A 218899-nucleotide genomic window follows, 5' to 3' on the forward strand; every position below is an offset into this window, starting at 1 on the left:
GCGTGTGCGAGTAAGGAAGCCTACAAACCTGACTCAGTTACACCATCTCTCATTATTTTCAATTATGTTCTGATTTAATCTCTGCATTTTCTGTTAGAAAGGAAAGGGTTAAAGGGGGGATAAATCTAGCTAGCTAAGTCAGCCATTGGCTAGACCATCAGACACCTGATAGAAGGCATCTGCCATTCAACTGTATTATGGCAAAACACTCGGAGTGACAGTGGAATCAACCAATCACATTGACTTGTAGGGTGGAACTTCTGCCTTCTCTAAGGCCATCAGGCCACTGTGCAATAGTGAACTGTAGTTACACTGCAAAACTACTGCAGTAAAATAAAAACGGTGTTTGCAGAATAATCACTTATACTGCACTATAACTGCAGTTATACTGCACTCTGATTGCAATATTGTTTTGTAAGGGAACAGTGCATGATGACTGAATAGCACATTGCAAATAGCCTATATAAATAGCCTATATAAATATAATATATTTCACGTGCTTTGCGATTGTGTAGGCTACATTGATTTCTCTATTGTACTACATAAGTAATACGTCGTATACCTCCACTATACTTTGATACGCAATAGTAGGGATTAAGGAGAGTATAGGCAATGCCCACTGAAAAGAAAACTGGGTATGGGTACAGTATACCAGGCAGAGTCCCACAAAAACATATAAATACCTGGGCTTGCCTGTTTTGCAAGTTATTTTGCCATTAATACTTGTCACATATCAGTTTGCAAACAATGTAAAAGAAATAATATATCATTGAGTTAATAAAGTTGCATACAATCATGGTCTCTTTTTTGATTTCTTGAGTAAGGCGGCTCCAAAATGCAGGTGTTTCAGCCTAGCTCAGTGTTTTATGTGGTGGTGGGGCAGGCCAGCAAAAAATACAGAGCATCTACTGGCAAGTCCTTTTTAATCCTTGTCATATGAAGAGAAATTATAGATAAAACGTATCGGTGCTCATCGGCCATTGGGACATAAACATTACACAACAAGTTGGAAATCACAAATTCTCAACGAGTGGTTTGGAAGGAATCAGTGACAGTGGCTGTGTGGTCCCAAATCTGGGATTAAGGGGCTCTTTTCCAAATTTAAAATTATAAACAGTCAACATCGGCCATGCTGTCAATGGAACATGATTTGTGCTGTGCTCAAAACAACTGTTAACTACTGTTAACCTTCCTGTTCAAGTGAGCCGAGCACAACAATGTGAGTCCAAAAATGTTCTGTTTTCTGCTTCATAAATGATGTAATATGCCAGGGAGATATGTATACTGTAGTTAAGAAAGTAATACTACGTGTTTGCTGTGTAGTAAGCTGTTAGTAGCCCATGTGCCTCACACTAATAATTTGGTCTATTTACCCCTCTTAATTTCACCTACTGTTCTGACTGTTTTACTGTAGCCTATAACCTGTTTTAGAGAAATGTAATCATTGAATATTGTGAGAGCTTTCATTGTCTGCATATATGCCCCCTTTATATTTAACCTACGGTTCTAACTTGGTGTACAGGGAGAGCACTGTAAGAATGGCCCATGTTCTGAATTCTGTCGCTGTACATTTCAAAAGTGCTAAACAAATAGTTATATTGACTAACGTTACGTCCGTCCTAGCTCGCTCATTGTCTTAAATTACGGATTGCCTATTATCCGCTTGTCGTCCACTTATGCCATAGTTTGTACATCACAATTGTCATTAGAAACCACATTTGCTTAGGCAAGTCAGCCATATGGGGCGGCAGCGTAGCCTAGTGGTTAGAGCATTGGACTAGTAACCGAAAGATTGCAAGATCAAATCCCTGAGCTGACAAGGTACAAATTTGTCATTCTGCCCCTGATCACGGCAGTTAACCCACTGGACCAGGACATTTACTGCTTTCTCAGTTAGGCAGGAGACTGCTTCCTGCTCTAGATGAGAAACCCAGAACTGTGTGTGTTTGCCTTAAAAAGTATCTGGCTTCAATCAGTTTATTCCAGTTCAGAATAAAAATGATGACTTGTACTTTAACAGCAACTGTTCCAACCTAGACTTGTTTGCAACAATAATTTCTACAGTAAGATGTACAATAGGCCTGATCATTTTTCATCTGTACTGTTACTTAGGGTTGCACTATCAGTAGCTAGCTAGCTTGTTTTGGCTACCTTTAGCTGTTAGCTGTGTACAATGCCAGGGGGTTGTTTGAAAGAGAAACTCACATATACTACTATGAGATAGTACTCCCTTATTTCTGCTTATCATCACCTGTTATAAAATGACAACAATGCCTTGCTAGCTGACTTACTTTTCCACTGTCGAATCACTGCTTCCTGAAGCATTCTACCCTGCTCTGAAAGAATACTCTGGGTATACCGTCATGCTGTGGATGTTTGGTCAGGATGTGTCCGTTATAGGGATGTGTTCGTTTTGATTGACTCATAACTAAGTACTTCCCCACACAAAACACATTGAGGGAGCTCCTCGTTATTTCTCAAAGTTTGTATGAAAGAGAGCTAAACTCATCTGTGTATAGGCTTTTCATGACTATTGAGCTCAGTCAGAACTGGTTTCTAACATGAGTCCATTTAAAGACGTCAGTGGCAGACAGCGCATCATCTGCTGCTGAACGACAGTGCTGCAGCGTGTGTTCAAGAAATCTACAGAAAAAAGATCCGATAAACCACGAAGCACACCGGCATCTCCCTCTCACACTCGCGCAGCTGCCAAACTTGAGACTCTGCTAAGCAGAGAGCCCACTGAACAGAGACCGCTACTAAGCAGAGAGAGCACTGAACAGAGACCGCTGCTAAGCAGAGAGCCCACTGAAAAGAGACCGCTGCTAAGCAGAGAGCCCACTGAACAGAGACCGCTGCTAAGCAGAGAGCCCACTGAACAGAGACCGCTGCTAAGCAGAGAGCCCACTGAACAGAGACCACTGCTAAGCAGAGAGCCCACTGAACAGAGACCGCTGCTAAGCAGAGAGCCCACTGAACAGAGACCGTTGCTAAGCAGAGAGCGCACTGAACAGAGACCGCTGCTAAGCAAAGCGCACTGAACAGAGACCGCTGCTAAACAGAGATCACTGAACAGAGACCGCTGCTAAGCAGAGAGCGCATTGAACAGAGACTGCTGCTAAGCAGAGAGCACTGAACCGAGACCGCTACTAAGCAGGGAAAGCACTGAACAGAGACCGCTGCTAAGCAGAGAGAGCACTGAAGCGAGACCACTGCTAAGCAGAGAGCGCACTGAACAGACCTCTAAGCAGAGAGAGCACTGAACAGAGACCGCTGCTAAGCAGAGAGCGCACTGAACAGACCTCTAAGCAGAGAGAGCACTGAACAGAGACGCTACTAAGCAGAGAGAGCACTGAACAGAGACCGCTGCTAAGCAGAGAGCGCATTGAACAGAGACTGCTGCTCAGCAGAGAGCACTGAACAGAGACCGCTGCTAAGCAGAGAGCACTGAACAGACCGCTGCTAAGCAGAGAGCGCACTGAACAGACCGCTGCTAAGCAGAGAGCGCACTGACAGACCGCTGCTAAGCAGAGAGCGCACTGAACAGACCGCAGTTGCACTTGGCCAAATCAATTCTAGTAATTCATTAAATAATTATACATTTACTCTGACACGTCGCGACCCACCATGAACAGGTACGCGATCCATACTTTAAGAAAGGCTGTTCTACAACATTCTATAGTAAGTACCACCACACATGATCGAGGGATGCTATTGTGTACTATAGTTTTGTAGAGGCACGTCCAATATTAATAGAGTACAGTAGAAAACTTACAATTCACAAACATTGTCTTTTAATCATTTGATTTACTTAGAGACCCTTGTCAAACATTACCCTCTGAAAACAAGATGTATGTAACAGATTTTAGTGTTGTTAACACCATGCTCTCGTACTCTGAGCTAATCAGAACACACTGTTTAGACATTGCCCCAGGCTGTCAGAATTGGAAGAAGTGGTGAGAGGCCTTCGGAAGCAGCGTTGGCATGGAACCCATCTGCCATCTGGTGCCCGTGCCGAGCAAGTCCAACCTGGCACCAAACCTCTGTCGCCTGGTTCCCGGCTTATCCACGTAACACATGGAGCCCCTTTCCACCAACCACTCTGGCATGATGAACGGACCCAGAGGCAAATACAATTGCCCACCACCCAGCGTACCCATGTGGCTTCCCATGCCCAAGCCAGAGCCCAACTCCACCCTGGGCTTCTGTCTAGCCTGCTGTGGCTGATCATGGACCAGCAGCTCCATCGGTTGGATAGGTTGGTTCTTTTGACTCTGCTGAAGAACCAAGCAGCAGCAGGACCAGCAGCAACAGCAGATGAAGCAGTAGTATCAGCAGCACCTGTGTGCTGCTAACAGCTCTGCTTCCTCCACTGTCCAACTGCCCCATACTGGGCTCATCAATACCTGCCTAACTAGCAAAAAGATGATCTAGTCTGATCTAACCTGGACCAGTGGGGCATTAATGCAAATGGTTAACCCCATGCTTCAGCCATCTATATATAGCCACTATGCTTCATCAGTTTTATACACTGTAGGTGATCAGTCGTATTACTTAAATAACACCTATCTGATAATATGGGTCACGTAGGCCTACTTTTTAATAAATGTTATTGGGCTAATTTCAGGGGGTGGGAGAGGCATAGCATTTTAGAATGCCAATAACTGGCCATGCATTAAGTATTATGCTTATTTTTCTTTAAAAATGCTGGAAAATCCAATTATGGATATGACAAATCCACTCCGCAAATGGCCTGTGGGCCACTTCACCTGCTCTTGGCAAAAGCATAAATCTATTCTGCTGGCAGTCGAGTTGGATGGCAGGGACAGCCAGTGTTAGTGACTCAGACGAGTCCTCAGCTCTTGGTCACTGGACGACTCCTATACTAGCTTTGTGTCACCTTATATTGGGCCTAAAGGCATTCAAACTGTGGTTATGGATTTTATATTGCATACACTAAGGGGTCAAATAGACAGGGGACCAGGGTGTGGTGGGATGGTAGGCCTAACTATTTTACAATTCATTTGTGTTAGATCAGATGTTGATCCACCATTGACAAAAAGCGCTCTTCAAAACCCTTTGAAGAATTCCCGCCAGAGTACTGTAGGGAAAGAAATGAGATCCCATCATTCAATCACTTTTGTATATTCATTGGCAACCAAACGATAACTGTTTTATTGGTTTATAACAATCAGTGTTTCTGGGATCTACAAGCAATTTGGAAATCAACTCAGGCCCAAACCTGGCTTTATATTAACATTAAATACTGCATTTCATTGGTGCAAGGTTGGCCGTCACGTCTGTGCTTTTCTGGGAAGGACGGGAGGAGTAGCAGCATGCTCAATCTCATTTGTGTCAGAATTCTGCACAAGTTTCATGAGGAGACGGACAAACAAATAACAGGATGTGTGCTCAGAGGCGTTAAGATTCCTTCACCTCCACACCCAACCTTCACGGGGGGTAAGGGTGGGGAGCTAAAGCATGCTGGGGAATCTGTCTTCTCCAGACAGTAGAGCCCCTTGCTGAAACTACAGAGGGACATCTGACTGGTATTGGGCTGGCCCAGTCAGAGATATTGAAGCAGAAAATTAGGATATTTGATAGGTGGAGAAAACTTCTTTAGGGTGGGCTAATGTGGCAGGAAGTGGGGTGCATGTTGGAGGAAGTGGTACCGCTGAAACATGAAAATTCTGCCACATGTGGATGAGGTGAAACCACAAGGCTGTGCAGAGGAGACCGACACCGATGGGGGGGGACCACGAGCAGCAGTGCAGGGAGCGTTGGGTGTTAAAGAGACACACCCCTGGTATCTACCATTCAGTCCTGCTGTCTGTCACCCCCCTCTCACTGGAAGGATGCATTCACAGCGAGTCAACTGCAAGAATTCCATTTCAAAAAAATTTCACAATCATAATCAATATTTGAACTTACGTCTAAAAAGTCTATTCGGTTATACACCCCCCCCCCCCCCCCCCACTGTGTTGTAACATATTCTTGTAGGAGGGAGGCTGCACAGGGTGCATCTGTGCGGGGACCGCAGCGACCGCTCAGACCGAGTGTCGACAGTAGAGGGACCGTAACGTGACTGCCGTAAAGAGTTCTAGTTTTCCTTCTTGCCCTCCATTTTGCCGTAAGTAGAGCCGGTTTTGTTCACCTCAGACACGCTGATCAGGCGGCGCACTGCTATGGAGGCTGTGGAGAGAGGAGACAGAGATATTTGTCAATAATTAGTAGAAAGAAAGCAGAAGACAAAAAAAGAGGTATAATACAAATGAACAAAGTGCAGATACAGGAGTAGGCCATCACATGTACATACTATACAAGGCTCAACACGGGCGACCAAAACACTCACATTTCCGTCATCATGCGCTGTTGGAATTAACATTTCAAAAGTCTTTCCCAAAAAACTTCCCCCGATTTAAATGTTGACTGCAAAGATAGAATCAGGAAAATGGAATTTCCGAAAAGATAAAACAGACTTTATAGGGCACTCCAACTGTAGAGTGACTGTTCAGAATCGCTAACAATAGTATCGGGTCAATTTCACACCATATGTATTGAATTCAAAAAATGAACAGTTGCACAACGTTTCGGAGCAGGTGTATGGCGAACCAGTTACCAACACCTGCGCCGAACGTTGTGCGACAGGTAATTCATATGCTTACCTAAGTAGTTAGATGGTTTTTCATTAAATGTATTAGATAGACATGCTTCTAATATCCGTACATTAATGACGTGAAGTACGTTAGCTAAAACCCTAAAACCAGGTGACGTCAGACATCTACTTAAGTAAGCAATAGGGGGGGGGGAAAGCCTGTCTATCGTGTTCATTGATTGGGTTAAGACGAACCGTCACTCCAAAACTAGCGGACCAATGGAGACTTATTGTCTACGCCTCCCTCTAAACCGCGCCCTTCATGGAAAAAAATGACAAAACTCGCAATCGAAAAACCTGGCAGTAAAAGCAAAGAAAGACATCGAAAGCAAAGATACGAGGAGCGTAACCAAAAGGTAGTACATGCAGGCAAGAGCATAGGCAAAATCTATCCAATAGGATTGGTTTCTGGGAAAGTTTAACCGAAAAACGATTGCCTTCTTTTTCAAATATTTGTTCAAATCATTTGTCATAGAGTTTTGCTCTCGCTTTAAAATTATTTGCTTACGAGTTTTGATGTTTTGCTTTTGATGTCTTATTTTTGTTTACAATTCTATCCATTTTGTATTCAATTGTTGGGTTTTTTGATTTCAGCATCCATTATTTCACCCGTCCTTAAAAATATAATGTTTACATTCTCAAGTTTATTTTTCATGTTTTTCATTTTTAATTCAACACATGTGGCGTGAATTTGACCCCATACAATAGCACCTTTTTTTTCCCGATTGTTGGGAGAGAGAAAAAAATCTAACCAAACAATCAATGTGAATATGATCGTCAAGTTAAAACCCCCTTAGGTCAAAGGGCCCAGGGCTGGGTTAGCTATTGGATTTAGAATTTTAGGACCTCTGTTAAATATAAAAATATAAATACATCTTTTTTGGATTAAACATTTAATTTAGTCTTACTGCTATTAGCCCTTATTAACATATTGAATAACATTCATACAAGGCACAACAGATAGTCCAAAAGGAGGTATGTTTTGAAGTGTCTGTCCGATATCTAATTGATAGAAGTTATACATTATTTTTTACCTGTATTTAACCGCTTTGTTTTTGGCACTAAAGTACTTCCATATATATTTCCATTCGTTTTTAAAATCTCGTATCGGTCTGTCTACCTTCAGACGAGTCTTGTGAGAATCCTGTATGTGTTAGTTTGTACCTCAAACCATTCCGACAATACAACAGATCTTAAACAGACAGACTGATGGGGATTTTGTTACGCTCATTCGATTTCCGCAGGGTGCGCTTACATAATTGAAAAGATAGCTAGTCATCATCAGCCTGGTTCTGTATGGAATGCAAAACCACTGGTCAAGTCATTCATTAGTGCTCAGTGGTGAAAATAATTGGTGTGACCAAATCTTGTGCTGGTGCCATCAACTGAAAAAGTTGTTAGCACTAGTCCCACCAAAAGAAAATGGTAGTCTAGAGCCATTCTTTATTTACACTATACATTTAGAGCAGATAAAATGTGTATTTATTTAACGAGGCAAGTCAGTTAAGAACAAATTCTTATTTACAATGACAGCCTACCCCGGGCCAAACTCGGACAATGCTGTGCCAATTGAGCGCCGCCCTAATGGGACTCCCAATCATGGCCGGATATGATAACAGCCTGAATTTGAACCAGGGACTGTAGTGGCGCCTCTTGCCTTAGACCACTGCGCCACTCGGGAGCCCAAGTCCTGGACTACAACGCATGCTTAATGGAGAATCTCTATTGAAATAGCTTTTTAGTCTAGAACTAGGCTTATTCTGTGTTTGGGAAACCAGCCAATAATGAGTCAAAATGAGATTATATAGTACAGGAAGGACCTAACAACATAAGAACTTGGAAAAGGCAGTAGGCTTAGCGCAGGTTAAATGGGTGGCATCCGCACCGATGATGCAGAAGATCAGGAAGCCGACGATGAGGAGGGGAGAGCCGCTGACAAACACCCCACAGGCAAAGTTGAGGAGGGGGGTGAGAAGCAGGGTGGCCCAGAAGAGGAAGTTGAGCAGCGTCCACAGCCGACGGGGGGGCTTGATGGTGGGACCGGGGAAACTGCCCTCCTTCTCGTAGTGCTCCTGCAGTGCATCCTACAGAAAGAGAGAATGTTGTCGATATTATATTAGTGGAGAGAGTCATTGACTTATGGCTAGAAAGGGTAAATAAATGGGAGGGAAAGCAGAGTTCCCAGCACCTTCTGCTGGTAGAGCTTGTGAAGCCAGGTTGCACACTCCTTCTCATCCTCTGGGATTTCCTCCACTGGGTACCGCCTATACAGGAAGGAGAGGAACTGTCAGTTCAGTACAACACTTCTAAAGGGCAGCAAGTCACTGTACTGGTGATACAGTAAGTCAGCAGGTCAAAGGACCCATAGCTCACATTTATGACCAGTGCCCTGCCTTTGTTTGTGGGAGAGGGACAGGCGCCACCTACTTGATATTCATATCGGCCATGTACTTCTTTCCACTGACGATGCCGAGCAACGTTGGGACCTCCTTGTCTCTGAAATTTAGTGTCACGTCGTACACAGCAGATACTGTGAAAGGAAAGAGTGCGACCATGAGTGTGATGCTGTAAATGTGTGTGTGCACGTGCCTGTGCGTGTGCGTGTGTGTCCCACCTGTGCCTTTGAGACAGCTCAGTGTTGTGGTGAAGCCTTTGGTTCTGGGCAGTAGATGGTATTTGAGTTTCGGCAGACCTTTGCTCTCTGCTACCTCCATACTGATCTCATGCTTCTTCGGTGTGAAACGGGTACCTTCACAGTACAAGAGGAACTGAAGAAAGAGAGAGAGAAGTCAACACACACACGCACACTGTTGCAGTCTTTGGAGGGTAAACACTTAACACACTAAAGCTCATGACCTTGTAATCCCCGTTTGTCCCACTGGAAACTACAGAAGGTAGGAACGCCAACAGAGGTGAACTACCTCAGACACACCCTGCCTTTCTTGCTGCACTGTCCACAGTAACACGAACACATGCACAAACACATACACAGACAGACAGAATCTCAGTTGTATTTCTTTGATTCCTCCCCTCAGACCCTCTCTCTCTCTTGCACCCCCCCCCCCCTCCAGAGTTTGTCAGATTACTGGCTTAGATTGTGTGCACGTACCCACCAACAATTCTGGGGAGTGTTTATTTGGACACTCAGCGGAAAACATTATGCAACAGTAAACAGAAATATGCGTTTTTCATCTGTTTGATGCTTAATGAACATGCCCCAGGGTACAACTCCATACAGAGACGCGCGGACGGTCAGAGGGAGAGGGGCAAACGTCATTGTGTTGTCGGTTTGTCGTCCTACTCACCCACATGAACTCAGGGTAATCCTTTAGCTGGGCCAGGCCTTTGAACACAGTGTCTCTGTCCTCCTCCCACTTCCTCTTACAGAAGACAATCTCCAGGAAGTACCAGGTCCAGCCAATCAGAGGCACCTTCAGCAGTTCGTACTTGGCCAAGACCTTTGAAGCCTGAGAAGACAAGACTTTATTCAGCCAACCTACCAAACATTTTATTTTCATAAACAGTAGATATAGGCGGCTAAACCCAATCCCCCTCTCTCTCTCACACACACACACACACACACACACACACACACACACACACACACACACACACACACACACACACACACACACACACACACACACACACACACACACACACACACACACACACACACACACACACACACACACACACACACACACACACTCACTCCGAGCACGCCGTAGCGTTCACACATGGTCCAGCCACAGAGGAAGTCGATCTCGTAGTTGTGGTTGAGGATGATGATGACGTGCTCCTTGCCAAATTTGTCCACCGTGGCCTGGTCTGCGAATATGGTGCATTCTGTACCCGACCACCACTCCAGCAGCATCACCAGCTCTACAGGACAGAGAGGGCCAGTACAGAGTTAAGACAACGTACCAGTGTAAACTCCGTCACAATGAACCACACAGTCACATCAAACTGCTGTCAATTCCCCCCCACACACAAGACGCGATCAGGACACGCAGGTTTAAATTTCAAAACCAACTATATTAATTTGGGGACAGGTCAATAAACAAATACAGTGGGGCAAAAAAGTATTTAGTCAGCCATCAATTGTGCAAGTTCTCCCACTTAAAAATATGAGAGGCCTGTAATTTTCATCATAGGTACACTTCAACTATGACAGACAAAATGAGAAGACAAAAAATCCAGAAAATCACATTGTAGGATTTTTAATGAATTTATTTGCAAATTATGGTGGAAAATAAGTATTTGGTCACCTACAAACAAGCAAGATTTCTGGCTCTCACAGACCTGTAACTTCTTCTTTAAGAGTCTCCTCTGTCCTCCACTCATTACATTTACCTGTATTAATGGCACCTGTTTGAACTTGTTATCAGTATAAAAGTCCACAACCTCAAACAGTCACACTCCAAACTCCACTATGGCCAAGATCAAAGAACTGTCAAAGGACACCAGAAACAAAATTGTAGACCTGCACCAGGCTGGGAAGACTGACTCTGCAATAGGTAAGCAGTTTGGTTTGAAGAAATCAACTGTGGGAGCAATTATTAGGAAATGGAAGACACACAAGACCACTGATAATCTCCCTCGATCTGGTGCTCCACGCAAGATCTCACCCCGTGGGGTCAAAATGATCACAAGAACGGTGAGCAAAAATCCCAGAACCACACGGGGGGACCTAGTGAATGACCTGCAGAGAGCTGGGACCAAAGTAACAAAGCCTACCATCAGTAACACACTACGTCGCCAGGGACTCAAATCCTGCAGTGCCAGTATATGTCCAGGCCTGTCTGAAGTTTGCTAGAGAGCAATTGGATGATGCAGAAGAAGATTGGGAGAATGTCATATGGTCAGATGAAACCAAAATATAACTTTTTGGTAAAAATTCAACTCATCGTGTTTGGAGGACGAAGAATGCTGAGTTGCTTCCAAAGAACACCATACCTGCTGTGAAGCATGGGGGTGGAAACATCATGCTTTGGGGCTGTTTTTCTGCAAAGGGACCAGGACGACTGATCCGTGTAAAGGAAAGAATGAATGGATGTATCGTGAGATTTGGAGTGAAAACCTCCTTCCATCAGCAAAGGCATTGAAGATGAAACGTGGCTGGGTCTTTCAGCATGACAATGATTTGGAGGGAGTTGAAAGTCTGTGTTGCCCAGCAACAGCCCCAAAACATCTCTGCTCTAGAGATCTGCATGGAGGAATGGGCGAAAATACCAGCAACAGTGTGTGAAAACCTTGTGAAGACTTACAGAAAACGTTTCACCTCTGTCATTGCCAACAAAGAGTATATATACCAAGTATTGAGATAAATGTTTGTTATTGACCAAATACTTATTTTCCACCATAATTTGCAAATAAATTCATTAAAAATCCTACAATGTGATTTTCTGGATTTTTTTTCTTATTTTGTCTGTCATAGTTGAAGTGTACCTATGATGAAAATGTACAGGCCTCTCTTATCTTTTAAAGTGGGAGAACTTGCACAATTGGTGGCTGACTAAATACTTTTTTGCCCCACTGTATTTATGACAACTTAGCCAACTAGCTTGCTGTTAGCTAATATTCTAGCAGCCCAACCGAAAGGTTGCAAGATCGAATCCCCGAGCTGACAAGTTGAAAAAAATCTGTCATTCTGCCCCTGAACAAGGCAGTTAACCCACTGTACTATCTGCGCATCAACCAGTCAATCCTTAGTCTGTTCATAATCATTAAACACACCATCAACGATTAACCAAATTATTTTTATGTTTGATTATTAAACAACAAATTGACTGAAGTTGGTTCAATTACTTGAATCCCATTTAGATATGTTTTTTTTGTGTGAGCACAATGCCCGTTTCTCTAGAGAGAAATCCTATCAAGCACAAGAGACATCAAATTAAGAACCAACTGTGGGATGTTGTAGGAAGTTGTAGTTTTCAACAGACAAAATATTCAACCTAGTTCAGTGCAGAAAATGTAGTAATGAACTACAATGACCAAAATAAATTGCGCCCATTGTTCACCGGCAGCCCCACACACAGACCGCATGAGAGTGGAATGCACACAGCACAGCAACGATGGGCTAGAGGGGAATGCCAAAACCAGTACAGTATGTGGGTGGAGTTTGCATTGCATTTAAGACTGGTTTGTTTTGGGACAACAGACAGAATGTGCTGCTCTGAACCGAACCCCCCCCTCCCACACACAAACGAACAAACACACACGACCCTGTTTGCTGTTTGGGGTTTTAGGCTGGGTTTCTGTACAGCACTTTGAGATATCAGCTGATGTACGAAGGGCTATATAAATACATTTGATTTGATTTGACCCAAGACTATGAGTGTGACTCACGGCTCCAGAGGGAGTAGGAGAGGCGGGTGTTGATCTTTCTGTAGAGCTGCCTGTCGATGGGCCATAGGACGCATGTGCAGAGCTGAATGAAGTTGATGATGAGGCCACTGACCACAAACACAAATCCAACGAGCAGCTGCACGATGAACAGGCTCTTGATGTACGCTATCAGCCCCATGACCAGGGCTGTCTGGTGGTTAGCAGGGCTGCCAACGCACTACGGCCGACCTGGGGGAGAAAACCATGAAAGAAACTATGCATTTCCATTTAATTCGGTGGAAAATACCACCAGGTAGCACCGGTTCTCCATATGACGTTATAGTGCATTGTGGGTAATTCCGAAGATATCCAAAAGAAGTTAATAAATATGTACAAAAAATAACATAACTATGATCATGACTACAATTCAGTTACTAAGTATGTGATCACACTTCGGTGAGTAAAAACTCATGCTTCCTACCCTTCAAAAGAGGATGTTTATGAATATGAGTCGGGAAAAGAGTTTCCCCTGACCAACTGATCTGACCAGGAATAGGTCTTAGCCTTATTGGCTATGACCCAGAGTTCTCTTAGACTGGTCCCATGGTCAGGGAAAACTCCTGACCCCTTCGATGAGGCTGGGTTAATAGTGGAAGGGTGATAATGTTCAGAAATTCCAGTGCAACTAACCACGGTGGGTTCCCTTCACAAGCCCCGTTTGCACGGCCCGTCAGCCAATACTACAGACCTGTGGGACAGAGAAGAACATCATTACAAACTAGTCACAATCCGTTTATAATAATAAAAAAAATAATATATGCCATTTAGCAGACGCTTTTATCCAAAGCGACATACAGTCATGTGTGCATACATTCTACGTATGGGTGGTCCCGGGGATCGAACCCACTACCCTGGCGTTACAAGCGCCATGCTCTACCAACTGAGCTACAGAAGCCAGTTAGCCATGCTCAAGGTCCTAAACGGTATCCTAACAGCCATCGATAAGAGACATTACTGTGCAGCCGTATTAATCGACCTGGCCAAGGCTTTCGACTCTGTCAATCACCACATTCTTATCGGCAGACACAACAGCTTTGGTTTCTCAAATGATTGCCTCGCCTGGTTCACCAACTACTTCTCTGATAGAGTTCAGTGTGTCAAATCGGAGGGCCCGTTGTCCGGACCTCTGGCAGTTTCTATGGGGGTGCCACAGGGTTCAATTCTCGGGCCGACTTTTCTCTGTAACTATCAATGATATCGCTCTTGCAGCGGGTGATTCTTTGATCCACCACTATGCAGACGACACCATTCTGTATACATCTGACCTTTCTTTGGACACTTTGTTAACAAACCTCCAAATGAGCTTCAATGCCATACAACACTCCTTCCGTGGCCTCCAACTGCTCTTAAATGCAAGTAAAACAAAATGCATACTATTCAACCGATCGCTGCCCGCACCTGCGCGCCTGTCCCGCATCACTACTCTGGACGGTTCTGACTTAGAATATGTGGACAACTACAAATACCTAGGTGTCTGGTTAGACTGTAAACTCTCCTTCCAGACTCACATTTTAAGAATATCCAATACAAAATTAAATCTAGAATCTGCTTCCTATTTCACAACAAAGCATCCTTCACTCATGCTGCCAAACATACCCTCGTAAAACTGACCATCCTACCGATCCTCGACTTCGGCGATGTCATTTACAAAATAGCCTCTAACACTCTACTCAACAAATTGGATGCAGTCTATCACAGTGCCATCCGTTTTGTCACCAAAGCCCCATATATTACACAACACTGCGACCTGTACGCTGTTTGTTGGCTGGCCCTCGCTACATATTCGTCGCCAAACCCACTGGCTCCAGGTCATCTACAAGTCTCTGCTAGGTAAAGCTCCGCCTTATCTCAGGTCACTGGTCACCATAGCAGCACCCACCCGCAGCACACGCTCCAGCAGGTATATCTCACTGGTCACCCCTAAAGCCAATTCTTCCTTTGGCTGCCTTTCCTTCCAGTTCTCTGCTGCCAATGACTGGAACGAACTGCAAAAATCACTGAAGCTGGAGATCTCCCTCACTAGCTTTAAGCACCAGCTGTCAGATCAGCTCACAGATCACTGCACATAGCCCATCCAACTACCTCACCCCCATACTGTATTTATTTATCTTGCTCCTTTACACCCCAGTATCTCTACTTGCACATTCATCTTCTACACATCTACAATTCCAGTGTTTTAATTGCTATATTGTAATTACTTCACCACCATGGCCTATTTATTGCCTTACCTCCCTTATCCTACCTCATTTGCACACACTGTATATAGACTGTTTGTTTATTCCATGTGTAACTCTGCGTTGTTGTATGTGTCGAACTGCTTTGCTTTATCTTGGCCAAGTCACCATTGCAAATGAGAACTTGTTCTCAACTAGCCTACCTAATTAAATAAAGGTGGATTTTTTTTTTTAAAGACCGGAAGATCTGAACAATCTTAACTCTTTCCCAAAACAGAATCTAACTTGCACCAAATGGCCACAAAACAACTGTTTTTAAAGACTAAAAACATACTGAGAACTGTGACAAAAAAAAAAAGAATAGAGCAGGTTAATTCTGAGGAGATCAGCAGACAACCAGTCAGTTTCTGTGACTTATTTCCATTTCCCCAATATTAAATAGGAAACTATCAGGTTAAAAACACAGCTTGCCCACAAAAATAAACTCCCTTCCACCCAAATGGCGTTGCCATAACCTCCCTCCCACTGATATGTACATGTCTGCATACCCACACACACATATACGCTCACACACCCTTTCACCTAGTTGGAAAAAGGCCAGCAACTCCTTACTCACTCCCTTTCTCACACACACACACAATTCAGTGTTTTGCCAACTGTATTTTCAAAGTCACAGCACAGACTTGCCTTGCTGCAACACAGCTGCGGTCCCCAAAGTAGCGTTTTCGCCCCCTCTCATGCCGCACACCCTCTCCCCTTGCTTCTATGCCTGTCAATCAAATACATTTTATATAGCCCTTTTTACATCAGCAGTTGTCACAAAGTGTTAACTGTTCGTGTGATGTTGCTGTGACTTCTGTTGCAGATAGATAATCCCAGAATTGAGTGGGAAAAGTCACCAAATGCTATTAAAACCCCTCGGTGGCAAAACTCTCCAAGGCAGCCTGATAAGTAGCTGCATTTGTTGCTAGGCTCTTAACAATAACAGTCTCTGGAGCGGTTTCAAAACCCGCTAAATAAATATAGAGACATAGTCTCTAAATTGGCAACACTTGCCCCATTCAACCTCTCTGGGATTCTGGTGTCCTCTTTTCTAAATCTAGACCCCACACACACCCTCAAACAGCAGCCCTGCATCACTCCACTCCCTTCCACATATTACTATCATTAGTAATACTACAGAATTAGTCATACTTTATCCACTACAGAAATTTCACCTACTGTGCCCCAATTCCCATGTCCAATCTCAATAATAAAATAGGCTACTTTCCAAAGCTATACCGAACCCATCCTAAAACGGTGATAACTACAGTGGCCTAATAACGGAATGAGCATTAAGTCAAAGTTAAACTGTTTTTGTCAAATCACATCCTAGAAACAAAATCAATGGCTGTGTGTGTGTGTACTACAGGCCAGCTGTACCAACTCCACAGGAGGTCTTACCTGCAGAGCGTGGACTTGAGTAACCTCAGTACCCACTGAACCAATTTGAATCAATGTTGGCACCAATGCTTATTGTTGGAACCCACTGAATTGTTTAATCACTATGACCTTGACCTTTTGTCAATATTCCAGCAGCCCAAAAGGCATTTTCTGAGAAAAAAAACCAACATGTATCTGACCAGCATCTAGTCAAATCACTTGAACATATAGGGCTGAGGGAACATAGGGCTGTGGGAACTGAGGTAACGTAGGGCTGTGGGAACTTTAGAGGCTTTTATCCAAAGCGACTTACAGTCATGGCTGTGGGAACTGAGGTAACGCCATGCTCTACCAACTGAGCTACAGAAGGACTGTGGGAACTGAGGTAAAGTAGGGCTGAGGGAACATAGGGCTGAGGGAAGTGAGGTAACGTAGGGCTGTGGGAACTGAGGTAACGTAGGGCTGTGGGAACTGAGGTAACGTAGGGCTGTTGGAACTGAGGGAACATAGGGCTGAGGGAACATAGGGCTGTGGGAACTGAGGTAACATAGGGCTGTGGGAACTGAGGTAACGTAGGACTGTGGGAACTGAGGTAACGTAGGACTGTGGGAACTGAGGTAACGTAGGACTGTGGGAACTGAGGTAATGTAGGGCTGTGGGAACTGAGTGAACATAAGGCTGTGAGTGCTGAGGGAACTGAGGGAACATGAGGGCTGAGGGCTGTGGGAACTGAGGGAACATAGGGCTGAGAGAACAGACTTGGTCCCTCTGAACACACTAACTCTCACCCTCCTGTGTGTGTATGTGTGTGTGTGTAACGGAGTTGGATTCATAACCTCACTACTTCGCGTGGGTGGAGACATTTCAAGCTATCAAACTGCTAGCTTTTCTATAGTTGGCTAAGACACTGTCGAGCGGGCAGTAGTAGTGCCATGACCCGGATCTACAGCTGCACTCTGCTCAACGACTGGGGTCACTGGAGTGAGTTTAGGAGGTGCGAGTGTAACCGAGTTGGATTCATAACCTCATTCCACAGCTTGAAACGTCTCCACCTGTGCTTTCGAACTGCTATCTTTTCAAGATCAAGGGTCAGTAAGGACTTGTGAGGAAGGAAGCTATACTGTTAAGCAAGCAGTGACACGTGTGCATATTTCTCCGTGAGCTCACTAGGATTTCCCAATCCACTTTCTCAATACTTCAAGGTTCTGTTCTAACTTCACTGCCCTGAAGAGTTGTGATAGATGCCATAAAGCCATGGCATAACAGGGTGTGTAGTGTAGGTCTGTAGGAACCATGTTTTAAATGGCCCATTAAACGAAGGCCATTTCCTGCACTGAAGGCCAGAAAACGTCCTTATCCGACACTCAAGAATCAAACAACCACGGCAGTCAAACGTAAAAACGGTAGCCGGCAATATCAACTCTGCAAACAAGTCTAATTATAATACAAACAGTTGCTACGGTGCATCTGGCATCTGCAAGGAGATAATAGCATGCATGCTTAAAATTTTAACTTCCGGTATAGCCTATCTATTTCTCTACAATAGGAGCTTCAGTTCACAGTCAAACAGGTGATTGAACACAGGTGATTGAGGTTTAACAGACATTTTTTCTTTGACTAGTAATTCCATTGTCCAACGATGTCAGTATTCTTAAAATAACATCCCATTCACACCAATAACCCCTGGGAAAATGAGCATAAATACCACTAACCTTGTTCTGGAAGAGAGAGTAAGTTGTTTTGTCAAAGTGTGAAGCCCTAGCTTTGCCTACAGACAGGAACAGAGTGAGAATTACTAATAGTGGGAAAGAGAGCTTGAGAAACACCAGCGTTCCTCGGTAAACATGAGTGAACTTTGGAGTCTTGCCTAAGAGACTAATGACATCTCACAAGCCCGTCCATTAGCAGAGTCGGAAACTTGTCCCCACACAGAACAAAAAGGAGAGGGATACGCTCCCTCAGCCTGCCTGCCAAAGCGCTGCCTGGTGAGGGGGATGGGGAGAGGGTGGAGAGGGGATGGGGAGGAGGGGATGTCTGCCATCACCTGATCCCCTCAGACGAATGGCTGGCCGTTAATACTGGGCCAACGAACTGAGTGACACACACACACACACAAAGAGGTTAAAAAAGTTCAGCCATTTTTCACCAGGTATAAGGGGGGTGGGGGAGACCGCGTCCTGCTTTCGTTCCCCCCCCGGACACAAACTCTATTCTAATCACTGAATGAAATTGAGTGGAAGAAATAGAACATGTTCAAACTTTTATTTTTTAAAGTCTATACACAGGCCAAGACATTTTGGGGATGGTCAGTTGTCTCTCAACTCATCTCTTGCTTTCTATAGGCATGTTGCTTGTATAGGCTGCTTGTCTATTAGTTTGAGACCAAATGGTGTCATCGTGTTATTTCATGATCATTTGATGATTTACCCAAATATTTCCTAAGAAGTCCACTGTTTGCCAACTAGGGGGCCTCAGGCAGATTTCAGTAGATAAAACTACAAACATCTCACATTTAGTATGTATGTAGGCATTAACACATTGTGAAATGTCATTTTGTCTTAATGTGATTTCTGATGTAGGGGGTCCCCATATATTTGTTTAAGCGTTTCAGTGAGTCTTGAAACAGAAACGATTTTACAACCCCTGGCCTAGCCTACATGGCAGGCAAAGAATATAAATTGCCATTGATTATGTACCAGGTTAATTCCTTTTAGCAGGCTACCAAGTATGCAAGGGTACACACACACACACACACACACACACACACACACACACACACACACACACACACACACACACACACACACACACACACACACACACACACACACACACACACACACACACACACACACACACAAGGCCTGATTGGATGTGGGTTGTGGCAGAGATTAGCAATAGCCACTCAGGGCTAAACTGATTAACAGGGAGAAACAGCCTAGCCTTCATTTGGCCTTCCGAAGGCCAAAACAGGCCAAGATGTTCAGCAGCAGAAGGTCCCGAGCCACGTCTGAACAAATAAGACAAATCCACAGAAGTCAACAACCAACCAAGCCCAGTCTACACTCTCCCGAAACCAGTGTCAGGCAGTAGAATAGATTTTAATGTATAGTTTGTGGTTGCCCACAGCCTCCAGCAGTTGGAGTCAACAAACAGTCATGTCTATAAAGTTCTTATAAATTCTGGCGCGATCCTTGACTGCTCCCTCAACAGGACTTACCAGTAGGTATAGTATGCGATCGCCAGCACCACCAGTGCCCCACACAGCCCTGTAAAGAGCATCACGGCCCCCTGGTTCAGCATCTTCACCCCCCTCCTTGATTACCTCACCCCCCTCCCTCCCAAAGGAAAGAAAAAAGGATCACGGAAAAGAAAGAGACATTAAAATCTCCAAAGCGTTTTAAGAGGAGGACGAGGGGGAGTCAGTGTCCACGGTGCCCGAGACTCATGCTAATACACATAGGAGACCAACTATGATGACAGCATGAACACTAAATCCCAAGGAAAAGAGGAGGATGAGGAGGGAGCGTCCATCTGCTCAACAAGAAAGCAACTCAGGTGAGAAACGAAAGAGCTAGTCGGCGACGGCTTCGCACCAGATCCCCACAAGGCGAGAACAATAATCAAGACACACTGGTTTAAAAGTGTTAAAAACAGACGGAACACAGAAGGAGCCTCTCCTCTGTACAGAGAGGAAAATGAGAGATGTTGGATGACAAAGCTCTAATCTGGCCCAGAACAGATTAGCACTGCTTAGTGCTCTTGCAGAAGCACCCTGGATAAATCACCATCCATTTGTACGTGGGGGGGGTTGGGTGGAGAAGCTCAGCTGCTGTGATGGGTCTAGCAATGAGGAAGGGCCTGGGTCGTGTTCAATAGTCACCAAAATGGAAGAAAACACATGGAAACTGGGAGTGCCTGGATTGGTCTGATAAAATGCAAATGTTTACTTTCCGTGGCTCAATGTTTTAAAACGCTTTGTTACAGTCCTTTCATGGAGGTGATCAGGCCCCACACCACTGTCCTATCTAAACGACCACCCCTCATCACTGTCAAACGCTCCCTAAAACCCTTCAGCGAACAGGCCTTTCTAATCGACCTGGCCGGGCTATCCTGGAATGACATTGACCTCATCCCATCAGTAGAGGATGCCTGGTTATTCTTTAAAAGTGCCTTCCTCACCATCTTAAATAAGCATGCCCCGTTCAAAAAATGTTTAACTAGGAATAGATATAGCCCTTGGTACACTCCAAACCTGTCTGCCCTCAACCAGCACAAAACTTCCTGTGGTGGACTGCAATAGCATCGAATAGTCCCCGCGATATGCAACTGTTCAGGGAAGTTAGGAACTAATATACACAGGCAGTTAGGAGAGCTAAGGCTAGCTCTTTCAAACAGAAATTTGCATCCTGTAGCTCTAACTCCAAAAGGTTTTGGGACACTGTAAAGTCCATTGAGAACAAGAGCACCTCCTCCCAGCTGCCCACTGCACTGAGGCTAGGTAACACGGTCACCACCGATAAATCCACGATAATCGAAAATTTCAATAAGCATTTCTCTACGGCTGGCAATGCTTTCCTCCTGGCTACCCCAACCCAAGCCAACAGCTCCAAGCCTCCCCAGCTTCTCCGTCACACAAATCCAGATAGCAGATGTTTTGAAAGAGCTGCAAAACCTGGACCCATGCAAATCAGCTGGGCTAGACAATCTGGACCCTCGCTTTCTAAAATTATCTGCCGAAATTATTGCAACCCCTATTACCAGTCTGTTCAACCTCTCTTTGATATCGTCTGAGATCCCTAAATATTGCAAAGCTGCCGCGGACATCCCCCTCTTCAAAGGGGGTGACACTCTAGACCCAAACTGTTATACACCTATATCCATCCTGCCCTGCCTTTGTAAAGTCTTCGAAAGCCAAGTTAATAAACAGATCACTGACCATTTTGAATCCCACCGTACCTTCTGCGCTGTGCAATCTGTTTTCCGAGCTGGTCACGGGTGCACCTCAGCCACGCTTAAGGTACTAAATGATATCATAACCGCCATCGATAAAATATTGTAATGTGAAGCTGTCTTCATCGACCTGGCCAAGGCTTTCGACTCTTTCAATCACCGTATTATTATCAGCAGACTCAACAGCCTTGGTTTCTCAAATGGCTGCCTCGCCTGGTTCACCAACTACTTCTCAGACAGAGTTCAGTGTGTCAAATCAGAGGGCCTGTTGTCCGGACCTCTGGCTGTCTCTATGGGGGTACCACAGGGTTCAATTCTCGGGCTGACTCTTTTCTCTGTATATATCAAAGATGTTGCTCTTGCTGCGGGTGATTCCCTGATCCACCTCTACGCAGACAACACCATTCTGTATACATCTGGCCCTTTGGACACTGTGTTAACAAACCTCCAAACGAGCTTCAATGCCATACAACACTCCTTCCATGGCCTCCAACTGCTCTTAAAACGCTAGAAAAACTAGCTTAACCGATCGCTGCCCGCACCCGCCCACCCGACTAACATCACTACTCTGGACGGTTCTGACATAGAATATGTGGACACTACAAATACCTAGGTGTCTGGCTAGACTGTAAACTCTCCTTCCAGACTCATATTAAACATCTCCAATCCAAAATTAAATCTAGAATCGGCATTCTATTCCGCAACAAAGCCTCCTTCACTCACGCCGCCAAACATACCCTGGTAAAACTGACCATCCTACCGATCCTCGACTTCGGTGATGTCATTTATAAAAGCCTCCAATACTCTACTCAGCAAACTGGATGCAGTCTATCACAGTGCCATCCATTTTGTCACCAAAGCCCCATATACCACCCACCACTGCGACCTGTATGCTCTAAATCGGCTGGCCCTCGCTACATATTCGTCACCAGACTCACTGGCTCCAGGTCATCCATAAGTCTTTGCTAGGTAAAGCTCTGCCTTAACTCAGGTTCACTGGTCACAATAACACCCACCCCGTAGCACGCGCTCCAGCAGGTATATCTCACTGGTCATTCCCAAAGCCAACACCTCCTTTGGCAGTCTTTCCTTCCAGTTCTCTGCTGCCAATGACTGGAACAAATTGCAAAAATCGCTGAAGCTCGAGACTTATATTCCCCTCAACTTTAAACATCAGCTATCCGAGCATCTAATCAATCGCTGCAGCTGTACATAGCCCATCTGAAATAACCCATCCAATCTACCTACCTCATCCCCATATTGTTTTGATTTACTTTTCTGCTCTTTTGCAAACCAGTATTTCTACTTGCACATCATCATCTGTACATCTATCACTCCAGTGCTAAATTGTAATTACTTGCTACTATGGTCTATTTATTGCCTTACCTCCTCACGCCATTTGCACACACTGTATATAGACTTTATTTTGTTTTAAATATATTGTGTTATTGACTGTACACTTGTTTATTCCATGTGTAACTCTGTTGTTGTTTGTGTCGCACTGCTTTGCTTTATCTTGGCCAGGTCGCAGTTGTAAATGAGAATTTATTCTCAATTACCTGGTTAAATAAAGGTGAAATAAATAAATAACACCATCCAACCCCACCCACTGGTGGACAAGCTGGTGAATTTGGGTGTCAACTCTCTACTGATCAAGTGAATTAATAGTTTCCTTGTGAACCGTACTCAACAAGTGAAGTTTAAATCTGTCATCTCTACACCTAGAATGGTAAATACAGCAGCCCGTCAAGTTTGCGTACTTTCACCGATACTGTACACAAACGATTGTCAAACCTCTGACGCAGCCCACACATTTTTTTAATATGCAGATGACATCGCTGTTGTGAGTTTCCTCCACTCAGACCAAGCCTCTCTTCAAGGTTTTGACAGAGAAACAGCTCAATTCATCCAGTGGTGTGCAGATAACTTTCTTGAAATTAACGTTAAGAAAACAAAGAGATGGAAATTGATTTCCGAAGGAACAAAACTCCACTACCTCCTACGAAGATCAATGGGAAATCAGTCGATAAGAGTGACCACATAAGTACCGAGGAATCGAAATAGACAAGCTGAAATCCAATGACTGTGCCTTTGCAAAGATAGTTTTTTATTTTAATTTTATGCAAACTGAACCATTTTAAATGTTGACCACCATATCTTACAAATGTTCTATAAATCTGTCCTGCAGAGTGTGCTGTCCTTTGGTCTGATATGTGTGTTTGGAAACATGTAATTTGTATAGATCAAGAATCAACCACCAACCTGTACACAAAACTCATCCTCATAAAACAGCATTTTACAGGACAGTACTAATCCCATTCACTCAAAATTCAGTCACAGCAGCAGCCGGACAAGGAGAAAGAGACTTCTTCAAAAGAAAATCAAAACAGAAAGATATGGGGAATCTTCTATTCCAACAGCCAATAGTCTGTTGATCCCTTGAGTACACAACATATTGCAATTTTATTGAAATGTGTAGCTAGTGCACTTTGAATGAATTATATTGTTTTATGTACGTCTTTTTAGGCACCTGACCAAATTAATTTCCCCCTGGTGAGATAATAAAGTTGATCTGAATGAGTAAATGCCACAGGCAGTGACTAAGTCCAATTCATATTCTAGACAACATAATTTCAGTTTCACATTACATTTCTTCCTCTATAAGTGACGTTTCACCCTTCTCTCCCCATCCAAGAGCAAACATGGCTTCTAAAAATCTCTGGCATTCCAAGCAGTGGGGAAGAGGGTGGGTTTCAAACGTGTTGAATGCTGTGGAGTGTGGGAAAACAATATCACTATGTATCCATACAAACACATGTGTTTGTCAACTCCTCTTTAAAGGAAAAAAGCCTATATAATTATATGACCCACTGGCAGTAATTACAAGGTTAACCAAATTTACAAAGTTATCTGAATTTATTATGGCAACATGCAAATCTGCAAACTCCTGAAAACATCTATGCAACCAGACAATGTGAAATATTAGGTATAAAGGCTTCAAATTGGAAGTACACAGAGACATTTTATGAGATTAGCATGGAATGACGTTTCGATCTTTGCATGTCATAAAAGATACGTCAAATAACACAATTTGACACACCAAATAAACTTGTTGACCAATCAGGACCTGAATATGACTGCACGTCACATAATAATTTAACACGTTCATAATTGTTTTATGTCGTTATTACAACATCACTTGTATTTTATATGTCACAGCGATTCACCGACACGTGCTATGGTGCTGGTAAAGTTGTCTCTTGCACCTGCCGCACGAGACAGACACACTTCCCTCAAACTCTGGGACAGTACTGGTCAGAAAAAAAGCTAACTAGCTGATGGATGCAAACAATGTTCTCCCCCAAAACATTGCAATTCTACATCAGTTTAAGTAGCTATAGTTAGCCAGCTAACTTAAAATACCCCTAATTTATAAGACAGTTATTGGATTTTGTTGATGATCGTTGGACCCAGTCAAGCCACACTAGCGAGATTAAGCTAGCTCGCTGCTTATAACTAGTTTGGTGCAACAGTGCTAGGTAGCTGACTAGCTTGTTTAGTTTGTTAGCTAGCTAGTTATTTTCATGAACTGAAGTTCGATTTCAATAGAACAACAAGTGGCTGGCTAACTAATACATAGTCACATATATTCCTTAATCATTGCTAAGAATGTTGAAAATGATTGCAGTTTCTGATCATTTTTCCTGGCTGGTCGTATTGGTTCTAGATAAGTACCCATGCTAAAGCTACTTAGCTATCTACCCCAGAAGTTGCTAATAACATCTGTATCAAAGACATTTGTGATTGACTTTGTCATACTGCAAACCGAAGTCAACGCAGTAGGGAGACAGCCTACCTCCAGTTTCCAAACTGTTATCAACGGTGACAATATGCTTGATTATTATTCTGTATTTCGACTAGCTAGGATTAATCAGGTGAAACTGCTTGAGATGTGGTTGGCAGGCAGACAGAACCAGCAAGATCACCATCCTTTCTCCCCTGCCTCTGGGATAGTTGCATGTCGGGGGGAATTTTGGACAACCTAGCGAACATTTGTGATTTTGCTTGTTATTTTAAATGCTCACACATATGTTTTTCCATTCGGTCTAACACATAATGGCTTATTACCAACGCAGTATTGTAAACACATTGTGGCCGGTGTGTGTGTGTGCTTCTTTGTAGCCCAATTGTTTTTACAGTGCTCCTGACCTTAGTGGTGGCACTTGGCTTAGTTGCGCATGCAAATTCAGCACGCACAACATTGTTGTAATAGAAGTTGGCTATTTGGCACATCAAATTAAAAGCTTATTTGATGTTTCGTCTTTTTTGACACGCAAAGACCCAAACGGCGTCCATAAATACATGTTGAAGGTTGAGGAGTTTGGGGCAGTGTTGCCAACTCCTCAGTAAGGAAAGTAGCTATAGGCTGTCCTAAAAGTCGCTAAATGACATCACCTAATTTGCATTAATTGCCCATGTGCATGTAATTGTGATGGACGCCGTAGGAGGGAGGAATAACGTTGTGGGAGAGACAAAAAGTGAGTAAAAAAAACACCCTAAATATGTTTAGAACTACAAATGAACTTTCTTCTGTCGATTCTTGTTTTTTTATGTCACAATTCCAACCCTCCTTTATCCGGGCTTGGGACCGGAAAAAGTGACCAAAAAGAGACACTCCGGCGGAGTTACTTCGTTTTTTGAATGTAAGCCAGGGCGGGATCAGCCAGCGGTGGCTTCCCGCATGCGCAAACCATTTGGACCGGTCTGGACCCGGAGGGGTGAACATCTCCTGCTCTGATTACAGCTGGGAGGGGCTGCCTGTGAGTGCTTTGGGACGGGGGTGGGGCCCACGGCAGCACTTGCTGCCCGCACATCAGAGTCTCCAATAACACCAGAGAAAGTCGCTAGATTTGTCACTAGTCACTTGTTTGAAATGTGTTTTTTATTTTATTTCACCTTTATTTAACCAGGTAGGCAAGTTGAGAACAAGTTCTCATTTACAATTGCGACCCCTCGCTAGAGGGGTATGAATACTCGCTAAATTTAGCGACAAAAGTCGCTAAGTTGGCAACACTGGTTGGGGGCAGGCAATGCTCCATATGGTCAGTTTTGAAACTGAAATGATCGACAGCCAGGGCACTGACAACCCCCATCTGGTTTTCAATGTAATTGTTATTTGGGGGATGTGAGAAGATCTATCTTCTTTTCTCCAATGGTCATTTTGAGTTATGAATATACATTTAATACAAAAATTATTTAGGCTAGTACTTTGAAGGTATTTCTCTAAACTCTTCAGATACTACTGTAACTAGTTAGCTAAACAGTGTAGTTTGAGTCATGAATGCTGATTGGCTGAAACAGCATTCCAGCGGTGTGTATATCAGACAATATACCATGGGTATGACACAAACCTACCTGTTTACAGTTACATTTTGTTGATAACTGGCTTATAATAGCAATAGAGCACTGTAGAGGACTGCTAATTCTTATGTAGGTGACATTACTGCTATTGCATTGTTATAACTGAGACAACACATAGCAACGTATTTTCACAGTAAAACATGTTGGGTCCCCTACAGATAGCTCCCACACACACACACACATACACACACTAACTGCCGAGGACACACAGATAAGACATACACCCACACATTGGGAGGAAGAGACACAGCCTTGACTTGCAGACACAAGCACACACACACAATCTCCTTCCTAGCCGAACATTGTGTGACTGAGAACAGCCCGACGAGACCCGGAGGAACGACGGACGGCTCAACAGGACCAATCCAAGAAGACAACACCTCAACTGTGGCCAACCAAAAGACCGTGACTTCCAGACTCAACCTACTTTCTGTACTGTACATAACATGCTTGCAATCTGTTATCGGGGCTTCTTTCTGCTGGTTCCTTGTGAGCCAAATGAATGAGCCCGTATACGTTGTACCAGATATCTTTACTCTGAATAAACTGTCGCTTGTCACATAATTGACCACCTTGTTCGAATCGATCCTTGACCGACTCGCCCTATCTACATATCCCATTATCAACAGCACCTCGGGGGTTTGTGGTGTATGGCCAATATACCACTGCTAAGGGCTGTATCAAGTCACTCTTCTGTGCAGTGCATAAGAACAGCCCTTACTTATATTTAAGCAATAAGGCCCAAGGAGGTGTGGTATATGGCCAATATACCACACCTAAGGGCTGTTCTTAGCCACGAGGTGCCTTATTGCTATTATACTGAACAAAATTATAAAAGCAACCATTTCAAAGATTTGACTGAGTTATAGATCAGTAAGGAAATCAGTCAATTGAAATAAATGCATTAGGCGCAGATGCATATACAAATATGCATCTGTTGGTCACAGATAACTTAAAAAAAATAATAATAAGGGGCGTGGATCAGAAAGCCAGTCAGTATCTGGTGTGACACATGTCCTTTGTATTGACAGTCAGTATCAGTATCTGGCACGACACATGTTCTTTGTATTGAGTTGATCAGGCTATTGAGTGTGGCCTGTGGAATGTTGTGCCACTCCTCTTCAATGGCTGTGCAAAGTTGCTGGGTATTGGCGGGAACTGGAACATGCTGCCATACACATCGATCCAAACATGCTCAATTGGTGACAGGTCTTGTGAGTATGTAGGCCATGGAAGAAGTGGCACAACATGTGCACAACATTTTAAAGAAATAAGCTTTTTGTTCGTATAGAACATTTATGGGATCTTTTATTTCAGCTCATGAAACATGGGACCAACACTTAACATGTTTACGTTTCTATTTTTGTTCAGTGTATAAACTGTTTGCCAAAACAATTAGAACAGTAAACAAGTAATGTTTCATCATACCTGTTGTATATTGTCTGATATACCACAGCTTTCAGCCAATCAGCATCTGGGACCCAAACTACCTGGGGTGTATTCATTACTGCCCTTTTTGTCATCGTGCTAGCTGGCAGTAGCCACAGCAGGCATTATAGATTGGCACATTGTGGCTGTGGTAACTAGTAAAAATGGCCTATCTCGTAAAATTCAGGAAAACAAAACCTTAATTTAAGGTTATGGTTAGGCATAATGTTAGCAGTGTGGTTAGGGTTAGTTTTAAAATCTGATTTTAAGAAATTGTCGAAATAGGCGGGGTTTATGACTTTGTGGTTCAATAACACAAAGGAGCTGATTGGCTGACACTGCCATTCCAAAATTTTTGCGGTGGCTACTACAAGCTAGCATGAGGCCGAAAAAGTCTGTTTTCCTGGAAAACTAGCAGTATTTTAATATTTTCGATGGAGCAGTGTTGATAAAAGTAAAACCTGGAGTACAGAGGCATATCCCATCCCTGCATTACGGTATGTTTTACGACCCATATCTCGTGCCGGCTCCACTGTGTCTTAATGTAACCAGGATCGCATTCTGAACCCCAGTGCAGCTCAGTGTAAAACAAGGCATTCTGCCTTCTTCCTAATTTTGGAGTTACATTGTGTTGTTTAAGTGTTCCCTTCATTTTTGTGAGCAGTGTACATGGCCCTTATCTTTCATCAGTGGATTTATATATATATATATATATACGACCCCAGGAAACAAAGACATTCCATCGCATGAACACATACACCCAGCCATAGTAAACTGCCCCTCTACCTCACAAACCCCTGACACAAACATCTCCTTGTATAAACACACTTTTCCCCTTCTACTGGTCGGGTGCCCAGAACAGAAGACTGCTGTGCACCAATGTGGGCTCCTGCTTTTGGGACCAGTCAGAAGACCAACACGACAAGACTCTACCTACTTTATTCTATGTATAAAAATTAATGTAACCTTTGTATAAGCTCTCTTTTTCACCTGACTCCTTATCGAGTTATATGAACTAGATCCGTGCACATAAAACTGCGGGACAAGATATCTTTTGACTCATTAAAACTACCTTTTGTTACAACTGAAATCCACTCTGTCCAGCGCCCGTGATTTGGTCTCGACTCTCCAGTATTTAAACACTAACATCAGCGAGAAAGAATACTTCGAATAAAAGATACACTTACTGTAGCTGTTTTGCACAGATCCATACCAGCTTAGAGTGCCTCCATCCGAGGAAACTACACTTCCGCTACACTTCCTGAGTTATGCTTACACACAGTTGTTCAGAGCATGCTAGATAGCTTAACACAGGCGGTCGCCTCATCTTCCATATGTTTTCCGTAAACAAGCGCATTTTTTAATACAACAACATTTTGTTGTATTAAATAATTAGTCTATAAATGTGAAATACTTACAATTAAATTACATTTAAAATGCCTTACTAGGCTCAGTCTAGAGTCTGTTGCTTCAGGCTCGTGAGATGGTGCAGGCCAGCAGCGGAGAACACCCTCTCGGCGCAGTGTGGTGGCAGGACAACAACCTCTCCCTCAATGTGAGCAAGACAACGGAGCTGATTGTGGACAACAGGAAAAGGTCGGCCGAACAAGCCCCCATTAACATCGACGGGGCTGTAATGTAGCGGGTCGTGAGTTTCAAGTTCCTTGGTGTCCACATCACCAACGAACTATCATGGTCCAAACACATCAAGACAGTCGTAAAGAGGGCACGACAACACCTTTTCCCCCTCAGGAGACTTATAAGATTTGGGGAACAACTACTTCAAGGTCTCAGAGTGAGTGACGTCACTGATTTAAACGCTATTAGCGCGCACCACCGCTAACTAGCTAGCCATTTCACATCAGTTACACGTGGCAGGCTGACCACCTGTTACACAAGTGCAGCAAGGAGCCAAGTTAAGTTGCTAGCTAGCATTAAACTTATCTTATAAAAACAATCAATCTTCACATAATCACTAGTTAACTACACATGGTTGATGATATTACTAGTTTAACTAGCTTGTCCTCCGTTGCATATAATCGACGCGGTGCCTGTTAATTTATCATCGAATCACAGCCTACTTCAACTTCACCAAATGGGTGATGATTTAACAAAAGTGCATTTGCGAAAAAAGCACTGTTGTTGCACCAATGTACCTAACCGTAAACATCAATGCCTTTCTTAAAATCAATACACAAGTATATTTTTTTAACCCTGCAAGAACAGGGCTCTGTTCTTGGCCCTCTCCTATTCTCGCTATACACCAAGTCACTTGGCTCTGTCATAACCTCACAGGTCTCTCTTATCATTGCTATGCAGACGACACACAATTAATCTTCTCCTTTCCCCCTTCTGATGACCAGGTGGCGAATCGCATCTCTGCATGTCTGGCAGACATATCAGTGTGGATGACGGATCACCACCTCAAGCTGAACCTCGGCAAGACGGAGCTGCTCTTCCTCCCGGGGAAGGACTGCCCGTTCCATGATCTCGCCATCACGGTTGACAACTCCATTGTGTCCTCCTCCCAGAGCGCCAAGAACCTTGGCGTGATCCTGGACAACACCCTGTCGTTCTCAACTAACATCAAGGCGGTGGCCCGTTCCTGTAGGTTCATGCTCTACAACATCCGCAGAGTACGACCCTGCCTCACTCAGGAAGCGGCACAGGTCCTAATCCAGGCACTTGTCATCTCCCGTCTGGATTACTGCAACTCGCTGTTGGCTGGGCTCCCTGCCTGTGCCATTAAACCCCTTCAACTCATCCAGAACGCCGCAGCCCGTCTGGTGTTCAACCTTCCCAAGTTCTCTCACGTCACCCCGCTCCTCCGTTCTCTCCACTGGCTTCCAGTTGAAGCTCGCATCCGCTACAAGACCATGGTGCTTGCCTACGGAGCTGTGAGGGGAACGGCACCTCAGTACCTCCAGGCTCTGATCAGGCCCTACACCCAAACAAGGGCACTGCGTTCATCCACCTCTGGCCTGCTCGCCTCCCTACCACTGAGGAAGTACAGCTCCCGCTCAGCCCAGTCAAAACTGTTCGCTGCCCTGGCCCCCCAATGGTGGAACAAACTCCCTCACGACGCCAGGACAGCGGAGTCAATCACCACCTTCCGGAGACACCTGAAACCCCACCTCTTTAAGGAATACCTAGGATAGGTTAAGTAATCCCTCTCACCCCACCCCCCCTAAGTTTTAGATGCTCTATTGTTAAGTGACTGTCCCACTGGATGTCATAAGGTGAATGCACCAATTTGTAAGTCGCTCTGGATAAGAGCGTCTGCTAAATTACTTAAATGTAAATGTAAATATTAACTAGGGAAATTGTGTCACTTCTCTTGCGTTCAGTGCAAGCAGAGTCAGGGTGTATGCAGCAGTTTGGGCCGCCTTGCTCGTTGCGAACTGTGTGAAGACCATTTCTTCCTAACAAAGATCGTAATTAATTTGCCTGATTTTTACATAATTATGACATAATATTGGGGGTTGTACAATGTAACAGCAATATTTAGACTTAGGGTTGCCACCCGTTTGATAAAATACGCAACGGTTCCAGATTTCACTGAAAGAATAAACGTTTTGTTTTCAAAATGATCGTTTCCGGATTTTACCATATTAATGACCTACGGCTTGTATTTCTGTGTGTTTATTATATTAATTAAGTCTATGATTTGATATTCGATAGAGCAGTCTGACTGAGCGGTGGTAGGCAGCAGCAGGCTCGTAAGCATTCATTCAAACAGCACTTTCCTGCGTTTGCCAGCAGCTCTTCACAATGCTTGAAGCACCGCGCTGTTTATTACTTCAAGCCTATCAACTCCTGAGATTAGGCTGGCAATACTAAAGTGCCTATAAGAACATCCAATAGTCAAAGGTATATGAAATACAAATGGTATAGAGAGAAATAGTCCTATAATTCCTATAATAACTACAACATAAAACTTCTTAACTGGGAATAATGAAGACTTAAAAGGAACCACCAGCTTTCATATGTTGTCATGTTCTGAGCAAGGAACTTAAACGTTAGCTTTTTTACATGGCACATATTGCACTTTTACTTTATCCAACACTTGTGTTTTTGCATTATTTAAACCAAATTGAACATTTTTCCTTATGTGTTTGAGACTAAATTTACTTTATTTATGTATTATATTAAGTTAAAATAAAAGTGTTCATTCAGTATTGTTGTAATTGTCATTATTACAATTCAACAAAAAAAGAAACGGCCCTTTTCAGGATCCTGTCTTTCAAAGATAATTCGTAAAAATCCAAATAACTTAACAGATCTTCATAGTAAAGGGTTTAAACACTGTTTCCCATGCTTGTTCAATGAACCATAAAAAAATGTATGAACATGCACCTGTGGAACGGTCGTTAAGACACTAACAGCTTACCGATGGTAGGCAATTAAGGTCACAGTTATGAAAACTTAGGACACTAAAGAGGCCTTTCTATGGACTCTGAAAAACACCAAAAGAAAGATGCCCAGGGTCCCTGCTTATCTGCGTGAACATGCCTCAGGCATGCTGCAAGGAGGCATGAGGACTGCAGATGTGGACAGGGCAATAAATTGCAATGTATGTACTATAACACCTTGGTGGAAGAGTGGGGTAACATCTCACAGCAAGAACTGACAAATCTGGTGCAGTCCATGAGGAGATGCACTGCAGTATTTAATGCAGCTGGTGGCCATACCAGATACTGACTGTTACTTTTTTGACCCCCCCCCCTTTGTTCAGGGACACATTATTCAATTTATGTTAGTCAAATGTCTGTGGATCTTGTTCAGTTTATGTCTCAGTTGTTAAATCTTGTTATGTTCATACAAATATTTGCACAAAACCTCTTGGAACTACCCATCCCGGCTCTGGGAGAATTGTCATCAACTACACTAATTAGCATAGGTCCAAAAATATTACTAGAAAATATTAATATTATTGAAATCACAAGTGAAATATAGTGAAACAAAGCTTAGCCTTTTGTTAATCACCCTGTCACCTCAGATTTTGAAATTATGCTTTACAGCCAAAGCAAGACAAGCGTCTCTGTGTAAGTTTATCGATAGCCTAGCCTAGTATAGCATTATGTCCAGCTAGCAGCAGGAAGCTTGGTCACGAAAATCAGAAAAGCAATCAAATTAATTGTTTACCTTTGATGATCTTCAGATGTTTTCACTCACGAGACTACCAGTTAGACAGCAAATTTTCCTTTTGTTCCATAAAGATTATTTTTATACCCAAAATACCTCCGTTTGTTGGTCACGTTATGTTGAGAAATCCACCGGAAATAGAGGTCATGACAATGCTGAAAAAAATATCTTCTATTATAACCATAATATCGACAGAAACATGGCAAACGTTTTTTATAATCAATCCTCAAGGTGTTTTTCAAATATCTATTCGATAATATATCAACCGGGACAATTGGCTTTTCAGTATAGCGAGAGGAAAAATGACTACCTCTTGTCTTTTACTCAAGTATCCCTTTGAGAGCCCTCAGCTGGCCACTTACGCAATGTAGTCGTTTACGCTCATTCTTCAACATTAAGGCGTGAAACTATGTCAAAATTCTGTAGACACCTTAGGGAATACGTAGAAAAAGGAATCTGGTTGATATCCCTTTCAATGGTCAATAGGTATACATAGGAACACAACGGTTTCAAAATAAGAGGCACATCCTGATTGGATTTTCCTCAGGGTTTCACCTGCAATATCAGTTCTGTTAAATTTACAGACAATATTTTTACAGTTTTGGAAACTTTAGAGTGTTTTCTATCCTAGGCTGTCAATTATATGCATATTCTAGCACCTGGTCCTGAGAAATAGGCGGTTTACTTAGGGAACGATATTTTTCCAAAAATAAAAATAGTGGCCCCTAGTTTCAAGAGGTTAAGTTTGCTGAAAATAAATGCAGTTGACAGTGAGAGAACATTTCTTTTTTTGCTGAGTTATATATTTATATATATATAAATAACTCCAGAACCTATCCAGATTAATCAGGATCTGCTTTTTTTTGTTCCTCCAATAAATTTGTATCGGGCGTTAAAAAATCTGAATCGGTCGACCTCTACAAGACATGTCTGATTTGCGCCTGTCTGAGTGGACTAATCCATTGTGGATGCCGTGGGGGTGGTGCAGTCCATCACTAAGATGTGCTACTGAAATTGTATATGATTAGGGAATGGGAGATACCTAATCAGTTGTACAACTGAATCAGAGAGGTGCGGGGGGCTGCCATAATCGACATCCATGTCTTTGGGTTAACTGCTTTGCTAAGGGGGCAGAACGACAGATCAGGGATTCAATCCAGCAACCTTTCAGTTACTGGCCCAATGCTCTAACCACTAGGCTACCTTATATTATGTAAGAACAATGGTGCAACACTAATAAAAATAATATTATTTTATAACAAATGCACATTCTCCTGTGTTGGATAACAATCGCTGTCTGTGGTTCTGAAACGTCAGTGTGTTGTTGAATAGGTGCCTTTTCCTAGACAATGTTGCTATGTGCCTAATAGCAAAGTTAACCAGCATATTGGTGTTGAGCACAATGTGACTGAAATAGCAGTTAGGAGACGAGAACTGTTTTGTGCAAAACGCAAGGTAAGCCTACACAAAGCACAGCCTTTCTTTTAAGTGCTACTAAAATCCCTTATGGGAAAAATGAATGGTGGAAAAACAATTGGAAGCATTTCTTGTTTGACCTGGTACTCTATAGCAGCACACAAGTAGTTTACAAAAAAATGTAATAACAAAAACATGTTTTAAAAAAATAATACAAAAAACAAATACTAAAAATAAAAAATGTCAAAAAAGTAGCCTACAAATGCATGATGGGCAGGCACACCGACAGTGTTATTGCACAAAATGGTATGCACTATCATCTGAATGTGTAAAACAAAGGTTCAACATTCAGTTTCTACTATCATTTCTGTCAAGCCGTCTACGGGTACAGTTTGATGCATATGTTCAATAAATCCAATGTATGCGCCACACAGAACGTACTACAACAACTGCCTCTGCAACGCAATGCTGTAAGGCAAACGCAGCTTGCCATTGGAAATTAATGTACTTCTGGTACCAAAATGCAAAAACACCCAGTGTGATAGAGGCGTGAGCTCACGAAGTGAGCGCTACTGGAGAAGGCCGAAGCTCCAGACTTGGAAAACTCGTTCTGCGCTCCAGTCAAATTGGGCACGCTCCGCTCACATACTGTGGTCATACCTACCAAACCTGAGTCCAGACTGATATGCAGTGATATGTTAAATTAGGTGGCATGTTAGCTAGCTACTGCAGTGGTTTTACCTATCTAGTTAACCAGGGGTGTATTCATTACGGAAACCGTTTACCGTTTAACAACCAAACGGAAATGAGGCGGGATCTACCTGCATTTGTCCAATAGAAACTCTGGTTTAGGTTTTCCGTCTGAGTAAACGTTTTGCAACAGAAATATTATTTACACCTCTGCTAACTTGGATAGCATTTTAGCTAGCTAACGTTACCTGATTTCTGGATCCCGACGACGAGTAATGTTACCAAACAGGTCCAACGCGTTGGTTTTCAACTCAACACATAAATAACATTGGTGTCTTTGCACCACAGAGTCATAGACGCATTTATTTTTCAATATAAAGGTTTATCTTTTAGCTAGCTAGCTACATCCTTCTGTGAAACATGCAACTTCCTGTCTATCCAACCACAAACGCTGTCCCCCTGGAAACAATGCATAACAATAAAGAGTATCTATTATATTTCCAAGATAATCGAGTGACCGCTCTAACAATGGTAATACGTGTCCTCAAAGATGGAAGGCAGGCGGGAGGTGCCGAGATCAGGTGGGACCATTCTAGCCAATGAGAGGCCAGATACGCGTGTGCACAACAGTCACAACACCATAGACATAAATCGGATATAAAGTTGATGTTTTTTTCTACCGAAATGCTACGTGCATCCAATTATATCAGTGCACCCGTAACAACCTAACAATTGCCGAACTTATATTGGATGAAATAAGCCTCACGTAGCAAATTCATTGTTTTTTGTTGACCAAATTTGACTCTCTCATCGACCTCTTTGGCAGAGAGTAAACACTCTCGCTTTTCCTCTTCCTCTCTGATAACAAGCCAGCGTTTCCATTATGTCCCCTTTCTCTCCCAACACCTGTGACGGAATTGTAATGCAGGTAGATATCCCTGTGACTCTTTTCATTCTGAATATGTTAGGCCACAGAGTTGTGTCATCTTGGTTTCCATGGCAAAATTCTCTGATTTTAAATGTTCTCCACAAGCTGTTTATGTGTGTTGTGTCTTATAATAACTGAGGTATACACACATGAAACATTTATGATCATTAATTGACAACCCCGTGCAGTGAGAGGGAATGCAGTTTTCAACAGACAGTACTGAAGACCCTCCAGAAAGTAGTTGTAAAGGCAGTACTTGACTTGGGCAGGACCTCACACTGCCAAAGGAGCTAAGAACCGGCACCTCAAATGTTCTACTGCTTGAGCTCTTGTTCCTCTTATATAATATTATCTCAAAAGTATTGTGGAGCTCTTGCACCTAAATATAAACAGTACCGGCACCCAAAATGAGTACCGGCACCTATTTAAGTCCAAGTCAAGCACTGCCTATAGGTATCATCTTAGGTATTCTAACTCTGTGCAAACTGGTATACCTGTGTTCAGTTGAGTATAGGTAGACAGCATATGTGAGTATGATCTTTCATTGACCATGCAATACAGATATACAGAATACCGTTTTTGACATGCACCCTACCAGTGTCATGTTCATGAATTCAATGAAACAGTCAACCTTTGTTTGTCTGTCATATTGGAGGAAACTAATATTCATATTAGTTGCTTATAGTAAAGTGTCCCCTGATAGGCATGCATTGGCTTACGTACATGACAAGCATCGTATGGGATATGTTACCAGGAAAGTTAGTTACCTGACATTGCAGGTAGATATTGAATGTACAAAATGCAATCACCTGTCTATTTCAAATATACATTTTCTTTTGCATCTGTTACATTTAAAAAAAAGGTTTTTTTAAATACTTTCCGTTTCAGCCAACTATGGACTTCCTTGACCGGCCCCTTCCTTTGGCAGTGTGTTGATACTCATTACTTACAGAAAAAAGCAGATGGATATAATATAACCATTACTTTATTTTTATTGCATCATAACATACATATCATATATTATAAATGTGGATTTGTACACTACAATCTTCATTGTAACATGTTATAAAATATTCAGGCTCAAAAAACGAAGCACTAAAAACTTTACCAAACAGTTAACACATTTCATTGTTTGCCCATTGAGAAAAGAAAATGTAAAAAGAACATCTTTAACATAAGAACAAAACAAAAGAAGAGCCAAGCATAGACTGGTCACTGTTAAAACCACTAAGGGACAGATACAGTTACAAAGGCAGGGGGTAGTAGGGGGCACTCAGTTGCGCTTAATGCTGCATTCGTAACCTAGTGAGAAGTGGGAATTTACCACATACAACTGGGAAAAATCCACTTGAACGGCCCTCCAACTGGTAATTACTTGTGGGAAACTTGTCCACCACCCTGAGCTCCCCATTCTCCTACATGCTGACATCATCTACTAAGGATATAACCTCGATAATAGCATTTCCGGCAGTTAAATGCAACAAAACATTATTTATAAAAAATCTATTAATATGGTTTTTGAACACTATAATTTGTTTACAAGCGTGACAGCTGTATTTTTAGTTTATGGTTTTTGCAGCTTGTTGGCCATTAGTCAATCAGCGTTTTCGACGAGTTCAAAGCAGGAAATTCCAACCAACTCGTTTTTTACGACTTCACAACTTGTAAATTCCCACCTCCCACTTGGTCACGAATGCTGCATTAGTCAAAGATCTCCCTTTCTGTACTGACATCATGGTTAATATTCTAGTGTTGTCTACTGTTTCTTGTATACACATGGCAAGAGTATATGTTATGATACTTTGCCAAAGGGACTATTTTAGGAGAGAGCCAACACTACAGCAAACACAGTGGTCCAAACAAAGAAACATCTTTTATTTATTTTTATATATATTTATTACTTTTATATATTTAACCTTTATTTAACTAGGCACTACCTTGAATCAGATGGGACATTCCAAAATCTCTTCTTCCCTAATATTCAGCCAATAGCACGTGGCTCGATTGCAGTAGTGGTGAAACCCCAAAAATGGGTTAAGGATGATTGTTGACATGTAATGCTCTACATGGGCATTTTTTCTCATTTTTTTTCTAGACCAAGACACAAAATGTTGCACACCGTTACATGTCAACAATCATCCTTAACCCATTTTGTTTTTGTTTCACCACTACTGCACGTGCTATTGGCTGAATATTAAGGAAGAAGATACTTCGGAATGTCCTATCTGATTCAAGGCAGCGCCCTCAAATATATGTTTCAGAAATTGGCAATATCTTTAGTACAGATTCATGATCCACAGTACATGACATATTTATACATATACTTTATATATGTATAAATAACATACATTTTGTAATCCACCGTGAACGATCCCTCTACGTTTCCCCCAGGGAATGTGATAAAACATTGCTGCAACAACAGTCAATATGTTGTTTCCATGGTTTCCCACAGAATACTGGGGGAGCTGAAGATTTAGTTATGTGACCAGACTCCATTTTGCAAGGCAACCCACTTCAGACCAACATATATATATCGTCCGAAGACACAGCCAGCCTTGACCATCCAACTCCCCCAAGCTCCTACTCAAAGTACACACTCGGACCACTCAATGGCAGTTTTAGGTGCTTCCGTTTTGGAGTTCAATGCCCACATACAGTATTTGGGTTCAAAAGCTGGCACAGCCAACAAACCTCACCACCACCGACTTAGTCAGCAGTTGGGCTATTCCTACAAGAGCACCGGAAAGGCTGGTTTCTGGATGATAAGTCTTTGCTTCTCTTCTTTTTAATTTATTATTTTAAACTAGTTTCCCCCCCACCCCAACCCCTCCCCTAAAACCCCCAAACCCCATTACAGAGGAAATATACACTTACATACATGTACATACTCTCACACACACACACACGCAAGCACACAAATGTACAGTAACGCACAATTGGAACATAGATTAAACAGTTCACTGGTTTCATGAAAAGCTGAGGAGTAAGTACATGTCAGTCAGAGCAGAACTAACCCCTGATTGGTCCTGCACACGGACACTCCCCCCGCCTGAGGAGAAATGGTTGTAACATAGCATCACCAGAAAGATCAAATCAGCTTTCTCCTCATTGTTCATTCTTCAGAACAGAGCGTAAGATATGGAGAATTCCCCACAAAGCAGGGGAAGACAGAAAACTTACAGCAAGTTGGCTAAATAACAGGAATCATATTAACTTTATTGCAATTTCATGTCTGTTTCAGGAAACAGCCAGTTTGGCACTCTCTAACATAATTTGATTTCACAAGTTTGGTACAGACAGAGAAACCATATCAATATTATATCTACCCAAGATATGTAAATATACAAACACATAAAAAAGTATAAGAATGTTTTGATTAATTTGTATGTATAAAATGAAGTGTAGATTATCCTTGCTAGTCCTTGCAACCAATTAAGAACAAAATAAAAGACATACGCATGGTAATTCCAATAACATTGAAATTTGAACACACACGGATCATACATCAACAAATGTTGAAATGATAGATCTCCAGCATTTCACACATTGTAAATAACAAATAACAAACAACACAAAAACATACAACCACAAAGTTAGTGACGTGCTTACAATGATCATACGCTGATCATGATCTAAGCACCGAACATGGACAATTGATTTAAGAATCAACATACCCAAAACCATTGTCCTGTTGTGACATATGAGGTAAAACGTTTATAAACCACCACTCCTCCACTCAAATAAGTGCCTCAGAGTCTATTCTATCCCTGATCAGTATTCTGCCCTCAGCTGTGCATATATTTCACAAGGCTTGATTGATTGACAGATTGTTGATTGGTTGATTTTTGCAGGCCAGATATAACCTCGGCCTAGGCTTTAGCTAGCCTGAGCCACCACATTGCCACCGTAGTTAGCTAGTGCTGCAACTCTAATAGGCCTAAAACCTGTGATGCCTGGCCTTGGAATAGTCTAGGCCTGGGCTGGCCTGGGCTGTGAAGCTGTGTGTGCAGGACAAACCAAGAGGTTAAGCAAGCTCAAAGAGTGAGTGGGAGAGATAAAGAGAGACCGAGAGAGACCAGGTTGTCGAAAAGAGGTGTCTAAGTGCAGTAGCCCCCACCCCGGCCCACTCAGGTCTTCCCTTCCTCTGCTCACCCCCCCCCCCCTCTGTCCATCTATACCCTGCTAAGTCTCCTCATATGGAAATGTTGTGCTCTGTAAGAGATTTCTAAGGCAATGTCACATTACAGATCAAAATGTACAACACCTATACATTGTGCGGTTGTGGCGCGGGGGGGATTGGGGGTGGGGGCTCTATAGGTTTAGGACAGTAGCCTCCATCACGATGGCGGGGTCCTCAATGTCTGCTTTACTCTGAACCATCCTCAGCTCCAGTTGAGGCGGGCTGGGTTTTCGGCCAGGCCCTGCTAAATCTGACAGAGAGATCGAGATGGGGAGGAATCACCCAGCGAAAGAGAAAAACAAAGACAGAAGGAGCAAATGAACGCTCAGGCATCTTAAACAAGAAGCACATGTACAGTGGGGCAAAAAAGTATTTAGTGAGCAACCAATTGTGCAAGTTCTCCCACTTTAAGATGAGAGAGGCCTGTAATTTTCATCATTAGGTACACTTCAACTATGACAGACAAAATTAGAAAAACAATCCAGAAAATCACATTGTAGGATTTTTTTATGAATTTATTTGCAAATTATGGTGGAAAATAAGTATTTGGTCAATAACAAAAGTTTATCTCAATACTTTGTTATATACCCTTTGTTGGCAATGACAGAGGTCAAACATTTTCTGTAAGTCTTCACAAGGTTTTCACACACTGTTGCTGGTATTTTGGCCCATTCCTCCATGCAGATCTCTAGAGCAGTGATGTTTTGGGGCTGTTGATGGGCAACACTGACTTTCAACTCCCTCCAAAGATTTTCTATGGGGTTGAGATCTGGAGACTGGCTAGGCCACTCCAGGACCTTGAAATGCTTCTTACGAAGCCACTCCTTCGTTGCCCGGGCGGTGTGTTTGGGATCATTGTCATGCTGAAAGAACCAGCCAGGCTTCATCTTCAATGCCCTTGCTGATGGAACGATACATGGCCCCATTCATTCTTTCCTTTACACGGATCAGTCGTCCTGGTCCCTTTGCAGAAAAACAGCCCCAAAGCATGATGTTTCCACCCCCATGCTTCACAGTAGGTATGGTGTTCTTTGGATGCAAGTCAGCATTCTTTGTCCTCCAAACACGACGAGTTGAGTTTTTACCAAAAAGTTATATTTTGGTTTCATCTGACCATATGACATTCTCCCAATCTTCTTCTGGATCATCCAAATGCTCTCTAGCAAACTTCAGACGGGCCTGGACATGTACTGGCTTAAGCAGGAGGACACGTCTGGCACTGCAGGATTTGAGTCCCTGGCGGCGTAGTGTGTTACTGATGGTAGGCTTTGTTACTTTGGTCCCAGCTTTCTGCAGGTCATTCACTAGGTCCCCCTGTGTGGTTCTGGGATTTTTGCTCACCGTTCTTGTGATCATTTTGACCCCACGGGGTGAGATCTTGCGTGGAGCCCCAGATCGAGGGAGATTATCAGTGGTCTTGTATGTCTTCCATTTCCTAATAATTGCTCCCACAGTTGATTTCTTCAAACCAAGCTGCTTACCTATTGCAGAGTCAGTCTTTCCAGCCTGGTGCAGGTCTACAATTTTGTTTCTGGTGTCCTTTGACAGCTCTTTGGTCTTGGCCATAGTGGAGTTTGGAGTGTGACTGTTTGAGGTTGTGGACAGGTGTCTTTTATACTGATAACAAGTTCAAACAGGTGCCATTAATACAGGTAACGAGTGGAGGACAGAGGAGACTCTTAAAGAAGAAGTTACAGGTCTGTGAGAGCCAGAAATCTTGCTTGTTTGTAGGTGACCAAAAACGTATTTTCCACCATAATTTGCAAATAAATTCATTAAAAATCCTACAATGTGATTTTCTGAATTTTCTTTCTCATTTTGTCTGTCATAGTTGAAGTGTACCTATGATGAAAATTACAGGCCACTCTCATCTTTTTAAGTGGGAGAACTTGCACAATTGGTGGCTGACTAAATACTTTTTTTGCCCCACTGTACACACAAACACTTTTTACAGTGAGTAAAATGATGCTTGCTTTTGTCTTACCGTGAGCATAGGAGATGGTCCTCTTGATAACGTGATGCATGACTGAGAAAGTCTTCTCACATGCAGTCTAACAGAGAGAGAGAGAGAGAGGGACAGAGAGAGACTTGTTTGTCAAAGCAATGTTGAAACTTTCAAAGGAAATTAAGCTGCCACCCGTCTTTCTTTTACAATTGCGGTTTTAAAATCCTACGTCTGAGCACCCCTTCAGTGGTTCAGACAATTTAAAAAAAAATATTGGTAATAGCTCCAGCATTCCACACCTATCAAGTTTGACCTTACCTTGAGAATGGGGAAAGTTTGAATGGTGGGAATGTAGCTGACTGATTGAGATCACTATTATTCTAAGTATGATGCTGACAGTATCAGTGGTGAGCTTCAGCTATACAAGAGAGTGCTATAAAACCTAGAGGGTACACCTTCAATTTATTCTATTGATTGCTTCTATGACAGCATGGGCAGCGCCATGGAAGGCCATTACTATCACACTCCGGGGTGAAGTTTCCCCTAGATCTAGGATGATCTTCCCCTTCCCCAATCTTAACCATAAGTAGAGGAAATGCTAAACTGACTCAAGATCAGCATGTAGGGTAGTGGTCACCAACCGGTCGATCGCGATTGGTCCATCTCCAAGCCATTCCTAGTCGATCACCAAACATTTCTGTAAAAAACCCAATGATAAAGCCTTGCGTTCCTCTTTAAAAAAAAATGATTTATGCTGTTGGCGGTAGGTGCACTTGATTCAGCAGCCCTAGCGCCGGTAAGGCAAAGTGTTACCATTTTGAACAATTTCACGTGTCTGAAGGTAGAACTCCGCCTACCCGGCAGGCCCAGAGAGCAGATCAAGTGCACCCATATGTCTACCGCTAGCCAATCACATAGCTCAAATCTCTGTGTCTACAGTTTCCTAGCGCCATAGACTATAAAAAGAAGCCTCGAACGCACAGCAAAGTTGCTAATGTGAGATTTCAAAACGTTTAAAACCACAACTAGAGAGAGACTCAATGAATACAGCAAAGTGCTGATGTTTTTATAAGTAAGTAAGTTCCTGTTTAAGTTGTTATTCAGCACTGTCAACACTTTGTTCAACAGTTTTAAAAGTCATTAAATGTGTGTTCTCCCTACTTCCACTCACACTACAACCAGCACTGCAGCTGCAATAAATGACTATCGCAAAGTGTTTCGAAAAGCTTGCGTTGTTATTATTAGTGGCTTAGCGGTCTTCTTAATATCAAGGAATATTTCATTTTCTGTGGTCATAGGAGTAACATGAATTGGTGCATGAGGCAGAAATAATGCAGTGCGACTTGAGTTTCACCATCAGCTGCAAGACAGTGTCCCCTTTTCCGAGCGGAGGGAGGGAGAGAGGAGAGACGGTGAGTCGGGAAAGAGGCAGCCTCAACGCTGCTCCCTCCCTCCCCTCAGATTGACCATCAGATGCAGGCCATCAGTCTAGTAAACAAACAAAAAAAAGACCAAATTATTATGCTCACTCAGCTGTGCCTCACAAGGAATACAACAAATGATCTCTTCCCAGTGTGATCATATACCTACATTTAAAAATGTAGATCATTTAAAAATGGCCTTAGAAGAACAACATTGGCAGGGCAATTGAAGTGTAGCCAATATGCAGTGATAATGTATTGGGCCTATAGCCTACTGCACAAACCTCATTACTACAGAATTGTTTTTAATTGGTTAATATTGCATAGGCGTACGTTTTTTAAGTCATGTTTTTAAAATAATCTGAGTGGTAGATCTCGGCTTGCATTTTGGTTGGTGACCAAAAGTCTAGGGGCAACTTCACCTTACACCTTACAATCACAGTCTTTTGTGCCAAATGAGCCCTCTAGGTTTTATAACTGGCTTTAGTACACACTGCAGACCTTGAGGTCGTTGGGGTAGTGGTGAGTCCAGGCCAGCAGCATCGCAGCAAACAGGTCCCCTGTCCCCACAAACACAGCGTCCACCTTGGGGATTTCCATACGAACCCTCTGGGTGGACTTGGTACCATCAGGCATCACTGGAGATGCAAGAAGAGGAAATGTTACACCAATGACCAATGATTCACAGATGGGACATATAACCATGACAGTTACATCAATTACTCATTGTCATTGTTAGTTTGCCCACCCTTGACCACACACACTTACACGTCCTCTGGCTGCCCAGGGACACAAGGAAGCGGTCACCCAGACGCGAGGGTAGGTCAGAGCTGGTGATGACCACCGTGTCAGGACCCATCTTATGGAGCAGGTCCATCACCTGGGGAAGGAGGCAGCAGCCAGGGGAAAAAGGTCAATTTCCTGCTACATTTAATGGAGCCACCTCCCTATTCAAAATCACATACTTAAAAAAAATGCACCCTTCTGTGCAGAGCCATGGTTGAGTTGTTAACACCCAGCACATATTCATGCCTCCCCAGCAGAGACAGGGCTTCAATCCCCGTCTCCACTCTTCTTGGGAACACAGATTTGGTCACAGATACCTTAAAATAAAAGGTAGGGGTGTGGATCAGAAGACCGGTCAGTATCTGGTGACCACCATGTCCCTTATGCAGTGCGACACATCTACTTCGCATTGAGTTGTTCAGGGCTGTTTATTGTGGCCTGTGGAATTTTGTCCCACTAATCATCAATGGCTGTGTGAAGATGCTAGATATTGGCGGGAACTGGAACACTCTGTCGTACATATCGATCCAGAGCATACCAAAAATGCTCAATGGGTGACATGTCTGGTATGAGTATGCAGGCCATGGAAGAACTGCAAAATGTTCAGCTTCCAGGAATTGTGTACAGATACTTGCGACATGGCGTCGTGCATTATCATGCTGAAACTTGAGATGATGGCGACGGAGGAATGGCACGACAATGTACCTTAGGATCTCATCATTGTATCTCTGCGCATTGAAATTGCCATCGATAAAATGCAATTGTGTTCTGTGTCCGTAGCTTATGCCTGCCCATACCATAACCCCACCATGGGGCACTCTGTTCACAATGTTGACATCAGCAAACTGCTCACCCACACAACGCCATGTACACTGTCTGCCATCTGCCCGGTACAGATGTGCAACCGGGATTCATCCATGAAGAGCACACTTCTCCAACTTGCCAGTGACTATCGAAGGTGAGCATTTGCCCACTGAAGTCGGTTACAACACCGAACTGCAGTCAGGTCAAGACGCTGGTGAGGATGACGAGCACACAGATGAGCTTCCCTGAGACGGTTTCTGACAGTTTCTATTCGGTTGTGCAAACACAGTTTGATCAGCTGTCCAGGGGGCTGGTCTCAGATGATCCCGCAGGTGAAGAAGCCGGATGTGGAGGTCCTGGACTGCCGTGATTACACGTAGTCTGCGGTTGTGAGGCCCGTTGGATGAACTGCCAAATTCTCTAAAACGACGTTGGAGGCGGCTTATAGTAGAGAAATTAACATTCAATTATCTAGCAACATCTCTGGTCGACATTCCTGCAGTCAGCATGCTAATAGCACACTCCCTCAAAATTTGTGTCATTGTGTTGTGTGACAAAACTTCACATTTTAGAGTGGCATTTTATTGTCCACAGCACAAGGTGTAACTGTGTAATGATTATGCTATTTAATCAGCTTCTTGATATGCCACTCCTGTTAGGTGGATGGATTATCTTGGCAAAGGAGCATTAATCAGCTCCTTGATATGCCACTCCTGTTAGGTGGATGGATTATCTTGGCAATGGAGAAATGCTCACTAACAGTGATGTAAACACATTTGTGCGTATGGAACATTTCTGGGATATTTTATTTCAGCTCATGAAGATGGGACCAACGTTGTGTTTATTTTAGCTCAGTGTAATAAAGCATAAAACATATGGTAAAAGTTCCACTCTCCTTAAAATATATATATATTTTTTAAATACACCCTTCATTTATTTTTTCTTTGAGGAAATCACAGCTTTGTCACGGAAGGCTTGGTGAAAACAATGGGGTGGATGCCATCTGCTTACTTACATATCAGTGAATACCTCAAGGAATGAAGAATCCATTTGATTGGTATTCAAACATGGCCCATGGATTATGGACAAAGTTCGACATGACTTGAGGACAACTTTGCAACATAATATATATGTTGCATGGTCTATGGTAAGACTCACCTCCACTGCATCTTTCTCTGTGCTAATGTTCTTCCCTGTCAGGAGCCTGGAGGACAAACACGGGCACATTAATAAGGTCACACACAAACATGCCCATGCTAATTTAACCTTGAAACCAGAGGAGGCTGGTGGGAGGAGGAGTTATAGGAGGATGGGCTCATTGTAATGGCTGGAATGGAATAAATGGAACGGTATCAAACACATCCGTTCCATTCAATCCATTCCAGCCATTACAATGAGCCTGTCCTCCTATAGCTTCCCCCCACCAGCCTCCTCTGCTTGACACTAACACCACATTCATTGTAAACAGCAACCGACAAACCGTCTAAGGTAGAGTCTGTTTAGTGTTCTACTATAGTGTTCTAGTGGCCATAGTGAGACAGTGAGCAACATTTACGCCATCATCTCCAAGCTAAACGACTGAGACTATCATTAGGCTGTGGAAACACCTCAAGACACAATGTACAGTATATTATTATTCATCTGTCATTCCCTGGGTATCCACCAGAGGGACCCTGTGCACCGGTAGACCTGGGATTGCAGTGATGAGCAGAGGAGGTGGTTTAGATGTAGGGTTGAAAGGAGCGAGGGGAGAAGCAGTGGCGCACACACAAACCAACACAGCACACACAAACCAGCACACACAAACCAACACAGCACACACAAACCAACACAGCCCACAAACCAACACAGCACACACAAACCAGCACAGCACACACAAACCAGCACAGCACACACAAACCAACACGGAGCCCACACAAACCAGCACAGCACACACAAACCAACACAGCACACACAAACCAGCACAGCACACACAAACCAACACGGAGCCCACACAAACCAGCACAGCACACAAAAACCAACACAGCACACACAAACCAACACAGCACACACAAACCAACACAGAGCCCACACAAACCAGCACAGATCCCACACAAACCAGCACAGCACACACAAACCAACACAGAGCACACACAAACCAGCACAGCACACACAAACCAACACAGAGCCCACACAAACCAGCACAGCACACACAAACCAACACAGCACACACAAACCAGCACAGCACACACAAACCAACACAGCACACACAAACCAACACAGCACACACAAACCAACACAGAGCCCACACAAACCAGCACAGATCCCACACAAACCAGCACAGCACACACAAACCAACACAGAGCCCACACAAACGAGCACAGCACACACAAACCAACACAGAGCCCACACAAACCAACACAGCACACACAAACCAACACAGCACACACAAACCAACACAGGAAAAATGATGGAGGAATGCAGACAAAAAGACAAGCAGACAAACACAGAGGAGTGACTGGGTATCACTCAGCTTAGCAGCCATTTTACTGACGTGCTACACGCCATACATAGGCCTTTGGTGTATCTGCATATCAGTTGATAGGATATTGAGTAAAATGACATCAATGTAGCTGATTAGGATGTGGACGAGGCTTAGTACGATACAGTCCCTGTGGTGATTTAACTCTCCGTCTCGCTCTCTCTCACACACACACACAGCAGCTGTATAGGTTCACTACTACTCACTCTGCTTCAAACTGATTGGGAGTGATGATGTCGGCCACTGGCACCACCTTGTTCTTGTAGACTGGGTGCAGGTTCTCTGGAACGTACTGGAGACAGAAAGAAACACATCAGTACCGGTGAGCAGCCACGCACACACACACGCACACGCACACGCACACGCACACGCACACACACACACACACAGGGTGCATCTCAATCACCTGAAGTGACTGCCTCTCCTCATCAGCCCTTATTTATCTACACCGAGCTGAAATTTCTGCCTAGCTCAGATCAGAGCAGATTAAAAAAAGGGGACGAGGAAAGGAAGCAACTTTAGACTACTGAGATGCATAACAAGGAAAGGATGGATGTATTGAGTAAATCAGAATGATGAGCACAACAAGTATACACACCATTTTCTCAATGTCACTATATGCATCAACAAACATTATGCATGTATGCCCTTCTGCTCTCTCTGCCTATCAAACACACACACACACACAAATACTGGTGTACGCACACACACACACACACACACGCACACTGTAACGCGTACGCACGCACGCACACTGTAACGCGTACGCACGCACGCACGCACAGTGAGTCACAATCGAGCAAATTATTCCGCATAATTCTCTCTGTACAGACAGCGAGGGCAGCTCCGCTCATGCTAATTTCATCTGTCACTGTGAAATGAGATGCGGTCTATCCTTCCCCAATCCACAACACACCCATACGCACGTCACACACACACACACCCACACCATGATGCAACAATGACATCATGTCGACTAATCCCTGATGCTCAGCCCATAAAGGTAAGGAAGAGATTCCAGTAAGAGATGGGGGAGCGAGATAGAGGGAGGGAGAGAGACGGGGACAGGAAGTGACACAGGGAGAGACAGACAGAGAAAGGACAAGGGATAACAGAAAGTGAAAGTGGGGTTCTAAGTCCGCAGTCACATTGCGGATTTTGAGTCTGAAAAATTTGCCAGTGGTTTTCTAACGGACAACGGAGATCGTTATCCATCAAAAAGTGCTCAATATACCTTTTTACATCCGAAAATAGTTGCCTTGAATTGAACTCTTGCCTGACAGACAAAAACAGGCAATCGATGAATGCATATAGGATTTCCGTTTATGTGTTCTCAGTGTGGCTGCGGGGTCTTAGGTTTGACTCATTAGTTCAGGTAAAGCTGAAGGTCAGCGTTTCCCCATTGAATGAGACTGAGCAGGAGTAGTGACATCACTTACTAGTACCATCTGATCACCCATTAAAGGCACAGTACTCTCTGGTGGCCTGGATTGTGTAGGATACATACCTACCAATGTCAGTGTGGGTTGAAATCCGACCCACTGTCTATGATGAACTCTTCCAATCTTACCCACTATTATATTTTCATAGTCTTTTCTGCTCTGTTCAATAAAATATACGAAATACAGGCAGCGTAGCACAAAAACACAAAGTACTCACCATGGAGCCATGGTCCCCCAGCACCGGGTCACACACTGAAAAGGCAAACGAGAACACGCTCAACCTCTTAACACAGATCTCTCAGGTTTCACACAGACATTACAGATGTTTTGCATCGAAGTGAAGCTGACCCAAGATGTCTTCCCGATTATGTCCATCGTCAGCTAATTACGTCAAAACACCTGGGTCGTATTCACTAGACGCCAAAACGGAGGATAACGGGACGAAATGGGGATGGACGACATGGACAAAGAAATTCTTGTTTTCATTTTCCTTTGCAAAACGTGTTGCTATGTTGTGCACTAATGCATACGACACGGCCCTCGGGAACAGACTGTAAACACGCGCTACAGCAGTTTCATTCATCCCGCTCCTACATGATGTTCAACTAATTTCCATGGAAATGCATGGGCGTTGTTAAATGATGTCAACTTTAATCTTAATTAGCAGCTTAATGAAGAATGATTTACTTTGGACTCGCTGAAACCGACACAACTGTCCTGTCAGCGCTTTTTCTAAACGCAGCAAGGGCTTAAGGTGTCCGCATACTTAATGTTCAGTTTGCTTCTTGGAGAACTCAGTTAGGAGAAACAAACGTCTGAGCTCGCATACTGCCTGAAGACCTTTACTTGAAAAAAGGGGGGAAAAGCAGTAATATCACTGTTGTTTGTCCCTAATGAGCAACCATAGCAACAACATACCCAGTAACCCTTCCTCAAAATAGGCCAAATTAATACAAAAAACGGTGCATTCAGAAAGTACATTACAACTTTATTCCAAAATGGATTAAATAAACATTTTCCTCATCAATCTACACACAATACCCCATAATGATAAATTATCAACAAAAAAAATGCTTTATTTCATAAATACCTTATTTACAGTATTCAGACCCTTTGCTATGAGACTCGAAATTGAGCTCAGGTGCATCCTGTTTCATCTTTGAGATGTTTCTACAACTTGATTGGAGTTCAACTGTGATAAATTCAATTGATTGGACATGCTTTGGAAAGGCACACACCTGTCTATATAAGGTCCCACAGTTGACAGTGCATGTCAGAGAAAAAAAAACCAAGCCATGAGGTCGAAGGAATTGTCTGTAGAGCTTCGAGACAGAATTGTGTCGAGGCACAAATCTGGGGAAGGGTACCAAAAAATGTATGCAGCATTGAAGGTCCACAAGAACAGAGTGGTCTCCATCATTCTTAAATGGAAGAAGTTTGGAACCACCAAGACTCTTCCTAGAGTTGGCCGCCCGGCCAAACTGAGCAATCGGGGGAGAAGGGCCTTGGTCAGGGAGGTGAGCAATAACCCAATGGTTCCTCTTTGGAGATAGGAGAACCTTCCAGAAGGACAACCATCTCTGCAGCACTCCACCAATCAGGCCAGACGGAAGCCACTCCTCAGTAAAAGGCACATGACAGCCCGCTTGGAGTTTACCAATAGACACGTAATGACTCTCAGACCATGAGAAACAAGATTCTCTGGTCTGATGAAACCAAGATTAAACTCTTTTTGGCCTGAATGTCAAGCGTTACGTTTGGAGGAAACCTGGTACCATCCCTACGGTGAAGCATGGTGGTGGCAGAATCATCCTCTGGGGATGTTTTTCAGCGGCAGGGAATGGGAGACTAGTCAGGAACAATGGAATGGCGCAAAGTATAGAGAGATCCTTGATGAGGATCTGCAGAGAATAATGGGAGACACTCCCCAAGTGCCAGGTTTATAGCATCATACCCAAGAAAACTCAAGGCTGTAATTGCTGCAAAAGGTGCTTCAACAAAGTATTGAGTAAAGGGCCTGAATACTTATGTAAATGTCATAATTCAGTTTTTATTTTTAATACATTTGCAAACATTTCTAAAATAAAATGGGTTTTGCTTTGCGATGATGGATTATTGTGTGTAGATTGATGAGGGGAAAAACAATTTAATCCATTTGAGAATAAGGCTATAACGTAACAAAATGTGGAAAAAGTCAAAGGATCTGAATACATTCCAAATGCACCGTGAATCAAGGTAAGTCATTCATTTGGCAATTTTTTGCAGAGGAAGTCTTAGTCACACAATGTTACATCTGACTAAGATGTTTGGTGCAGTATTTCTCATGTGAACAGATTTTCGTGAAAACTAGTCGTCCCTTGTTGAATGACAACACTTCCTGTTCCCACTCCTTCTAGGAGTAGTACTGTTGACCAATCACAGACAAAGGGGGCTAGACCTCAGCTACCGAACTTCGGCTTGCCTCAGGAAAAAATGTTGTGTGCACAAACAGCCCAAAAAGAACCTGCTGAAGACCAAAACAAACAAAATATTGTCATAATATATGCATGAACTGTTTCGACTGGGAAACATATGGTAAGCTTTATTCCACATCAAGCTTGTCATTTCCCTGAAACCCGGATGAAGGCAGCTTAGCTGTCGAATAACAGGTTATATTAAATGTATTGCTTCGGAGCCATGAGTGAGAGGCTTTTCTTTTCTTTGTTACGTGTCCTTACGCTTCTACCAACTCAAACCTGAAGACGATGATACAACAGCTAGGGCCAGGAGTTTTCCAGACCAGTTCTCCCTGGTCAGGTCAGGTGGCCAGGAAAAACTCTTGGCCCTAACAATAATCCATACTGGCATCTTGAACTTGTGATCAGCAGTGGTCGAACCCCACCCTGTTGATTTGAACAGGTGTGTGAGACACACACACACATAGGGTTGACATAGCGAGGGATACACACCATACACAAGGTTAGGATTGGCCCTCTTCAGCTCTTGTACGATGTCCACAACCATCTCCAGAAAGGAAGTGTCTCGAGTGTACCCTGAGGGGCGAAGAGGATTCTGGGTCAAAGCAAAATCCTCAATGTCTCAAAGTTTTATACAGTTCACAGCAGACAAAACCAACCCCTCACCCAGGGCTCTAATAAGAGGATCGGGATCATGGTGTGACAGTGTGTGTGTGTGTGTCAAATCAAATCACATTTTATTTGTCACATACACATGGTTAGCAGATGTTAATGCGAGTGTAGCGAAATGCTTGTGCTTCTAGTTCCGACAATGCAGTAATAACCAACGCGTAATCTAACCTAACAATTCCACAACTACTACCTTGTAAGTGTAAAGGGATAAATAATATGTACATAAAGATATATGAATGAGTGATTGTACAGAACGGCATAGGCAAGATGCAGTAGATGGTATAGAGTACAGTATATACATGTGAGATGAGTAATGTAGGGTATGTAAACATAAAAGTGGCATTGTTTAAAGTGGCTAGTGATACATGTATTACATAAAGATGGCAACATGCAGTAGATGGTATAGAGTACAGTATATACATATGAGATGAGTAATGTAGGGTATGTAAACATTATATTAAGTGGCATTGTTTAAAGTGGCTAGTGATACATTTTTTACATCAATTTCCATTTATTAAAGTTTGCTGGAGTTGAGTCGGTATGTTGGCAGCAGCCACTCAATGTTAGTAGTGGCTGTTTAACAGTCTGATGGCATTGTTTTTCAGTCTCTCGGTCCCTGCTTTGATGCACCTGTACTGACCTCGCCTTCTGGATGATAGCGGGTGAACAGGCAGTGGCTTGGGTGGTTGTTGTGCTTGATGATCTTTATGGCCTTCCTGTGACATCAGGTGGTGTAGGTGTCCTGGAGGGCAGGTAGTTTGCCCCCGGTGATGCATTGTGCAGACCTCACTACCCTCTGGAGAGCCTTAACAGTTGTGGGCGGAGCAGTTGCCGTACCAGGCAGTGATGCAGCCCGACAGGATGCTCTCGATTGTGTATCTGTAAAAGTTTGTGAGTGCTTTTGGTGACGAGCCAAATTTCTTCAGCCTCCTGAGGTTGAAGAGGCGCTGCTGCGACTTCATCACGACGCAGTCTGTGTGGGTGGACCAATTCAGTTTGTCCGTGATGTGTACGCCGAGAAACTTAACTTATACCCTCTCCACTACCGTCGATGTGGATAGGGGGGTGCTCCCTCTGCTGTTTCCTGAAGTCCAAGATCATCTCCTTTGTTTTGTTGACGTTGAGTGTGAAGTTATTTTCCTGACACCACACTCCGAGGGCCCTCACCTCCTCCCTGTAGGCCGTCTCGTCGTTGTTGGTAATCAAGCCTACCTCTGTAGTGTCGTCCGCAAACTTGATGATTGAGTTGGAGGCGTGCATGGCCACGCAGTAGTGGGTGAACAGGGAGTACAGGAGAGGGGTCAGAACGCACCCTTGTGAGGCCCCAGTGTTGAGGATCAGCTGGGTGGAGATGTTGTTCCCTACCCTCACCAACTGGGGGCGGCCCGTCAGGAAGTCCAGTACCCAGTTGCACAGGGCGGGGTCGAGACCCAGGGTTCTTTTGTAGTCCATGATTGACTGTAGACCCTGCCACATACCTCTTGTGTCTGAGCCGTTGAATTGCAACTCTACTTTGTCTCTATACTGACGCTTAGCTTGTTTGATTGCCTGGCGGAGGGAATAGCTACACTGTTTGTATTCGGTCATGTTTCCGGTCTCCTTGCCCTGGTTAACAGCAGTGGATCACGTGTGTGTGTGTGTGTGTGTGTGTGTGTGTGTGTGTGTGTGTGTGTGTGTGTGTGTGTGTGTGTGTGTGTGTGTGTGTGTGTGTGTGTGTGTGTGTGTGTGTGTGTGTGTGTGTGTGTGTGTGTGTGTGTGTGTGTGTGTGTGTGTGTGTGTGTGTGTGTGTGTGTGTGTGTGTGTGTGCGTGAGCAGGACCTGCTGACGCTGCAGTGCTGGCTGTACATACAGTACGTGGGAGATAAGGCCCAGAAGAGAGGAAGATGATTCAATGGGAATGCTGATGTATGGCTTGTTTGCGTGTGTGCCTCACTTTTGTGCTCGGCCACAAGGCTCTCAGTGAGGGAAAGCCCATGTCCTCATGGCTGATTTAAACACACAGGGACTAACTGTCTCAACACCTATTCCCTTTCTAGCCCGTAACCCAAGTTTTCGCCAATCTGAAGGGTATGGATAGGTATGAGTATAAATAACGACTCACTGCTTGCTTAGCGACTACCGCTTCCTCCTAATTTTGGCTCATACCGAAGGCTCGAACCCAGGACTTCTGCCTTGCAAACATACCTCCCTCCTGAAGCTAGCTATTAGGCAGCGCAAGTGGGGACACTTCAGGCTAAGGAGTGAGTTTCACACATCTCCATGCACAATACGAGCAGTCTATTAGTTGAGCTTCCACCATATTTCTAACTTTTGACCGATCTGTAAATGACGAAGATTTAGGGCCATGGGAAAAGGGAGCAAATTGACACGGCTAGATTCTAACTCAAACTCCACTTATTCAGGTTATCCACCTATTGGATGATAAACACAGAGTACTTCATGCCATGTATCTGACCGCAGAGACATCTGTAAGTCCCATTTGTAAGCTATGTTTCTTACAGACAAACCTAAGAGTCTACTAAAGGTGAACCTTTTCATTGTTGGTGTTGTACAGTATGTAACCTAACTGATGTGATTTTTAGCCGCACTTAAGTCTCAACTACTGTATCCATGATATCTACTCTAGTGTGTACGTAACGATTACTTTCAAATGTCTAGCAGTCTGTCTTAAATAAAAGAGCTGACCAACCAATAGTCTGCTTACTAGAATGTAGCTGTTCCAACACATTCCTGTTTGGCAACATTTCACACCTCGACAGATTCACAAGGACTCGGAGAGAATAAAACCATGACCTTCACTCTCTCCTCTCCTCTCCTCTCCTCTCCTCTCCTCTCCTCTCCTCTCCTCTCCTCTCCTCTCCTCTCCTCTCCTCTCCTCTCCTCTCCTCTCCTCTCCTCTCCTCTCCTCTCCTCTCCTCTCCTCTCCTCTCCTCTCTCCCTTATTGTCTGCTCCCTCTTTCTCTCTCTCTCTCCCTCTCTCTTATTTTCTCCTCTCCCTCTCAAGGTGATAGGAGAGGAGACGTAATCCATCAGGGAGTGCGAGCGTTTCTGTTCCGTCTCTCTCTCTCTCTGGGCCAGGGCTAGCAGAGCACGACGGCTACCACAGAACAGTGGCTGGGAGCGAACATCTGACAGCCTGACTGACATTAGGTTCTGTAAACCCTGCAGCCTGACACCATCTCTGTCTGAGTGACCTCATGAGGCTCATGTCCATCAACTGCTTCCTGTGTTCTCCCTGGAATAGTTTAGCAGAGGCGACTTACAGTCATGTGTGCATACATTCTACGTAGGGTGGTCCCGGGATTGAACCCACTTCCCTGACAAGAACAACTGATACAGGACCACTAGTGCAGAGGGAGCCGAGGACTGACGAGAACAACATCTGTCTGAAGAGAATTTAGGCCTTGACCAGAAGCAGGCACTCTCTGAAGCTATTGACTTAGCTAGCTGCTCTCTATGAAACATTTCTTCAGCTAGCTAACTGTTATCTCCTTTTTTGTCTGTATACTGCAATTCAGCTTTTAGCAGCGAATGTGTCCCAAGACGGTCTAAACAACATAAATAAAAACTTGATATAAACTAACAACCATCCCCAGACTGCTAGCGCTAGCCTTCACTTCTTTCTGTGTGTGAGTCTCACCTGTGAGAACATAGTCGTAGTGGTGGACGTTGTTGAGCTTGATCCCCTCGTAGAGGACGTGCAGCTCGTCCGCGGTCAGCACCTGGCCTTTCCAGTGAGAGTAGCCTTGGGACAGAGGTCAGGGGTTAGAGGTCAGGGAGACAACTCCACAACAGAGTGACAACACTTCCCCTGTAATGGATTTAACAATGGTGAAAACTCCCTCCACCAATACTTTTAAATCTATGACGGGGGTTGAACCAGTGCAACTTTGAGGAAAGTGTGGAGAATCGGGATGCAATCAGAACAACTGACAGTTCACAACATAGAAATTAATGAAGATACTAGCCTATGTTTTAAACGATGAAAACAACAGTTTAGAGAGCCTAGAGAAGCCCCCACCCACAGTGAGACAGCTTCTCAGGAAGGGGGATGGGACAGGGGGCATGTTTGTTGCGTCAGCTCCCTCAAATGCAAAAACAAATGTGTGGGGCTGTGGGGGCAACCAGCATTTTGTAAGAGACCATTGTCGCTGCCGCAGGAATTGTGATGTCACACTTCAGGGGAGTCACCCAGCAGATCACATGGTGTGGTGCTGGTTGCCTAGTAACAGGCCAGAAGAAAGCCTGAGGGACTGAGAGCAATAAAGAGTTGCCGCTGCTCTTCTGTGTGTGTGTGTGTGTGTGTGTGTGTGTGTGTGTGTGTGTGTGTGTGTGTGTGTGTGTGTGTGTGTGTGTGTGTGTGTGTGTGTGTGTGTGTGTGTGTGTGTGTGTGTGTGTGTGTGTGTGTGTGTGTGTGTGTGTGTGTGTGTGTGTGTGTGTGTGATAGAGGGGGAGGGAGCCAAGGAAGGAGAGAAATCTTTGTGATAAAGATAAAGTGATAAAGGCTGGCTCTGTCGTCATAATTTTCTGCTGTCGCAATTGCATGATTCGCTGCTGGGGAGAGCATTTTCAGCTCGTCACAATCCAAGACACACACACATACACAAACACACATACACACGTTTTCTTCAGCACGTGCAGAGTGAAGAAGAGATAAACGCTGCGTATCCTTCCCCACTGGGAAGATAACCGCCACTGTGTTTTGAGCTGAATCTACCCATCAGGCCCTGCTTCTCTTTGCCCCCCTAAAGCTAACACAGAGAGACACTTACACACAGCAAAAACATTGTTCTTTAAAACCTTGAAAAAATACTATTGGGCATGGGAAAAGACAAATGTTACATCCCAAATGGTACTCATTCCCAATATAGTGCACTACTTTTGATCAGAGCCCTATTGCCACTATACGGAATAGGGTGCCATTTGGTACACAACCAGAGATGAAACTGCAGTAGCTAACCTAAGTCAATTGACATAATTAAAGTCTGAATCTTCCTCATTGCTGTAATGTTTGATGTGTGATGAGCGGAGTGACCCTTACGACAGGAGCAAGGGTTTTTGGCCTCCATTGCTGTGATGTTCCAGAATCTAGATTATGTCTGATGTTCCACACTAGAGATCGACCGATTAATCGGAATGGCCGATTTAATTAGGGCCGATTTTCAAGTTTTCATAACAATCGGAAATCGGTATTTTTGGACACCGATTTTTACACCTTTATTTAATCTTTATTTAACATGGCAAGTCAGTTAAGAAATGCATTCTTATTTTCAATGACGGTCAAGGAACGGTGGGTTAACTGCCTTGTTCAGGGGCAGAATGACAGATTTTCACCTTGTCAGCTCGGGGGATCCAATCTTGCAACCTTACAGTTAACTAGTCCAACGCAATAACGGCCTGCCTCTCTCTCGTTGCACTCCGCAATGAGCCTGTTACGCGAATGCAGTAAGCCAAGGTAAGTTGCTAGCTAGTTAAACTTATCTTATAAAAAACAATCATAATCACTAGTTAACTACACATGGTTGATGCTATTACTAGATATTATCTAGCGTGTCCTGCGTTGCATATAATCTGACTGAGCATACAAGCATAAAAGTATCTAAGTATCTGACTGAGCGGTGGTAGGCAGAAGCAGGAGCATAAACATTCATTCAAACAGCACTTTCGGGCGTTTTGCCAGCAGCTCTTCGTTGTGCGTCAAGCATTGCGCTGTTTATGACTTCAAGCCTATCAACTCCCGAGATGAGGCTGGTGTAACCGAAGTGAAATGGCTAGCTAGTTAGCGCGCTAATAGCGTTACAAACATCACTCGCTCTGAGACTTGGAGTGGTTGTTCCCCTTGCTCTGCATGGGTAACGCTGCTGCCAGGGTGGCTGTTGTCGAGCCCAGGTAGGAGCGAGGAGAGGTACGGAAGCTATACTGTTACACTGGCAATACTAAAGTGCCTATAAGAACATCCAATAGTGAAAGGTATATGAAATACAAATGGTATAGAGGGAAATAGTCCTATAATTCCTATAATAACTACAACCTAAAACTTCTTACCTGGGAATATTGAAGACTCATGTTAAAAGGAACCACCAGCTTTCATATGTTCTCATGTTCTGAGCAAGGAACTTAAACGTTAGCTAACTTACATGGCACATATTGCACTTTTACTTTCTTCTCCAACACTTTCTTTTTGCATTATTTAAACCAAATTGAACACGTTTCATTATTTATTTGAGGCTAAATTGATTTTATTGATGTATTATATTAAGTTAAAGTAAGTGTTCATTAAGTATTGTTGTAATTGTCATTATTACAAATAAATATAGATTTTTTTTTTTGTCCGATTATCGGCTTTTTTGGTCCTCCAATAATCGGTATCGGCGTTCAAAAATCATAGTCGGTCGACCTTTAATCCACACATCTTCAGAAACTCAATGAACTGTGTCTGATTGTGTGCTCATGAGAAAACTACCACTGAGTTAGTAGATACAGTAATGTTCCTGTCTCGATAGAAACGACAGTAAAAACCCTTAAGAAGTAGTCAAGATGTGGCACTCTCTCATCCTTAGCCAAACTGGAACTACTTACAAAGGATAAGTCTGAGCCAAGCCTTTTCAAAAAGAAAAGTTTCCATTAACCCAGTGCAGGGACATACAGAATGGCAGCTAACAACAAAACAACCGGAGGAATGAGTCTGATTTAGGTGGCAACAAATGTTAAGGCATTCAAAGATGGATCATTCATGAGCGATGTGCATGGGGTCTTATAATCGCTATGCACGTTTTGGGCATCATGATGTCCCAATAAGTCTGTATTTGATCGTTTCTTTATTTGTATCTTTATTTTGGCAGAGTCATGCTGTGACCAAGGTATCTTCTACAGATGAGCCTTGTATCAAACACACATCTATGCACATCGATATAAACCAATACACAAAAAGCAAAAGCAATCATTGAAAACAAACGCATTCTTCAGTAAAAAAAAAAATTGCCCTAGAGGCACCAACTCTTGTTGTTATTGGTGCATTCAAAATAACTTAAACCTGAACTTAATAACAAACTGAAGCTTAAATAACTCAGAGCAAGTGCCAAACCCATTCCACAGAGGGCCCGAGTGTCTGCGGGTTTTCGCTATTCTCTTGTACTTGATTGATGAATTAAGGTCACTGATTAGTAAGGAAATCACCTGGTTGTCTAAGTCTTCCCCTGACTCAGAGGAATCACGTAAACTTCCGGACTTAAAGCGGATTCAAACACGGTCGATTTGTACTGCTGGACTGTATGCATTCGGGTTAGGTGTGAACACTGTATCAAAGCAAAATGGGGGACGTTTAACCAATTACCCAGACGCTGTTGGAGCGTGGGGAGGCTGAGAGGACACAGGGAGTTGTATGACAAGTGGACAGAGAGGGCTACGGGACTAGCATATAGCATGGTGAGGACTGGCACATTCAAGTGGATGAGGTCAGCACAGCCAAGCTGGCTCTTTGACACGGTGCCGCTCTCCAGGACATCTGCCCATGAATGAACACTTAGCAAGAACACCAGCGGGCACACGAGGCTGGCTGATTCATACGTTGACAGACGCGGCGCAATCGATAGGGTCATTCCTCAAACCTACGTCAGAGACACACAGTGTACTTATCCCTCTGCTCTCTTTTAATCTCCCTCACAATCACTCACTTCCTCGCCGTCGTCTTGCCCACGCTGCTCATCGGGCCCAGGCAGGCATCCGTGGTTTTCCCAGACGGAGCGACAGATGAAGTGAGAGACGGAAACCGAGAGGATCCCGACAGTGGTGCGATCTCAATTAGCACACATTCACGTTTCTTTCACAGACACACACGGACGTGCGCACACACACACACACTGGTGTCTACCATGTCATTCACCTTCAGCTCGAAGACCAACAGCCCCCTCCCTTAGGTGACCCTGTACAACTACTGTATTAGGCTATAACAGTGTCCACAACCCAAAACATTTGGTACAAATGTTACATTATTGCCCCAGCGGCATCCAGTGCATTCTGCTGTCACTATTGACATCACAATAGAGCTGGAGTCACTCTGAAGATTTCCTCTGTGGTGGATGTGACGGGCTCATGGGGTGCCGGCAGGTGACTCGTGCGGCAGTGAGGCGTGAACAGGCAGCGGTAATTGGGCTGTGATTGGCGTTGCCTGGAGCCTGCATCCAAAATGACGCCCTATTCCCTACATAGTACACTACTTTTGACCAGAGCTCTATAAGCCCTAGTCAAAAGTAGCACACAACTGTATATAGGAAATAGTGGTCCATGGTTTGGGACATAGAATCCTTGGATATCTGAGAGAGATTACTGTGAGACTGACTGCTAATCTCTGCCCCATAGCTATGGGACTCAAATGGGGCTCCTGTAACAAGGGTGGTTCAGAGAACCTTGCTCGCATGTTGAGTAACCTTCCCTAAGACTAAAACAAATAAAAATGTATTTGTCACACGCGCCTGAATACAACAGGTGTAGTAGACCTTACAGTGAAATGCTTCCTTTACAAGCCCTTAACCAACAATGTTTTAAAAATAAAAATAAATAAAAAAGTGTTAAGAGTAAAAAATAAATAAAATAAAAGTATCCCATCTAGAGATCTGGCATCCCATCTAGAGATCTGGAAATGCAAATGCGCTACGCTAAATGCTAATAGTATTAGTTAAAACTCAAACGTTCATTAAAATACACATGCAGGGTATTGAATTAAAGCTACACTCGTTGTGAATCCAGGCAACAAGTCAGATTTTTTAAATGCTTTTCGGCGAAAGCATGAGAAGCTACTATCTGATAGCATGTAACACCCCAAAAGACCCGCAGGGGACGTAAACAAAATAATTAGCATAGTCGGCGCTACACAAACCGCACAATAAAATATAAAACATTCATTACCTTTGACCCATCTTCTTTGTTGGCACTGCTAGATGTCCCATAATCACTATTGGGTATTTTTTTCGATTAAATCGGTCCATATATAGCCTAGATATCGATCTATGAAGACTGTGTGATAAACGAAAAAAATAGCGTTTCATAACGTAACGTCATTTTTTAAAATTAAAAAAGTCGACGATAAACTTTCACAAAACACTTCGAAATACTTCTGTAATGCAACTTTAGGAATTAGTACACGTTAATAAGCGATAAAATTCATCAGGAGGCGATGTAAATTCTATAGGTGTCCGTCTGGAAAAAATGTCAGGAGAAATCTCAACCAAAACATCCGGTCGGAGACCGGAGGGAATCGGTTCCCTTGTGTCGGTTTGACCAAGAATCAAAGCCGAAGCAAATGACAAGACTCTAGACATCGTGTGGAAGCTGTAGGTACTGCAACCTCTGCCTCATGTAATCCGGTTCACCTTTAACAATTCCTGGAAGTGGCGCATGGATATTTATTTCCATTTTCAGTGATCAGATTTTCCTGCACTTTTTGATGAAACGCACATTCTGTTATAGTCACAGCCGTGATTTAACCAGTTTTATAAACGTCTGAGTGTTTTCTATACACACATACTAATCATATGCATATACTATATTTCTGGCATGAGTAGCAGGGCGCTGAAATGTTGCGTGATTTTTAACAGAATGTTCGAAAAAATAGGTTAAGGAGAGGTATATCTATAATTCCATGTGTATAACTTGTATTTTCATCTACATTTATGATGAGTATTTCTGTTGAATTAATGTGGCTATGCAAAATCACTGGATGTTTTTGGAAATAGTGAACGTAACAATGTAAACTCAGATTTTTTTATATAAATATTAACTTTATCAAACAAAACATACATGTATTGTGTAACATGAAGTCCTATGAATGTCATCTGATGAAGATCATCAAAGGTTAGTGATAAATTGTATCTCTATTTGTGCTTTTTGTGACTCCTCTCTTTGGCTGGAAAAATGGCTAGATTTTTCTGTGAGTTGGTGGTTACCTAACATAATCGTTTGTGGTGCTTTCGCTGTAAAGCCTCTTTGAAATCGTACACTGTGGTGGGATTAACAACAAGATTACCTTTAAAAGGGTATAAGATACATGTATGTTTGAGGAATTTGAATTATGAGATTTCTGTTGTTTTGAATTTGGCGCCCTGCACTTTCACTGGCTGTTGTCATATCATCCCGTTAACGGGATTGCAGCCCTAAGTTTTTAAGGCTATATGAAAATTATTAGCTTACCCAAAATATGTCAAGATCTTTCAGCAATGATAGTAACGGTACCAAAGATGCTGTTCTTCTCTCAAAAATGTGAAATAATTTCCTTTCAGGAAAGGTTAAAAATATACAAGACAGCAACACATGGCACTTTTATACTTTTACTTTTATAAATTCCAGGCAATTCATAAAGTTCACCAAATTCCAATTCCACATTGGAATTGAAATTTCAGTGCCTGAATTGACTAAAATGTCAATAGAAATGACGACAACCCTGCTCTACATTATATGTACCTGTATGATTGGAGAACTGTACCGAGTTGATTGAATCCACCTCAAACCCCAGCACCTGTGGAAGAGACAGACAGAGCATTAATCAAAGTATTGGGCAAAAGACGAACAATGTGGGTAGCACAGGAGGTTGGTGGCACCTTAATTGGGGAGGACCGGCTCGTGGTACTGGCTGGAGCGGAATAGGTGGAATGGTATCGGATGCCATTCCATTTTCTCCATTCCAGACATTATTATGAGCCGTCCTCCACTCAACACCCTCCACTGGTGGGTAGGTTAATCACCTCGGCCCCTCAAACTCAACTCTGGACCTCGAAGGCAGTTCCACTGCTTTTTTTCCATTGTTCTCATCTAATCAGGGACTGATTTAGAACAGAAAACCAGCAGGCGCCGTAGCTCGTATGGTAAGAGTTTAATATCCCTGATTTAGAGATGTGGTGGTCCGTTTAAAAATGCCATTGAACCAGCCCCCAAAAGGGCCACCCCCCCCATACATTTGTATTATTCCACATCTAAAAACAAATTTTTCATAATGTTTAATGCATGCAATTCTGAAATGTATTGGACCTATAAAGCTGTTGAGTCAGTGACTAACAGTGAGGGTCTCCTGGGCTATTGGGCCCCACCTGATATGATGGGAATAGTCCATAAAGCAAGAACAGCCCTACAAGTTTCAAATTACCAGCCATTTTACTTATATTTCGACTAGCAGTTTCAGATACCTACACAATAGGGTTCCTGGCAGTCTTCAACTAAAATGACAGAATGTACCTGGTGAAAAGCCTCATGTTGACACTGACTACTGCACTGTATTGAGCAGGCTACCCCAAGGGGATTTTTTTTAACATGACTTGACCTTTCTATAAATAGAAGGCAATGGTTTTGACTTAGGGTACCCACACTAATAGATTTCACTTACATGACTTCACATGCAACAGATTGATATAACCATGGGCGTCCCGTCATTTTGAGTTTCAGAGAAATGTCATCATCAAATATTTTAAGAGCTTTCATTGTCTGCTTATATGCCCCCTTTATTTATCCAATGGTTCTGACTTGGTGTCAGAAAGCAAAAAATAGACTATGTTTGTATGTGGCTTTATTAACTCAATAATATTTTTTTACATTGTTTGCAAACTGATATGTGACACGTATTAATGCCAAAATAACATGCAACATGCCTGTTTGACATTAATACGTGTCACATATCATTTTGCAAACAATGTAATAAATAAATATGTTGTTAATAAAGCCACATACAAACATGGTCTCTTTTTTGCTTTCTTGAGTAAGGTAGCTCCAAAATGCCTAGCTCAGTGCTTTCTGTGGTGGTGGGGCAGCCAGCGGAATATACGGAGCGTAGGGGTTGGTAATGTTCTCTAGTTGCACCATGATTGGCTCAGTGTCCAGTCACTAATGGGGACCCTACATCACCACAAAATCTAAAGGGAGAGCTTGAAATTTCACGCCCATTGGGTGCTGCTATAGATTTACAATAGAAGTGCCCATCCAAGAAGGCTCAACGTCATTGGCCACAGATAAAATGATGTCAAATCACGTTATACAGTACCAGTCAAAAGTCTGGACACACCTACTCATTCAAGGGGTTTTATTCTACATTGTAGAATAATAGTGAAGATATCAAAACTATGAAATAACACATATGGAATCATGTAGCAATCCAGTGTTGCAAAGCCATCAATAGCCTACTATTCAGTGGAGAGGGTGTGTGGTCCAAGTTTGGGTTTTAGGGTCTCTTTTCCTAGCTTAAAAGGATAAACACTCACATGCAACACAATGGGCCAGGTTGAATACATTGGCCATGCTGTCAGCCCAGCATGCCACGTTCAAAACAACTGGAAACTCGGAACAGGAAAATCTTAGACTTCAGTGAGTTCAAGATAACTGGGAACTTGGTAAAAAACAAGCTTCAACTGGGAAAATATGTTTTGAACAGTCATCCAACTCAGAATTCCAAGTTGGGAACTCTGGCCTCTTTCTTTTCGACCAGAAGATCACTGACGTCATGAATTGTTTTTTTGAGTTCCCAGTTGTCTTGAAAGCACCGTAAATCCAGAGAATGGAAGAATTTGATGACAAAGTTTGATGACAAAATTTGCCCACAAGAAGGTCCGCTGCACCACACCTTCCTTTCAAATGATTGCAGCACAACAACGTGAGTCCAAAAATGTATTGTATGCTGCTGAATAAATCATGTCATATGCCAGGGACATATGTATACTGTAGCTAAGCAAGTAATAATAAGTGTATGTTGTGTAGTAAGCTGTTAGTAGCCATTGTGCCTCACCCTAATAATTTTGTCCCTTTCCCCTCATAACTTAGCCTACTGTTCTGATTTGCTGATGCACATGTAGCCTTAAGCCTGTTTAAGAGAAATGTCATCATTGAATATTGTAAGAGCTTTCATTGTCTGCTTAAATGTCCCCTTTATTTATCCTACGGTTCTGACTTGGTGTACAGGGATAATACTGTAAGAATGGCCCATATTCTGAATTATGTCACTGTGCATTTCAAAAGTGCTGAACAAATAGTTATATTGAATATGTCCATCGAGGCTCGCTCATTAATGTCTTAATCAAAATGACGGATTGCCTCTTTGCCACTTGTCGCTCCCTTATGACATAGTTTGTACATCTCAATTGTCAGTAAAATCCACATTCATTTAAGCAAGTCAGCCATATCAGCTATGTTTTACAAAGGCAGTAAATGAGGCTAAATTAACTGTTTTGCTGCCAGACAAGGCTCTACTGATAGTCAGGTGTAGCAGTGGAAAAGAAAGCTCTGCTGTTGGGACAGCTTTGTGTAGGGTAGGCCCCATTTGTCACCGTCATAGTGCAATTAATGTATTGTTTAGTGTTGTGTAGTGTAGTGGCTTTGCTGGCATGCATCCCAAAAAATGTGGGGAGTTTGCCCCACCAAGATGTACATGTTAAAATCGCCAGTGAATATAAACAGTTAGTGAATTGCTTTTGGCCTCAGGGTTTAATCAAGACAATTATATTACAAGCTCCTGTCTCCTCCTTAGTGACGTCAGTCAGAGGAATATATGCAAAATACGTCAGTTATCCATGCAGAATCTCTCTGCTGTCTTTCTTAACTGATATAACAGCAGAAACAGAGGATTTCCCAGCTAATTGAGGACAGCAGAAACTGAGGATTCCCAGCTAATTGAAATGCCTTCACGGTCATCGTCTATGACAGACCTGTACATTTGGATGACAATCAACTGTCCATGGAAATAATGACCACCATGGTACCCAAATCACAGCAGTGTCTAATGTGATGAGGAGGATGAGAAAAAAGGGGATGTCATGATGGTATTGATTATGAGGAGGACGAGGGAGAACGGATGACACGCGGACCCTATTGATGAGATTGCATTGCTGCAAGAGTCAAATCCGAATGTTCTTCACGAATGTCACATACGTCCATTCTTCAGTGCTGTGCCTAATCTGACAGGCATGATCATGGAACGAATATTCTCGCCATAACAATATGTCTGATGATTGTTACATGTAAAATATACTATCATCTCTATTTCCTTTGAGTGTTCAGGGATTGTCAGCGCCAAAAGGGTATTTGCCATGTGACCTTTTGCTACCTGCAAGCGTGCACAATTGTCTCTACTCAATAAATAGAATGAAATACCGTTACATTAGCTCATCAACACATTGAATCAGAATAGAATAGATTCCTACCTGTAACGGAAATGATGCCGATTTATTGCCAACATATCCCCTGACAACATGACTCTGAATTGACAATACTCTGCATTCCATTTCGTGCATAAAGTTAGAATAAAACACGCTACACAATCCGCGCAAAACAAACGCAGGTTTTGTGTTTAGGGCTGCACGTAAAGCAGCGATCCCGAGTCCACAATCCAAGGTGTTTTCAGTGAGGGTAAAATCAGAATCCAGCCACTAAACTGAAGGACATGGAACCCACACAGAAACGCTCATTGAAGAGACACATCGTTATTCTTCAGGCATTCGTGACGGGCACCTAAATCCACTGACATCACAAGCGCAATAATGGAACGGACGTGACAGCAATATTGTGAAATAGAAAAAAGCGTGTTGCTTCTATGCAAACCACCCGTAGTCCTTTACGATGTTATCTGTGGATTTCAAGGGCAGGTGTTGTGCGCACCCAGGAAGCAGTGGGCTAATTCGAATGAAATCAATACAAATGTTATAGGTAGAGCCCAACACTCATTTGTAGCCAGGGATTTTTATTAATGGGAGCAAAGAACCCTGTCTTAACAGGACTGTAATGGGAGCAAGCAGAGCGAGGATACTTGGCATTTCTTTGGAGCAAGAGGCAGTGTGTGAATCGGGTTGGGGGGTCCTTCATTATGTTACACATTATGGTCAGTGCTATCTGGGATGCTTGGGACGTTCCTACACCATAGCCGCGAGAAGAAGTTGCGCTGAGGGTGCTGCAGCACCCCCCGAAACATCGGAATTCAAAAGAATCATACGAATAAAAATATTTTATAAAGTAGTGCACTGGGCCTTTACTAGTCCTGTAAAGTTATATGCAAAGACCCAAAACATGCCCACATCAAATTCAATATTTTCCTTGATCAAATAAGATGGAAAACAACCACTTTTTGTGCAGTATTAATTTACCATACTTACAAACCACTTAATGTAAATCTACATTACTGTATTGTACATAGGCTGGTCATCTAGATTTGTACCTGTTGACTTTCCATCGCCATAAAGAAATCAATGCACAATACAGTAACTGAGTACATTGAAATATCAAGTGGTTCATGACCTGGCTCATTTGGTAGAGCATGGTGCTTTTGCAAGAAACTGGTGCATGGTGCTTTTGCAAGCAAGTATTATTAGATTAACTATTTTGTACAGATAATTATAAACCTCAAGTTACAAATTCTGGTAAACACTCAGATACAAATACATTTAGTAAAATAAAAATCACAAAAGTAGTGCACGGGGTCTTTACTAGTCCTGTGTTAGCTGACAGATATAGACTTCTGTAGTGCGGGCCAATTGTTTTTGCAGCACGCCCACCTCCAAACTACTTACCGCAGCTATGCCCTACCCTAAACCCTAATCCTAACCTTAACCAGAACCAGAACCCTTACCATAACCATTGTACATTTAAACTTCAATGAGGGAGGGACGTCCCAAGAATTCTGTATAGTACAGATCTATACTTGATTGGCCAATTACATGGAAAGGCTTTTTGTGACGTCAGCCTACAAATACACAACACAATATATTACACGCAGCATGGAAAACTGGAAAGTTAGTACACAAGTCACACATTTATGTAACAGTATAACTTTACGTCCGTCCCCTCGCCCATACCCGGGCGCGAACCAGGGACCCTCTGCACACATCAACAACAGTCACCCACGAAGCATCATTACCCATCGCTCCACAAAAGCCGCGGCCCTTGCAGAGCAAGGGGAACTACTACTTCAAGGTCTCAGAGCAAGTGACGTAACCGATTGAAACGCTATTTAGCGCGCACCGCTAACTAAGCTAGCCGTTTCACATCCGTTACACTCACCCCCCTTTTGACCTTCCTCCTTTTTCCGCAGCAACCAGTAATCCGGGTCAACAGCATCAATGTAACAGTATAATTTTAAACCGTCCCCTCGCCCATACCCGGGCGCGAACCAGGGACCTTCTGCACACATCAACAACAGTCACCCACGAAGCATCGTTACCCATCGCTCCACAAAAGCCGCGGCCCTTGCAGAGCAAGGGGAACTACTACTTCAAGGTCTCAGAGCAAGTGACGTAACCGATTGAAACGCTATTTAGCGCGCACCGCTAACTAAGCTAGCCGTTTCACATCCGTTACATTTAGGCTACATTTTCACATGTTCAAAGTCTCTGCGGCCTACTGTCTGACCTTGTACTGGGCCTGCATCATCCTATGTCCCACTGTTCAGCAGCCCGATGGCTGATGATATGAAACTTGCCTTGCTCCTCTTCTTGCTGAACAGTTGGGGCCCTCATGGAGGGCAGCAGCTCAAAACATTGGGATTGTGTGTGGGGTCCTCTATGATGTGTGCTTGGCCTTGTCCCTTGTCAGTTTATCATAGAGGCCCTGACACCCCCTCCACTGCAGCCAGCAGAGCTTGGACCCCAGGTTATCTTTGTCGCGTTGTGAACATCCTCTATCAGAAATAGTAGGGGAGATGGGGAATGGTGCTAATGAATGGGCTCTCTGAATGGTCACGCCTACATAATGATGTGAACATAGACTAGAGTGATTCAATGGAAGATGTATGGATATGAATGTACAGTAGGATGTTGAGAATGTGATACTGACTGGGAACAGGACAGTATAACCCCATCACTGGGAGGTAATGGGACCTGTAGCAGCCTTTAGATAATTACACATACATACACACACGTAATAGAGGCCACTGAATCAAGCCAAGCCAGACTCGACTGATGCACTCTTTTCACAGTGTGATAGGATTTCATGTAGGCTAGTCTAGACACTGTCTGGCTGGAAAGTGATGATACTAAAAAAGATCAAATATTTCACAGTATTTACTTCTCAACTAGACTAGAAATAGTGGATCATTATCGAGCAGCAAATTATTCAGAGCACTAACCCAATGTACAGACAGGAAGGTCAATAAATTGACCAAGTCAAGGCGAGGGTTCTTTCTAAATGTGTCACTCGCCATTCCTCGGAACTAACTCCTCGCCGCCTCCTCGACCATATTGGAGGACAAGGTCCAAGGTCTCGCGAACATTTTCCAATTTGTTTTGAGAAGGAGGCAAGGTGAGAAGATGTGAACAGGTGTCACGCTGCTTGCTTAGCCGTACCTCTTATTAAATTTCAAGCTAAGGAGCAAGCTTCACAAATCTCCATCTGCTACACACTCACCCCCCAAACGGACTCCACAGTGACCCCAACTATTGCGCTAACCAATCACCATTATAACAGAGTCATTATAATGGATGCATCTAAGCCGGATGGATGTGGTTATTTGAGGTATTCATTCTGACTGTGCGTGCAGTTCGGTTCTGATTGCTGAGTCATACAGTCTTTATCTGCACAGTCGTGACTGAGAGCTGAGAGCTGAGAGCTGAGAGGAGGAGGAAGAGGAGGGGATTAAAAGGGGAGCCTAACTTTGGCTTCGTGATATTACTGTACCCAAAGCTGTGAAATTGAATCAACGCTACCAAACTACCCACCACTTCAGCTACGATTTAGCATTTACCTAGCCTTTAGTTAGCTGTCTTCATGGGCGATTGTGTTACTCTGTATGAGCATGGTTCCCATAGTTTAACTGTAGCCTGGCTGTGTCACAGGCTATGTGGACAATTCTACGTCCAGGTCTCTTTCTCAATCCATATTTCCTCGATTCCTTGCAGCCTCTCTCCTCGTCTCCTTCTTCAAAATTCATTGGAGGGAGGGATCGTGGACCTTCTCCATCAATGCAGTTGAGAAGGAAGCTTGGAGATAGGATGCGAATAATCACATTGGAAAGACACATTTAGATACTGTATATCCCATCGAGAACCCCTTTAGCTGTAGGGTTGAACAAAGAACAAGGTTCTGACATCTGCTGGTAAGATATTTCCAAAACATCCTAGTCCTCATTTATGAATGCCCTCTCCTTATTCCTACACATGTATGGTGAGTCGTTGAAAGAGGAAGAACGTTCACATACACATGGCCAGTGGCGACGCGTCATTCAGGGCAGATGGGGCAGAATAGGTTATTTTGGCATTAAAACGTGTCACATATCAGTTTGAAAACAACATTTTAAAACATGTATTGAGTTGATAAAGCCGTACAACAAACATGGTCTCTTTTTTTGCTTGTTTGAGTTAAAATGGAGAGGTAGCCAGCGGAAAATACAGAGCGTAGGGGTTGGTAATGTTCTCTAGTTGCGCTGTGATTGGCTCAGTGTTCTGTCACTCATGGGGACACTATGTCACCGCAAAATCTACAGGGAGAGCAAGAAAGTTCAAGCCCCCTTGGGTGCTGCCATAGATTTACATTTGAAGTGCCCATCCAAGAAGGCTTAAGGTCATTGTCCACAGATAAAAAATGATTTCAAATCACGTTATATCTACCGTAGCTTTGATTGGACTGACCATGTCAACATCATACTTTCAAAATCTTAGCTAGACATGCAGTCATCGTCAGGAATCACATCGACAATCTACTGGCAAATCATTTTCAATCCTTGTCATATGAAGAGAAATTATACTGTAGATAAAATGTATCTGTGCTCATTAGCCAATGGACATAAACGTTACACAACAAGTTGTAAAACGCAAATTCAACAATGAGTGGTTTGGAAGGAATCAGTGACTGACTAACTGTGAGCGTTGCAAAGCAATCACTATTTTGCTTCCCCTGCTATTCAGTGGAGAGGGTATGTGGTCCAAGTCTGGGTTTAAGGGCTTAAAACATCTGTCTGAAAGGGTCTGTTTTCCAAGCTGAAAAGGATAAACATTCATGTAACACCATGGGCCAGAGAAGGTTGAATACATTGGCCATGCTGTCAATCCAGCATGACTTCTGCCTCATTCAAAACCATTAGAAACTGGGAAATCTCAGACTTCAGTGAGTTCAAGACATCTGGGAACTCTGAAAAAAAACAAGCTCTGACTGAGAAAATAGGTTTTGAACGGTCATCCAACTCGGGAACTCGGGCCTCTTTCTAGAGCTCTGACCTGAAGATCTCTGATGTCATGATTCGACCAGTCGTCTTGAAAGCACCATACATCCAGAGAATGACAGACTTTGATGACAAAGTTTCATGGCAAAATTTGCACACAAGAAGGACTGCCGTGCCTTCCTGTTTAAGTGAGCACAGCACAATGGTGAGTCCAAAAATGTATTGTATACTGCTTCATAAATTATGTAATATGCCAGAATACTTATTTTCCACCATAATTTGCAAATTAATTAATTAAAAATCCTACAATGTGATTTTCTGGATTTGTTTCTCATTTTGTCTGTCATAGTTGAAGTGTACCTATGATGAAAATTACAGGCCTCTCTCATCTTTTTAAGTGGGAGAACTTGCACAATTGATGGCTGACTAAATACTTTTTTGCCCCACTGTGTATATATTTTTAATCAATTTTAGAATAAGGCTGTAATGTAACAAAATGTGAAAAAGTAAAGGGGTCTGAATACTTTCTGAATGCACTGTATGCATACTGTAGCTAAGAAAGTAATAATACGTGTATGTTGTTTAGCATGCTGTTAGTAGCCCATGGTCCTCACCCTAATAATTTGGTCCCGTTCCCCCTCATAACTTAACCTACTGCTCTGACTTGGTGGTGCAAATGCAGCCATATAGCCTGTTTTATAGAAATGTCATCATCAAATATTGTAAGAGCTTTCATTGTCTGCTTAAATTCCCCCTTTATTTATCATACAATTCTGACTTGGTGTACAGGGAGAATACTGTAAGAACGGTCCATGTTCTGAATTCTGTCACTGTACAATTCAAAAGTGCTGAACAAATAGTTATTTTGACCTCATCCGTCTTAGCTCACTCATTAATGTCTTATTCGAAATTACGGATTGCCTCTTATCTGCTCATCATTCCCTTATGCCATAGTTTGTACATCTCAATTGTCAGTAAAATCCACTATTTGTTTAAGCAAGTCAGCCATACCAGCTTTGTTTTTACAAAGGCAGTAAATGAGGCTGAATGAACTGGTTCGCTGCCAGACAAGGCTCCACTGATAGCCAAGGTGTAGCAGTGGTTAGAATTCACTCCATGGTGCTGTTGGGACAGCTTTTTGTAGGCCCTAACAGTTTGGCGGCACCGTTTATCACCAATATAGTGCAATTAATGTATTGTTTAGTGTTGTGTAGTGGCTTTGCTGGCATGTTGTTTTTTTTGTTGCGCCAGCAAGATTTATTTTCTAAAATCGCCACCGCATATGGCCATACACCCTCACATGTAAAGACACCGAAGCACCACCCAAGGAAACAAGACACAGGAAGCAGAGGAAAAGGGTCAAACACTAAAGGGTTCTCCAATAATGGAACTCATCGTCCCTCCACTGCTTGGTGACACATTACTGCTATTGGTGGCGTTAGATCACTAGAGGTTCTGCTCACTATACAATTACTAACGTATAGTATTTTATTTTAGTCATGCACTTAGACTCAGATAAGTACGCATCGGAGATCTTGCCTGTTGACAATAGAGAAACCTTCCTCCTATACAGTATGCACCAATGATCAGTCACGCACTGCACAATTCAAATGACTGAGCATTCCCCAGATGCATGGCCTCCTTACATCCATCTCTATTAGCCTGTACACCTGACTGACCACATCATATGGAACAGCCAGTAAGTAGGCTTATGACCTTTCACCTTACAACCACAGACCCACCACTCCCTCCCTAATTCCCCCAACACCTGTAGCAGCAATGTGACCTGAGTGTCTTCCCAGAATACTCCACTGTAACCTTACCCACGAGGTCGAGGAGCTTTCAGACGTTACTTGATCCCCCCTTTATGTGGCACGGCACACTGGTGTTGCACCTGCTCAGGTGTCCCATTCTCTCCATCAGGGTGTGGCCAGAGGAGGGAGAGAGAGAGGGAGAGAGAGAGAGAGAGAGAGAGAGAGAGAGAGAGAGAGAGAGAGAGAGAGAGAGAGAGAGAGAGAGAGAGAGAGAGAGAGAGAGAGAGAGAGAGAGAGAGAGAGTCTGGTCTGTCTCCCATCGCTCCAACCAGCCTCCAGTGGTGGTCATCTTACTACCATGGGGCCAAGATGATTAGCTGGGTGAGGAGATATGGCCATGCCTGATAGTGACAAGACTGCTGCTGATGGTTTAGCCGAAGAGAGGGAGGTGTGTAGCCAGACTGACCTCCCGAGGTCTGCGTGTTTTAACGTCAATGCTTTTCAGATGAACAAACAACTGACCATGAAGACTCATCCTCATCTCTTTTTCAATCTCGTTCTATTTTCCCTTTTTCTCACCCTCTCCCTCTCTCACGCCATCCATCTTCTCTCTCGCACGCCTTCCCTCTATTTCTCTCTGTCTCTCTATTTGTCTCTCTCTCTCTTTCTTTCTTTCTCGTACACACTCCATACAGGTGTCTGGGGCAGAGGGAACAGACCCGTTCCGTATTGAGGTTGAGTCTGTGAGTCACGAGGACCTGCCAACCGTGGAGATCCCCACCACCTTCAATGTCAGCCCCCTCAGTGGCCAGACCAGCGGCTCCTTCTCTCAGGACCTCCAGGACCCCCATGTACCCACCGCTCCGTTCCAGGAGCCCCCTGCCCCCACCCCAAAGAGCCAGGGCCAGCTCACCCCAACCAGCTACCTCCCTTCCATGCGCTTCATCAAGGTCCGGCCCTTCATGCACGGTATGGAAGCCTCAGAGGACACAATGACTCTCCATCTATGCGTCAAGAGTTTTTTGTGGTCTGGACACAGAATCAGGAAAACCCCCTTGCTCTGTCTATGAGTGCCTCGCATGTTGTATTGGGGCTAACCATGGCTCTTAATGGTTTGTGGCCTTACTAGTGCCAGTTTTGCCCTGTCCCCCGTTGTTTAGATTTTCTCTCATGGTTCATTTCTGCTGGTTCAGATGACGGCTTGGTGGAGACTAAGACCCTATGCAGCCAGCTCCTGGCACACTGGCTGCTGCTGGTGATTGTTGCGTGTGGTCTACTGGCCCTGAGTCTAGCCCTAGGCATTGGGCTTGGAGGTAAGGGAACACAGTTTGTGGCCTCGTTATTACAAAGTCATTATCAAGCATATTATTACAGATAATCAGAAAGTCTGTCTATAGCAGTAATGTTGAACCACGTGTCGTTGGATTGAAATCAAGGACACATTTGCACTTGACACTATATGGCTGCATTATAAAGTGTCTGTTACAACAGGCAATGTTGTGTGTTAGGATAGAGTGTCAAGTACTAGGATTAGGGTATACAGCGTCTGAGTGGCTCATAGTGTTATTGTAATAGTATCGTTGTTCTGTACTGTTTTATTGTGATTGTAAGAGGAATCGTGTGTCATATGTGTAACAGGAGACAGGGTGCAGTAAGTTACTCTTGAGGCCTGAATGACTCGACAAGTTATGTGTGTAATCAGGGGGGGGGGGGTCAACATGTCATTACTTATCATTGTGACGTGCTTTTTACATAGAATCATAGGATTTTACTACGACTTCTTTCCAATTCCACCACCGTGTGTAACAGTGTGGGTGTGTGTGTAAAAATGTGTGTGTGTGTCTGTGTGTACATGCGTGTGTCCTCCTTGTTTCCAAAGTAGGAGTCAGCTGCATGGGGAAGTTCCACTGTAGCACATCCACTTTGTGTTTTGCCAGATCTGCACAGTGTGATGGAGTCAGCGACTGCGCAGATGGGGAGGACGAACTGCAATGTGGTGAGATGCACACTTCTCTCCCACACGCATGCACGACTAAAAACGCACCCCCACCCCCACCCCTGTAACCCTGATAAAGGGCTTGAAATTCCCTCGCACCATTCATCCACATTATTCACTGTGTAACCTCGTCCCCAGGCTAGGTCAGATAGGCCAGACTTTTCACAGAGTAACCTGTACACACACTAATGTCTGTCTGTCTGTCTGTCTGTCTGTCTGTCTGTCTGTCTGTCTGTCTGTCTGTCTGTCTGTCTGTCTGTCTGTCTGTCTGTCTGTCTGTCTGTCTGTCTGTCTGTCTGTCTGTCTGTCTGTCTGTCTGTCTGTCTGTCTGTCTGTCTGTCTGTCTGTCTGTCTGTCTGTCTGTCTCTTAGTGCGTCTGAGTGGGAGGAGCTCTGTGCTGCAGATCAACAGTAGGGGTGTATGGGGGACTGTATGCTCCACCAACTGGGATCACACACTGGGTTATTCTGCCTGCAAACAGCTGGGATACTCCAGGTACCTGGTTGGGAATTGAATGGAATTGAATTAGTTCTCTGTGACAGGGGTAAAAAGATAAGTGAAGGGTCAGAGGTTCACTGGGGCTGGCATGGTGGATGACTAAGGTGAGGGTGAGTGGAGCAATGTCAAGAGACACACAGAGAATACAGATCATTCCACCATAGAAACCATTCTCCCACAAGGCCTGAGGAGATAGAGACTATTACATCGACATGACTCTGCAGTTTGTGATAAAACGCTCTCCCTCCTCGTTGTAATACACCCACATTTACCCAGCTTTCAGAGGGAGGACTTTCTAATGGATTTCTGTACCCAAAGGTCCCATTAACTGCATTGCTAATCCCATTAAAATCAGCCTGGCATTAAATGAAGTGAAAAATCACCAGCCCAAACAACCAGCGCTCTAAGTAGGTCAAGATTGTCAGTTATACCATTGGCAGTGTTACAACGGATCTGGCCACGTTCCTATTTTGGGGATCATTTTGGTAATGAAGCCCTTTATCTACTTCCCAGACTCAGATGAACATGTGGATACAATGTTTAAGTCTCTGCGTGCAGTTTGAAGGAAGTTGCTAATTAGCACTAGCGCAATTGCTAACTATCATTAGCATAATGACTGAATGTCTATGGGTATCTGCTAGCATAGTAGATACCCATAGACTTCCAGTCATTGTGCTAACGCCACAGGCTCACAAAACCACCTCTAACTTCCTTTAAACTGGACACAGACATAAAAACGGTATCCACAAGTTCATCTGATTCACAGGAAGTAGATAAAGACTAAAGATGTAGTGCCAAAATCCCAAAGTATCCCTTTAAGACCTTCCTAGTTAATGTTAGGAGTATGTTTGGACTAATAATTAACTGCTTTTATAAAATACAAATACAGTTGACTCAGCCTGTCACGTTCGTTATAGCGATGAGACCAAGGCGCAGCATGATTTGCATACATCTTCTTTAATGAAGAAAGAACACTGAACGAACTATACAAAAACAACGTGAAGCTATATAAGATAAGTGTAGACACAGGCAACTAACACATAGACAATAATCCAAGAAATACCCAATGAATATGGCTGCCTAAATATGGTTCCCAATCAGAGACAACGATAAACAGCTGCCTCTAATTGAGAACCAATCTAGGCAACCATAGACATACAAAACCCCTAGACAGGCACAAAAACACATATATCACCCATGTCACACCCTGACCTAACCAAAATAATAAAGAAAACAAAGAATACTAAAGTCAGGGTGTGACACAGGCACATGAAATCAAAGACACACATACAAAATAACTGTGGATGAAACACAATAAAGTCAACAGACTTATTTCCGTTGTGGTCCAAGTATATTAGGATCCTGTGACCACTTTTATAAATGTATTGTAAATTAATGGATAGTGCTGTCAATGGATCTAGTCACAGAACGTCAGCATAATAGCATCCCAAACCCACCCACTGCCTTATAAGCAGCAAATGAAGATTCACACTATTTGCCCCGATAAACTGTAAATGTCTGTGTGGTTCCTTCTTGTTTGCTCAGCTACATCAGTTCCAGATCCCTGCCTCTCTCCTCTGTCGAGTCGGCCTTCCTGGCTAACCTGGTATCAGTCAACCTGAGTCATCCAGATCGCCAGCAGACTGTCAAGATCCATAACACCACCTTCCTCAGGTGAACCATTTGGCCATCCATTTCTGACAGAAAATACAACTGTGCTCGCTACCAGTCTGCCAGTCTTTCTGTTAAAGTTCTAGTGTACAGCTGCCGCCGCAAGTTCTTCCTCTTCTGGCGTATGCCCTTACAACCAAAGATCTTTTCACAAGCACAATTGCGTTAAGTACACAAATTCTTGATTGTGCCATCAAGCTACGGTATGCCACCGCAAGGACTACATACTATGCTGATGTGAGGCTGTCAACAGGGCTGTGATGGTTGAATGTCTCCCCGTTCCTGTTATCGGAACTGAAGCCTTTTGAGCTCCAGTGGCTTGCGAAAGTATTCACTCCTCTTGGCATGTTTCCTATTTTGTTGCCTTACACACTGGAATTAAAATATATTTTTTGGGGGGGGTTGTATCATTTGATTTACACATGTCTACCACTTTGCAGATGCAAATATATTTTCTTGTGAAACAAACAAGAAATAAGACAAAAAAACTGAAAACTTGAGCGTGCATAACTATTCACCACCCCCAAAAGTCAATACCTTGTAGAACCACCTTTTGCAGCAATTACAGTATGCCTCTATAAGCTTGGCACATCTAGCCTCTGGGATTTCTGCTCATCCTTCAAGGCAAAACTGCTCCAGCTCCTTCAAGTTGGATGGGTTCCGCTGGTGTACATCAATCTTTAAGTCATACCATAGATTCTCAATTGGATCGAGGTCTGGGCTTTGACAAGGCCATTCCAAGACATTTACATGTTTACCCTTAAATCACTCGAGGGTTGCTTTAGCAGTATGCTTAGGGTCATTGTCCTGCTGGAAGGTGAACCCCCGTCCCAGTCTCAAATCTCTGGAAGACTGAAACAGGTTTCCCTCAAGAATTTCTGTGTATTTGGAAAAACGGCAAGGGAGGTGAACACTTTTGCAAGGCACTGTAACTGTCTGGAGGTACCCCCAAAGTGGCGCATGATACAGTATTTGTCAATGCATTTCCCTCAGAAACGCATGTTGCTCAGCGGCAGTAACTTAAGCATGTTTCGTAAGCGTGTGTTGATTGTTTATGTTGCTCTGCTCTGCTTCATAAGTCTAGTTGTGATCTCATGTTTCACTTCAGTCCATGTCATGTTTCTCAATTACATCAGGGCTTGACTGGGTTTGTACATGGTACACATCAAACTTTCGCATTGGTGTTATACAGATAAGAACCTCATTTGAACCAGTTTACTGTATAATTTCATTTTTTGAAGTTATTTCCAGCATGTTATATACAATTGGTTCTCTGCTCAGGTCCACAGACTGTCTGTGTGTATGTTGGCAGTAAGTATAAGCCTTCATTCTCTGTTTTTCCAGTAAGACCCAGTGCAGCTCTGAGAGTGTGATCGTGCTCAAGTGCCTAGGTGAGTGAAAGAGTGACAGTGGAGTTAGGAAGTGTGTGTGTGCGTTGTGAGTGCATACTAGCAACATTATCATATCAATGGTTTTCCCTTGGCTGCCCCCTGCAGATTGTGGCTCCAGGCCCATGTTCAGGTCTCGTATTGTGGGAGGGAACGTCTCCAAACCAGGCCAGTTTCCCTGGCAGGCCAGCCTGCACTATCAGAACCGACACCTCTGTGGGGGCTCCATCATCACACCACGCTGGATAGTGACAGCAGCACACTGTGTCTACGGGTGAGTCTCTCTCACAAACACAGGTGCACATGTGCGCACACACACGCACGCATGCAAGTACGTACACACAAACATTTATACTGTACTGACCTTACATGAACACAGCATTATTTTTTAAAGTGATATGATGTCTCATTGGTTGACTGTCCATCCCTTCTCAAGGTTTGCAACAAAAACCATGCTGTGGGTGGTGCAAGTGGGATTGACAGATCAGCCGATCAATGGGGTGCTGTCTCGCTCTTTGGAGAAGATTGTCTACCATGCCCGCTACCAACCAAAGGGCTTAAACTATGACATCGCTCTATTGAAGCTAACAGAGCCTCTTACCTTTAATGGTACCACGGTCTACAATGAGCCCCAAAAGTATTGGGACAGCGACATTTTGTTGTTGTTTTGGCTCTGTACTCCAGCACTTTGGATTTTAAATGACACAATAATTATGAGGTTAAAGTGCAGGCTGTCGGGTTTAATTTGAGGGCATTTTCATCCATGTCGGGTGAACCGTTAAAAAATGACAGCACTGTACATAATCTCCCCATTTTAAGGGACCAAAATTATTGGGACAAATTAACTCATATGTGTATTAAAGTAGTAAAAAGTTAAGTGTTTGGTTCCATATTCATAGCACGCAATGACTACATCTCACATGTGACTCTACACATGTGTTGGATTCATTTACTGTTTGTATTTCAGATGATTTTGTGCCCAATAGAAATGAATGGTAAATAATGTATTGTGTCATTTTGCAGTGACTTTTATTGTAAATAAGAATATAATATGTCGGGGTGGCAGGGTAGCCTAGTGGTTAGAGCGTTGGACTAGTAGCCGGAAGGTTGCAAGTTCAAACCCCCGAGCTGACAAGGTACAAATCTGTCGTTCTGCCCCTGAACAGGCAGTTAACCCACTGTTCCTAGCCCGTCATTGAAAATAAGAATTTGTTCTTAACTGACTTGCCTGGTTAAATAAAGGTAAAAATAAACACTTATATGTTATCCATGATTGTGGATAAACCTTGAATAATGATGAGTGAAAAAGTCACAAATATCATTTTTTTCTAAACGGTTCAGCCGATATGGACGAAAGTACCCTCATATTTAAACTGTCAGTCTGCGCTTTAACCTCATAGTCATTGTATCATGGAGTACCAAGGCAAAACAACAAAAAAATGTGTCCCAATTCTTCCTGTCTGTCTTGTCCTACTGAGTGATAGTGATATAGGGCTCTATTCAATCTTCAATCTGTATCGCGGAAGCATTAGAGATTGCGTGATAGAAATGTAAAGCTCATTTCTGATTATGCTGACATATAGTATGCAAGGTTTACTGTGAACACAGTCCCCCGCCAACGCAGGAACATTGCCTTTACATTTGAATTGGGCTTTAGTGCTGAACTTCCGCGATACGGATTGAATAGAGCCCTTCGAGTAACTGCTCTTATTCACCTCAAATCTGAAAGAGCACATCAGGTTCATTGGCTAAGTCTTTTTCTTCAGGTCTGGTTGAGCCTATCTGCCTGCCGAACTATGGGGAGAGATTTGAGGAGGGGAAGATGTGCTGGATCTCTGGGTGGGGTGCCACAGTGGATGGAGGTGATGGGCTCAAATTCAACACCTGACTAGATGCGCAAGCATGCACCACATGCCCGCACATACTGTGATACACCTTTCCTGCCCTTCCTCTCTCTGTGTGTGTGTCTTTCCAGGGGAGACCAGTGTGTCCATGCATTCTGCCCAGGTCCCTGTGCTCTCCAGCAGGGACTGCAGTGGACCGGGAGTGTACCAGGGTGCCATCTCCCCTTGGATGGTCTGTGCAGGCTACCTAGAGGGGGGCAAAGACTCTTGCCAGGTATCTTTCAGAAATGGACCTCAGAGTTCCATGCCCCATTTGTCTAAAGGACAAAGTGCAGACAAAAAGCACACAGCGGAGACAAACGGTTAAAAGCAATGGGGTGGCCACTGTGTGTTTGCCATCACGAAATGGTGGTGATTCAGCAAGTAGAATCGCCAGGAAATGAACAGAAAATGTCAACCAATTTCCTGTTCAACGGCGCAAGAACGGTCACCCGCTGCTTTTAACCGTTCCGTAGCACAGTGTGGTTTGTGTTATAACGTTCACCTATTTGGAGTCAAATGCACTGCTGCTAATCCTGGTGTGTTTGGCTCCTCAGGGGGATAGCGGAGGCCCTCTGGCCTGTGAGGAGTCATCAGTGTGGAAGCTGGCGGGGGCCACTAGCTGGGGCTATGGCTGTGCTGGGAGGAACAATCCTGCCATGTACACTCGCATCTCACACGCTCTGACCTGGATCCACCAGCAGATGGAGGTGAATTCTACTGTTGGTACTGTATACTGGTGCACTGATGAACTCTGCTGGTGGCAGACAGTACTGCAATACTGTTAAGGCTGCTATGCAAAGGAGAGAGATACATGGTTTAAATGGACAGTAAACCCCAAAATCAAAGTCTGTCGGATGTTTTCAGACATGAACATTCATTTAGGCCTGGATTTACTAAGAGTTTCACCAGTTGCAGAATGAACCGTTCATTTAAGAGTGAAGCAGTCTTGAAGTCTGAGCCAGCCAGTGAAATCAATGGAAAACCTGTTGGTAGTTTATTCTTTAGGATTAGTCAGTTAAATCTGTTAGTCTATTTAACATCAAAATGACACACACTCATTCTGTGATATCTTTCCCCAGAAAGAAGAGGCACTGAGTCCTTGATCCCCAAAAGGATACAGTGGCTCACATATTTAGAGGACTTTACTCAAGAGACACTCATGATTTGTTCTTAAGCACCACAATGAATGGACACCATCTGAGGCTGAGCTCTATTTCAAAGTCAGAGAAACAAGATGGAGGGGAATGGTGGACAATAAATGGAGGACTGGGGAGATGAACTAGGGCCAGGATTCAATACGAACTGTGGAGGATCCGCGTTGTAGCAAAGTTGACAGGTAAAAGGTCAATTCCGATTGAGCCGGCATCTGCAGCGTTTACTTTGAATGCGATCTCCACGATCGCGGTAACGTCGCCTGTAAGTGGGGCATAGCCAAAAAGGGTGATCAGATTGAATCCTGGTCTAAGCTTGGTCTCATATTAGAAGGTGAGCCCCTTCCATCCCTACACACAAACCGTGTATGTAGACAATAGTTGTAACATAGTTGAATAGTTGTAACATGTACTGTGTATAGTACACTGTTATATACCGTTAAATAGCAGATGTGTTTGTAGAGAAATATGGTACAGAGAACACAAGTAAAACCCTGTATAATTTTTAAATGCCATAAAGATGTGTATTTATTTTTACAAATTTTTTTTTTTTTCTCCAATGATTCATTTTTGATGTTGCACTCATAAGGGTGTGAATGTCTTATCAATACATCCTAGTTCACCCTGTCGATATCCTCCCCGGAAATACTGCGTCTACACTCCGAAATAAAAAAACAAAGTTGAGGAGAATCTTTCTTGAACATTTTATTATTAGAGAAATCCAACAGACCTTGAAAAGCAGGTCAGCCATATTGGACATTCAATGTTCATACATAAATATTCTTTAAAAAACAAACTAAAGAAAATAAAAACACTAAGCAAAAAAGCCAAATGAAAAAAATTAAACAGCCTTCATTCCAAACATTTTACATATAAAAATAGCTTTTTTTCTGTTTCTAGAAGGGCCTTAAAGGCCTAGTGTGGGTTGTCTTGGACACTGTGATGAGTGTTGAGTAATATAGTCAAACATAGGCATGCATGAGGGTGTGACATCACATCCCGCAGTAGTGGTATGTCACTCCAATCCGGCCATGTCACCCCCCTCCTCCTCCTCTTCCTCTTCTTCCTCCTCGCTCTCGCCCTCCTCCTCCTCGCTGTGTCCTCCCATCATCACCTGCTGCATGGCCAGTGTTGCACCGTCTGAGGTCAGTGTCTGCAGCTCGTCTACACTCATGCCCATCGTCACCATGGTCACTGAGGAAAAAGATCAAGCTTCAGCCACATGTTCCTACTGTGATTTCTCACTTGCGGTTTAATAAATCACAACAGGAGCATATCAGAGTTGCAGACTTTTCATATTATTCATTTTTCTGGGCATTTACCGTCATCGTCCATGGCCACCTCTTGCCCTACACCGGCCGAGGCAATGTTGTTGGCCATGGGCCAGAAACGCTGGGTGGGCCGGCTCTGGGGAGTCCTCTTCCTGCTCTTGGGCGTGTCTGAGGCACTGCTGTCCATCATGGGCTGTAGGATACGCCTCCTAGCATTAATGAACCTGGAGAGGGAGAGACGGACAGGGGCTAAGCCAATCATCTGAGGCCACATTTCTACACTTGGGTATAAGGTGTGTGTGTGAAAGATTGCCTCACCAGTTGTTGACCTGCAGCAGGGTCAGGTTGGTCTGTATGGCGAGCTGTTTCTTCTCGTCCTCTGTGGGATAGGGATGCTGAGAGAGAAAGAAAGAGAGAGAAGGGTAAAGAACACAAACAATCATTGACAGCAAATGAGTTGTATTAGCTCCCTATTAAGCCGAGTAGGTGGATGACTGTGAGACTGTTGATGGATGACGTAAGACTAAAAGTCCATTTGTATTGGAACGGCACAGGATGTTGATTAAATAAAGTCGCTTCGATGTGAATTAAGAGTTCGGAGCAGCCTGGCCACTAGTCGGATACCTTTTTACCCAATTTCTCTGTTACTTGATCTGCCATCATGCAACGTTTGTGGGCACCACATCGACCATTAATAACACCGGTATAAATTGCTAGTGGGCCATGTGGGGAAATATGATGAGGTACTGGGAGGTTGGGCTTTCGCCCCAACCAGGATGTATTTAGATTCAACTTTAGGATGTACAAAGGCCTGAGGGCCAGGATTGGATGCTCGGGAGCAAGCAGAGAGGAACAAGCTGTAGTGAAGACGCGTCATCTCAAAGTGTCTTTGTGAGGGCTAGGTTGTTCTAACATCTGGCTGCTAGTTAACTGTCTCTTACACACACGCGCAGGCACACAACAAACACACACCTACACCCACACATGCACGAACACACACAGGGAACAAAGGGTCTCTGTTAGCTACCAGTCTGGTTAGGTCCACCATTGGGCCTGTGGGCTGTCTACTGATTAACCTCTGATTAGCATTTAGCCAGCAGACCATGGGCCAGTCATATGAGGACCTAACACATCCGTCTCTGTCAACGCAACCGCTCCGAGCCATCATGGGACGAGCCATCGTGACGGGGGCCAAATGCATGCACGTGCACACAAGCATGCTCAGACACCCTTGGAATAACCTAGCAGAGCTTTACTCTGGGTTACATTACATTCAGTTATAGTTGAAATTATTCTAATCTTAGGAACGGTTGAGACGAGGTGTTTTTCACTCACCCCTATGTGTTGGAAGAGCCAGGTGCGCATGATGTTGGTGGCTGATTTGGGCAGGACCCCCCTCTTGTTGCTCTTGGATGAGCTGTCCTCCTGGGTGAAGAAACTGCTTAGGTCCTGATTGAGTTGCAACTGGAGCTGTACACACACACACACACACACACACAGTCAATTAAATAATAATATAATAATATATGCCATTTAGCAGACGCTTTTATCCAAAGCGACTTACAGTCATGTGTGCATACATTCTACGTATGGGTGGTCCCGGGGATCGAACCCACTACCCTGGCGTTACAAGCGCCATGCTCTACCAACTGAGCTACAGAAGGACCATGAAGGACCACAATTCACAGAACCGGCTGTAGTTTGTGTGACCGTGTGTCTGTCTGTGTGTGTGGTGTATTCCTCACCTGTGTGTTGTTGATGCGTATTGTCTGGGGTGAGATAGCTTGTCCCACCACCTGTCCCTGAGGAGTGACTACTGTGATGGGCTGGTACACTGTACCACCTGCTCATACACACAAATAAAAGTTAGGGCATTTTTGGTAACACCTTGATCCAAGGACCCTCAGCACCTCACCATAATCAACTTTGAAATCAACTCTGAAAAAAAAGAGGCAACATTCACAGATTCAAGAAAACTGACTAAAACAGGGAGGGACTACCTGAACCTGCTAAGAAAATATTGTTTTCGTTATCCGCTGAAAAAAGTTTTGCCACGGTGTGCCATAATTAATATGACCCAGTATTTCTAGAAGTTGTCTTAACAGGGACACAGTAAGGCCGGAGAGGAGAGGGTACCTGTAGAGGTGGTATGCCACGGAGACATACCTGCTAACACTTGGCCAGCAGAATTGACTGTTGTCAGGGTAACGTTGCCCTGCTGCAGGGCCGAGGCTGACATCACAATTCCTTGAGGGCTGAGGGTTCCTGTGAGTGGGCTGGAGGTCTGGGGGAGGGGGGAAACACACAGAATTAGCCTTACTGCATTCACATTCATGTGTTCATCTTGTATAATTGTACTATTATGCGCTTCTCATTTAATCCCAATACAATAGCCAAAGTTCCCTCTGGGAAAGATACAAATAATCTATGAAGGAGAAATGTGTGTGTATAACCTGTGTGTGAGTGTGTGTACCTGTATCTGGACAGGGGAACAGGGGCTGTCAGTTTCTCCTCCACTCAGCAGGGTCTCACTGTTCATCTTGGTGCGCAGGCAGGCGATGTAGCGGCTACAGAAGTCCTTACACAAGTCGCTCACTTTCTCCAGCTCCAGGAGGTGTATACGCAGCACCTGGATGGCCTTCACCATCTGGGGTCAGAGGTCAAAGGTCAGGTGAGGTCATTAGCAGTCCATGGGTAGGTATGCTGCCAACCCATAACTCTAACCCTGACCGTAGCCAAGGGTTAAGCTTAACCCTTACCAATTAGGTCATTCAACATAAGTTTGCTGGTCAGTCATGTCTCTTCAGTTCTTTCCAATAAAGACATGGGTCACAACATGTATTTCTTTTTGATAAAACATTTACCATCACACATACACTCTTTCAATTGATCGATGTAAAGAGGCAATTCAAGAGTGGTTTGTTGAGGGGCACAACAGCCGTGGAACTTCGTTATATTATCTTATAACGTCAAAGACAGACGTGTAATAGCTAGGTCATGTTCATTAGGTACCAAAAGGAAGAAAACATACAAACAGGAAAGGACCAACTGGGCATATCCAATAAGAAACAACTATTTTTTTCTCCAGTTGCACAACATTTTCAAATGTTTTCAGTTGCATGCCCAAATGAACAAGACCCTGGTAGTGCAGAGTTCCTCACCAGGTTGTCAACGTCCGGGTCGTCACAGAAGAAGCCCTTGCCCTCTTTCTTCTGGCTACGGACAAAGCTCTCAATGTCCACGTTGAAGCTGGCAGAGCTGACGCAGTCCGAGCTCTGAGTCGACTGCTCACACTTCTCAAAGAGCAGTGCCAGCAGAGGGAACAGGGGGTGCCTGCAAAGGATTAACGCCACAGTCGGCGCAGTTAATGAAAGTACACAAACACACAGTCATGCACCGACGCTCGCAACATCCACACAAGCTCACAGTCATAAACAGGACAAGGGAAGGAAAATGAAGGAGGAGGGGGGGGGGGGGGGGGGGGGGGGACAGAGGGAAACAGCTCTGATGAAGAGGATGGAGTGGAGGAGTACCATGACTCGCCTACCTGTAGATGGCCTGCTTGTCTGTGTCCATGGGCATCTGGGGCTGCATGGCAGAGGGGCTGCCTGCTCCCCCCTCGCTTCCCTCGGTCAGACTCTGCTCCGGATCCCCCTCCGCTCCCACGCGCATCTGCACCAAGACCTTTACCCAGGGAAGAGACAAGTATGGTAAAGAGAAGAGTGGTAAACAAGGCAGATAAAATAGAAGGAGTGTGGAGGAGAACAGATGGGATAGGAGTGAAATCCAGTAAAGTTAGTCAGTGGTTGGTAGAGGACTCCCCCTCAGGGTGGTAATGGGGTGAGTACACATATCACAGGGAGAGGAGAGAGATATTGGTCTGACTCTTTCCACTCATAACACTGTCTCAATTCAGCGGCTTTCAGACACCGCCTTAGCCATTTATCTACTCACATTGAACCCTGATGAATACACTGTCTGTAACTTCTACACACAGTTATAAATTACTCATGATCCATTCTAGTCCTTCCCTGTTTCAACAGTTTTTTCCATTTGGTTTCTAGTGAACACACGACCCTGTCCTACACTGCCTCAGGTCAGGCTCATTCCAACTGTGCCTAATTCTTCACTGGATCTGAGATTCGTTGGTCTTTAAAGTGGTCCTCTGTAGCACAGTTGGTAGAGCACAGTGCGTGCAATGCCAGGATTGTGGGTTTGATTAATGAGACCACCCACACGGGAAAAATGTATGCACTCATGACTGCAAGTAATTTTATACTGAACAAAATATAAAAACGTGCAACAATTTCAAAGATTTTACTGAGTTACAGTTCATATAAGGAAATTAGTCAATTGAAATAAATTCCTTAGGCCCTAATCTATGGATTTCGCATGGATGGGACTACAGATATGCATCTGTTGGTCACAGATACCTAAAGTAGGGGAGTGGATCAGAAAACCAGTCTATCTTTCATCAGCTGTCCGGTTGTCTGGTCTCAGACGATCCAGCAGGTGAATAAGCCAGATGTGGAGGTCCTGGGCTGGCGTGCTAACCCGTGGTCTGCGGTTGTGAGGCCGGTTGGACGAACTGCCAAAACAACGTTGGTAGAGAAATGAACATTCGATTCTCTGGCAACAACTCTGGTGGACATTCCTGCAGTCAACATGCCAATTGCACACTCCCTCAAAACTTGAGGCATCCGTGGCAACGTGTTGTGTAACAAAACAGCACATTTTAGTGGCCTTTTACTGTCCCCAGCACAAGGTGCACCTGTGCAATGATCATGCTGTTTAATGCCACACTTGTCAGGTGGAAGGATTATCTTGGCAAAAGAGAAATGCTCACTAACAGGGATGTAAACAAATGAGTACACTCAATGAGAGAAATAAGCTTTTTGTGCGTATGGAAAATATCTGAGATCTTTTATTTCATGAAACCAACACTTTACATGTGGCGTTTATATTTTTGTTCCGTATAGATAAAAGCATATGCTAAATGGCATAGATTATATTAAAATGACATGTAGGATGAGGAATATTGCCTCTCTCCTACTTGCACACCGTAGATGTGTGGCTGTTACAGTATTTGAAAAACATTCCCCCACTCACGGTCTCTGGATATTGATGGTCCTTGCCCTTGTGATTGCCATGTGATGGCGCAACAATGACTTTGATTGAAAGGCAAATGTGTTAAAATACACATTTATGTGAGAGCTAGAAGATGTGTGGTTAGACTCAGCCCCCGCTATCTCTGCCATGTTTGCTGGGAGGCCATGGAGTCCACAGAGGATTGATAGACTTTTAACGCGTGTAATATTAACTTTCACAGCAGCTCATTGAAATTGGGAATTCAGGACAGGAACACTTCTTCAGACAGTTATTCATTTACTAGTGAATTTGTGGTTAAGTTTGGGGTATATAACATCACACAGCTAATTCATTGGAATATGGCCACCCACTTTGTAAAATGTTCAAACTTCACTCCTCCTCGTCTTCAATCTCTTACCTGATCTACCTCAGGGTACTCATCTAGAGATGCCGACTGGGCTTCCATCATGGTTGCTGCCAATGATGCCAATACACGGGCATTCCAGTCCAAGACCTAAGACCTGTGTGGCTACCAGTCCTACAGACAAATGCATCAGACATGGGGTTTAGATAAGGTTTTCGTTGTTGTCATAGATTAGATATAACCATTGCATGATACATACATAGCCAATGAAGAACGTAGAGTCGGGGTACTATGCCAACACAGGGCCTTTCTTTCTGGGGTAGGAGGATTCATCTTTTTTGGAGTGTGGTAAATGCTTGCTCACTGTATGCGTGTATCAGAATGGTATTTAGACAGTGCAGTTATCAATTCACGCGCGTGCAGGGTGGGAGGTATGTTGTACAGTCAGTAGCCCTAACTTCCGGGCACACATTTTGATTATATAAAGCTTTTTTTCGCAATGTTCACCAAGCATCATCCTAAACTGGGACACTAGGCCCACGAATCTCTTTTTAGCAAGCCGTATCCATTGGCAAAAATAAATAAGGGGGGAAAAAATCAAATGTGTTTCCATAACAAACAAAAAAGTGCAAACAATTTCGTGTCAATTTGATTACTAGTGTATCCTACCCTCGCTGTCTAAAGATCGTATAGCGGCTCAGGCTATACATGTAGCAGATAATATTGGTGCTTTCAAATGTTGAACAAATAAAACTGTCAACAGCACACATCCCATCTACATTGCGGTCATCACTAGGTATCTCTCATAATAACATTCGAATATCCAATAGTCTGTAGATGAGTCAACACACGCTTGGCCTTCTCATTCACCATTTCCAATGCGCCTTTTCCAAACAAGCGGACATCTTTTTTTTCTCTCGCCACAACAGCTTGCCTTTATGTGTGATCAGTCTTTTTGGCTCACTGTCCATTCTGCAAAGTGCACATTGGCTCATTCCATGGCGAGCCACTGCATTCAAGCATGTTGCGTCGATTGTTAGATTGATGGGCGACGAAAAAAAAGAGGAATTTGAGTGACAGCTTACCTTAGTGCCAATCTTCGTCACAGTGACAAGGGGCTGCTGCAATCCGGGCCCGCAGTTTTCGTGTGTCGTCACTACGTATAGGCTCGCAGACTATTTTCTCTCATTAATATTCAACATGTGGGAGGAGAAGCAATTCCGAACATGCCTTGTCCCGCCCCTAGAGGCCGATATCCTTCCCCTTATGCTTAAATTATGATTACAAATTATTATTAGGAATTAAAAATACATTTATATTATATAAAATGTATACACACTTAAAAGTGTATGTAATGGACTAGGCCTACAAATGACTAAAACATGAATCATTGAAAAATTATCCCTAACAATTGACGACATGAGTTTTATATTTCTGATGCAATGACAACTTTTTAAACAAAGAAGTGAAGGAGACTACCCATACTAAGACATAAAAAAAAAATTAAGATGGCTATTGGTCAGATTTAATTCAAAGACAAAAAAAGACAGAGTGAAGATAATTTTGCAGAACAATCACCTAACTTGGGCCCTGAAAAGAGAAAGAAAAGCGACACTGTACACTGTGAAATCTATGCTCCTAAATTAAGATGTAGATTATTGATATAAAGTGCATCACAGATGATCAAAGGATAGTAGAACGTATGCCTAGACTGACCTGACTTTTTAAATGTCATTTAAACTACAACCAAATCTTACCAAAATGAACAAAGGACGGATACTTATGAACACACAATTGACTCACCAGGGAACTAAAAATCAGGGAACTCAGTGAGGTCACCACCACACAACCGCTGTCGTTTGGCCATCTCCTCAGACAGTGCTTTCTCGTACTTATCCACCAAGCCCCCAGAGGCTCTGATATCAAATAAAATGTTATTTGTCACATGCGCCAAATACAACAGGTATTACAGTAAAATGCTTACTTACAAGCCCTTAACCAACAATGCAGTTTTAAGAAAAAAAAAGAGGTAAGAATAACAAATAATTAAAGAGCAGCAGTAAATAACAATAGTTGGGCTATATACAGGGGGTACCGATACAGGGTCAATGTGCGGGGACACCGGTTAGTCGAGGTAATATAGGTAATATATACATGAAGGTAGAGTTATTGAAGTGACTATGCAAATATAATAACAGGAAGTAGCATCAATGTTCCGGGGGGGGGGGGGGGGGGGGGGGCTAGTTTGGGTAGCCATTTGATTAGTTGTTCAGGAGTCTTATTGTTTGGCGGGTAGAAGCTATTTAGGAGCCTCTTGGACCTAGACTTGGCGCTCCGGTACCGCTTGCCGTGCGATAGCAGAGAGGACATCTATGACTAGGGTGGCTGGAGTCTTGGCAATCTGACACCGCCTGGTATGGAGGTGCTGGATGGCAGGTAGCTTGACCCCAGTGATGTACTGGGCCGTACGTACTATCTTGTGTAGTGCCTTGTGCTCAGAGGCCATGCAGTTGCCATAACAGGCAGTGATGCAACCCGTCAGGATGCTCTCGATGGTGCAGCTGTAAAACCTGTTGAGGATCTGAGGACCCATGCCAAATAATTTCAGTCTCCTGAGGGGGAATAGGTTTTGTCATGCCCTCTTCGGGACTGTCTTGGTGTGCTTGGACCAGGTTAGTTTGTTGGTGATGTGGACGCCAAGGAACTTGAAGCTCTCAACCTCCTCCACCACAGCCCAGTCGATGAGAATAAGCACTTGCTCGGTCCTCCTTTTCCTGTAGTCCACAATCATCTCATATGTCTTGATCACGTTGAGGGAGAGGTTGTTGTCCTGGCACCACATGGTCAGGTCTTAGACCTCTTCCCTATAGGCTGTCTCATCGTTTTCGTTGATCAGGCCTACCTACCACTGTTGTGTCATCAGCAAACCTAATGAGGGTGTTGGAGTCGTGCCTGGCCGTGGAGTCATGAGTGAACATGAAGTACAGGAGGGGGCTGAGCACGCACCCCTGAAGGGGCCCCGTGTTGAGGATCAGCGTGGTGGATGTGTTGATACCTACCCTTACCACCTGGGGGCGGCACGTCAGGAAGTCCAGGATCCAGTTACAGAGGGAGGTGATTAGTCCCAGGGTCCTTAGCTCAGTGATGAGCTTTGAGGGCACTCTGGTGTTGAACGCTGAGCTGTAGTCAATGAATAGCATTCTCACGTAGGTGTTCCTTTTGTCCAGCTGGGAGTGCAATAGAGATGGCATCAACTATGGATCTGTTTGGGCGGAATGCAAATTGTAGTGGGTCTAGGGTTTCTGGGATAATGATGTTGATGTGAGCCATGACCAGCCTTTCATAGCATTTCATGGCTACAGACGTGAGTGCTACGGGTCGGTAGTCATTTAGGCAGGTTACCTTAGTGTTCTTAGGCACAGGGACTATGGTGGTCTACTTGAAACATGTTGGTATTACAGACTCAGACAGGGAGATGTTGAAAATGTCAGTGAAGACACTTTCTTTCCTGGATCAGCTTTAATTGTTGCTTCCATCAATGTAATTGTCTGCATCATTTCCAATCCCCCATATATTTTTGGTAAATATATATAGTGAATACACTTGCCAGTTGGTCACCATATGCTCTCAGTACTCATCCTGGTAACCTGTTTGAAGGTCTTACTCACATCGGCTGCAGAGAGCGTGATCACACAGTCGTCCGGAACAGCTGATGCTCACATGCATGTTTCAGTGTTACTTGCCTCGAAGTGAGCATAGAAGTTATTTAGCTCATCTGGTAGGCTCGTGTCACTGTGCAGCTCTCGGCTGTGCTTCCCTTTGTAGTCTGTAATAGTTTGCAAACCCTGCCACATCCGACGAGCGTCGGAGCCGGAGTAGTAACATTTGATCTTAGTCCTATACTGATGCTTTGCCTGTTTGATGGTTCGTCAGAGGGCATAGCGGGATTTCTTATAAGCTTCCGGGTTAGAGTCCCGCTCCTTGAAGCGGCAGCTCTACCCTTTAGCTCAGTGCAAATGTTTCCATATTCCAGTCTGTGCCAGGAAAGCAGTCCTGTAGTTTAGCATCTGCTTCGTCTGACCACTTTTTTATAGACCGAGTCACGGGTGCTTTCTGCTTTCATTTGTGCTTGTAAGCAGAAATCAGGAGGATAGAATTATTGTCAGATTTGTCAAATGGAGGGTGAGGGAGAGCTTTGTACACGTCTCTATGTGTTGAGTAAAGGTGGTCTATACATTTTTTTCCCTCTGGTTGCTCATTTAACATGCTGATAGAAATGAGGTAAAACTGATTTAAGTTTCCCTGCATTAAAGTCTCCGGCCACTAGGAGCGCCGTCTCTGGATGAGCGTTTTCCTGTTTGCTTATGGCCATATACAGCTCATTGAGGGCGGTTTTAGTGCCAGCTGTGGTGGTATGTAGACAGCTACGAAAAATACAGTTGAAAACTCTCTCGGTAGATAGTGTGGTCTACAGCTTATCATGAGATACTCTCGCCTGATCCTCGAAAGGCACTCTGATCTTTTCCCACTAAATCTCAGTTTCCTTCTCCAGCGAATCATGGGGATCTGGGCCTGGTCGGGTGTCTGTAGTAGTATATCCCTCCCGTCCAACTCATTGAAGAAGAACTCTTCTTCCAGTTTGAGGTGAGCAATCGCAGTTCTGATGTCCAGAAGCTGTTTTTGGTCATAAGAGACGGTAGCATCAACATTATGTACTAAACAAGTTACGAACAACACACACACAAAAAAAATAGCATGGTTGGTTAAGAGCCGATAAGACGGCAGCCCTACGCTCTGGCGCCATCGTTCCAAGGCTGGGTAAATCAGGGAGTGTTGGGGTTGGAAGATGGAAAGAAGTGATGAAAACATGGTGAGACATGAGGAATCAAAGAGACGGTGTAGAAAATGTACACCCTCTTTTAAAATTGTCACCTTCTGTTGCCTTATAGCCTGGAATTAAAATGGCTGGGAATAGTTTATTATTCCATTGATCTATACATCCTACCCCACAACTTCCAAGTGAAACAAATATTCAGATGTGTATTTATTTATATCAACAAGAACAAAAAAGGAAATAGCTTGGTTGGATAAGTGTCCACCCCCTTGTACTAGCAATCCTAAATTAGCTCAGGTTGTAACCAATCACCTTCAAAATCACACACCAAGTTAATTGGCCTCCATCTGTTTTATTGTAGTGATTAACATGATTTCAGGACTCATTCGGCAGTTCATGTGGGTTCCCTCTGCTGGGCAGTGAATTGCAAAGCAAACACTCAACCATGAGCATGAAGGAGCTTTCACAAGAACTCTGGGACAAAGCAGTGGAAAGGCGCAGATCAAGGGATGGGTGTTAACATATTTCAAAGGCCTTTAATATTCCCTGGCGCACGGTCAAGACGATTATTAAGAGGTGGAAGTTGTATGGCAACACTAAGACCCTGCTTAGATCAGTTTCTATTAAGGTATTTTTACTTTTACTCAAGTATGACAATTGGGTACTTTTCCCTCCAATGGCCGTCCCGCCAAACTGGATGACGGAGGAAGTAGGAGACTGATCAGAGAGGCTACCAAGAGTCCATTAGCAACTTGAAAAGAGCTACACACTTTTATAGCCAAGCTTGGTCAAAGTGTGCATGTGACAACTACAGTGCATTTGGAAAGTATTCAGACCCCTTGACTTTTTCCCCATTATGTTATGTTACAGCCTTATTCTCAAATTGATTAAATACATGTAAATACATCCTCATCAATCTACACACAATACCCTATAATGACAAAACAAAAACAGTTTTTTAGAAATGTTTGCAAATGTTTTAAATATAACAAAATAAATACCTTACCTTATTTATATAAGTATTCAGACCCTTTGCTAAAATTGAGCTCAAGTGCATCCTGTTTCCATTATCATCATTGAGATGTTTATACAAATTGTTTGGAGTCCACATGTGGTAAATGCAATTGATTGGACATTATATAAGGTCCCACAGTTGATACAGGTCACACAGGGCACGTCAGAGCAAGAATCAAGCCATGGGGTTGAAGGAATTGTCCATAGAGCTCCGAGACAGGATTGTGTCGAGGCACACATCTGGGGATACCAAAAATATCTGCAGCATTGAAGGTCCACAAGAACAGAATGGCCTTCATCATTCTTGAATAGAAGAAGTTTGTAACCACCAAGACTCTTCCTAGAGCTGGCCGCCCGGCCAAACTGAGCAATCGGGAGAGAAAGGCCTTGGTCAGGGAGATGACCAAGAACCCGATGGTCACTCTGACAGAGCTCTAGAGTTTTTCTGTGGAGATGGAAGAACCTTCCAGAAGGACAACCATCTCTGCAGCACTTCACCAATCAGGCCTTTATAGTAGAGTGTCCAGATGGAAGCCACTCCTCAGTAAAAGGTATATGACAGCACTCTTGGAGTTTGCCAAAAGACACCTAAAGACTCTCAGACCATGAGAAACAAAATTCTCTGGTCTAAGGAAACCAAAACTGAACTCTTTGGCCTGAATGCCAAGCGTCACGTCTGGAGGAAACCTGGCACCATCCCTATGGTGGTGTCAGCATCATGCTGTGGAGAGGTTTTTCAGCGGAAGGGACTGGGAGACTAGTCAGGATCGAGGGAAAAATGAATGGAGGACCTGCTCCAGAGTGCTCAGGAACTCAAACTGGGGTGAAGGTTCACCTTCCAACGGGACAGTGACCCTAAGCCCACATTCAAGACAACACAGGAGTGGCTTCGGGACAGGTCTCCGAATGTCCTTGAGTGGCCCAGCCAGAGCACGGACTTGAACCCGATTGGAGATCTTTGGAGAGACCTGAAAATAGCTGTGCAGCGACGCTCCCCATCCAACCTGACAGAGCTTTAAATGATCTGCAGAGAAGAATGGGAGAAACTCCCCAAATACAGGCGTGCCACGCTTGCAGCATCATTCATACCCAAAACGATTCTAGGCTGTAATCGCTACCAAAAGATGGTTCAACAAATTACTGAGTAAAGGGTCTGAATACTTATGCAAATGTGATATTATTATTATACACTTGAAAAATAAATGTGCACATCTGTCAAAAATCTTGCTTTTGCTTTGTCATTATGGGGTATTGTGTATAGATTGATGAGGGAGGAAAACGATTTAATCAATTTTAGAATAAGGCTGTAACGTAACAAAATGTGGAAAAAGTCAAGGGGTCTGAATACTTTCCAAATGCACTGTATATCCCACAATCTCCACAAATCTGGCATATACGGTAAAGTGACAAGAAGGAAGGCCATCTTGAGTCCCATTTGAAGTATGAAAAAAAAAACACTCGGGAGACTATGTAGCAAAATGTTTTGTGGTCTGATGAAACAAAAATGAAACTTTTGGGGCGGCAGCGTAGCCTAGGGGTTAGAGCGTTGGACTAGTAACCGGAAGGTTGCGAGTTCAAACCCCCGAGCTGACAAGGTACAAATCTGTCGTTCTGCCCCTGAACAGGCAGTTAACCCACTGTTCCCAGGCTGTCATTAAAAATAAGAATATGTTCTTAACTGAGTAAAATTAAAATAAAAAATAAAAATAAAAAGTGTTACGTTTGGCACAAACCCAACATAGCACATCACCCAAAGAACACCATCCCTACTGTGAAGCATGGTGGTAGCAGCATCATGTTATGGGGATTTTTCTCATTGTCAGGGACTAATGTGGTTGGAGGCTCCATATAGACTGGGTGTGATGCAATCGTGGAGCATCCAGAGGCATGCGAAGGCCAAATAGAGCTCCGTACCGCATCGCCATACGATTTCCAAATTTTGTAACAATGTGGAGGGCTCTGTATAGATCCGCTTTCACATGATTGGTTGACGGTAGTTGGGGGCGGTACATCCTGTATAAATACAAACTCACTTCATAACAGCTCTGTACTGATCTGCAAGTCAGGCTTCTGCTGAGGCCATATCGCCGCATGGATTGACCATGCGCCCAGATGTACTTCTCTCTCCAGAATCTGCAAAAGCCAACACGGGTGGGATGAGAATAGTTGGGTCAGGTTAAGGTTTTTGTCTTGTGGTTATCTAGATCTGGCACCGTCTTAAGGCATTTGTCTTATTTCATCAAACTGTAAACTTAAAGCATTAGACAAGCTCAATGCATATACAGTTGAAGCCGGAAGTTTACATACACCTTAACCAAATACATGTAATTTTTCACAATTCCTGTTTTTCACAATTCCTGTTTTTCACATTTAATCCTAGTAAAAATGTCCTGTCTTAGGTCAGTTAGGATCACCACTTTATTTTAAGAACGTGAAATGTCAGAATAATAGTTGAGAGAATGATTTATTTCAGCTTTTACTTCTTTCATCACATTCCCAGTGGGTCAGAAGTGTACATACACTCAATTATTAAATTGTTTATCTTGGGTCAAACATTTTGGGTAGCCTTCCACAAGCTTCCCACAATAAGTTGGGTGAATTTTGGCCCATTCCTCCTGACAGAGCTGGTGTAAGTGAGTCAGGTTTGTAGGTCTCCTTACTCGCACACGCTATTTCAGTTCTGCCCACAAATATTCAATAGGATTGATGTCAGGGCTTTGTGATGGGCACTCCAATACCTTGCCTTTGCTGTCCTGAAGCCATTTTGCCACAACTTTGGAAGTATGCTTAGGGTCAATGTCCATTTGGAGATCCATTTGCGACCAAGCTTTAACTTCAACTGATGTCTTGGGATGTTGCTTCAATATATCCACATAATTTTCCCCCCCCACCTATGTTGTGAAGTTCACCAGTCCCTCCTGCAGCAAAGCACCCCCACAACATGATGCTGCCACCCCTGTGCTTCTTCGGCTTGCAAGTCTCCCCCTTTTTCCTCCAAACATAACGATGGTCATTATTGTCAAACAGTTCTATTTTTGTTTCATCAGACCAAAAGTACAATCTTTGTCCCCATGTGCAGTTGCAAATCATAGCCTGGCTTTTTTATGGTGTTTTTTTCCTTGCGGAGCGGGCTTTCAGGTTGTCGGTATAAGACTCGATTTACTGTGGATATAGAAACGTTTGTACCCGTTTCCTCCAGCATCTTCACAAGGTCCTTTGCTCTTGTTCTGGGATTGATTTGCACTTTTCGCACCAAAGTACGTTCATCTCTAGGAGACAGAACGTATGACAGCTGCGTGGTCCCATGGTGTTTATACGTGCGTACTATTGTTTGTACAGATGAACGTGGTACCTTCATGCATTTGGAAATTGCTCCCAAGGATGAACCAGACTTGTGGAGGTCTACAATTTGTTTTCTGAGGTCTTGGCTGATTTCTTTTGATATTCCCATGATGTCAAGCAAAGAGCCACTGAGTTTGAAGGTAGGCCTTGAAATACATCCACAATTACACCCCCAATTGATTCAAATGATGTCAATTAGCCTATCAGAAGCTTCTAAATCCATGACATCATTTTCTGGAATTTTCCAAGCTGTTTAAAGGCCCAGTCAGCTTAATGTATGTAAACTTCTGATCGACTGGAATTGTGATACAGTGAAATAATCAGTTTGTAAACAATTGTTGGAAAAACGACTTGTGTCATGCACAATGTAGATATCCTAACCGACTTGCCAAAACTATAGTTTGTTAACAACAAATTTGTGGAGTGGTTGAAAAACACGTTTTAATGACCCCAACCTAAGTGTATGTAAACTTCCGACTTCAAACATAGTTCATTTTATTAAAACACACAGGGTGTGTCTATATATGTAAAAATACTCATTTAAAAATATCCATCAATTGATTGGTAGAAAGAACAGATGACTTATGGTCGACCAATATTTATTTGGGTCGGGGACAGGCCTACAACAGACTCACAGCTGTAATTGCTGCCAAAAGTGCTTCCACCGGGTATTAACTCAGGGGGCTGGAGACTTATCCCATTCTGATATTTCAGTTAAGGGGATTTTTTTGTGTGTGGAAAAAATATATACAATACCAGTCATAAGTTTGGACACACCTACTCATTCAAGTTTTTTAAATATATATTTTAAAACTATTTTCTACATTGCAGAATAATAGTGAAGACATCAAAACTATGAAATAACACATGGAATCATGTAGTAACCAAAATAGTGTTAAACAAATCAACATATATTTTATATTTGAGATTCTTCAAAGTAGCCACCCTTTGTCTTGATGACAGCTTTGCACACTCTTGGCATTCTCTCAACCAGCTTCATGAAGTAGTCACCTGGAATGCATTTCAAAGAACAGGTGTGCCTTGTTAAAAGTTCATTTCTGTAATTTCTTTCCTTCTTAATACATTTGAGCCAATCGGTTGTGTTATGACAAATAAAATTAGAGTAAATAATAAATATTTTATGTCAATTAAAGTTGAAAAAAAATCAAGGTACATGTTGCTTTTATATATTTTGTTCAGTGTAGATAGCCATTATCAACAGCAGTTGCTGCTGCATGATTCTGAATGAAGTAATAATGCCCAAGAAGACAGTATTTGGAGGATATATTGGCATGGGCGTTTGAGACCAGAGACAAAGTTTCAATATTGAAACAATGTTGCAAATGTCAGAGACAGACAGTAAGGTTCATAAAAGTATCCTCTATTGAAAACCCAATTGCTAGTCTAAAATAAATGGGAGATAATGTCTAGATGGTTTTCACAGTGGATATCAAAGTTCATAAATTGTCTGGCTGGGCTGATGAGACTGGATTGGAGGTGAGATGGAACATAGTAAATAGGAATTTCAACATCATAGCTTCAGCCGGTGGTAACTTGTGGAACTTTAACCAATCAGCATCCAAAATTAGACCCACTCAACGAGACTACTAGGCTAACGACTGTAGCAAGTTAGATATCAAGCCAAACTGACTCGCGCTGAAATATGGTGAAGTACTTGGTAATAAACGGAGAACATTTCAAACAATACCAAAACCTGCGGACTCTCCTTCACTGCAGCCGATGTGAGTAAAACATTTGAACGTGTTAACCCTCGCAAGGCTGCAGGCCCAGAAGGCATCCCCAGCCGCGTCCTCAGAGCAAGCACAGACCAGCTGGCTGGTGTGTTTACGGACGTATTCAATCAATCCCTATCCCAGTCTTCTGTCCCCACATGCTTCAAGAGGGCCACCATTGTTCCTGTTCCCAAGAGAGCGAAGGTAACTGAACCCCGTAGCACTCACTTCCGTCATCATGAAGTGCTTTGAGAGACTAGTCAAGGACCATATCACCTCCACCCTACCTGACACACGACCCACTCCAATTTGCTTACCGCTCCAATTGGTCCACAGACGATGCAATCGCAACCACACTGCACACTGCCCTAACCCATCTGGACAAGAGGAATACCTATGTAAGAATGCTGTTCATCAACTACAGCTCAGCATTTAACACCACAGTACCCTCCAAACTCGTCATCAAGCTCGAGACCCTGGGTCTCGACCCCGCCCTGTGCAACTGGGTACTGGACTTCCTGACGGGCCGCCCCCAGGTGGTGAGGGTAGGGAACAACATCTCCAACCCGCTGATCCTCAACACTGGGGCCTCACAAGGGTGCGTTCTGAGCCCTCTCCTTGTACTCCCTGTTCACCCACAACTGCGTGGCCATGCACGCCTCCAACTCAATCATCAAGTTTGCAGACGACACTACAGTGGTAGGCTTGATTACCAACAACAACGAGACGGCCTACAGGGAGGAGATGGGGGCCCTCGGAGTGTGGTGTCAGGAAAATAACCTCACACTCAACGTCAACAAAACAGGAGATGATCGTGGACTTCAGGAAACAGCAGAGGGAGCACCCTCCTATCCACATCGACAGGACAATAGTGGAGGGTAGTAAGTTTTAGGTTCCTTGGCGTACACATCGCAGACAAACTGAATTGGTCCACCCACACAGACAGCATTGTGAAGAAGGCGCAGCAGCGCCTCTTCAACCTCAGGAGGCTGAAGAAATTTGGCTTGTCACCAAAAGCACTCACAAACTTTTACAGATGCACAATCGAGAGCATCCTGTCGGGCTGTATCACCTAAATGTAAATGTGGTACGGCAACTGCTCCGCCCACAACTGTAAGGCTCTCCAGAGGGTAGTGAGGTCTGCACAACGCATCACCGGGGGCAAACTACCTGCCCTCCAGGACACCTACACCACCCGATATCATAGGAAGGCGATAAAGATCATCAAGGACAACAATCACCCGAGCCACTGCCTGTTCACCCCGCTATCATCCAGAAGGCGAGGTCAGTACAGGTGCATCAAAGCTGGGACCAAGAGACTGAAAAACAGCTTCTATCTCAAGGACATCAGACTGTTAAACAACCACCACTAACATTGAGTGGCTGCTGCCAACATACTGACTCAACTCCAACTACTTTAATAATGGAAAAATTTATGTAAAAAATGTATCACTAGCCACTTTAAACAATGCCACTTAAAATGTTTTCATTCCCTACATTACTCATCTCATACATATATACTGTACTCAATACCATCTACTGCATCTTGCCTATGCCGCTCTGTACCATCACTCCTTCATATATCTTTATGTACATATTCTTCATTCCTTTTACACTTGTGTGTATAAGGTAGTTGTTGTGAAATTGTTAGGTTAAATTAATCGTTGGTTATTACTGCATTGTCGGAACTAGAAGCACAAGCATTTCGCTACACTCGCATTAACATCTGCTAACCATGTGTCGGTGACAAATAACATTGAATTTGATTTGATATCTGTTTTCATTACTACCTTGAATGAGCAATCACAGAATGCCATCTAAACGGAAACAAATGTGAAAACAAATTTAGTTCCACCCTCTTACCTCAAAGAACGAAATGACCAAAATGTCACACATCAAGACATTCTCAGTTTCAATGTGACGCATATGCAAGTTCGACACAAAAACAACACATATGGCTATTTCAACGTCAAACTCCGCCAAATCCAGTGAAGTTCTGTTGCCCCAAACGTTCCTCGCATAACAAAATTGCGGCCATGCTGAAACACCAGCCCCTTCAAATCATCAAGGTTACTGCTTTAACATGAATGATACGTTCAATGTACAAACCTTTCAGGCACTGACCGAAGTAAACGCTATCCATGAGACCCATTTCATGGAAAAGTCATATACGGCGGTAAACTCCAAAACATTTAAGTATATTTTGTATGAAATAAGTACTTACAAAGTTTGTAAATTAAGGCTAACAACCAAACATACATCAAACTCATTGATCCAATCGAATTTTATTTTCAACATTTAAAGACAATACACTTCTCATACCTTGATAACAATACATTGTCATCAACATTATTCTACGCTAGTTGTTGTAATATATTACTTATACTCCTTTCAAATATTTCAACATATTCACACTGTACTTTTTATCAGTTAAGACTTTGCTCATTAAAAAGAAGAGCGACCATCACTGGTTTTAGAGTGAACATTAAAAGGGCACTACTGTGGGGTAACCGGGAAGGTGTGGAGGTACAGGTCACACGCTATAGGGAAATGACTAGTCATAATCTAAGTCCTCCAACTTGAATAGAGACCCGGCACAAACCCAAAAGCACTCGAGAATAGTAAGTTAATGTTACTCACTCCCTCCTAGACATACACATAAGGAACACAGGCTCTGCAAACGCTGTTCTCCTTGACCACTCTCACTAACACGGCAGTGGAATTTCACTAGTATTTGTACATTATCTACACGGACACATAGCTGGTAACAACAGCAACATACATTAAACTAACATGAGACAAACTATGCTAACATTGTCAGACTGAACAGACTGAAGTCAGTCGTCTCTGCTGCCTTCGGATGTCCTTGTACATCTCCTTTCGAACGCGGAACCCAAGATGATGGGAGGGTCGCCATAAAGAACAAAAGAACAGATAAGACCCTATGAAAGATTCAAATGGTCTCATACCTCGGAGTAGATTGCATATTGCAGCAACCTGGAGGCTGATATTTCCCTTTTGTCCGAATGGTCTTTCTTAACGTCAATAAATATGTAATACAGTGTTGTTCAACTGAACACAGTGCCACACAAAAAAAATAATTCCTGTTCTCTTGCAAAGGAAATATATTCATTTGAGACCCAAATTGAATGAACCTGAAATGCCTCCTCTTCACAAACAGTTACAGCATTGGCGGAATATGTCCATCATAACAAAGCCTGACCGCAGTCTCCAAAACACCTACAAAATGGCTTTCCAACACATAAATATAGCACTCTATATTAAATGGTGCTTTTTTTGCCGTACGAAAAAATGTAATTAAAAACAACTAAAATATACATACAAAACGTGAAGATATCAATGCGTTGAAAGTAACAGAATTTTTCGGAACAAGTACAAAAACATCCCTGACATCACCGTATGATTCTTCTAACCATCAAAAAACGAATGATTTGTAGTACATTGGTACTCCATCATCTTGGCCTACGCTGCAAATGTAACTAGAAATCGGCACTCATTTACACATCATTTAGAAAACAGGAAATCTGCTCTTCAATTTCCCTCAAACCGTACAACAATATATTTTGGGCTAAGCCAATTTGATAGCGTGTACTTTCGTACAGTACTTCTGTAATGTTTCAAATACACCCAAACATTTCGTCTGGCCTTTCATTTGAATTTCCAATCTAAAACACAACGCTCAATATGTGGACCACATAAAGGTACAGTGTAAAGATTACAGATAGCTTCATTTTCAGTCTCAGCATACTGTAGTATACGAACACAACACAGCTCTTTAATTCCCTAACACATTTTTCCAAAGTGTCTCACCAAACCTTTGAAGGTATATCACAAAGTATAGCTCTCCTCCTCACATTCACTTATGTACTGTACCTGCTTTTGTACCCAGGTCTCAAACAGACTACACAGAAACGAACAAATAACTCGAAACCTGGGTCACGTTTGAATGAAAGAAATACAAGGAAAGATGTTCCAGCTAAAACAACCAGGGGAATTATTAGATGGGCTTCAGACAAGCTTTTGAAATTGTCTGACCTGCAATGACATAATAGCCGTATGTTTATAAACATGAACACAGTGTCAAAGGTTATATGGGAGGTTGCCGTATGTTGTCACAGGGATGGCACAACAAGTGTGGTCACCTGGGTGGCGTTCATTTGGCCACACAACGGAAGGCGTTTTAAAACGTTTTGCAACGTGAAAAGAAAATTAACGTTTATTATTGGACAAGGGAGTCTCGCCCGGTTTGTCCGTTTTCTTCCGCTTGTTGACTAATGAACACGCCCCAGGTGTTAATGCCACAGGGTGGAATCGTTAAGACATACAGTGCACAAGCAATGATCATATGTGTTGTTCAAACATTTCTCCACAGTATATCATGTCTCAAAGGTTCATTGCGTTATAAGACGGCCTTTGAGATTTTAGATTAGCTGTGGAATGCTTCATAATTTTGTTCAATCAAATAATAGTGGAATCATGATATCATATATACACCATAATGATACAAATCATAAAGAGGAGAAAAAAACCCACACCATAATTAAAACCCTTCTGGAGACATTCATTCACAGTCACACACACACACACACACACACAGGGGTGTGGGGCTGGGCCGTTGGGGATTGTCACTAGAACTTGGTGAGTCTTCGGGCAGGGATAACGGGGTTTGGGGGGGTGTACAGTATATGGGCGTTAGACTGGGTTAGGCTGAGCTGAGCAGGGCTGGGATAAACTGGGATGGGCTAGGGCTCCTCGAAGAGCTGCAGGTCCAGTCGTACGACAATCTCTCCTGTGGGCACCTCGTGGAGCAGCAGCCTCTTGGTGATGGGCCCTTTGGAGCCCTGGTCCTTCTTAATGTCCGCCAGACGGATCTCTGTCCTGCCTAGGAAATCTACAGACAGACAAGTAATAAGGGTTCAATACAAGGTTGTCACACCAAATATTGTGATAGAATATATCGCATGACAGCACACTGAATCAAAAAGGCCGGGTCAATAAAAAGCTGTGTGTGTGTGTGTGTGTGCCCGCAGCCTCACCGTCAGGAGAGAATTGGTCTCTCTCAAACACGGTGACACACAGCACGTCCTGTTCCAGGTCCTTGATGAAGAACTGACAGTTGGAGTTCCACTTGGGGTTGAGCGTGTCCTGCAGGGTCTTGGTGATGTGGCACTGGGAACCCATCGTCACCTCGCAGTACGGGTTGCTCTTACCTGAGAAGAGATCACACCTTAGGGTTGGGAAATTCCACTCACTTTCCCCAGATCCACTGGTTTGAAAGAAATCCCGGTTGAAGAATTCCAAGTTGGAGGATTCCCTCCATGCTTACTCCCTCCTGATTCCTAAACCCTCAAACTGGGATTTCTGGAAAAAACTTTGTCAAGTTACCAGAATTTTAGAACCCAATAACAGATTGGCACAGTTGTATAGATGTTTAGAATAGACCAATATGGGTATTCCTCCTCAAAATAGTATTTTAACTTCTCTAGGGTAGAGGGCACCATTCGGAATTTTGGATGAAAAGAATGCCCAAATTAAATGGCCTGCTACTCGGGCCCAGAAGATATGATATGCATATAACTGATAGATTTGGATAGAAAACACTCTAAAGTTTCCAAAAGTGTTAAAATAGTTATCTGTGAGTATAACAAAACTGATTTGGCAGGTGAATACCCGAGAAAAACCCATTCAGGAAGTAGTTTTCTTTTTTGTGTGTAGTTTTCTATTCAATGCCATTACAGTATTCATTGACTTAGGACTCAATTTGCCGTTCCTATGCCTTCCACTAGATGTCAACAGTCTTTAGAAATTGTTTCAGGCTTGTATTCTGAAAAATTATGGAGTAAGAGCAGTCTGAATTAAATAATTAGGGAGTAAGAGCAGTCTGAATGAGTTAGTTTTTTCATGTGCGCGACTGAGAGAGTGCCTTTCTTGTTTACCTTTTATATTGACAACGTTATTGTCCGGTTGAAATATTATCAATTATTTAGGCTAAAAACAACCTGAGGATTGAATATAAACATCGTTTCACATGTTTCTATGAACTTTACGGATACAATTGTGATTTTTTTTGTCAGTCTGTTTTGACTGCGTTTGAGCCTGTGGTTTTTGGATATAAAGAGACTTTATCGAACAAAAGGAACATTTATTGAGTAAATGAATGCCTTCTGAGTACAACCATATGAAGATCATCAAAGGTAAGGGATTCATTTTATCTCTATTTCTGACTTGTGTAACTCTTCTGCTTGGCTGGTTACTGTTTGTAATGATTTGTCTGCTGGGCTATGTTCTCAAATAATCGAAAGGTATGCTTTCGCCGTAAAGCATTTTTTAAATCTGACACCGTGGTTGGATTCACAAGAAGTTAATCTTTAAACCTATGTAAAATATGTTTTGTTTTCAGAATTTTTATAATGAGTATTTCTGTATTTGAATTTGGCGCTCTGCAATCTCATTGGAAGTCGGCCTAGAGAGATTAGATCTTCCACATACTTGTGCTCGATTAAGCTGGCTTGGTGAAATGGAACCAATGGAATAGTCCCGAAAGGGCAAACACCATCCATCTGGCACTGCAGGCAGGCTCAAAATACTATTTGAACCCCTGCATGTACTGTTAACACTATCATTCTTCTCCCAGTGTATTGAACAGCAATCGACACATGTATTAAAAGGTGGTGTGTCACTCTCTCGTGTCAGAGACACACAGATCAAGTGTTGAGATCAACCTCCGGTCTGGGTGTGGCAGGGGGTCATCTCTAGGGACTCACCGTGGGAGCGGCAGGGCTTCAGCTCGATGCCCTCCACAATGTTTACCATCAGCCGGCCGATGCCCGTGGCCCTCTGTGAGCGAACTGCATCGAGACACACACACAAACGTAATGGTCAGACCTAAACGTAATGGTCAGACCTAAACGTAATGGTCAGACCTAAACGTAACGGTCAGACCTAAACGTAACGGTCAGACCTAAACGTAACGGTCAGACCTAAACGTAACGGTCAGACCTAAACGTAACGGTCAGACCTAAACGTAATGGTCAGACCTAAACGTAACGGTCAGACCTAAACGTAATGGTCAGACCTAAACGTAATGGTCTGAGACAAACACGCGGCAAAGTCAGGGGAGACAAAGCCAGCATGAAAACACTCAGTGGTCATGAGAGATAGTTTGGTAACACTTTACATGAAATTGGTCTTATACCTGTTTACTAATTTGTAAGTCGCTCTGGATAAGAGCGTCTGCTAAATGACTTAAATGTAAATGTAAATGTACTAACACTGTACATACATTTAAAAAACAAAATTGTTGTTAGCTCGTTCTTTGCTTCTTAGTGAAATTAAGCCGTTTTTGTTAAAAGTGGCCAGGTCTCCCATCGATAGTAGTCACTATTCCTCAAGTATAACACAGAAATCGCTCAACTCCACAATTCCCACACTACTATGTAGCAACATTTTCATAAAATGTTACTAGCATAAATACAAGGTTACAAAGTTATAAGGGGGTAATAATACAAAGTACTTATATAGGGCTTTTATGAAACCCAAAGATGCTTAAAAAAAGACACTCATATAAAGTGTTACCAACAGTGGTTTTGAGACCATGGTCTGGAAGGGTAGGTGACAAAACTGTCCCTCCCAGACACAGTGGGCCTACAGAGGAGCAGAGAGACAGACTGTTATACCCAGGTAAGCCTTCTCCCTCTTCTTCTTCTCTGTCTCGATGAAGAGCTCCGAAGCTGCCTTGATCTTCTGCACCCAAGCAGTCCTGCATGAGTCATCACAACAAGGTCAAAAGAAAGCCTTGGCAATGTGTGTGTGTGTATGTCTGTGACTGCATGCATTCGTCTGTGTGCGTACCTCTCGTTGATGCTCTCTGCCCGGATGGTGTAGACCCTGTCGATGTGGGAGATGTGGAAGATGGGCTCATCTCCCGAGGGATCTGTTGGCAGCTTCACCAACACCTCGTTCAGGAAGATGGGCTGTGGCGAGGGTTAAAGGTCACAAGGTCAGAGGTGACAACAAGTTCAGAACTCCTGGGGTGCATCGCAATAATATCTCGTCTCGTTCCTGAAGTGCGCACTCGTTTACTACATCCCATAAATCTAAAAGCACGGGATTGGTGCAGGTTTGGGCTCGAGGGGATTTCCACAATATTTCTTATACAGGTAATTTCCTTTCGAATCAGTGAAGAGAAGTGAACAAATGTACAGGAAGGAGAGATAATTGGGATGTAGCCCTGGTCTTGAACATGCCACAAAAACAGCATACTACTGTACTTGGGGATTTGTACGGCAAATCAGACACCCATATGACCCACTCAAAACCTCATACGATCCAAATTTGGGTCACGTCCCACAAGTTGAGAATTGCTGCCCTATAGGGTGCGAACAATGTGTAGGTTGGGGAGAGGAGAGTACTTACGGTCTTGTACATGCGGTACTGCAGGTGGGACTTGGCACTGAACACCTTGTCGCAGCCCGAGAAGCCCAGGGGCTTGATGATCTGAGTCAGCAGGAGGAAGTCGTTGAATAGGAAGCCGTACAGCTCCTTGTTGCTCTTGGCCTTGTAGAGTTTGCCGCTGTGCAGGAACTTGCGCGGGCCCAGGCAGTTGGTCACCGAGTTGAACACGAGTTGCTAAAAAGAAAGTCGTTAAAAGAAAAAAGACCAGGTGATTGAGTTGGGAGTTGAGTCTGTGTTCACGGTGTGGAAATGCGTCAATCGTGTGTGTTTTTTTTGTGGAAACAAGTACATGTTCCTGTGTTTTTCATTGTGTTTTATTTGACCTTTATTTAACCAGGCGAGTCAATGAAGATTTTTTTCCTTATTTTATTAATAATGATTTGTGTGTGTGTTTGTGTGTCTGTCTCAGACAGCATTGTGTGTATTACCTCAGACAGCCCCTCACACTGGACGTGGGCCTGGATCCACTCCAGCCGGTCAGAGTTCTCCTTCTCCCTGACACCCTCGTTGACCTGGGAACACAGCTCCTCAGCCTTCTCCAGAGCCTGCTTCAGATGGCTATGGTCCGGGTGAGCCTCCGGAGTATTCTCTAGGATCTGAGCCGTATCACACATAGTTAGTCAATTCCAGTGTGTGTGTGTGTGTGTGTGTGTGTGTGTGTATCAGTTAAATGTTTTATTTATTTAACCCTTATTTTACCAGGTAGGTTTACTGAGAACACATTCTCATTTACAGCAACAACCTGGGGAATAGTTACATGGGAGAGGAGGGGGATGAATGAGCCAATTCTAAGTTGGGGATGATTAGGTGACCGTGATGGTATAAGGGACAGCATGGGAATTTAGGACACCGGGGTTTAACACCCCTACTCTTATGATAAGTGACATGGGATCTTTAGTGACCACAGAGAGTCAGGACACCTGTTTAATGTCCCATCTGAAAGACAGCACCCTACACAGGGCAGTGGGATATTTTTTTTTTTAGACCAGAGGAAAGAGTGCCTCCTACTGGCCCTACAACATCACTTCCAGCAGCATCTGGTCTCCCATCTAGAGACCAACCAGGACTAACCCTGCTTAGCTTCAGAGGCTGTGGTCAGGCTTTTCAAATCACATACACTTTATTCAGATGGTGGGAAGAGTGGGTGTGAGAAAACATGTGTGCACATACATTTTTGATGATGAGGGGGTAGCGCGTCACCCTTTGCATGGGTTTGAGGAGGAAGCTGGAGAGGGGCATTCCCTTACAACCTGGGTCCATGGCCAGTCTCTGTAGGGGAGAGGAAATATTATCAGTATCAGATATCAGCGTAGAAACTAATAACATTCACATATGAATATATATATACACAGGAATCACAGTCCCAACCTAGTGCTGTGGCTCAGCTACCCTCAAATAAGAAAGTACACTGATGCTAGTATATCACAGTCTAGTCTTGCGGTGTCAGACATCAGGCGAAGAAACCAAGTACGGCTGGAGTCGAGGCTATTCACAGTCAACCAAACAAGAGGCATGAACAAACCGAATGTGCATGAGACACTAGGAGCCAATAAAATATCAATAATCAAGCATAGAGCTCTGGTCAAAAGTTGTGCACTATATAGGGAATATGGTGGCATTCCAGATGGTGACGCAGGCAACGCGTTCTTTACGACCTTTCTCCATTACCTTGACAAAGTCCTTAAACTCGGGCACCTCGTCGGTCTTCTGCTGGATGAGCGTGGCCCCGTTGAGCTGGCAGCTGCAGAAGCGGATGTAGGGCTGCATGTGGGGCAGCTGGGCCGTCAGGATGTCTCCAATCATCTTCACCGGCATCCGCTCGCCCGACATCTTCTTCCTAACCCTCAGAGCCCTAGTGATGGGGAACCGGAGGAAGGGGGCAGAAGAGAATGGGACGATTGGACGATTCTAGTTCTGAAGCTGTACAGTGTTTGTTTACAAGAATCAATGGCAAAATATAATTACTTTGAAAGTGTACAAATGGTTGTACCAATCCCAGATTGCCCCTTTAAGCCACGAGTCATAAAGACCCACAGGAAATCCGCTGCTATCCACCATATAGCTGGTTAAACTATAGTTATGACAACAGGACCAGAGGTGGCTAGGGAGCGTACTTGAGCAGCTTGATGTTACACATGATGAGCTCCTTCCAGTTGACGAAGATCATGGCCACCTCTTTCTCAGTCAGCAGCTCCGACTCCAGCAGAGGCTTCTGAAAGACCTGGCGAGGAAACGTTGACGCAATGTTAACACAAACATTCCGGAAACGTTTGCATGTAATGCAGATAGGGCAGAGTGTGTATGCTTGGACTGCATGTGTGATCATGTTACCAATATATATATACACACACACACACATTTGAATATGGGGCGGCAGGAAGCCTAATGGTTAGAGTGTTGGGCCAGTAACCATAAGGTTGCTAGATTGAATCGCAGAGCTGACAAGGTACAAATGTGTCATTCTGCCCCTGAACAAGGCAGTTAACCCACTGTTCCCCGATAGGCCATCGTTGTAAATAAGAAGTTGTTCACTTGCCTAGTTAAACAAAGGTTAAAATATATATATATATATATATAAATATGGCTACCTCGGTGACTAGCTGCAGGTCATTGACATAGTTCTCCTCGGTGACGATGAGCTCGTGCGTGTAGCCCTGTCTCTTCCTCTCAACGGGGGTCAGCATGTCCAGCAGGTGCAAGTCCGCGCACCCTGTGGAACAGGACAACAGCTTCGATCAGCTCCCCACCAACAGCTCAAATACCAACAGTCAATTAGAAACACAATCTCAATGACCCATCTTTCAAACAAACTTCCACAGAAAGCCAATTGCTGGCTCTTTGGACTTTCTGTCTTCAGAGTTCTAGGCATGTAGACTGACACCTGAACAAGTCATTGAAATAAACAATATACACCACAAAATACTTCCCTGGAAAAGTATGTATGCACACATGACTGTAAGTCGCTTTGGATAAAAGCGTCTGCTAAATGGCATATATTATTATTATTATTAAATGTATTTACAAGGTGTCGGGTAGAAGGATCTTCCTCTCAAAAGTCAGCCAAACATCATACATAAAAATAAAAAGTTGAAAGTATAATTCTTTAGAACCTAGTAATTTACATTTTTCCAGTTATATATAAAAGGAATTAAAAAGAAATGGTGGTAGGTCTCTTGCTCAATTAAACAAACCTTTTGATTTTTAAAATCAGTAAATACATACAAAAATACAAGTCCACCGTTGCCATTGAGCTTTTTAATCATTATACACGTCATTTTCTATATTAAAGACGGCATGACACTTAAAAAACAAAATTAAAGCCGACTTGTTTGTATACATTTTTCAATTTGTACATTCATTTCTGATCAAATGCTTCAGGAACCAAGTGTAACGATTACATTTTGGATTTGGTTGTTGATTCCATAACATACCAGAAGCAATTCAGTTTATAGTCAGAGTATTGTATATACCGTAATAGTTAGGATTTTTGTTGTGCTTCTCAAACCCGAGTCAGCAACGGAGTACAAACCCCCTTGAAACTGATGAGTCTCAAAAAGACACATTGAGAAAGTCCAACAAACCAATCATAAAGCAGCAAACACCAATACTGTCACATAGTGGAACCAATAGGAACCAAACGGTTATATTAAAATTAAAATTTAAAAAATGGCGGCATACAGGAATTCCATCTTTGTGTTTTAGAAGAACAATGAAATGACAATACTGTTGTGACAAAAGCAAACAAGATTGATATGGTACCAGTACAATACTACTGTATGTATATATTGCTTTGAATGGATGATGCCATGCCTTTTCCTTTTGTTTGAGGAGAATAATAATAATAATAATAATAATAGGTTAAGTACATAGCTATATAGCCGTAGAACTTGGCATTCCACTCTGTTACAAGGACTACAAATAAAAAATACCATAGTCTTAGTTTTATCTTAGTTTTCATATGTAAACATTGTTAAAAAGCTATTATCGGGAGGCTATTCATTTCATATTTAGTATGTTCATATTCAGCTGAATCACAGTTCTTTTCAATAGGATTTTCTTGACAAAATAACTGCGGAAAAGGTCAAACTAAATGGACATGTTGCTTCTGAGTTTTACGAATGGAAACTGCATAAACCGGTAATAAAAATAACTTCAGGAGGGAAGGGGAAAAATACAATACAACATAAACATACATATTTAAAACACTACGCATTATAATTGCATTCATTTATAAAAAATAGACTGTCATGGTATAGTGACTGGGGATTTAGTTGTTCAACTTGTGTAGAAATTACACTTCAATAGACATAAATCTAGGAGAAATCACGTAAACCAACTCATGAATACAAAACACCCCATATACTCTGAATAATACATAGTTCTGAGGAGACAAGAATAGACTTGCTGAGGATATAACATCCTTACTTACTTACTGCCATTCAAATCACACAATTACAAGCCTGTGCATACTGTGTGTGTACCATCCCCACTCCACTTGTGGCGGCTGTGCATTATTTGGTTTGCGTCGATCATAACCCCGTTTCACAAAACGCCACAGCACAAAGTAAACACCCAAGCACCTCCAAACAACAAGACTCATCATAAGAACGTTTAGTATGAACATAAAAATACACAGCTAGATGCGAGTGGATAAATGGACAGATTCAGCCCCGCCCATAGGTTTGACAGACAGCTTCTCTGTCCACTGTATGAGCTGGCTTTGGGGCAGGGGTGGTCTGGATGTAAGCTACAGTAAATGTAATAAGCTCTCCCTCCATCCTATAACGTGACCCATGTGTGTTTCGGTGACCTTTGAACCCCTAGACTAGCCCATTAGACAGGGTGCTCATGATGAACCAATCCCGGGCCCAGTCGGACAACCAACCCACCACCCATTCCCATATAACCCTTCGGTTTGTGCAGATCTGTAAGACGTAAGCAATGTGGTTACAACCGATCCCGTTTCCTTCAGATCTGCAAACTGAAGGGGGAAGGGGCTTGGGGTTGTCTTTCGGGCCAGGCCCCAGTTGTTTGGGGGGGCCCGTCTGATGCTGTGTGTCATGAATAGTGGGTCTTTCTGTGGAGCTGTGGGTCGGATGGGGGAGGGGTTAGTAACGGAGGGGAGGGAGAAGTTTAACGTCAAAAGGAAGCCATTTGACTCATTAGTAATTTATTTTTTAAATAAATAGACCAAATCCGTGGTGCGCTGATAAAAAAAAGCAGAATGATAAAAGCAGAATGACTAAATCTACCAAAAGAATCAGAGTTCACAGAAAGCCACAAAAGGACCCACTATCCAGTCTCCCATTCATATGATCACTTCCAAGTAGTTAGTTTTTTCAATTTCCTACAAAAAACATTGAAATGTTTCGATTAATAATAAATGTTTAATTTGTTTAAGTAAATTGTTTAAAAGAATAAACGGTGTAGGATAAGGAAGCTGCTTGGCAATTTTGGCGAATGCGTCTAACAGTTCGAATATGCGGCCTGCTCTCTGCAGCTTGACTCTTCTAGCCCACAAGGCCAGGTGGTAATCATGTGGCAGTCACATGATCGGGGTGGCTGCATCTCCCATCATCCCGCGGGGGCAGTGTTTAGGGGATAGTGGGTCTCTTTGAGGACTTTCAAGGCTGAGTGGGAATGGGCAACATATGAGTCCTAGAAAGAGGAGGAGAACACAGCACATAAGCAAAAAACGCAAACCAAAAAACGGAAACAAACCAACAAGACAACAACAAAAGAAAGAAAAATATGCAAATACACGAGCGTGCAGAACTAAATGGACGTCGGTGGCGGACGAGTTCACGAGACGACACACAGCGTGCAGCATAACAGATGAGGTGGAGTCTAACCATGGTACAGTATATGCATGAGGGATGTGGGGGGGGGGGGGTGTCTACAGGACATTGAGGGAGATGTTAGTGAGGAGGGACTGTACATACAGACACACACTTCTATTCAACTGAGGATGGTACATGATCTGAAAGGTCTTCAAAGAGGGGGCCCATAGGTATCAGTATGATCAGTTGACTACAGATTGTACCCTTGTCAAACACTGTCCCATTTGATTAGATGCCAGAGGTTTCCAGGGGTTTTAGTTGAAATGAATTAGGTTTCGAAGAGAGTGAGAGGATACAAGAAAGATCACGTCTATACAAAGCAGGAGTCCACATCAGTGTGTGTGTAAGAGAGAGGAAGGAATGTAATCACAGTACTCGTTATCACCCTTATTGGTGTGTGAGTGTGTGGAAGAGAGAGGAAGGTATGTAGTCATAGTACTCGTTATGACCCGTGCTGGGTTGTGAGTGTGTGACTGTGACTGACTGTGTGTGACTGACTGTGTGTGTGTGTGTGACTGTGACTGTGTGTGTGTGTGTGTGTGTGTGTGTGTGTGTGTGTGTGTGTGTGTGTGTGTGTGTGTGTGTGTGTGTGTGTGTGTGTGTGTGTGTGTGTGTGTGTGTGTGTGTGTGTGTGACTATGTGTGTGTGTGTGTGTGTGTGTGTGTGTGTGTGTGTGTGTGAGAGAAAGGGTTCAGTATGTACTCAAACTGCTGGGTGTGACAGAGAGGTAGACTTTAGTAGTAGTGTGTGCACTCACATTGTTGGCTGGGGTCTGTGTCGGTGGTCAGTTTGACGTAGTTGGAGGGGAAGAGGCCCACGGAACCGTTCAGCTCGCCTTTCCACCAATCAGGGTCTTCCCTGCTCAGGACATTGATGATCTGGCCCTTCCCAAAGGGCAGTTCGTCATCATTCTGCGCCATGTAGTCGTACATGCCAATCACCTGACACACTGCTGGAGACACACATACAGATACAAGTGAAGGGTCAGTCATACAACACAAGAGACTTGGGCCCCGTCCACGAGAAAAGGGACAAAAGGCGGTGTTCGATCAAATCTGTGATACTTTGTGGGTAAATTGTTACCGACTGATTGATCTAATAATTATTAGATATTAATGAAGCAAAAAAGGCGATTTGTAGATCAAATCAGTCGGCAATATCGACCAAACCCCCCAAAAACTTGTGTTTAGGATCTGAGAGGATTGGAATGGGTATTATATAGGCCACTATGGAGACAATTCTACGTATAGCTTATCAGAGGGCAAGGTAGAGCTGCTACCAAATGAATTATACCTATCCAATCCCCTCAGATCCACACAGGAGACTAGGGGTGTAGGGGGCTAGGGGTTTACTCCTGGACAGGACATTAAAACACGACTATTAGGCCCACTGCACAACACAGTCCTCTGTTACTAATAATATGACAGAATGTTCTTGTAAAGAATGTTATTATAACACAAAATAATGTAATTATCAAGACTGTTATTTTAACATGAAAGAATGTTCTTGTAAAGAACGTTACTATAACATGATTTTTATTTTATTTTGACAGGAAAGTATGTTATTATCAAGGACGCTACTATAACATGAAAGTACACAGAGAATGTCTGCACCGTGTTAGTACCCGTCATATGTTGAGTCAAGGAGGGGCCCCAAGGCCCTGGCGGGCCCCCGTCAGATCCCTGCTCCTGGCCCCTACCTGCACTGGGCATTGGCAGCTTGGGGGGTGTGGGTTCTGTGGGCGTGGTCTTACTGGTGCTGGGGCTCAGGAGCTTCACGTAGTTGGCCGGGAACCAGCCAATCTGCCGCTTCTTTCCCCGAGCCTGGACCAATGAGAGGACTTGTGAGTATGAGAGAGGCCACAGGGGCAGAGCAAGAATTTTAACAGTTAGAAACAGTCCCTTTTACTTGTTTTTAAAGCAAATGTGTATGACAATGAATCTACATTACTGTATTGTAATTTCTACATCACTGTCTATGTATAAATTACCATATCACCTTGTATATTAGTACTATATATTAAGACAATTATTGGCACATCTAAGCCCACGTATTAATACAACTTAGTACTTAAACATCTACTACGATATTTCAAGAAAGTGTTGTTGGTTTGTGGTGAGTAGTGTTGAGAGATGGTCCTCCAACCTGCAGCTCCCCTTCCCACCAGCCCCCCGGGTTCTTCTTCCTGATGAGGATGAGCTGGCCGGGCGCCAGGGTGAGCTGCTCGGCCCCCGTGGCCGTGTACGGGGCGATGACCTGGGCTATCTCGGGCTTCTTCCCCAGGCTTCCAGTCTTCCCTGCGGGTCCCAGTCCCTAGAGGGAAGACCGAGAGCTCTGGTTTTACTGGGAGTTAAACAAGGCACAGAGTTGGTGAAACGTTAGCTAACGCTGGCCAACTGTTTTATGTTCACCGTGAACGTTCGCTAATGTTAGGAGAGCGCTTTGGAACGCGTATAAAGTATATTCTTCTATGTGCATGTATTAACACGGCAAAATCATTTTACTGTCCTACTGTTGTTTTAGCTGTCTGAAACCGAAAAAAGAGAAATACAATATTTGTATTTATTTTTTAAAGGAGAGCACTTTGGTTTTACTGGGAGAGCTGATCAGACAAACAGGACTGCATCGCAGAGCTTAGGAATCGCCACACAAAGACTGTTTTCTAGAAGTTACCTCAGAGTCCTTGGGTTTGACGTAGTTGGAAGGGAATACCCCCGTCTTGCCTGAGACCACGCCTGTCCACCAGTCGCCCTCCTTCTTGGTGACCACGATGACGTCGCCCTGCTGGAAGGTCAGGTCGCCCTGCTCGTTGCTCTCGTAGGTGTACATGGCTATGTATTCTGGGAAAACACAACATCTGAGCAACAGGGTCTGTTTATAGACTTTTTTAGTTGTGTTTTACACAGGATTTCATCTAAATGGGTAAGGTAACAGGAACATACTGTGTTCCATGATAAACTCTGGTGTAATTGTTCTGTTTTATATTGTATATATGGTGTGGAACATAGTCTGAGAGAAAGAGTCATTTAAAGACTAGATCCGATGATAGGTGAAACGGTGCCACTGGTTGCCCCAGGCGTATTTGTTATTGTTTTGTTCAGCTTATCCAAAAGGACATGAGCGTCCAGCGTCACGGTAAAAAACTAACCGTAGTACATACTCTGCTGTTCTATCGCACATGCAATGAAATACAATGTCAGAGAAAAAAACAACAGCGTTCATTGTTTGACGTCATTTATTTGTATTTGTAATATTGCAAACGGACGTGGCAGTTTCACCTCAAGGGATTCCAAGCGTATGCTGAGCTGTGTGTGTGTGTGTGTGTGCGTGTGTCTAGGGCCATCACCCACCTTCTCCTGGGTCCATGGACTTGGTAGGGGACGGGGTGGGTCTCTTCATGATCGGGGGGCTGTCGGACGAGCCAGACTCAATGCTGCACCAGAGGGAGGGCAAACAATCACTCCGACAGCCAAGCCAGTGGATAATATAACAATACATTCTAAAAGGGGGAGGGACTAAAGCCATACACAGAGAACTTGGCCATTGAGGTTTCAATAAAAAACCATAATGATGTCACATCATTCCATGGCAGCCATGTTGCTCCCTCCTAGACAAAATCAAGCAATAGTAGTTGGGATTTACTCTAAAGTTGGCTGAAGTCTGTAGTCCAGGGCTGCCCAACCCTCTTCCTGGAGATCTACCGTCTTGTAGTCCAACCCGAATTGAACATACCTGATTCTACTTATTAGTTGCTCAACAAGACCTTAACTAGCGGAATCAGGTATGCTAGTTTATGGTTGGACTGAAAACCAACAGGACGCTAGATGTCCAGGAAGATGGTTGAGCAGCCCTGCTGCAATCTATCCTGCTGACCAGGTCACCCACGCAAAATAGGTTTTTAACCTCAAGCGTCTTTCCTGGTTGAAAAGGCCGGACAAAGTTAAATGACTGTTTAACGGATGCTCCGCCTCAATTTTCTCCACACCACAAACAAATCTAAATTAGATGTGTTATATTTTGGCCAATATATGTTTATAATGAGCTGTCCGCTCTCCCTTGAGGCTTTCAAAAGTTGATGCCCAACAGGCCAAACAGCCTCAGATCACACGCTCAAATCATGTTCAAGCCTCTGATTGGACAGTGAAACACACACGCTCGCACCTGCAGGCGACGTGCAGATGTTTCATTTCTCTCTCATACAGTCATGGCTGAAGCTAGCACAAATTCCTACTCATTTATGTGTCCAGGTTAAACGTGGGACGTCCCTCACTATAAACAAACAGTTGGTTAAATTCATGGTTATTGCATCATTTTCAGATCTATTAGAAGCGAGTAATAGACAAAACAACAACGTACTTTTACCAATTGACTGGCCAGAGATCAGGGCATTCATCAGAAAATACGCAGCGCAAGCTGATAGTATTTTGGACAACCAAATTGAAGTCAAATCGAAGTGTGTCAGCTGTATGTATGGTGATTTGCGATTCATAACTTACATTTTACTGGTACTACCAGTAGTAGTAGGCTAATCGATAACACCACGACAGAATGTGGTTGAAGTAAGGATTTTCCGCCGAGAACAGCTAGCGTGTCCAGCAAAGTACATTGCCAGGGACACACTTTGTGCAGATCCGCAGGTGTGGGCTTTTCGTGGCAGCCAGACGAGACAATAGAGGAGGATGTGGTGAACAAGGTTACTGGGCTTGTATTTAGTCACGCTTGATCTACAGTTGAAGTCAGAAATTTACATACGCTTAGGTGTAAGTCATTAAAACTCGTTTATAAACCACTCCACAAATTTCTTGTCAACAAACTATAGTTTTGGCAAGTCGGGACCGGCCTTTTTTCAAGGACATCTACTTTGTGCATGACACAAGTAGTTTTTCCAACAATTGTTTACAGACAGATTATTTAACTTATAATTCACTGTATCACAATTCCAGTGGGTCAGAAGTTTACATACACTAAGTTGACTGTGCCTTTAAACAGCTTGGAAAATTCCAGAAAATTCCGTCATGGCTTTAGAAGCTTCTGATAGGCTAATCAACATCATTTGAGTCAATTGGAGGTGTACCTGTGGATGTATTTCAAGGCATACCTTCAAATTCAGTGCCTCTTTGCTTGACATCATGGAGGAGAAAAAAAGAAGAAACCAGCCAAGACCTCCGAAAACAAAATTGTAGACCTCCACAAGTCTGGTTCATCTTTATTATTACTAGAAGGTTTCTTGACTATAGCTCATCATTCAACACAATAGTACCCTCCAAGCTCATCATTAAGCTTGAGGCCCTGGGTCTGAACCCCGCCCTGTGCAACTGGGTCTGAACCCCACCCTGTGCAACTGGGTCTCAACCCCACCCTGTGCAACTGGGTCCTGGACTGCCTGACGGGCCGCCCCCAGGTGGTGAAGGTAGGAAACATCACCTTCACTCCGCTGATCCTCAACACTGGGGCCCCACAAGTTTCCGTGCTCAGCCCCCTCCTGTACTCCCCGTTCACCCATGACTGCGTGGCCAAGCACTCCTCCAACTCAATCATCAAGTTTGCAGACAACACAATAGTAGTAGGCTCTGGGAGTGTGGTGCCTGGAAAACAACCGCTCACTCAACGTCAACAAAACAAAGGAGATAATCGTGGACTTCAGGAAACAGCAGAGGTGCACCCCCCTATCTACATCGACGGGAGGTGGAAAGCTTCAAGCTCCTTGGTGTACACATCACTGACAAACTGAAATGGACCACCCACGCAAATAGTGGTGAAGGCAGCGCAACAACACCTCTTCAACCTCAGGAAGCTAAAGAAATGAGGCTTTTCACCTAAAACCCTCACAAATTGTTACAGATGCACAATTTAAAGCATCCTGTTGGGGCTGTATCACCGCCTGGTACGGCAACTGTGATAATGCATTAGGCCGACTGCACCACCCTCTTGAAAGCCTTGCGGTGGTGCAGTCTGCCCAATGCATTACCGGGGGCAAACTACCCGCACTCCAGGACACCTACAGCACCCGATGTCACAGGAAGGCCAAAAAGATCATCAAGGACATCAACCACTCGAGCCACTGTCTGTTCACCCCGCTACCATCCAGAAGGTGAGGTCAGTACAGGTGCATCAAAGCTGGGACCGAGAGACTGAAAAACAGCTTCTATCTCAAGGCCATCAGACTGTTAAACAGCCCTCGCTAGAGGCTGCTGCCTATTGGTATAGACTAGGAATCACTGGCCACTTTAAGGAATGGAACACTAGTCACTTTAATAATGTTTACATATCTGGTATTACTCATCTCATATGTATATACTGTTTTTCTATACTATTTGACTGTATCTTAGTCCATTCCGCTCTGACGTCGCTCGTCCATATGTATATAGACTTAATTAATTCCTACTTAGATGTGTGTGTATTGGGTATATGTTGTGTAATTTGTTAGATATTACTTGTTAGATATTTCTGCACTGTCGGTGCTAGAAGCACAAGCATTTCACTACACCATAACATCTGCTAATCACGTATGTGACCAATAACATTTGATTTAAGTAGATTAATGAACTGATAATACATTACTTTTTCTCTCAATATGATAGAATACTGCATTCTATTATACATCAAAATAATGTTCATTAATGTTAACTTGTGTATTAACAATAATAATCTGAAAATCAGTCTGAAATTGAATATTTCTCCTATTGTTCATGTCCATATAATGTGGTACTGTTATTCCTTATACACTGAATGTTTCGGTTTTTTTGCTCGCTCGCCTCACTTTTCTGAGGGAAAATCCGTTAAACAGTGAATCAATTTGGTCTGTCCTAAGGGTTGAATAAAAATACATTACTATAATTATAACTATAAATATACATACAGTGGGGAGAACAAGTATTTGATAACCTGTAAAATCGGCAGTGTTTCCTACTTACAAAGCATGTAGAGGTCTGTCATTTTTATCATAGGTACACTTCAACTGTGAAAGACGGAATCTAAAACAAAAATCCAGAAAATCACATTGTATGATTTTTAAGTAATTAATTTGCATTTTATTGCATGACATAAGTATTTGATCAAATACCAACCAGTAAGAATTCCAGCTCTCACAGACCTGTTAGTTTTCTGTAAGAAGCCCTCCTGTTCTCCACTCATTACCTGTATTAACTGCACCTGTTTGAACTCGTTACCTGTTTAAAAGACACCTGTCCACACACTCAATCAAACAGACTCCAACCTCTCCACAATGGCCAAGACCAGAGAGCTGTGTAAGGACATCAGGGATAAAATTGTAGACCTGCACAAGGCTGGGATGGGCTACAGGACAATAGGCAAGCAGCTTGATGAGAAGGCAACAACTGTTGGCGCAATTATTAGAAAATGGAAGAAGTTCAAGATGACGGTCAATCACCCTCGGTCTGGGGCTCCATGCAAGATCTCACCTCGTGGGGCATCAATGATCATGAGGAAGGTGAGGGATCAGCCCAGAACTACACGGCAGGACCTGGTCAATGACCTGAAGAGAGCTGGGACCACAGTCTCAAAGAAAACCATTAGTAATGTCGTCATGGATTAAAATCCTGCAGCGCACGCAAGGTCCCCCTGCTCAAGCCAGCGCATGTCCAGGCCCGTCTGAAGTTTGCCAATGACCATCTGGTTGATCCAGAGGAGGAATGGGGAGAAGGTAATGTGGTCTGATGAGACAAAAATAGAGCCTTTTGGTCTAAACTCCACTCGCCGTGTTTGGAGGAAGAAGAAGGATGAGTACAACCCCAAGAACACCATCCGAACTGTGAAGCACGGAGGTGGAAACATCATTCTTTGGGGAGTCTTTTCCGCAAAGGGGACAGGACGACTGCACCGTATTGAGGGGAGGATGGATGGGGCCATGTATCGCAAGATCTTGGCCAACAACCTCTTTCCCCCTCAGTAAGAGCACCTGACAGGTGAAGATGGGTCGGTGGCTTGGTCTTTCTGCATGACAAACGACCTATGCAGAAACACACAGCCAGGGCAACTCTGCAGGAGTGGCTCCCACCTCAAGCTGAACTTCGAAGCATCTCAAGGTCCTGGAGTGACAACTCCATTGCCTCCTCCCAGCCAGTCTCCAGACCTGAACCCAATAGAAAATCTTTGGAGGGAGCTGAAAGTCTGTATTGCCCAGCGACAGCCCTGAAACCTGAAGGATCTGGAGAAGGTCTGTATGGAGGAGTGGGCCAAAATCCCTGCTGCAGTGTGTGCAAACCTAGTCAAGAACTACAGGAAACGTATGATCTCTGTAATTGCAAACAAAGGTTTCTGTACCAAATATTAAATTCTGCTTTTCTGATGTATCAAATACTTATGTCATGCAATAAAATGCAAATGAATTACTTAAAAATCATACAATGTGATTTTCTGGATTTATGTTTTAGATTCCGTCTCTCACAGTTGAAGTGTACCTATGATAAAATTACAGACCTCTACATGCTTTGTAAGTAGGAAAACCTGCAAAATCGGCAGTGTATCAAATACTTGTTCTCCCCACTGTATATAAATAATCGTTTTGATTAATAATAATACTCCAATAATAGTTTAGATTATTACACACATATATATATACACACAAACATACATGCATACATTATTGATAAGTGTGACTATGGGGAGGGACAGTTTCATCCTCATTCTCCTCACCTCATGGACTTGCGTACGGGGCCAGAGATGAGCTTGACGTAGGACTTGGGGAACCAGCCCCGCTGGCCCTGCACCTCGCCGAACCACCACATGTCCTGCTGCTCCAGCACTGTGATCACGTGGCTCTTGTTGAAGTTGAGGTGGTTGTCCTTCTTGGCCCGCCACGGGTACAGCGCCTGGGCCTGCAAGCCCTCCACCTTCTCCCCCTGAGAGATGGAGGAAGAGAGAGGGGGGTGAAACAGAGAGCGAGAGAAAGGAATGGGGAGTGGGAGAGGAAGAGTGTGAGAGAAGGAAGGGAAGTACTACAGAACCTCTATGTGCTGTTTCTAAGTCCTGCTCTTCATTCATCTGACAGTACAACCGCAATGCTTCAGGTAGAGTCAATATCATTCTCCTGCTAGGCCTAGGTGATATGTTTCTGTGCTCCTCAGAGTCATCTAAACTGAGTGTTACAATCAAATGTATTATTATTACTATTATTTGACTGATGTGTGTACTTTGTATTTAATTTAATTGTTGCATGTTGCAGGGCTCTTTTGTAAAAGAGACTTCTGTCTCAATGTGACTCTCTCTTTTTAAATAAAAGGGTAAAAAAATATATATACATTTTTAAAAACGACTGTACCTGTCCCAGGACGGGAGACGGAGAGGAGCAAGTGAGGGTGGCGGGTGTGAAGGCAGAGCGCTGGCGCAGCTGTCCCCCGGGCCCGGCACTGGGCACAGAGAGAGATGGCTGGGTGGGCCAAGCGTCCCAGCCCTCCCCAGTCTCAGTCTTCTCTACAGAGCTGGTGGACGGCCATCTGAGCGGAGAGAGGCACACAGAGTTTACCAACTCAAACTCTGATTTCTCTTAAATTAATAACCTGGTGTAGGTAAGACTATGACTGAAAAACACTTGTATTGCATTTTAATGTATTGAGTGCTATGTGAGAGGAAGGGTTGGAGCGGTCACTCACGTGGTGCTGAAATCTGCCCAGTTACTAGATGCAGAGGAGGAGGAAGAGGCGGGACCAGGGCCAGGGCAGGGACCAGGGGCAGGGGGAGCTGTTGCCGGGGGGAGGGGTTGCCATTGGCTGGCTGGGTGGCGTGGGTGTGGTGGAGACGGCGGTGGGTGTGAGCCGTGAGGCCAGTTTGGGCGCAGCGCCCGTGGTGGCAGCACTGGCCCGCAGGCTCATGGGAACCTCGGTTTCTGGGATCTTCTCTGCGTAGTTAGCAGGGAACCAGCCCGTCTTCCCCTTCAGCTCGCCGCCCAGCCAGCCTGGCTCACCTGTCTGGGACTCGTCCACCTGGGGGGGCGAAGGTCAAAGGTCAGCTCACCATCATAGCACTACAGAGCCAAAGAAGACTATAGAAATGACTCAAATGAATAGAACGGATATTCTCATTTAAGTCATGCTGGGATGAGTGGACCGGGTGGGCCATATTGAGTGTACCTTCTAGTAATTATATTTCTATGCCAAGAACAACCCAGAACCCCAGTTCTCAGGGATCACATTATCCATTGGACCTTTTCCTTTAACCAGCTACAGGCTCATAGCTGACAGCAGGGTTAGGATCAATTCTATTTCAAATTAGGAACATGTACTGAAAAGCTTTGTTGAAAAGCAATGGGGAAATTCCTGAATTGACTGAGTTGAAATTGAATGGACCCCAACTCTGACTGACAGAAAAGGCGAGTAGTCTGGACCAAGATACTGACGAGCCAACACAGGATTAGATTGATAAATTGTGGGGAAACAAATTAAATTAAGAGCGGTTACAATAAATCCTGTGGACTGGGGTTGCCCAGCCATGTGTGGTTATTCCTTATTTAAAACATACAACAGAGTGGTCGGACCACTTTTGGAATGGATGTTCGCGATTCACAAGACAAGTTGAATATCACCGCTTCCTTTCCAAGCATGCAGATGGTCATGAAGAGAAGCTGAGAGAATAAGAATGACAGTGGATGGCTTTGGGGCTGTTTTGTTGAAGGAGTACCTGGTGAAATGGGATCAAATGTGTCTGTATGATCGTCTCATTCTCTGCAGCTTACAAAATGCCTTTTCCAGTAACCAACGTAGAGGCACGCTTGTATAGATGTATAATCATATGCCCTTTGAGAACAAGTGTGTATCCTCCGAGTATACTGACCATATGACGGATATACAACCACAAACATGCAACCCGACGGTTAAATTCTTTAAGCGCTTATGAAGAGATGACAGCAGCTGAGATGGACACATGAGATGGACCAATGAAAGCAGGTGTTGGGATCACAAGTGAGCAGCTGATTAGACAGTGGACCTGCACTTACCCACTCCCCTTTCACCTTCAGGTAGAGTGAGCAAAGTCGGGAGAGAGTCAGGAGGCAAAAGTTAATACTCACATGCACGCATGCAGGCAGACACACACGCAACTAGGGGTCAGCATGGCCGATTAATTGGGGCCGATATCAAGTTCATGTAACAAATCGGTAATTTGACGATTATCGCCTATTATATTGCAATCCACGAGGAAACTGCACGGCAAGCTGACCACCTGTTACGCGAGTGCAGCATCAACAGGATCTTGTGGCTACAAGGAGCCAAGGTAAGTTGCTAGCTTGCATTAAACATATATCTTAAAAAACGAATCAATCTTCACATAATCACTAGTTAACTACACATGGTTGATGCATATAATCAATGCGGTGCCTGTTAATGTATCATCGAATCGCAGCCTAATTCAACTTCGCCAAACGAGTGATGATTTTTAAAAAGCGCATTTGTGAAAAAGCACATTCTTTTGTACCTAACCATAAACATCAATGACTTTCTTAAAATCAATACACAGAAGTATATATATTTTTTTAAACCTACATATTCAGTTAAAATAAATGCATGTTAGCAGGCAATATTAACTAGGGAAATTGTGTGACTTTTCTTCCGGTCAGTGCAAGCAGAGTCAGGGTATATGCAGCAGTTTGGGCCACCTGGCTCGTTGCGATCGATGTTTCTTTCTTCCTAACAAGGACCGTTTACATAATTATGACATAACATTGAAGGTTGTACAATGTAACAGCAATATTTAGACTTCGGGTTACCACCTGTTCGACAAAATACGGAATGGTTACGTATTTCACTGAAAGAATAAACGTTTTGTTTTCGAAAAGATCGTTTCTGGATTTGACCATATTAATGACCAATGGCTCGTATTTCTGTGTGTTTATTATAATTAAGTCTATGATTTGATATTCGATAGAGCAGTCCGACTGTGCGGTGGTAGGCAGCAGCAGGCTCGTAAGCATTCATTCAAACAGCACTTTACTGTGTTTGCGAGCAGCTCTTAGCAATGCTTGAAGCACAGCGCTGTTTATGACTTCAAGCCTAACAAGTCCTGAGCCTAGGCTGGCAATACTAAAGTGCCTATAAGAATATCCAACAGTCAAAGGTATATGAAATACAAATGGTAGAGAGAGAAATAGTTGATGCGTCATAATTCCTATAATAACTACAACCTAAAACCTGGGAATATTGAAGACTCATGTTAAAAGGAACCACCAGCTTTCATATGTTCTCATGTTCTGAGCAAGGAACTTAAACGTTAGCTTTTTTACATGGCACATATTGCACTTTTACTTTCTTCTCCAACACTTTGTTTTTGTATTATTTAAACCAAATTGAACATGTTTCATTATTTATTTGAGATTTTATTTATGTATTATATTAAGTTAAAATAAAAGGGTTCATTGTTCATTTAGTATTGTTGTAATTGTCATTATTACAAATATATTTAAAATTGGCCGATTAATCGGTATCTGCTTTTTTTGATCCTCCAATAATCGTTATCAGTTGAAAAATCATAATCGGTTGACCTCTACACTCAACCACACACTTCCTGGTTGATATAGACTAATCACTTTACATAAACCTCCATAACATACACACAAATGGTGCTTGGCAGGAGTGATTGACAGCTTGCCTCTCACCATGACAATGTCTCCGGGGGTGATGGTGATCTCATCGTGACTGCGGGCATCAAAGGGGTACAGCGCCCGGTAGAAGACCACCTTGACCTTGTCCTGGTTGAACCCAGTCACCGGAATCTTGTCTGCAGGGAGGAGACGAGGAAGGGAGTTAGGAACACAGGACAGAGTCACATCTTTCTCTCTCACCCACAGAACCAGGCACATCCAAACCTTCGTAGAACGTCTACAGTAGGGCTTCTGAGATTTGAAAATGTTTGGAATGGATGTCATTCAGGAACACTGAAATATTCGAGACTACTTAAACACTGCATTAAACTTTTGAATTGTGTGAAATTTGAATTGTGTGAATTGAATATACATGCATTTCCTAATAATGTATTCAGATACCTACAGCACACATTTTGGTTGTCTGATTTAATTGTCCCAGTTCAACAGTGCCCCTGGTCAGTCCAGAAATCGAAGGATTTGTAAATCTGAGGTTCTACTGTATGCACGCTCTTTCAAGGCTTCTCTGTTATACATTTGAATTTTGAAACGTACCGCCCGTGGGCCATGGGCTCTGGTTCATGAGTTTCCCTGGTTCAGGCTGCTGCATGAAGAGCTGGTTGAGTTTGTCCTGCATGTCCTTCTTAGTGCGCCCCTCCTCCTCACTCACGTGCTTCATCCAGGGCTGGGGGGGTGGGGTGGGGGCCTCCACCGTGCCCTCATCTCGCCACGCCAGGCCCTCGTCAGTGGCAGACAACCTGGGGAGAGGAAAGGGGGTGTTAACCTCTAAAATGACTGGATCACAGTGATGGGGCTGCATCCGCGTAACCCATACAGAATGAGCGGACATAGGAGCAGCTCGCTCACACATATGGTGTCCTGTGCGCAAACACACACACACACACACACACACACACACACACACACACACACACACACACACACACACACACACACACACACACACACACACACACACACACACACACACACACACACACACACACACACACACACACACACACACACACACACACACACACACACACACACACCTTCCGTCTGTGAGCTCGGCGGACTTGGCCCTCTCCTGGGCGATGGCTTGGATGTTGATTTCTCCCTCCAGGTGATCCTTCTGCTTTTGCCTCTGCTGCTTGCTGTGGATCTCTCGGAGCTCCTGCAAGGCAGCGTGGGATAGAGGAGGACCGGTGAGGGGGAAGTGTGGGCGGGGTCGCCGGGACTCAACACAACACTCACATCACAGTGAGGCGTCAGCCATTTTGTGCCCTGTAAGCGCCATTATGATCCCAGCCGGGCTCAGTTACCAGATGTAAAGTCTGTGTTTAGTCTACGGCTTCCTTCCGTTTAATCTCATCTCGGTGTTTTCTCCAATTAATGCTGGGCTACTACTACTACTACTCAAATGTAGGTGTGAGTTGGATTTTTGCGGCGGACACACTTGCACAAAACATGGCCGCCACCACAGTGCGTTCATGGGAGTTGGACAGCTCTCGGAGTCTGGCGAGTGCTGCACATGAACCACTGAGGGAGGGTTAAACAAGCCCTGGGTTACTACGGCAACACTGACACCACTGGAACTGGAAGATTGCAGTGTTTCAGCGCTCCGGGGTGAAGTTTCCCTTAGGTACAGATCTAGGATCAGCTTCATCTCCCCCAATCCTAACCTTAACCTAGTAGGGGAAAATGCAAAACTGACCTATGATCAGCATCTAGGGGCAAATTCTCTCTGCTCTGGTTTGAGCACCAAATGGAAACACTACTGGTTAAAGCCAAGTGGTACCAACCAATCACAGAGAACATTCATGGCTCTGGGAGAAATCTGAGCCAAACTATGATTCTCAAAAGCACACAGACTGATATGGAGATCAGTCAAAAGAGTTGAATGGGAAATTTACAAGGCTCATAGGTAGGTGTAATTCCAACCCATCGTCTCTAAAGGGTTAAGAAAGTCTTAATATACAGTCTGAGCAGGGAATTAAGTTCTGAGGACTTGATTTTCCTGAATGAATTACTATCAAGATCATTCATCAGTATTAGATGCAACACCATGCAACCAAAGGTTTCACCCCCATATGTTTAGTTGGCGTGTCATCAACACATGGGGCTGGAGAGAGTGAGGTACGTTCAGGAAAGCAATATTTGTTTAGTACTTGGTTAAAATGGTAAGAGATGCACGACTGACTGAGAAACTGTGAAGATTTCTTTAAATAGTCTCACAATAACAAATTGAGGATCATTTTCATATCGCTTCAATCTACTGATAAATGACATTACCCTGTTCACTACCTTGTTCTATCTTTCTTTACTGTACCAAGTCTTCAATTAGCCTATGTCTTTATGGATTTGGTCTCCCAAAATAGTAGGCCCTACACCACAGTTCACTATTAAATAAATACATCACTAACGCTAGTGGTCACTCACCCAGTAGAAGGACTGTACAGCCGCAAAGCGTCGGTTGAGTGTGCTGTTTTTAATCTTGTCCTCCTGCCATGTAATTAAACAAAGGCATTTAATTTCTTTCCAATAAGACAAGAGTGCCTTACGAGTCTTTTGAGAAGTGTTTTTGTGCTTTCAACAGATGTTTACTAACGCAACAAGCGTATGTCTTAATGTTTTTTTGGGGGATTCCAAATAGGTAAATGTTGTCCTCTCACCGTAACCAAAACTACAAAGCCTGACAACTTAAAGCTCAAGTGCTCAAGGAGCTCAAAAAATATAAAATTGTCATTGATTCAATTTAATAAAATGAAATAGACAAACAACCAGGTTCACGCACATGGTGGCTAGCAACATCGACCGGAGCTGTGTCCCAGTATATACACTTGCATACTACCTAGTGTGACCCAATTGACTCTGGTCTTGGCAACGCATACAAAATAGTATGCTAGTGTTTTTATTGGGCCCTAGTCTAGAGGGTTGAGGAGGCAATGAGAGAGATATAATCCAGCACCACCCAGAGGACAGATAAAGGAGGGAAGCGGCGGCTGGCATTTATTAACTCGCTGCAGGGCTACCGAGGCTAAAGCTAAAGACGCTCAAGCGGAAGGAAAGCATGGCTTGCTTTGACCAGCCCTTCAAAGGAAGCAGAGGAGTGGTAAGGGGGTTGGGGTGGGGGAGCGCGGGGGGGAGGGCGTGGAGGAAGAGGAGGAGGAAGGAGAGGCAGTAGGGACACCTGCAGGTAGACGTCTATACGCTGCAAACAGGCCAGGAGGGCCGAGAGACAGTCCAGCAGCATCTGGTCCACCGAGCCCCCCTCGGACTGAAAAGAGACACACAGGGACCCCAAGGTCAAGGGTCAGATAGAACAGCAGCAGTGCCACCGAGGTCAACAACAAGGTCGTGTTCATTAGGCAACAAACAGAAAGAAACAGACTGAAAAAGGGAGGGACTACCTGCCCAATAAGGAAAGCACATTTTTGTTTTACATTGCGTTGTCCTTAACGAACACAACCCAGGTAAACATCCAGATTAGACTCAACCCCTAGCCCTGACTTGGCGCCTTGAGTTAGGTGGCCCAACAGCCCCATGTGGCTGTGTCCGACGTCAAACCATAGCAACCCACATACAGCTTAACCATTTTTGATTCCCCAGGTTGAGCCCACAGGATGTTGTGGGGAAGAGGGCCACGCTGCTCGGAAAAAGCACAGCCTACCACAGGTACAGACACAGGGTGAGCCTAACATACCAATCACATTACTGAGCCCAGCTGAGCAGAACCGTACTGCACTAGGCCTGGTTACACATCCACCATAGTTGCTGGAACAGTGTTTTGAAAGGGCAATGTGAAATTGAGCCAGCCCAGTACAGTTCCGGTTGGCCCTATAGTGTGACATGGGTCTAACTTTCTTCATCAGTTAGTAAGGCAGCTTCCTTCTTTATCATTGGGTTTCAAATCTGCTTAGTAACAGCACACTGAGTTATTCTGATTGGTTAATATTCTCCAGAGGGGTGCACTATTCTAAAGTGTCCTGCGGTGGGCAGCAGTGCTGGTGAGTGGACTACCTGTCGCCCCCTCTGCTCCTCCAGCAGCAGCTCCAGACGGAGGCCCTCTATCCGGGCAGTGTGGCCCTGATAGAACACAGCCAGAGACTGGAAGGACAGGCGAGGGCAGAGGTCAGAGGGCACGGGGAAAAGGTCAGCCAAGCCACAGAGACCAGACAGGGGTTTCAGGGTGGATGGCGGGCGGGGCAACAGAGTGAGCAACAGTCAGATACAGTGAGAGAACAGTGTAAAACCCCACGTTTTCCCCTAGGTACAGACCTAGGATCAGCTCCTCTTCCCCAAATCCAAAACTGACCCAAGATCAGAGTCTACAGACAATTTAACCCTACTCTACTATGCTGGGGCCCCGATGTGGTATGTGGAGCAATTAACAAAGTTTTGGTTGAAAAGAAAGGACTAAAGTACTGAGATCACATTGAAATTAAAAAAGGGGGATCATCAGACACACAAATCATCAAGCCCTCTGACAGTCTTGGCTCCCCAACACACACACACACACACACACACACACACACACACACACACACACACACACACACACACACACACACACACACACACACACACACACACACACACACACACACACACACACACACACACACACACACACACACACACACACACACACACACACACACACACACGAGATGCAAAGGTATCATTAGGCAGAAAGAAAGTTCTGGAAGTCAGTGTTTTTAAAATGGTCCACTATCAACTGTTAAACTGAGCACATGGGGCAAATCCTAACTTCCATTTTATAAGTCATATTTTCATTTGGTCTCTTATTGAAATCAATGCATGGTGAAATTTCGACCTGTGGTTGTTAGGATTCGCCCCTATGAGAAGAACTGTAGCCAGTTGTTGGTCACTTCTTGTCTGTGCTCTGTGGGATAGGTCTAGGGAACAGGAGACAGGGCACTCTAACCCTGTTCCTGGAGAGCTACCATCCTGTAGGTTTTAACTCCAACCCTAATCTAGAGCACCAGATTCTAATAAGTAGCTGGTTGATAAGCTGAATCAGGCTAGTCACAACTGGGGTTGGAGTGAAAACCTACAGGAGGATAGCTCTCCAGGAACCGGGTTAGAGTGAAAACCTACAGGAGGATAGCTCTCCAGGAACAGGGTTGGAGTGAAAACCTACAGGAGGATAGCTCTCCAGGAACAGGGTTAGAGTGAAAATCTACAGGAGGATAGCTCTCCAGGAACAGGGTTAGAGTGAAAATCCTACAGGAGGATAGCTCTCCAGGAACAGGGTTAGAGTGAAAATCTACAGGAGGATAGCTCTCCAGGAACAGGGTTAGAGTGAAAACCTACAGGAGGATAGCTCTCCAGGAACAGGGTTAGAGAGACCAGGGCCGGGGTTCCCGATAGCGATGGAACTTAAAGCTTCCATAATGTTTTAACGAGGCATCGTTCCTATAAAACGGCTGAAGATTGTCACATGCTTTTCCCAAAACACCACGTACAGAGAATGTCCATAAGCGCGTCGTTGGAGCATGTGTCGATACTGATCGAGACGAAAGAAAGTCAGCGCTGCTCTCGGATCAAGGTTTCTCCTTTCAAATGTTATTTTAGCATTAGAATTATTCCACAATACTGACAACAGATCTGCACCTAGAGAGATATTCTTTTGTGACTAGGGGGCAGTATTTTCATTTTTGGAAAAATAATGTTCCCGTAGTAAACGGGATATTTTGTCAGTACAAGATGCTAGAATATGCATATAATTGACAGCTTAGGATAGAAAACACTCTATCATTTCCAAAACTGTAAATATTGTCTGTGAGTATAACAGAACTGATATTGCAGGCGAAAGCCTGAGGCAAATCCAGTGACTCATCTTTTGAAAGCTCTGCGTTCCAATTGAGCAGTGAATGGGCTATCAACCAGATGAATTTTTCTCCGTATTCCCCAAGATGTCTACAGCATTGTGACATAGTTTTACACATTTATGTTGAAGAATAACCATAAGCGGCTACATTGCGCAACTGGTCACCTGATGGCTCCCAGAGTGATTCTCGCGTAAAATACAGAGGTAGCCATTATTCCAATCGGTCCTACTGAAAAACCAATTGTCCCGGTGGATATATTATCAAATGGATATTTGAAAAACACCTTGAGGATTGATTATAAACAACGTTTTCCATGTTTCTGTCGATATTATGGAGCTAATTTGGAATATTTTTCTGCGTTTTCGTGACTGCAATTTCCGGGCGATTTCTCAGCCAAACGTGAAGAACAAACAGAGCTATTTCGCCTACAAAAATAATATTTTGGGAAAAATGGAACATTGGCTATCTAACTGGGAGAATCGTGAGTGAAAACATCCAAAGCTCATCAAAGGTAAACAATTTAATTGGATTGCTTTTCTGATTTCCGTGTTACAAACTGGGATGTGATCTGAGATGACAGGGTAATTAACAAAAGGCTAAGCTGTGTCTCAATCTATTTCACTTGTGATTTTCATGAATAGGAATATTTTCTAGGAATATTTATGTCCGTTGCGTTATGCTAATTAGTGTCAGTCGATAATTACGCTCCCGCACCCGGGATGGGGAGTCACTAGAGGATATCATCCCCTATGTGGCTGCAAATATTGAGGATGTTTATTCTAATGCCAACCCTATCATAATGCACTAAATCACAGATTTGGTACGTCATTGCGCACATGTCACACAGCATGAACTAAATTGATACAAAAATTATAGACATTAGCATTGCAAAATAGAACTCCTTGATTGAACATGAAATTGATTTGAATAGCTTATGATTGAAATATAGGCAATAGGCCTAAATAGCCTATACTTATCTTCTTTTAATGCAGTCATCTCGGTGTTCATTCAATGCATTTTTATCCTTCGTTTGTAACGACTGACAAACCGTTGACAACTTTCTATTTTGTAGTCAACTTCCTTCTGAAGTTCGCTGCGGTCACGGAGTGACAAAGTGACGCTTGAATGCCAATGGTTTTGAGAAACAACCTCCTACGAAGGTTCTAACGATGAACTTAGCCTTGAAAACCGGGGCCCTGGTCTGTAACCTAGTAAGATGAGTGGTTAGTGAGTAGTACTACCTTGAGCTGGGTGTTGAAGGCATCTATCTCCAGCAGCTTGGAGCGGGTCTCTCTCTCCACGGTGTCAAGCTGTTCTCTCAGTTGCTGCCGACTAGACTCCTTGACCTCCAACGCCTTCTGCAGCGACGACAGGGAGTCTCCTGGACAAGGACGGGGTTGTATTTATTAGTGCCCAGTGTAGCAAAAAAAAATTGCAGCAGAAAACTAAAACAAGCATTTCTTATTGGACAAGTTCGGCTAGCCCCTCCCCGTTTGGCCCGTTCATTTTGAGCCTAGTGAATATGACCCAGAGAGCAAGCGCCGTATCGGTTATTATAAACCGGGTGGTTCGAGCCCTAAATGCTGATTGGCTGAAAGCCGTGATATATCAGACCGTTCTAATTCCGTTGGTAACCAGTTTATAATAGCAATAAGGCACCTAGGGGGGGTTTGTGGTCGGTGGCCTATATACACACACACCACGGCTAATGGCTGTATCCAGGCACTCCGCACTGCGTTGTGCATAAGGACTTAGCTGTGGTATACTGGCCATATACCACACCTCCTCTGGTCTTATTGCTTAAGTATAGTAGGGCAGTCAGTATTTCCCTTAGTTTTGTTTGCAGGTGGGTTACAAAGGCAACAGTTTGTCAATTAAAACAAATAGGCCAGATTATTTGATGCGCCGCTAGGTGGGGGGCACTTCCACACCTATACTATAAAGTGCACAACTTAATTTTTTTAAACTCTGTTTATTAAGTTTTACACACACACACACAGACAAGACAAAGCAATATAAATAATATACTCAACTAGAAAAATAAATACCAATAAAAATACAAATAAAAAATAGCTTTAAAGATACCATACTTTAGACAAGTTATACACACCAGGCAGAAGCCTACAGAGGTTAAAGGGCAATCTATAGTCCAGGGACAGAGCAAACACCTCACCATTGTTCCTGTAAACAGTCAATGGATAAGGGTGGAGAAATGCAACCACTCAGAGAGTCATGGTCACAGACCGACCATCCACTGGACAGAAAAAGTTTACAATGCTTTAAAATAAAAAAATAAAATGATTATTCATGTAGGCGTGAACTAAATGTAAAAATAACTGGGAAAAACAAGCTCACACTTCAGTCTCTGCCTGGGCAAGATGAACAAGGCATCTGCGGATCACAATCAATAAGCACATGGACCTTAATGCCCCCCCCCAGCAAAAACACAGAGAGAAGCACTTCCAAACCTTAAGTCACAGACTTATTTTTAGTATTAATTGGAATGCCATCAGAGGATGGACTGTTTAAAGTAAGACCGGAATGGAGCCCAAGCCTCATAAAACAGTTTGGGGTTCCCACGTGAATTGAATTGAAATTTTTCTAGTTTCAGAGAGCACAACACATCTCTCACCCAATATTTATAAGATGGGGGAGCTGCCATCTTCCAGTTCTGTAGTATTAGCCATCTAGCTAAAAGAGTTGTATAAGCAACAGTGTCCGACTGGATTCTTGATAGGGGGGTACCCATGGGCAGTACTCCAAAAAGGGCTGTAAGGGGAGACTGATTTATAACAGTGTCATATATATCAAAGAAACATTTAAATATTAATTCCCAGAAACCTGACAGTTTATGACAGCCCCAAAACATATGCAACAGTGTGGCTGGTTCCACTTTACATCTGACACAGGTAGGATCAAAATCAGAGAATATTCTTCCAAGTTTGGCCCCCGACCAGTGGATACGGTGAACCACCTTGAATTGAATGAGGCTGTGTCTAGTGCTAAAAGAGGACGAGTGCACCCTCTGCAGCACAGATTCCCAGGCGTCTTCCCCAAGGTCCTCCCCCAAATCCTTTTCCCATCGAGTCTTTAAAGGCACCAAAGAAGGGTTCTGTAAGTCATGAATTATTGCATATACATCTGAAATTGCGCCCCTAGGAAGCTTGTTCAGCTCCAAGATGCTCTCTATAGCTGTATTTGCAGGCCTATTGGGAAATCCAGGTGTGTTAGCCCTGACAAAGTTTCTAGTCTGGAGATAGTGGAAAAAGTGGGATTGGGGGAGATTGAACCTTTCCTGCAGCTGAGAAAAAGAGGCAAATGTACCATCAAAGTATAATTGGGCTGGCGAGGAGAGGCCTAGTGAGTGCCAAATGCCAAAAGCCCCATCATTCAAAGATGGAGTAAATAAAATGTTCTGATTGATTGGGCCTGATAGAGAAAAGCCTCGGAGGCTAAAGGCTAAACGGAACTGATTCAACATTTTAAGAGACTGCTTCACAATTGGGTTGACACACCTTTTGCCTAGGGACACTGGGAGAGACAAGCACAGCACAGAGGAAAGTGCTGCAGGTTTACACGATTCAGACTCCATCTGGACCCAGAGTGGTCTAGGGCCAGTAGGATCAGTCTGCAGCCAGTACAGAACGGCTCTGAAATTTGCAGCCCAGTAGTATGTCTGAAAATTTGGTAGAGCTAAACCCCCCAATGACCTAGGCTTCTGTAAATGTGTTCTACCAATCTGTGGTACTTTGCCATCCCAAATAAAATGCATGAATGTTTAATCCAGTGAAATAAAAAAAGATTTTGGAATATAAATGGGTAAACATTGAAATAAATATAAAAAATTGGGCAACACATTCATTTTAATGACATTAATCCTTCCGATAAGAGAAAGGGGTAGCGAATTCCAAAAAGTAAAAGATTGAAACAATCTGTCTGCTAGAGCAAAAAAGTTTTCCTGAAACAAATTTGAATATTTCCTTCCCGGGCAATCCTAAACTGAGAACTTGTAAAAGAGCACTTTAAAGCAGCCTTGTTTACCGGAAAAAGCTCACTCTTGCCTAGATTCAGCTTGTGCCCTGAGATTGATCCAAAAGTTTTAAGAACAGATAGGGCACGTGGTAATGAGGTATCGGGGTTGGCGAGACTTTCTGCTCCCAGCCCGCCCTGATTATGCCTTGAATGGCATCATTAGAGCGTAGTGCAATGGCGAGAGGCTCGATTGCCAAAGCAAACAACAAGGGGGAGAGTGGGCAACCCTGTCTGGATCCGCAGTGCAAGGGAAAATAGTCAGAGGACAAGTTATTAGTCCGTACCGAAGCCATGGGGGAAAAATAATCTTTATCCACGCAATGAATTTGGGGCCAAAGCCAAATCTATAAAGGGCAGCTGTTAGGTAATCCCACTCAACACGGTCAAACGCTTTTTCGGCATCAAGTGAGACCACCACCTCCAGGTCCTCCAATGCTGGGGAGTACAGTATATTCATAAGGCGCCTAATATAGACTAGGCGGTAGCTTTGAAGTATTGAGGCACTCTGCAAATAGTCGAGACAAGAATGAGCAAAGCAGACCAGAAAACGTCCTGTAAAATTCGGTTGGAAAACCGTCCGGACCTGGTGATTTACCACTTTTCATTGCGGACACTGCTGTTGCAATCTCCTCAAGCGTAAATTCTTCTTCTAGACAGTCATGGGAGTCTGTATCAATTGAAAGTATATTCAAGCCATTAAAGAAGGAGTCAATCAGCAAGGGGTCTTGAGGGGATTCAGAGGTGTATAGCGCAGAGTAAAATTGTTTAAATTGATCATTGATCTCTTTATGTATAACTGTTGTGGCACCAGACGGGGTCCTTATTTGTGGGATTAAACGTGAGGCCTCAGATTTACGGATCTGATGCGCAAGGTGTTTACTGGCCTTGTCACCTTGTTCATAGACTTTGTATCGAGCTCGCAAGAGTAACCGTTCAGCTTGCCTGGTAGAAAGCTCATCAAATTCAGATTGGAGTAGTTGGCGCTCTTTATGCAGATCAGGGGAAGGATCCGTAGCATACTTCTCATCCAATGTGGCTATGGACTCGCTCAGGTCCCGAAGTCGCTGGGAGCGAACTCTGTTTTGGTTGGCTGTATAGGAAATAATTTGGCCACGTAGGTATGCTTTGAGAGACTCCCATATGGTAGAGCAGGACATACCTGGTGTTGAATTAGTCTCTAGGAATAAGGTGATTTCAGAAGAAATGAAATTGACAAACTCCTTATCTGAGAGTAAAATGGGGTTGAGACGCCATTGATAACACATAGGAGGTCGTTGGGGAAATTCTAGTTCAAGCACTAATGGTGAATGGTCAGAGATAACAATACTCTCGTAAGTACACTGCCGAAGGTTAGGCAGAAGTTTTTTGTCCAAAAAGAAGTAATCAATCCGGGAGTATGTTTGATGAACATGAGAATAAAAGGAATACTGTCTATCTGTAGGATGTAGGAAACGCCAGGCATCAAACATAGCATATTTCTGAAGAAAGGATTGAATAAGTAGGGCACATTTAGATGGGCCTGTATTTGTTTGTGAGGACTTGTCAAGAACTGGGGACATTTTACGGTTGAAAGCCCCCTCTAAAATCAACAAATGAGAATCTAAATCGGGAATAGCAGACAGAAAGGAAGAAATTAAACTTGTGTCATCCCAATTGGGAGCATAAACACTAGCCAAAACAAGAGGGGTAGAAAACAGTTCACCGGTTACTATGACGTATCGTCCCTTAGGATCAGCAATAACCTCAGAAGCTACATAGGGAGTATCTTTATCAACCAGAATAGCAGCACCTTTTGATTTACTATAAAAGTTTGAGTGGAACACTTGACCAACCCAGTCCTTACGCATCCTAAAATGCTCACCAGTCCTCAAGTGAGTCTCTTGTAGAAATGCAATATTTGCATTCAAATCCTTTAAGTGTGTCAACACCCTCTTACGCTTCACCGGGTTGTTAACCCCTTTGGTATTCCAAGAAATGTACTTGATCGTATTATTTCGGCCCCTCTGGGCATTCCCGTTATTCAACCCTGTCATTAGAGCATAGAATGGAAAAGCAATGAGCAACCAAAACCCCCAGAATAACTTGTCTCAGAGTAATAATGTACGGTGGTAAATGTTTGGAAAAAGTACAAAAAAAACAAAAAAAACTAAAAAGACAGAATGACAACATTAGAACTGAACAATTCAACCTGCCCCCCCCTCCCCCTCCCTCCATCCCAGACAATACCTCCCCAAACGAGGTACAAGCCTAAATAGAACATGTTCTCTTTGCACAGTGCACAGTATGTCTGTGAGAGTGCGGTCTTAAACCTAAACCCACAGTCCCACAGTCCCAAAAATATTTTGAGTCACTGAGCCAATGTGTAAACAAACTAAATAGGTGAGCGAGATAAGGCACGCACACTAGATGATCAAAACATTAGATCACATCAAATAAGCCTGAATAGTTTCACCAACTATACAAGACTAGCCTGTTATATCTAAACATAATTGTACCACAAGTGGGTTACTTACTATCCACAGTTCACAAGCAACAGTTGCTGAACTGTGAGCATATTCAAGACTTCTTGATGTGACGTTGAATGTGAGCCATAGCCTCATCCGGAGATTCAAATGTGTAGTCTTTACCCTCATGAGATATCCATAAACGGGCCGGGTATCGCAGTCCATACTTCACACTTGGATGGTCCCGAAGTACTCGTTTGGCCTGTCCGAAAGCTGTGCGCTGCCTGGAAACAGTGGGGGAGTAGTCCTGGTAGATGGAAAAGCTCTGTCCTTGAAAGCTCAGAGTGGTATTGCGGGCTCGTCGGAAGATCTCCATCTTCTCATGAGAGAAGTGCACTCGAAGAATTATGTCACAGGGCCTCTCCCCATCCTGGGGCTTTGGGCGCAGCGACCGGTGGGCTCGATCAATCAGGGGCTTTTCATCTAAGGCAAGAACATCCTTCAGCAGCCCTGAAACGAAATCCGTGGCGCGATGCATTTCCGCGGACTCTGGGACCGATACAAGTCTCAGATTATTGCGGCGAGAGAATCCCTCTAAACTCACACAGCTCTCCTTCACCTTTTCAAATCCGCAGCTAGGCGTTTAACTTCAGCCTCCAGGGATGTAGTTAAGTCGGAGACATTAGTAGCGGAGGTCTCCAGTGCTGCAATCGTTGTAGTGTGTAACGCAGTTGTTGTTTTGAGTAATGTGATTGCTGGCACAGTCTCGTTCCGCAGGATGGTTAAATCTGCTTTTAAAGTATCAGAAACCTCCTGTATTCTGGCCTCAATCGTAGCAACCACCTGTGTTTTCATTTCAACTATCTCAGAGCGTAGTAGTTTGATGGCCTCGAGAGTGTTCATTTCAGCGCCGCCAGGCCAAGCCGCGCCCCCGGGTAAAGTGTGCATCCCGGGCCTTCAGACTCAGGAGAGGGCGGTGATGAGAGCGGGTCTTGTAGGCCGGGTTTTCTCAAAGTCATGCTTTTGGCCTTATGCTTGGTCGACATGCTGACATTCGGGAAGCAAAGTAGTCTTGGTTTTTACGGAAAGGGATCACCAAATTAATATATGAAAATAAATACGGTTCTGCTGCAGAATTCACATAAACTTTAAGAATACCACGGGAGCAAACGGAAAACACGTCAGTCGTACATGGCGTCCCCTACCATCCCCCTAAAGTGCACTACTTTTGACCAGGGATCTGGGAGACGGTCTCTGTAGAAAGATGTGCGGAGGTGAGGAACAGTACTTACTGTGCAGGCTGTTCTGTTGAACCTGTTTGAGTTGTTCGTTTAGACACTGTTTGTCAGGGATCAGCCTGCCGAGCCAATGCTGAGAGTCCTTGGGGAAACAAACAAAGCACTTAATTAAAATCTCAGTACAGTTATCACAAAAATGACTATTTTGTGGGTTATAGTCCATAGGCTATAAAGGTCTGGGAAAATTGTGTAATTCAAATAAAGGCAGAGGAAGAGGCAAATGTCAGGCTACTTTCATGCCCCACCTCTCCATCTCTCTCGCTCTCTCTCTCCCTCATGCTGGCCTGCCTGCCTGCACTGTCTGTTTGCTAATGATCAGATCAAACTTTATTTGTCACATCCCTAATCTGTAGAGGGTTTGGGTGGAAGATATGCACCATAATGTCTCTCCAGAGATGCTCAATCGGGTTAAAGTCCAGGCTCTGGCTGGGCCACTCAAGGACATTCAGAGACTTGTCCCGAAGCCACTCCTTCATTGTCTTGGCTGTGTGCTTAGCGTTGTTGTGCTGTTGGAAGGTGAACCTTCACCCCAGTCTGAGGTCCAGAGCGCTCTGGGGCAGGTATTCATCACAGATCTCTTTGTAGTTTGCTCCGTTCATCTTTGTCTCGATCCTGAATAGTCTCCCAGTCCCTGCTGCTGAAAAACATCTCCACGGCATGGTGCTGCCACCACCATGCTTCACCCTAGGGATGGTGCCAGGTTTCCTCCAGACATGAAGCTTAGCATTCAGGCCAAAGAGTAATTTTGGTTTCATTAGGCCAGAGAATCTTGTTTCTCGTGGTCTGAGAGTCTTTAGGTGTCTTTCGGCAGACTCCGAGCAGGTTGTCATGTGCCTTTTACTGAGGAATAGCTTACCCAGATCTGTGCCTCGACACAATCATGCCTCGGAGTTTTACCGACAATTCCTTCGACCTCATGGCTTGGTTTTTGCTCCGACATGCACGGTCAACTGTGGGACCTTATATAGATAGGTGTGTGCCTTTCCAAATCATGTCCAATCAATTGAATTTACCACAGGTGAACTCCAAGTTGTAGAAACATCTCAAGGATGATCAATTGAAACAGGATGCACCTGAGCTCAATTTCGAGTCTCATGAGAAAGGGTCTGAATACTTATGCAAATAAGGTATTTCTGTTTTTGATTTTTTTAAATAAGATTTGCTAACATTTCTAAAGACCTGTTTTCACTTTGTCATTATGGGGTATTGTGGGTAGATTGCTGAGATTTTTTATTTATTTAATCCATTTTAGAATACGGCTGTAACGTAACAAAATGTGGATAAAGTCGGGGCACCAGTCAAAAGTTTGGACACACCTACTCATTCAAGGGATTTTCTTCATTTTTCTATTTTCTACAGCATAGAATAATAGTGAAGACATCAAAACTATGAAATAACATATATGGAATCATGTACTAACCCAAAAAAGTGTTAAAGAAATCAAAATATATTTTAGATTCTTCAAAGTAGCCACCCTATACCGTTACAGCTTTGCACACTTACTGGGACAGTGAATCATTTCTTCTTCTTTTGGCTCTAGAATAATGTATAGTGTCATTTTGGAGTCCCTTTTATTGTAAATAAAAACATAATATGTTTCTAAACACTTCTACATGAATATGGATGCTACCATACACTACAGATAGTCCTGAACGAACTGTGAATAATGATGAGTGAAAAAGTTAGACGCCTAAATATCATACCCCCCCCCCAAATGCTAACCTCCCCTGTTATTGTAATGGTGAGGGGTTAGCATGTCTTGGGGGTATGATATAAAGTGCTAACCTCCCCTGTTATTGTAATGGTGAGGGGTTAGCATGTCTTGGGGGTATGATATTACATTTACATTTACATTTAAGTCATTTATCTGTAATGGTGATTCACCTTATGACATCCAGTGGGACAGTCACTAACAATAGTGCATCTAAAACTTAGGGGGGGGTATTACTTAACCTATCCTAGATAAAGAGGTAAAGTGCTAACCTCCCCTGTTATTGTAATGGTGAGGGGTTAGCATGTCTTGGGGGTATGATATAAAGTGCTAACCTCCCCTGTTATTGTAATGGTGAGGGGTTAGCATGTCTTGGGGGTATGATATAAAGTGCTAACCTCCCCTGTTATTGTAATGGTGAGGGGTTAGCATGTCTTGGGGGTATGATATAAAGTGCTAACCTCCCGTTTTTGTAATGGTGAGGGGTTAGCATGTCTTGGGGGTATGATATAAAGTGCTAACCTCCCCTGTTATTGTAATGGTGAGGGGTTAGCATGTCTTGGGGGTATGATATAAAGTGCTAACCTCCCCTGTTATTGTAATGGTGAGGGGTTAGCATGTCTTGGGGGTATGATATAAAGTGCTAACCTCCCCTGTTATTGTAATGGTGAGGGGTTAGCATGTCTTGGGGGTATGATATAAAGTGCTAACCTCCCCTGTTATTGTAATGGTGAGGGGTTAGCATGTCTTGGGGGTATGATATAAAGTGCTAACCTCCCGTTTTTGTAATGGTGAGGGGTTAGCATGTCTTGGGGGGATGATATAAAGTGCTAACCTCTCCTGTTATTGTAATGGTGAGGGGTTAGCATGTCTTGGGGGTATGATATAAAATGCTAATCCCTCCTGTTATTGTAATGGTGAGGGATTAGCATGTCTTGGGGTTATGATATAAAGTGCTAACCTCCCCTGTTATTGTAATGGTGAGGGGTTAGCATGTCTTGGGGGTATGATATTAGTGCGTCTAACTTTCTCACTTATCATTATTCACGATTATCTGTAATCATGGTAGCATCCACATGAATGTATAAGTGTTTAGAAACATATTATGTTCTTATTTACAATAAAAGTTACTAAATGTACACAACATTATTCACAATTCATTTCTATTGGGCACAAAATAATCTGAAACGCAACCAAAACAAACAGAAAATGCATGGAACAAATATGAAGTCACAAGCTTGATGTAGTCATTGTGTGCTATGAATATGGGACCAAGTACTTAACCTTTGACTACTTTAATATACATACAAGTAAATGTGTCCCCAAAATTAAAGCTGACAGTCTGCACTTTAACCTCATAGTCATTGTTTGATTTCAAATCCAAACCTTTGGAGTATAGAGCCAAAAGAAGAAACAATGCTTCACTGTCCCAATAATTACAGAGGAGACTATATGTGTTACACAAGGTGTGTACATACCTGCAGCTGCTGTTGGAGGTGGGTGATCTCAGCGATGCGGACCTCGCGGGTCTTGTTGGTGCTCTCGATCTCATGCCGCTGGGCAGACAGGCGGAAGCGGATGTCCTGCAGCTTGCCCTCCAGCTGGCTCTTCTTGTCGTTCTGGGGAGGGAGGGTGAAACTAACTATCATACCTTATTGTCTTTTCTTCCAAAGAACAAAGTAAAGACAGTTATGATGGTGTGTGTGTGTCTCTGTCTTTACCAGTGCCTCCAGCTCTAACTCCAGGGTCTTCTTGCGGGCTTTGAGCAGGACAATGTTCTCCTGCTCTCGGTTCCTCTGGGTCAGCAGCTCCTGCCGGCGGTTCCTCTCCCACTCCAACTGACGCTGACGCTCCATCTCCCGCTTTGCCGCCTAGCCCGAGGAAACACAGAGTGAATGTTATACAGTATACGCAGAAATAGTGCAGAGCCAGCCGTGGTCGGGTGGTAACACTTCCAGGTCTGCGCACATATTCAACTTCCTGCCGGAGACCTGGGTTCAACCCACGTTTCCACCTTTTTCTCTACACCCGTCTCCCCCTGTCATTAAAGCAACACAATAAGGAGAATGAATTTACAAATCTTAAAAAGACAACGTAATAGAATTGTTAATACACTTTACACACTGCATTGGTTCCTGTGTTCTTCACTTTCCCCTTACATCTCCCCCTCCACCTCTCCAGCCCCCTCTCTTGATCTATCCTCGCTGTCCTCCTTACTCCCCTTTTCCACCTCTTCTCCTCACCTCTCTCCTCTCAATCTCCTTGCGTCTTTCCTCCTCCCGCTGCCTCTCCATCTCCCTCTGCCTCTCCAGCTGCTTCTCCAGCTCCTGCTGCCGCCGCCTCTCCTGCTCGAGCCGCTCGCGCTCCTTCCTCTCCTGCTCCTCGCGCTCCAGCGCCGCCAGACGCTCCTGCTCCTTGCGCTGCAGCTCAAGCAGGGCCTGTCGACGCTTTTCCAGCTCCAGGTTGCCCCGCTCAAAGTTCTCCCGCTTCCTGTCCTCGAAAGTCACTTTGGGGAGAGAGAAAGAGAGAGATAGGAGGGGTCAGAGAGAGAGAGAGAGAGAGAGAGAGAGAGAGAGAGAGAGAGAGAGAGAGAGAGAGAGAGAGAGAGAGAAATGGGGAACATATTTTGCACTGTTGCCAAATTTTCAGGGGCATTTCTTGGAAAACTGGGGCCATTTTTATACACCTGTTTATATTTAAAAAGGAGCATTTTGCTGTGTTTAAAGGGATTGGTACATACATTTTTGGACTTTAAAATTGATGATACATAACCATAGATTCGAGAAGAACATAGCTCCCAAGCATTTTGGTTTAGTTCAACTGACGCACCGCACCCAAAACGTGAGCTCGTTTTGCTCCATTGTTCATTAACAACGTAATTGTAAACAAACACTGCATAGCTTCAGATCTATCACTTCGAGCCCATGGACAGTCAGTCACCCATAGCTCGGTCTATGAATTTAAGAATGGTTACGTTTCTCCAGCTTCTGTTTCTCGCTCTCCTGCTCCTCTTCGGCCTCCTCTTGGACCCGCTGGTCAGTGGAGTGCAGGCTGGTGACAGACACCCCGCTACCACTACGTACCCTCCTGGAGACGGACATCAGACCACAGTCAGAGCAGCTCACTAACCTACAGCACCTCATATAGGGCATGGGTGAGCAGGACCAGGGGTTTTTCCTGACCGTGTGACTTGACCAGGAAAAACTCCTAATGGAAGCAATATAGACTGATTGATAGTTAAAACAATAGGAGCCAGAGTTTTTCCGGGTCAGGTCACGAGGTGAAGGAAAAATTCCCTGGCCGTGGTGAAGGGCAATAAGATCAATAAAGCATCTTTAGACAAGACTCTCTAAGGTAAGTGCCGGTATCAATGCTCTGCAGACAGAGGTAGAGTTAAGGGGCATTGCCAGACAGCAGAGGGGGCAGTGGATTGTACCTAAAGGTGGGGGGGATGAAGTCTGGGGGCAGGATAGGGGGCAGGGGCAGGCCGGACATGGCCATGTCAATCAGGTGCATGGCCAGGATGAACTCCTCGGCCGTCAGCTTGCCGTCCTGGTCGATGTCCGACAGGTTCCTATAGAGAAACAGGGAGAGGGGGAGAGAAAGACGTGTCGTGTTACCACCAGCCATGCACTTCCTGTCCTGTGACTAGCAGAGTGGACGAAGGTAAAAACAAGTGCCGTTTAGGGGCACCCCGACGGCACTGATCCGAGACTAGTTTTGCGTTTCACCCTCCTGAACAGCAACTGATATGATTCGTTTTGCCATCTGATGGTTAAGCTGATCCTAGATCTGTGTCAAAAAGTAACTTCTACCCAGAGTCAGCAGAGAGAAGCAGTAGTCAGAGAACAAAGAGCAGCAATGTGTGAACATATAGGAATTAGTGGCCAAGTGTCTTAAGTATTGGCCCTGCTCGCATCTCTTACCATATGGATGCCAGCGAGGTCTGGGGCAAGCTGGACTGCATCAGGATGGTTCTTGCTTGGGGTCCTGAAAGACGAGGATAAAAACATTCGCTTTTTTGAGAAACCGCTGATGTGGACTGGACAAACCAGCAGTGTGTATTGTTGACAGACAAGGTCTTACCGGTGAGGTGGCCGCTCATCATCTTGTCGTGGCTGTTGAAGAGCTGCCGGTACTTTAGCCGGGACGAGCTGGGAACAGCCCAGTCAGTGGGAGGCTGGGGGGGCACAGGGGAGCTAAGATGGAGAGGGGGGGAGACAATATCTTATTAAATGCGTATTTTTAAACAGACTTTTTGATGATGCCTCACATCTGCTTGTATCTATTCCTTTTTCTTTTTTATAGTACTGTTGTGTTAAGTTGTGTGTTTTTGCTTTGCTGTCTGTGTCGGAGCCAGTTGGAAATTGCCTTTAAGACGAAGACAAATTTCCATGATAAACCTTTACACTCGTACCGGTATTCGGGTTTGGACACTGATAAGCACCTAAATTGGAACACAGTGGCTGTACAGTAACATGCTATACATGACGCTAGAGCGCAGGCTCTACGCTTCACAACGCTGTATGGGTTTTGACTCACAGATGTTCTGAACTTACGCCGCACAAGATAAGAAATTGCCCCACATCCCTCCCACTAATCCCTCCCGCAACTTTTGCAAATGTTTTGTTGTCCGAGTGAGGGAAATGCTGGAAATGAAGAAGACTTGATATATTTAGAAAGATGAGATGTTGAGGATAAGAAATACCGCTTTGACATCATACAAGCAAGCCAAAACACCTGTGAGTACAAATGTGCACTTCACATTTCCATAACATAAAACTCACGTCATACAGTGTCAACGTTTATGATCACGATGTTTAATGTACAGTTACAAGATGACATGGTTTTATATCCGGGTTGTTCTGAACAGAATGTCTACTGTACATTATAGTTGAAGCACATTATAGTTGAAGACTCTTCTTTGAGTCACAAAAGTGCATTGAAACAACTTAGGAAGAGGTGTGTGGCGCCACTTGGAGACACCAGTTAGTCTTCTCACTCAAACCCTTAAATGTGTCGTCTTATGTTGCACCTAGCCCACATTTAACAAGAATATTCTCATCACGTTACTGAATGTATCCAGAGTATTTTCACATTTAGTTGTCAACAAATGCAGCGAAAAGTACAGTAGATGTAAAATGCACATAAAATCAACAGTGTAACGTTTGGACTGAGTCTCGTTTGTGTCCTCAACTTTGGTCGAATCATTTTCCAATAATCTCCAAACGGTTCCCTTTCAATTGCTACCATGCTTATGTATATGATTTTCATATTTCTTCTTCAAGAAACATTTCAATTTATCCATATAGACCAACTCTCACAAGTGTAAAGGGTTAACTTCTGAAAAAAAATGTACTTGAAACATTAAGTTATTTTTGTGTAACGTTAGAAAGCAAAGCGGTCTGGACAGAAGAATTGCTCTTCAACTGACAACATGGGACGTCGGCTGTGCATCTCTTTTTAACAGAGGGATCTCATCTAAAAGTGATGTGACGGCATTTTAATGAGCTAGCCTGTTGTGTGTTCAAAAAAAAAAAGGCTCGGTGTCTAAGCACAAACACAGCTACATTTGTCCCTTTGAGTTTGGGCTCAATGAGCAGGGGCCATTCTTCCAAGTGGGTGCTCTTCCAAGTGGGTGCCGTGACTCACCTAGAAGTCTCAAAAGACTGGCCCTGCATCTTGGCACCGGAGCGGTTGGAAGAAGAGCTTTTGTTGAGTGTGGTGGCTGAGAGACAGAGACAGAGATGGAGAGAAAGAGACCGAGAGAGATGGGGTCACAAAAAGAGGTTGAGAAAGGATTAAATCAACAAAGTGAGATGCTCTGAAACATTGCCAGAGGGCTTCACTGTCATTCACTAAAACTCTGCTTTGAATTATAAGTGGTGTGTCTTACGGCGATGCTGATTGGGCCATACCTGGGTGGGAGAAGCCCGTCATTGGCGCTCCGTTGGCCATGGGGGGTACAGACGGGGGAACCGACGACACCAGAGGGGGGGACATACCCACCCCTGGCATAGGGGGCATGGGTAATGGAGGGACAGCTGGGAGGCCTGGCATTACCCCTAAACCATGCATTCCTGCAGGGTAGAATGAAGTAAGGTATGTCAGACAAACATAAGACAACAGACCTCCATTCATTCTCTATTGAAAAGCCTATTATTTTAACACTGTTTATTATTATTACTTTCCCCACTCACCCAAAGCCGATGAGTCTACAAGTGCTGAGTTCTGACTGATTCACTTGAACATTAACAACATTAGCCTGGTCATAAACAGGCAGTGCACAGCAAAATGCCCTGGTTGTCAGGGGAAGCAACCAAATATCGACCCAGGGCGTTGCCTGTTCAAATACCAGAAACAACACGGTTGTGCTGTGAGATAATAGGAAGTTAAAGGTTTTAAATTGCCCCAGTGAAACATCTAGCTACAGTTAAAGTCGGAAGTTTACATACACTTAGGTTGGAGTCATTAAAACGAGTTTTTCAACCACTCCACAAATGTCTCGTTAACAAACTATAGTTTTGGCAAGTCGATTAGGACATCTACTTTGCGTATGACGAAAAGTGCGAAAAGTGCAAATCAATCCCAGAACAAGAGCAAAGGACCTTGTGAAGATGCTGGAGGAAACGGGTACAAAAGTACGTATATCCACAGTAAGACGAGTCCTGTATCGACATAACCTGAAAGGACGCTCAGCAAGGAAGAAGCCACTGCTCCAAAACCGCCATTAAAAAGCCAGACTACGATTTGCAACTGCACTGTTTGGCCATGATGACCATTGTTATGTTTGGAGGAAAAAGGGGGAGACTTGCAAGCTGAAGACCACCATCCCAACCGTGAAGCATGGGGGTGGCAGCTTCATGTTGTGGGGGTGCTTTGCTGCAGGAGGGACTGGTGCACTTCACAAAATTGATGGCACCATGAGGGGGAAAGATTATGTGGATATATTGAAGCAACATCTCAAGACATCAGTCAGGAAGTTAAAGCTTGGTTGCAAATGGGTCTTCCAAATGGACAATGACCCCAAGCATACTTCCAAAGTTGTGGCAGAATGGCTTAAGGACAACAAAGTCAATGTATTGGAGTGGCCTTCACAAAGTCCTGACCTCAATCCTATAGAAAATTTGTGAGCAAAACTGAAAAAGTGTGTGTGAGCAAGGAGGCCTACAGACTCTGTTAAACAAGCTCTGTCAGGACGAATGGGCCAACATTCACTATACTTCTTGTGGAAAGCTTGTGGAAGGCTACCCGAAACGTTTGACCCAAGGTAAACAATTTAAAGGCAATGCTACAAAATACGAATTGAGTGTATGTAAACTTCTGACCCACTGGGAATGTGATCAAAGAAATAAAAGCTGAAATAAATCATTCTCTCTACTATTATTCTGACATTTCACATTCTTAAAATAAAGTGGTGATGCTAACTGACCTAAGAAGGGGAATTTTTACTAGGATTAAATGTCAGGAATTGTGAAAAACTAAGTTGAAATGTATTTGGCTAAGGTGTATGTAAACTTCCGACTTCAACTGTATGAACATAGATGGTGCAGATGATATGGTAGAGTTGGCTTTGAGCACTCTGAAGTCCATTTAGTTAATGGTGGCCATGGGGAGAGTAACATGGGTATATCTCATAGCCTAGTGGCACACACTCCTAGTCTCTTGTACATCACCTGCATTGATCTGAAAGAACAAGTGGACAGGTCAAAGATGTACTTTTTTGTTTTTTGTTTTGTTGCATCCACCACACTGCTTTTACCTATCCTGCTGTACAGATCAGTGCAGATGGAGAAAAAGGAAGCCCCTTAAGATTATTGAGATGCACCCTGCCCCTGTCTAATCCCTTACCAAAGGGTGCGGTGGGTGGCGGGGGCAGGGTGAGGGGCGGCTGCAACATGGAGGGGGGCAGAGAGGGGGGCAGGGGGTGACCCTGCAGCTTGAGCTTGATCAGCTTCATGGCGATGGAGAACTCGTGCATGTCCATCTTCCCATCATTGTTCATATCGGCTAGGGCCCTGAGAGAGGGAGCGAGAGCAAGAGAGGGAGAAAGTAAAGATTTGATTACACTGATTATGCTGATTATTATCATTGTTGTTCACAAGATGTCCGTGCGGATGTCATGTCAATAAAGCAATTGAAGAGCGAGGGAGGGGTGAGAGGAAAATAAAAGGAGAGAAAGAAGGAATGAGTGAAACTGGAGTGGAAGACAGAGGGAGGAGAACGACAAAAACCGGAGAAGGGCAAAGAGAGAGAGACAACAGTGGTTGACATTAGCAGCAGATTGAGTTAAGAATTGGAGAGATGGAGTGAGAGGAGACACTCACCATATCTGTGCCAGGATGGGAGGGGGCAGGCCTGACTGCAGGAAGAAATTCCTGGCCTGGTCACCTACGGACAATGAGAAGGGAAAATTACATTATAATACTGTCGAGTCTGTTGTACACCATTATGAATATATCTATTCAAACGCAGAGAGAAAAGGCCAGTTGGTTCCTCTTTCAAGGGGAATCATAGGGCAAATGATTTCAAATTGAACACAATCAGCAATTCTTGTTGCTGAAGTAGCAGAGTGAAACAAGCACTAACACTTCTCGAAAATTGTGTGAGGAGGTTCTGCAATGTTATGTTGCACATCAAAACACCCAAGGTAATGGTATCAGATAATAATATGAGTGAGTGTGAGTGACTGAAATGTCCTTTCTGAAAGTGAGAAAAGTGGAGAATGACGTGGCTTGCTACGGTGTGGGCTGTAGGGAATGAAACACTTCAAGGCCTGCCCTAGACTCAGTCCACCAGGCTTCATTCAATCAGATTTATTTATAAAGACCTTTTTTACATCAGCCGATGTCAAAGTGCTGTACAGAAACCCATCTTAAAAACCCAAACAGCGAGCAATACAGATAAAGAAGCACTAACCCTTCACCTGGTACTCTGTGTGTAATATAAGAGAAGGCCCTTATGAAGTGACCTTCTGCTATCTTCAAGCAACTTCTGCCTGACATGATGTACTGCAAAGACTGTCCTCCACCGCTCTTTCCCTTCGTTTGTCCATCCCCTCCCTTGCTGTGAATAAAGCTAACCTGTGATGTAGCCAGCTGGTGAGGGGGCCAGGCTGACAAACTGCTGGTCATGTTTGGCTCGCTCGTCCAAAGAGATCACCCAGGCATCCAGACCTCCTGAGAGAGAGAAAGATCAGTTGAAGCTCTCGCCTGGCCTGTGTGTGTGTGTGTGTGTGTGTGTGTGTGTGTGTGTGTGTGTGTGTGTGTGTGTGTGTGTGTGTGTGTGTGTGTGTGTGTGTGTGTGTGTGTGTGTGTGTGTGTGTGTGTGTGTGTGTGTGTGTGTGTGTGTGTGTGTGTGTGTGTGTGTGTGTGTGTGTGTGTGTGTGTGTGTGTGTGTGTGGTTAAGTCCACCATACACCATGGCTGTATCCTAAATGCTACCCAATTCCCTATATAGTGCGCTATGTAGGGCAGGGGTATACAACTCTTACTCTACGAGGTACGGCTCCTGCTGCTTTTCTGTTCTAACCTGATAACCAATTGCACCCACCTGGTGTCTGTCTAAATCAGTCCCTGATTAAAGGGGAACAGTGGAACTGGCTTTGAGGTTCAGAGTTGATGTTGAGGAATGTAGGGGAAAGGGTGGCATTAGGGATGCAGCCATTGCGGTCCAGCAGGCAGGCTTCCACCACCTGGGAGTAATAACTTGATAGTGGCCCTTCCTTCGTGCTGAAGTTACAGTATAACTCTCAATAACCCATGTGTAGAGGGAGATCAGGACACACGCAGCTGCGCGCACAGACATTTCTCTGACACACAGGCACGCTTGTGACTCACACAGACGGTTGTCAATCTGGTTGGGTGGCACTCACCTCCGAAGGGCGTGGGAAAATGAGCCATTGTTCAGTGGGTCAGTCAACTGCAGCCTCGCTGCAAACACCTGAAAGACAGGAAGGTCCGGAACAGTCAACAAGTCCACAACTGTGTCTATATCCTCTCCTCTCCTCCATCTCCCAAAGCAGCTTCATGTTCTATGCCTTTTTTCTATTCCTTTCCTCAGAGGGAGGGCAGGCCAGGCAGCAAGTTGTTAACAGACAAGGTTAACATTTTGCAATAGAGACTTGTTTGGTAATAGGTTGATAGGCCTAAATGCATCACTTGTCTGTAAAGTACAGCGAGTCGGTCAATGGTGTTGCACTGACAGACAAATGGTTGTCGTGGGGTGCATCCCAAAAGGCACCCTATTCCCTTTATAGTGCATTGCTTACTGGTCAGGTGGTGCATTATAAATGGAATAAGGTGCCATTTGAGACAACCATTATGTATGGGTGGATTGTCATCTGGTTAACAACACTGAATTCGAGGTTAGCAAAACTAAACCCTGCATGAGCGTACCAGCTGTTCTGGATGAATATGTGATCACGCTCTCTGTAGCTGACGTGAGTAAGACTTTAAACAGGTAAACATTCACAAGGCCGCAGGGACAGACTGATTACCAGGATGCATACTCAGAGCATTTTCAACCTCTACCTGACCCAGTCTGTAATGTTTCAAGCAGACCCAAGAACGCAAAGGTAACCTGTCTAAATGACTAGCACACCTTAGCAGTCACATCTGTAGCCAATAAATTATTTGAAAGGCTGGTCATGGCTCACAACACCATCAACCCAGACACTGTGGACCAACTAATTCACATACCACCCAACAGCTCTACAGATGACGCAATTGCTATTGCATTCCGCACTGCCATTTCCCATCTGGACAAAAGGAACACCTACATGAGAATGCTGTTCATTGTCTACAGCTCCGCGTTCAACAACAGAGCTCTCCAAGCTCATCACGAAGCTATGGACTCTGGGATTAAACACCTCCCTCTGAACTGGACACTGGTAGGCCAGATCACCGACGACGATGATCACCGACGACGATGGCAGCAGGTAGCCGAGCTGTTAAGAGCGAAAAGGTGAAAAATCTGTAGATGTGCCCTTTATTTTATTTGACCTTTATTTAACTAGGCAAGTCAGTTAAGAACAGATTCTTATTTTCAATGACGGCCTAGGAACAGTGGGTTAACTGCCTGTTCAGGGGCAGAACGACAGATCTGTACCTTGTCAGCTCGGGGGATTTGAACTTGCAACCTTTCGGTTACTAGTCCAACACTCTAACCACTAGGCTACCCTACCGCCCCTTGAGCAAGGCACTTAAACCTAATTGCTCCTGTAAGTCACTCTGGATAAGAGTGTCTGCTAAATAACTCACGGTAGACCTTACCGTGAAATGCTTACTTACAGGCCCTTAACCCACAATACAGTTCAAAATATTTACAAAAACGAAAGTTTAAAATAAATAAATAAATAAATAACGAGGCTATACACAGGGGGTACCGGTTAGTCCAGGTCATTTGTAAAGTGACTATGCATAGACAATAAACAGCAAGTAGCAGCAGTGTAAAAACAAAGGTGGGGCGGGTGTCAATGTAAATAGTCCGGGTGGCCAGTTGATTAATTGTTCAGCAGTCTTATTGCTTGGGGGTAGAAGCTGTTAAGGAGCTTTTTGGTTCAAGTCTGGAACCAATAGGACCCTGAACAGCTTCTACCCCCGAGCCATAATACTGCTAAATAGTTAAAACAGTTAACCAATAGTTATCCTGAATATCTGCATTGACCCTTTTTGCAGTAACTATTTTGACTGTTACTGTTAATTATCTATCCTGTTGCCTAGTCACTTTATCCCTACATCTACATATATACCTAATTTACCTTGTACCCATGCACATTGGCTCGGTACTGGTACCCCGTCAATATAGCAAAGTTATCATTACTTGTGTTATTATTTTTTCTATGTTTCTATTATAAAATAAAAAAAGAGATTAAATATCTCACTACATTGTTGGGAAGGGCCCGCATGGAAGCATTTCACTGTTAGTGTACACCTGTTGTTAACGAAGCACGTGACAACACTTTATTTGATTTTGATTAGGCAGAACTCTGGCCTTAAAATGGCCTAGCTACATCCTGGGGTGGCTGTCACAAGAGGGGAAGAAGGGGGACAGAAGGGCCCTCTTCATCTTTTTATAAAGTGGATGAATGAGATTTTATTTATTTAACTAGGCAAGTCAGTTAAGAACAAATTCTTCTTTACAATGATGGCCTAACGACGCTGGACCAATTGTGGGCCGCCCTCTGAGACTCCCAATAATGTCCGGTTGTGATACAGCCTGGAATCGAACCAGGGTATGTAGTGCCTTAGATACAAAGATGGGGGGAAGATAGCGGGAGAGGGAACTGAAGAGAGGCAATGTCCCAGCTGTGTAAACGGCATGGTGAGAAAGGACAGCCATAGCCGGAGTATCATTAAAACAAAGACATGGGGGAAGGGAGCAGCACACACAGACACAAACACACACCCCCCCAAGAGTATTTTAATCAGAGCCAGACCACTCCTCCCATACAGCCCTCACAGTGGGAGCCCCAAGCAGGCTGAAACATTTCAATGACAAGGAGACACAGGCACTGTATTGTTCTCTCTGTTCATAAAAAAATAAGTAATTTCCCATGACATGTACATACTAGGCAGTGTCTGTTTGGTAAAAAAAAGAAAAAAAGAAAAGAAGCTTGTTCGTGTGCGTTAATTATGGGAGTAGTGACTGTTTCCGGAGCTTTGAGAGGTTCTGTTTCGTAAGAGCAAAGCCAGGCCAGCAGTGCACTGACGCTGCTACCAGCTTCGCTCTCTGTCCTCCAGGCAGAAAGAGCAGAGAAAAGGCAGAGCAGATTACCATGCTGTTCCACAGTGATTCATCATCCTACACTTCATTCACGTCGCCCGAGAGGCACACAAGAGCTTCGTCACACATTCTGAGCTAGCCTCACACTTACTGACTCACAGACACTCATGCCTCGCACATACCAAGCAAATGAGGGTGGGGCAAGGCTGTTTTGTCCCTCTGACCTAGTTCCTCCCTCAAACTTTTCTTATTGTCTTTGGTGGTGATGAGTGTTTCCCTGTGACCCAGGGTCTTGAACAGGACAGTCCGAGAGAGAGAAACATAGGCTAGGCTGCAAGGTGGATTTATCTACATAATCTGGTCACTTGGCAAGCTCCTGTTGTGGTGGAACGCCCCTTATAAGACAGACAGGCTAGACGCCTAGGGCTGGGGCTAGTGCACCACCGCACATGATGTCATAGCAGAGGTATGCGGTCTGAGGGAGGGCATAGCCCAATGCAGGGTCAGAAGTGACAGAGAACAAACAGACTGACAGACACACCTGGCACACAGGTGAAGGGGAGAATTTTTCTTAAATCAACCGGATTTGAAGCATATTCCGCAGAAGAAAAGGCCAGGCTAAAATACTGTATTTTTGAAGGACATCAAATGGAGTTGGATTTGGTATTTTATTTAACAGATTAAATAAAATTACATAAAAAAGGAGGTTTACGATTTTGGAAGGCCAATCACTACATACACTCATGTTACATAAACCCCTGTTCCACCCTTCAAGGGCAGATATTAATGCAGTAACACTAACTAGTGTTAGCACATACAGCCGGAAAGAACTATTGGATATCAGAGTGACGTCAACTTACCAACACTACGACCAGGAATACAACTTTCCCGAAGCGGATCCTTTGTCCGAACCACCCAGGGCATCTGAACTGATTCCAGAGGATGACCCAAAACAAGGTCGCTGCAGAAGAGGTAGACGGAGCGGCCTTCAGGTCAGACTTCGGAGGTGCGCACACCACCCACCGCTTCAGAGTTTATTACTCGCTAACGTCCAGTCTAGACACCAAGGTAGACAAAATTAGGGCAAGGTTTGCTTTCCAGAGAGACTTTAGGGATTGTAACATACTCTGTTTCACGGAAACATAGAACTCCCGGGATATGTCGGTACAGCCACCGGGATCCTTTGTGCGTCGTGCCTACAGAAATAAACATCTCTCCAGGAAGAAGGGCGGGAGTGTGTTTCATGATGAACGACTCATGGTGTAATTGTAACAACATACAGGAACTCAAGTCCTTTTGTTCACCTGACCTAGAATTCCTCACAATTAAATGTAGACCGTATTATCTCCCCAGAGAATTCTCGTCGGTTATTGTCACAGCCGTGTATATCCCCCTCCAAAAGAACTTCATTGGACTTTATGCAAACTGGAAACCATATATCCTGAGGCTGCATTTATTGTAGATGGGGATTTTAACAAAGTAAATTTGAGAACAAGGCTACCTAAATTGTATCAGCATATTTATTGTAGTACTTGCCCTGGCAGAACACTGGATCACTGCAACTCTATCTTCCGTGATGCAAACATCACCCCTGCCCTCCCTTTGGCAAATCTGACCACAAATCCATTTTGCTCCTCCCTTCCTATAGGCAGAAACTCAAACAGGATGTACCCGTGACAAGGTCTATTTACCGCTGGTCTGACCAATCGGAATCCACACTTCAAGATTGTTTTGATCACCCGGACATGTTCCGGGTAGCCTCAGAGAATAATATTGATTTATGCACTGATTCGGTGAGTGAGTTTATAAGTAATAGGAGATGCATAGGAGATGTTGTACCTACTGTTGTACCTACTGTGACTATTAATTCCTACCCTAACCAGAAACTGTGGATAAATGGCGGCATTCGCGCAAAACTGAGAGCGAACCACCGCATTTAACCATGGAAAGTTGACTGGGAATATGGCCGTATACAAACAGTGTAGTTATTCCCGCAGCAAGGTAATAAAACAAGGGAAATGTAAGTATAGAGACAAAGTGAAGTTGCAATTCAAAGGCTCAGACACGAGATGTACGTGGCAGTGTCTACAGACAATTACAGACTACAAAAGAAAAACCAGCCACGTCACAGACACCTACATCGACCCCACCTGGACAAGAGGAATACCTATATGTTCATTGACTACAGGTCAGCATTCAACACCATAGTACCCTCCAAGCTCATCAATAAGCTTGAGGCCCTGGGTCTTAAACTCGCCCTGTGCAATTGGGTCCTGGACCTCCTGATGGGCCGCCCCCAGGTGATGAAGGTAGGAAACAACATTTCCACTTCACTGATCCTCAACACTGGGGCCCCACACGGGTGAATGCTCAGCCCCCTCCTGTACTTCCTGTTCACCCATGACTACATGATCATGCACGCCTCCAACTCAATCATCAAGTTTGCAGATGACACAACAGTAGTAGGCTTGATTACCAACAAAGACAAGACAGCCTATAGGGAGGAGGTGGGGGCCCTGGGAGTGTGGTGCCAGGAAACACCTCTCACTCAACATCAACAAAACAAAGGAGATGATTGTGGACTTCAGGAAACAGCAAATTACCTTCAGAAGTCACATAATTAGTTAAATAAAGTCCACCTGTGTGCAATCGAAGTGTCACATGATTTGTCATATGATCTCAGTTATATATAATATATATATACACACACACTGCTCAAAAAAATAAAGGGAACACTTAAACAACACAATGTAACTCCAAGCCAATCACACTTCTGTGAAATCAAACTGTCCACTTAGGAAGCAACACTGATTGACAGTAATTTTGTGCAAATGGAATAGACAACAGGTGGAAATTATAGGCAATTAGCAAGACACCCCCAATAAAGGAGTGGTTCTGCAGGTGGTGACCACAGACCACTTCTCAGTTCCGACGCTTCCTTGTTGATGTTTTGGTCACTTTCGAATGCTGTCGGTGCTTTCACTCTAGTGGTAGCATGAGACGGAGTCTACAACCAACACAAGTGGCTCAGGTAGTGCAGCTCATCCAGGATGGCACATCAATGCGAGCTGTGGCAAGAAGGTTTGCTGTGTCTGTCAGCGTAGTGTCCAAAGCATGGAGGCGCTATCAGGAGACGTGGAGGAGGCCGTAGGTGGGCAACAACCCAGCAGCAGGACCGCTACCTCCGCCTTTGTGCAAGGAGGAGCAGGAGGAGCACTGCCAGAACCCTGCAAAATGACCTCCAGCAGGCCACAAATGTGCATGTGTCTGCTCAAACAGTCAGAAAAAGACTCCATGAGGGTGGTATGAGGCCCGACGTCCACAGGTGGGGGTTGAGCTTACAGCCCAACACCGTGCAGGACGTTTGGCATTTGCCAGAGAACACCAAGATTGGAAAATTCACCACTGGCGCCCTGTGCTCTTCACAGATGAAAGCAGGTTCACACAGAGCACGTGACAGACGTGACAGAGTCTGGAGACGCTGTGGAAAACGTTCTGCTGCCTGCAACATCCTCCAGCATGACCGGTTTGGCGGTGGGTCAGTCATGGTGTGGGGTGGCATTTCTTTGGGGTGCCGCACAGCCCTCCATGTGCTCGCCAGAGGTATCCTGACTGCCGTTAGGTACCGAGATGAGATCCTCAGACCCCTTGTGAGACCATATGCTGGTGCGGTTGGCCCTGGGTTCCTCCTAATGCAAGACAATGCTAGACCTCATGTGGCTGGAGTGTGTCAGCAGTTCCTGCAAGAGGAAGGCATTAATGCTATGGACTGGACCGCCCGTTCCCCAGACCTGAATCCGATTGAGCACATCTGGGACATCATGTCTCGCTCCATCCACCAACGCCACGTTGAACCAGACTGTCCAGGAGTTGGAGGATGCTTTAGTCCAGGTCAGGGAGGAGATCCCTCAGGAGACCCAAGCGTTGTAGGGAGGTCATACAGGCACGTGGAGGCAACACACACTACTGAGTCTCATTTTGAATCGTTTTAAGGACATTACATCAAAGCTGGATCAGCCTGTAGTGTGGTTTTCCACTTTAATTTTAAGTGTGACTCTAAATCCAGACCTCCATGGGTTGATCAATTTGATTTCCATTGATAATTTTTGTGTGATTTTGTTTTCAGCACATTCAACTATGTAAAGAAAAAAAGTATTTAATAAGAATATTTCATTCATTCAGATCTAGGACGTGTTATTTTAGTGTCCCCTTTATTTTTTTGAGCAGATATATATATATATATATATATATATATATATATATATATATATATATATATATATACATATATATATACATATACATATACATATACATATACATATATACATATACATATACATATACATATACATATATTATATATTAATACACACACCACACACACACGCATACATCTCTATATCTTCAACTTTTTTTGGTTTAAATATGGCACCACAACAAACCTGCCAAGAGAGGGCCACCCATCAAAACTCAGGGAACAGGCAAGGAGGGCATTAATCAGAGGAAAAAAAGAGACCAAAGATAACCCTGAAAGAGCTGCAAAGCTCCACAGCAGAGACTGCAATATCTGTCCATAGGACAACTTTAAGCCGTACACTCCACAGAGCTGGGCTTTACGGAAGAGTGAGATGAGACTAAAATTGAGCTTTGCAGGCCACCAAGAAAAAATAACTATGTCTTGCGCAAACCCAAAACCTCTCATCACCCCGAGAACATCATCCACAGTGAAGCAGGGTGGGGAAAGCATCATACTGTGGGGATGTTTTTAAATCGGCATGGAATGTGAAACTGGTCAGAATTGAAGGAATGATGATGGGCGCTAAATACAGGGAAATTCTTGAGGAAAACTTGTTTCAGCCTTCCATAGATTTGAGACTGGGATGGAGGTTCACCTTCCAGCAGGACAATGACCCTAAGCATACTGCTAAAGCAAAACTCGAGTGGTTTAAGGGGAAACATTTAAATGTCTTGGAATAGCCTATTCAAAGCCCATGCCTCAATCCAATTGAGAATCTGATGTATGACATAAAGATTGCCTTACACCAGCGGAACCCATCCAACTTGAAGGAGCTGGAGCAGTTTTGCCTTGAAGAATGGGCAAAAATCCCAGTGGCTAGATTGTGCCAATGCGTATAGAGATATACCCCAAGAGACTTGCAGCTGTAATTGCTGCAAAAGGTGGCTCTACAAAGTATTGACTTTGGGGGAGGGGAATAGTTATGCACACTGAAGTTCAGGTTTGTATTATTTCATGTTTGTTTCACAATAGAAAAACATTTTGCATCTTCAAAGTGCTTGGCATGTTGTGTAAATCAAATGATACAACCCCCCTAAAAAAATATATATTTTAATTCCATTTTAATTCCAGGTTGTAAGGCATCAAAATATGAAAAATGCCAAGTGGGGTAAATACTTTCGCAAGCCACTGTACATACTGTATTTTATACCATCTATTGCATCTTGCCTATGCCGCTCCGTCATTGTTCATGAATATATTTATATGTATATATTATTCCTTGACTTAGATTTGTGTGTATTAGGTAGCTGTTGTCGAATTGTTAGATTACCTGTTAGACATTGCGGCACTGTCGGAATTAGAAGCACAAGCATTTCGCTACACTCACAATAACATCTGCTAACCATGTGTATGTGACCAATAAAATTTGATTTGATGGAAGAAGTGGTGAGTCATTACTTTGGTCATGACTGAGTCCTACTTCTCCTCAGAGTCTAAGGCTCAGACACCAACTTCCTCTCTCCTCTCCAGTGTTCTCCTCGCTCAGTAGTTTTATGGCCTGCAGTATAAAACTTCTCTCCCTCAGCCCCACTGTGGGACTCGAAGTGTCCCGCTATTTCATGCACCACTTCCCTCTTTTTAAGAGGCCCAACACAGGAAGGTGGTGGTATTGTTTGGCCCTGTATACTGCAGTGTAGTGGTGTCACGATACCCACTTTTTACAAACGATACGATACCAGGCCTAGTATCGCGATACCACGGTGGGGGAAATAATTCTGTCGCCAAGCATCCTGTTTGCCTTGTCCTGGACGCACACTTGTTCACGTTTTCTAACCGTTCTCCAAAAATCTGTCACTGAAATGTGAACACTGCATGAAACTCTCTTTAGTTAACACACAAACTCTCCCTCCCTTCCTCACTCTGTCTCCCTTACACACACACACACACACCTCTCCCACAAACACCAAACTATTTATTAAGGAGCACCAGAAAGAAACATGAAACATTTTAGGCCTATATGAATGCTACCATTGAAGCACATCTCATGAGTAGCAGACACTTTTCCTTTCTTGCTGTGCCAATCAAATTTGCATAAACCTACTGTCAAGTTACCAGCTTGTTAGCGATCAAGGTAACATGACTGAACAACCAATAATTAGTGACTCGGGATTAGTTTAAAATGGCCCGCTTGTGAAATTATATAAAAAAGTGTGTGAATCACAATACGGGAAAAAAAGGTATCGGTAATATGGGTCCATTTATTTTGGACCATTTAGGCTACAGATGCCGTTTTCTTTACTGTAAAGATTCAAGCTTGCCTGTCACAAAGCAGGTGCTCCATTTTCCATCTCTGCCACTCAGAGGCTACATGACAGAACTTGCAAAGTCTACTCAGACTGGTCTGTGCTCTTGGTTATATCAGATGAAATTATACAACGTATCAACATAGCTCGCTTTACGCACTGCTCCAATTTAACAAAATGTACAAATCTAATAACAGAAGACTCATCAGGATCTGCATCTCTGCTCGACATCACGGCTAAATTTGATTTAAAAAAGAAAACTGACAGCAGGGCGGAGAAAAGCAGGTGATTGAGGGTTGGTAGGGGACACTGCTGGCTGATTACAGCTGTCACGTGATCATAGCAGGAAAGTGAAGTGGAGATTACTGGACCTGTGCACACAAAAGACTAGTGGCTTTAAACTTAGCTGAATTTATGAACTAAACTGACTTTATAAACATTTTAAAAAGACGCTTTAGATTCATAGAGCTGAAACAGTTGGTGGTATCAAACGAAACAGTGCCAAGGCATTCTAAAATGTTGATATCATGTTTTGGTACTGTGATATTACCGTGCAACACCACGGCAGTGTCACTCACAGCTCAGGGGGCAGGACAGGACAACAGTGCAGAACAACATTCTGCCTGCTCATAGGACAACATGGATTGTCTCAGTTACACTGCCTCTGCACATTTCCACTGCTCAAACTAATATAGAGGCCAAAGGGAAAGAACAGTGAGTGTGAAAATAGTGTCCTCTACCCGTCTTGTTTGTAAATTGTCAATGCTCCCTGACTGTCTAGCTTTCATTTAGATTATTTTTTGCGAGCTGGACCCAGTCAAGAAACTGTATGAATGTAGATCCACTATCATTTCAACACAGTTTTTATTGGGTCGAGTCATTTTGTGTTGTTCTTGCTGCAGTTTGACGCGCCTGTGTTAGTCGTAGTTGACTAGCCAGCAAGCAAGGGATAAGAGTGTTGCCAGCCAGCATGGAAACGGAACATTTAGAACAAACGACTGGGTTGTGTCCATAGATATAGAACAAAAATACTTCACGATTGTGTCTGGCAACATAACTGATGGCTTGGCTAGAAACAGAGGTGTTGGGACTAGGCCTATATTTTCATTGATGGATGAAATAGTAGCATATGAACACATTTATCAAAAATAACGTTTTTATTTCAATTGTAACCCATTGTAGAAAAGCCATTGTACACTGAAGGTTGTGCAAAACTACCCTTTTAGCACGGCTGTGCTGCAGTCATAGGTACGAGGTGGAGCAGAGCACTGTAGATCAGCACATCCCTGCTAAAAAAAAGTAGTTTTGCGCAACCTTGTGTGTACAATTGCTTTATTCAATGTATTTTTACCCATCTACCAATAGGTCCCCTTTGTGAGTTATTGGAAAACCTCCTTGGTCTTTGTGGAACTTACAGATAATTGTATGTGTAGGGTACAGAAATGAGGTAAACAGTATTATTGCAGAGTGAGTCCATGCAACTTATGAAACTTGTTGAGCGAAGTTTTACTCCTGAACTTATTTAGGATTGCCATAAATAAAAGGGGTTGAATACTTATTGACTTGAGACATTTCAATTCTGATGTACTTTTCATTTTTAATTAATTTGTAAAAATATCAATAAACATCATTCCACTGACATTGTGTGTAGTAGGCCAGTGACCCAAAAATTTGGTAGCACAACAAAATGTGGAAAAAGTCAGGGGGTGTGAATACTTCCTGAAGGCACTGTATGTATGCATAAATGATTAGTAACTAATGCTTTAGGGTGACATGGGGCCAAGGCCCTCTCATTGAGTCCGCCATAGCAGATGTGTGTCCACTAAGCCCTGAGTACACTAAGTCAGGCTTATGGCTGTTTTCTCTGTGTCTGAGCTGACCATGTTAACTCCAGGGGAGGTTGAATATATCCCTGATACACAACAACCAACCAGACAAAGCAATAATAAATCCTGGGCATTACTCTTTGGGCTAATTCTTCCATCGTCATTAAGTGGATGAGGGAATTACGATGATGAACAAAATGTGTGTGGAACTGGAAGTCGATGTGTTTTTGTTCTCTCTCCGTCTTAATTGGGGCATGGGGTGATGGGACAGTGTGAGGGGTAATAATAGCCCCCCCACTTCACCCTCACTAGCAACGCCTAGACATCCACTCCGGTGTGAAAGTCCTGTGCCACCCACCGTTATGACATTCCTGTATTGTTAACGTCCAAAGCAGTGACACACTGGAGGACAAAAGTGGCTATGACAAGTTGAGGGACTGTTAAGTTAATCAAATGGCTAACTGGACTATTTGCAGTGGCAACCTTATTTTATTCTCATCTATTATAGGTTTTTGCACTGACTCTCTTGCACAGGATCCATGTACACTCACTGGACTGACCACATTCCCACATATACTACACTGGACACAAACACGCATATTGACTCCACACACATACAGTGGCAAGAAAAAGTATGTGAACCCTTTAGAAAAATCTGGATTTCTGCATAAATTTGTTATAAAATTTGATCTGAACTTCATCTAGGTCGGATCAATAGACAAACACAGTCTGCTTAAACTAATAACGCACAAACAATTATACATTTTCATGTCTTCATTGAACATGCAGTGTAAACATGTAGGGTTGGAAAAGTACGTGAACCCTTGGATTTAATAACTGGTTGACCATCCTTTGGCAGCAATAACCTCAACCAAATGTTTTCTGTAATTGCGGATCAGACCTGCACAATAGTCAGGAGGAATTTTGGACCATTCATCTTTACCAAACTGCTTCATTTCAGCAATATTCTTGGGATGTCTGGTGTGAACTTGCTCTCTTGAGGTCATGGCACAGCATCTCAAATGGGGTTGAGGTCAGGACTGACTGGGCCATTCCAGAAGGGGTATTTTCTTCTGTTGACTTCTGTGTTTTAGGTCGTTGTCCTATTTTATCACTCAACTCCTGTTGAGCTTCAATTGGCAGACAGATAGCCTTACATTCTCCTGCAAAATGTCTTGATAAACTTGGGAATTAATTTTGCCGCCAATGATAAGCTGTCCAGGCCCTGAGGCAGCAAAGCAGCCTAAACCATGATGCTCCCTCTACCATACTTTACAGCTGGGATGGTTTTGATGTTGGGGTGCTGTCTTTTTTTCTCTCCACACATAGTATTGTGTGTTCCTTCCAAACAACTCAACTGTAGTTTCATCTGTCCATATAATATTTTGCCAGTTGCCATGTACACTTTTGCAAACTTCAGACGTGCAGCAATGTTTTTTTTTTGGACAGCAGTGGCTTCTTCCGTGGTGTCTTCCCATGAACACCATTCTTGTTTTACCTATCGTAGATTCGTCATGTTAGCATGTTCCGGAGATTTCTGTAAGTCTTTAGCTGACACTCTAGGATTCTTCTTAACCTCACTGAGGATTCTGCACTCTGCTCTTGCAGTCATCTTTGCAGGACGGCCACTCCTAGGGAAATTAGCAACAGTGCTGAACTTTCTACATTTATAGACAATTGGTCTTACAAGGCTTTTAGAGATACTTTTGTAAACATTTCAAGCTTTATGCAAGTCAACAATTCTTAAACGTAGGTCTTCTGAGATCTCTTTAATTCGAGGCATGATTCACATCAGGCAATGCTTCTTGTGAATAGCAAACTCAAATTTTGTGGGTGTTTTTTTTTATCGGGCAAGGCAGCTCAAACCAACATCTCCAATCTTGTCTCATTGATTGGATTCCAGGTCAGCTGACTCCTGACACCAATTAGCTTTGGAGAAGTCATTAGCCTAGGGTTTCACATACTTTTTCCAACCTACACTATGCATTTTTAAATTATGTATTCAATATAGACAAGAAAAATACAATAATTTGTGCATTATTAGATTAAGCACACTATGTCTATTGTTGTGACTTAGATGAAGATCAGATCAAATTTGATGACCGGAGCACCAAGGTTCACATACTTTTTCTTGCCATTCGCTGCTGCTGCTACTACTGCTGCTACTTTATTATCTATGCATGGTCACTTTACCTCTACCTACATGTACATTTTACGTCAATTACCCCGTACCCCTGCACATTGACTCGGTACCAGTACCCCTTTTATATAGCCTCGTGATTATTATTTGAACTGTTTTACCATTTTTCCTTTAGTTTATTTAGGACATGTTTCAAACTTTTTCTTTACTCTGCATTGTTGGTTAAGGGCTTGTAAGTAAGTATTTCACTCTAAGGTCTACACTTGTTGTATTCGGTGCATGTGACAAAATTTGATTTGATATGGCCTAAATATTAGGGCCGAGACCCTACCAGTAACGCGATCCTCATTAGTATCATGGCAAGGAAACAAAAAAAACTGGATTTACGTTATTTAGAAAAACAGCCCTAATGTTGGAAGGAAACCGTATGTTGTCATTTAGAGCCACGTTTAGTTGTTTTCCAAGCTACAGCAAACAATATTTTACATACAGCAGGTTATTAAATGACCTAATAGGTGGCCTGCTTCGTGTTTTCAGTTTTGCCATGGAAAAAACATTGCGAGTCACAACCCTACTCGTTAAGGTGAACAGCATCAAGTGGGGCTGACTAATGGCACAGGAGTATTTTTTTTCTGGATCAAAAAGGGCCTTAGGTGGTGGGCGTGGCAGGGGACGTGGCAATGCCAAATCGTAGTGATGGAGAGTTTAAAACACCTTTTATTGAACTGCTACAGAACTTAAGAAATATGGTAAATGATGTATACATAAATTGCAAGACAGTCTCACTGTGTTTTTGATACTCACATGGATGACAATACTAAAGATATATGGTGGACAATATTATGCATTGGGAACAATAAGATTTGGAAGACAAAATGTATTATGACTTTTTGTCCACTTAAACATTTTTGTTTTAAATGAATCAAACGGGATTTTTTTTATATATTTGAATGCTGGACTCCAAAAAACTAGTTGACCTACAAAAACTTCCATGGACACTATTAAATATGTAAATCATGTAGCATAATAATGAACCCATTTATTTATGTGAAAACACATTTGTAATCACATCTATTATTTATAAAATAGGGAAAAAAATACTTTCATAAAGATTATTTTACACGCAAAAAAAGTTATGAGCGCTGTCGGCACAGTTGAAATTGAGAAAACCATAGGAGGCCCCCCATCTTTTCTTTAGCAATTTTAGCATTTAAGACAATTTCTTGCAGTTCAATTAATTTTTCCATGGAGCCAGGATACAATTTTGCAGTTTTAACATACATTTTCCTGCAATTCTACACATTTAGCCATGGACCTGAGAGAAAATGTTGCAGTTTTTAAAGATAATCTCCTGCGATTGTATGCATTATGCCATGGCTAATGCTGCGTTCTTGTGCTCAAACTTAACCGGGACCTCCTACTCCTCTTTCTATTCTGGTTAGAACCAGTTTGCACTGTTCTGTGAAGGGAGTAGAACACAGCATTGTACGCAATATTCAGTTTTTTGGCAATTTCTCACATGGAATAGCCTTCATTTCTCAGAACAAGAATAGACTGACGAGTTTCAGAAGAAAGTTATTTGTTTCTGGCCATTTTGAGCCTGTAATCGAACCCACAAATGCTGATGCTCCAGACACTCAACTAGTGTCTGATTTTTCCTGCACTCAAACTTTTTTTTACAGACTTAAACGTCCATGGGTTACATCAGAAGAATCCCTGCACAGGTGGGGTGGTTATTTAAGTAATCAAGTGACTTATATAGGTGTCCTTGAGGTGCTCAGTAGAATACTAATAGTGGCAAAAAAAAGCATTGTGAGAAAAAGCAATCAAAACTAGAGATCGACCGATTATGATTTTTCAACGCCGATACCGATTATTGGTGGACCCAAATAACTATACCTATTTTAAAATCGGCCGATTTTTCTTTCTTTCTAATAATGACAATTACAACAATACTGAGTGAACACTTATTTTAACTTAATATAATACATAAAAACAAAAAATTTAGCCTCAAATAAATAATGAAACATGTTCAATTTGGTTTAAATAATGCAAAAACAAAGTGTTAGAGAAGAAAGTAAAAGTGCAATGTGTGCCATGTAAAAAAGCTAACGTTTAAGTTCCTTGCTCAGAACATGAGAACATATGAAAGCTGGTGGTTCCTTTTAACATGAGTCTTCAATATTCCCAGGTTTTAGGTTGTAGTTATTATAGGAATTATAGGACTATTTCTCTGTACGATTTGTATTTCATATACTTTGACTATTGGATGTTCTTATAGGCACTTTAGTATTGCCAGTGTAACAGTATAGCTTCTGTCCCGATAAACTAGTAGTATCATAAAACCATGTGTAGTTAACTAGTGATTATGTTAAGATTGATTGTAAGATAAGTTTAATGCTAGCTAGCAACTTACCTTGGCTTCTTGCTGCCCTCGCGTAACAGGTAGTCTGCCTGCAATGCAGGCTCCTCGTGGAGTGCAATGTAAGGCTTGGAGTTTGCCAAAAGGCACCTAAAGGACTCTCAGACCATGAGAAACAAGATTCTCTGGTCTGATGAAAACAAGATGTGGCGTTTGGCAATCAGGCTAAAGCATTCAGTCTGGAGGAAACCTGGCACCATCCCTACGGTGAAGAATGGTGGTGGCAGCATCATGTTGTGGAGAGGTTTTTCAGTGGCAAGGACTGGGAGACAAGTCAGGCTCAAGGGAAAGATGAACGGAGCAAAGTACAGAGAGATCCTTGATAAAAACCTGCTCCAGTGTGTTCAGGACCACAGACTGGGGGCGAAGGTTCATCTTCCAACAGGACAATGACCCTAAGCACAAGGCCAAGACAATGAAGGAGTGGCTTTGGGACAAGTCTCTGAATGTCCTTGAGTGGCCCAGCCAGAGCCCGGACTTGAACCCCATCAAACATCTCTGGAGAGACCTGAAAATAGCTATGCAGCAACACTCGCCATCCAACACTGACAGAGCTTGAAAGGATCTGCAGAAAAGAATGGGAAAAACTCCCAAAATACAAGTGTTCCAAGCTTGTAGCGTCATACCCAAGGAGAGTAGAGGCTGTAATTGCTGCTAAAGGTGCTTCAACAAAGTACTGAGTAAATGGTCTGAATACTTATGTAAACGTGTTGTTTCAGTAAAAATAATATACATAAATTAGCAAACATTTCTAAAAAATGTTTTCTTGCTTCGTCAGTATGAGGTATTGTGTGTAGATTGATGGGGGGGGGGGGTTAATACATTTTAGAATAAGGCTGTAACGTAACAAAGTGTGGAAAAAGTCAAGGGGCCTGAATACTTAATGCACTGTACAACCAAATTGAGAACTGTGCAGCACACAGAGTTCTTTCCACCATTCCCAAGAGAGGTCCAAACTGCATGCAGAGTATTTGAGGGAATCCTACTCCAAAACTGCAGCACCAACATCAGAACTATCGCTCATCAAACTAACATGACCTTGGATATAAGGGTGTTGGTGTTTTTTAAAAACAGACGACTATATAACTTGTCAATCTCGGGCCCACAGATGCTGCAGTGAATGATGTGCAACCGATTGGTAGTCTGGTGACCAAAGGGCAGCACTGGTCCACTGGTCAATAATCAAAAGGTTGAGGTGGAGAACGGGGCACTGGGGTAGCGACAGCGTCTATGGTGCACGCCAAGACAAGGGCATTGCCTGCATCTTTGAAACATATCTGGCTGTAACCTACATCATGTTGCATTGGCAGTCTAATTGTGCTGAAAATGGACTGCAGTTGACTGTGTGGACTGCTGGTGGGTAGATTTAATGAGACACTTTTCTGTTGAGGACCTGAAATACCATGCTCCAGCCAATGTCAAGGCATGGTTGCCCTGTAGCTGAGCAACCCAGGGGCGATAGGAGCGTTGCAGTATCAGCAACAGTGAAGCCAAAGCTCTTTCACGTGCATGCAAGCGCGCACACACACACACACACACACACACACACACACACACACACACACACACACACACACACACACACACACACACACACACACACACACACACACACACGCCTGTTACCTATCAGTCAGCCCATAAGCCCCGATGCGGATCAACATCGTCAAAGGTTAATGTAAAATCGCAGAAAAGATTAGGAGGTTTGGTGGGCCGTTTTCCCTGCACTAGTTGGCATCGGAGGCAATTCAATTAACTTGATAAGTCTGGAATTCTCTCTGCAATAAGCACACCATGTTCAGCCCGTAGAGGAAAATTCCCAGATCCTACATCAGCACAGCCCCAGTTCAAAAGCCAAGTCAATACTATATGCATTGAAAATCTACCTACCATCAACAAGATTGCATTTTCTATCAGACAGCGCAATTTTCTGTATTTTCTTGCCTTGACTATGGTAGTGCTGGGTGATACGGCCAAATGATCATATCAGGTTATTTTCTTTTGATATGACTGTATTTTGTGTTTTTGAAATTTGCTTTGAGTAGTATGTGAACCTAGGGTGGCAACACATACATTCGAAGTGATTTCAATGGGTTTCTCCATTCTGATGGTTTAATACTGTTCAATTAAACCAAAAATAATTTCCTTCATTTTAATCAATTCCTGCACTCATTTGAGATAATTTCCAAACTGCCACGTAGGGCTGCACAATATGAAAAAAAAAAAATCTAGACCTTATTTTTAACCAAATGTTGCAATTGAAATTTGACTTGTGCTTTACATCAAAACACTAGGGTGAACAGTTGGAATCATGGAAATAGAATGTTTATTCAAATTGTATATTTAGAATATAACAGTGGAGGCTGCTGAAGGGAGGATGACTCATAATAATGGCTGCAATGGAGTAAATGGAATGGTCATAAACGAATTTGATATGACAACGAATGAAAATGTCAGGGAGGAGTTATTGTGACAGGGTAGGAACCAAAGTGTTGGTCAGTGTTTTATAGGAGACCATATAATCTTTGGCTACATTAAATGTTTCTTCATGTTGACAACATATTCATGCTTTGCCTATTCCTCTTTGATTTAAAAGATACTGTTGCACAAACAACACGCTGATTTAGGCCTACACCATCACTGGTATCAGGCTGTATAGCTAGCTACGTTTTCTTTGACTCAGTACATTTAATAGCTAGCTAGCGATTAGCATTAGAGGCTAACACAATTTAGCTAAAACATGCCAAGGAAAAACAAACTAGTTGTTTGCAGATGTAAGAAAGTAAAAACCCATAATGGTCCATGCATCAATACTGGTATATACCGCCCAGCCCTACTCTATGATATTGAATAAAGCTGATGAAGAAAAATACAAAGCCCCATTTGAGAGGGAGATGCAAGTCTAGCAAAGCAGAGTTCCAACCAGCCTTTGCTGTTAAGATGTGGTAAGACAAAGCAGAAAACCAAATAACTGAATTAGCACACTAACACTAATCATTGGCACCAGAGCAGTATAGTGGGTCTCCTACAAGTCAAACAAAACTCAGCAGGCTATAACACTGGAAAGCAAAACTACGGTGGCAAAAGGATTCTATGCGGTGACCAAAATCATATTACAAAATCAAAGCATGTCACTTCCTTCATGCCCCTCAAATAGAGATAATTTGGGGTAGGGTATCACTGCCAACAACAAAGTTCAATGCACATTGATCATTTATATGATCTTTCTTGACAGCTAAACTGGCATGGCTTCTAGACAGCATCAGACAGCGGGGCTAGGTTTAGATTGACCCACAGGGTGTGAGGCAATGCCAAACATTGCTGTTAAAAATCATGCCCTTTCTTTCTCTGCCGGTCTCTCTCTGACAAATACACACGCAAATGCACGCGTAGTGGCATGGCGAGATGTCAGACAGAAATATCCTAGAGTAGACATGTTTGTGAGGGATATTCATTTCATCAGCTAAGCAAAAGAAACAACATAATCCAACCTGTGCAAGACTAATGATTTCAGGGCAAGGGCACAGCACAGTTCTTGTTAGATATGGCCAGGTCTAGAGCCTTCTTTTCGATTGCAAATACAAAGCTATGGCCATGTCATTCCTATTGAAGCTAAGCATAAAATTTAAATTCTTAAAGAGCCCACAGCACAAAATAAAGCATACCTAGCTAGCAAGATAACTGTCAATGCAGCTTCGTTAGCTAGCTAGTCAGTCTGCTTCGCCGGTTGGCTTATATGATTGATTGTCTGAGTAGTCTGAGTAGTCAGGCTGTAATACATAATTAATTGGTATATGCAGCCGGACACGTGTGAAAAATCTTGTAAAATGTTCCTTACAAACCAGAATGTTGCAAAAAATGACATTGAAACTTATTCTACCGGTTGTCTGTGCAGTTGTGCAGTCAGCTGCTTAAAATTTGAGGGTAATATCCACAGGAAAGAATAGTTTATTTACCCAACTTTTTAGCAATAGGTAGGTATGCTTGGGTCAATATCTATTGACGAGAGAACCGAATATCAAATATATACCTTTCCCTCAGTGACGAACCCAACCATATAATAAATAATATGTAGCTACCAACTTGCGCTCTAAACAGTCGGGTACACAATACTTTCCTGTGGATATTTTGTCTCATATTAAGAGCAGTTGAAGGGAAGGACAAACCACACAGGCAACCGGTAGAATACGTTCAAATATACAACATTCTGTTTTGTAAGGAACATTTACACGATTTTGCACACAACTGTTTCAGCCTGTGTATAATTTAACAATTAGTTGTGCATTACAGTCTGATTAATCCGACTGGTTGCTAACTAACGTTAACATCACATTCAACACAAATTAACTTGGTTGGCTAACTAGTTAGCAGGGTAAGGAACCTTGGAAACATCATACACTAAAATGCATACAATGGCATCTGACTGGTTAGCTAACTAATAACACGAAATGGGTTGATAATCGCTGCACTGCACTTTCCTACCGACCGTCTGGTCTGCCCCCTACCAGCTAACGTTACTGTTACCAGTTAGCGCTAGCCAGAAATTCTTCCAAATTTGTACTGATTGATTAACATATTTTTCTTACCTCGTCATTCGTTTTCCATTCTTAAATAATTGATAAGCTAAGGTACTGTTTGTACTTATAAGATAAAATCGAATGGTCGATTTAGCGATATATTTTCCCTTTAATTCCAAATTCCCTTCCACCATGGGCCCGCCGTAAGGCTAAGCAAATTGGAAAATGGGGTACTACCGCGAGATGTTGAGTTTTCTGACTATCGGCAGTATCGAGCCAATCAGCGAACGATATAATATGATCGACGTAAAATTGTACTAATCATAAATAGCAAAAATGTGATGGAAGTGCCCTATTGGACTATAATCGTTGATTGACAATGAATTTTGTGAATGCGATAAAACAAAAGACCAATGGGCAGCTTAAGCCAATCTCGCGGTATCAACATTTTTGGGCGTACAGAGGAACTAAAGGAAAACATACAAATATTTGTTGATGCGTGTAGTTAGCTAACTTTCTGCCCATTTTCTTTTAACCGAAGACCGTTAACTAATATAATATGTCCAAAATGACATGTATTTGTTTTGTAAGATATCTGCATACTCATTGACACGGTTCAACAATAATTTTGGCAGTACAAGTTTCTACTTTCAATGCACAGATAAACAAACAGCATTGCTAGCTAACGTTAGTTGCTCTTATTGCGCGTGAATTTCACCTGCATGCGGACCGTTTTTCCACCATGAAAGGGCTTTACTGTAAACTGGGTGAAACCGCTGCAGATGCGAAATTTGTCGTCCGGGAGACGGTGAGTGCCCAGCATAATAATGTAGCTGTCACTTTAGTCTAGCATGCCAACAGTTTTCGCAGGAGGGCTCATAACGCTAGTTTGCTGTCTGACAAACTCACTGATTGTCTTTTCAACATGTCACAGAATGTACCCAGTGCCCTTGGTAGCAACCAGGTCAAAGTGCAAGTGAAGGCATGTGCCCTTAGTCCACTGGATATAAAAGTAAGTGTAAATATGTGTTATACTCATTGTGTTGTCAATGTTGACTATATTGACCTAGCAATAGCCCTACTGTCTCAGTCATAATGGACAAGACTTACTGTTGTCGCTCTCAATATGCTGCTGAAAATAAGTATCAGCCCCTGTATTTTTTTTTAGACCAAAGTATGTGTGTTGCTATAGGATAGGCCTGCCTTATATGACCACACAGCATGTATGGGCTATTTGTCACATTTCCTTACCCTCTCTCCTCTGGTTAGCTCCACGAGGATCTAAAGTTCCAAAGGGACCTGGTGCCAGTAGGGAGGGAGATTGTTGGGATCGTCCTCCAAGGTAAACAGAATATCCACTAATTGTCCTTGTTTATCACTTTGATGTTAATTACACAATGTGCTATATTTTTGGAGCAAACCTTTAATCTTTTGCAATTTTTTGTCCTGTTTTCAGTTGGGCCTAAGGTGACCTTTTTCCAACCTGATGATGAAGTTGTAGGTAAATGTTACAGGTGGGATCTGAACCTGCTACATAAGGATAAATCATAGAGCTTCAAAACATCCCCTTATTTTGATTATTTTTATATTGTCAACGGCCATGTTCCCGATAACCTATTGAAAGACCCTTTTTATATTTTTTGGGTTATGACCATTGTGTATTTATCTAGGCTTTGCTTTACCCTTCTTCCACATGACAGGAATTCTGCCCTTGGATACAGCAATGTCTGGTTTGTGCGATGCCGTTGTCATCAACGAGCATCATCTTGGTATGTTGCACACATCCAAAAGTTACGCAAGAGTATATCTATAGCATCTATTAGTATTTGTTGGTACAAATTAACAAAGTAATAAAGGGATTTGTTGGTACAAATTAATTGTTCCTTCTGCAATAATGAGTGACTTGTGTTCGCTCACCAGTGCAGAAGCCAGAGAAGTTGAGCTGGGTGGAGGCGGCAGGGGCCATTCGGGATGGACTGCGGGCCTATACAGCCCTCGATACCCTAGCCCGTATGGCATCCGGGCACACTCTGCTGGTGCTGGACGGAGCCAGTGTAGGTATTTCCCCATAGTGGCCCCTCATCTGAGCATTCAATGGCACGGTATAAATCCACAGTTGGACATCACAAGAAGATGTCAGCAAAGAATCTTAATAGTAGCACACCATTTCTCTTTAAGAGAACAAGACTACTAACTGCTATTTTGGCTGTGTTTATACCTTTCAGCCCTTTGGAGTTCTGGCCATCCAGCTGGCCCACTACCATGGAGTCAAAGTACTGGCTTCGGCCCAGCGTCGGTGAGAACAGGGAGGGGGGCGTGTGTGTGAATAGAGTAGCGGTGTCACAGTAGAGAAGGTGTTGGAAGTTGAGGATTGTAAATTGATTGATGCAGCCTGGTAATAACGAATGCGAAGAGACAGCGTTATTATCTGTTACCTAAACCACTCTCATCATGAAAAATACAGTAGTAAAGTTCTGACAGCAAGACATGGGGCCCGGTTTCTCAGACACAGGTTAAGCATAGTCCCAGACTGAAAAGCGTGCTTGATGGAAATTCACTGGGAAACTGGCCTGTAGTATTTAATCCTAGTCTATGCTCTCTGTTTCCTCTGTCACTTTTCCACTCAAATCACGCATTCTAGGAGTGCGAGAGTCTCTTGTAGGTAGGTCTTGTGTGTGTGTCCTCTTGGAGGGAAATGGAGTACCAAAAATGCTTATTTATTGTTTGTACACTGTTTGGCATGTAGCCTTCAAAAGGGTTTCCCCTGTCCTGTGTCTAGCCAGGGTGATAGGTGTGTGGGATGCCAAGGTAGACCTGGTGGATTCTTGTTTGGAAGAGACGGGCGGTCTAGGGGTGGACATTGTCATGGACTCCGGAGGTAAGAAGCCAATGTAGGGCCGTAGGTTGTTGTTATCCATTATGCTCGCTAGCTTTATCTAACATGAATCATAGTGCTGTGAGTGTGTGCTTCTGTGATTTTTGTATCTTAACACAAAACCGTAAAGGTTTGTAACAGGAATAGAAGGAAAATGGTGTGTGTGTGTGTGTGTGTGACAGGAATAGAAGGAAAATGGTGTGTGTGTGTGTGTGTGTGTGTGTGTGTGTGTGTGTGTGTGTGTGTGTGTGTGTGTGTGTGTGTGTGTGTGTGTGTGTGTGTGTGTGTGTGTGTGTGTGTGTGTGTGTGTGTGTGTGTGTGTGTGTGTGTGTTCTCTCAAGTGAGATTGCATGAGGAGGAGCCAGAGGCCAGGTGTCTTCTGCCCTATTATTATTATCACCCTGATTGGGGTCGGAGGTCACTGGGTTACAACTGAGCAAAACCTGCAGGTAGTTGGCAGTATTTTTTTTCACCTTTTATTTAACCAGGTAGGCTAGTTGAGAACAAGTTCTCATTTACAACTGCGACCTGGCCAAGATATAGCATAGCAGTGTGAACAGACAACACAGAGTTACACATGGAGTAAACAATTAACAAGTCAATAACACAGTAGAGGAAAAAAAAGAAAGAGTCTATATGCATTGTGTGCAAAAGGCATAAGGAGGTAGGTGAATAATTACAATTTTGCAGATTAACACTGGAGTGATAAATGATGAGATGGTCATGTACATGTAGAGATACTGGTGTGCAAAAGAGCAGAAAAGTAAATAAATATAAACAGTATGGGGATGAGGTAGGTAAAATTGGGTGGGCTATTTACCGATAGACTATGTACAGCTGCAGCGATCGGTTAGCTGCTCAGATAGCAGATGTTTGAAGTTGGTGAGGGAGATAAAAGTATCCAACTTCAGCGATTTTTTTTGCAATTCGTTCCAGTCACAGGCAGCAGAGAACTGGAAAGAAAGGCGGCCAAATGAGTTGTTGGCTTTAGGGATGATCAGTGAGATACACCTGCTTGAGCGCATGCTACGAGTGGGTGTTGCCATCGTGACCAGTGAACTGAGATAAGGCGGAGCTTTACCTAGCATGGACTTGTAGATGACCTGGAGCCAGGGCAGTGGGTATGGTGACGAATATGTAGCAAGGGCCAGCAGACTAGAGCATACAGGTCGCAGTGGTGGGTGGCATAAGGTGCTTTAGTAACAAAAAGGATGGCACTGTGATAAACTGCATCCAGTTTGCTGAGTAGAGTATTGGAAGCTATATTGTAGATGACATCACCGAAGGTTTGAGTAGCCAGGAGGAAGGCATGGCCAGCCGTTGAGAAATGCTTGTTGAAGTTTTCGATAAAGTCAAGTATTCTATCCATCCGTGTTGAATTTTAGTAGCCATTTGACAGTTCATTTCCACTAGTCATCATATAAGATTTATTCATCACTACTTGTCACACTCATACATACCATGGGTGATTGAAATATTGTTTGTTTGTTACAGCTTATTAATGTGTGCTTTCTGAGAAGTTAAACATACTGCAAAAAAAGACCATGAACGCTGCCAATGTCATGTTGGGAGTAGTGAAGAGATCTGGGTTAGATGGTGTTTCCTGTATTAATGTGTATTTATGTCTTCCCATTGACCTTCAAGTGGATTTGCTCAAGTTTGTACACAGTGTCTTTGTTTGGGGTTTAATCTTGGCTCGTCTCGCTTCTCTTTCTCAGCTGGACCCTCCAGATAGCCGCAGCCTCTTCCTGAAGGCCGCCTCCCTGTCTTTCCTCAACGAGGAAGTGTGGGGGGCATCCAGTGCCCGCCAAGGGAGGTACCTCCGTATCCTTTAGCTTACCCCAGCCCCTCTGGGTCAGCCTCTGGAGGGGGCAGGAATTTTAAAATCTCCTAACTATAATTCATTGAGATGAAAGACATATTGAAATGAAAATCTGATATAAGGGGTTGAGCATGGATAATAGAATTGCTAATATGTTACATGTTAACCTTACATGCTCCTTTTCAGACATCATGAAGGATATAGTGGAGAAGCTTTCCACTGGAACCTTAAGGTACAGAACTGCAATAATGAGTGTGTATATGCAGTGCAAGTGTGAATAAGCTAGGGCCTCCTGAGTGGCACAGTGGTCTAAGGTACTGCATCGCAGAGCTAGAGGTGTCACTACAGACCCGGGTTCGATCCCAGGCTGTGTAGCAGTCTGCTTCGACCGGGAGACCCATGAGGCGGCGCACAATTGGCCCAGCATCGTCCGGGTTCGGGGAGGGTTTTGCTGGCCGGAATGTCCTTGTCCCGTCGTGCTCTATCGACTCCTTGTGGCGGGCCGGGCACGTGCACGCTGACTTCGGTCGCCAGCTGTACGGTGTTTCCTCCAACACGTTGATGCGACTGGCTTCCAGGTTAAGCGAGCAGTGTGTCAAGCAGTGCGGCTTATCAGGGTCGTGTGTCGGAGGACACATGGCTCTCGACCTTGGGAGTTGCAGCAATGGGACAAGACTACCTACCAATTGGATATCACGAGAGGGGTGAAAAGTTTTAAAAAAATATATGTTTGAATAAGCATGGTTATACTGCACATTTGTTCTTGGTATGTTGATGAGTTTGTGTTTATCCTGGTGGACAGTGCTCACTTTGCCCTCTGTCTTATGCAGGCCCCAGCTAGAGTACCCGGTGCCTTTGTATGATGCCACAGTTTCCATGGAGATGGTGCAAAAGAATAAAGTCCGGAAGAGGTTGGTTATTCAACTCTGAGGCGGACAGACACTCTGGTCCAGCATTCCCCTTGTCAAAGGCAGGCTCCCAAATTCTGCCTCTCATATTTCCTATGTATTTGTGGCCAGCAGTGGTGGAAAAAGTACCCAATTGTCATACTTGAGTAATAGTATAGATGCCTTTAATAGAAAGTGAAAGTCACCCAGTAAAATACTACTTGAGTAAAAGTCGAAAAGTATTTGGTTTTAAATGTACTTAATTATCAAAAGTAAATGTAATTGCTAAAATATACTTAAGTATCACAAGTAAATTCCTTATATTAAGCAAAGCAGACGGCACCATTTTCTTGTTTTTAAAATGTAGATAGCCAGGGACACACTCCAGCACTCAGATATTATTTTCAAAAGAAGCATGTGTTTAGTGAGTCCGCCAGACCATAGGGAGTAAAGATGACCACGTGTTCTCTTTTAAGTGTGTGAATTTCACAATTGTCCTGTCTTGCTAAGCGTTCAAAATGTAACAAGTACTTTTGGTTGGCAGGGAAAATGTATGGAGTAAAAAGTACAATATTTTCTATAGGTATGTAGTGAAGTAAAAGTTACCCCAAAAAACAACTTAAGTAGTACTTTATACTGCTGGTTGCCAGTCATTCCAGTACAATGTAAATATGTGCTAAGAGTCCGTTTCTGAGCTGATCAAAACCTATCAAATGAGATGGATATCTAATAATGTAATTACATTCAACACATTGAGGGTTGTCTTGTTATTAAAAACCTGTGGTTAACCCTCAAGCATGAAGCATTGTAATTCTTTACAGCCTCTAACAGAGCAATAAATCAGTGGCGTTTAGTATGACACACAGTAGCAAATCATTTCGCAACAGAAAACAAAACATCTGTAGAACCTAGAAGTTTTATTCCGTTTGGTGCCTTACTGAACATGACCCAGCTTGAATTCTACATGAACTGCAACTGCTTTTCGTGTGTCATTTGTGACCAGTGAAATTCATGCTAAATGATTTAATCTAAGGTGGGGAAACAACAATGTCCTGTTTCTGGAGGCTTTGTGGGATTGGAGATACCATTGTCCATCTGTACCGCTCTCTGAGGGCATATCAGAAGTGTTGAGAGACGGGTCACTTCCAAATAGTTTGTCCTTCCAGTCAACGCTCTGTTGTCAAGTGACCCTCACTGTGAGTTAACAGGGCTGCATTCAGTACATAACGTAATGCTAAATGGCATTTATTATTATTATTATTATTATAGAAAGTTAAATTGAACAAAAATCGTGCTGTACTGAACGACCAATTGGGGAAGAGAAAAAAAGAAAAAAAACATGGCAGGGTTTGGTTGTGAGTTCAAAATGCACAGCTGTCCTTTTAAATACGTCACTCATTGCTTAAACTCACACCCTGGCAAACCCACCGACTGGCGCAAACGTATTTCAAAGTCTGTTCAAGAACATACAAGACATTTGGGGGAAATGTGTCATTCAATACAAAAAGTTCTGCAATGTAGCAAATGTTAACGTACCCCTGATGTCTGAGGTCGTTGACCTATCGATAGACAGGTTTCCATTGACCCAGGATTATTCAACAAAATCATTGCGGCGTGTCATGAAACTACAGATGAGACATTTTCTAAAGATGGACCAAAGAAAATCATTTCTAACTTTCTTTTCGACAAATTGACATTAACTGTTTTTTTTTTTTCAAACAAGATTGCTGAATACTTTTAGGGTACGTGATGTCATCATCCACTCTACATTTAATATTAAATGCCTACTGCTAACAAAATAACAATTTTCCATCTATAAAAATAGCACAAGGATTGTCCTGACTTAAGAATACTTCACCTTGCTTTTCTGGTTGGCTGAATGCAAGTTACCCCTTCCAATTATTTCAGTGCAAGATTCAACATGGCACAGACTAGCCTAGGCAGCCGATATTGCCTGCCCAAGGGTGCTAGACCCGAGGCTATACTTTGGCACATGAGAATTATTAGAATATGGCAAATATTAGTCAATTGTTGCCAGGGGCACAACTTTCACTGGGGACATCCACCCCCCCCCCACACACATTCTGAAATTGCATTTTTATAATTGGAATGTGATACAAAACGAGGCACCGGTGTGCTTTAGGACCATGCCGATGCCTCTGAGCGGTCAGGTAGGCTGTTTATCCAACTGGATAAAAAAAAAACATTCAATGTCCCCAACATTGTTGTGCCCCTGATTATTGCATTCTATCCATGCTGGCTTTTGCAGGCTACCTGAGACAAACAGATAGGTGGGAGGGCATACAGGCTGCTATTATTTTTGTTGTAAATTGCTTTTTAGGTGAGATGTCATTGTCCAGTTGTTTTTAATCGACAAAATAGTTTAATGGAAATGCACCCGAGCAGGCAATTGTCGCATCTATTTTCTATGCAAACATTAAATGTTGCCCCCAAAAATAAATCACTGGACAAGTTCATGGAAACATAACTAGTGACAGTGCCCTTTTGCTCGGACACTTCATTGCACTGATAATGAAATAGACATTGTTGTCTCCTCATAGAAGCATAGCCAGTGATAGATAAAGTGACCGGTACTGGAATGTCATACTAAGTTGTGCATGCTGTTCTAAGTTGTGCCTGCTGTCTGCTTGGCAACAATTGTTTCTGAAGACCCTGCAGTATTTCCTGGTTAAGACCCAGAATTTCTTGCTCCTCTCGTCGTAGACATTCCACAACAGCTAGTTGCTCCTTGAGAGATGCGTCTGCCCTCTCTGTTAGTTGGGAGATCTAGAAAAAGAGGATAAAGCCTCAACACAATTTCAAAACAAACTCTGTCAGATCCTAGAATCAGCAAAATCCTAATTAAGTTTGCTCCACTCTGTCTGTAGGTGCAAGTATATGTTAGTGGCCAATGGAGAATAACTGAAACCAATTAAACTTGAATGTTATGGATATAGCCATGGGTATCAAGTGCAACTCACAACTACGGTACCTTGACTTCATGATTTTCTTCGCTATTCTGCTTCGCTCTTTGTGCTTTTCTGTATCTGTTCTCCGCATTTCTTTCCTGCTCTCGATTTGTCTGTATTCATTTTTGTCCTCTGCTCCTGAATTCTGTTTTTGTCTCCCGACTTTCCTATATCCCACCTCTGTCGGTCTTCTTCATGAGTTTTTGTCCTTCACTAATCCTCATCCTACCTCAAGAGGCTTCAAGTAATTAGCACTATACATACTGCCTTTTTGTTAAGGGTGACAGAGTTTACAACTATTCTTTCTATTATATATGGACCTCCAAAGTTCTTGGTAATCCTGTCACCTGAGGACCATTTTTCCTGCCATTAGACCGACATCTCTTGGCTTAAGTCACACCCCCATACTTTTTTCATGACACGTTTTGAGCGTCTATGGGTTTGCTTTTGGCTTTTTCTATTTTGGATTTCAATTTCAGGTCTCTATTTCCTACGGTACCTTGTTCAGAGCTCTAGTGTTGTCAACCATCAGGTAGTGACAAAGCCTAAGGGCTGCATCGACACTCCACTCCTCTCTGTCGTGGCTCACCCCCGCTCCCAAGAGGACACTCTTCCAGAAAAGGCTGAAAGACAAATTCACACACTTCAAAATCATTCCAAATTTAAGCAATCTTGACATGCGATTGGTACACACATTTTTGGACTTTTATAAATACACTACATGGCCAAATTAGTGGATTCGACCATTTCAGCCACACCCGTTGGTGACAAGTGTATACAGTTCAGCACACAGCCATGCAATCACCATAGACAAACATTGGCAGTAGAATGGCCCATACTGAAGAGCTCAGTGACTTTCAACATGGTACTGTCATAGGATGCCACCTTTCCAACAAGTCAGTTTGTCAAATTTCTGCCCTGTTAGAGCTGCCCCAGTAACTAAGTGCTGTTATTGTGACGTTCGCTGCCATTAGATTCTGGACAGTGGAAACAAGTTGTCTGAAGTGATGAATCACACTTCACCATCTGGCAGTTCCGTAGACGAATCTGGGTTTGGGAGATGCCAGGAGAATGCTACCTGCCTGAATGCATAGTGCCAACTGGGGCTGTTTTTCATGGTTCGGGCTAGGCCCAATAGTTACAGTAAAGGGAAAGCTTAAATCTTAACAATGACCTTCTAGACTATTCTGTGCTTTCAACTTTGTGTCAACAGTTTTTGGAGAAGGCCCTTTACTGTTTCAGCATGACAAAGCGATGTCCATACAGAAATGGTTTGTTGAGATCGTTGTGGAAGAACTTGACTGGCCTGCACAGAGCCCTGACCTCAACCCCATCGAACACCTTTGGGCTGATTAAGGACACTAACTGCGAGCCAGGCCTAATCAACCCAACATCAGTGCCCGACCTCACTAATGCGCGCAGCTGAATGGAAGCCAGTCCCCGCAGCAATGTTCCAACATCAAATGGAAAGCCTTCCCAGAAGAGTAGAAGCTGTTTATAGCAGCAAAGGGGGGACCAACTACATATTAATGCCCATGATTTTGGAATGAGATGTTTGACGAGCATGTGTCCACATGCTGTGTATACCCATTGATTCTTTATAAATGCCTCATGAGCTTAATTCCACAGTTGTACCCCATCAGAACTAAATATAAGCTTGTTTCTTACTCCACTGTTTGTAAACAATGTAATTGTAAAACACTATAGCCTCAACATGGTTTTAATATCATGGATGGTCAGTTCTTGGCTCCTATTTGTTAGATTTCTCCAGCCCCACCCCTCAGCTGTTTACCTAAGCAGTGGTGGGGGCGTGACCGCTTTGTTATTATTTGAACTGCAGATTGCTCCTTTAAGAATGTTTTGCAGGTGCTGTTGACTGTGTTATAAAACTGAAAGATTATATTTCTTACTATTGTTCTGTCTTAAGTGACAGCAGCCTGAGGGCGGTCATCAGTCTCCAGGAGGGCCCATCCAAACTAAGGGTCAAGTTTCTGTTTTAGAGAGAGAGAGAGCGCATGGTACTGTAAATACTGGTATCTGTACGAGACAGCAGTAAGTTGTAATGCTGATAACACTTACGCTAAAAAGTCATTTTTCTTCAGGAAGAGTAGCTTCTGTGCCAGCTGATTTATGTCTTTTATACAGACGCACTGTTGAAGGATAACTGGAAAACACGAATAACCAACAAAAAACAAGTCAATTGGCTCTATTGCTTGGAAATTGGGATAGGGACTGTAATAAATGCATACTAAATATTACAGCAAACATAAGGCCGAACTAGAGGTGCGAGCTCTGACTTTTGCGTACATCATGCATTGATGTCAATGGAGTGCAGAACTCAAGTTAGATTGAGACCATGAACACATAACCGTTGCTGAAAAGAACAGGTCAGTGTACCGTTTTATCCCACTAAGCTAGCCTTCCTTACCTTGGTCCACATACACCACACTGTGAGGGTTTCCAGGAGCAACAAACCCATACTCTAACAGGAGACGTTGGTTGTCATGGGGACCGTAGCAGATAAAAGCCTGCTGGAATCTCTTGCAGCCTTGGACGCTACGGATCTCATAGCACCTGCTCACATGGCTGAAGCTCGCCTTGACCTGAGGACATAGTACATTTTGATACTTCACTCTGATACCTTCAATTTGAACGGTCACCAGACAGAGAAGTCATATACAGTGCCTTGCGAAAGTATTCGGCCCCCTTGAACTTTGCGACCTTTTGCCACATGTCAGGCTTCAAACAAAGATAAAACTATTTTTTGTGAAGAATCAACAACAAGTGGGACACAATCATGAAGTGGAACAACATTTATTGGATATTTCAAACTTTAACAAATCAAAAACTGAAATATTGGGCGTGCAAAATTATTCAGCCCCTTTACTTTCAGTGCAGCAAACTCTCTCCAGAAGTTCAGTGAGGATCTCTGAATGATCCAATGTTGACCTAAATGACTAATGATGATAAATACAATCCACCTGTGTGTAATCAAGTCTCTGTATAAATGCACCTGCACTGATAGTCTCAGAGGTCCGTTAAAAGCGCAGAGAGCATCATGAAGAACAAGGAACACACCAGGCAGGTCCGAGATACTGTTGTGAAGAAGTTTAAAGCCGGATTTGGATACAAAAAGATTTCCCAAGCTTTAAACATCCCAAGGAGCACTGTGCAAGCGATAATATTGAAATGGAAGGAGTATCAGACCACTGCAAATCTACCAAGACCTGGCCGTCCCTCTAAACTTTCAGCTCATACAAGGAGAAGACTGATCAGAGATGCAGCCAAGAGGCCCATGATCACTCTGGATGAACTGCAGAGATCTACAGCTGAGGTGGGAGACTCTGTCCATAGGACAACAATCAGTCGTATATTGCACAAATCTGGCCTTTATGGAAGAGTGGCAAGAAGAAAGCCATTTCTTAAAGATATCCATAAAAAGTGTTGTTTAAAGTTTGCCACAAGCCACCTGGGAGACACACCAAACATGTGGAAGAAGGTGCTCTGGTCAGATGAAACCAAAATTGAACTTTTTGGCAACAATGCAAAACGTTATGTTTGGCGTAAAAGCAACACAGCTCATCACCCTGAACACAGCATCCCCACTGTCAAACATGGTGGTGGCAGCATCATGGTTTGGGCCTGCTTTTCTTCAGCAGGGACAGGGAAGATGGTTAAAATTGATGGGAAGATGGATGGAGCCAAATACAGGACCATTCTGGAAGAAAACCTGATGGAGTCTGCAAAATACCTGAGACTGGGACGGAGATTTGTCTTCCAACAAGACAATGATCCAAAACATAAAGCAAAATCTACAATGGAATGGTTCAAAAATAAACATATCCAGGTGTTAGAATGGCCAAGTCAAAGTCCAGACCTGAATCCAATCGAGAATCTGTGGAAAGAACTGAAAACTGCTGTTCACAAATGCTCTCCATCCAACCTCACTGAGCTCGAGCTGTTTTGCAAGGAGGAATGGGAAAAAATGTCAGTCTCTCGATGTGCAAAACTGATAGAGACATTCCCCGAGCGACTTGCAGCTGTAATCGCAGCAAAAGGTGGCGCTACAAAGTATTAACTTATGGGGGTTGAATAATTTTGCACGCCCAATTTGTCCGTTTTTGATTTGTTAAAAAAGTTTGAAATATCCAATAAATGTCGTTCCACTTCATGATTGTGTCCCACTTGTTGATTCTTCACAAAAAAAATACAGTTTTATATCTTTATGTTTGAAGCCTGAAATGTGGCAAAAGGTCGCAAAGTTCAAGGGGGCCGAATACTTTCGCAAGGCACTGTATATACATTTACATTTAAGTCATTTAGCAGACGCTCTTATCCAGAGCGACTTACATATATATATGAATATGCAGGCCATGGAAGAACTGGGACATTTTCACCTTTCAGCAATTGTGTACATATCCTTGTGACGTCATAGGGTCGTGCATTATTATGCTGAAATATGAGGTGATGGCGTAGGATGAATGGCAAGACAATGGGCCTCAGGATCTCATCACGGTATCTCTGTGCATTGAAATTGCCATCAATAAAATGCAATTGTGTTTGTTGTCCCTAGCTTATGCTTGCCCATATCATAACCCCACCGCCACCGAGGGACATTCTGTTTACAACGTTGGCATCAGCAAACGGCTTGCCCACGTGACGCCATACACATGGTTTGCGATTGTGAGGCCGGTTGGACGTACTACCAAATTCTCTAAAACGACGTTAGAGGCTGCTAAATGAACATTCAACTCTCTGACAACAGCTCTGGTGGACATTCCTGCAGTCAGCATGCCAATGACACACTCCCTCAAAACTTGAGACATCTTTGGCATTGTGTTGTGTGACAAAACTGCACATTTTAGAATGGCCTTTTATTGTCCCCAGCACAAGGTGAACCTGTGTAATGATCATGCTGTTCAATCAGCTTCTTGATATGCCACACCTGTCAGGCTAGATTATCTTGGCAAAGGAGAAATGCTCACTAGCAGAGCATGTACACAAATTTGTGCACAAAATTTGAGACCAATAAGCTTTGTGCATTTGGAAAGTTTTGGGGATCTTATTTCAGCTCATGAAACCACACTTTATATTTTTTGGAATCTAAACTGAATATTGTTCCATTTCACTGCTGTTTCACTGAGCAGAATTCAGTTTGGATTCCAGGTTAGTAATGACTAAGTTGTGTGTTCCTAAATTGTAGGTGCACTCACTGCTCTCACCTGTATGGCTGGGCAGTGGTTGAGCAGGTCCAGGTAGGGGGCTAAGGCATACACATTTCTCTCCCTGGACATGTAGGGGGTGTGTTTGTGCTCCATGTATACAGTGCGCGTGTTCACACTGCACCATGCCCAGCGCAGTGCATCATATGTGAACACACTTTCCACGGGCTGACTGAAGAGAGGCTGGAGGGAGCTGAAGAAGTCCAACGAAGAGGAGTGCAGCTCCTGAACCATGGCTCTCTGCTCCAGGGCCTTCCCACTCAGACTCCCCGGCAGCAGGTCGATGACCTCATCTGAGAAGTAAGCAGGGCACGTGTATTTTTGGGGCAGGACGTCGATGTAGGGCTTCCATTCTGCACGTTGGCCAAAATGTCTCTCAGAGATGAGGAAAGCACAGAGGGCTAAGAGAGGAGACACGGGCGGTTTCCATCTAGGAGAGGATTTAATTAAACATATCAACAAACTAGAAATATAAATATATATATTTTTAAACCAGAGTTTTGTATTTGAACCGGACTTGAAGATCAAGTTCTCAGCAGAGAACATTTTAAATGGAACCCGTCTGCAGCGTGACGTAAAAGCTGTCGAGTTCCGATTAGTTCTGAAATGGAAGTTGGAGTTAATTATTTTGAAGCAGGGTAGCAGAGAGAAATGCCTATTAACTACAACTTCCGTTTAAGAGCAGTTTTTACGTCAAGTTGCAGAGCATTGAGTAAACGGTTTCTACTGTGTGTGACTAATGAATACACCCCTGGTGTGTGTGATGCTGTTTGTATGTTACCTTTCTATGTATTCACCAATGTAGCTCCTTAGAACAGTAGAGGTAGTTAAAAGGCATTTTTCTGGTAAGGAGATCACCAAATCCTCAGCCTAGTCAATCAGAACAAGAGTTTGAAGGCGTACTGGAACCAAATTGGTATTTTAAGTCAAGAAGACAGGTATTCTCATAACCTTGATAGGCTGTAAGGTCATCAGTCCACGTCCCGTGTCTGTAAAGAAAAATAAGACAAAGCTGCTGGTTTAGAAATGTATGAAGAATAGAAGACAACCCTGGATCCAGAATGTATGGCGTTTTGGCATGCAACTTGGCTCCGAAGGATTTCTACCTGAGAAGTATGCAGGTACTAGAAGCTTGGAGCTGAAGCCTCTCTGTTGCAGCCATCTTCTTAGAGCCACAAACTGTGGTTCATGAGATAGTGTCACTGGAGAGGTAACAAATAGCACAAGGTAAGGCTAAGAAACATGAACCCAATTTGAGAATTATGAGGTTGTGACAGTAATGATTTGCACCAGACTGAACAGTTGTTTCTCTGCACTCCCGTTGCCTCTTCTTTCTCGCCCTTCTCCCATGTTGCTTCCTCGTCATGTTGATGGACTTTGATGGGAAATCAGATCCATAGACATTCGTATTAACTGGCAAACTCCGTGTTCTAATGTTGATGATAATCTCATTCATGCCTCACTGTCATGGTTATGTTGTTTAACTGTAAAAATGTAGTTGATGTTCGTGGGTAGCTAATGCTGTTGCTAAACCCGTTTTGACATTAGTTATATGTAACGTTAGTATATCATATGTCCAAGAAATAAACGACCGGCTAGCTAACCTAACTACTTTTGCGTTTATCCAACTGTTTGACCAAGCAAGCAGCATGCGGTTGTGGTCATGGCTAGAGGAGATACAGTTTGTCAAACTTAGGTCTAAAGGTGATTTTTTTTCTCTTCTTTTTGTTCTGTTTTTAGTGCACTTTAGCTAACCGTTTTCCTAACCTTAACCTAATTGTCCTAACCTGCAGTTTAAATTCGAACCTGCTACGAGAAGTCAATTCTGATACAAACTGCATCCCATCTAGTCAAAACCAGTGGCGTCACAAGTATCTCTGTGGTCTCTCTCTATCCGTCTATTGAAGTATGTTAAAATACAATTATAATAGCATAGGCAGATTATAATTGTGTAAAAATTTATTTTGTAATTCAGCGCATGCTCACCCGGATCTACATTTTAGTTTGTTATTCCGGTTCTGCGCAGTAGGTTGTTATTGTTACGGAAGCTAAGAAGTAGCCTGAAGCGTGTCAACCTCAGTGGTTTGAAGCCAGTTCTGTGACAGTACTGTACGACACGTCAAGAGTACCCCCACTCTAAAGTAAGTACATCAAAACTGCTGTACCATCGACTAACTTAACTGCTTCTGTTTTGGAGTAGTCACTTCAATTTAGCACACAACTAACAAACGTTAGCAAATTAGAACATATCGCTAGTTTGAGCAGCAAAGCGCTCTAGAGTTGTCAGTCAGAAAATGGTTCTCTGCCTGGAGTGTATTCATTAGTCGGATTCCGTTGCAAAAATGTTTTGCCATGGAAACCGTGTAGCTACGCCAACCGAAAGTTTCTATTGGACAAATCCAGGTCCTCATGACGTTTTTCAACGGAATCTGGCTAATGAATACACCTCTGGTATAATCTAATTCTCTCGAACTTTGCATTTCAGGTATGCCAAAAGTTGCACTGGTGACAGGTTCCAATAAGGGGATTGGATTTGCAATTGTGCGGTCGCTTTGCAAGCAATTCAATGGTGATGTTTTCCTCAGTGGCCGGGATGCTGGCCGTGGCACAGCGGCTGTGGAGAGCCTGAATTCTGAAGGGCTGAAACCCCTCTTCCAACAGCTTGACATCGACAATCCAGAAAGTGTGCGGGCGGCCCGAGATTTCTTCAATGAGAAATACGGTGGCCTTGATGTGCTCATTAACAATGCTGGGATTGCCTTTAAAAGTATGGAAATAAGTTGATCAAATGTAATAGCTACTATGATTGGCCATAATGATGCTATATGATGCCCCTTTGATCTGAGAGACGACTTATGTTTATTTTACAGATGCTGATACTACACCCTTTGGAACCCAAGCTGAGGTGACTCTCAAAACAAACTTCTTTGCCACAAGAGACATGTGCAATGAGTTTCTTCCCATCATCAAACCAGGAGGTAATACTGTTAGAACAAGCCAACTGACAGCTGGAACACTGATGCATAGCAATATATTTTAGAGCCTATCCCTTGGAACAGAGGGACCTTTTATGATCACACATCATTGTGTTTTATCACTTTCAGAACAATGATGTCCTATGACCATACACAATCTAGGACCCTGTGTTTTTTCTGTGCCACAGAACCTCACAACCGCATTGCCCGCCCTCTCTCATAGTCGTAGGGTTATTTTGCTGTGTCAATTGGCAGTAGATACCGTAACTGTTTATTTTACTAACATCACAGTTGTTTGTGTCTCTCTGTCCTCAGGGAGGGTGGTGAACGTGTCTAGTGTTATGAGCTCCATCGCCCTGAACCGCTGCAGCCCTGAACTCCAGGCCCGGTTCCGCAGCAATGACATCACAGAGGAGGAGCTGGTGGGGCTGATGGAGAGGTTTGTCCAGGAGGCCCAGGCAGGGGCGCACTCCCAGGGGGGCTGGCCCGACACAGCTTACGGGGTGTCCAAAACAGGCCTCACAGTGCTCTCCAGGATCCACGCCCGCAAGCTGAGGCATGAGAGACCAGCTGACCAGATCCTTCTGAATGCGTGCTGCCCAGGCTGGGTGAGGACCGATATGGCTGGGCCCACCGCCACCAAGTCACCTGACGAGGGCGCCATCACCCCCGTTTACCTGGCCCTGCTTCCTGCGGGGGCTGGGGAGCCGCAGGGACAGTTTGTGATGGACAAGAAGGTCCATCCGTGGTGAGGATTAGGTTATCGAGTAATGTGTGTATTCTGGAGGGGTTTAGAGTCTGGCTCTTATCTGTGGGAATGTGGGTTAAATGCACTGTATACATTGGAAAGGACAACATCACAGGAAAATGCAGGAATGTTGATTTTTGGTAACACAAATGTGTAAACCCAGGTGTGTGTTTGTTTATCCAATCTCACTCTAATAGTGTTTTTCAGGTCAATGGAATTAACCATGTTTTTAGCACCTACGTATGATATTGTATACAACATTTTACAAACAACTTATTTTCACACAATCAGGTGGGTTCTGTTTAGCAAAAAAAAAATGTTTAGCATGTTTTGGCATTAATGTGTCACATATCAGTTTGCAAACAATGTAATTTCATAATAATTTAGTTAATAAAGCTGCATACAAACTTGGTGTCTTTTTTTTGCTTTCTTTAGTAAGGCAGCTCCAAGATGCAGGTATTTCAGCCTAGCTCAGTGCTTTCTGTGGTGCTAGGGCAGGCAGCGGGAAATATGGAGCGTAGAGGGTTGGTAATGTTCTCTAGTTGCGCCGTGATTGGCTCAGTGTAATAGAAAATGTTGAAACTGGTGTAAAACAACAAAGTAAAAAGACTCAAAAACAAAACAGAGGTAGGTCAGGATTTTACAACTTGATGTTAGATGGTTCTGCACCATTAAAGTAGTCTGGGCCAGGATAAACTGTATACCAAGGTTTGTTTTTCTTTAAAAATGGTCACATAATGGCTCGAAGCCCGTAACAAAACGGACACAACATAAGGAATAACAAAAATATATTTAATAACTGAAGTAACCTAAATACAATGGTGTATGTAGTGTGAGTGTTTGCATGCATAGATGTGGTGTTGAAAGGTGCCCAAGCAACCAATCCAATCAATGTGTCTGCATGGAGAAAGCCTCCTCAATGAATGGGAAAGAGGTGTATTTATCCCAGAATTCACCTGGGCCCAGGTGTGTCCCATTTCGCTGACGACCCTCCCGGCTCCGCCCACCGACATCCTATTAAGGAAAACAAGAGCAAAGAGAATTTGACAGGTGGTCGTCACAACCATTACAACTAACAATCAATATACAGTGGGGCAAAAAAGTATTTAGTCAGCCATCAATTGTGCAAGTTCTCCCACTTAAAAAGATGAGGCCTGTAATTTTCATCATATGTACACTTCAACTATGACAGACAAAATGAGGGGGGAAAAATCCAGAAAATCACATTGTAGGATTAATGAATTTATTTGCAAATTATGTTGGAAAATAAGTATTTTGTCAATAACAAAAGTTTCTCAATACTTTGTTATATACCCCTTGTTGGCAATGACAGAGGTCAAATGTTTTCTGTAAGTCTTCACAAGGTTTTCACACTGTTGCTGGTATTTTGTCCCATTCCTCCATGCAGATCTCCTCTAGAGCAGTGATGTTTTGGGACTGTTGCTGGGCAACATGGGACTTTCAATTCCCTTGATCTGGAGACTGGCTAGGCCACTCCAGGACCTTGAAATTCTTCTTATGAAGCCACTCCTTCGTTGCCTGGGCGGTGTGTTTGGGATCATTGTCATGCTGAAAGACCCAGCCATGTTTCATCTTCAATGCCCTTGCTGATGGAAGGAGGTTTTCACTCAATCTCACGATACATGGCCCCATTCATTCTTTCCTTTACACGGATCAGTCGTTCTGGTCCCTTTGCAGAAAAACAGCCCCAAAGCATGATGTTTCCACCCCCATGCTTCACAGTAGGTATGTTGTTCTTTTGAAGCAACTCAGCATTCTTTGTCCTCCAAACACGACGAGTTGAGTTTTTACCAAAAAGTTATATTTTGGTTTCATCTGCCCATATGACATTCTCCCAATCTTCTTCTGGATCATCCAAATGCTCTCTAACAAACTTCAGACGGGCCTGGACATGTACTGGCTTAAGCAGGGGTCACGTCTGGCACTGCAGGATTTGAGTCCCTGGCGGCGTAGTGTGTTACTGATGGTAGGCTTTGTTACTTTGGTCCCAGCTCTCTGCAGGTCATTCACTAGGTGCCCCCGTGTGGTTCTGGGATTTTTGCTCACCGTTCTTGTGATCATTTTGACCCCACGGGGTGAGATCTTGCGTAGAGCCCCAGATTGAGGGAGATTATCAGTGGTCTTGTATGTCTTCCATTTCCTAATAATTGCTCCCACAGTTGATTTCTTCAAACCAAGCTGCTTACCTATTGCATATTCAGTCTTCCCAGCCTGGTGCAGGTCTACAATTTTGTTTCTGGTGCCCTTTGACAGCTCTTTGTTCTTGGCCATAGTGGAGTTTGGAGTGTGACTGTTTGAGGTTGTGGACAGGTGTCTTTTATACTGATAACAAGTTCAAACAGGTGCCATTAATACAGGTAACGAGTGGAGGACAGAGGAGCCTCTTAAAGAAGATGTTACAGGTCTGTGAGAGCCAGAAATCTTCCTTGTTTGTAGGTGACCAAATACTTATTTTCCACCATAATTTGCAAATAAATTAATTAAAAATCCTACAATGTGATTTTCTGGATTTTTTTTCTCTCATTTTGTCTGTCATAGTTGAAGTGTACCTATGATGAAAATTACAGGCCTCTCATCTTTTTAAGTGGGAGAACTTGCACACTTGGTGGCTGACTAAGTACTTTTTTGCCCCACTGTAAGTGAATGGGGCACGTACAGTGTCTTCAGGAAGTATTCATACCGCTTGACTTGTTACACAATTTGTTGTGTTACAGCTTGAATTCTAAATATATTTAATCTTGTATTTTCTCACCCAGCTACACACAATACCCTAAAATGAAAAACTTTCAGCAAATTTATTGAAAATGAAATACAGAAATGTCAAATTTGAGGTTTACATACACTTAGGTTGGAGTCATTAAAACTTGATTTTCAACCACTCCACAAATTTCGTGTTAACAAACTATAGTTTTGGCAAGTCGGTTAAGACATCTACTTTGTGCATGACACAAGTAATTTTTCCAACAATTGTTCAGACAGATTATTTCACTTATAATTCACTGTATCACAATTCCAGTGGGTCAGACGTTTACATACACTAAGTTGACTGTGCCTTTAAACAGCTTGGAAAATTCCAGAAAATTATATCATGGTTTAGAAGCTTCTGACAGGCTAATTGACATCATTTGAGTCAATTGGAGGTGTACCTCTGGTTGTATTTCATGGCCTACCTTCAAACTCAGTGTCTCTTTGCTTGACATCATAGGAATATCAAAAGAAATCAGCCAAGACCTCAGAAAATAATTGTAGACCACAAGTCTGGTTCACCCTTGGGAGCAATTTCCAAATGCCTGAAGGTACCACATTCATCTGTACAAACAATAGTTTGCAAGTATAAACACCATGGGACCACGCAGCCATCATACTGCTCAGGAAGGAGATGTGTTCTGTCTCCTAGAGATGAACGTACTTTAGTGCGAAAAGTGCAAATCAATCCCAGAACAACAGCAAAGGACCTTGTGAAGATGCTGTAGGAAACAGGTACAAACTTATCTATATCCACAGTAAAATGAGTCCTATATTGACAGAACCTGAAAGGCCGCTCAGCAAGGAAGAAGCCATTGCTCCAAAACCGCCATAAAAACGTCAGACCACGGTTGACAACTGCACATGGGGATGAAGATCATACTTTTTGGAGAAATGTCCTCTGGTCTGATGAAACAAAAATAGAACTGTTTGGCCATAATGACCATCGTTATGTTTGGAGGAAAAAGAGGGATGATTGCAAGCTGAAGAACACCATCCCAACCGTGAAGGATGGGGGTGGCAGCATGTTGTGGGGGTGCTTTGCTGCACGACGGACTGGTGCAACTCACAAAATATATGGCATCATGAGGGAGGGAAATTATGTGGATATATTGGAGCAACATCTCAAGACATCAGCCAGGAAGTTAAAGCTTGGTCGCAAATGGGTCTTCCAAATGGACAATGACCCCAAGCATACTTCCAAAGTTGTGGCAAAATGGCTTAAGGACAACAAAGTCAAGGTATTGGAGTGGCCATCACAAAGCTCTGACCTCAATCCTATAGAATATGTGTGGGCAGAACTGAAAAAGCATTTGTGAGCAAGGAGGCCTACAAACCTGACTCAGTTACACCAGCTCTGTCATGAGGAATGCGCCAAAATTCACCCAACTTATTGTGGGAAGCTTGTGGAAGGCTACCCGAAACCGTTTGACCCAAGTTAAACAATTTAAAGCAATGCTACCAAATACTAATTGAGTCTATGTAAACTTCTGACCCACTGGGAATGTGATGAAAGAAAAATAAAAGCTGAAATAAATAAATTATATTTATTATCTATTATTCAGACATTTCGCATTCTTAAAATAAAGTGGTGATCCTAACTGGCCTAAGACAGGGGATGTTTTTTACTAGGATTAAATGTCCGGAATTGTGAAACACTGAGTTTAAATGTATTTGGCTAAGGTGTATGTCAACTTCCGACTTCAACTGTAAGTATTCACACCCCTTTGCTATGACACTCCAAATTGAGCTCAGATGCATCCAATTTCCTATGATCATCCTTGATATGTGGCCAATTCAATTGTTTGGACATGATTTAGAAAGAAAGACACCTGTCTATATAAGGTCCCACAGTTGATAGTGCATGTCAGGGTGAGAGCAGGAAGACATGGCGCCGGGGGGGAAATGGCAGATGCAGATGTTCTGTTTGAATCACCTGGCATGTATTTGGGTAATATTAGATTCCCTGTGAGAGCCTTCATGCCCAATCGGGGGAGTATTACAGTATGAGCAGGCTGAATCTAAAAGCTGCAATTGTGGTGAACATGGACCCGAATATCTGAAGGAGACAGAGGTGTCAAGAATAAGGGCTGCTATCCAGAGGCGGTGAGAGTGGAAGAAAAGGAGTGAAGTTGAAGAAGTAATGGTAGTAGGAGTAGATGAGACACCAGATGATGTTCCTTGTCAACATGTTGCATGTGAAGAAGGTGGACTTTGTTGCATTTATTACTTTGGTTATCAACTGCACAGTGGTCTCCATCATTTGGAAATTGAAAAAAATATGGAGCTACCCAGACTCTGCCTAGAGCTGACCGTCTGACCAAGCTGAGCAACCGGGCAAGAAGGACCTTGGTCAGGGAGGTGACCAACAACCCAATGACCACTCTGAAAAAACTACAGAGTTCCTTGGCTGAGATGAGAGAACCTGCCAGAAGGACAACCGTTCCCGACAGCATTTCAACAATCTGGGCTTTATGGGAGAGTGGCCAGACAGACACCACTCCTGAGAAAAAGGCACATTAGATATTGCTGTATTTAATTTGATACATTTGCAAAAATGTCTTAACTTGTTTTCACTGTCATTATGTGGTTTTGTGTAGATGGGTGAGGGAGGGAAAAAAACAGTAATCCATTTTCAATTCAGGCTCTAACACAACAAAATGTTGAATAAGTAAATGATACATTATTGGTCATAAAACCATCATTGCCTTAGTATTTAGGTATGGTGGTATAGGTTTTAATGGGGTGCTTGTCTTAGGAAAAATATTCAGAAAAAATATATAAAAACGCAACATGAAACAATTTCAAAGATTTTGCTGAGTTACAATTCATATGAGGAAATCAGTCAATTGAAATAAATTCATTAGGCCCTAATCTATGGATTTTACATGACTCGGAATATACATAAGCATCTATTGGCCACAGATACCTTAAAAAAAATGGGCCTCAGGATCGAATCACAGCATTTCAGTGCATTCAAATTGCCATTGATAAAACGCAATTGTGTTCATTGTCCGTAACTTATGCCTGTCCATACCTTAACCCCACCGCGGGACACTCTGTTCACAATGTTGACATCAGCAAACCGCTCGCCCACACGATGCCATCCACACGGTCTGCGGTTGTACTGCCAAATTCTCTAAAATGACATTGGAGGCGGCTAATGGTAGAGAAATTAACATTACATTCTCTGGCGGACATTCCAGCAGTCATCATGCCAATTGCATGCTCCCTCCGTCAGGATTTGGCCAGGGTTGTTCCGGTTTTTGGTCACTAGATGCCCCCATTGTGCCTTTTGACCTTTTGTTTTCCCTTGATCCCCATTATTATTTGCACCTGTGCCTCGTTTCCCCTGATTGTATTTAAACCCTTTGTTTTCCTCAGTCCTTTGCTCTGTGTTTGTATGTTAGCACCCAGCCCTAGTACTCTGTGAACTCTTGTTGATCCCGGTGGAATTCTGTTTTTGTTCTTGTTTGTTTGTTTGTTTGTTTTTGAGTATTTTTTGAGGCTTTTTGTGCTATACCTTCCACCTTGTGGATTTACCTTTTTGTCTTGGATGATTACCTTTGCTCTTGTGGAATTCCTTTTGAGGTTGTGGAGTTACATGTTTTCCTGAAGAACTTCACTTTTTACTTCATTAAATACACCGTCTCAAGTACTGCTGTGTCTGCCTCATCTTCTGGGTTCTGCCAACTATTTGTGGCTCAGTTGGTTAAGTGACTGTTTCTCACTCCGGAGACCCGGGTTCGTAACCGGGTCCTGACACCCTCAACTTGAGACATCTGTGGCATTGTGTTATGTGGCAAAACTGCACATTTTAGAGTGGCCTTTTATTGTTCCTAGAACAAGGAACACCTGTGTAATGATCATACTGTTTAATCAGCTTCTTGATATGCCACAACTGTCAATTGGATGGATTATTTTGGCAAATGAGAAATGCTCACTAACAGGGATGTAAACAAATTTGAGAGAAATCGCCTTTTTGTGCATCTGGAAAATGTTGGGGATTTTATTGTTCAGTGTAGTAGCTTTGAGCCTGGAATAAGAGGATAGAATTACAGAAACGCCCAGGGATGATGGCAACGGTAGGTCTAAATCAAATCAAATTTTATTTGTCACATACACATGGTTAGCAGATGTTAGTGCGAGTGTAGCGAAATGCTTGTGCTTCTAGTTCTGACAATGCAGTAATAACCAACAAGTAATCTAGCTAACGATTCCAAAACTACTACCTTATAGACACAAGTGTAAGGGGATAAAGAATATGTACATAAAGATATATGAATGAGTGATGGTACAGAGCGGGCATAACCAAGATACAGTAGATGGTATTGAGTGCAGTATATACATATGAGATGAGTATGTAAACAAAGTGGCATAGTTAGTGGCTAGTGATACATGTATTACATAAGGATGCAGTAGATGATATAGAGTACAGTATATACGTATACATATGAGATGAATAATGTAGGGTATGTAATCATATTAGGTAGCATTGTTTAAAGTGGCTAGTGATATATTTTACATTATTTCCCATCAATTCCCATTATTAAAGTGGCTGGAGTTGAGTCAGTGTGTTGGCAGCAGCCACTCAATGTTAGTGGTGGCTGTTTAACAGTCTGATGGCCTTGAGATAGAAGCTGTTTTTCAGTCTCTCGGTCCCAGCTTTGATGCACCTGTACTGACCTCGCCTTCTGGATGATAGTGGGGTGAACAGGCAGTGGCTCGGGTGGTTGCTGTCCTTGATGATCTTTATGGCCTTCCTGTGACATCGGGTGGTGTAGGTGTCCTGGAGGGCAGGTAGTATGCCCCCGGTGATGCGTTGTACAGACCTCACTACCCTCTGGAGAGCCTTACGGTTGTGGGCAGAGCAGTTGCCGTACCAGGCGGTGATACAGCCCGACAGGATGCTCTCGATTGTGCATCTGTAGAAGTTTGTGAGTGTTTCTGGCGACAAGACAAATTTCTTCAGCCCCCTGAGGTTGAAGAGGCGCTGCTGCGCCTTCTTCACGATGCTGTCTGTGTGGGTGGACCAATTCAGTTTGTCTGTGATGTGTACGCCGAGGAACTTAAAACTTACTACCCTCTCCACTACTGTTCCATCGATGTGGATAGGGGGGTGTTCCCTCTGCTGTTTCCTGAAGTCCACAATCATCTCCTTAGTTTTGTTGACGTTGAGTGTGGGGTTATTTTCCTGACACCACACTCCGAGGGCCCTCACCTCCTCCCTGTAGGCCGGCTCGTCGTTGTTGGTAATCAAGCCTACCACTGTTGTGTCGTCCGCAAACTTGATGATTGAGTTGGAGGCGTACGTGGCCACGCAGTCGTGGGTGAACAGGGAGTACAGGAGAGGGCTCAAAACGCACCCTTGTGGGGCCCCAGTGTTGAGGATCAGCGGGGTGGAGATGTTGTTGCCTACCCTCACCACCTGGGGGCGGCCCGTCAAGAAGTCCAGTACCCAGTTGCACAGGGCGGGGTCGAGACCCAGGGTCTCGAGCTTGATGACGAGCTTGGAGGGCACTATGGTGTTAAATGCCGAGCTGTAGTCGATGAACAGCATTCTCACATAGGTATTCCTCTTGTCCAGATGGGTTAGGGCAGTGTGCAGTGTGGTTGAGATTGCATCGTCTGTGGACCTATTTGGGCGGTAAGCAAATTGGAGTGGGTCTAGGGTGTCAGGTAGGGTGGAGGTGATATGGTCCTTGACTAGTCTTTCAAAGTACTTCATGATGACGGAAGTGAGTGCTACGGGGCGGTAGTTGTTTATCTCAGTTACCTTAGCTTTCTTGGGAACAGGAACAATGGTGGCCCTCTTGAAACATGTGGGAACAACAGACTGGAATAGGGATTGATTGAATATGTCCGTAAACACACCAGCCAGCTGGTCTATATTCATTCATATGGTGCTCTGGTCATCTCATCTCGTAATCTCACAAAGAATCAATCCACCGGTGGAGGCTTCTGAGGGGAAGAAGGCTCATAGTAAATGGATGGACCGGAATTAATGGAATGGTATCAAACACGTGGCTTCCATGTGTTTGATAACGTTCCATGTTCTCCATTCCAGCCATTATAATGAGCCGTCCTCCCCTCAGCAGCCTCCACTGATAATTGGAGTTATGGAAATGTCGACGAATACCTTTAGAAGTAGACAAACATGTACTGGGTTATTGTTTATGGTTTAAAATTGTATAAGATGATTTGGGCATGAAATGTAATAGGCTACAGTGCTCATCATAAGTATTCACCCCCTTGGAATTTTTCACATTTGTTTGTTACACAGTGAGATGGATTTGATTTGCCACCATTTGTCAATCTGCACAAAACACTCATGTCAACTCGGAAAAATACAAATATAAACAATAACATGAATTATTTACCACTAACAACGCACATAAATTAGCTAAGTATTCACCCACCTGAGTTAATCAGTACATGTTATAAACACCTTTGGCAGAAATGACAGTTTTGAGTTATTTTGAGTAAGGGCCAGATTCCGACCCGGGTTATGCACTTCCCTCTATGCGTTTTCTGACATTGATTTTGAAGCGTTTTGAGGTGGAGCTCAAATGAATGAAAGTGTGGCTGAGGTGTGTCTTCAGATAGACTGTATTCTGACCTTGATTTAACTCCCTAATAATTCTGGTAGAAATAAAACCATCCTCCATGCACTGTCATTGACAATTTGATCATCTCGATTGATAAGAGCTCGGTAAATTAGTAATCCGTTTGGAAAGGGATTGTAAATACACATAGCAATTGTTTTAGATGATCCCTGGAGACGAATCTGAAACCAGACATATTGAAGCAAACTGAAAATCGTATAAACATGACATGTATTGCGGGCCCTTGTCCACAGTGAATTTGGATATACATAGCTAGCTGTGTCATCATAATTTGCTTGGATGAAATTTGTAGACCCAAGCTATAGGCTTCTGTAGGGCTGAACCTGTCAAATTGACGTAAGCGCATTAAAATGTTGTAATTATATACCCGGGCTTTTCTCCGTATTATTTTAAAAGTCGTCGTGAACCGGCTCCACTATCGGGAGCCACGGTCAGTAATAGCCAGATACGTTTATTTTCGCATCATTCCATTCCGTATCATTCCATTCCATTTACCTTTCTTTCCTCTGTCACGTCCTTGTAAATTAATTAGTGGATTATAAAAGGCTAACGTTGTGCAATAATTTCGAGCATGTAGCCTAATTGATCATGGAACTCACGTAGCAGGTTAAATCAGGAGCCTGAAGCACGGTTCACGACGATTTGACTATTGTCCATGATCAGTGAGAATTAGGGTAGATTTATAGGATTATTGTTCAACCCCCATTGTACACTTTTTTTCCACCTTCCAATATTTCATGGATTTAATTTTAATCTAACAATTTTCCGGATTAATCAAACCACTGTATTTTTGATTGGTGTAATATACAGTATTTCGTGCGTAAAGGATCTCCAAACGGTACTATTAATGATTCATACATACTTTCCTAACCCTAAAATGTGCCTAAATAGTCTACAAAATCAGAGTATTTTTAACTACCAGTTGGTGCTGAAAATGCATAGATTGGTTTCTTTCATAGAGTACCACAGTATGAGTCATAACACCCATAAAATCTAGCAGTCAAACAGGGTTCCATTCGTTATTCCACCAATCATTTTTCCCATAGGGGATTTTAGAAACTTTTAAAATAAGGGCTGTGTTTTGTGCTTACCCTGGTGTGACCTTTTGATAACCATGTAAATCTCTATAGGACAAGGTGACTTTTATCAATATATTCACCTGTATTTACCCTCCTCCCTCCCCCAAAATGAAATGTTAATTAGCTGCTAATGTGGCTATCATAAAGAACTACAAATGCCATGATGATCTGTACGAGAAGGCTGAACCAAGGTTTAGTTAATAATCTCTGGATTAACTATCTAATGTTAGCAAATATAGTAATGAATGAATTGGTTACATTTCTTTAAATGGACAATTCTGTGAACTGTCTTGCAAGTTTTAAATTGACACAATACCTGTTAGCAAAGGTATCAGCTAGAGATGATATGCAGGGATTTGTAGATTTGCATGATGTCTACTTTGATCCTAATTAGAATTTTTGAATCTGAAAGTAAATAGAGCCGAATATATTGATAAAGGCCACTTTGTCCGAGAGAGATTTGCATGGTTGTCAAAACGTCCCCTATGGGAAAAATTAATGGTGGAAAAATTATCGGAACCATTTCCCTGTTTGACCGCTAGGTTTTATGGGTATTATGACACCTCCTCTGTGGGGCTGTATTGGTTCCTATATTCTGAACCCGTTCTAAGAATGTATTCTATTGAGTCTGTCGACAAATTATAATTAAAAGTGCACCGTATTTAAGGGGTTGCTTCAGATAAATGCACTGAAAACCCTACTGAATGAAAACTCCACAGGAAAATCTGTTGGCCAGAAAGTGGGAGGGTTTTCAGTGGTTGAATGAAATGTATTCAGTGTGCAAAGGTAGCCACACCTGCAGAGCGCAATACATGACTGAACAAGGCAAGTCTGAACACCAAATACAGATAAGTGAGTAGGAAAGGCATACATTCCTAAGTCGGGATTGGCCCCTAAGAGCTTGGCACACTTGGATTGTACAATATTTGCCCATTTATTCTTTTCAAAATTCTTCAAGCTCTGACAGTTTGGTTGTTGATCATTGCTCGACTGCCATTTTCAAGTCTCACCATAGATTTTCAAGCAGAGTTAAGTCAAAACTCTAAGCATTCACTGTCTTCTTGGTAAGCAACAGCAGTGTAGATTCTGTCTTGTGTTAAGGTCATTGTCTTGCTGAAAGGTGAATTAGTTTCCCAGTCTCTGGAGAAAAGCAGACGGAACCTGTTTTTTCCTCTTGGATTTTGCCTGTGCTTATCTCCATTCTGTTTCTTTTATCCTGAAAATCTCCCCAGTCCCTGTGGTATGGCCATTCCTCCAGACAATGCCATGAATTGTGATTGATCACAAGCTGTGCTCTGGCACCAGCAAGCCACTGACATTGTCTTCATCACACTCTTTATCACAGGTCATTCTCTCACCCTCTCTCCCCCTACAGTAAGTAGTAGGCTGAACAACGTTAGCTTGACTTTCACAAATGTGTCCATATATTGGTCTGTAGTGCCACCTATAGGTTAAAATTGTGGATGGCTACATCAAATCGTTTCTCAATTTCAGTTAATAGCGTATGCCCCCCCCACCCCCCACCCTCCCACCCCCACCTGGGTGCACATTTAGATTTTTGCCCTAGCACTACACAGCGGTTTCAAATAGCCAACTCATCATCAAGCTTTGACTATTTGAAATCAGCTGTGTAAGTCGCTCTGGATAAGAGCGTCTGATAAATGACTTAAATGTAAATGTAAATGTAGTGCTAGGGCAAAGACCAAGACATACACCCAGAGGGGACTAAGTTTCAGAAACCCTGGCCTATGTCACCCTGGTTGTTGAAGCTACAGTATGGTGAACTTGGCCTTCATCAAGGTTAATTTGTGCTTTGATAATTGCCAGTGCCTATCCAGCCACTGACCTCACCATGTGTTACTGCAGGCCATGCCTAACATGAGATATTCAAACCTAACCCACTAAACTGATTACTGTCTGAGTCCTACACAAGACAGAAGTATCAAAGGCTCACACCAACACAGCTCACTAAACAGATTAAGCTACTGACAAACCAGCATGGGCGTGCGTGTGAGTTTCTGTGTACATACAGTGTACAATCTGGTGCCGCCCTTATTGGTGCCAGCCAGAGACTCTCTCTAAGTCGTAGGAAAACCTGTTACTAAACAGACTGAATATGTCCTACTTCTGGCATTTCCTCTGCCCTTTCTTCCTCCTGTCAGCCATGGCCACTGCGGCACCTCTTGGGCAGGATGTGGACCCAGCTGACCCAGAGGTACAGGCCTGTGTTGCCTTCGGCATCAAGAGCTTCAACTTCCACAGCCAGACTCATCAGCTCCACAACATTACCAAGTTCCACTCTGTCCACAGAGAGGTGAGAGACCCCCTTGTTTGACTGCAGTCTCTCCAGCTCATAATTGATTTTAAGGGATCATACCTTATCATATCTGTTTGTAAAGACAGCAACTCCTAATAAAGATTTAGGGAGTGCATTTTCTTCTTTCTAGGTATGATGATTCGAGAGTTAGTATTTTTACATATGTTTTTTTCCCTAATTCTGTACATTTTATTTTCACTTCCCAACTAGACAAACATAGCTTTGTTGCATTTGCATTGTACATTGAAGTATGCTTTTGCAATTGCTTGCGTTTGCTCTGCATTCGATTTCTTGTTGAAAGCCCTTTAACGCACAAGTGAAGCTGAACTAAGGTGTGGCTCTCTCAGGAGGTCGGTGCAGGTCAGTACGATATTGATGTGGAGGTGAGAGGTTGCCAGTCCTCCTTCTGTTCTCCAGACAATTCCAACACCCAGGTATGCCTCAACCACATCTTGAACCCGCTCATCTGCAGCATGTATTTTATGGATTTAATTTAGGGGCATGAGAAAGAGGGCAGACCTGAACGTCCATTACCAATAGGTATAAAACAAAATACATTTCCTTCTGATAGAGATGAAGGGTGTAAATATTTTCCGAATTCATTTCAAGAATGGCTTTGGGAGAGCCTTGCATTCCAGACTGGGGTCGGTATGTTTTTTTGAGGCAGTGAAAGTCCTTCGAGAGCTATCAGTATTGAGTCTTTAATCTAACCTCTTGTTAAGGGGGTTGAGTTAGTGCTAATAGCACAGAGGCTGTGCATGTTTGCACTATTTGCCTTGGTAACAGTCCTTATCACAAAGAAATTGGATATGGAAGTTTCTCTGCTATGCTGACTCCCTAATGCCAAAACTCCTTTCCTCTCTCTCTCTCTCTCTCTCTCTCTCTCTCTCTCTCTCTCTCTCTCTCTCTCTCTCTCTCTCTCTCCAGATTTTCCGTTGTCATTTTGTCATTGTGACTGCTCCTTGGAAGAAGCAGCTGATTCTGATCAACAGCACCTGTACTCCAGTGTCTTAGGATGGACAGGAACTACTGTCTATGTGCAACTACACACGTATGTGTAAAAACACACGTAGCATGTGTCAATTGAATCGTCAAACTATGTGTGCATTGTGTGAGGTTGTTGCTTATATCAGACATGCACTATCTAACCGAGAAAGCTAACAGACACTAACAAACACCTTAAACTAACACTAATTATTTTCATGTTAGAAAGAATGGAGTTATTTGTAAGAATAAAATCAATGTGATTACTGGAGTACTGATTAGATGGTTGTGTGGTTTTCTTATAGATGGTCTAATCTACTGTTTAATATGTTGATCGACTATGGGGCCAGTGAAATTGAACTAGGGGCTCGATTCGATGTGTATGTCTGTTCAATTGGAAATTACCTTTAAAAGGTGACTGCATGTCCTGATTTTGCCTCCTTTTAGATTTGTGTCATTAATTAAAGGATGCTAGCGGCCATGACTGAACTCAAACGTAGATTGGTTTTAGGGTGTGTGTGGGTTTGCAGGTGTTAAAGTTGGTTTGACTTTGGATAGCCTATCCCTGGGGCTAATTAAAGACCATCAATAAATTATACAATGTAAATGAGACACTATTTTCACGTTGCACACCTTTTAGTTCTCATTAAATGCTTTCACCTAATCATTCAAGGGGTTTTCGTAAATTCTACATTGTAGAATAATCGTGAAGACAAACTATGAAATAACACATGGAATCATGTAGTAACCTAAAAAAAGTGTTAAACAAATCAAAATATATTTTAGATTCTTCAAAGTAGCCACCCTTTGCCTTGATGACAGCTTTGCACAAGCTTTGCATTCTCTCAACCAATGCATTTCAATGAACAGGTATGCCTTGTTAAAAGTTAATTTGTGGAATTTTTTTCCTTCTTAATGTGTTTGAGCCAATCAGTTGTGTTGTGACAAGGTAGGGGTGGTATAGAGAAGATAGCCCTATTTGGTAAAATACCAAGTCCATATTATGGCAAGTACAGCTCAAATACAGAGTATTTATTTCAACCAGCTTCAGGAGGAATACTTTTCCAACAGTCTTGAAGGAGTTCCCACATATGCTGAGCACTTGTTTTCCTTCACTAAGCGGTCAAACTCATTTCACACCATCTCAATTGGGTTGACGTCAGGTGATTGTGGAGGCCAGCCATCTGATGTAGCACTCCATCACTCTCCTTGGTCAAATAGACCTTACACAGCCTGGAGGTGTGTTTTGGGTCATTGTTCTGTTGAAAAAACAAACAAGAGTCCTACTAAGTGCAAACCTGATGGGATGGTGTATCGCTGCAGAATGCTGTGGTAGCCATGCTGGTTAAGTGTGCCTTGAATTATAAATAAATCACTGACAGTGTCACCAGCAAAGAACACCCAAACCATCACACCCCCTACTCCACGGCTTCACGGTGGGAACCACACATGCAGAGATCATCCGTTCACCTACTCTGCGTCTCATAAAAACACAGCGGTTGGAACCAAAAATCTAAAATTTGGACTCATCAGACCAAAGGACAGATTTCCACCGGTTTAATGTCCATTGCTTGTGTTTCTTGGCCCAAGCAAGTCTCTTCTTCTTATTGGTGTCCTTTAGTAGTGGTTTCTTTGCAGCAATTTGACCATGAAGGCCTGCTTCATGCAGTCTCCTCTGAACAGTTGATGTTGAGATGTGTCTGTTACTTGAACTCTGTAAAGAATTTATTTGGGCTGCAATCTGAGGTGCATTTAACTCTTGTGAATTTATCCTCTGCAGCAGAGGTAACTCTGGGTCTTCCTTTCCTGTAGCAGTCCTCATGAGAGCCAGTTTCATCATAGCGCTTGATGGTTTTTACGACTGCAATTGAAGAAACGTTCAAAGTTCTTGAAATTTTCCAGATTGACTGACCTTCATGTCTTAAAGTGATGATGGACTGTCGTTTCTCTTTGCGTATTTGAGCTGTTCTTGCAATAATATGGACTTGGTCTTTTACCAAATAGGGCTATCTTCTGTATACCACCCCTACCTTGTCACAACACAACTGATTGGCTCTAACGCATTAAGAAGGAAAGAAATTCCACAAATGGACTTTTAACAAGGCACACCTGCTAATTGAAATGCATTCCAGGTGACTACCTCATGAGGCTGGTTGAGAGAATACCAAGAGTGTGCAAAAGCTGTCATCAAGGCAAAGGGTGGCTACTTTGAAGAATCTCAATTATAAAATATATTTTGATTTGTTTAACATGCTACTACATGATTCCATGTGTGTTATTTCATCGTTTTTATGTCTCCATTATTATTCTATATTGTAGAAAATAGTAAAATAAAGAAAAACCCTTGAATGAGTAGGAGTGTCCAAACTTTTGACTGGTACTGCATATGTATATGAATTTATGTAATACAATTCATAGTTGGTTTGAGTTGTTAAGTCATTGAAATGTGGAACTATTGCAATTTTAGCATATTGTTCCATGTACATTGTGTAATTTACCGATGGTCCCTAGCTCGCCTCATCAGGATACCCACAGTCAACCCAAATTTACCACATGCATTTAGATCGGTCTGGTGCAGCTGCACTTCAAATTTATGACTACTTGTGTGTTGCCAGCTGTGGGCATGTGGACCAGATTGAAACAAACCCAACCTTAATTTGCGTTGTGATGCAGTCCCGACGACGAGTCTCACAAAACTCTGTTTTGGACAAGACTGACTTCATGACCAAAATGATCATATATACACTTAGTAGTCAATTTTGAAATTAGAATAAATATTTCTGACTCATATTGATGCCACATACAGTGCTTTCGGAAAGCATTCAGACCCCTTGATTTTTTCCACATTTTTGTTACGTTACAGCCTTATTCTAAAATTGATTAAATAAATAAAAATTGTCATCAATCTACACACAACACCCCATAATGACACAGTGAAAGCAGATGTGTAGAAATGTTTGTAAATGTATTAAATATAAAAACAGATACCTTATTTACATAAATATTCAGACCCTTTGCTATGAGACTCGAAATTTAGCTCAGGTGCATCTGGTTTCCATTGATCATCTTTGAGATGTTTCTACAACTTGATTGGAGTCCACCTGTGGTAAATTCAATTGATTGGACATGATTTGGAAATGTACACACTTGTCTATATATGGTCCCACAGTTGACAGTGCAAGTCAGAGCCATGAGGTCGAAGGAACTGTTCGTAGAGCTCCGAGACAGGATTGTGTCGAGGCACAGATCTGGGGAAGGGTACCAAAAAAAATGTCTGCAGCATTGAAGGTCCCCAAGAACACAGTGGCCTCCACCATTCTTAAATGGAAGACGTTTGGAATGACCAAGACTCTTCCTAGTGCTAGCCGCCCGGCCAAACTGAGCAATCAGGGGTGAAGGGTCTTGGTCAGGGAGGTGACCAAGAACCCGATGGTCACTCTGACAGAGCTCCAGAGTACCTCTGTGGAGATTGGAGAACCTTCCAGAAGGACAACCATCTCTGCAGCACTCCAACAATCAGGCCTTTATAGAGTGGCCAGAAGGTAGTCTCTCCTCAGTAAAAGGCACATGACAGCCCGCTTGGAGTTTGCCAAAAGGCACCTAAAGGATAAGATTATATGCTCTGATGAAGCCAAGATTGAACTCTTTGGCCTGAAGGTCAAGCATCACATCTTTAGGAAACCTGGCACCTTCCCTTTCAGTGGAAGGAACTGGGAGACTAGTCAGGAATGAGGCAAAGATGAACTGCAAAGTACAGAGAGATCCTTGATGAAAACCTTCTTCAGAGCGCTCAGGACCTCAGACTGGGGTGAAGGTTCACATTCCAACAGGACAATGACCCTAAGCACACAGCCAAGACAATGCAGAAGAGGCTTCAGGACAAGTCTCTGAATGTTGAGTGACCCAGCCAGTGCCCGGACTTGAACCCGATCGAACATCCCTGGAGAGACCTGGAAATAGCTGTGCAGCGACGCTCCCCATCCAACCTGACAGAGCTTGAGAGGATCTGCAGAGAAGAATGGGAGAAACTCCCCAAATACTGGTGTGCAAAGCTTGTAGCGCCATACACAAGCAGTCTTGAGGCTGTAATCGCTGCCAAATGTGCTTCAAAGTACTGAATAAAGGGTCTGAATACTTATGTAAACGTAATATTTAAAAAAAATATACCAAAAATCTAAAAACCTGTTTTTACTTTGTCATTATGGGGTATTGTGTGTAGATTAATGAGGAAAACAAACTATTTCATACATTTTAGAGTGGGCTTCCTCACTCCATCTACCATGCGGGTCAGTCGTTGTGCACCAAGCACTTCACATATATCCTTTGCATTTACTTCTAGCGCCGCCCCAAAGATAACACCCTTGATAGGCGCCCTGCTTCAAAGATCCACACACGACACATTCCAACCCGACATCTTCTTGAGGCACAGAGTACGCTCTCTCTGTTCCATAGAAACACCAACAAACAAAACCCGAAATAAGCCCACTTCTCATTATTTACTTCTTTACTTCTTTCACTTCCTTTCTGGATTCTCCACTGTAATCCAATTCTTCTCACTCTCATCTCCACTCGACACATCATCCGATTCAAACAGAACATCCGCTTCCGCCGGTTTCCCAAAACATCCCAGCGGCGTCAGGGTCCGACGGTCCTGTTCATGTAAATGTTTTAACGGAATGCCAAAGAAAGAAAGGGGGGGGGAGTGGGAAGAGAACAGCTAGGCCTTTAGCAGTAGTTGTCAACTTGGGGGATAATGTCATGCTGATGCTGAGGTGTTCGTTGATAAATCGTCAGTACATGAAATATCCACAAGATGGCTTCCTCACCTAAAGCAATTGATAAATCTGTACCTTGCTGTCAAAGGAATTGAACTACAGTGGCAGAATGACACCTCGTGCACTGTCGAGCACATACAAACTGTAGATGTATCCTGTCTATGGAGAAAAGTGAAGCAGAGGTTTTGTCAAATGAATGTAACAGGTCTTTATGATACAGCCTGTTGCAATTAAATGTCAGTGTGGCGAAACAGTCCGTCCCCTGTTCTTAGTTGACACTTTCCAACCCGATACTTTCCTTCTTCCTTTGCGAAGTGTAACTTCAACAAGGAGCAGAGGTTTGTCTTCTGACTGAGTATAAACATGAACATATTTTGTTAGAGGCAGAATGATGGTTTAATTTTAAAATGCTGACCTAACCCCAAGCTGTTTCAGACAAGGAAATCTGTGATCATATTCTGTCTAGATTTGAAAATACTAGGCTGGGGTAATAAGGACAGTCTCTTGATCTTCTGCTTATGTTCTATGGTTTATGGCAGTACCTGCCCTGCCATTGTAAATGTATGTGAATAATAATACATATAAATGTGTGTATTTTGCCTTTTCTAACCATATCCCCTTTGTTTCCAGACTAATTCAAAATGCTGCCCATCCCCTTTAACTGTGCTCAATCAGTCCCGTGGTCTCTTGACAAATAAAATCATTTTCCTTGGTTATTCCCATGTACTCAACAGCAATCAGACATCCGCTATCTGTCCATCTCAGCAATGTCGGGGGCCATGTCGGGGGCCATGTCTGGGGCCATGTTGGGCAGAAGCCAGCAGGGTGTCTAATCAGCTAGCCAGTGGCTGGACAGTGGCTGTGCCTGCTCTTTTATGGGGAGACAACAGGCTCCTGCTCTGCCTCACTGCCAGTTTCTGCTCTATTCCTGTCTCTTCTGCTTACGTTACAGAGTCCCCGAGAGCAGGCGTTGCATAACATCCAGCGTCAGTTCCAAAACCTTGAAATGTTAGACCGCTGCATAGCAAACAACTGCACTGACTGGGGAGAGGAACCGTAAAAATAGACTGAAATAGATTCTATTCTATGAGAGGACCTATACCTGCTGTTGGTGGAGATGGACTTTGTTCTTTAGGGCTGAGAGGGACTATTAGGTGCTAACTGGTCACATCAGAGGTGATGCTTTTCTGAAGTAGTATATGCAGGCATGTTCACAGATCCAGTATATCCTAGATACCGTGTTATCAAGAAAATGTCACCTTCTGACATCCCTTTGCAGCGGGGGTACAGGTATCCAGGACAAAGGGGAAACTGAGGTGAGGGTAGAAAAATGTGTATCTATGCATCCACACCAGTCCAAAGAGAAAATAATAGATATACAATCATGGTGGATTGAGGCTCATTTACAAAAATGTCTTATGTACCCGGTTGAGTCTTGCAAGTACATCACTGACCTTGCCCGTGCATGCTCCATCCCCTGCCTCCAGACAGTATATTATCAAATCGCTCTGGAGACAGTCGAATGACATAACCAGCATTGGCTGCCAATCTGCCCTGATTTTGATTCACTCGGGGTCACCGCACCCGCCTCTGAACGTAGCACCAATGCGTGCGTAGGGTTTCAATTGAAGCCCCGGCTGTCTCTGCTGCAGACGGCTGACATGGAGATATGTAACATGGTCATTTAAAAAATATAAAAAACATGAATCTCTAATAAGGTCCTCAATCAGCCTTCTGAATTGTGCTAAAGGCACCAGAGCATCTAGTTCAAGAACATTTTGAATTTTTTCTCCCACAAATAAGATGCAAGAAAACTAAAAGCTAATTTCCCTAACTCCGTTAGAGACCAAAGGAATTTCCAGAGTTAACCATCTCTTGAGACTGGGTGTGGTAACTCAAATGTCTAAAGTCTAGAAAAGATGTTAGGTACAGTGGGACTTTTTTGTAAAAGGGCTTTATAAATTAAAACATAGTAATGTATCAACCTGCATGACATCAAAGAGGGCCAACCAACATTCTGGTAGAGAAAACAGTGATGAGTGCTAAAATTGGCACCTGTAACAAAACTCAGTGCGCTATGATAAACTTCATCTAACGGCTTTAATGAAGTGGCAGCTGCATTCCTATAGATGACGTCACCATAGTCTAGGACCAATGGGAATGTCGACTGAATAATCTGCTTTCTACTACTTAGCGAGAGGCGGGACCTATTTCTATAGAAGAAGCCCATTTTTATTCTCAGCTTCTTTACCTACTCATCAATACGCTTTATAAAAGACAGATTTTCATCTATCCAGATGTCCAGATATTTGTAAGCAGGGACACGATCAGTATGGACACCATCCAAGGTACATACAGTGCATTCGGAAAGTATTCAGACCCCTTGACTTTTGACCCCCACATTTTGTTACCTTATTCTAAAAATTGATTTTAAAAGTGTTTTCCTTATCAACCTATACACAATACACCATAATGACAAAGCAAAAACAGGTTTTTAGATTAAATTTAAAAAACACAACTAAATAAATAACAGAAATATTACATTTACATACCTTTACTCAGTACTTTGGCAGCGATTACAGCCTCATGTCTTCTTGGGTATGACGCTACAAGCTTGGCACACCTGTATTTGGGGAGTTTCTCTCATTCCTCTCTGCAGATACTCTCAAGCTCTGTCAGGTTGGATGGGTAGCGTTGCTGCACGGCTATTTTTAGGTCTCTCCAGAGATGTTCAATCGGTTTCAAGTCCGGGATCTGGCCGGGACACTCAAGGACATTTTGGCAAACTCCAAGAGGGCTGTCATGTGCCTTTCACTGAGGATTGGCTCTACCATAAAGGCCTGATTGGTGGAGTGCTGCAGAGATGGTTGTCCTCGAATTTCTACAGAGGAACTCTGAGCTCTGTTTGGTGAAAATTCTACCCTTAATCAATAATGAGGAAAATTTCCCTCACATCTGTCAGAGTGACCATCAGGTTCTTGGTCACCTCCCTGACCAAAGCCCTTCTCCCCCGATTGCTCAGTTTGGCCAGGCGGCCAGCTCTAGGAAGAGTCTTGGTGGTTCCAAACTTATTCCATTTAAGAATCATGGAGGCCACTGTGTTCTTGGGGGACTTTAATGCTGCAGAAATGTTTTTATACCCTTCCTCAGGTCTGTGCCTCAACACAATCCTGTCTCGGAGCTCTATGGACAATTCCTTTGATCTCATGGCTTGGTTTTTGCACTAACATGTCAACTGTGGGACCTTATATAGACAGGTGTGTGCCTATCCAAATCATGTCCAATCAATTGAATTTACCACAGGTGAACTCCAATCAAGTTGTAGAAGCATCTCAATGATGATCAATGGAAACAGGATGCACCTGAGCTAAATTTCGAGGGTCTGAATACTTATGAATAAGGTATTTCTGTTTTGTATTTGTAATACATTTGCAAACATTCCTAAAATCATGTTTTCACTTTGTCATTATGGGGTATTGTGTGTCGATTGCTGAGGAAAATGTTTTATTTAATCCATTTTAGAATAAGGCTACAACGTAACAAAATGTGGGATAAAGTCAAAGGGTCTGAATTCTTTCCGAAGGGCCTGTATGCTTAAATCATCATAATTAGTTGTATGTGATCTAGAGAACAGCATAAACTTAGTTTTACCTATATTCAATACTAATTTCAGGTCAGTACATTTTTTTTGTAATACATTGAATACAACCAGAGCCTGGTCAACCGTGGGGGAAATAACACATACAACAGTATCATCGGCATAGAAGTGCAGGTTATTGTTTTTTTTACAGACGATATTGGTAATGTAAATAGCAAAAAGTACAGGACCCAGAATCGACCCCTGCGGGACACCTTTCGTAATATCCAGGAAACCTAATTTAGCACCATCAGTAGATACACATTGAGTTATATCTGTCAAGGATGATATGACATGCAATGTTAATTATATGACATGTGAGTGTTTTGGTACCGGCAGGGCACCAAACGGGAAAAAACGTACCGATACAACTAAGGACAAGCTGAACTTATCCAATAAGAAACGCTTTAGCAGGTTCCGATGCAAAACGTTAAAAAAAAACGTTTAACATTTTGTGCCTAATGAATGTGACCCAGGTAATAATAAAAGTGTGCCTTCGAGATACCTTGGATATAAAGGTAACGTGATAAATCATGAGAGGTATTCAAATCAAATCAAATGTTATTTGTCACATGCGTCGAATAGAGTGTAGACCTTACAGTGAAATGTTTACTTACAAGCCCTTAACCAACAATACAGTTTAAGAAAAACAAGTGTTAAAAAGTATTTACTAAAATAAACTGATGTAAAAAAATATATATAATAAATAATAATAAATAAAATGGAAAAATACCAAATAATTATAGAGCAACAATAAATGAACAGTAGCGAGGCTATATCCTGGGGATACCGGTACAGAGTCAATGTGTGGGGGCACAGGTTAGTTGAGGTAGTTGAGGTAATATGTACACGTAGGTAGTGGAAAAGTGACTATGCATGGATCGTAAACAGAGCGTAGCAGCACTGTAAAAATGGGGGGACAATGCAAATAGTCTGGGTAGCCATTTGATTAGCTGTTCAGGAGTCTTATGCCTTGGGGGTAGAAGCTGTTAAGAAGCCTTCGCAGAGAGAACAGTCTATGGCAGAGGTGGGCAAACTTTTTGACTCGCGGGCCACAATGGGTTCTGAAATTTGACAGAGGGGCCGGGCCAGGAGCATTTGGAGGGAGTGTTTGGGCCGGATATACTAAACCATTAAATGTAGTGTGTGCAAACCTCATAGCACAGTAAGAACACTACAACCCAAGTTATTAACTGTCTTTCAAATGTGAAAAATAGCCCTTATCAGTTAATAAATTTGTCTCAAGGAATATGCAAGATATGGCATTTACATACTATTTCGCAGATACTGGGAGGAGGAAATGTAAATAGATTAAAATAACATACGCACTGTGATTTATCAAGATTGCGTCTGTTTTTAATAAGTTTCAATCGATGGTGCAAAGTTAAAGAAATCAACATTTATTGAAAAATGGAATCACTTTCAACATTCAAAACATATTATTACACAACGAAATACTCAAGCTCAATAATATCTACTTGTGTTAAACTCCGCAAAATCATGGATGGATTGTCCTGACCGCGCGCTCTACAAACTCGCCACGGACGCCCTCGCCTTCACGCGCAAACAGTACACGTGTATCGTTGCCAAGCACACAGACATAGGCTGTATTAAATATCCTACCTGCAGCTGAAAATTTTAATTTAAATTAAGAGCGATGTGCGGCGTGTTAATTAAGCTACTGTACCGCTGCTGTGCGTAAATGCGCATTGCTCTTAATTAAAAGACGCACTTCCAAACTCTCTACCATGCACTCTTTCAAAAACTCGCCTTCGGAGAAAGGCTTGCTAGCCTTTGCTAATTTGAATGCCAGCAAATAACTTGCCTTGGTACTTGACTCTTGAATTGCAGTTTGTCGGTGAAAAAAGTTCTGTTGACTCTGTAAATTAGCTGCCAACCTCTGAGCAGTAGCCGCCCGTTCTTGTGTTGACTGCTTGCTAGCATAGTTTGCATGCTTTGTGGCAAAGTGACGGCTGATATTGTACTCTTTGAAAACCGCAACAGCTTCTTGGCATATCAGACATACAGCCGTTGATCGGACTTCAATGAAGAAGTATTTTGTTTTCCACTCCTTATTAAACACTCGGCATTCGCTGTCCACTTTCCTTCTCTTTGGTCCGCTCATTTTCACAGAAGGGCTTAATGGTGATGTGAAACGAAGTGAAAATTAAAGTGAAATAAAGAGAAATACGCGCCACTCCAACAACGGTCAATGTGTTTTGAGTGCGCCATCTATTGGGGAAACGTGGGCATTGCAGGGAAAGGGGAAAAAAGGAGGTTTTTACTATAATTTGGACAAGTTCAGCGGGCCGGATTAAAAAGCCTAACGGGCCGTATGTGGCCCGCGGGCCGTAGTTTGCCCATGTCTGGTCTATGGCCTGCCACATTTACGCTTTGCCTGTTTAATGGTTCGTCGGAGGGCATAGCGGGATTTCTTATAATCGTCTGGTTTAGAGTCCTGCTCCTTGAAAGCGGCAGCTCAACTCTTTAGCTCAGTGCGATGTTGCCTGTAATCCATGGCTTCTGGTTGGGGTGTGTACGTACGGTCACTGTGGGGACGACGTCATCGATGCACTTATTGATAAAGCCAGTGACTGATGTGGTTCACTCCTCAATGCCATCGGAAGAATCCTAGAACATATTTCAGTCTGTGCTAGCAAAGCAGTCCTGTAGCTTAGCATCTGCATCATCTGACCACTTCCGTATTGAGTGAGTCAAGGGTGCTTCCTGCTTTAGTTTTTGCTTGTAAGCAGGAATTAGGAAGATAGAGTTATGGTCAGATATGCCAAATGGAGTGCGAGGGAGAGCTTTGTACACTTCTCTGTGTGTGGATTTAATGTGGTCTAGAGTTTTTTCCCCCTCTGGTTGCACATGTAACATGCTGGTAGAAATTAGGTAAAACGGATCTAAGTTTCCCGGCATTAAAGTCCCCGGCCACTAGGTGCGCCGCCTCTGGATGAGCATTTTCTTGTTTGCTTATGGCCTTATACAACTCGTTGAGTGCGGTCTTAGTGCCAGAATCAGTTTGTGTTAGTAAATAGACAGCTATGAAAAATATAGATGAAAACTCTCTTGGTAAATAGTGCAGTCTGCAGCTTTTAACGAGATCCTCGTGAAAACCTTGAGACTTCCTTCCTTAGTATTAGATTTCGTACACAAGCTGTTATTTACAAATAGACACAGTCCTACACCCCTTGTCTTGCTGGAGGCAGCCATTCTATCTCGCAGATGCACCGAAAACCCAGTCAGCTGTATGTTATCCAAGTCATCGTTCAGCCACGACTCGGGAAACACAAGATATTACAGTTTTGAATGTCCCGTTGGTAGGATAGTCTTGATCGGAGCTCATCCATACTTATTTCCCTCATTAAAATGCAAATCAATTTATAACATTTCCGACATGTGTTTTTCTGGATTTTTTGTTGTTATTCTGTCTCTCACTGTTCAAATAAACCTACCATTAAAATTCTAGACTGATCATTTCTTTGTCAGTGGGCAAACGTACAAAAACAGCAGGGGATCAAATACCCTTTTCCCCTCACTGTATATTGTAGCTTTAATTACCTTTAAAAATGCAATATTTTCTCTCAACCTCCTGGCAACGTGTGTAGAATAGCATGAGATTAGCTATAAAACTGCACATTTTCCTCTCTGCCCCATGGCAAAATGTTTAGAATTGCGGGAAATTAGCTTTAAAACAGCCACATTTTCTCTCAGCCTCATGGCAAAATGTGTAGAATTGCAGGAGATTACCTATAAAACTGCACATGATTTTCTTTGTCCCATGACAAAATGTCTAGACTTGCAGGAAGTTAGCTGTCCCCCTCCTCCCCCAAAATATCTGCAGGCCCACACACCAACAAATGTCTTACTACGCTACTGGGTTATACCAATTGTGTCTCAGGCTATATGCCGTATAATTTTGATCAATTGTAGGACAAAAATATAACAACAATTTGTTGTATTTTTTTATACACAATTAATTCAAATATATTGAATTTAGTCTCCATGTGCTTGATGCCATTGACTGTGAGTACGGGATATGTTCGAGCTTTCAGTTTCCAGCCCTCACCAAAGGGTAAAACATACATTGAGACAAATCCCAGTCCTACCTACTAGCAGGTATGATTAGCACAGGCATAGTAATGAAACCAAAGGGTAGTCCTACTACTCTGTACAGACCATTAATGTGTCGTCTTTGGTGAAAAACTCCTCCCGCCTCAAACTAATGTGCATTGAATACACATGAGATTCTCTCACGCGCATACAATTACCGCAAGGTCACTGCCTAATGTTCTAGTTAACAGTAGCACAGCATTACATCTTTTTTATTCTACACAAAACACTTGAGTCACATACAGTACATGTTTATTGAAACTAACAAACATTCAGTGTGACAGTGATCTTCTAACCTTTTCTTTATTGACCCTACCCCTCCCCCCTCCCTCATAGAGGGGCACAATATTTCCCATTCATTCACACAGGTGTTATAAAACCAGAGTTGATGGTTCACAACATACACATTACAATTGTAGGTTTTTGTGCAGTTCTCGGTACAGGGAATGAGGAGAGGAGGAAGCAGCTGAGAGGCTTGAGGGAGGAGCACCCCCGCCATACAGCTCACATTGGTTCAACCCAATCTCAGACATTGCAATACCACCAATTCTCAATGGGATCCTGTCCCTTTGCCCCGCCCCCCGCCTCCCTCCCCATTTTGGGTCAGTTGCTGGTATATTTAACCCTTTGCTTACCCAGCTACTCATTCGGATTCTGTATTGGAGATGTCTAGCACCAAATACATCACGCAGACATTGTCAATACCATTTACTGTTATTTGTTCATAGATGTAGGCATGTTAGTGACAGCATACCGTTTCCCATTCCTCTTCTGGTGTTGAGGTTTTAGTCAAAACCCTCCTTCGGGAAAGGAGTGATGAAACAGTGACATGAGAAATGAATACATGGTGAATAACAAATAACTATAAAGAGTACCGAGTCAGAGGTGCAGGGGTACAAGGTAATTGAGGTAGCTATGTACATACGGGTAGGGGTAAAGTGACTAGGCAAAAAAAATGGATAATAGACAGTAGCAGCAGCGTATTTGGTGAGTGGGAAAGTGTGTAAGTGTGTATGTGTGGCGCCAGTATGCACGTGTGCACATGTTACTGTATGTAGCGTGTGTGTGTGTGTGTGTGTGTGTGTGTGTGTGTGTGTGTGTGTGTGTGTGTGTGTGTGTGTGTGTGTGTGTGTGTGTGTGTGTGTGTGTGTGTGTGTGTGTGTGTGTGTGTGTGTGTGTGTGTGTGTGTGTGTGTGTGTGTGTGTCTGTGTCTGTGTGTGTGTCTGTGTATGTGTGAGTCCAGTGTGTGTGCATAGAGTCAGTGCAAGAGAGTTAGTGCAAAAAAAATAATCCGTCCAGGTAACCATTTGATCAGCTATCTAACAGTCTTGTTTAGCTGTCATGGCTTGGGGGCAGAAGCTGTTCAGGGTCCTGCTGGTTCCAGACTTGGTGCACTGGTACCATTGCTGTGCGGTGGCAGAGAGAACAGTCTATGATTTGGGTGGCTGGAGTCTTTGACAATTGTTCGAGACTTCCTTTGACACTGCCTGGTGTAGAGATCCTGGATAGCAGGGAGCACGGCCCCAGTGGTGTACCGGGCCGTACTTACCACCCTCTGTAAGCGCTTGCGGTCGGGTGCCTTGCCCTTGCCGTACGAAGCGGTGATGCAGCCAGTCCTAACCCTGTGCGTCAGAGCAGTGAATTTGTTGTTGCCTACCCTCAACGCCTAGGGGTGGCCCGCCAGGAAGTCCAGGATCCAGGGTCCTGAGCTTGGTGATGAGCTTGGAGGGCACTATGGTGTTGAACGCTGAGCTGTAGTCAATGAACAGCATTCTCACTTAGGTATTCTGTTGTCCATGTGGGTCAGGGCAGTGTGGAGTGCAACAGAGATTGCATCCTCTGTGGATCTGTTGGGGCGGTCCAGGGTGTCTGGGATGACGGTGTCGATGTGAGCCATGACCAGCCTTTCATGGCTATAGATGTGAGTGCTACGGAGCAATAGTCATTTAGACAGGTTACCTTGGCGTTCTTTGGCACAGAGACTATGGTGGTCTGCTTGAAACAAGTTGGTAGCAGCATGAAGCTGCGTGTGACGCAACATGGTCACGGCCAGTGAGGTGATTTGAAAGCTGTTGAGGGTAAAACTGACCACGTACTTGTATGATAAAGATACCATTGTGCAGTTGTCACAATCATAAAACATATAACCGCAAAACAATGGGGTTTTAGTGATAAACAGTACGTTTCTCAGGATTTATTTGTTAACCTGTCTGGCTGCCATCTGTGTCTGTCAATCATAAACACCAAAATCACACAGACCCACACACTCACTTTGTGGGTCGGTTTCTGTGGGTTGAAGCTGACTTTTACTTTTACATGCTAAGTTTGTTGCTCATGGTTCGTTGTTCCAAAATCAACACCTTCCCCCTGCTCCCCCCTGCTCCCCCCCACACACACCTCTGTTCTCAGGACAGGCATGAGGACAGATCCTACCCAACCCCCCACCTTTCTCTCTTTCCCTCACTCTCCCTTGCCCTCTTTCTATGTAGGTGCCTCTCCTACTCTCCCTCAGTCTGAATTGACAATGTTTTATCCTACCCTCCCGTCTCGATGTGATTTTTCACCTGTGAAAGCGGGAGCAGTATGATGCCTGTGCAATCCTCTGCTGTGTGTGTGTGTGTGTGTGTGTGTGTGTGTGTGTGTGTGTGTGTGTGTGTGTGAGCAGGTCAGAGACTGGGAGGCTTACTCGCCGAACGAGGGAGAGGAGGGGCGACCTGAATAGTGGGG

The 218899-nt window shown here is 43.3% G+C and overlaps 7 protein-coding genes, 1 long non-coding RNA gene and 1 pseudogene across 16 annotated transcripts; 3 read left to right on the plus strand and 6 right to left on the minus strand.

Moving 5' to 3' along the window:
- Positions 1-5134: 5134 nt before the first annotated feature.
- On the minus strand, positions 5135-36151 carry LOC124008142 (1-acyl-sn-glycerol-3-phosphate acyltransferase gamma-like). 6 transcript variants are annotated; one of them, XM_046319150.1, is made up of 10 exons: positions 35946-36151; positions 13679-13736; positions 13010-13237; positions 10371-10540; positions 9961-10122; positions 9270-9423; positions 9083-9185; positions 8844-8919; positions 8541-8739; positions 5135-6192 (listed from the first exon to the last, which is right to left on the minus strand). In XM_046319150.1, exons 3-10 carry the CDS (start codon positions 13185-13187, stop codon positions 6101-6103), a joined length of 1134 nt encoding a protein of 377 aa, XP_046175106.1. In that variant the 5' UTR covers positions 13188-13237; positions 13679-13736; positions 35946-36151; the 3' UTR covers positions 5135-6100. The 6 variants fall into 6 exon arrangements, with proteins under 6 accessions (XP_046175106.1, XP_046175107.1, XP_046175110.1 ...); XM_046319151.1 differs by lacking the exon at positions 35946-36151 and adding an exon at positions 29634-29716; XM_046319154.1 differs by lacking the exon at positions 35946-36151 and adding an exon at positions 23860-23981.
- A 3320-nt stretch (positions 36152-39471) lies between these two features.
- On the minus strand, positions 39472-67444 carry pdxkb (pyridoxal (pyridoxine, vitamin B6) kinase b). Of its 2 annotated transcripts, XM_046319420.1 has the most exons (11): positions 67024-67443; positions 63308-63362; positions 56493-56597; positions 52673-52756; positions 49942-49976; positions 48489-48574; positions 46920-46965; positions 44940-45051; positions 44673-44809; positions 42790-42856; positions 39472-41055 (listed from the first exon to the last, which is right to left on the minus strand). In XM_046319420.1, the coding sequence occupies exons 1-11, from the start codon at positions 67111-67113 to the stop codon at positions 40937-40939; spliced, it is 936 nt and encodes a 311-aa protein (XP_046175376.1). In that variant the 5' UTR covers positions 67114-67443; the 3' UTR covers positions 39472-40936. The 2 variants fall into 2 exon arrangements, with proteins under 2 accessions (XP_046175376.1, XP_046175377.1); XM_046319421.1 differs by lacking the exons at positions 39472-41055; positions 42790-42856 and adding an exon at positions 42864-44238 and having other exon boundaries at positions 67024-67444.
- A 6664-nt stretch (positions 67445-74108) lies between these two features.
- LOC124008023 (transmembrane protease serine 3-like) lies at positions 74109-82360 on the plus strand. Its single transcript, XM_046318935.1, has 12 exons — positions 74109-74165; positions 74413-74686; positions 74911-75030; positions 75356-75368; positions 77757-77885; positions 79227-79273; positions 79379-79544; positions 79707-79879; positions 81037-81132; positions 81246-81388; positions 81711-81863; positions 82236-82360. The coding sequence occupies exons 1-12, from the start codon at positions 74109-74111 to the stop codon at positions 82257-82259; spliced, it is 1395 nt and encodes a 464-aa protein (XP_046174891.1). The 3' UTR covers positions 82260-82360.
- A 637-nt stretch (positions 82361-82997) lies between these two features.
- Positions 82998-90273, minus strand: LOC124008779 (homeobox protein PKNOX1-like). Of its 3 annotated transcripts, none has more exons than XM_046320323.1 (11): positions 90116-90273; positions 89085-89204; positions 87126-87262; positions 86740-86911; positions 86052-86225; positions 85715-85862; positions 85324-85421; positions 84914-85048; positions 83897-83973; positions 83630-83802; positions 82998-83501 (listed from the first exon to the last, which is right to left on the minus strand). In XM_046320323.1, the coding sequence occupies exons 2-11, from the start codon at positions 89133-89135 to the stop codon at positions 83323-83325; spliced, it is 1344 nt and encodes a 447-aa protein (XP_046176279.1). In that variant the 5' UTR covers positions 89136-89204; positions 90116-90273; the 3' UTR covers positions 82998-83322. The 3 variants fall into 3 exon arrangements, with proteins under 3 accessions (XP_046176279.1, XP_046176281.1, XP_046176280.1); XM_046320325.1 differs by having other exon boundaries at positions 85745-85862; positions 90116-90272; XM_046320324.1 differs by lacking the exon at positions 90116-90273 and adding an exon at positions 89290-90060.
- Positions 90274-90644: 371 nt separating this feature from the next.
- On the minus strand, positions 90645-101957 carry LOC124008780. Its single transcript, XR_006834160.1, has 3 exons — positions 101817-101957; positions 96912-97011; positions 90645-90946 (listed from the first exon to the last, which is right to left on the minus strand). It is a non-coding gene; the product is annotated as an uncharacterized LOC124008780 (long non-coding RNA).
- Positions 101958-102222: 265 nt separating this feature from the next.
- Positions 102223-172587, minus strand: itsn1 (intersectin 1 (SH3 domain protein)). Its single transcript, XM_046318369.1, is given in 40 exon segments — positions 102223-104865; positions 105011-105184; positions 106739-106822; positions 107651-107733; positions 107826-107947; positions 108390-108602; positions 108857-109024; positions 109599-109697; positions 110097-110280; positions 110543-110649; positions 111017-111138; positions 115026-115220; positions 115893-116091; positions 116414-116581; positions 116942-117108; positions 117619-117701; positions 122924-123129; positions 123549-123723; positions 123880-123980; positions 123982-124209; positions 126873-126994; positions 127413-127615; positions 127913-128034; positions 133957-134096; positions 140484-140571; positions 143679-143819; positions 143922-144071; positions 144444-144706; positions 145175-145287; positions 145637-145774; positions 146127-146190; positions 146287-146399; positions 147853-147928; positions 148119-148280; positions 150052-150218; positions 150528-150591; positions 151284-151379; positions 152075-152142; positions 155787-155982; positions 172444-172587. Coding segments are annotated over 38 exon segments (5277 nt in total). The 5' UTR covers positions 152103-152142; positions 155787-155982; positions 172444-172587; the 3' UTR covers positions 102223-104716.
- Positions 172588-172825: 238 nt separating this feature from the next.
- Positions 172826-178753, plus strand: LOC124007745 (annotated as a pseudogene).
- A 102-nt stretch (positions 178754-178855) lies between these two features.
- On the minus strand, positions 178856-188166 carry setd4 (SET domain containing 4). Its single transcript, XM_046318478.1, has 10 exons — positions 187440-188166; positions 187256-187351; positions 187101-187138; positions 186931-187019; positions 186150-186579; positions 183356-183530; positions 183007-183091; positions 182838-182918; positions 181427-181550; positions 178856-180745 (listed from the first exon to the last, which is right to left on the minus strand). Exons 1-10 carry the CDS (start codon positions 187603-187605, stop codon positions 180566-180568), a joined length of 1464 nt encoding a protein of 487 aa, XP_046174434.1. The 5' UTR covers positions 187606-188166; the 3' UTR covers positions 178856-180565.
- cbr1 (carbonyl reductase 1) lies at positions 188144-190279 on the plus strand. The gene is made up of 4 exons (XM_046318479.1): positions 188144-188290; positions 188635-188916; positions 189020-189127; positions 189440-190279. Exons 2-4 carry the CDS (start codon positions 188637-188639, stop codon positions 189874-189876), a joined length of 825 nt encoding a protein of 274 aa, XP_046174435.1. The 5' UTR covers positions 188144-188290; positions 188635-188636; the 3' UTR covers positions 189877-190279.
- The last annotated feature ends 28620 nt before the right edge of the window (positions 190280-218899 follow it).

The sequence above is a fragment of the Oncorhynchus gorbuscha genome, linkage group LG21, assembly GCF_021184085.1.
Source record: "Oncorhynchus gorbuscha isolate QuinsamMale2020 ecotype Even-year linkage group LG21, OgorEven_v1.0, whole genome shotgun sequence".
Taxonomy (NCBI): Eukaryota; Metazoa; Chordata; class Actinopteri; order Salmoniformes; family Salmonidae; genus Oncorhynchus; species Oncorhynchus gorbuscha.

Excerpts from the sequence above, each read along its gene's own strand:
- LOC124008023 (XM_046318935.1), top strand. The coding sequence starts at position 74,109 with ATGGCCATGCCTGATAGTGACAAGACTGCTGCTGATGGTTTAGCCGAA. Across the intron at positions 74,166-74,412 it reads GTTTAGCCGAAGAGAGGGAG|GTGTCTGGGGCAGAGGGAAC; the intron begins GTGTGTAGCCAG and ends CACTCCATACAG. Across the intron at positions 79,880-81,036 it reads AGAGCCTCTTACCTTTAATG|GTCTGGTTGAGCCTATCTGC; the intron begins GTACCACGGTCT and ends CTTTTTCTTCAG.
- setd4 (XM_046318478.1), bottom strand. The coding sequence starts at position 187,605 with ATGAATGAGATTATCATCAACATTAGAACACGGAGTTTGCCAGTTAAT. Across the intron at positions 187,352-187,439 it reads AGAAACAACTGTTCAGTCTG|TGACACTATCTCATGAACCA; the intron begins GTGCAAATCATT and ends TTACCTCTCCAG. Across the intron at positions 186,580-186,930 it reads ATTGGTGAATACATAGAAAG|ATGGAAACCGCCCGTGTCTC; the intron begins GTAACATACAAA and ends ATCCTCTCCTAG.
- cbr1 (XM_046318479.1), top strand. The coding sequence starts at position 188,637 with ATGCCAAAAGTTGCACTGGTGACAGGTTCCAATAAGGGGATTGGATTT. Across the intron at positions 188,917-189,019 it reads TGCTGGGATTGCCTTTAAAA|ATGCTGATACTACACCCTTT; the intron begins GTATGGAAATAA and ends TTTATTTTACAG. Across the intron at positions 189,128-189,439 it reads TCCCATCATCAAACCAGGAG|GGAGGGTGGTGAACGTGTCT; the intron begins GTAATACTGTTA and ends CTCTGTCCTCAG.
- pdxkb (XM_046319420.1), bottom strand. The coding sequence starts at position 67,113 with ATGCACGAAATGGAATGCAGAGTATTGTCAATTCAGAGTCATGTTGTC. Across the intron at positions 46,966-48,488 it reads CCCAATCAGTTTGAAGCAGA|GCTCCTGACAGGGAAGAACA; the intron begins GTGAGTAGTAGT and ends TTTGTCCTCCAG. Across the intron at positions 44,810-44,939 it reads CCTGGGCAGCCAGAGGACGT|TGATGCCTGATGGTACCAAG; the intron begins GTAAGTGTGTGT and ends TTGCATCTCCAG.
- LOC124008142 (XM_046319150.1), bottom strand. The coding sequence starts at position 13,187 with ATGGGGCTGATAGCGTACATCAAGAGCCTGTTCATCGTGCAGCTGCTC. Across the intron at positions 9,424-9,960 it reads ATTACCCTGAGTTCATGTGG|TTCCTCTTGTACTGTGAAGG; the intron begins GTGAGTAGGACG and ends CTCTTTCTTCAG. Across the intron at positions 8,740-8,843 it reads ACAAGCTCTACCAGCAGAAG|GATGCACTGCAGGAGCACTA; the intron begins GTGCTGGGAACT and ends CTCTTTCTGTAG.
- LOC124008779 (XM_046320323.1), bottom strand. The coding sequence starts at position 89,135 with ATGATGGAAGCCCAGTCGGCATCTCTAGATGAGTACCCTGAGGTAGAT. Across the intron at positions 86,912-87,125 it reads GACAAGCAGGCCATCTACAG|GCACCCCCTGTTCCCTCTGC; the intron begins GTAGGCGAGTCA and ends AATCCTTTGCAG. Across the intron at positions 85,863-86,051 it reads GTTCCCCTGTCCAGATACAG|ACCTCCAGCCCACTCACAGG; the intron begins GTACACACACTC and ends CCCCTCCCCCAG.